Below are 247206 nucleotides of genomic sequence, written 5' to 3'. Positions count from 1 at the left end.
TTCAGAACTTGATAGAGTTGTGTCTCGTCGCTTAAGAATCAAGTTTGTCCATAGGTTAGCTGTCTCGTGGGCTAGATAAGTAATGGCCTCACCTTCAGACATGAACAGACTACTGTAATAAGGCTAGCCATTTCCTCGCTGGGGAGTGACGAAGAGGAAGTGATAACCCCAGCTACTGTTGTAGACCAATGGTCTATCCAAGAGACTGCTTGTTGCTGACTCCTAATGTGAGAAGGAGGAGTTTTCTGCACAGAGCTGCTCTAGCGACAGAGCTGGATCTGCAGTTGGGACTGACCTCTCTGAGGGTGTGTGTGAGATTTCGTCTGACGAGGGAGTGGTGGAGGAAGCAGCTTAAACAAGCGGCTGGAATGAAGTGAGTTCTCCTTTCCAGAGACGAGAGAACTGATTCTGCAAGCTTCGACCATGGTAGCTCTATCAGTGGTAAAGATTCCTTGCGGGGCTTGACCAGAGCTTTGAGGCCTGAAGGAAGTACTTCATTGGCAGCTAAGGTCTTGTTCCCGAGATTGTTGTACCAATGAATCGACTTAACAATCTTGATGTAGGAACATGTAGATCGGGGTTATCCTCATCCTTGAGAAGAGGATTTTCAGGCCCTTCCAAGTAGTGGTCCTCCCGAGTTGCTCTCTCTTTAAGTGAGAGACCATCGTCAGAACCCCCACAAGCCCTCTCTGACACCTAAGCACCTGTATAGTCCCAGGAGATTGAAGAAACAGGTGAGAGGGGCCTAACACCCTTCACTGATCTGCCGGAGGCCGCAGCCTCAGCAGGAGAGGAAGTCTGTGAGAGATTGTCCACCCACCTTGACAATCGATATACAGGTCTGGGAGAACTCCCCTCACACTAAGGTGAGGAGGGGGGGGGCGGTTGTCCCTGGGAGAGCACACACGCCCTCGCGAACTCTATCCCAAGGAGAGCAGATTCGCTCATAATAAAGGGGCGTGGGAACTGCCCCTGGGAGAACGATCGCGCCGTGTTGAGTGAGAGCATGGTCTGTCCCAACGATGTGCAGGACTTTTTCTGGCAGGAGTGCGAACCCTATGGCTGGTGTCACTGACTCTGAACCCGATCCTGCAGAAGCCACACCCTGGGTCAGGGACTCGAGGGTGGGAACAATATCTGCACGTTGCACATCCACGGTCTCCCTGTAGGCCTCGTCTCAGTCCGGGAACCGTGAATGGTTATTGTGGCAGCGCAAGTCTGTTGGAGCCCAGGGGTAAGAACCTTCGGGGGCAAGGGTCGAGCAGACCCGTGTGCGTGGATTGACCGGGCCACTGAAACGTGCCACGGACAACGTTGCTACTGTGATGTGAATGAGCCTCCAGGTCGGAACCTTGGGCTCTTATACATAAGAAGGTTCTTTACCAGGCATGTGAGATATCTGGTATCGGTGCCCTGGGTGTCAGCTGTGTCATGGCTGTTCCCAGGGAGCGCTGCATCCATGTCTCAGGTATTCAAGGACCTCCGAGACGTGGGTCCCCCGTCCTAGGACAGGGGAAAGGTGCATTCCGCATCCCGGGTGTCCAAAGAAACCTGATGCACGGATCCCCTGTCTTGGGGTAAGGGCAAGGCACCTTCCGTGCTTGGGGGTCCAGAGAGACCTGAGACGTGGATCCCCTATCCTGGGACAGGGGCAAGACACCTTCAGTCTTGGGTGTCCAAAGAGACCCGAGACGCAGGTCCCCCGTCCTGGGACTGGGGAGAGTTGTATTCTGTGCCTCGGATGTCCAAGGACACCCAAGACGCAGGTTCCTGTCCTGGGATGGGGGCCTCTGGTATCGGTACCCTGGGTGTAAGCCGTGTCACGGCTGCTCCCAAGGCAGTTGCTTTTGTGTCCTGGATGCCCGAGGGCCCCTGAGACACTGGTCCCCCATCCTGGAACTGGGGAAAAGTGCTGACTGTAATATAGGATCTTTGTTGCTGAACAGCCCATGTTACCCAGGGACGTTTTGATTGGTGATATAGCAAGGTTAGACCTGAGTAGACTAATGTTAATATATAATAATAATATATTAAACTACAACATTTCTTTGACCTAATATATGGTATAAATCTTGTTTACAAGAAACACCCCAGTTTTCAATCAATCAACTATGACTGTAAATCAAAAGTTTTTTTTATTTTGGTAGCAATGAATCCCACTGGCAGTTTTTGAGTAGGAATCTACGTGCAATACTCAATTGTTACTTGATAAACAACTTAGAATTGTATATGAACATTGATGCTGTAACTGTGGAACAGCCTCCCTTCTGAGGAAGTTGTGCAATTGGAAATTAAGAAGTTCAAGCGAAGATGCAGCGCACTACTACCCTAATACAATTCTCCTTGTATTTTAATCATTTACTTGCATTTATTATTATTAATTTGAAAATTTGTCTCCTCTTCCTGTATTTCCCTTTACATTCTGTTGCTTCTTTTGTGGGCTTGTTCCATGTGAACAGGGTTCTTCTTCATCTTCTAAATAATGATAATGATCACTTGCTTTGAATAAGCATTAGTAAACCTCACAGACATTCTGTAAGATTTCAGTAGTTTGCTGACATAAATTCTGAACAAGATTAAGAACTTCAGGTTTAAAGTTGACCTGTCTTGTGCTACTTGTTGACCATTTCTGTTGAACCAAGCTTTTCAGAATCATTCAAGAAACCATCAGATCCCCCTTTTTTAGCTCTCTGAAATGTCGTTTTATGCTGAGGCCTTTGTGAAGATTGCAAGAAGCCTGACGATTTTGTACCAGGTTGCATCGTTGCAAAGTATATTATGATGGAAGTAACTATGCCCTAATGTGAGGGGACTATAACAGTAAATATATGTCCAGTACTGGTTTTTCTTGTGTAGAATTTCTTGATCTTTTGTGGTATATCTATCATGTCTTCTTATGTTATACCAGTTCAAGGCTATTGGTGAGATAAAGATGCCTGCTTTCTTTCCCGGAGAAAATTCATTTGTGGAATAATCCAAGAACTCATACTGGGTGGTTGTGATAATGAAAGTCATCAGCACTTTTTCAGTCTAGAATAGCTTCTGATCACCCTCTTGTATTTAACAACTGTAGTTGCTTGCTTGTTATTTGATAAAGTAGTTTGATTGTAGTGTTATGTTTCGATTCTCTTGAGTGATTATAAAAATAAGCAAATTGAGACCAGTTTATCAAGATGAAACATAGGGCCCATTAGAGAGGTACCACTACTCCATCAGCTTACATGATACCTTTCCCGCTGCCTACCTCTCTCCGCAGGGGGTATTGTAATCCAGTCTGTGTCATTCTTAAATCCCTTCATTTAACCAGTAGCTGTGTCTTAAAATTAGTCCATCATTTCCTCGACTACTTGTACTTACTTCTATAAAAAACATAGGAATTGTAAGCAAAAAGGTTTAAAGAAATACAGATACAAGTAAAGATTAACAGTAGATTAAAACAACACGGGGAAGCTTCACCACCTGGTGTCCACTATTTAACTGGTGACATGATTTGGGTTGTTGAGTGTCTTCTTTCCGATTCTAACTTACAATTTGTTAAACATTTTTCAGGTTGCTCCATTATCTTTTAGCCACCCAAATAACGAGCTTGGATCAGTTTCTTGAGCACAACTATCAGTTATCACTAGGGGCAGCATTCAAACGATTACTGCACTCCTCAAAATTGTTTAAAGACCACCAACTGGTTGAGTCATAAAGGGACACCAAACTGTATATAAACTGTTCAGTTTATATACAAGGTGCGAGGACACCTATGCAATATTAAAAATGTTACTTTAAAACAAGAATTGTTAAAATTAATAATAAATATCACTTGATCTTTTACAAAAAATACTTTACGTATTGTAACTTTTTCTTCCAGTAGACGATTTTCACAACAGATTGATTTCCAGTCAAAGGAAAGCAATATTTTCAGTCGGTATTTTCAATAACAAGAAAATGTTGACAAGTGAGAAGTCTTAAGTGCAAAAAAATATGATTGCTACATTCCTTATTATGATTAACTATGCAAAATAAACATACAATTTTCTTTGTATAACTTATGGACAAATAAAATGGACTTCAAAACAGTAATGTCTTATGGGTGACTATCAAGAAAAATTATCCAAAACACTTACCCTTCTCTATGTCCTTGCCTGATTCCCAATCTTGATCGAGAACGGAACACTGTATATCCTTCCAGAAGCAAAATATACAGTAAATGTCAGGTTTACTATGAAGATATAATCTTAATGAACCCTATATTCTTTGGAAGCTTCAATTTCAAGTCAGTGGCCACTTTTATGGGCTTGTTCCATATGAATAGGGTTCATCTTTTGAATAATAATAATAATAATAATAATAATAATAATAATAATAATAATAATAATATACGAAGGGAATAGACCCTCTCTTAAACAGGTCTTATTAAAAAGGATGGCTGTATTATGCAAATTCATTTTATACAGTCTCTTTTCTACTTTCCTTATTATTCGCTTTTCAGGCTCAGCGATGTTGGTCAGCAACTGGCCAATATTCATATTGGATTGTGGTACCGTCGACATGTTTCGACCAACTCGTTGGTCATCCTCTAGACAAGGTTGAGCAAGATCTGGAGAAGCAAGGCGCTTGGGTCGGTATTTATAGGGGGAGTCTTGATCAGTGCTGAATTATGATTGGCTGCCCTCGGCAGGTCATCTTGGGCAGAGCCTTCTCTCCTATTTTGATGTCCGGGGCTCATCTTGCGTGCGAGCGACATCATAGTGCTGGGGATGAATGGAAGAATTTCGATCCTCAGATGCCGAATTTTGATTTTCTCGTTCGCTATGGGGGTCGCTCGGTGCAGGTCTGCTGGCGGCTGTGGGGAGGAGAAAGGTTTCCTGCGTAATGTTGAGGGTTGGTTTCTCCTTCCCAATGTGCAATGCTTCCAAGAGGTGCAGGCGGTGGTGGTGCGTAGTTCAGTCAATTATTATCTTCATATTTGTGATTATATCTTTTCTCGCAATTCTCTGGTTATGGGCGGTCCTGGCATGGTTATAGATGGCTCCCTCTTGGGTGTGGCAGGAAATCCTCTTGGAGAAACGCATGTTGGTCATACCGATGTGAGAACTGAGGCATCCTCGGACATGGCATGAGTACCGGTATACCACGTTGGTTTTCTTCAAGGGGTCCTGCTGAGGGGGCTGGATTATTACGCATCACCTGACTGCTTGTTTTTTTGCTCTTGTAATAAATGACCAGATGAATATTCTTGTTGGGGTCAACGGGGCAGACATTATCCTCGATGATGTTCTTGAGGACACGTTCATCTTCTTTGTATTCATGATGAAACTGTCCTTTATAGAAGAGCTCTATGCATTCAGGGGTATCGGGGCAAGGTTCTTGCTGGTACCATTTATCGATGTTTGCCTTGATATACTCTTCTATATTCCAGTTTGGGTGTCCACTGTCGATGAGAGTCTGGGCTACACATTCCATTTCTCCGTGTGAGTCATTCTAGGAGGAGCAGTGCGAGAGGGCCCTCCTGATGTAGGTGCTGATGGTGGAGCGCTTATAGCTCTCAGGGCACTCGCTCGCCCCGTTCATCCTTGTGGAGCAGAGAGAGGCCTCTTTCTCTACGAAGGTCTACACGAAGCGGACGAACCTGGGCATGTGTGTGAATGGGGCGAGCAAGTGTCCCGAGAAGTATAAGCGCTTCACCATCAGTGCCTACGCCAGGAGGGCCCTCTCGCACTGCTCCTCCGTGTGTTTTATGGTTGTTCGGACATACTGATCACTCAGCTAAATCAAAGATTTAAAAGTCTAAGACATGTTGCTGAAATGTCAAAATACAGTTTCCCAAGAATTCACTCACTGCATCCGATGATGAGCTATATAATGGAGCCATAAGTTTAAATAAAATATACAAGGAGAAGATATTTCTACAGAATTTCCAGCTCAGTTGTTGTGCTTCCGCCAACGTTTCAGATCACATCTTGAAAATATTACTAGTTTCTAAACTATATGCTTTATTGATATGTGAAAACAGCATCATGTGTTCAAGCTTTCACGAAGTCCTCAATATAATCACTTTACTTCTAACGATCCCTGTTACAGTCGCAAGTGCTGAACGATCCTTTCCAAAGCTCAGAATGATCAAAACTTATTTGAGAAGCAAGATGGCGCGAGAAGGAGTGAATGGACTGTTGGTTACATCGATTGAAAATAGCACGGCAAGAAACATAAACTTAGAAGAACTGATAAAACCTTCGCAGATTAAAGTAAGAAAGATTGACTTCTAATAATTTGGTAAGTTTTAGCATTTTCACACACATAATATATATATATATATATATATATATATATATATATATATATATATATATATATATATATATATATATATATATACTGTATATATATACAATATAGATGCATATATACAGGTATATATACATACACATCCATAAATCACATAAATATAAATGTGTTTGTTTTGCTTTATTTATGAGCACTAGTCTGGTAAATCAAGCAATGGCAATTAATTTTGTTTTTCATGACAGGGGCCCACTCAAATAATTTGCACCAGGGCCCATAATGACCTAGTTCCTCCACTGAGTGAATAGGATTATTTGTGTGCATAAGGCAAAGTGAATTAAGACCCGGGAAACAGAGTTGTTTGATGGAGTGACGCCCTTTTACTCTAGTATATTTCTTGTTTAATTGTTGATACCTCACACTTGTTTTGATAAACTTAGTTTGATTTTTCACGTGATTAATAAGCTTTTTAAGGGACCACCGTTACCTTTAGAGTACTCCGTCGTATTTTTATTGTTACGAGAGTTCAGGTATCTGGCTGAAGTGAGGTAAATTTTTGAATTCTGTGATTAGTTGTCTAATAACCAGGTACTTGGTACACTTCAGACAATATATATATATATATATATATATATATATATATATATATATATATATATATATATATATATATATATATATATATATATATATACACAGTACCATAGACCATGTGCCAATGTCAGTCACTTCATCTCTGTGAAGTTAAATATACCTTAGTTTTACCAGACCACTGAGCTGATTAACAGCTCTCCTAGGGCTGGCCCGAAGGATTACACTTATTTTACGTGGCTAAGAACCAACTGGTTATTTAGCAACGGGACCTAGAGCTTATTGTGGAATCCGAACCGCATTATAGCGAGGAATGAATTTCTATCACCAGAAACAAATTCCCCCAACTCTTCATCAGCCGGCCGGGGAATTGAACTCCGGCCCATCGAGCGACAGAGGAGACACTTTTCTACGCTAAGAACTCTTTCACAGCTCATTCCATTGATGTGGGGGAATGGGGGAGGTGGATTGACTTGAGGAAATGGGAGATAATTATTAATCAAAGGGAACCAGGTGATCATATTCAGAGGGGAACCTCCCTCTCCATTCATCTCCTAAACACCCTGAAGGGATAACCAGTAACGGAGTAAAAAGGATAGGTTAAAGAGAGCAGTTTTATATCAATGATGCATAATTACGGTAACAACCGCGCAATAATAGCAATAAAGAATGCCCATTATGCAAAAAATACTTCCAAGTTGAAAGGATTCCTAATGACTAATGGGGTAACTGTTTCCCATGCAACGGGACAACAGTTACCTATGCTAATGTTTGAGTGTTTGATCAAATTTTGCAACCAGCTATTTAGAATATGGCTGAGATTTTGTTTCCTAATTGTCTTGTAGTTTTCTTTTTAATTTTTTTTTAGTTCTTTCAACATTTTTTCATCGTTTTGATTTTATTTCCTCTCGTTTCGAGTTCATGATATTCGGGATTCTGTTCGTTAATGTTTTCATCTCTTTCTCTCTAATAGAATCTGCTCCCTTTAGGTCCTGGTGTTAAATAAAGGCGACTTGAGTCACAAACACACAAGTTAATGATGTAAATCAGTGAAGGCTTCAGTTTATGACTAGACCGATAAAGCTTGGAAGGTTTCAGCCATTTTGTGACCACCTTCAAAACCTTACCCAACCAAATGCTCTCAGTTTCTTCAAAAATCTCTTGCAGCATCGAAGCATCTGGTGCTAAATCTAACCAAAGGATCCTAACCCTTGCGAATTTTAAAGAGCAACCTAAGGTCTCAAACTGTAGGCACTGGCTTCAGCCGTCCCACATGCTAATATACATCAAATTCAAACTGAAGTAAAACTTTTAAAGGTGAACTTTATTTATTAAGACAAAGCTGTCAAATATAACTGCAATAAAAGACGACTGAAAAGGGAGTGTGATCACAGCACGAAAATGCAGTCACTCAACCTATTTGCTTGTTTAAATGTACACGGCTGCCATGGATACATCAAGGAGTGCAATTCATCTTGGCCTTGAAGAAATAACAATGGTTTGCGTGGCACCAATTGCCTGAAGCAGTCTGAGCTATGACTCCATTTGTTCCAAGTCAACTTATTTTCCCTGTCAGAAGATGCTGAGGGCACAAATCTAGTCGATTTCTTGAGTAATGACAGCATTAAATCCCAGTCTTTGCAGCAATCCTGTACAAATCCTTGTCCATATTTCAGAATAGTGGCCTAAGTGTGGAGGGGAGGGGCTTTCCCCAATGTACAACAATCGACATCTGGAAGGGCCCAGCAACAAGGTCTCCCAGTTCACCATCATTCTGATTGAGTTGACTCCATTGGCCCAGCATCCACTACTCTAGGACATCACTGCCTTTGCAATGCGTGCAGACACTTTCTTCAACCGACTGTGGTAGGTCTGAGACAAAATTGCTATTGGATGACCCAGAATCTGTTACAGTTTCACCCTGGTTAGTTGCATCACTGTAAGGACGAATTCTAGAACAATAAAAGTAAAAATTCGAACGTTACCTAATTATCTGGTGACCGGTGCTAAAACCTCCCTTTACAGTACTCTAATATACTTACACGAGCTAAACGCTAAGATGTCAAGTGTGCATTGCAATAAAAGAAAAAAAAAATCGCCGAGTGGGTAGGTAATCGAGAACAACAGTTTCATCTTCGAAGACACGTCAGTTCAGTGGTTCTACCAATTTTCAGTCAGTGTTCTGTATGTGTCAAATTTCTGGATGTAGGGAATAATCCCAGATGAACAAATTACCAGAATATCCAGCAAATCAAAGGATCCCTTGATTTAGGGTGGAGATAACATCGCTAGATTTCACGCCAAGTAAAGAAGGATCATTCAATCTTCTTTTCACTGAGAGAGAGAGAGAGAGAGAGAGAGAGAGAGAGAGAGAGAGAGAGAGAGAGAGAGAGAGAGAGAGAGAGAGTTGTTGTCAGAACAGTGGTACAGCCTTATTCCTGATGAAATTCTGTGCACAGTGATGAGTACCAAAAAAAACGCCAGTCTATGAGACATCTCAAATCCCACAAAATCTTTAATTACTTGTTCAAATCAGATACTGATCAGAAAGTTATTAACATATTGGGGCGATAAGTAACTAATGTCATATACAAGTAACACACTTGTACACTGAATGTCTTTTTCCATGTTTCATAGTATGCTTAATGTAATGAGCAATTCATTGCTATGAGAGGCAAACATCTGCAATGCAATGTAATAAGCATTCAATGTAAATGACAAATGAATTTGTAACTAGGAAAACCAATCATATTACGGACAAAGTTCTAAATGAATGGCAAAATTATTAATATCCTTGTTATGTAACCTCAGTTACTAACAGCAAAACCAGATGCAAGATTTATTCGATTCATAATAAACAATAAAAGATAATCTTGCCATTCACAGTATATTTATCCTTAGCATATTGTTACTTACATGAGGTATTCTTGTACAAGTTAAGAAGATAGCACAACAAAATCCGTCATTCTTTTCAAAGGCTTGTAAAGAGCAATGTTTTGGAAGGAAGTGTTCTCATACAAAAGAGAAAAAAACACCTCTCTCTCTCTCTCTCTCTCTCTCTCTCTCTCTCTCTCTCTCTCTCTCTCTCTCTCTCTCTCTCTCTCTTAATCATCAGGATCGAGATGCATAACCTGGGCTATAACTGAAATGCAGATTTAGATGTGTTACCAAATATTTTTGTAAATTTAGTTTGTAAACTTGAGGCGTCATCCCAGTGTCAAACTTGAGACGTTAATATGCATAACAAACTTGGGCGTATAACTGAAATGCAGATTTAGATGTGTTACTTGAAATGAAGACAGTTTTTTTGTAAATTTAGTTGTTCCCTAAACTTGAGGCGTCAATCATCTAGGATCGAGATGATCCAGTGTCAAACTTGAGACGTTAATCACCTAGGATCGAGATGATCCAGTGTAAAACTTGAGACGTTAATCACCTACGATCGAGATGATCCAGTGTAAAACTTGAGACGTTAATCACCTACGATCGAGATGATCCAGTGTAAAACTTGAGACGTTAATCATCTAGGATTGAGATGATCCAGTGTAAAACTTGAGACGTTAATCATCTAGGATCGAGATGATCCAGTGTCAAACTTGAGACGTTAATCATCTAGGATCGAGATGATCCAGTGTAATCAGAGTGCCTAGGGCAAACTCATTACAAACTAATGATAATGGAACATATATATATATATATATAAAACTTATATATATATATATATAATCATTTATTGATATATATATATATATATATGATAGTGTAAAATCCTGAGACGTTAATCACCTACAATCGAGATGATATGTCATTGATTAATCACCTTATGAATTTAAAACTTTTAATCACCTGAGATGATCCAGTGTCAAACTTGATGCTTAATCATCTAGGATCGAGATGATCAGTGTAAAACATAGCCTACTTAATCATAATGGTGTGGGACTGATAGGTGGGTCAATTTATGGAAAAAATCAGAGTGCCAGCCCTTTACAAACTAATGATAATGGAACTAACAAATTGTTTTGCCCGATGCTAGTTTACCTCATAATGGTGTTATATTACAAATACTGAAATAATTCTAACAAATTGTTTTGCACTAGTTTGAGGAAGTCTACTAAGATGTGACCAGTTGAAAGTGGTGCAAAAGTAGGTCAAATCCAAGATGGCTGACACTGGCATTGAAATAAAACAATCACAACAGATTTAAGGGATATGTGTGCTTTAGTGTCAATTATTTGGCTTTTAGGCAGAAATACTTTTAGAAATATTCAGTTCCGTCAAGTGAGAGGTCTAACTGCACTTTATCCAAGATGGCTTCCAATATGGCGGGAAAATAATTGAGATAAACTGGTAAATGTTCACGTAATTTTATATTTGTCTGTGCCACTGTTCATGTTATTCTTCAGTAATCTACTTATTAACTGATAATTTTGTTTCCTTTTAGCATGATGTGCAAACTGGTTATCAAAGTTTATTAATCTTGTTTATATCACAAGAGATGCTTCTGAAGTCTCAAAGGTGAAGGACAAACTGAATTCATGTTCACCCTTCTCTCCTGACCCTGTTTTAAGAAATATCGTCAATGGTGTAGTGGCCAAGGAGGAAAAAGTTAAGTATACCTTAGTTTAACCAGACCACTGAGCTGATTAACAGCTCTCCTAGGGCTGGCCTGAAGGATTAGACTTATTTCAAGGGGGCTAAGAACCAACTGGTTACCTAGCAACGGGACCTACAGCTTATTGTGGAGTCCAAACCACATTACGACGAGAAATGAATTTCTATCATCAGAAATAAATTCCTCTAATTCTTCATTGGCCGGTCGGGGAATCGAACGCTGGGCCAGCAGCGTGCTAGCTGAGAACTATTATACCCACCCCGCCAATGAGGAACTGGCCAAGGAGGAAGTAAATGTACAAAAATATAAGCAAGTTGGACAAAAGCTTATTGAAACTATGGCTGGACAGCCTATATTCTCCATCTCTTCCAAGAGAAAAGATAAAGCTACAACCATGGGACATTCATCAGCAGTGAAGATCGCTCCTGAAAGATCCATAGACCCAGGCCTACTATTCTAACGTTTCTTAGTAGTTTCGAATACAGGAAATCGTCCTTAGAAGACGTAATGAGATGCGAACTCAGTCCATATCCAGTTTCCCTGTGCGAGAACAAAGATGTGCTACGCAAGGCTGCTAAACTGCAGCTTGCTCATGCTTTCAGTGAACAACTGCTCTGATACCAGATGACATCCCGCAAACTGATAGATATGTAATTGATGGAGGATCCTTACTTCACAAGCTCAAGTGGAAAAATGGAGACACGTACTGTATGGTAAAATAGCCACTTTTACAAGTAAGCACGATGGCAGTACAGCAACCATCACCTTTGATGGTTATACAGTAGATCAGGTCCTTCTATTAAGGATAACACACACCAGTGACAGGAACAAACCAACATCTATCCAGTTGTGAACTTCAACAGCAATACAGAATTTGACTGTAAGGAGGAGGAATTCCTGTCAAGAGGCACCAACAAACAGAGGTTGATTAACCTTATAAGTAGAGAACTAGAAGATGAAGTTGCACAGTCATACAGTCTGAAGGTGATGCATTTGTGGACACTGTTAAGGCAGCAGCTAATGTAGCATCTTTATACTCTACTACATTGATTGGAGAAGATACCACCTTGTTGATTTTACTACTTCGTCATTCCACACGAGAGAGTAAATCAGTAAACCTCTCTATTTCAGATCAGATAACCAGACAAAAGGAACGGGTAAAGTGCATGACATCAACCAGATTAAACATTCTCTCGGATCAGACCTATGTACACAATTGTTGTTCCTACAGTCATTTAGAGGGTGTCATTCCACATCTCGTATTTATGGCATTGGGAAAAAGTCAGCCTTCCAAAAACTTATGAATGGTGAATCAGTCCTACTTGCCACAGCAAAGGAATTTACCTCACCTTACAAAATTCCCACTGAGATTGGAAACATTGGCTGCCAGGCTACGGCAGTTTTGTTTGGTGGTGAGAACACATCTTCTATGGCTACTTTGCTATATGACACGTTCACTGCGAAGGTGACCTGTGCTAACGAATCTATTGGGGGTAGACCTGAACGTCTACCCCCAATAGATTCCTCAACCAAATTTCACACCCTCCGAGTAGGCCTATACTATCAAGCTATGACATGGATGGAAAGAGAGGCTGCAATGGATCCTTTAGACTGGGGTTGGAGACTTTTTTTTCTCATGTCAAATACATCTAATAGAACTGAACACTGCCGTTGGACCTTCTGTTAAACTTTTTTTGGGTTACATGGCATACTGACCCGCCGCACCGGCTCCCTAACGTCACACCTGCAGCGTGTTACCCATATAAGGAGTAGCTAGGAAAGAAGAACAATTGCTGGGTGACATCAACTTTTAAGGTCGTGTTTGGGGATGCTTCTAGAACCTTTTCTATCGTCCTTGAATTACAAAAATTATTTTTCTTCCAGAATGGCAGTCAGAGAAGGTATTCTAAATTGACAATGCAGCCATTGTTGCATGTTACAGAATTTTACAAAGGGTACAAACAAAATATGACAAAAAAAAGTCAGTCGAAAAACTTCGCGTCATCCACATAACTTCAAATTGCGCATCAATTGCGTGTCTGATGGACACGTTTACGGCACGTATGATGTGACTCCCACATGTACTGAACTAAGGTCTAGAGAATATAGGAGGTCTTGTCACATACAGCTTTACCCACGGTAGAGGATTAAACAGCGAGATGCTTGACATCACTGTAACTACAGTCAGGCTCTTTAACCTATAGAAATCCTGCCTTACTTTCTTTTTTTTCCTTTTTTTTAAATACTCTAAGCTATTCGATAATTAAAGTAATAGTCAGATAAAGATTCTTCATGTTAAAAGGAATATTCATAGGAAGGACCATTAGAACATTTTTGCCAAATAGCATTAAAACTATAGAAAACATACCTTTGCTTTCTTATTTTTTTCCATTCTTAAATACTATTATCTGTTTGTTAAGGAAAACAATACATAAAAAACTATATTTCATTATGTTAAAACAAATGACCACATGGAAGTTCTAAAGAACATTCTAAACAATAATATAAATATATTTCTAGAATTATATACGCTTAATGTATATCCGTAAACTCACATTTCGCACATATCTTAACCACATGCTACTCGTTACGTCACTAACTTCTTCATCTTGTTCACCACTTTTCTGGAACAACTACTGTCTCTGTTCAAATTTCGAATTCTGAAGATTGTACGGCAAGGAACAAAATATTTCATGACTTCAGAAGGTAGTTGGATGTGACTGCTAAGTGCTAATTATATTGTAAGGGACCGCCACGCGGTCCTACGGGCACGTGTGCGTGTGAGTCAGCCATCGGACAAAACAAGACGATAAAGCATCCTGCTCTCTCTCTCCCTCCTCTGTGTCAGCGGCGATCACTCGAAGGAACGCAACTTCTACCATACAATACTCCTGTCTATTTCTCTCTAACCATTGTTCTCTCGATTCATGTACAGTACAATCACCACTACTTGCATTGCCATGCAAGCATTCCAATCATGTACTCATAATGTTCCACCGAATCTTCTGTATCAAACTGTATGTATGTTTCTGTCTGTGAAGTCGCCAAACGTCTCGCCATTTCACATATATTATGCTACTGCATTGTATTCATTAATCTGTCTCGAATCTCTTGCAAATGTCCATATGTGGAATTTCCTGGCCTTTCCATTGATATATGTTTTATCATTGTACGTTTATTATGTCTCTCACAATCGCTATCTGTTTGTCTGTCGACAAGCACAGATGTCCGAAACATAATCTCTGTTTTGCCGTGTGAGTGTGTACAAACTACATTGCAGCTCGCACCAGCCAATAACAACTTCAAAGATTCTGTTCATTCATTCAGTAAGGAACCAGTAATAAACTAGACAACACCTAGCCAGTATGTCACTCAATACCTTCCTTACACTGGTGACCCCAGAGTGACCCGAAGGAGCTGATGGTAGACGTCCGACCCATGATGACGACCCACGCGCCAACGAACCCTCCGCCATCTCCTCGACTCAGCCTTCCGTCGTTCCCGAGCCTTCAGTAGATGTCCGACACCCTCCGAGATGACCCACCCCACCACAGGAACCCCAGACGACTCCTCCAGGCAGCCTGCCGCCGCCCCCGAACTCGTACCGGACGACCTGACCAATGAAGGACCAGCCGACGTCATCCTTCAGCCTGCTGCCATCCCCCTCGAGCTGGCTACCGAAGGATCAGGTGACGTCATCCTTCAACCTGCTACCATCTCCTCGAGTTCCTGCTGGCCGGCGTCGTCCCTCAGCCTGCCCAAAGCCCAACCCCTCTGCACCCATTTGAATTGTCAGCAAGATGATTTCTGCTATCAGGGCCTTGCTTGTGGGGGGGAGTATTGTAAGGAACCGCCATGCAGTCCTATGGGCACACGTGCATGTGAGTCAGCCATCGGACAAAACAAGACAACAAAGCATCCTGCTCTCTCTCTCTCTCTCCTCCCGTGTGTCAGTGGCGATTGTTCGAAGGAACGCAACTTCTACTGTACAATATTCCTGTCTATTTCTCTCTAACCATTGTTGTCCAGATTCATGTACAGTCACCACTACTTGCATTGCCACGCAAGCATTCCGATCATGTACTCATAATGTTCCACTGAATCTTCTGTATCAAACTCTATGTATGTTTCTGTTTGTGAAGACACCAAACGTCTTGCCGTTTCACATATATCATGCTAATCACTGTATACATTAATCTGTCTCGAATCTCATGCAAATGTCCATATGTGGAATTTCCTGGCCTTTCCATTGATACCGGTATATGTTTCATCATTGTACGTTTATTATGTCTCTCACAATCGCCATCTGTTTGTCTGTCGACAAGCACAGATGTCCGAAACATAATCTCTGTTTTGCCTTGTCTGTGCGTAGAAACTGCATTGTGGCTCACACCAGCCAATAACAACCTCGAAGATTCTGTTCATTCACTCAGTAAGGAACCAGTAATAAATCAGACAACACCCAGCCAGTAAGTCACTCAATACCTTCCTTACAATATCAGCTGATTTAAAGGTCACTCCTTTTCCTGGCAATTAAAAATTTTTTCCCCCCATGGTGAGAATCAAACATCTTATCAATACACTTCAAATGTTCCAGAAACCCTTCACAAGGTTTCATTAATTTACCCTCTCTAAAGCTTATGGCACCAATCCATGTGTCATCACCCTTGGTTACTTTTGCTCCTAAATGTTCATATTGTGGAAACTTGAGAGCAATGAAACCGCCAACATATCACAAACCTTCTTCTTCTTCTGTGGCATCTTCCAATGTTTGTTCTTCGACTTCCTGGTCTGTGAAGTCATCACTTTGATCATCTGTATCAAATTCTGGTAAGCAAAACAAAATTGCTGCTAAACTGAGCTCTTTCTGAAGAGGATTTCCTTCGTCTTCGAACGATGTGTCCTGTTGGTCAGGGATGTGGGAAAATGAGCCCCATGTTGCATTTTCACTGTTGCAGTTTTCAACGTTGCTCTTTGAGCTCACAAGTGTGCTGTCTTTTCCTAAAAGGGGTTCTGGGTTCTGAGACAATGTTTAAATGCAACTGGTGACGGATATCGGACAAACAGGACAACAAGCATCCCGGCTCTCTCCTTCTGTCTCTCCGTGCATCGGCGATCACTCAAAGGAATGCAACTTCTACCACTTTGTATTCCTCTGTTTTTCTCTCCTAACCATTGTTGTCTCGATTCATGTACAATCACCACTACTTGCATTGCCATGTAAACATTCCGATCATGTACTCATAATGTTCCACCGAATCTTCTGTATCAAACTGTATGTATGTTCTTGTTTGTGGCATGCTTGATGTACATTTCACATATATTATGCTACTGCATTGTATTTATTAATCTATCTCGAATCTGTGCAAATGTCCATATGTGGAATTTCTGGCCTTTCATTGATATATGTTTTATCATTGTACATTTATTATGTCTCTCTGCAATCGCCATGTTTGTCTGTCGACAACACAGATGTCAGGAAACATAATCTCTGTTTTTGTAATCTGTGTGTAGAAATTACATTGTAGCTCGCACCAGCCAATAACAACCTACGAGATTCTGTACATTCATTTCAGTGGAACCAATAATAAACTAGACAACACCCAACCAGTATGTCACTCAATACCTTCCTTACAAATCTTCCCCCCTCAATTTTATGATGAACAATGTGCTAAGACTGGGATAGTTGTCTGTGGGTGGTTAAATGTCATGAAAGATAAATATCTTATAACTTATCCTTAAGGATGTAAAATTTTGCACAAAAAAATGTGCTCAGTTTGTATGGCCAGCCTAATGAAGTTGAGAAGAATGAGGAGTTGAGGGCTAGTAAGGGATTCCTAGCTGTCTTTTTCAGGTAGTACAATCTGAAGATGACTTTGACAAGTATTGGGGAAAATGCCACTTCGAAACACACTAATGTTCTTTATAGAAGAAGTATTTTTAGCTGGATATTTCAGTCAGTGTTTCTTCCCTTTCCTGACAGGCTTTGAAGTGCTTTTCTTACAACTGTTTTCCCCATTGTCCCTTTGGGCTTAAGCCCCAGTTTTTCTCCTTAATTCCTTAGGGCCTATTTTACCTATGGGCATCAGGCTGCAAAGCCATCGGCCTGTGCACGATTAGATCTAATAAAACAAACCAGGAGTAACAGTGGACACCAGTCTCTCTCCCTATGAATGATCAGCCCTTGACTTAGGACCATCTTGATGTGGTGAGGGGGCTCTTGGATCCCTGGAATTTGTTCCTGGGTTTGAGCCCAAGTGGCCTATATATTGTTACTTATTAATTTAGGTTAAGTCTTGTGGAATTTTCCACATTTGGTAAAATTTCTTTGACCTGATAAATAGGAAAAAGTTAATATCTGAAGCTAATAATAGGAACTGTGGTAGGATCATCAACTGCCCAACAATGTTTGGACAGTTGATATCAATGAGATTATTCACATTGATACCTCAAGGGTGGAGCTGTTCTGCAGGGCTAGGCCATGGATTCCAAAGGTTGTCAGGACTTGGGGATAGGACTCTTGGCATTCTGTCCAGTTTGCCCATATAGGGTGGGGATGATTGTATTCTTGTAACTCTCAGTCCCAACTAATGGAATTTAAGCACACTTAAGCCACCTAATTGTGTTAATGCCATCCTGTGGGATTAAGGCGGGGAGTGGACATTTGGGAGTCAGCATTTACTGATGCCATTGGTAGAAGAATAAATTCCATGGAAGGTTGATGGTATCTTTATAAGAATTTCAAGTTTATTTATTTATCTTCTTTCTAACTTTGATCTTTAGGAGTAATAGTAAAGAATCGAGTACCCCTGGACCCTTTGATGATACCCTTTTAGCCGAGATGATGACCCCTGCTCCTATTCTGACTTAACCTCCGTTTGGACATGGCTAGGATTCAGAGCAAGAGAAATTCACTAGAAAATGTATGTGAAAATAGGACTGAGGATATTTGAAACCTCTTCTTATGATAATTATATGATCTTTAATCTGGAAGATTCTAATTATGACAAAGACATTGTGAAGTGTTGTTGTAGCCGAGAGCCTGAGATATCATCTGGAGGTCAGGGAAAACTGATAGTAGAATTGGCCCCATGAAGAGAAAGTACAAAAATGATCAATCACTTTTTGCTTTGGACAGTCATAACTGAGACATGTCATACGTACTAAAGATGCAAACACAGGGTGTTTTACATAAACACTGTTTCCATGGTAGGACAAAATGAGTAAAACATATGATATATCATATATCATTCAATCTCACTTATCATGCAGCCCTTAAAATTTCATCCCTTAACATAATGTCGTTTATATATCTTGTGCATCATGCGAGTTGCATTTTCAATAGTCCAGACAGCATTAGGCTAACCTCTTTTCTTCATTAATACCATCTTCTTGTTAAATAAACAGAAGCAAACAATAAAATCTTAACTTGCTGAGCAAACTTCACTTTTGGTAGAAGCTGCACGAGGCTATGCATGTAGAGCAAATTTAATTTTTGGTAGATTTTACTAAGCTAGGCTTTCAAACAAGATAACTATCTCTTATAGTTAACAACCACTTAATAAAAAGAACTAACATAAACAGCACCAAGTTAGACATAAACAAACGAATTGGGAAACGGATGTTTACCTTTGTACACCTGTTTTGTATTTATGTGCAAAAATAAAAATAATAATCCCAGTAATACTTTCATTTCTTTTAGCAACTAAAAAATGATTCTCCTATCCTTTCAGCAGTAGGTTCAATAAGCTGATTCTGAGAACATAAACATTAGCCTGGCCTACATAAATGCACATGGTGGACGACTACTTTTTTTATACACACAGTAAAGCCCCCGTATTCACGGTCACACTATTAGCAGACTCACCTATTCGTGGATTTCTCTGTGGAACGTATCTACCCATTATTTGTGGAAAATTCGCCCATTCGCAGTAATTTTCACTGAGAAATATTCACTAATTACTGTATTTTTCATCATTTTCATGAATAAATGCACTTTTTGTGATAAAACTATTAAAATACTCGGGTATAAGCATTTTTAGAGGGTTTTTTGTGTGTTTAAACTACAAAATAAGCAGTTCTAAGCATTTTTTGAAGAGTTTTAAGCATTCGCGGATTTTAGCTATTCATTGGGGGGTGTGGTATGCATCCCCCGCGAATACAGGGGTTTACTGTATTACGATGATCATAAAACATGATAACAATACACGATAAATGGATTTAGTAAGTAAAATATCAGTTTCATTACCACTGCCTTTATCTTTCTCTTAAATACATCTGTAAGAGCTTATTTAACTTATGCAAATGGATACTGTAAGTATAACACCCACTCTAGGCTGATAGTTAACATATACACATTTTGTATCTTGTGTATGGTAATACAATACGATAACAATAATAAGAAAGTTGCTGCATAAATACATTAATGGCAATAAAACCATGGTAGGTTGTGGGCAAACACAGGTAGGCTAAACCCCCTACCGAAATGAGCGTCGTTTACGAGAGAGAAAAGAAGGGTTTGCATTTTTTTTTAGCATATTTATGCAGTATACTTTGTTACACAATGGGAGAAAAGGTAGATACTATTTGCCTTTTACATAAAGTCTTCAGTCTGAAGTGTGATGGTCGTTGTTTATAAGCCTACTGAGAGTTTACAGTTCAGTGGTTTTGAGGAGGTTAGGTGAGGGGGGGCAGGGAGTTGCCCTTGAACATCCCTGGATTTCTTTACTTGCCCTTATTTGGATTTTGCCCCTTATCTAATGGGCCCTTGCCCCTATTAATCTGGATAATGGAGAGGTTACAGTAAACCCCCTGTACTCGTGGGGGATGCGTACCACATCCCCCCGCGAATAGCTAAAATCCATGAATACTTAAAACCCCCCCTAAAAACACATAGAACTGCCTATTTTGATCATTTAAACTCAAAAAACAAATCTAAAAATGCTTATACCTGAGTATTTTAATAGTTTTATCACAAAAAGTGCATTTAGTCATGAAATTGATATGAAAATACAGCAATTAGTGAATATTTCTCAGTGAGAAATACCGTGAACGGGCGAATTTTCCGCAAATAATGTGTATATACTGTACGTTCCACGGAGAAATCCGCGAATGGTGAGACCGCGAGTACAGGGGTTTACTGTACTGTAACTGGGATACATAAGACAGACTGCATTCAATATGAAAATGCTACAGACTTCATCCAGAGCTTAGAACTCTGACTCAAGCCCTAAAATACTGTCATGGTTTAGGCATGTGACAAGAATATTGTGGATATTGATGTACCAGATGAAGATCAGTGGGGATGCCATAAAATTATGGAAATGGCATTGATGAAAGGCCAGACCAGAGCAAAACTTCGGCATAAAAGGCAAGAGATAGAATGGAGAAAAGTACTTTCACTTCTAACCTTGTAAAGGAAAAACTTAATATAAAAATGTTGATAATGATGACATTAAGTTCAGCTGGAGCTTTCTCAGCTATAGGTGATTATGTCATTAAAATGGCCTTAACAGATATATACATTTACAAGATGCGTGCTTACACAATTATATACATACCAGATACCCTACATTTCCTAACATTAACTGATGTACTTATTACAAGATAAAATAGTAAATCAAACAAATTTAATGTATACTGACGGTAAACTTGAAGGTGGAGAGACCAAATGAAGATGAGCAAAGTCATCCATGCTGTGTTCGAAATCATGTGGATGTCAAAGGGGACCCTCTACAACAAACCTGTAAAGAAATGTGTTAAAAGATTATTGTCTAATTTTCTTTGAAGGAGGCAACTCTGACTATGGAATAGGCTGAGAAGAATTGTATTTTTTCATGTTCCTTACATTGTTCATTCATTTCCTATATAGTACTGTACTTCACATCATGGAAAAGCATTGCTTTACTCAAGCCTCAATAGGTAAGATGCCAAAAAGGGTCAATTATGACACTGTTGTAACCAAAAGGTCCATGGTAATTCTTACCATCTAAATGATTGAATGGTAGGTTTTTAACTATCACTTCCTGTGAGACATGAGCATGCATTGTCAATCAATTATTTTGTTAAGAAGGTCATTATATTACATCAAACCAACAGGACTTAAGTGACAATGCATGGGCCATAAGAAATCAAAAGACCTGGAACAGAGAACATGGGACAATTTGAAAATTAAGAACATGGGACTTTAAATATTGAAAACGAGCATCTTTATTGAGGTTGATTAGGCTAATCAGAACCGGGAAATAATTTCTGATGAATATATTCAGCAGGCTAAAAGGAGTTGGATCTGTTCCAAAGTCTCAGAATTCTACAGTAAATCAATGCAGTTCCTAATTACACCTGTATGAAGTTTTCAGCTCTTTTATAGTCCATGGAATGAGTAGGCTCACCTTGCACCCCTGCCCATAAAATTGACAAAAGTGCATGTACTTTGTAATATTTGATCTATATTTTCATTTTTTCCATGTTACCACTGAAAATATAGGGACTCCACTCCACTCGCAAGATGCTGAAGTTGGGAATGGCACCAAATTTTGGCACTGCCCCCTTTTGGGGTAGGGAAAACACAAATTGGTCACAGGGAAGTTAATGACCTACCAAAATATTTGTCTTGAGCCATTCTATAGGGTAATATAGCTTGACATACAAACTTATCTATAATGGGGTCAACAGAGGTCAAAAGGTCACAAATTTTACAGAATGCCTAAAACCACTGTAGCACTGAACTAGGATATTATTCAGCTACCAGCCAACAATATGCTTCAGAGACATCAATTTGCACATTTAACCTACTAATTTCAAATTATTTTCCAAACCAAGGACTATGTGACAAACGGAAGAAGGTCATGTTTCAAAAATGCAAGGAAAATTGGCAGTTCTGTAGTGGTAACAGTCAGATGATTATTTAACAAAATATGCCACAACAAATCAACAACTGATATAAAGCTGATGCTGAATTCGTCAATTTTTACCAGTCATTTATATGATTCACTTCATGATATGCACTTTGGATCAATAAAAAGGCCAACAAATGTTAAAAAAGGTAAACATTTAATCATTGGTCACTTAGTAAACTTACAATCTGACATGTCTGAAGGCCAACATCAGGATGAATAGTTTAGTAATTATGGATTTGTGATTAATTTCTTCAAGTCATTCTCTTTCAGCACTGAAGCTCGATCTATCAATACTGGGAAAAACAAAGTGGGTGGTGACACCTTTTGCTACTCGAGTAAACTGCACAAAAACAACAGCAATGCATTACCATATATGACTTCGAAAGTAACGTCTTTTTCCTCACTTTCTGCTAGTAACATTTGGCAGACAACTTCATAAAAATGGCATTTTTATGATAAAATAAAGTTTTATATACACTCACCAAGTAATTACATTGCTAATGGTTTCGCTCGCTTGGCAGCTAAAATTTTGAAATTCAAGGCTCGTGCTATTTTATTTTGGTTAGGCGACTCGCCCCGCCCACTTTCAGGGCAAGAGAGGCTCAACTAGCAAATGGGCTTCAATTTGTTCGTTCCCTTATGTTCATGTGTGGGAAGGAGGGTGGGCTCCAATCACGTAATTACTTGGTAAGTATATATAAAACTTTATCATAGAAATGTCATTTTTATATATGTAACTTGCCAAGTAATTACATTTGCTGATTCCCACATCGACAGGAGGTTGGATGCATGAACATGTCTACCCCAAAACATTAAAAATGGTGATGAATTAGAGAATAGATAAGAGTGCTAGCATCAAAATGATACCTGTTGATTCCTTACCTAATGAGCGAGCCGTTGCAAGAAGATACTGCCTCTGGATGGCACTCATCTCATCACATACTGGCACAGCGGTATAGCCAAGAGTCACCTACTATTTCAGTGGGTACCTTGCAGCAAAGAACTTTTCCGGCTGCTTCACAAAGATAAAAAATAGATGCCCTGTGCCCTGGGTGCAGTACAAAATAAACAACCAGAGAAAACATAGTCACCAAAACCACAATAATAAAAATAACCACTACCCAACCATAAAAGAACTGGAGGGTATTCGAGGTACAACATACCCCCAAGGCTTCCCTAAAAACTTCAACAGCCTTGTTTCAAGGCGAAGATTAATAGGAAGGGATGCTTCCTACACTTCCTCACCCAACACCACACCAGCCATCAAAAATGGACCCAGTGTACTGCAGTTATCATAAACAGTTTCGATTTCTTTTAAATAATGCGAAGCAAACACTGACTGACACTTCCAAGAAGTGGCTTGCAGTATGGAAGCGAGAGACAAATTACGCTTGAAAGCAAAGGAGGTTGCTACTTCTCTGATTTCATGTGCTTTCACTCTAAACGAAAAAAACCTCATCTCCAATCAAGGAATGGGCTTCTGAAATGAGATTCCTGCGGGAGAAGGCACAAAGGGTTCTTAACCAAACACCATAAAGCATTAGATGAACCACAAACCCCTTTTGTTCTGTAAATGTAATACTTTAAAGCCCTTACGGGACACAGAACTCTCTCTTCCTCATCCAGGCCAACAACCTCTGACAAGCTTTGAATGGTAATAAAGAACTTGGCCACGGTTTAGACAAAGATTCATTTTTGGACAGAAATCGCAGAGAAAAAGAGCAAACAGCATTCCCTTGAGAAAAGCCCACTCTTCTGTAAATTGCATGGATCTCACTGACCCGTTTAGCTGTCATTAAGGCTACTAAAAACAGGGTCTTCCTGGTTAAATCTCTTAAAAAGATTGAGTGTAATGGTTCAAAACGGGGGCCGGACAACCATTTAAGGACCACGTCTAAATTCCAAGGAACTACTGCTGCCTCTTTCTGTTTTGTGGTATCGATCGATTTGATAAGATGACAAATTGTGAAGGCCTCTATCAGTTTTCAAATATAGCAGGACTCTGTTATTTCTGTCACAGATGTTTGAGAAGAGGAAACTCTGTGGGATTTGCACCAAGCTCAAAATATTGCCCACTTAGCCTGATATGCTCTGTCAGAGGATTCGTGCCTGCATTTGGCAATAGCTTGCGAAGCTCATTTTGAAAATCCTTTCTTTCAAAGGAGTTCCCTAAAAGTTTGTAGCCTGTCAGGGCCAGAGTAGACAAGCCCTGATGAAACTGCCAAAAGTGGGGTTATTTGAGTAGATGATGTTTTTGAGGTAGCAGTCTTGGGAAATCCGACGTAAATTCGAGAAGGTCCGGGAAACACCCCTTCATTGGCCAAAAAGGTGCTACTAGGATCATTGAGGCATTCTGATGAAGCTGGAATTTGTTCAACACCTGTCTCACCATACTGAGAGGTGGGAATGTATAGGGGAGCTTGCTGGACCAGTCTTGAAGCATGGCATCTGTTGGCCATGCTAAAAGATCTGGTACTAGTGAGCAAAACAGAGGGAGACAATGATTCTGGAAGTGGCAAAGAGGTCTAGAATAGGTGTCCCTACAGTTTCCATAAATCTTGGCACACTTGATGATCCAAAGTCCATTCTGTGGGAAGTACCAGCTTCTGGCGACTCAATTCGTCTTCCAGAACGTTTAACTTCCCCTGGATGAATGGAGTCAGAAGAGATGTTCAGTTTCGACCCTCCCAAAGGAGAATCTCCCTTGCTATCTCGTAAAGGAAGAAAGATTGGGTTCCCAACTTCCCCTTGATTCTTTACGTATGACAGGGTAGTTGTGCTGTCCAAATGGACCACCACTGTCTTCCCACAAACTTCCGTGCTGAAAAACTGAAGTCCCAGGTGTATTGTTTTCAGTTCTTTGACATTTATATGCCATTCTCTCTGTTCTGCGGACCATGTCCCAGAAACTTTCTTGTTGCCAAGAAAAGCTCCCCAGCCTAGGTCTGATGCATCAAAGTAAAAGTCTAGGTTGGGGCACAAGGGAAGAAGGGACTTCCCTTCTGCTAGTCTTCCTTCTACACTCCACCAGAGCAGGTCTTCCTTGATCTAGGGGATGATGCAAAACTTGAAGGTGTCTGGAAAAACCTTCCTGTCCCAGCTGATCCTTAAGTAAAACTGCAGAGATCTCATGTGAAGTCTGCCTAGGTGAACGAACTGCTCTATGGACAATAACGTTCCCAAAGGCTCATCCACTCATTGGCTGAGCAGTGATTGATGTTGAGGGACTCCACTCTTTTCGGGGAAGGAGAAGCCCAGAAACTCTGAGAGTTGATCAACATCCCCAAACAGAGAATCTGTTGAGCAGGAATCAGCTGGGACTTCTGAAAGTCGATCATCAGCCCCAGATACTGCGCTAAGGCGAGAGTTTGTTGAAGGTCCTTTGAACACTTTTCCCTCAATTGGGCTCGAAGGAGCCAATCATCAAGGTATAGGGAGATCTTGATACCCATCAAATGGAGCCATTTGCCAAGGGAAGCAAGAACTCTGATGAACACTTGTGGTGCCGTCGAAAGCCCAAAACATAGTGCACGGAACTGAAAGACTTTGTTCCCGTAGGCAAACCTTAGATACTTTCTAGATTCCTGGTGTACTGGAATATGAAAATATGTGTTCTTCATGTCTATTGCTGTTATCCACTCTCCCTGGCGAATGGATGACAGGACAGTACAGTTTGTCTCCACTTTGAATTTTGTCTTCTGAGTCAAGATGTTCAGGGAACTGACGTATAAAACAGGTCTCCAGCCTCCTGATGCCTTTGGCACCACAAAGAGACATTTGTAGAACCCTGGGGACTTCTCGTTCTCTACTGTCTCTATTGTCCCCTTCCTGAAAAGGGATAAGACTTCCTCTGAGAGGGCTGAAAACCTCCTGGAGCCCTCAGAGTATGCCATCAATGTTACTGGAGAGTTGACTAAAGGAGGCTTTTCTTGGAAGGGGATGGAGTATCCTTCCTGAGAACATTGACTATCCAAGGCTGGGCCATTTTCTTGCTCCATCTCTCCCAAAAGAGAAGAAGTCTGACTCCTACTGGTGTCTGGAGGGGAATGTTCTCACTTGCGAGAGGACATTCGGGAAGACGACTTCTTGAAGGCTCAGCACAAATCTGTTCCCAGAGAGAGATCTGGAATATGACTTTTGTCTGTTACTCCAAAAGGGATGTAACTGCAAAGGGGAAACAGTCCTGGGGGGAAGCAACGACATCTCCTTTGGGCATCTAGAAGACTCGCGAGAGAAGATCCTGTGTGCTCTTCTTCTGCAGGTCAAACAGAATCTCCAACACAATCTACCGGGGGAACAAATGAAGACGGTCTAGAAGGGAGAACAAAAGTGCAGACTTTTGAGAAGGAGTTACCCCCTTAGAGGTGTATGAACACCCCAGCTCCCTCTTTTTAAGAACCCACATCTCTGATCCCTTTATCGATGCATGATAATACCCCCAACCAGTCAGAGGAACTACCTTCTGGTACAGTCGTGCCGTCTTTAATTGTACAGGGTAGAGAGCCCGCAGCCCAATCCATAAAACTAAGGACCTCAAAAACCTTTAAAACATTTTTGAGAAGATGAGAAGTTCTGAAGAACTAAACATGATCTTAGCTGAAGAAAAGGCCAATCTTCGTGAAGAATCAATTAACCCAGAGAAGTCCCCCTGGGATGAGGCAGGAACTCCTAGGGAAGGCGCTTCCCCTATGGCATATGAAAGATGTCTCCTCTTGGTCAGCCTGGACAGAGGAAAACTAAAGATGGCAAGTCCTTGCTCTCTCTTCTCCAAGAGCCATCCATCGATATCACCCAATGCTGAAGAAGACAGCACCAACTTCAGCAACTTAGAGGAGTCCGACGACCACGCCTCCATCAGGAAAGTGAAAGCAGGCGAGGAAGGAGCTGCAGGAGAGAAGAAATCCCGGAAGATAGCTATTAGGTACCTTAGCAACGACATGTAAGCCGAAGGATTAGTGTCTTGTACAAAGAACATCCTCTTCATCGTCAGAAGACACAGGTGACAAAGCCAAATCTGTGGACTGGGGAGCCGAAGGAGCCTTTTTCAAAAGGCTCAAAATGCTGCCCAACTTGACCTGGATAGGGTCACTGTAGAAGACAACTGTGCACTAACCAAGAGCTGAAGCACGTTAGTCTGAGATGCAGGAGAATCAACAAGTACTGCTTGTGTTGCAAAAGGAACGGAAGCAAGAGAAGCATCAACAGTGGAGGAAAGGCGCTCGGCCAAACGCAGGCGCTTTGTAACAGTCGGGTCTCCAAGAGAAACAGGGCTCTCAGTCAACAATGGGTGCTCGGAAGCTGAAGAAAGTCATGGCGCTATTGGGAGCTTATACACCTCCAGACGTTCGGGTGATGTCTGGCGATCAATAACCACGAGAGCTTCCATAACTACAAGGCGCTCAGGAGCCAAGGAAGATTCAGGTACTGGAGGACGCTCAGGAGAAGACACTCTAGGTGAAGATGAGTGTTTGAGAGACAAAGATTGTTTAGCAATCACATTCTGACTTTCTACTGCTGGAAGAATGGAAGAAAAACGCTCCAGACTATCCCAACCATTACATGAAGGACGGGGACTATCCAATGCATCCTTAGATTTCTTGCAAGGCGTTGGAGAAGAATGCGAAGCACCACTAGCACATCTTTTCAGAGGACGTGACTCATCTACAAAGTGCCATTGCCGCTTAGGAGAAGAATCCTCCCAACTAGAGGAGAATGAACCTCCAAGGATATGCCTTTCCAGTGGTGTTTGGCTGCAACCTGGGATTTAGTAGCAGGTTCAACCGAGGGGGCAATTACCCATGGGCACACCCTACCGACCTCCCTTAGGCTACCAGTCTGACTCCCCCAAGGTTTAGGGGAGTATGTCATTGACCTTTGCCTAGGAGAACTGGTGGGCAGGCAGCCACCTCCTCCACCAACACTTCACTTTCACTGGGTGCTACTGTGCGCTCCGCCGACACAACATTAACACTGGGCACTACAGGGAGCTCTAACTCTCTTGCTATCCATAAGCACTTTAATGGATGACATTAACTGTGCCATAGATTCGACAATTAATTCAAACTTTTTATTGATCTTTAACTTGAGGCTGGTCATGGGGTTGGGTTTGGAAGCGAGAGAGCCAAGTACAGGAGAGGGTTGCACAGGTGAGCAGTTAACAATGGGATTAAGAGAAATTACAGGAATGTCAACATTGACGTCAACATTACCAGAATTCACGGAACTACGAGAATCCTGGCTAGCTCAAGATTTGCTGGTCTGCCTAGCAGCAGTTTTCTTTTTCTTATTCCTAGCCATTTTGTTCAAATGTGATTTTAGTCTTCCATTTTTTAAGTCCCAATCAACACATTCGCTGCATCTCAAATCCTCTGAACAAACTTGTCCCCTACAGCCTGTGCAAATTGTAGGAATCATAAGATTCCTTTGTTAATGAGTATTGCAGCCTTTGCTGCAATACCTAAAGCTAGAAGAACTTGAGTCTGCCATTATGTAAAACAAAGTCAGCATAAGTCAAAATCAGGATAGTCAATTCAATTGAAGTTACAATTAAAGTTCCTAACTCTGTCTAAATATGCCATAAAGGCTACCATGACAAAATACTTCACCAAATGATGAAATACAACAGGAAAAGATGAATTCCAAAAATCCATAAGCTGCTGCTAATAACTGGTGTACAGCCATCAGCCAGCAGAAACGAATTGAAGCCCATTTGCTAGTTGATCTTCTCTTTCCACGAACTTGGGCAGGGCGAGTCACCTGACCAAAACAAAATAGCACGACCCACAAATTTCAAAATTTTAGCTGCTGAGCGAGTGAAACTATTAGCAGTGTAATTACTTAGTAATTTACTTATACAGTAAACCCCAATAGCTAAAATCCGTGAATACTAAAAGCCCCTCTAAAAACACTTAGAACTGCCTATCTTGATAGTTTAAACACAAGAAAAACCCTCTAAAAATGCTTATATCTGAGTATTTTAATAGTTTTATCACAAAAAGTGCATTTAGTCATGAAAATTATATGAAAATACAGTAATTAATATTTCTCAGTGAAAAATACCACGAATGGGTGAATTTTCCACGAATAATGGGTAGATATGTTCCACAGAGAAATCCGCGAATATGTGAATCTGCGAATCATGAGAACGCGAACATGGGGGGGTTTACTGTATAAAACAATGTATCAATGTTGAGCGCAATAAACTCACTTTGATCATGAAAGTGAAAGTAGGCCTACCATATGCATGTATAAATGATTTGAAAATGGAGCAATTTTCATGTTGTGTACAACTGTAGCGTGGCTTTAGTATGCTCTAAGGTGTATTTACAAAACAATTCAATTAAATTCAATTTATTAATGCACTCCACAAACGGGAAATATTCCGAGGCCTACCTCGTTACTGTTCTTGTTCCAATGGAGAGTACACAGTACAGTAAACCCCCCATATTCGCGGTCTCACTATTCGCGGACTCACGTATTCGCGGATTTCTCAGTGGAACGTGTCTACCTATTATTCACGGAAAATTCCTCATTCGCGGTATTATTTTGCACTTGGAAATACTCACTAATTTCTGTATTTTCATATCATTTTCATAACTAAGTAAACTTTTTGTGATAAAACTATTAAAATACTCAGGTATAAGCATTTTTAGAGTTTTTTTTTGTGTTTAAACTATCAAAATAGGCAGTTCTTCTAAGTGTTTGTAGAGGAGTTTTAATTATTCACAGATTTTAGCTATTCGCTGGGGGGGGGTAATGATCCCCCAAGAATACGGGGGGTTTACTGTAGCTGATAACTCCCCTTATTGTTTCTTTCAAGCCACCTCTACAGCCATGGTGGGGGGGGGGGACTGTGGCCTCTTCCTGCTGTTCACTTTTTTTTTTAAATACTTTTTTAATATCTTTTAAATAATTTTTAAGGTTGTCTTTTTTTTTTATTGTCCTTAAACATGGTGTTAACAAGTATATAATGTGTATACCTCTTCCTGTTTATACACAATTACTGTTTCAGTTCACTGCTTTTTCAGCCTGGAAAATGTACGAAGAGACACGAAACGTCGATGTATTATTAAACGGATAAAGAAAAAAGAATGCCTTTCTGTTACTCCAATATGCTATATATATATAGCCTATATATATATATATATACATATATTGTATATTTATTTTCTGTCTGGAGTTTATATAATGCAGATATTTCTCATTATTTTATAATACTTTAAATAGATATTTAGTTTGTATCTAGTGTTTATATAACCTAAATAAAAAAGTCATAAATTTCACTAGATTACATTATACAAAGGATTGGTCACTGATATACAGTATAACAAATATAATTAATGACTGTTCAGTGGAAAACAAAAAAAATGTTCATAAAAGTTTCAAAAGATTGAGGTCGCCATCATAAAACATTATTCTCAAGATTGAATGAGATAAAAGTAAACTTGATTCACGATCCCGATAACAGGGGAACACCAACCAGCCCTTTCAAGGCATCATGTTACTCCTTAACCCTAACACAAAACTGGTTCTTAACAGATTTGGGACACGATCACTTACAGCTATAAAAAACATAACAATGGGAAATGCAACTTACTGCTCGCTTACTACCATAAAACACCACTAAGTGCAAACACAAATATCCATAAAACACACACACACACACACACACACACACACACACACACATATATATATATATATATATATATATATATATATATATATATATATATATATATATATATATATATATATATATATATATATATATATATATATATATATATATATATATATATATATATATATATATATATATATATATATATATATATATATATATATATATATATATATATATGCATCTGCCCTGGATGTGCCTTTCATAGGCCAGCACATAGTTCATCCAAAGACTTTATATATATACATAAATATATATATATATATATATATATATATATATATATATATATATATATATATATATATATATATATATATATATATATATATATATATATATATATTTAATATAACTTTCTATCTACAATTGAAGGCCCTCATTTTCGGTGGTCACCTTGAAAGTACTCCCCTTTTACAAGGTCTGTTTCTGTGTCCAGTTTTCTCCTTGCAGGCTTTTTAGACAGGACCTCGCAATTTTGTCAGGTCCTCTCCTTTAAAAAAGGGGGCACTGTCATTGGGTCTGCTATTAGGCAGGAAGTATTTTCTTAATACAAGCCTATTCAGGTGCTATTCTAAGCTCATGATCTTAGACGGTGACCACTTACATTATTTTCATTACATGAACTTAGAGGACCTTACTTATGTTCAGGGTAGAATTCTCCTAGTTTTCAACGTTTCTATTTAAGTCTTTAATAGCATAAGAATGATGTTTATTTTCTGTTACTATTTCACCGGGTGACACGGGACCCGATCCAGAAAAAGGATTTTGACAAAGGAAAATTATTTCTGGAGGGGGTTGTAAGTGACCCACCCCTGTTTTTCATTCTCTCCCTCCCTTGATAAACTTCATTCTAGTGAGGTGGGTGCTAACATGGAATGGCTAGTGTTGCCTTGTATACAGAGCGAGTAGTGCATGGGCTTGATCGGCACCTCTCTCGTTGGGACTTTTGACATTGGGAATCTCTATAGGAAAGGTTCCGTGTTTTGTAGTTCACCCTTTTCCATACACGACTCCATCTAGTGGAGCTCGCTCTGGGGTAGTAACTCCAGCATTTCATTTAGCTTTCTCTGGTATCTAGCAACGGAATTACCTAGAAATAAGTGCTGAATGGACTATTTCACCGGGTGACACGGGCCCCTCTCCAGAAATAGATTTTTCCTTTGTCAAAATCCTTTTATATATATATATATCCAGGGCAGGTGCTTTTGTGTTATTAGTTAGATACAGCGAGACGCATTCATTTGTGCTTTTTATCATGGAACATGGAGACAGCGTGACAGATGGATGAAAGAGTTGTGATCCTGAACATTGAACCGGTGGATTTGAGTTTTAAGTGAGTGCATATGTGTGTGCACTCTCTATTGTATATTCTGAGAGGAACATACGATGGCTATGGGATTTGATTTGCGGCTGGGTGTGATCTGCTTTGTGCAGTGTTTGTATTGCAGTGAAATTTCTCTGTTGCTCCATCATGCATTTTCCCGTTCTGTTCTCTGTTGCACATTTTTCCAGTTTTGAATACTGATTTCTTTAAACACCATTTCAGGTTATTATATATGTTTCTTTTAACAGGAATTATGTGTTTGTCCTGTGAGGACGAATATTTTGGAAGTGGTGCTCTTTTAACATACTCTATGACATTTATTTTGGTCTAGAATAATTAGACCTTTTTACTTTGTTTGATGACCAGGGTCTTAGTCACTAGTATTGGTTGGTTTAGAATCATTAATCTGATTGATTGTGGATCAGAATTTCCCCTAGTTATGATTTCCATTTATAGGGAGTGTGAATCACTCCATTTCATGACAGTAGCTTTTGCCGAATTACTTTCGTTAAATTTGCAAATAAAGTCTAGTTTTGTATCTGGGCGTTAATTTCCAGTAGGCCTTTGTCTGAGGTTAGGTACAGGGAGAGGAGTCCCAGAGGGAGAAGGAATGTGCTGACCCAACGGCGGGCCATCGCTACCACAGAATCTTAAGAGATGTAAGATGATATGGTGCTTTTCTTAAAACAGAGATTGACCCTAATTGACCTTGTGTGGGGTCATAACTGGGGTTGGCAGCAGTAGTAGACACGAATAGATAGTCAAGTGGTTAATATACAGGGTGTAGGTTACGCTTCCGAAGAGACATATCTTATCGATGCTGGTATTGGCATCTCAGAATAGGATTTTGATGGTTCAGCAGTTCGGTTTAGTGAGATGTGAAACGCACTCGAGTCTGTCTTTCTCGAGCACGAGTGTCTGTGTGTGTTTAATGATGCGTCATGGGGTGTAACATTTTGGTGTGCTAATAGGTATTTCTGGACTTTAGTGATTATTGGGGAATGTTTTGGAAAGAGGGGCGTTTGCGCAGGATATTTAATAGCGGTATCTTGACTGCTTGTGTGTGGTAAAACATGCGAAAACACGCAAGTGTCTTTCTTTGGTGGAAGGATTCTCGCACCGTCAAGCAGAGGCGTACGTAAGTGTTATCATATTTTTTATTGTTAATTTTAGTATCAAATTTGAAGTGTACAAACTGTTTAAGGGGGGCGGGTGGATTGCGTTTTGATTGCACTGCAACTAATATCAGGCCTTGGCAGTAGTGACGTCATTCCCTGAGTGACGTGTCAGCGACGTCATTAGTCTGGGCGGAGTTTCTTGCCTTCTTCTCCATCCTCTATGCAGAGCATTTGAATTTTGGGCGTGGCTTATGTGTTTTGTTTTTTTTATATAACAATCAGCAGTTTGCATTGGCATTTTAGGTTTAATAAAAGGAATACTTACTTATTGTATTATCTCTGGGGACTTTGATTATTGGGAAAGAATTTTTTTGACAGTTGTTGAGTACTGTGAGTAAACATTTCTTATGCAAGTGTGTGTACGTTTCTTAGGCTTTGAAACTTTTTTTTGATAGTTACATATGTATGTGTTTTATTTTGGGTACATATGTGCGTGTATGCAAAGGGAGAAGCTGTTGCTGTGACCTTACTCAGCAATTTTTGCCTTGACAATGGGAGAGGCGGACACGTCTCCGAAGTTTTGTGGTCAGCGTTTTTTTTTTTTTTGTGCTTCGGCAGATAATGGATGGGTTGGTGAGATGGAGGGGGAGATATTGCACTAAGGGGAGGGGATCGAATTCTTTTCCCGTCTCTCTCTCTCTCTCTCTCTCTCTCGTTTGCTCGAGTCCCGTTTTCTTTACGTACGTGATGGTAGATTCCCATTCTCTTTACTTGAGTGGGGGGAACTGAGTGTTTTGTTTGTTTGCCCTTGAAGACCCAAAGTTCATCTTGACCTACTTTGCAGTCAGCTCTGCGCTCGGCCCACCCGTTTTTTTTCCCCGTGGGATTTTGAATTCAATTGTGGGTTTAATTAGTTTTGGATTTAATTGTGGATTTAATTAGCACTTTCTTTAATTGCTACTTTCTTTTGATTTTTGGGGATTAATTGTTAAGAGTAAAGGGAATTAACATTGTGGGTTTCTTACTGTGGGAATTCTTTCAGGGAAAATTGTTTTTTCTTTAAGGGGTGTCCTTTTGCAGGACTTGGGAAATTTTGCATTTGTAATCAGCCAAGAGTAAGTTAACGGATTTATTTACGAAGAGGAAAGCTGCGAAAATGAGGAGAGGAAATAATGATCAGAGATTCCTTAGGTCAGCATATGGTTGTGTAGGGTGTGGAGATTCAGTCAGTGGTTTGAAGGGTTTTGTTGAAATTCGGATGAGTCAAAGGTCGATGGTTGGGTTGAGTTCTCGGGCCTCACAGGTTCGTTGTTTTAATTGTGATATGCAGGGACACATGATGAGATTCTGCTGTGTTAAATATTGTGACGGTTGTAGGAGTTACGGTCATCTTTGGTGGTCTTGTCCGTCTCTAAAACAATATACTGAAATGGTATGCCAACATTTCAGAATTTTGGTAGCTCAAGTAAGAAAGTTCCTCAAGCAGATTTTTCGAGAGGATCTTGTGATCAGCAACCATTGTCGAAGGACCAACCAGTTGCAAAGGAAAACTGGATGGGGGTTTCTTGTGATACAGGACTTCTGGGGGAACCGTCAGAGTCAAGGCCAGTGGTAAAAGGGTCTGTGCATGGGATAAATGTAAGGGTTTTTATAGATACAGGCGCCTTTATTAATTTGATGAATTATGAGTTGTTCCGATCGATGTTTTCCAATCGTTCTTTGAGACTTGCTAAAGAGACAGTATGTGATGTTCAAGCAAATAGGTTATGGGTTTTGGGTTATGTAGATATGAATTTACCTCTTGGGGGTGAAACTTTTACAGAACCGTTTTTGGTTATATGAGGGGCTGCTTTGGGAAATACAGTACTTTGTTACTGGGTCATCCAATGTGTCGGAGACAAAAATCTTGAGTTCATACAGGGGTATGTGGTATAGCTGTGGGAGTACCTGGTGTGTTTATGCCTTATGAGAATACAGATGAGTGTAGTGGTTGATGATGATGGATTGGGTGTACAGTACATGAGAATTTGTGGTGTGGATGCTGAACATGTGTCAGTGGGTAAGAAGTGTTTGAGGAGGTTTTGTCGGATGATGTGGTTCTGGGTCCTGGTATGGTGGCTATGGTGAAAGTTCAAGTGAAAGGAGTGCATAAATCCAGACAGGTGTGTGTGGATGAGTGTAGCGAAAAGCTGAAGGGGGTAGTGTGTACGGGTTCTATAAACAGGGTATTGAGTTCAGGGGATACTTGGGTGGAATTGCTAAATGGTAATGATTCAGTTTGCAATTATCAGAAGGGTACTTATGCAACCGACTTTGTTGACTGGGTCGCAGTGGCACATGAAGACCGGGAGGTCTTCAACATATCTCTTATCCACTGCAGCATCTACCTGATCTCTAGGGAAGAGAGATGCAGAACCCAGCAATGGTCCATTCCTTAGGGTCAGAGCCAACTTGGGACCTACAAACCTGGAGATCCAATTCAGGACGATGTCCCCCTCTTCAGCACCAGGTTAGCCCATAGGTTTGCAATCTGGTGGGCCAGGTAGGAGATGGCCCTACCTCCAGACTGGCAGTCTCCCAAAGACGGAGTTCTCTCCAGGGGTGATCAACCCCAAGGAGGAGGCTACCTAGGAAACTGTGAAGGACCACAGATACAACCAGGAGATGGCCTGGAGTGCTGCCATGATGGTAGCCTCCTGGTTCACTGCCTCTTGCTGCAAGAGAGAGACCCCTTCTGCAGTAAGCTGCTGCAGTGAAAGACCCGGGCCTAGATGAACCAGGACCAGGTCAACCCGCCAGTTGGCAACGAACCTCTCTGGGGACATAAAAATGCTTCTGTTGAGACAGGGGAAGGGGAAGTAGCTTCTCCGAACAATTCGAGCAAAGTGAATTCTCCTCCCCAGAGACCAGAGAATTTACTTGCTCAAGTACCCCTTTAGAAAGCCCAGACCATGGCAGCCCCAACAAAACTCTGGGTTCCTTCTTAGGACCCAAGAAAGATTTGAGGAGTGACAGACAATCCACAGTGGTGGCCATGGCCCCTTCCCCACAATTGTTGTGCTGACGAATCAGTGCAGAGATCTGCATAAAGGTCCTCTGTAGCCTGGGATGTCTGAGTCCTGGGAAGGGGACTCTTGGGTCCTTCCAGGGTGATGTATGGTCCACAAAGCTGGGGTGGTCAGGTTGAAGTGGCCGGTTGTCTTCTTTGCAAACGCCCCATCCATGGTAGTGGTGGTAGCAGTGACAGTGGTGTGGGCTACTACAGAACAAGATCCTCTTCTTCACACTCCGCCTGACCTTTGATTGGTTTGTGGGTTTGCAAGCAATAACAAAACCAGCCTGATGAACCCAAAGGAGAGATCGCTTCCCAAGAGAGACAATGCCAGGAAGTTTAGCAGGAGGCAGATAAGGGTTGGCAAAAATCCAAACATACAACGCTTTGAATGCCTTTCAGTAACTTCACCCACTGCACTAGGGAAAAACTTGTCACAAAGCCTGGCTGATAGTTATGGGCAAAGTGCAGAGAAGGGGTCAACATCAATGGGGAGAAGCAAGGACGCTGGGCACTGCCCTTCCACACTAGCTTTGATGGTTTGCACTTAATAACAACACCAAACACCCAAACAATCATGCAATTAATAAAAATCCAAACAAGAAAGACCCCACTGGGGAAAAAAGCAAAATGGCAAGCCAGGCAGAGAGAAGAGATGCACATCCTCATCACACAATGGCCAAAAGCAAATCGGAATGTTTACATCCGGGCGGGCCAGACTCCTGCCAACCAGACAGTAGTTAACTGCCTAAACACCTTGTTCAGAATTTAAACAGACGTTCCAGCTTCGCTGAAAGTAATTCCTTATGTAAAGGATTGATGATCTGTATAATGTGAAGGAACAAACATCAAACCAGTTTTACCACTCTTATGGTAAAAAAAATTGTAGGGTTGAATTATATCAGACTACTGATTATGCAGATCCAACACCTTGTTTTACCTTTGTAAAATAGGGTGTTGGGTCTGCATTATATCATAAAAGAACATTATTTTCCATACATAAGCAAAAGTGCACACACTAATATATATCATAAAAATATAATATAAACAAACGAAATCATTTAAACGGCAGGCACAGAAGGAAGAGTGACACATACAATGGCTATGGCAAAGTCCAAGGTTGGAGAACAAGGTTTGTATTCAGAGTAACCTTCTCTTAGAGGGGTCGCCTACCAAGGTTAAAGGACCCCTTCTACCGCTGGTTTGATTTTGGAGTGTCCTCCTCAAAGAGTTGCCTAACTAGTGTACACAGGGATGTCACACCCTGAGATGAATGTTGCTAAGAAAAGCCACATTAACCATACAGATGTATATGCAATGGGTTATAAGCATTTCTTAAAAAAAATGAATATGTATCAAATTCATTGGAATCACATGAAAAACTACTATATTAATAAATTTCCAAACTTAACCTGATAATGTCGACCGTAACTATTTCATAACATTTCATTCTATTGAATCAAATGCAGGTATGTATAGGCTACACTTCCTCAACGACAACTTTAACAAATCAGGGACATTCTACTGATCTTGGGGTTGGTAACACTTCCTGCTGGCACTGTATGGCAACTATAATCCCCAATATGCAGTTGTCGGCTGATCAATACTTGTACAGCATAAAATATCCCTTGTTTTCACAGCCATAAACAATGACAAAGGTAAAATCACAATTTTTTAGGGTAATTGCCTTTTTCCTAACTTTACAAACCTGAGGTCCTTTACATTAGGAATTACTTTCAGCGAAGCTGGAAACGGTCGCTGAACTTTCGAACAGTTAGGCAGTTAACTACCGTCAGGGGGGCAGGAGTACCACCTGCCTGGATGTAAACATTCCAGTTTGCCTTTCGGCCCAGGTGTCAGATTGAGGGGTGGCATGAGGTGGGCATGAAATGTAATGCAAAGGACCTCAGGTATGTATAGTTAGGGAAAAATACAATTTACTTTAAAAAACTGTGAGTTGTTCCGACACGTTATACAAACCGTCGGTCCTTTACATTAGGAGAACCAATTGGTTCTTAGCCACGTAAAATAAGTCCAATCCTTCGGGCCAGCTAGGAGAGCTGTTAATCAGCTCAATGGTCTGGTAAAACTAAGGTACACTTAACTTTAGGAAGACTCACTGGTTGGTGGGAGGAATCTGAGTGAGTCTCTATGAACCGACTGGAGTTCACCACATCTTGTGTTCCCTTTCTGGTCAATAGAGCGAGGAAGGGAAAACTGCCTCTGACAAAATGATCGGGCTGTAAGAAACGAGCGATCAACTGTCAGACTTCTGGGTCCCTTTGCCTGAATGAGGAAATATCAGTTCAGGCAAAGTATGCTAGGAAGAACTTTACAGTTGGTGACATTAAGGCAAAGACAAGCATTGGGTTTGTCTGACTGTCATGGTCTCCCTCCTCCCTTGCAAGAGGAATGAGTAGGGTGGCTTCTATGACCCTGAAGGGAAACAGAACTGAAGCTCTAGTTGAGTGCCTACCTGCATCGACCACCAGATCCATCATGTAACGGCACGTCCGCTCCCTGTCCATAGGAAGAGAGCCAAGATGAGGAGAAGGAAGAGAGGCCAGTCACTCCACAATCATTCTCCCAATCACAACCGTACATCTTAGGCAAGATGCAACCTGTCCTGTTAGAGGAGCCAAGTAAGCTACACAATTTGTTGAGCAGCCACCACAGGACCCAAGGAAAAAGTGTCCAAGGACTTGTGGGCAACACGCCTGCCTTCAAAACCTGTGGTACCGACAGGTTCTCCCGGAATGTGAGGGGCAGACCAATGCTGCGGACTTCGTGAGCTCTCGGATGAAGCATACCAGTGTCATCTTCTCCAGCAGCAGAATATGTTCTTATCATCTCACGAAGCCAGAAAGAAATGGTGTTCTTGGACACTTCTTTCTTGGTTGAGCCAGCGCTAACGAAGGGTCGTCGACACTCAGGCAGGAGGTGACAAGTCCTCTTCAGGTAGCGCTGCAGCGCTCTAACAGGACATGGTAGCATCTCGTCTGGATCATTACCAACAAAGTCATCTAGGGAGGGGATCACGAAAGACTCGAACCGAGAATCAGGGACCGAAGGATTCTGAGTCTTCGCTACAAAATCTGGGACAAAATCAAGAGTAACTGATCCCCATCTGCTTGAGTGTTTAACATCAAAGGAAAGTCTGTGAAGTTCTCCAACTATCTTCGCCGATGCCAGGGCAAGCAAGAATACAGTCTTGAGGGTCAGATCCGAGTCACAGACTCCACGTAAAGGCTTGTACGGTGGATGAGCAGGGGTCCGAGATCCATGGGTGGGCAAGACCTCTCGAAGCTTCTCATCAGTAGGGATATCTCAAAGGACAAGGAGATATCTACACCTTTCAGCTCCATGACTAGGCTGAGTGCGGCCCGATAGCCTTTTACAGCTGAAATGGAGAGAAACTTCTCTCAGTGAAGAGAGACAAGGATGCCCGCGACCTGCTGAACAGCAGCTCCGACCGGAGAGATACCTCGTCCACGACACCAACCACAGAAGATGGACCACTTTCCCCAGTATACAGTAAACCCCTGTATTGGCGGGGGATGCGTACCACACCCCCCCCGAATAGCTAAAATCCGTGAATACTTAAAACCCCTCTAAAAACACTTAGAACTGCCTATTTTGATGGTTTAAAAAAAAAACTCTAAAAATGTTTATAACTGAGTATTTTAATAGTTTTATCACAAAAAGTGCATTTCGTCATGAAAATATGAAAATACAGTAATTAGTGAATATTTCTCAGTGAAAAATACTGCGATTGTGAGAATTTTCCACAAACAATGTGTGTATACGTTCCACAGAGAAATCCACGAATAGGTGAGTCCACGAATCTTGAGACCTCGAGTACAGGTGGTTTACTGTACCGCCTAGGAGGACCGTCTGAGGTACCTTGCCATCTCTGTTCCTGCACAACACGAAAAGCCTCTAGCTCACAGGAGATGGTGGATAACCTCCAGCCGTGAAGACACAGGGACTGCACTGCCAGGTGATACCGCTCGACGTGGGGTTGACACAGAAGGTTGAGAGAGAGAGAGAGGGGAGAGATCCCTCTTGGCACCTCGGAAAGGAGAGCTAGCAGGTCGGGATACCAAACAGCCTGGGGCCATTTGGGTGCCACCAGAATCATTCTGAGGTTCAGAGTGATCATCACTTGGTTGATCACTCTGCGAATCAGACAGAATGGAGGAAAGGCGTAGACCTCGAAGTTGTCCCACGGGTGCTGGAACTCGTCCTCCACAGCAGCCCATGGGTCCAGCATGACAGAGCAGAAGACCTGACGTTTTCTGTTGTGCTGGGTGGCAAACAGATCAAAGACTGGACGCCTCCACAGGTCAAACAACCTTTCTGCGATTTCTGGGTGAAGGGACCATTCTGTTCCAATCACCTGATTCTGGCAGCTGAGCTTGTCTGCCACAACATTCCTCTTGCCTGGAATGTACCTGGCTGACATCTCTACCGAGTGAGCCAGTGCCCACTCGTGCACCTGCATCGTCAACTGGTGGAGCGGGAGGGATACTAGACCCCCCTGCTTGTTGATGTATGCCACTACCGTGGTATTGTCGCTCATCAGTACCACGGAGTGTCCCATCACTCAAACCTGGAACTCTTGGAGAGCCAGGAAGGCTGCCTTGAGTTCCAGGATATTGATGTGAAGGTGCTTGTCGTCTTGGTGCCACATTTCTGAAGTCAGCAACTTCTCCAGGTGTGCGCGTCCATCCCTCGGTCGATGTGTCCGAGAACAGAAGCATGTTCGGAGGGGGAGTATGTAGGCATACAGAGGTTCCTGCCATCCATCCACCAATCTAGATCCTCTCTCACCTCCTCGGAAAGAGGGATAAGAAAGGACTGGGGGTCTTGGGACTGGGACCAAAAGTCCTTCAGTCTCCACTGCAGGGACCAAGGGTGAAGACGCCCTTGAGGGACCAGCTTCTCCAATGACGACAGGAGACCGATGATGACTTGCCACTGCCAAGATGGCTGTCCCTGTTGTGACAGAAACAGTTGTGCTGCCTTCCTGAACTTGCTGATACGAGAGTCCGAGGAAAAGACTTTCGCTGCTACTGTATCTATCAGCATGCCCAGGTACTTTATCCTCTGCTTGGGGATGAGATCTGACTTCTCAAGGTTTACTACGATCCCAAGGTCGGGGCAAAACTTGAGGAGCCGATCCCTGTCCTGTAGCAATTGCGAGTGAGAACTCGCCAGGACCAGCCAGTCGTTGAGATACCTCAGCAGACGTATCCCGTGTGAATGGGCCCCAACTGACACAAGAGAAAACACTCTTGTGAACACCTGAGGAGCGGTCGAGAGCCCGAAACAGAGTGCCCTGAATTGGAAGACCGACTCCCCGAAGACTAGGACTTCTTAGGGTCCGAGGAAGAACTAGCCTGACCTGAAGGCCTGGCCGCAGTGGAACGCGAAGACTCGGAGGTCTTGGCCACTGCCTGGTGGACAAGGCGGTTGCTGTCATCGGCCCGATGCTTGCCCACCACAGCCTCCACCAACTCTCTCGGGAAGAGAGAGGTAGAACCCAGCAATGGTCTGTTCCGCAGGGTCACTGCCGACTCCGGCCCCACGGACCTGGTGAAGCGAGAAAGAATGGCGTCTTTCCGCTTAAGGACCAGGTTGACCCACAGGTTTGCCATCTGGTGGGCGAGGTAGGAGATGGCTACCTCCAGACTGGCACAGTCTCCTGAAAGCAGAGTCCTCCTCGGGTACAATAGCGCCCGAGGAAGCAGCCACTTTGGATACTGTGAAAGACCACAGGTCCAACCAGGAGACTGCCTGGAAAGCTGCCACAGCGGTGGCTTCCAGGGTTGCTGCCTCTTGCTGCACGAGAGAAATACTCTCTGCAGTAAGTTGCTGCAACGAGAGACCCGGACCTAGACAAACTAGATCTGGGTCAACCTGTTTAAGTGGCAATGCCCTTTCCGAGGGTAAGTAGAAACACTTCCGTCAAGGCAGAGGAGGGGGAAGCAGCATATCAGAGCAGTTCGATCGCAGAGAATTGTCTTGCCTGGACACAAGAACATTCACTTGATTGAGGATCCCCTCAGCAAGCGTGGACCATGGCAGCCCCACCGAAGCCTTGGGTTCCATTTTTGGTCCCCAGAAGGATTCGAGGCGCAAAGGACGATCCACAGATGAGGCCGTGGTCCATTCCCCGAGGTCATTGTGCTGATGAATCAGCGCAATTACCTCAGCAAAAGTCCTCTGTCATGGGGGTGTCTGGGTCTTGGGGAAGAGGAGCCAGGTTGGGCCGAGTCCTTCCAGGGTGCAGTCCTCCCAGTCTACTCCCGCAGGAGGGGAGAACCTTGGCAGACCCTGTGATCCTTCCTACACCTCGCAGGGTGTACGATCTGGTCAATCCGAGAACTGAGCTAGGAACGAAGCCCCGAGGTCAAACACTTGGGAGATGGCTTGCGGAGTTCGTCCTGTCCAACTCGCACTTCCTAAGGGGGAGACAAGGAGGATCAGGCACTCCCGCTGGTCTTGCTGGCGGAACCAGCAGGAGCAGCGGGCCGGGAGTGGTCACCAACATGCAGTGATGACAGCAACCCAGGTCGATGAGAACGCTTTTGCTTCGGCGAAGCGTTGTCCCGAAGAGAGCAGAGCGGTTCATGCGAGTCGAGCCAGGTGCTCGGCTCCGTCAAGCTAGGCTGGCCGCACAAATGTGGCCAGGGACTGGGCGGAGTTGAATGCGCGGCTGGCTGGCGAGAATTTGTGCTGTCCTCAGACCTGAACGCAGACTTCAAAGCTGAAACCTCTTGGGAAGACTGGGAAGGGGACCTCTTCTCTGTCTCGCCAGGTGTCTGGACTCGAGAGACCGGAGTACCTCCCCCCACAGGGAACCTTGCTTGACACTGAAGAAGTGCTAGCAGGAAGAGTTGGAGCACCTGCCTGCCAGGAATCTTTCTCCCATCCTGTGTCCAAGTTGGTATGGAGAGAGGTCTCTCCAGTACCAAACTGGGGTACCCGGGTCTCCTTAGAAACCCAGGCACTCGGCGCAGCTCACAAATAAGTGTCCGACACAGCACTGGCCTTAGAAGCGGACTTCTTCGGCACAGTGGCAGGAGTGCAAGCCATGGTTTGCATGCCCTCGGCTCTGACACGACTGACCCGGGGTCAGTGAATCGGTTCCCTGGCCTGCAGGCCGGGAAGAGCAGATGAGAGATACCACTGCCTTCCCTGTGGAAGGAAGCAGTCTTGGGGGGGGGGGGACAGGCTTCTTCTTCCTCAGCTGGCGAGCCTTGGAAGAAGAGGAGGTAGCAGGCGACGAGGACGACGGAGACAAAGACGAAGACACCTTCCTAGACCTCTTCTTTGTCATCTTCTTCAGGATGGTGGTCAGGTCCCCCATCCAGGAGCGAGCAGCAAAAGACACAGGCGTAGCCAGGGAGCCAGGGAAGCGGGTGCAACCCGGGTAGCGGAGATGTCGGTGACCGGGCCAGCAGCTACCGGGGCAGGTGGAGCAGCACGGGAGCCAGGGAAGCCAGGATTCGGTGCATGGGTAGAAGGCACGGGTGGAGCAAGAGCAGGAGCCACGTTGGGCCAAGAGTCAGTAAATCCAGGAGCCGGAACTGGAGTCGGGAAAAGCATGGGTCAGAAACAGCAGGGACAGCAAGAGCAGGCACAGAGATATAGGGCACCGATGAAATGACTATACTGGAGGGGCCAGGTAGAGATAGCGGAGCCAGGAAGCCAGGAGGCAGCAGCACGGCATGGAGTGCGGCGGGAGCGGCTGATACCTGGGTGCTCAGGTGCGAGGCCACCGTCACAGGCATCTTGGTGAATGACGTCATGGTGATGGTTGACGTGGTGGAAGTGGTAGCTGCGTGGGTCGTCGCAGGAGCCCCGGACAGATACGAGACCAGGCCCTCCAATGATGGAACGCCAGGAAGACCGAGGTGCAGCCAGGTAGATTTAAGGTCAGAGACCTGGCACCACCAAGAGACACCTGCACCGCCAAGCCTGAAGGTAAAGTTGGGTCAAAAGAGGAAACCTCTACTTGCTCCATAGGAAAATATTGCCCCTTGAGCGAGGAGAGGCCCCAGAGAGGATGCCCCGATCGTCTGTCCCCCCCACAGCCTTCCACACCCGATGAAGTGAGTGAAGACGGGGAAGGCGAGTCCTCACCCGAAGTCGGAGCACCTTCTTGCCAGGAATCTTTTTCCCGTCCTGTGCCTGAGTTGGTACAGAGAGAGATCTCTCTGGTACCAAACTGGGGTACCCGGGTCTCCCTAGAAACCTGGGTACTCAGTGCAGCTCGCGAAAGTGTCCGACACAGCACTAGCCTAAGAAGTGGACTTCTTCAGCATAGTGGCGGGAGTGCAAGCTATGGTTTGCATGCCCTGGCTCGTGAAATGACTGACCCAAGGGTCAGGGAATCGGTTCCCTAGCCCGCGGGCCAGGAAGAGCCAATGAGAGATCCCACTGCCTTCCCTGTGGAAGGAGGCAGTCCCTTAGAAGTCTCGGGACGAGACTTCTTAGGGGGGGAGAGACAGGCTTCTTCTTTGGCTGGCAAGCCTCAAAAGAAGAAGAGGTAGCAGACGATGAGGACGATGAAGACAAAGACGATGACACCTTCATAGACCTCTTCTTTGACTTCTTCATCTTCTTCAGGATGGTGGTCAGGTTCCCCCATCCAGGAGGGAACAACAAAAGATGCAAGCGCAGCCAGGGGAGCCAGGGAAGCTAGGATTCGGTGCATGGGTAGAGGGCACGGGTGGAGCAAGAGCAGGAGCCAGGCTGGGCCAAGAGTCAGTAAGTCCAGGAGCCGGAACCAGAGTCGGGAACAAGCGTGGGTCGGGGACAGCAGGAGCTGGCACAGAGATATAGGGCACCGATGATGTAACCATACTGGGGGGCCAGGTAGGGATAGCGGAGCCAAGATGCCGGAGTGCGGCAGGAGCAGCTGATACCCGGGTGCCCAGGCGCAAGGCCACCATCACAGGTGTCTTGGCGAACAACGTCATGGTGATGGTTGACGTGGTGGAAGTGGTAGTTGCATGGTAGCGCCGGACAGATACGAGACCAGGCTCTCTAATGATGGAACACCAGGAAGACCAAAGTGTAGCCAGGTTGATGTAAGGTCAGAGACCTGGCCACCGAGAGATGCCTGCACCACCAAGCCTGAAGGTAAAGTCGGGTCAAAAGAGGAAACCTCTACTAGCTCCGGGGGAAAAAATTCTCCCCTGGGAGCAAGGAGAGGCCCCTGAGAGGATGTCCCGATCATCCGCTCCCCCATGGCTTTCTACACCCGATGAATGAAGAAGGGAGGGGGAGTCCTCACCCAAAGGAGAGGCGGCAAGAAGGGGAAGCTTGCCGGGAGGGAGAAATGATCCCAACGGATTAGCCACCACGGGAGTCGTCGCGGGCGTATAACCCTCAGACGATGCCTTGGCGGGCTTCTTGTACTGTCTCCTCCTCAAAGAAAGTCGCCCACTGCTCGGCAGACCAGGAACAACACTCAGAGCAAGGACAGTTAGTTAGGAAACACATTATCCTTTGCAGGTGGAGCAAAACCGTCAGGGAGTCCATTCTGCTTTTGCGATGGAGTTAGCAATTAATATCGATACAACAATATTTTGAAAATACATATTTTTAAATTTCACGGGCAACTGGCGTAGGCAACAGCATACAATCAGGAAGCGTACTGTGTATGATACACTGGCCCAAGAGGCTGGAATAGGTACATTAATTCAATGAGCTGACCTCACTTGCTCTCATTGTGTAGGAAGTTAAAATAGGTCAGCGTTCGTTTGCGATTTTTTTGCGTTTGTAAGTAAACTCTAAAATTCAAATTTGTATCAGTATGTCTGCCAAACACCCAAGTGTGTCTCCTGCTGGTAGTGCAAAAAAGAAGAGGCAGTCTATCACTCTGGAGCACAAAATGAAAATTATCAACCAGCGTGCCACCGGAAAGCCAGTTTGGTTGTGTTTAGAAATTGATGAACGATAGTATCCACCATCCTTAAAGATGAGAAATAGATAATGAACGCTATAAGGGCATCTGCTTCAGTTCATTCGACAGTTATATCAAAGAAGAGGATAGGGCCCTTGGAAGAAATGGAGCAGTTACTGGCCACGTGGATGGAGGACCAGATACAGAAGCGTATGTCACTCAGCCTCTTAACCATTCAAACAAAGGCTCGCATGCTTTTTGATGAACTGAAGAAAAAATATGATAACCACAACAAAAGTTTTGTAGCAAGTGCTGGATGGTTTCATCGCTTCAAAAACCGTCATAATTTTCATAGTGTGAAAATTAGCGGTGAAGCAGTGAGCGCTGACGCCGAAGGAGCCGCTAAATTTAAGGATGTTTTACGTAAGATCGTCATTGATGAAGGGTACTTGCCCAAGCAAATCTTTAATGTTGATGAAACAGGACTTTATTGGAAGTGTATGCCTCAATGGTCCTACATCCATAAAGAAGCAACAACGATGCCTGGGTTTAAGGCATACAAAGATCGACGGACTCTTTTGCTTGGGGGAAATGTGACTGGGTATAAACTGAAGCCACTCATGATTTATCACCCCAAAAATACAAGGGCACTAAAGAGAATCGACAATCATACGCTTCCTGTGCATTACCTTCATAATAAGAAAGCATGGATGACCGCAATGCTGTTCAAGACTGGTTTGTGCATTGCTTTATTCCAAAAGTGAAAGATTATTGTAAGGAAAACAAAATCCTCTTCAAAAATTCTGCTGATTCTAGACAATGTTCCCAGCCACCATCAGAACATCGGAGATATTAACCCTTTAACGCCAAAGCCCTATTTACAAAAACGTCTCCTGTATATTATCGTTCGTGAGTTATAAATGAAAAGGGGAAAAAAGTTTTTTCAAAAATCACAGCACGCTTTAGTTTTTAAGATTAACAGTTCATTTTGGCTCATTTTTTTGTCATTGCCTGAAGTTTAGTATGCAACCATCAGAAATGAAAAAATATCATTATCATATATAAATATTGGAATATATGACAGCGAAAAAAACTCGTATATAATTGTATACAAATCATTTACCTTCATTTTGTAAGCAAAACGGTTAAAGCTAATGAGTTAATTTTTTTAGTTGTATTGTACACTAAATTGTCATTTGAAAGTAATTCCTAATGTAAAGGACACCAGGTTTGTATGTCGTGTTGGAACAATCTTGTATTTTAGATCATTACATCCTTTGGAAAGTGCCATTTTAATCACGGACGTAAAAAAATCCATATGAAATGCATGAAATAGCTGTATTTTTCAATGGCTGTCCATGTTTGACAATTTTGCTTACTTCATCCTAGCCTATAGAGCAAGTCGCGCTTGGGAACACGACTTTTAAAATGAAAGTGACTTAGCCTTGATGAGGACGAAGATGAATGCCCTCATCATGTCAAGGATTTTCATTTTTGGAAGGCTTACAAAGGTACTCAGGGAAACCATACAGTAAAATTTCATTTCAAAACATCTTATTTCGGACTTTAAAACATCATTTTCCCATTTTTTAACGAGTCCTCTGAACATCTCGGACGTTCATTTCTTTGGCGATTGACCCGACCAACCACGGGGTACGAGGTACCCTGCCCTATGCATTGATATTAGTTTCAAAACGCTCCATAACCTTAGGACGCCTACTGAAACGAACGTCAGAAGTGTTCAAAGCGCAAATTAGGACTTCAGGTTTTGAGTAAAAGAATACCAATACCCTGCCTTGTCAAAATGGCTGGGTATCAAAAGTTCGCAACGAACTGCCATCCGGTCCTGGTACTGGGCATACCCTCTTGCCTCAAAATCAGACCCACATGATATTGACGAGGTAGGGTGGGCATGGATTACCTTAACTTCTTTAGAGAGAGAGAGAGAGAGAGAGAGAGAGCAGAGATTTGTGATAATGGTTCTTCCGGTCCTGGTAATGGGCATACCCCCTTATATTGAAAGATCAGACCCAAATGATACTTTATGGGTAGGACGGGTTTAGATTACCTTAAATTCTTTACAGAGAGAGAGAGAGAGAGAGAGAGAGAGAGAGAGAGAGAGAGAGAGAGAGAGAGAGATTTTTTTTTTCCGGTCCTGATACTGGGCATACCCCCTTGCCCGAACATCAGACCCAAATGATACTGGTGGGTAGGATGGGTTTAGATTACCTTAACTTTGAGAGTTTGAGAGAGAGAGAGAGAGAGAGAGAGAGAAGACATCGCCTTCCGGTCCTGGTAATGGGCATACCCTCTTGCCCTACGATCAGACCTAAATGATATCGACGGGGTAGGAAGGGTTTAGATTACCATGACTTCTTTAGAGAGAGAGAGAGAGAGAGAGAGAGAGAGAGAGAGAGAGAGAGAGAGAGAGAGAGAGAGAGAGATCGACCTTCCGGTCCTGGTAATGGGCATACCCCCTTGCCCGAAGATCAGACCCAAATGATATTGACGGGGTAGGACGGGTTTAGATTACCTTAACTTCTTTAGAGAGAGAGAGAGAGAGAGAGAGAGAGAGAGAGAGAGAGAGAGAGAGTGGGCGATTCCCACCACCATTCTTCGTCGAGTTTCCTGATAAAATAAAACGACAGAAAGACGGAGAGAGGGGGCGCGCGGGGGGCGGGGCGGGGGGGGCACTCACATTTCAAGCCCATGATTCTTCCCTCTGGCTTCCTCACATCTCATTCCATGCGCAGGAGGCAGTTCCGGACGCGCGATCAACTGCACGGCATTGGCAAAACGAATTGTAACGAGTCCACTCGCACTGGCCACAGTATTTGTTGTGATTTCGTTAGAGACTGTTTAGGAATTCTCCGCATTCCACCTTGCGGAGTTAGGACGGACATTCTAGTGTTGTTTCTCACTTTCTGCGTGAAGCCTTTTTCTGCCATTGATTTGATCGGCTGGATTTGGGTACTTAGAAATTCCTCTTTATAATGCCATGTAGGAGAGAAGCTTGAGCTTTATATTATCGGCAGGTTTTCGTATCGTTTTATTTTTTTCGCTAAGGCAACCCAAGAACGTTGGGACTCTCGTCATTTGAAGCGTTGCTCACTTTCTGCGTGAAGCCTTTCTACCATTAATTTGATCGGCTGGATTTGTGTGCATAGAAATTTCTCTTTATAATATCATGCAGAAGAGAAGCTAGATCTTTATATTATCAGTAGGTTTTCGTAGTCATTTTATTTTTTCGCTAGGGCAACCCAAGAACGTTGGGACTTTCGTCATCTGAAGCGTTGCTCACTTTCTGCGTGAAACCTTTCTACCATTAATTTGATCGGCTGGATTTGTGTGCATAGAAATTGTTTTTGTAATGCCATGCAGGAGAGAAGCTAGAACTTTATATTATTGGTAGGTTTTCGTAGTCGTTTTTTTTTTTGCTAGGGAAATGCAAGAACGTTACAGTAGGACTTTCATCATTTGAAGCGTTGCTCACTTTCTGCGTGAAACCTTTATACCATTAATTTGATCGGCTGGATTTGTGTCTCAAATAGAAATTCCTCTTCATAATATCATGCAGAAGAGAAGCTAGATCTTTATATTATCAGTAGGTTTTCGTAGTCATAATATTTTTTCGTAGGGCAACCCAAAACGTTGGGACTCGTCATTTGAAACGTTGCTCACTTTCTGCATGAAGCCTTTCTACCATTAATTTGATCCGCTGGATTTGTGTGCACCCTATGCGATAGAAATTGCTTTTTGTAATGCCATGCAGGAGAGAAGCTAGAAGTTTATATTATCGGTAGCTCTTCGTAGTCGTTTTATTTTTGAGTAAAAGAATACCAAACCCTGGAATGTTAAAGTAGGACTTTCGTCATCTGAAGCGTTGCTCACTTTCTGCGTGAAACCTTTCTACCATTAATTTGATCGGCTGGATTTGTGTGCATAGAAATTCCTCCTTATAATACCATGTAGAGGAGAAACTAGAACTTTATATTATCAGTAGGTTTTCAAAGATCGTTTTATTTTTTCGGGGTAGGAAGGGTTTAACCCAAGAACGTTAGGACTCTCATCATCTGAGAGCGTTGCTCACTTTCTGCGTGAAACCTTTCTACCATTAATTTGATCGGCTGGATTTGTGTGCATAGAAATTCTCTTTATAATATCATGTAGGGGGAGAAAACTAGAACTTTATATTATCGGTAGGTTTTCGTAGTCATTTTATTTTTTCTGCTAAGGGCAAAACGACAAGAGACGTTAGGACTCTCATCATCTGAAGCGTTGCTCACTTTCTGCGTGAAACCTTTCTACCATTAATTTGATCGCAGCTGGAGTTTGTGTGCGATCAAATTCCTCTTTATAATATCATGTGTAAGAGAAACTAGAACTTTATATTATCGGTAGGTTTTCGTTAGTCATTTTATTTTTCCGCATTCTAACCCAAGAACGTTAGGGTTCTCATCATCTAGTGCGTTTCTCACTTTCTGCGTGAAACCTTTCTACCATTAATTTGATCGGCTGGATTTATGTGCATAGAAATTCCTCTTTTTAATACCATCTAGAAGCGAAACTAGATCTTTATATTATCGGTAGGTTTTCGTAGTCATTTTATTTTTTCGCTAGGGCAACCCAAGAACGTTAGGACTCTCATCATCTGAAGCGTTGCTCACTTTCTGCGTGAAACCTTTCTACCATTAATTTGATCGGCTGGATTTGTGTGCATAGAAATTCCTCTTTATAATATCATGTAGGAGAGAAACTAGAACTTTATATTATCGGTAGGTTTTCGTAGTCGTTTTATTTTTTCGCTAGGGCAACCCAAGAACGTTGGGACTTTCGTCATTTGAAGCGTTGCTCACTTTCTGCGTGAAACCTTTCTACCATTAATTTGATCGGCTGGATTTGGGTACATAGAAATTCCTCTTTGTAATACCATGTAGAGGAGAAACTAGAACTTTATATTATTGGTAGCTCTTCGTAGTCATTTTATTTTTTCGCTAAGGCAACCCAAGAACGTTAGGACTTTCGTCATTTGAAGCGTTGCCATCTACTGACATCTTGAAGTACTAATTTGACCTATTTAAGCATATTAGGAAGTCTAAGGGACAATATCGCTAAAACATTATGTAAATAAATGTTAGGGTGAATCTCGTTTATCGTAGATTTGTTTAGAAAATAGTTGAAATTGTTTACCTAAGATTAATATGACGCAAAAACACACCTTGATGAAAATTAATACCCACAATAACGTCTTCCATGTTAAAAATGGCAACGGAGGTGTCCTGATAGGAATTACAACACAAGATCGGTGATATAGAATACACCTAACATGAACTGCCTTTTGAGGTGTGGCTCTGCCGAGTATCTGTCTTGGAGTAAGGCTGAGAATCAGACATATAGGCTAATCCAGTGAAGAAAGGAAAAAGAGTTAGCAAGAATTTGAGTACAAACAAAAATCGAATAAACAATCGTAGAGACCCCCCGGGTTAGTAAAATCAACCTTAAGTTAACAACAGGATGAGTTAGGGCAATATATGCTCCTCTGAAAAATAAGAGGAAGATTAACTATATGCCAATGCAAATATGCACCTTAATAGAAGATGAAATCCGTAAGTTAAAGGAAGCGAAAAGAGTCAATATATCATGCCAAGCCTTAACTATAAATTTGGCAGGCATCAATAACAATAAGGAATTTGCGTCAAAAAGGTGAAAAAAACACTTAAAATGATCAAGCCAAATCAACTATGGCTATTTAAAAATCTCAGAAAGTGCAGAGGCATGGATCTGTGCAGAATGGGCATACGTGAGTTAATGATTATGTCTTGATGGAAGATAAAGAGGGGGTGCAGGAAATAGAAATAGATGAAGAGATTACACCATGTACACAGTACAGTAAACCAACGGCAGAATATAAACACCCGAACCACTGCGCAATGGTTGTGGTAATAAACTAGGGTGTATTTCGTAGGAAATACAACTCTACAATGTAGTGTAAATGTGAAAAATTAGAAAGGCACAAATATACGCTTATTAAAATCCTCAGAACAAATAGCGAACCTTATACGGCACACAAAATAGGACGAAACTAATGAAGGTAAAAAAAAAAAAACTTTCAGAGGGAAGGTGACAAGGATTCTGAAACGGCAAACAAGTGATTTATGGTGGCATAAATAAAGTTTAGTAATGACTATGTCATCAAAGAAAAGATAGAGGAAGAAGGTGCATGAACAAGGAGCCATAGACATGCACTTCAAATGGAAAGTAAACAGTGCGGCCTTCAGGGACCTAGGAGGAAGTTAGAAAACGAACAATTTTATAACGAACTGTTTGATTTGGGTGACGCAGTGGAAAGAGAGAGAGAGAGTAACAGGAGAAATTTATCTCCTGGACCGAAAACGAATGGCTATAAGCAGAAGAATGAACGAAGGAAATATCCAGTGATTCATAATATATTTTTCTATCAACATTTTCGTATGATCCACTTCTTACTATAGAGTTATTGGCATCGCCTGTTGTCTTAAGAAAATTATTGATTTGGTTTTTTTAGTGTGAATTGCCAACCGACAGACGAAAACCGTGTTGTTTGGATGAGTTATTTGTGTGAAATCTAAATGCATCTGCATGTTTATGAGTTTTGCAGAAATATGTACGTCTCTACTGCATGATAGTAAGAGTAAAGGAACCTGTCGTATTTATGGTGGTTCTATATAACGGTGATTGCCTGTTTGGGTGAAATGATGGGTTGTTAGTATCTGTGCCATTCTCGTCGTCGAATACCCTGGGTGTAAGATGACATTAATGCAATCCTCTGATACTGTTTATTGGGCGGTGTGCATCGTAGCTAGAGACACGAAGAACAGCCAAAGCGAATACTCGTATATACCAAACCACATCACTTCCAGGACGCCATGTTTGTTTACGTTTAGGGCAAGGTGCCCAGCGCTCCAAACAGCCACGGGGCATAACTATTAGATTAGAGCACCATACAGATAGCAGATTTAAGTTGATATACATATTTTCGATGTTATGGTAGTTGAAAGGACAGACATACATTACTTCACTGTACTTCAGCGTGGAACAGACAATATTTGAATGCATGACAGGGCCAGTCTGACACCCTCACCGTCCACGCATGCTGCATTTTCCTGGCCTAAAGAACATTCACAGCAAAAACACTGTTGCTCTTTCAATACACACACATTGCAACATTGATGAAAATATGCACGTGTGCAATATCAATGACGTTCATTTAAACAGCTACGTAGGCAGCTCACATGACATCACGTTGTGGCAATCAACCTCCTCAGCTGACGGCTTACACCTGTCAAAATTATGGCCACAGAAATGGGTCAAACCTCCAACCGTACTTAAAATGATTAAAAATAAAATTAGATAAAAATCAGACCAGAAAATTGCTTTTCAAAGCAAAATAAGTACAGGAAAGCAAAAAATATTTCAGCATTTATAAGCCCATGTAAAAATAAAATTTTTTCTTTCAATTAACTGTTAGGTGGGTTTATTTAATGGTCATAATTTAAGTCAACATTGAATGTATACATAAATAAAAATTTAATCAACACTCCACAGATTAAATCTGTCCATTCTATTTCACAATTCCAGGTGTATATTTCAACAGGCCTATCTAATAAAAAAAAAATGAGAATAAAAAAAAAAATAGAAATAAAGAAAAATAAACTAAATAAAAGAATACGAAAATAAAAATATACAATATAGTAAATATATAATAATAAATAAAAATAAACACACAACTAAAAATATAAGAAATAAAAGAATAAGTAGAAATAAAGTTAAATAAAAAAGAACAAAATAAATAAAAATAAATACTAAAGTAAAAATAGTAATGCATAAAATAAAAAAAAAATTACACGACTGAAAAAAATAAAACCATGAACATAAAAAATAATGAATAAAAGATGAGTGAGAGTTATAATAAATGGAAATATTTATTAACGGTAAATAGAAAATGAAAAATGAAAATAAATGTATATAACACTAAGATATATTCAGAGTAAATGAAAATAAATGAAAATTAGTAAAAAAAGACAAACACAAATAAATAAACACATATAAAAACTTAAAAGAATTTTAGATAAAAATCCTGGATAAAAACATTTTTAATTAACAATCAATAAAAATAAATTAAGATAAAGAAAACTAAAGACATATAAAAATGAAAAACTAAAAAAAAACATGAAAATAAAAATGAGAATATGAAAATAGACAAAAATGAGTAAAAACCAATATAAATGAAAATAACAAAAATAAAAATAACTAAAAATAGAAATAAAGAAAAATGAGTAAAAATAAAATTAGATAAAAATCAATAAAAGTATTTTAAAATAAAAATAGATAAGAAAAATAGAATAAAAAATCGGAAATACATATAAAAGAATACACATGAAAATTAATGAAAATATATAAAAATGTATAGAATTATATAACTGAAGATCAATTTAAATTAGATAAATTTAAGTAAATCTTCTTCTTTCTCTGCATCTTTTCACACTTCTATTTGGGATCTGTTTCTACCAGGCACCTCCATCTGCATCACTCTCCTCCCTACTACATATGTCTCATCCATTCTCATCATGGCCACTGTTGAACCACAGTCTTCTTTCCCTAAATTTTGATAGTTCTACGACTTTAGTCGTTCCCTTCTTCTTCCATTTTTGATCCTGTCGATTTTTGTTACTCACATCCACCTGAGCATTTTCATCTTTACCACATCCAATTTCAGTCACTCTTCTTTACCGGCCATGTTTCTACTCCATATATCAAAGCTGGTCTCACTACTGTCTTAGACACCCTTTCTTCAACCATTATGCTGATCCTGCTGTCACACAAGACACCTGACATCTTTCTCCAATTTTTCCATCTAGCCTGCACTCTGTGTGTTATTTCTACATCCAGATTACCATCATCAGCCACTGTTGAACCAAGATACCTAAATTTTTCTACTCGGCTCAGTCTCGTCTCTTCCATATTAATCACTGAGTCTTTATCTTCATTAAAACTTAGGTATTCAGTCTTCTTCCTAGTGAATTTTAATCCTCTGTCTTCCCGTACCTTCCTCCATCGCTTGTTTCGCTGTAGACCTGTTAATAATCATTTATAGGCTCTACATAAAAAGAAATGTCACATCCTGACAAGAGGCTTTATTCTGTTAACTTGCGGGGGTGTAAATTACAGTTCTAGAATACAAATACTATTTTCGTACAACGATTCATAGATATCATACTTGCAAGTCTCATAGATATCTTACTTTACAAGTTTCACTTAACAGATGTGACTTCTCGACTTTGCAGGAAAAGTTAAGCAATGAAATTTCCTCTCGGCTGGGTAACATTATTTGGCGGCTTGGGTAAAATAGTGTAGGCTCTTATCTCATGAGGAAATCAAGATCATTAAGAGATAGGGTGTATCTTTTTGGGTGGTATATATGTCTTTTTTTCAGGTTAGCTATGTACTTTGGCTGTCATCGTTGTGAGAAGGGGTTATGTGAGTGTTACTATGGTTTTTATTCTTGTTAGCCACTTGTAATGGCGGCTAATTAAGGGAAAGTTCTGTTGCTTTGTGATTGGGTCAGTTCATTTTCCGTTAGTGAGCGGAGACGATCTGGTGACGTCATTGAAAGGGCTTGGTGCTGTTATCCCATTCTCTCTGTGAGCCCGTTTTCTATGTATGGGTGGACTGAAGTATTTCTGCTTCATCGTTCGCTTTTGGCGTTTAGAATTTTTTTTTCTTAATTGTTTGCTTAGAATTTAATTTAATTGTTCGCATTTGCATTAATGTTGGGAGTTTGCTGAATTTTAAACTTTTTTCTTCCTTTCTCTTTCTACCTTTGGGGAGTTATATGAAGTTGAGATCAGGTCGAGTTCTTGGAACTTGGAGGATATGGCAGAGGCTAACGAAGATAAGGATAAAGTGACAATGTTGCACAAATCTACATCCGTAAACGCCGGAGTTCGGCCTTTTCCCGGGCTGGTTGATGGCGTTCTTCAGTTCCCCTCGAATATTTATAGAGGGGGTGTCGAATTTTTTAGTCGCCAAGAAAATAGCAGATGGCGTAGAAGCTTTCAATGAAGCAAAAGACGTCCTTAGTTTAGATAAAGGGGATATCGGACAGCGTTTGAAGTGTAGGACCTGGGACGATCTTAAGGGTTTTTTGAGAGCGTCATATGGAACAGATGCTGTTCGAGATCTCAGACCTCTTTTCAAGGTCCGTAAAGGCGATGATTTGTTGGTGACGTTTAGTCCCAGATGTTTTGAAACTACGAGGGATTTTTCGAAGAAGCCGAGAAATTCTGGTTGGGTAAATGGAGGTTCTATTACAAGAGAGAACCTTGAGAAACTATTGTAATATAGATCCTGAATGACATTCCCGATGCTATCGTAAATAGTTTTGACAAGGAAATAATAAGGAGGTGGGACGAGAATTTATTACTCTCTCAAATTCGTAAGCACATGTCGAAATGCCCCGCAGTAGATAGCTTAGATATACAGAGGGTAGACATATAATGTTGTAGCGGACGCCCTTAGTAGAAGTTTTTCTGATTCGGATGGTACTCATGTATGTTATGCATCTGGAGATTGAATAAACTGGAACATTAGTTCAGTAGAATCTAAACAGGATGAGAATGAGATTTTAGGCAGACGCAAAAGTGTTTCTTAGAGGGGAATTAGTTAGGGACAGTTATAAGCTGACTTCTGCAAGTCTTGAATTAGAGGGTAATTTGTTAGTTAGGATGATGAGGTACAGACTGAGAAATAGTGAGGATAAGGGTGATACGACGCAAATAGTTGTTCCTAGGAGTTTAGTACCTACGGTTCTGGATATTGTTCACTGTCCGTCTGGCAGTCCTCATTTGGGGATTGCGAAGACTTATCAGAATATACAGGGACAATTCTTTTTGGAAGAATAAGCCCATGTCAGTGGAAGACTTTGTGAGAGGTTGTTCAGTTTGTAATGCATGTAAGCCATCAAGGGTCGTTTCTTGTAAATTGGGTTCATTTACTATTCCCAGTAGACTGTTTTATAGGGTCCATATGGACCTGTTATCCAATTTCTGTTAATCTGGTTATGACCATAGGCACATATTGATGGTTGTGGACGATTTAACTAGGTTCGTAGAGATTTTTCCTTTGAAGCATAAGACAGCAGAGGGGGTGGGAGTCGCATTCTTTAATGATATATGTGTCGTTATGGCGTTCCTGAGGTGCTGATTACAGATAATGAGAGAGAATTTGTGAGCAAGACGTTAGAGTGTCTTGGGGATGTAATGGGCATTCGGAAAGTCACCATTATTCCCTACGGACCAGAAGCTAATGGGCTATGTGAACGAGCAAATAGGAAGGCAATTGAAGCTCTCAGAATGACTGTAGGGGGCAATGATGTAAATTGGGATCGATATATTCCATAGGCGCAGCATAGCATCAATTCTATGGTTAATGAAACCACTGGAATGTCTCCCAACGAAGAGCTATTTGGCTGCCCATTGCGGGCACGTTTGATTTATTACCTATTCCATCGGGTGATGATACAGTGAAATCGTTAGTCTCTACTGCTAGAGAGATATGCGTGTCTTGCTCAGAATCTCGAGTTGAAAACTCAGGATATGGCTGACAGGAGCAATTGAAAGCCATATAAAGTTAAAGGGTTTTTATGCAATTAAATGTTAGGAATCAGTTGGATTACAAACTAGGTCCTAAATGTGGGGTCCTTTTCGGGTTGTAGAAGTAAAGAAGGGGAAGAGATTTGTTGTCCAGGATGAAAATACTGGAGTGTCTTGGTTGACACATATCTAAAATTAAATAGACAGGTGAATGGGAATCTTATTGGTTAATTCCTGTGATGTACTGTTGTTTCTGATAATTTTTTTCTCTGTTTTTTAATGGGTTTTAAAGGGGTGTGACTCATAGTTTTTTTTTAACTGAGGACGTTCTTCGCTGGGTGAGCGGGTTCCGTTCTCAGCTACCACTCTGCTGGTCGCGAGTTCGAATCTCCGACCGGCCAGTGAAGAGTAAGAGGAATTTGTCTCTGGTGATGGAAATTCATTTATTCATTTCTCGCTATAATGTGGTTCGGATTCCACAATAAGCTGTAGGTCCCGTTGCTAGGTAACCAATTGGTTCTTAGCCACGTAAAAATAAATCTAATCCTTCGGGCCAGCCCTAGGAGAGCTGTTAATCAGCTCAGTGGTCTGGTTAAACTAAGATATACTTAACTTTTTTAACTGAGGACGTTGGGCCATAGAGTTATACAAATCTTTAATTGGCCGAGCTCAGTTTTTTTGTGTTGCAATACTTAGTTAAATTAGGTGTAAAATACCATAGAGTTTTATAGATGTATGGATTTCTTTTTTTTTTTCTTGTTTTGAGATCTGGTAACTTAGAGGCCTCTTCTAGAAGTAGTAACAGGGCTGCGCCATTGTTAATTGGAGCCATTATGGTCATAGGATCGATTGCTAGTATGTCAATTGCTAATTTGGTGAGAAGTGAACAGGTATCGGCAGAATTAGCTAGCCAAGGTAAAACTTTGATGACTTTATGGGATAGTAATGAGAAATTATGAGAGGGTTTTGAGACACTAAGGATGTTTTTAAATGAGTTATTGGTCCTAGTTGATAGGATGGGGGGAGACTTAGATGTTACGATAGTTTTGTCTTCTTGTCAAACTACATTGTTGAATATTGAGAAAGAAGCGGAATCCGTACTATCTTAAGTTCAAATTTCGAGGAATTATGGATTTTTAGTTTTTTTTTATAAAGTTTTGGACTGGTATATGCCTAAATAAACATGTCCTGAAATATTATTGCTAAAAAATTGTTTAAGTGGGATGTTATACATTTTTTTTTCACCGCATTTACCGGCATTTGAAGTCACTGAGCGAAAAATTGTCGCAAACTTTCTGTAAGACTTTTTACGTGGAATTGAGAAATATACTTCACTTTCCTACTAAAATACACATTATCTACGAAAAACTGGCTCTCTCTCTCTCAAAAAATATAATATCAGAGTAAATATATATCTATGTATCTCGATATCGTCCTGTGAGAGACATTGTTTGACAAATTGTCGTACAACGTCTGTATTAGAAATTTACTTCAGTGTCATACTAAAACCATCCATTTTCTACGATAAGAGCTCGTTCGTTCTCTAAAAAATATAAAACAAAATATAGAAAAAAGTGAATATATATCTATGTATCTCGATATTTTGAACTCGTTGTCACAGATGTAACAAGCACACTAGTATACATATAATATTTTACGTTTCTTGACATATTTGTACTGCGTATTTTCGGAAATATGAAATTATAGAAGTAGGTAACAGTTCCAAACAGAGCATCGGGTTTTACCTGTAAACAAACTGGAGTTGTCTGCAGTTCTGTTTCAAGTGATATCCTAGTGCTTCGTGACGCATTTCCTTTTCGGACTTTCTTGCCGTGTAGTGCACTCACGCAATTCCATTGCCATGAGCAAGAGAAGGGTAGAAGCTCCCTTATGAGGGAGAAATTTGAACGACTGCGTCTCGTAAGTTGTTAGGAGAGAGTGACGAAGGAAAGGGAATTGTCTCGCCTGCTGAGAGAGCGAGAACACCAGAACGCCTTTATCTAAGTAAGGGATTTGTTTTCCCGTATTAGTGATATTCTAGTTAGTGATTACTATTTTTCATAATATTATAATAATATACCATTAAGAAAATAAAGCTTGATTTTACTTAGGGTAAATGGTGGGATTGAGACACATGGGTGGCAGAATTTTCACTTTTCACTCGATATTTAATTGGAGAAATAACAGAAAATTAAACCTTTAAGAAAACCTTTCAAAAGATTGAGGCTTTATTAACAAAACGAGCTATAGGAAACTGTCATACGAGCTAAAATAAGCATGTGAAGTCTTCATAAAATAGGTGTTGAAGGCAATTTTGAATCCAATATGGCGTCTTCCCAAGGATTGTGACAAAGTGAATGGCGATTGGACACTTCCTTCCCAGTGTTCATTGAAAGGTGTACTGACACTAATTGCGTATATATGCAGGGGCGTTCCTAGACATTTTGGGGCCTGGGGCCACGGTCCCATTTGGGGCCCTTCTTATTGGGTGGGAGGCGAGCGTAGCAAGCCAAAGCAGCTGGGGGCTTCGGGGGCGGGGGGGGGAACTTTTAGAATATGGGCAGTTGTAGGATCATTTTAAAGGCACTTGTAAATGCAATTACAGAAATTTAGCTTGTCCTGTCATAGCAGCAATGGTTAATTGTTCCGACACGATATACAAACTGTCGGTCCTTTACATTAGGAATTACTTTCAGCTTAGGCTGGAAACTGCCGTTAAACTCTTGAGCAAGGTGGTTTAGGCAGTAACTACTGCCAGGCAGGCGGAAATACCGGCCTGCCCGGATGTAAACATTCCAGTTTGCTTTCAGCCGTCATGCGTTGCAGATGTGTCGTTAAGCTCTTATTATCCCAGTGGGATCTTTCTGTATTTTCGTGTACATATATGTGTGTTTGATATTTATTAATACAAACCCACAATTTGTGATAACCTTGCATAAGCCGTCATTCCCTGCGCTGTGTCTTGGGTTTGATGGCTAAGAGCGTAATTTGAGAAGCGTAACCGAATGGTAATGCTTCTCTTCCAGTATCCCTTTATGTAGATACTGAAGGCATTCCCCTGTACATTCGGAGACATTAGATTGGGACGTAATATCTTCGCTCCCCTACATTGATCTAGGGACTGCCTCCTTCTGAGGAGGCATTGGGTCTCTCGTTGGCTCTTCCTGATCTTTGGGTTAGGAAACCGATTCACATACCCCTGGGTTTTGTGTTTCGGAAGCCGTCGGCGCACAGACCTCGGTTTGCGATCCCGTTCCCAGTCCTAGAGGTTCCACTGCTAAGACGGGGGCTGCTTCAGGCGCTCGTTCATGAGCTGCTCCGAGTGCTCGAGATTCTATGGAATGTCGAGTATCCCGATCTAGTCTGGAGAGATTTTCCTCGGCCCAGTTCGGGAGCAGTGAGAGAGAAAGGGCCGAGGCACCCAGGTGTCTCAGCTCTTCCTGCCAGCACCACAAGCGCTCTCTGAGTGCTTGCCAATGCTCGGTTGGGTTCCCAGCCTGGTGTCTCGATCCTGTCGGTTTGAACACCAGAAGAAGCAGGGAAGAGATTCCCTTTGGGAGTCCTGCAGGATTTCTAAGGGACTGACTCTCTTCCGGGAGACAAGTTACTCTCATTGGCTCTCCCCGCCCTGGGGCAGGAACCGATTCGCATTCTCCTGTGGGGTCTGGTGTTTCGGGGCTGCGAGAGTGCAGCCTCTCGAGGCCACGCCCTCGTTGCCAGTCTTGGAAGTATGCGTCTGAGACTGGTTCTGTGCTTGGCTCTTTCAATCTCTTAGGAAACTGAAAGCAGCAACTCCTGATTTTTGAGAGTCTCGTGGGTAGCTCGATTTCTATGAATCACGATCGCTCTCCTGACAAGAGGCACAGGGCAAGAGAAAGTGCTGAGACACCCAGGTGTCTGGGTGCCGAGACGCCAGGTGTTTCGATACTGCCCGCCAGCTGCTTTGGTTGCTCGGCTGGGCTTCATTCTTGTGTCTTGAACCTTAGGGTTCGAGCATGCAGGATAGCAGACACAGAATTCCCCTTTGAACCTTCTTTTCGAGGGACCTTGGCCTCGAAGGAGTTTAGAGTTCGGGAAACTAGCAATTGTTCATGACAGAGGAGTTCCACCCTGCCCAGTTCCTATTGTGTTCGCGTGATCGGCTCGGCTCAGCTCGGCTCGCCCCGCCTGCCTCCCAGTCCACCACATACCAACCAGCTGGATCACGTTCATATGATCAGCTTGGTTCGGTGCGGCTCGGCTCGGCCCTACTCGGTTTTTTGCGATTCAGGTTCTCAGCTATGTTCGAGTGAACTTTCTGCTCTTCCCAGGAAAGCGCTTTGCCACAGCACAAGCGCTCTTCTTCCCCCGTGTGGCATTAATCTCCTTTGGTTGATTATCACTCACAGTCCGCCTCAGCTGCTTATCTTACTGGCAGTACAGGTAGGGGTACTCTTTCTCCTCACCTGTTCTCCTCTCCTCTCGGTTGTTCTGAGAGGCACGAGACGGACAGAGAGAGCTCAGATGGACTTATCTTCAGAGTTCAGCTGCCGGCATGCTGTGGGTGTCAGTCCCCGATTCTCTTGTAGTATAACCAGGTAGCCGAGGAGGGTTTCTTGGGATCTGTCAAGGTCTCCCTCCAAGGGGAGAGGTACAGGAGTTTCACGCTTCGGAAACAGCGAGGGTCTTCCTCTTCAAGTTGTGATCGCCCTCGTGTTTTTGGAGAACTTCGCGCTGATTCGTCAGCATGAGGATCCCCAGGACAGGACCGCGACTCCTCCAATGAATAATCTTCATCACTCGCAACCCTTGCAGTTCCCAAGGGGCCGAGAGTGTTGTGGACCGCTGTGGTCCTGGCTTCTGAGAGCATTCTCGACCTGATGAATTCTTTTCTTTGAAGGAGTTAATTCAGGTCGAGACACCAAGCTTCTCCCCTGCCTTGACAGAATATGAATTCTTCCTGCCTCGAAGTGTCTTGCCGACTGCAGTTTTGTGGGCAATTCTAGTGCTAAGAAGAAAGACTTTGTCCCAGTTCAGATCTCCGGTTTCGTAAGTCCCGAGTTGGCTCGACCCTTAGGAACGAACCTTTACTTGGTTCTGCCTTTCTCTTTCAGAGATTTGCCAGATACCTCAGTAATCAAGGTTCGTAGCAGGGCACTGCCTTGTCCTTTGGACAATGGCCAAAACCTTGGGGTCTTAGTCATCTCGACTCGACCTTGAGTTCAAGCCAGCCTCCCCTCAACTCCTTAGCTAAGAAGTCCCAGGCTTCAGAAGAAGATTGCAGAACACATGGTCCTCTTCATCCCTTCTAGGAAAGTGCACATAACTGTGTCTCTTTCCACCCTCTATCCCATATGGGAGGAGGGAAGAAGGAAGAGAGAAAAGAAGTATTGACTGGAAAGAAGTTCTCCTACTGCTGATGCCTGGATGAAATGATACTTATCGAGTCTCTGGAGCTGGCAGCGACATTGCCGAGACCTGGGAATGGGTTCCTTCAGGAGAAGTATCCATTTCCCTTAGGTCTCGGGAATTCTTTTCATCAAACTTCCATCCCGCCTCCTCGCCTGTGCTCCCGATTCAGGAAATGCCAGCCTGGCTAGAGCTAATCGTTTCGGTGCCCTGTCATCTTGCAGAAGCCTCCCCATGGTGGAGAATGGAAGTCTGCTTCCATTCCTCCATCCTTCTTTCCTCTTCGAAGTATAAGGAAAGAGTTAGGCTAATGCTTGATTGAAGGAACCTTTGAATATGCTTGCATATTCCCCTCACATCTTGTGTCTACTTACGGATTCACCGATTGAGGAATAGGCGCACACTGGTAAGACCTTGTCTGGAAGGTGTGTGACTGAGACAATTAGTACCTTCTCATCACCGTCCTAGGCTCAGGGCAGCAGTTTTGGTCATCCGAGAATTCAGGATGAGTTTTGCAACACTCACTGGTTTTGTTGAACAACAAAACCACAGTAGTGGGATTCGTCGACAAACAAGAGGTAATCGTTTTTTCCTCCTGTTCCATCTATCGACCGACATTTGCAGGTACACGAGTGTTCTACTGCACATTCGATAGCTCAGTTATCCAGATGCATTCCCAGTGGGGATGTATTGGTAGGCGAGCTTGGCCTCGGTTTGAGTGGTTCGGACGGAACGTGCTGCTCACTTTTTCCTTCACAAAGATTCACGAAGAGACTGCTCGACTGAGAAATCCCTATCGTCCTTCTGTTGCCTCCCTGCACAACAAGTCGGTAGTTTTTCTCGCTCCTTCATACCAGACCCAGGGGCCACTACGGTGAGGCATGCTGTCGTTTTGGGAAAAAATTGATATCTACGTTTTTTTCCCTCTGTATTTGTCTGTTTCGCTAGGGGTTCACAAGCATTGCTCACCCCAAGTTACAGACAAATGCTGGAAGACTTCGCCTTTCGCCCGACCTGATAGCTCTGCTTCTGAGGCATCGAGAAGAGTTCTGCTAGACCCAACCTCCTATAGCAGCTACACAAGAAGCAGTCCTGTAGGCAGTGCATCCCTGTGTGTTCAGGACTGGGAGACCTTCCAGCTTTCCTTGCAAGCATAGGCTTTCTTGCCGAGCGGCAACGGATATAGCTGGATATCTCTTGAAGTCCTCTGCAACACTGCCCCAGGGACTGGATCCGTCTTCGCTGGTGGGTGTGTAAGAGGTGTCAAAGAAACGAGCAGGTAAAAGTTACTGCTACTTTATTACAGATCCAGGCAGTTTATATAGCGGCTGACTGGCGCCGGTCCGCGAAAGACAATGGAATTGACTGTGACCTGAGGTCGAAACAATAAACAATAATGTACAGTGAACGAGTACAATTTACAATACAAAACATACAGAACTTCAATATGGATACAGTCTTGATGCCTGTGAATGAAGAAACATATGATACACAATGTGTGACATTTGTATAAATACATATAAAGTAAAAATGGTTAAAAATGCGTGACCTGGCACATTTTAGGCGTGACTAATTGAGTGTGTAGAAAATGGGAAGTCACCAAAGAAAACATGCTCAGCGGAGACTTAATTAATGGCGCCGCCGAAACACTACGCTGGCGCCGATGTGGTGACTTTACAGGTGTCATTGACAGAACTTCTTCTCAGGTCAGAGTCGCTCTTCAAGTCTGGACTTCTTCGTCTTCTCCGCTGAGGGTTGCTTCTCTCCCTTTCATTTGTGAAGAACATAGGCCCTTGCGACCTAGTCTTCTATCTGAAGTAACCTTCTTCTCCTCAGTCGAGATTTAACTACGGATGAGAAGCTTCATCAGTCTTGCTGTCCCAGGGAACTGTTCCCTGGGTGGCATGTGACTCTTGTTTAGGGTTCCTGTCCCGTGCTTTGCACGCGCCCTTACGAGAGTCATTGGATAGGGATGTGCCCTCTTAGGACCATCTCTCATCTCCTCTGGCCTTGGCGCAGAAGATGGAAGAACAGGTGAAGGGGATCAATACCTCGACTCCTTCTTGGATTTCGTAAGTGGACTCCGAATCCTTCGGCATGTACTGTTGGGTTCGAGTCCTTCTTGTTCCCCTCCTCCTTAGACTTTGTATCGATGATCCAGATCAGCCGTTACTCTGTCCTATTAGGGAGCTGTGGTACTTTCCGAAAAGGCTTGACATTCCTAACCTGGATGTCGTCGACGTTTTCGCTAGTACTCTCTCACCCAAGGAAGAAGTGTCTATGGACACATCTTTCTCCTGGCTTCGTGAAGCGATCGAAGGAGGTACTTGGCAGCTGGCGACGACGATACCGGTACTTTCCACCCAAGAGCTCACATATTCAATGGCTTGGTCCATCCCTTGCATTCCAGGAGTTTCTGTCAGTCTGGAAGCATGAAACATTCTGAAGATTTCTGTCACAGATTCAAAGACGCACATATACTACTTCACAACATAAAACTTTTAAGCTTAGATGTAAATTCCCTATTCACATAAGTACCAGTACAGCACGTTCTACAGTTTTTGAGAGAAAAATTAGTCCCCTCTTCAGATCTTTTCCCACTAGCCCTAGATAGAATAATAAAGTTAGTTGAATTATGTGTATCAAATAAAGTCTTTTCATTTGGGGAGTCATTCTGTAAACAAAAATTTGGGTGCAGCATGGGCAGCCCTTTAAGTCCTGTTTTAGCCAATAATTTTGAACATTTTGAAACTTATAATAATAAATGCAATTAAACCTAAAGACATGCTGTAGATGAGATATGTAGATGATATCCTGACATTTTGGGATAGTAGGTGGGGCAATTTCGATGAATTTCTTTCAAAATTAAATGCATTAGTGCTCAGCATCAAATTTAAAGTTTAATGGGAAACAGACAATAAAATTCCTTTTCTTGACGTTTTAATAATTAGAGAAACTACATAATACAAATTTACTGTATACAGAAAACCTACATTTTCACTTTCATGCATTCACTATTTTAGCTATCATGACATTTCTATCAAGACTGGCATAGCCAGCAATTTATTCCTAAGAGTCTTACGGATTTGCTTCCCAGATTTCCTGGAAAAGGAAATTGAACTAATCCATAAGCAGTTGTCATCTTTAGAGTACCCTGACCATATAGTTGAGAAAGCGAAACACAAAGCAAACATAATCTTCTACCGTCCCCTTCAAAACAAGAATAGAGAGACGCCCAACAATAAAATAAAAATCCCACACCTGGACAACATTAAGACATTGACACAGACACTTGGAAACTCTAGCCCTCTGCTTTTACCTACTCAAATACCTTAGCCAAATCTCTGATTAACGTCCAACAAAAGCCAGTCCCCAAAGACACAGGAGTTTACAAAATCCTGTGCCTCAACTGTGACCATTCTTATACGGTTTTACTGGTAAATCACTCCCCCAGAGATTAATACAGCATAAACGTTCAGTTAGGTATGGACAACAGACCTCAGCTATTTTTAACAACATAAATAACCATAATTACAGAATAAACTGGAATTTGTCACTTATAATTTATAGCAGCAATTGTCGGTTCAAAAGCCAGATGGGAGAATCAGTGCTGATTAAACAGAGATGTGATGAACCTCTCAAAGGGAGCCTGGGACTCAGATATTATATATAAAATCTTCCTTCAACCAGCAATTAAGAATATTAAAGAGAAATTGACAACTGGAGTGATGTAACAGGTGACCTATGGGCCTTTTGGAATAAATGCCGCTTTTCTATCACTCTTCTCATTCACTACTTGCCTGAAGAGAGAGACAGTTGGTCTCTGAAATATAGCATTTACTTTATACGTTTTGGCATTTTTACATGCTCCATATACAGGCAGTCCTGGTTTATGACGGGGGTTCTTTTCCTATGGTGTGTCGTAAGCCAAAAATCATCGAAAATCGTCGAAAATCTAAGAAAACCTTACTTTTAATGCTTTGGTTGTATTGAAAACAATGTAAACTGCATTTTTATTGAGTTTTTCATCAAAAAAACCTCTGATTTTTTATTTTTCTGACATTTTGGAGCCATATTTTTTCCATTGGATCGGGGTTGTAAGCATCGTAACCCAGAAACATGCATTGTAAACCGGGAAATAATTTCTGATGAGTATATTTGAAAAGCGTCATAACCTCGGAACGTCGTAAGCCAGACCCGTCATAACTTGGGGACTGCCTGTATATATATATATATATATATATATATATATATATATATATATATATATATATATATATATATATATATATTAATTTCATGGCTGGACTTCTGTGTGTCCCTCTCCCACCATTCCCCCCCCTCCTGCTCCTCCCCCTTCCCCTCCCCTCCCCTCCCATGCTCTTTCCTCCTTTCCTCCCTTTTCCATGTTTTATGATAAAATAAATGTGTGGAGATTGAGTACTGTTAACAAAATGTTTATAGATTTGTAAGGAAATAATTTTTTTATAAAAGTAATGTAACTTGCTTGACCTTTAGAATTTGTGAAGTGTTTAATTAACCTCATGTGGTAACTATGAACCACTTGCATTGTGAGGATCACAGTAAATAGTACTCCTGTTATACAACTGGAGTTTTAAGATTTAAGAAGACGTTATAATCCCATCGGCATTACTCCATGAGGTGGAAGAAATGATTCCGAAGACAGATTCTGGATTTCTTCCATGAAGGGAAATGGATCCAACAGGAATCCTTTTATGAGCTGAAGACGGCTTCACAGCATCCTGGAGTCTTTAGAAGGCGTTATAATGCAATGGACATTTCTCCAGGAATGCTCCAGGAGCTGAAGACTGCTTCAAAGGATCCTGGATTTGTGAAGACGTATTTCAAGAATAATATTTTAATAACTGTCCAGAAATCTTCACTGTTGAGTGACCCAACAGTATATAATAAAGGATTTTTAGCTGAGCTTTGTTATTTTCGTTTTGAAATGGACTCAGTGGGTAATTCTAGAACAACAGCAGGCACTACTGGTGATGGTCCGGACCGCCAGTGGCATCAGCGTTGGTTCAAAACCCATCTGCAGCTACTTCTGTACAATTAATTTAGCTGTGGGTATGGGTATGGTACGGATATGGGTATGGGAATTGTATGGTATGGGTATGGATATGGGTATGGGTATGGAATAGATATGAGTATGGTAAGGATATAGGTATGTGTATGGTACAGATATGGGTATAGATATTGGTATGGGTATAGGTATTGGTATGGTACAGATATGGATGTGGGTATGGGTACAGGTATGGGTATGGTACAGGTATGAGTATGGGTATGTGTGTGGTATAGATATGGGTAAGTGTATGGGTATGGTATGGATATGGGAACCAGCAAATGCAAGTGGTAGCGAACATCTGCTAGTATTGTTATCTTTAAACGCACACAGACCCCACCCCCCCCACACACACACACACACAATGTGTGTGTGTTGAGTTTTATATATATATAATATATATATATATATATATATATATATATATATATATATTATCGCGTGTGTCTGTGAATGTATTTTGCAAATGTGCGTAGAATATTTTCTTCGTACATCCATATTTCCTTTTAGACATTACCTATCTTATCTCCTACTTTTGGGAGTATTCACTCCCGTCTTATGTCTCGCTTTTATTTTACCTCCTACGTCACCCTCTGTTGCAACTGAATTTTTCCCAACGCTGCAATACGACACTTAATCTGATGACTTTCGTCCGGATCACAGGCATAATACACTAACATGCTTCTTCGGGTTCCATAATACAGGTATGTTTGGGAATCCTTTTGGAGATATGTCACTTTCATTTTCCCAAATTTTGTATCTAGTTATAATCCGTTTTATTGATATATTTGCTTTACATATTGACTGCGACGCTGCGTTCTCTTTCAATTGTTTTGCTTTCGCTTTTTCCTCCGATGTTACACATTTCTATAATAGTCATACTTTCTTCTACTGCCTGGTTATGAAAACTTAATTCTGATTCTGTATTGTGTGTGTGTGACTGCTATAATGCCCTTTCTTTAGCCTGATTCACCCTCAGATCCCACACCTCTTCCTTCCTCTGCCATTTCATTGCATTCTCCTCGACTGGTCTAGGGAAGGAATATTAGGTAGACTTTTCCTTCTACCTGAGACAGTGTTCCACAATACTTTGCTATCCATACCATTTGTATTCCTTTAAGGCAAGGACATGAAACCCTTCTAATTTACTAACAAATGTAGATAATCATAGGGTTACTTTTGGGGAATGACATGATTTCAGAAGACTAGTTTCCATTTTCATAACCTAGAATTTCACTTAGACAGAACTCTTAAATCTTCAACATGCACAACTTTACAAAGCACTCTCTCGTAAGTTTAACCAGACCACTGAGCTGATTAACAGCTCTCCTAGGATCTGGCCCATAAAGGCTTATACTTGTTTTAGGTGGCTAAGAACCAATTGGTTACCTAGGAACAGGACTTACAGCTTATAGTGGAATCCGAACCACTTTATACCAAGAAATGAATTTCTATCACCAGAAATAAATTCGTCTAATTCTTCATTGGCCGGTTGGAAACTCGAACTTGGGTCTAGCAGAGTGCTAGCCGGGAACTCTACCGACTAGTCCAACGAGCACTCTCTCACGAACCTTCAATATGTACAACTTTACAAATTGTATATATCATAGCGTTGAGTGCTTCTGCCATAGTTGAATGCCCTGTCCTTTGTTAATTTTGTTTAACTGAAGAGTGGAGATGCTGCAATATTATCTGTTATAAATTCCCCTTTCTCAGCGCCATATGGTGTCAGAGCGGACTTCTTTTTTATTCAGTTGATGGCTGTCTGACCAACTTTTCTTCGAAGCCAACAAACGGAAATATTTGCTTTTCTTTGACGCTGGAAAGTGACCTACCAATTTTTTTTTTTTTTTTTTTGCTCATTGTCACCTCATTAAATAAGCAGTTCAGTATTACTTGGACAAGCAATTCTCTTTTTCTTGTCTTCATGTACTAATTACATGTTTCCTTCACACAAAAATCACTTGTAACGGTCGATAAAAAATAGTTTTGTTTAATACTAAACATTTATTGAAATGCAATTTCACTTGGAAAGGCGAACTTAGCCTCGGAGAGGGACTGATGCCTTGCTGCCTCTCTGCTCACCAAGTATCCCCCAGATCGCCATTAATATCTGCAGAAAGAAAAACAATTAGTTAAGGCATGATGGTATAATTGCTGTGTCAACCATTGAAGATTAAAATAGCCACTGTCTGCTCAGTGAGCTGTTTTTTTGTTGTCAACAGCATTCTCTTGAATAAACGTATATGAGATTATTCGTAGAATCATACTTAAGAAATGAATGAGTTCTCACACTAGCAACCCTTGTTTATCATCTGGATCTCCATCTTTAGGATAATACTGCTTAAAATGCTTGGATAAGACACCAGATACTTGCCTTGTTTTGTCTGAGATTGAATTGTGGCATTTGTATTGTATGTGATTTCATACCGAGGTGATTGTGGCGAATATACTTTACACTGATAAAACGACAATGAAAACAGTTCTATCACAGCTGATTTTTTGTAGCCAGTTTTGTTGAAATTGGAATTTGTCCCGTGTAAATTAGAGTTAACGATTAAGTATTCCATTGTGCTTCATAAACTGGGTCTTTTGTGTTCAATTGTGTGTTTTGTTCCGTTGCAAATCCCATGTGAATGAACCACAACACTTCTGTCTAGCCGTGCGACCTGTAACTGAGTTCATAATTTGATTTGTCCCTGGATGATTCTCTGCCTGAGAAAAGAATCTTCCACTTATATTTATGAAAATGTTTTCGTGATTCTCTGCCTGAGACAAGAATCACTTCCACTTATATTTATGAAAATGTTTTCGTGATTTTCCCAAACTGTCTGAGAAAAAGAATCCTTCCACTCTATATTTATGAAAATGTTTGAACGTGATTCTCTGCCTAAGAAAATTTCCTTCCACATTTTATATTTATGAAAATGTTTTCATGATGATTTCTCTGCCTGAGCTAAAAAGAATCACTTCCACTTATATTTATGAAAATGGAAATTCGTGATTTTGGTTGCCTGACAAAAAGAATCAATTCTATAGTGTTTTTATGAAAATGTTTTCGTGATTCTCTGCTCGAAATGTTGAGAAAAGTTCACTTCCAATTATATTTTTCAAAAGTTGTTTGGTTTGTAAAATTTTCCCAAACTGTCTTATGAAAACGTTCTTGTTGTTTTCTCTATGTTGAACCAAGTGTTGAACATCAGGTATGAACGTGATATATAAACACCATATAATAAAAAATAATTCGTAACATTACATTTAGTATTTAGTCTTCATGTACCTGTTTCATGATGATTTAAATCCTGCTGATGCTAACACAAGATTTTTACTTAACAAATATTTAAGAGAACATTTTATAAAGTCGTTGTGGAAATGATACGGAAGATTTTAAAATGTCTTAACAAAATATTATAGTGTTTGTAAATGTAACAAATATATTGCATTAAGCTGCATTCCAAACCACACGCTCGAAATGTTGTGAGAAATGTTCTAAATGTCTTAACAAATAATTCATGTTAGACGATTTTAAAATGTTAGGTTTGTATTTGTTAGATTGAGTTTTGCAAATGTCTCCACAAATATGATAAGCAGATTTTGTAAATGTCTTAACAAATATCCCACATTTTTGCAGGAAAATCATAAAAATCGAGATCTTGTAAATGCACTCTTTAACAAATATATTAAATGAATTATTTGAAATGTCTTAACAAATAAAACCAGATTTTTCTACTCAACCATTAGTAAGATTTGTAAATATGAACAAATATATTTCAAATTTTTATTCAATACAAATATTTGATTTTGTAAATGTCTTAACAAATATATTAAGCAGAAGATTTTGTAAATGTCTTAACAAATATATTAAGCAGAAGATTTTGTAAATGTCTTAACAAATATATTAAGCAGAAGATTTTTAAATGCCTCAACAAATATATTAAGCAGAAGATTTGTAAATGTCTTAACAAATATATTAAGCAGGAGATTTTAAGTTCTTAACAAATGGGTGAGCAGAAGGTAAATGTCTTGAACAAACTCTGTTAAGCAGGAATTTTTAAATGCCAACAAAAGAACAAGAAGAATTTGTAAATTCTACAAATAGAAAATCATTTTGTAAATGTGGTTTAACAAATATATTACGCAGATTTTAGGTAAATTGCTTAACAAACCAACTGGTTCTTAGAAGAAAATAAATCTTAACAAATATATTCCACAGAAGATTTGTAAATCAGCTCAGTGGTCTATTAAACTAAGATAAATGTCTTAACAAATTAGAGATTTTTAAATGCCTCAACAAATATATTAAGCAGAAGATTTGTAAATGTCTTGAACAAATATATTAAGCAGGAGATTTTTTAAATGCCTTAACAAATATATTAAGCAGAAGATTTGTAAATGTCTTAACAAATATATTAAGCAGATTTTTAAATGCCTCAACAAATATATTAAGCAGAAGATTTTGTAAATGTCTTAACAAATATATTAAGCAGAAGATTTTGTAAATGTCTTAACAAATATATTAAGCAGAAAAAATGGCATACCTTTTCTGCCTCATCGAGGACATCTTGTAGATTTCGAGGGACATATGGATAAACCACAGATTTCATGGTCAAGAGGTTACCCAGTTCTTTGTTGAAACTGCGGGCCCTTGGGTCAGTCAGTGTCAGCATGAAGTCCACACCAGCATTTTCGAGCCTTAAAAAAAATAGTTTGAGAGTCCAAAAATGCCATCCATACTTTTCCAAGGAAAACAAACGTATAAAAGTGAACTCTGCCATAAAAATTCTCATATTACTCCTAATTCATATTGTCACTCAAAAAGGTATTGAATATAAGTATTTTAATAATTTCTTGTATGTAAATTACATGTGTTGGCTAATATTGTTGTTTATTTATTAGCCTGTAGCTGTCTGAGAACAGCCATTTCAACACTGCACTGGCTGGAAGGTGGGAAATTTCCTTTAATTCATGGTAGTTGAATTGTGGTTTTTATAAAGCCTTTGGATGTTTTTATCATTCTTTCTTGAGTAAACAAACCATTACAATAGCTCAGTACTGGGAACTTTCTGGAATATTCTGACAAATAACTTATCGAGCAAAAGTTTTAAATCTAAAATAGAGTTCTTGTCATCCTTGGTGTGTTGATTGCATATATAAGGCATGAAAGGACATTCTAGAAAAATTTGTTGTTATAAGGCACTGGAACGCAACTTTGGCAGAATGAATGAATAAAGTTCTTAATAAAAGAGAGATTTTGACTGATATGGATCGAAAGCTTGCTAAAAGAAGACTTGTAAAATGAAACATCTTGCGGATAAATGGCAAAGGAATAGTAGGCCTAGCGTTTGCTTGATCATGCTTCGCGTTCTGCAGTTAACTTCATTAAAGCTTATTTTGCCAGTTTACGGATGCGGATATAACCTTGGTATTTACTAAAATTATTCTTATATGCATGCAATAAAATTGTACATAGAATAAAGGTTTAAGTAATAAGAACATCTTGTGATATGACCAGTTAGAGAGCACAGGTCTACGTGTAGCCTGTTAATTATTGGAAGTCCATCATTATTTTGTGTTTGAACTAAGCAGATTGCTTGTAACCAGCATGTTTATGATTTATATTACATGTGAGGGCTCTCTGTATATCTGAACATTGAAATATATTACTGAGGAAATAGTTTGAATATCTATCTTTATTAGCCAGTGACATCGGAAACGTTGATTGTCAGGCATGCGCATGCGCCGGATCTTCACTTGTGAGTGGATAAATTGGGTGGAACCAACTTTAGCGAGGAAAACTTTCACATATTATACAAATACTACTCGACCCTTTAGTTTAGTTTTCTTGAAATGGAATAAAAAAAAATCCGGGTATTAATGTTACAGTTCGATTTTCTACTTTCTGTAAATAATCCTGCTAACCAGATAAATGTAAATGAAACGGAGCCGAGCATATTCTTGACATAAAACCTAAAACTTTTAAGATCTGGAACCTTTTCGAAACCTTTTGCGGTAAGGATAAAATATTTTGTCATTGAAGTTGAACTGGAGTTGAATCTTTGGAGACAAAAGTGACTGGTATCAAGCATGCAAGAGTTTCTTCTCATACAAATTAGCATTACACTTACACTGCTAAGATAACACGGCTGTGTTGAGAAATTTCACCACTGAGAGACTTTATAAAAACATCTTTAATAGAATCACTGTAAAGAACCAGAATAAAACGTTAAAAATGAAACAAATTATCCACAATCAGAGATCATCAAGTTCATGTGCATCAGATGCAATGGAGGGATAGATAAGATTCGTGTATATATAAAAAGAGAATAAAAATAACTGCAGATGTTGATTTTCAAGAAGTAATTTTAGGAGTCAAGGGAGATCTGTTCATATCCAGTGAAAATATTTACCAAATCTGGAGGAGTCCCTATTTTAGGGCAGTGTGCTTGAAATTAGTTTCTATTATATTCTTCTCATCTGCAGGTAGATGACTTAATAACAGAATCTCAAAGGACATGGAAAGACATTCTGTTCTGTTATTTGTCTTACAAATTTCTTGTTTCGACGCACACACAGGCTGTCATCTACAGAAAGCATTAATGAAACACAAAGTTGCACAAGTCGCCTATATAAGGAAGGGAGCTGGATCAAGGATAGCGGTTGTTATCATTGCCAGCGCAGGCTCTTGTTCATAGAGCAGTCCATGAGGGATTGAAAGTCTAGGGGATTTAACTGTCATTGGTCAGTTGCAATGCTGTCTGTTTTCGCTCCAAGGCTCACATCCTTGGCTGTACTGACTAGGGAGACTTGGCAGTTTCTGCTGGTGGATTTCCCACTGATATGACTTTTGTATAGGTTGGCGCCAGTGTGATTATTCGTCTTCTTCCTCTCTTATTTGGAACCTTTAGCTTATTTACATTTCTTTTAATGTCTCTCTTTCCTTGGTGTGTGGCAGAGGCTGATTTCCTATGTGTCTTCATATGTTCTTTGCTGTTGCACTGGAATATGGTCTGATTAGATCAATGGTGATATAGACATATGTTGTTTTTTTTTGCTTTCCCAACCTTGATAGTGTTTGGCACCTCCTGATTTCATATGCTTGTCTTTGTCCTGTTTCTTATATCTGGCCTCTCCAGTGTTGTCTCCAGTGTTCTGGGGTGAGCTCGTACACCTTTGTGATCGCCTGGTGCGCTTCCACCCATTTCCCTTGATCCGCCTCAGGGAGGGCGTTGAAAGCAATTAGACCCTTTCCTCCGAGGAATTTTCCCAAGAGTGGGGAAACTTCGGCAGGAGCGAGTGGGTATGTTCTAAGGACCCTTTCTACCCGATCGAGCCACACCTCGATCTACCGGCCCACTTGGGCATAAAGGTATGAGCCTGAGTGATGGTGGATGCCCCAGGGGCTGGAGAGGAGCTGTGGTAGTGCCAACTTGGGCCATCTGGAGCTCATGGCCCACTACTTTTCCTCCCTTGCAAGTCTATCCAGCCTATCTTCTTCCTTTTTCTCCTTTCTCTCATGCTCTTCCTTCTTCTCCTTTCTCTCTGCCTCTCGCTCCACCTTGGCATCGTCTATTCTCTCTTGGACCCACTCCCTCACAGCTTGTCCTGATAGTCCCATGTCCTTTACAGCGGACATGTAGAACTTGAAGTCCTCATTTTGCTGGGCTCTGGATGTCGTAGTCATCTTGAGATGACGCTTATATGGGCGTGACCCTTTAGATAATCAATATGTCTGAAAAGACTCAAATTTCAGGGTGTCTCAAAAAACTCAAGTGTTTTCGTGATGAACGAATTTTAATGTCTGAAAAAGATGTAGTTGTTTGTGATGAACAAATTTACATGTGTCTGAAAAAGACGTAGTTGTTTGTGATGAACAAATTTTAATATGTCTGAAAAGATGTACTTGTTCTTGATGAATGAATTTTAATGTGTCTCAAAAGATGTAAATTGGATTCTATTTCATGCACAGACTCGGCCGGCTATGATGTGAATATTGGGGTTTTTTGGTTCGCCTTGTAGGATGTGATTTGTTCGCAGGCAACTGACTTGATTTTTGTCTCGCAGGACGTGGTTTTGGATTCATCCACAGACTTGGCCGACTAAAGCATGAATCTTAAGGCTTGGTTCAGGGGACGTTTGCCTGTTCCCAAAAATTTTCTTTTGTTAGTTTTATTTTGCACTTGGACAAGACTGGCTATAGCGCGAATTTGGGTTTGGTTCAGGGAACGTTTGTCCATTCCCGAGAATTTTCCTGTTTTGGTTTTGCCTCGTAGGGTGTGGATTTGCTCACAGGGAACTGGTTTGGTTTTGTCCCGGAGGATGTAGGAATTTTTGTTTTATTCCACACGTGGACAAGACCGGCTAGGGTGCGAATTTAGGTGTGGTTCAGGGAGCGTTCGCCCGTTCCTGAGAATGTGGTTTTTCTCGTGATAAGAAAAAGAAAGGGGAGTCCCGATACGGGTGAGGTTCGGCAACTCAGTGAGTGTCGTAATGCACTTAGAATAATAACCCCAACAATAAATAAGAAAAAGGATAGCGTAATCCTTATAAAAAAGAAAACAAATGCTTTGAGAGACACTGGGATGCTGGTGCATAGAAGGTAAGGTTTATGTACTGATACAAATAAGTGGGTTAGACACCAGCCATTTTAGAAGTACCCTTCTACTTACTTTTATATGAGTTATAATTTCATCGCCAGGAGGTAGATAAGTTGCAAAGTTATATTATTGTAAGTTACACTGATAAATGTGTGTATTTTGCAAACAACAATAAGAGCCTTTTCTTCCAACCAAATATAAGTTCAAAACTTAATTCTACCATTACGGGCACTGTTTGCCTAAGTTCACGTGTGTACGAATTTACATTCCCCCATTTTAGCCTACCTCGCACGTGACCGGAAAAGGGTATGTTTGCTCAGCTGGATAACCACTTGGGTTTATGTCTGGCTCAGTAACTGACAGCTCCAGGTCGTCTGGTACGCCGAAGGATAATGACCAGCATGGGAATTTTTCCGAGGCTGTCTGCGCCTATACAAACATATTATCCCGCTTAGGTTTATTTAGAGGAAATCAAATATAAAAAGTTTCTCCTAGGCTTTACGAAAATTAGCTGGGAGCGACGTGAATACCATGCGGTCGCAGCAAAATTTAAGCGAACAAAGATAGACACAAATAATAAAAAAAAAAGGTTCCTTACGCTTATGAATGAAATAGCAGGCGGTTATTAAATGGAAACACTTTGAAATGAAATAGAATTTATCATGTGTGGTGCTGTACAGAGGAATGTGTACAGTTGCAAATATGAAGCACGTTTATTTGCTCACGTGGCCTGAACAATTTTTATGCCTTTTCTGAGATTTTACTCTATAATGAGGAATTATACATTTGCCTAATGGATTCCTAACCTGTACGAGAGCGAGAGAGAGAGAGAGAGGGGGGGAGAGATTAAACTCTTGAGTTCCAGTGATACAGAAATTTGCTGGCTGACCCACATGGGATCTAACATGTGCCTAGCTAGAATTCCAAGACGTCAAATTGTCTGGATAACACGGAGGAAATACACGCACTATTTCCTTTTTACAGCGCTTTGTAATTCCGCAACTTGCCTATGTGAAAACATGCAAAGCCCTCATGCAGGGGCTATCAAAACTTCTGTAACGGATGCTGACACTCGCTTCTCGGTGGAGGCATTGCATGCAGGTGCCTAACGTTTCCCTATTGCTATTTTCAGTCACAATTTCACTTCCTATCCTAGCATAAAATAAAAATACTCACTGTGTGAAACTCCTTGACTGTGCACTTGCGGATTTTATGTTACAGCTTCTTTCTTTGTCTCACGCCCAGCCCAGCTTCGCTAGTCACTGATACTGCATGTTGCAAAGGGGGGCGAGGTTCAATTCTGCCATATTGTTTGCAAGATCTAAGGCTCAGTCGCCATTTTTACGATTTAACCTGGGGAAGTGCTTATCATGAGCAAGTTAGAGACTAAATGAATGATTTCGTTACTTACCTCGATATTTATGTAAAGTCTGACTGCTGTTGATTCATGAAATCATAAAAAACAAGGGAAAGGAAGAATTTAACTGAGCTGAGGGCTCTTCTCACAAGGTAGTTGTAAGCAAACACATTAGGGTAAGTTTAAGATTATGTGTATTTATAGTAAACGAACTATCAGAAGATGAAATTAACTAATCAGGCAGGCAAAGCATGAGAGGTTAATTATAACTGGGGAAGACTTGAAGGTATATCCGTCACTGTGATGATGCTGATACAAGGCACAGTCAAGAGAGATTTCCATGGCTAACAAACCCTTTGTAAACTGAGAGATTTACGAATTGAAAGACAGTAAGGACACAGTAAAATATGCATAGGACGAGGCAAGCACAGAAGGTGCCAAAGAAGCCTTGAACACACGATTTTATGTAATTATTCAAACACAGGCATTTACATAACACTGCCCTAACAAGACAAGGTTAATATGGAAATACTGACACTTAGAAATGAAACAGGAAATTAGTACGAGAATTAAAACAGTGTGACTGAATGGATGAACCTTGGCAGGCCATGTGATGAACTGGGATGAGTCAGCGATAATTTACAAGGAATTTCTAGAGACTGTGTTTATTGAAGCTCTCCACCAGGAATGTTAATCACCCTGGATTCAGAAAATGCTGTCCAGATTAACAGAGTTGCAGAATTGAGAAGAAAAAACAGGCAAGATTTAGGTAGATTACTAAAGATGTGTGAAATATCTTTTTTGAATAGCCACTTAAACACTGAGGGAATGTTAATGTTCCTCCACCTAACAAAGAATAGTAGAAATGGCATTGGGAAAACCAAGGCAAAGAGTGGGTTGCTGGAAAAGACCTGGGATGTTGATGGAGCATCCATTACATGAGAAGCAGTTTGGGTTCATGAAAGGAAGGAGCACAGTGGATGTTATTTTGATAGTAAGACAAGAAAAGTATTTAGAAGGAAACAGGAAAGGTCAAGAGATTAACATCAAAATCTACTTATTGGTAATCCTATTTATTCTATCTTTCAGTTCCTTCTGGAACATATGTTTTAATACAGGGTCAAAAGAAAATAATCCTTGACTTACATTAAAATTATTCTGTCAAGTCAACTAGATCAAAACAGGTGTTTCAATTTTCCTTTAGTGGCTGTAACTTTGTTCATGTATGTATATATATATATATATATGTATACAGTATACAGTATATATATGTGTGTATATATATGTGTCATATTAGAACTTGCTCAGTACCTCTTTACCTTGAGAGGCATTTTGCAAAAACAATTGTAAAACCGCTTTTTGGAATTCCTGGATGTATTTATCTATCTGTATGTCTTCACCTTTAACTATTATGTTTAATATTTCTTGTAAACATTAGTTTTAAAATAAGTTTCATGAAGGTTTTTTTGTCTTACTTCTTCTCATCCATAAATGTAAGTTGACTCTCCACTTTTGGTATGACCCACATCACCTCAAGGATGAATCTGTGAAAAGATAAACAGCTTTAAGATGAATAATTTAACAGTATTGATACTAAAGTATCTTGTCATGAAATTAACACCACATTCTTTTAAGATATTGATGGCATATTAAATTTGGTACTATTAATATTCTCTTTTATTCTTGCGGTGGCTTCATGATTGTAATAACCTTTTAACCTGACTGAAGATCATTTAGAAGAACTGAGAAATTTTGTGGCCAAACAATGAGGATTAAAAATTAACCAGACCAATTATAAAGCAGAATTTTTGCAAAGTTCTACTTAACGCAAGTTCGAAAATTAGAAGAATGTCGTAAAGAAAGGTGTCAAAAAATTTGTTTGATGCGAAGTGTTTCAAAACAACATACCTAACCCACGACTGGAATTCGTGAAAATAATTTCAGGTCACCAAAATCACCAAATAGCTATGGCTTACATGTCTCGGTGAAATGTGAAACCAACATTAAAAGGACAAATGGTAATATACAACGAGAAACAAATTTGGTAATATGATTAGGGAGATTACCGCCTTGATCGTGAAGAATGTGGACTTTCCTCCAAGGGTTTCAGAATTTTGGGTGAGTGCTTGTAGAGGGAAACTGGACCCGCTTTCTACTTGAAAAATTTCAGACATTTTTGAAGCTGACGGCCTTGAAAAGCGATCAAAAGAAGTCATTTTCTTTCTTTTTATTTTTCTAATCCTAGTTTTCTGTCCAGGTTCTGGAACAAAATGAGCAAGCAAGTATTGCGAAAATTGACCAAGTAGCCTGTAACTAAAATTATTGTTACCCATTAAACTTTTGTTTCTCACATTGAATAATTTCTTTCAACAAGGGGTATGAATTTTGGCGTTTACTTTGTTGAATAAGCAGTCTCAGTTCAGATTTGCTGGAAGGCCTTTCATTCTCTCATTTGAATGGGCTACACTTTGATTGGCTGTTTTGGCATGATCTTTTGTAGTCACCTGGTCATTGTATTCGATGGATCAAGAGGTTTTTAAACATTTATAAAAAAAGTCCATTAGAAATTTAATTTCGCATGTGACATTTATTAATGAACAAAGAACATGAGTGAAACATGTAAACCCCTCAAATGTATAATGTTCACCAAAAATAAAAAGAACAACATTTGACCGGATTGAACAATAAACAACTCTGAATTTTTTGTTATCGGCTGTAAAATTATTATTTACTGTAGTTAATCATTGTATTTTTCTTGTTTAAATGCTTTTTTTATTCATCTGCTGGTTAATCTTCAAGTTAAAGGTTATGTGGTGTTTTTAAACTTAGAAATTGGCGTTGCAAAGGTTTGAGCTAAGATCCTTGGTGGTAAAGTCGTGTTTGCTTAAGTCAGTGTTTTTGTGAGAAGTGATTTCGACTCCCGGTTTTCTTTGCCTCCTGATTTAAGTAATTAATCTATTTTTAAGTGTTTATTTGTCTTGTGTTGTCTTATTGTGCAGATCCAGCCAGACCCAATCATTTAAATTATGTATATGAATATTTACCTATCTCCCAATTTGTTTTCATCCCGTTTTGTTCCTCTTTCTCAGGTATCAGATTGTATTCAACTCAGTTTCTGTCCATTTGTGTAACTCAAAGTGTATTTGTTCATTGTATTTATTGTTATGTTTTGTTATTGACCTCAGGTCACTGCCTTGTTCTTTATTGTATTCGACCTCAGGTCGTGTCAATTCCGTCAGTCCGCCCGCTCTATAAATAAACTGCCTGGGTCACCAACAAAGCAGCAGTAACTTTATCCTGCTCATTTCTTTGACACCTCTTAAAGTGGTGATCCTGGAGTGGTTCCCGGAGACATTAGTGGACTCACACGGCAACTCAGTCTTGGCTCAGGATTTCTCCAAAACGCCCTTAGCGGACTCATTACGGCGCTGTAACCAGCGTTCGGGCATGCTGACTCTCGTCGGCAAATCACCAGCGTCATTAGCGGACTCACACGGCGCGCTTCCAAGCGCGTATTGATGCGAGTATCCCACTCCAATTAAGAGTGCTAGAGCAAGCATGGACACGGACATCCCCTCCCTCGTTCAGTTAACCGCAAAACCTCACGGATTCAGATGTTTACCTCCCGCCCATCATCACCCGCCCGCCCCGCGCGAGGCCCACTGCTCCTGCAGCGCCCGGGCCTGCCCGGCAGGACAAGCAAAGGCCACCCTCGCCATAAAGCTGCTGCCTTTCACCCAGGGGAACCCGTCAGTGTGGCTGTACAGGGTTGAGGGTCAGTTCAGGCTGGCGGAACTCAATGACGAAATCCTGCAAGCTGACACAGTGCTCAACGCCCTGCCGGAGGAGTCTACAAGAAACTCGTCCCGTGGGTGTCCGAAACACACCCCTCACCTACCACCTCCTAAAAAAGTCCCTCCTCGAGACCTGCTCCCTGCCGGTCACCGAGAGGGCCGCCAGTGCTATCGACCTTGCCATCAATCCTGCGGCAGGAACAAGCGTCATGGAGTCTTGGGGCATGATCCAGGACCTCCTGTCACCCTACCAGTCTTGGGTGGACAAACAGCGAAAGCAAGGAGATAAGCCTGTCGCGGGAAATCTTCTTCTCCGCCAGCTCCTCCCGGAAGTCCACACTCAAATCCTCACCCCTACACCATGCCCCTCGAGGACCTGATCCACAAGGTGCCACAGCTAACTGACTCCGTCAAGGCAGCAGCGGGCATCAGCGCCACACAGCCCATCAGCGCCATTCAACAGGAAGAGGCGCAGCAGAGGAGATAAGCACCGTCACCAGGAGGCGGCCACCGAACCACCACAAGTGGTCCCGGGCTTCCTTGCTACTACCACAAGTGGTATGGAAAGGATGCCCAAACTGCCTGCCGCCCTGCTCGTTCAACCCCGTTCAAAAAACGGGGAGGCAGCGGCCAGCAGGACAGGCCACCATGGCAACAGAAGAATCCAGGAACCCAGAGCCATTAGGCTTCTACGTCCGTGACACCGTCTCCGGTAGGATGATGTTGGTCGACACGGGCTGTTAGATCAATCTTTCCGCTGTCCAGGGAGGACCGCAAGCGCTCACCGGACCCGGCTGCCTTCCTGAAGACCGCCAATGGGTCCCCCATCCTCTGCTACGGCACCAGGCTCCTGTCGATCTCCATCCTTGGCTGGAGGTATTCCTGGGACTTCATCGTTGTGGACGTAAGGACCCCGCTCCTGGGTGCGGATTTTCCTTGCCCACTTCGGACTGGCAGTCAATGGGGTCGCAAGCGCCTCGTCGACACCGACTCCTGCCAGTCCCTCTCCGTTAAGCAATGGGACCCAGTGCCCACCATCTGCTCCGTCGCCCCCACCAGTACTCACAGCTGCTGAAGGAGTTCCCTGACGTGTTTCAGGCCCGAGCTCCGCCAGGTACCTGGGTCCCCAGCTAAACATGGCATCTACCACCACATAAAACTAAAGGACCCCCTACACATGCAAGGTTCGGAGGCTTCCCCCCTCGGCACCTTCAGGAGGCGAAAAAACACCTTCGCCAAAATGGAACAGATGGGCATCTGCAAGAAGGCCTCCAGCCCGTGTGCCTCCCCCTCCACATGGTGCAGAAACCAGATGGCTCCTGGAGGCCTTGCAGCGACTACAGGTGGCTCAACATTGCAACGGAAGCCCGACCATTACCCTCTGCCCAACATGCAGGATCTCACGGCCTCCTTCCATGTGGCCAAAATATTTTCTAAGTTGGATCTTTTTAAATCTTACTTTCAGGTACCTGTTGCTCCAGAGGATATCCCAAAAACAGCCATCATCACGCCTTTCAGGTCCTACAGTTTCGCCTTCACCTTCGGCCTGAGGAACGCGGGGGTGACCTTCCAGCGGCTCATGGACAGCATCCTGGGGGATCTGAAGTTCTGTATCTGCTATGTGAATGATATTCTTATATTTTCCAGGTCTCACAGCGAACACCAGAGGCACATCTGGGCAGTCCTGCAGCGCCTCCAGAGAAAGCGACCTCGTCGTCCGTTTGACAAGTGCACCTTCGGCATCAGAAAGCTGACTTCCTAGGCCACGAGATATCCCGGATGGTGTCCGCCTCTTACATCAAAGGCAGCCGTAGCCAAGCCGACACCCAGGTTCCATCAAGGCCGTCCAGGGATGGATGGTAAACTTCTACAGGTGGTTTATCCCCAGGACCGCACACACCATGGCCCCCCTGATGGAACCCTAAGAGGTCAACCAAAATCCTTGTCTTGGGGACCCAGCCAGCAGCAGGCCTTCTCCTGACGAAGGCCGCCCTCACCAAGGCAACCGCCTTGGCCCACCAGGACCCCACCGCTCCCCTCCAGCTGACGACGGACGCCAGTAGTGTCGCATGTGGTGCCGTCCTGGAGCAGGTCGTCGACAGCGCCCCCCTCAGCACATCGCCTTCTTCAGCAAGATGTTCAACCCTGCAGAGGCCTGCTACAGCACCTTCGACAGGGAACTCTGCGCGATGCATACTGGGCAGTCCAGCACTTCAAGTTCCTCCTGGAGGTACACCCTTCACAATCTACACGGACCACCAGCCGCTGGACCACGCCTTCACCAAGCAGGGGGACGCACGGTCTTCCAAGCAGCAGCGACAACCTCGCAGCCAACGGCTTGAATTTAGCCTGTTCCACAGGTCCCTGAAGAAAAATCCCTCATGGCAGCGCCCTCTCTGAGGATTGGAAATACCAGCTGCCTTGGGTCCTCCTCAGGACCTTGAGAGACCAGGCCCCAGGGCCAGCGGCGACCCCGTCCGCAGCTGAGAAAAAGTGGCGGGAGTCCCTCGCCGGAGGTCCCAGCCTGAACTAGTCATCAGACAGGACCACCACAACCCATCTGTTCCAGAGGCGCGCCAGGTAGTCGACATCATTCACGCCCCTAAGCGGACATATACCGACAGGTCAGTTCGTCGCCGGGGTTCACACCGCCCGCCTTGTCCTCCACCACCCGTGCCAGACCAGTAAAGTGGATGATGCCGTCTGCCCTTCACTGACCAGGCCCTACAGGCAGGGCCCTTCCATCCATGCTGGAAAGGAATAACAAGGTGTTCCTGCTTGCCCTTCACGGGAAAGAACGACTGGGTGTCGGTAGCCCGCCCATCAAGCCTGCCCTCCTGGAGGAGGACACAGATGTCAACACACCGCACCCCAGCCTGAACAGTCATCGCCGCAGCTGGCCCCCCTCTCCGAAGTGGGTCTGCCCTGGCTCAACCCCTGGGAATCCGCACCACACCACCAGCCAGCCGCCCAACGCACAGCGGCCAACGGCCTGGTTCACGTTCCGCGGCACCCTTAAAGTCATCCCTCATGGCAGATACGCCGAATAATCAGCCGCGTTACCCACGTCTTGGGACTGCCCCAGAGTATTTGCAAAGCTGAACAAACCTGAGAGGGGTTTCTGTGGTGACGGAGGCTGTTTTCTTTGCCTCGCCGACTCCCCATCTCTGCAGATTGTCGGGTCACGTCAATCCAGTCAGGCGCAATCATTTAAATTATGTATAACCACCTTTGCCGCCACAGCTGTCTCCAATTTGTATATCATTTGTTCCTCTTTCTCAGGTATCACCATTGTATTCAGCTCAGGGGTTTCTGTCCATTGGTGTAACTCAAAGTGTATTTGTTCATTGTATTTATTGTTAATTGTTATTGACTTCAGGTCACCCTTGTTCTCATTGTATTCCACTGCATGACGTCAGTCTGCCGCTATATAAACCGCCTGGGTCACCAATAAAGCAGCAGTAACTTTATCCTGCTCGTTTCTTTGACGCCTCTTAAACTATAAATTACTGTAAGGGAAATTCAAACATTGTTTAAATGCTTTTTTTTTACGTTACGACACTTCGTAAGGTAATGTATGTTCATTAGTTAACAGGTGGTGATGTGGTGTTTTCAGTTGTTGATACTCATGCCTATAGATGGCGTTGTATAGGCTTGCTGTCTAAGATCCTTGGTGGTAAGTCGTGTTTGCTTAAGGCAGTGTTGTTGTGAGAAGTGTATTTCACTCACGGTTTCTCACTCTGGAATCTCTTTCAAAACCAGGACCTGATTGTAAGTATTTAATCTATTTTTAAGTGTTTATTTTCAGGTAGTCAATTGTGTTGTGGCGCATCAGTCGTGCGCTCAAGTCCTCTGCCTGGATCTCTGTAGCAGTAACCTTTACCTGAAACTCGTTTGTTGTTTAGTGGGAGGGGTTTAGTATTTTGTTAGGTGTTATAATCAGGGTTTGCAATAGAGTAGTAATAAGTGTTTTTTTTTTATTTGTTCCACAATGTCTGACTCAAGTGTTTTGGTCCAGCATTTGTCGGCACATTTCGGGAGGTCAGCCTTGGGGGATATTTATAAGTGTCAGTGAGCAAGGAGTACAGTTCCTCTTATATGCAGGGAGGGTGATTGTGTATTCCCATGAACTGTTTGGCGTTGTGTAAGCACCTGTAAAGTGTTCTGTGTTATGATGTGATAGTATAAGACTAAAACACAGGTTATGAAAGTTACTTTTGTCATGAATATCGGGTCTTATGCCTGCAAAGAAGCTGGAAACAATCTTAAAAAGAAATAACTACATAAATTTGAGGAGTCAGAGTAAACTTTAGGGGCTCAGAGTCTGAGTCCATCTCCCCAGAGAGAACACCTGGGTAATTTACTGGGCTGTACCTCTTCCAAATTCTTGGATTCTCTCTCTGCCTGCGGACCTTGTTTTGTTCCAGAAGCCATACAAGGTGAGATATAGCCTCAGGACATCCTGTCGGTGAGAAAGAAACTAATGTCTGAGGGAAAACAAGTCAGTACTGAGCTAGCCACCGTCAAAGGAAAACCTCTTCCAAAGCTTACAGGGCTTCCCAAGGGTGGCTCTAATCTCTCTCCATTGCCAACCTAAAGTTAAGCAACCATTGATCTAGCCTTCCCAGATCTGCTGAAGGAAGGAAGAGTTCACTCATGCTTTGATAAAGCATGGACAAATTGCATAAGGTATGTCTGGAATTGAGAGGAGTCTGCCCTCAAGCTTTATTCTTTATCTCATACTTTTCAAGCTTTATTCTTTGGCTCGAACTTTTCATCTTTCATCATCCCTTCCTCGTTAGCTACAAGTGCAGTGTAAAATTATGCTCAGTGCCCCTGTGAACTCAGTGAATTAATGAAGTAATTATCCCATTGACAGTGATATATACAAGTGAATTAATGACCCCCTCGAATCTTGCTCTTGTTATTTACGCCCATGTGGAAGGTCTGTTGAGGTAATTTACACTTGTCAGACATCACTTTGCCTTCCATGAGTCAATGTCCAGTGTATGTGATTTATGTGAGCCTTTTCCTGACACAAGTTATACAAATTCCACACCGATGAACCAACTGCCATCAAAAATAACCTAATTATCTGGGAACAAATTTCCCCAATGCAATGTGTTTTCCTCAGTGCATTGATACTATTAAATTGAGAGACGTATTCCTTGCTGTTGAATTTATTCTGTACATTGTAAATGAACATTTATTTAATCAGGTTATCTCTCTGGCGACTTTAAAACCTCTTTTTCACTTTCCTGGGGAACAATTTCCTCGCCCACTTCAGTCCAGCAGTTGACGTCGGCCACAAATGCCTGCTAGACACCCAGTCCTGCCAGTCTCTCCCCTTGTTGCTGGGCCCCCGGGAGCCCGCCATCTGTTCCGTCGCGCCCCACCAGTATGGTTCCCTCCTGAAGGAGTTCTCGGAGGTCTTCATACCCTGGCTCCGCCAGATGCCCGGGACTCATGCCAAACACGGGATATACCAGAACATCAAGACAAAGGGCCTCTGATGCACGCGAAGTTCCGAACGGCTTCCCACGCAGTGCCCTCAGGAGACCAAAAAGGCCTTTGCAGAAATGGAAAGGATGGGCATATGCAGAAAGTCCCCAGCCTATGGTCTTCCCCCCCTTCACATGGTGCAGAAAGCAGACAGCACCTGGAGGCCCTGTGGCGACTACAGGCGGCTGAACCAGGCAGCAGAACCAGACCACTACCCCCTGCCGAACATGCAGGACCTGACGGCCTCCTTCCACGGGGCTAGGATATTCTCAAAAATGGATCTCTTACAATCTTATTTTCTGGTCCCAGTAGCTCCAGAGGACATCCCCAAGACTGCCATCGTCACGCCTTTTGGGGTCCTACATCTTTGCCTTCTCCACCTTCAGGCCTGAGGAACGCAGGTGTGACCTTCCAGAGGTTGGTGGACAACATCCTGGGGGACCTGGACTTCTGCATCTGCTACGTCGACGATATCCTAATCTTTTCCAGGTCCCGGGAGGAACACCTGCGACACATTCGAAAGGTCCTGCAGCGCCTGCAGGAGAACAGCCTCGTCGTCAGGTTCAACAAATGCACCTTCGGCGTCGAGAAGGTGGAGTTCTTGGGCCACGAGATATCCCCGGAAGGCGTCCGGCTGATGTCGTCGAAGGTTGAAGCCGTCGAGAAGTTCCCCACCCCTACCTCCATCAGGGCCGCACAAGAATTCCTCAGGATGGTCAGCTACTACAGAAGGTTCATCCCGGGGATCGCTCACACCATGGCCCCCCTGACGGAGGTCCTGAAGGGACGTCCAAAGACCTTAGCGTGGGCACCCGACCAGCAGAAGGCTTTCCCCCTGAGGAAGGCCTTCCTCTCCAGAGCAACGTCTTTGGCCCACCAGGTCCCAGCGCTCCCCTCCAACTGACGATGGACACCAGTGACGTTGCCTGTGGGGCAGTGCTGGAACAGGTCATCAGCGGAACCCCTCAGTCCATTGCCTTCTTCAGCAGGAGCTAAACCCCGCCAAGTCCCGCTACAGCACCTTCAACTGAGAACTCCGCGCAGCATACAGCACTTCAAGTTCCTCCTGGAGGGGATGCCCTTCACAATATGGACCAACCACCAGCCACTGGTCCACGCCTTCACGAAGCTGGGCGACGCATGGTCCTCTAGGTAGCAGTGGCACCTCACAGCCATCGCAGAGTTCACCTGCACCATCAGGTACCTACCCAGCAGGAAGAACCTGGTAGCTCACGCCCTCTCGAGGATCAAGATCGACTCGGTACAGCTCGGGATCGATTACGAGGACCCTGCCCACAAAAACAAGCTGTCGACCCTGAGACCCCGGCCTATCATACAGCCGTCACATCACTGAAGTGGAAGGACATGCCCTTCAACTCAGGAGGATCAACGTTGCTGAACGATGTCAGTACCAGTCGCCCCTGCACCCTGGTGCCCACCTCCAGATGTCGGCTGGTCTTCAACGTCATCCACGGCCTATCCCACCCCTCCGGAAGGACAACGACCAGGCTGCTAACGGAGAAGTTCGTCTGGCACGGCGTATGGAAGGACACGACGACCTGGGCAAGGCAATGTATGCAATGTCGGGCCAGCAAAGTAGGACGGCACACCGAATCTGGGGTGGGTGAGTTTCCCCAGCCAAAGAGACGTTTTGGGTATATCCACATCGATGTAGTGGGTCCTCTTCACCCATCAGGGAGGAGCCAGATACCTTCTAACAGTTGTTGACCGCTCCACCAAGTGACCTGAAGCTACGCCCATGGAAGAAGCCACCTCCAGGGCATGCACGGAGGCCCTCCTTTCCAGCTGGATCAGCCGGTTTGGTGTCCCGGACCACATAACAACAGACAGGGGACCCACTTTCCTGTCCGAGCTGTAGACCACCTTGGCACGCCTAATGGGAACCACTCATCACAGCACCACTGCCTACAACCCTGCAACCAACGGAATGGTGGAAAGGTTTCACAGGTCTCTGAAGGCGTCCCTCATGGCTCGTTACTCTTCTGAGAATTGGAAATACCAGCTGCCCTGGGTCCTCCTCTGGTTAAGAACCACCCCCAGAGCCAATGGCAACCCCTCCTCAGCAGAAAAAGTCTACGGGGAGACCCTGGTAGTCCCGGGGGAACTTGTCGCAGAGGACAGGGACGACATAGGGATGCAGAGGCTCTGTGACAGAGTTGGAAAGTTCGCCCCCTGCCAAAGGACATTCACCGACAGGATGTCCCCCTTCATGCCCCCAGGCTATCCTCTGCCACCCATGTCTTTGTCAGGGACAATGCTGTGCACCCACCCTTAACTAGACCCTACTGAGGACCTTTCTTTGTACTGGAAAGTAACAAAAAGGTAGCCATCCACAGGCGGGAAGACTGGATGTCTGTAGACCATCTCAAACCCGCATTCCTGGTGGAGGATGTCGGAGGTGGTCCCCAAAGCTTCCTGCAGAGTGTGGCAACCCCTCGGACAGCCCCGTGTGCAGGAAAACGGCGTGGGCGTCCCCGGAAAACCCAGAAACCAGACAGGAAGGCACCCTAACAAACCACTCCAGAGGGCGCTGGGGAAGGCGGCCACCCTCTCCAGTTGACATCGAAGAAGCAGGGCTCCCTTCGTCGCCCCAGCAGATACCTGCTTTGATCAGACGTTACCTACATCTTTGGGGGTGGGTATTGTAAAGTCCCCACTCAACGCATTCTCTGTAGTGAACATCCCGTTTTCTGCGGTGCCTTCACATCGACCTGTGGTCAGCCGAATATATATTATCACCATAATTGTAAATTGTATATTTTATTGTCTTTCCAAATGATCATACTTTATGTACATGTAACGAAGCATTTACATTATGTATCGGACATTATTGATCACTATGCTTTCTGTATGGACCTGTCCTGTTTTGTAGAGAATTAGTTTGACCTCAGGTCACCTGTAAATCTTTGTACCCGCGGTCTCTGCGAAGTACGCAGACGTCCGCATCCCGCTGTATAAGCAGCTCGCTTCATCAATAAATTAGCAGTACTTGTCTTCCTGCTCATTATTCCGCACCTCTCACAGCAGCACCGTATTCTTTCCCTGGCCACACCTTAGCCGCCTTAGAATGTTTGAAAGACCACAGTGATAAATACATATAATATCGTTTGCTTTGAAACATGATTTTAGGTTATTTAAAAATTTACTTGTGCCAATTATAGAATTTACTTCCGAACAAATTCTGCAGATTGTCAGCGACATTTTTCCATGACGTTTGAGATCACATGAATATGTTATAAAAACAACATCATGGCAGCGATCCCCATACGTTAAAATTTTCGCAAAATCTTAAATTTCACGAATCTTCTTTGCCCTGATGACAGACGAGTGCATACATGTACAGGTTTTAGATGCAAGAACATATTGAATATTTCCCTCTGTTTGGGAATGTGGGCTGCATGCTGCCTGAATTCAGTCCTAGATTCATGCGATTTTTCAGTCTTTAATTTCAGGTGATGTTGGAGATCGGAAATTGAAAATGTTTGTATGAACCTCTATCACATGGGAGAATAACCTGAGGTGAGGGTGAAGTGTTAGTCATGGTAACAAAAGTATATTGTGGAATCAGGAATGAGGATTAAAATTCCAATATCTCGAGCGAGGTATCAAGAAAGAACATAGACCGAACCAATCGTTTTGGGGAAGGGGCAGAAATTCGTTGGTCCCAATGTCATTCGATTATTTCTACCATGATGGAAAGAATGGACTAGTATTTAAGGATCATTGTTCAGGCAAAAAATGGATGAATTTAGGATCATTTTCAGGCAAAAAATGGATCACTGTATTTTCAGGCAGAAAATGGATGAACTAGTATTTAAGGAGCATTGTTCAGGCAGAAAATTGATGAACTAGTATTTAAAGATCATTGTTCAAGCAAAAAAGTGGATGAACTAGTATTTAAGGATCATTGTTCAGGCAAAAAATGGATGAACTAGTATTTAAGGATCATTGTTCAGGCAAAAAATGGATGAACTAGCATTTAAGGATCATTGTTCAGGCAAAAAATGGATGAACTAGTATTTAAGGAGCATTGTTCAGGTAAAAAATGGATGAACTAGTATTTAAGGAGCATTGTTCAGGCAAAAAATGGAAGCATATAATAATTCGATATTTTTCAAACCATTTTATCAGTGAGAGAGAGAGAGAGAGAGAGAGATAAAATAAAGGTCTCAGAATATCTAATGTAAAAGAAGTAAAGCAAATGTATAATTTCTGCAGTTCATGGTGCAACCCGATGCATGTCTGAGACTCAACACCTTAAAAAGCTAAAAACGCGTTTTTAATCTGAAATGGAACCAAGAGAAAGGTCACACCATAAACAGATGTAGAAACGAGTAGACATTTTCGAGAAAATATGAGCGAGACCAAGATCGAAAGACGAAGGCTCATTGGGAAAGGGTAAAAGATTATTAATTGAATTGGAATTTACATTTTAAAGAACTTGAATTGAATTCTAGGATGGAGGGACCTTGGATAGATTTTATATACAAAGGGGAAAACAAGGTGCAGATATAAGTATCACGACTTGCAATAAAATAGCAGAATGATTTTGAAATCTTAAAATCTCTTCAATGCAGGTATTGAGTCATTGAGCATTTATTCAGTTGCTGGCTGCAGTTTCTCTGTAACTATCAATATAGGTTGTCTCGAGTAGATTATTTAAGTTGCTTTATGCTGAGTGGGTGACTATATAAATACTGCTGTCAAATCTTGGGACTGTTCTATAACCTTTGTATCATGAGTTTCTTGGGCTTCAGTTCCCTGAATGATGTTACCTTCCCGGTAGGAGGAACAGTTATCTATGGATGAGAGAAAGAGAGTACCTAAAACATGTCACATTTGTTTGTCTGCAAAATAAAGGATAGGCCCTGTGGTCAGACAAAGACATGAACTCACAGCCACTGGGCTTCACAACGGTGACTTCTCTTCACAGCACCTTTTTGTCATCACGATTTCAAATACTCTAGATCCTCTCGTTCCGAAAGTTTTGCCACACAGTCATCCCGAGGCTTTCTGTCACGTTTTCCTTCCTCTTAGCTGTTCTGTTACTGATTTCTAGATCAAGTTACCACCTGCCAACGGACCCTTGTTCCTAGAGCAAGCCGTCAATAAACCAGGCCTTCGCTTAGCATGTAAGGGACCGCATGGCAGTCCTTTGGGCACACGTGTGTGTGAGTCATCCATCGGACAAAACAAGACACTCTCACTCCTGCGCGTCAGCTGGAGGGAAGCGCTCGAAGGAACGCAACTTCTGCCGTACAATATTCCTGTCTGTTTCTCTCTAACCATTGTTCTCTCGATTCATGTACAATGACCACTACTTGCATTGCCATGCAAGCATTCTAATCGTGTACTCATAATGTTCCACCGAATCTTCTGTATCAAACTGTATGAATGTCTCTGTTTGTGAAGACGCCAAACGTCTCGCCATTTCACATATATTATGCTACTGCATTGTATTCATTAATCTGTCTCGAATCTCGTGCAATTGGCCATATGTGGAATTTCCTGGCCTTTCCATTGATATATGTTTTATCACTGTACGTTTATTATGTCTCTCACAATCGCCATCTGTTTGTCTGTCGACAAGCACAGGTGTCCGAAACGTAATCTCTGTTTTGCCGTCTGTGTGTAGAAACTACTTTGCGGCTCACAATAGCCAATAACAACTTCGAAGATTCTGTACATTTATTCAGTAAGGAACCACCAATAAACTAGACAACACCCAGTCCATCATGTCACTCAATACCTGCCTTACGAGCACATTTCGTAACTTCCTTCATTCAAGGAAAGTCAGTGACAGAGTGCCCATCATAGTATTATTCGATAGGAAATGACTTGAAGGGCATGTTTCCTTTCTTTGCAGACCTTCGATTGTTCCAACGTTCACTTTAGACTCGGGAATATTATATTGTCTGAAGGCGTTCCCTAAACATGGTAGCTAGTCTTTCACTTCAAGTATTCTGTTACTGATCACACAGCTATTTAAAACTGCTTACAACTCTTGTTTTCTCAGAATTCTGTGTTATAAACTCATTACTTTATATTTAAAAAAAAATCTTTTCAATACTTACTCGACAATCTCTGCATCGGTTACGCCGAGCAAGTGCAGGATCTGCAAAAGGACCTCCAGGATGTTCCCTAACCGTCTGTCGCTGCAGAAAGGAGAAATTGATTCATTACTAGTCATCTCCGCAGGGGTCAGCGGCGTCAGTGCACCTCAGGCGATGCTATGTTGACATAACTTAAGGAAGGTTTTTTTGGGCCCCTAGCTTCAACCCCTTTCATTCCCTTTACTCTACCTCCATTCGTATTCCCTTTCTTCCATTTTGCTGCTGATTCATGGGGTCATGAATACCTGGCTGCATAATTATGGCCTCTGAAGATGGTGCGTACGTTATTGACTAGCATTTGACTACAACACGTCAGGATATCGTGTTAATGATTAAGATCAGGCTTACACTCAATGAACAGCTAATAATTGTTGGAAAAACAATGATTTTCAACACGATTTTTCCATTCGATAAAAAAAATAACAGGGTTTTTCCAGAACACAAATCTATATCACAGTATTAGCGAAGTGAAACTGAAATAAGAAAAAGCTGACCTGTGTGTATCCATCCTGAGCCAAAAATGAAATTTTTGCTTTCAACAAGAAAACGGGATAGATTTTAATACAACAATTTTATGGCGATATATTGGAGCTACCCTTTAAAATAAGGTATAGATCACTCCATAGTTTTTCAGAAATCGTAATTATGTCTCGCAAGTCCATTCGAGAAAATTCAGCATTTCGCAAAAGTTTTTACCTTGGTGTCCTTTCCATGAGCAGCCGAGACCGGATGTCAGCGACACTGAGGCTACTGCTGTCACCTGGCGACATATTATGTATATATATTATTTCTTGCAGGAACATCCTGACTCAACTTTTGTGAATTTATATGCTTTAATGATACACACACATATATATATATATATATATATATACATGAAGATAAAAAGGCCCATAAAACGCTATTTGAACGTTGCACCGTTCAAATGGTGTTTTATGGGCGTTTTTGATCTTTACACTATACTGTTGTATTACAGTAAAAGACGTTCATATACATATATATATAATCATAGGAGTACATATATTCATATCTGCTGTAATTTTGAATACTTCGGGAATTGAAGTACGTATAGTTTTAATATGAAAGGTCCTCCAAAGTTATTATTAATTCTAGAAGCAAGTCTGAAATCAAAAAAATATTTTCTCTCACCACTGAGTTACCTTATTCCCAATAATTCCTACCCTCTTCTTTTCTCTCACCTTGCTTCAGTTTCAGGGCCAGATGAGTCTGTTCACTTTTGGGCGTAGGAGATGCAGCCATTAGCCCTACCAGGCCAAGAAACGCGAAAGCTAACGAGGCCTTCATTCTGCAAGAGAAGTTGAGGAGAATTACATCTATAATAAATGCTACATTGTGGGTGCGCCAACTGAAAAAATAATATATATACATACATTCATATATACATATATACATATATTTAGAACATTTGGCCCCCCAGTCTGTTAGCTAGGAAGTCAAATTTCATGGCAGGCGGGGGAGACCCCCACTAGGAGGGACAGAACGTAGTCGTCCTACCCCGCTATCGTATGATATTGGGAGACAGAAAGCTGTTAGGGCATAAGGACCAGTCAGGATAGTAATTGGGCTACCCTTAGTTTGTCATAACTATAAGACCTGTTTCCCTTTGACCTTTGCTTCTTCTAGATATACTGCTGTCCTGTGCCTGCCACTGGAATCAAATGAGGCCTCTGCTACCGAGGTCGATCTCACTCTGCTCCAAACCTCAGAAGTGCAATGTCGCTTCTCTGTCCTCCCCCAACTGGCCATGTGTCGGGACTTCTGCGGCCTGAATCCATCTTTTGCAAGTGAGCTCCATGCACAGATGCAATAGGTACGTCTTGAAGTTGCAAGCTAGGCCAGTGTTCTTTTCCTTGTTCTGAATTTCTGTGTTTTCAGTATTCCCAACTTTTCATTCTCCCAAACAAAGTCGCTTTGTTTCCCGCAGCCAAGCACGCACATTTGCCCTCATGACTCGTTCCAAGCCTAAATTAAGAACAATAGACGGAAATAACATTTCACCCTTATGCAGGAAGTACAACATGAAAGACAACACTATAAACCACATAGCAAGCAAATGTCCTGCGCTTGCACAGATCCAGTACAAAACGAGGCATGATTCAGTGGCAAAAGTCCTTCCCTGGAGCCTGTGCAAGAAACACCAGCTAGCTTGCAGTAATAAGTGGTACGAACACCAACCTGAGGGAGTGATAGAAAACAATCAGGCAAAGATCCTCTGGGACTATGGTATTGAACAGATAGGTAATACGTGCCAACAGACCAGACTTGACACTGATTGACAAGATCAAGAAAGTATCACTCATTGATTTCGCAGTACCATGGGACACCAGAGTAGATGAGAAAGAAAGAGAAAAAATTCTTAAGTATCAAGACCTGAAAATAGAAATAAGAAGGATATGGGATATGCCAGTGGAAACTGTACCCATAATCATAGGAACACTAGGCACAAACCCAAGATCCCTGAAATGGAACCTGGAAAAACTAGATGCAGAAGTAACTCCAGGATTCATGCAGAAGAGTGTGCTACTAGAAACAGCGCACATAATGAGAAAAGTGATGGACTCCTAAGAGGGCAGGATGCAGCCCACTATAAATACCACCAAGTCGAATAGGATGACTGAGATTAATATTAATAATAATAATAATAATTCATTGATTCTCTCGAATTGTCCATGGCATTACTGTAAAACTTAGCAGGCCAGAAAATCTTTCCGCTGTCCCCTTCGTAATTCTGTGAGTTGTTGAAACTATTTGTATTCTGAATACTTTATATTAATATAGAAATATATAAAAAATTATAATTTGATATTAGGTGTGATGTATTTTTATTATCAAGCAATAAAAATTTTATTGGACCAATAAGTGAGTTAACAATTTTGATAATTCATTGAAAACCCCACTGACCATAGTCATTCAAGACACACGCCACGTTCTATAAGGTTGAGTACATCTTAGTTTAACCAGACCACTGAGCTGATTAGCAGCTCTCCTAGGGCTGGCCCGAAGGATTAGACTCATTTTACGTGGCTAAGAACCAATTGGTTACCTAGCAACGGGACCTATAGCTTATTGTGGAATCCGAACCACATTATAACGAGGAATGAATTTCTATCACCAGAAATAAATTTCTCTAATTCTTCATTGGCCGGTCGGAGAATCGAACGCGGGCCCAGCAGAGTGCTAGCCGAGAACGATACCAACCCGTCCAATGAGAAACTTAGCCCCAAATTTCGCAAATTTTGCCAAGAAGTGTTTCGGATGTGGATATGATATTCTTATTAGCCAATTGCATTGGTACAAACAGTATCGCTTTTGATAATTATTACCGTTTTTCTCAAAAATCGCTGAAAATCGGAATTTACACCTGATCCACAATCCGTCATTTTGGAGACTCCCAAGGCCTCCAGATAGCGCATAACAACAAGAAAAATGATGTTTAGATTTTTTTCAAAATCATTGCATTTTTAAAGAAATATGTTTCAAATGTTTTGATGAATTTTGCCGTATTTGCATTACAGAAGAAAGTACTGAGCTTAGTTACATTCAAGTTTATTTTTTATAATATAATAATGAAAATAATTCTGAAGAAACAGTGAATTTCACAAAACTGAAACCTATTAATATTGACAAGAAAGAAGTATATCTTAGTTTAACCAGACCACTGAGCTGATTAACAGCTCTCCCAGAGAGGGCTGGCCCGAAGGATTAGATTTATTTTTACGTGGCTATGAACCAATTGGTTACCTAGCAACGGGACCTGCAGCTTATTGTGGAATCCGAACCACATTATTGCGAGAAATGAATAAATGAATTTCCATCACCAGAAACAAATTCCTCTTGTTCTTCACTGGCCGGTCGGAGATTCGAACTCGCGACCAACAGAGTGGTAGTTGAGAACGGAACCCGCTCACCCAGCGAGGAACTTGAATATTGACAAACTCCACAAACTTCATCATAGTGAATTTTAATAAAAATTACAATAACGTTATAGCAGTATTTGATGAACAGGAAAATAAAAGAAATAATTACAAAAATTGCAGTTGTAGCATAAGCACCCATAACGATAACAAAAAATAAAAAATAAAAAACAGGGAAACAAATGCATTTATCCATAACAATTACGAAATAAACAGCTTATCCCATTTTGCAACTGTGTTTTTAAGTTCCTCGTTCATTTTTTTTATGTAAGTAACATCAAAGTAAACTAAGCCTACCATTCGTTTGCACCATAAACGCTGGATTTTCCCCATTCTGAAAAATGAAAGGGAATATCCAGGACCCAGGTGTTTCCCTGCAGATTGTCATTGGAAATTAATTAAAACTTGTTCCATTTTTTATATTCAGACGAATTATTTTGTTGAACTGTGCATTTAAAAGGGTTTGGTCTTGGTAATTTTAACAGAGAGAGAGACAGAGAATTTTTTCTCTCTTTACACTATAAATGTACACTCACGCACATACTTGAAAATATACATACATACACACACACATATATATATGTGTGTGTGTGTATGCATGCGTATGTGTCCTATGTATGCTTTTATACACTTAATCATATTGTGAACGCGAGCCTCACTGTAGGCTTACCGTGTGGGTAGTGAACTCTTTGCCGGCACCAAACAGCACTAGATATATCAGTAAGATTTCCAGATAAATATATTCTAAATTCCTCCCACAAAAAAAAAAAAAAATAGTAAAAGCGTCTTGTTACATGCCGTTGATGCCAAAATAAAGGGGCAGCCATTACAATAACAGCCGTTAAGGATTGAGATAAATAATCTTATCTGTACAGCATGACATCTGTCTCGATCCCACAAAGCCTCTTGCACTCGTGTTCTGAAAATGACGCTGCTAAAAATTGATTGTTGGCAACATATATCTTCCGAAATAACACACGATCTAGTGTACCATTGCAGTCTGCAAAAAAGTGCAATATAAGAAAAGGCTGAGACATAAATTGACTTCAGTGCCGAAACTCGGACAAAAGCATCCTCATTTCACGTACTGACGTAGGAGCCGGTGATGAGACAATGGATGGATAGTTTCAAAAGGGAGTCCATTACCTTACGACCATCTTTGTTCTGCGTTTCACTGAGAAACTGCATCTCTAACAACAGTGAAGTTTATTGCAAAGAATGGCGTCTCTACGCTCTAGCGACAATCTCATTATCACAAAGATTTTATGTCAGGTGGATATCAGCCAGCAGCCACTGCGTCCTTTTTCTCACGCGGGAATAGTCAAGGTTCTCATTCAACTGAGAGAGCGATGAAGATAATTTAGGGGAATCGGATGTGGTATTGACAGCTAGAGTTGTTATTGCTTGTTATTCATTGAGACATTTTATTATTCAATATATTTTATGTTCGCTACAAAAGTTACTTCTTCATCAGAATTCAAAGTTATCTCAGAGCATTTATTATCTCGTTAAGAAATCGGTATGCTTTTAAATGAGTGTGAAGGAGTTATCTACAAGAATGACCAATTCACATCTATTTAGATGACTAATTTACAGATGAAATGCATGAGAGTTTATGACTGATTCCTATTCAAGCGTAGATAGTAGAGTAAAATGAAATATTTCCTTAAACTGTACATGAAAGAATCTATTTTACTTTGTGAATCAACGCAAATACTCTTAGATTACAAATGTTTGGTATTTTCTAACATTTACGTTTAATATTTTTACCATGGTTACAAGACCTCTCTCTCTCTCTCTCTCTCTCTCTCTCTCGAGCAACTAACGCTGAGAGTGATGAGCGAATAGACTAGGACTGTGAGCCATTTTGCGAGTGGAAAAAAAGTCAAGTATACTTTAGTTTTACCAGACCACTGAGCTGATTAACAGCTCTCCTAAGGCTGGCCTGAAGGATTAGACTGAAATGTAAGGGGAGGATAATCCACTTTCCTTGAGAACAACACTCAATTACTCTTGTAACTTAGGAAGTTATAAGGACTGTTACTTTGGTGTCAGTAAGTGGTACTACATGGACATTGCTGCCATAATAAAGTGTAAATTGCTGTGGATCATAACAAACTGAAGACAGTAGCATCCCTAGAATACAGCAGGGCATGTGCATCTAGTGCATTCATTCGCAAACCAGGAGGGGATGGAGAAATCTTACACCAAGGACTATATGTAGAACACTACAGTAGCCTTTAAGAGGCATTTCTTGACCCATATCAACGACGGAGTCACGAATCGAGTCATTTAGCTTATAATGTTAGTCTAAGGCACTGTATTTTTGTTCCTCGTTGGACGGGTTGGTATTGTTCTCGGCTGGCACTCTGCTGGGCCTGCGTTCGATTCTCCGACCGGCCAATGAAGAATTAGAGAAATTTATTTCTGGTGATAGAAATTCATTTCTCGCTATAATGTGGTTCGGATTCCACAATAAGCTGTAGGTCCTGTTGCTAGGTAACCAGTTGGATCTTAGCCACGTAAAATAAGTCTAATCCTTCGGGCCAGCCCTCTCTAGGAGAGCTGTTAATCAGCTCCTCAGTGGTCTGGTTAAACTAATGCATACTTCTCTTGAGAAACAGCTCCCAGCAAGACTACAAATTCTATCCAAAAGCTATGGCTTTTAGGATTGCTACCTGGCCCTGAAACTGACTCTAAATATACGACAGGAATAGGACCATAGCTTCCCACACTGTAAGGAAAAGTTTTCTCAAGAAAATGATGGTCAAACAGCACACCCCAAAGGCTCTACATACACACCACTCACATCATCAGAGATTAAGCCCAAAAAACACCTCTTCTGAAGGTTCTGTCTATCATGACCTATGTGACGTACATGCCTGTATGTGTATGTATATATATATATATATATATATATATATATATATATATATATATATATATATATATATATATATATATATATATATATATATATATATATATGCTAATGGTCTCAACGCAGTAAACTTGGTAATTATTCTTCTTACACTGTTTATCTTATTTCAGGAGGGGTAAGGGACTGCTTGGGCACTTTCTTAGGTTTTATTCTTATAACTCTATAATAATTCACACGGCCAGCCACGCTGGACTTAGAAATTTTCTTGGTTTCAGAGAGGAGAGCGACACAGATCTTGCAGAAAGGGATCAAGTTAACTCTAACTAAAAAAAAAAAATATATATATATATATATATATATATATATATATATATATATATATATATATATATATATATACTCGCCAGTACATTATAAAAGATGGTGGGGGTTAATTAGGTTTGGGGCTCAGCTAGAAGGGAACAAGAAAACTCCTTAAGAATCTCCTGTCACTCCATATACTGTGGGTCTCCCTATCCCCCCAGTCAAATGGAAAATTTCCTGAATTATTAAGTACTAAGTTGATACAGCAGTGTAAATTCATACATATGTAAGGGACTGCATGTGATCCTACAGGCACGTGTGGGCAAATCATCCACTGGAAAGAAACAAGACACTTTCTCTCTCTCCCTCCCGCGCATCAGCTGGAGGGGAGCGCTCGAAGGAATGCAACTTCTACCATATAATTTCCTGTCTATTTCTCTCTAACCATTGTTCTCTCGTTTCATGTACAGTCACCACTACTTGCACTGCCATGCAAGCATTCCAATCATGTACTCATAATGTTCCACCGAATCTTCTGTATCAAACTGTATGTACGTTTCTGTTTGTGATGATGCCAAACATCTCGCCATTCCACATATATTATGCTACTGCATTGTATTCATTAATTTGTCTCAAATCTCACGCAAATGTCCATATGTGGAATTTCCTGGCCTTTCCATTGATATATGTTTTATCATTGTACGTTTATTATGTCCCTCACAATCGCCATCTGTTTGTCTCTCTACAAGCACAGATGTCCGAAACATAGTCCCTGTTTTGCCTTGTGTGTGTGTAAAAACTACTTTACAGCTTCTTACACACACACACACACACATATGTATATTATACACACACACACACACACACACACATATATATATATATATATATATATATATATATATATATATATATATATATATATATATGATGTATGAATTTACACTGCTGTATCACTTAGTTCTTAATAATTCAGATAATTTTCCATTTGACTGGGGGGATAGGGAGACCCACAGTATATGGAGTGACAGGAGATTTTTAAGGAGGGTTCTGCTGTTCCCTTCCAAGGGTTTGGACTTAATGAGTCGCCAGGGAAAACACCTGGAAAAGATCACTGTTCCTTTATAGCTAAGCCTCAAACCAAATTAAACCCCCACCATCTTTTACAATGTACTGGCGAAGAATCTTTCCCTCTAATCTTCCGGTACACGCTTGGGTCGTCGAAGGAAGCCATGCCTGCACCGCTCCACTGCCATGAAAGGGCAAAGCGACAGAGTTCGTCAGTCAGTCTACCTGTGTCCAGCGGGGGCCCTGCCTGACTGAGGATTGAGCTGCGTGCCAGGAGGCCCTCTCTCTCCCATACACTTGGAGGACGTTGACCTTTGTACCAGACATAGTCACAGGATAGTTCAGATCTACCTGAGCTGGAGAATCTTCTATCCAAGCACCACTAAGAAGCAAAGTACGGTACATCATGGGATTTGAGGGTTAGTTCTAAGCCAGTGTAATGTTTTTCCCTGACTCGATACGTCTCTCTCAATTCGTAATTCAATTCAATCCCTTTTCATTTAACTTTGAAACAGTGTATTTATCAGTGCCAGTGTGTGTCCCTTGCCAGAAGTGCATAGAGTAATGGCATTCCCTTGTTAGAAGTGATTAGAGTAATGTAACCCATTTCACTCGTGTATTAACTCATCGTAAGAGAGATGTTTTATTATAGTCTCATCTGGAATCATTTCACTTCCAGGAGTGGTGTCAGCATCATTTACAAAGTAGGCTTTTCTCTTGTGTTCCTGAGTTGCTAAGAGATTCTGTTTCGGACACCTGTGCTTTGGCCGGGTAGGAGGCTGAAGGGCGGCGCCGGCCGGCAGGGACTCGAGGAGGACGGTACCGGGTTGAAGGGTACATCGCTCCTTCGTTGGTCAGGTCGTCCGGTACGATTTCGGGGGGCGGCGGCAGGCTGCCTGGAAGGAGGCATCCAGGGTTCCTGTGGTGGGGTGGGTCATCTCGGAGGGTCGGACATCTACTGAGCACTAGGGAACGGCTGGAAGCGGGGAGGCGGCTAAGGGTTTGTTGGCACGTGGGTCGTCATCTTGGGTTGGACGTCTGCCATCGGCTCCTTCGCTGGTCACTCCGGGGTCACCAGTGTAAGGATAGTATAGAGTGACATATTGGCTGGGTGTCGTCTGGTTTATTGGTGGTGCCTTGCTGAATGGATGTACAGAATCTTCGTAGTTGTTATCAGCTGGTGCGAGCCTCAAAGTAGTTTCTACATACAGACAGGGCAAAACAGAGGTAATGTTTCGGACATCTGTGTTTGTCGGCAAACAGATGGCGATTGTGAGAGAGATAATAAACGTACAGTGATAAAACATATATCAATGGAAAGGCCAGGAAATTCCACATATGGCCAATTGCATGAGATTCGAGACAGATTAATGAATACAATGCAGTAGCATAATGTATGTGAAATGGCGAGACGTTTGGCGACTTCACAAACAGAAACATACATACAGTTTGATACAGAAGATTCAGTGGAACATTGAGTACGCGATTAGAATGCTTGCATGGCAATGCAAGTAGTGGTGATTGTACATGAATCGAGACAACAATGGTTAGGGAGAAACAGATGGAAATATTGTGTGGTAGAAGTTGCATTCCTTGAGAGAGAGAAATCAGGATGCTCTTGTTTTCGTCTTGTTCCCTCCGATGGATGACGCAGACACACACGTGCGCTCGAAAGAGATCGCGATGTGGTCTCTTACACCTATCTTAGGCTACTGTCCGATGCTCCCTTGCTAGGCGTACGACTCTTGCTCCCATAGCAACGATTAGCAAAGTGTCCTGTTTTTCTGCAATGAAAACATTCCGCAGGGCTAGCAGGGCAATTGGCACGGCCCCTCAGGTGCGCAATCCCAGAAAACTCACATTTCACTCTTGCCTTGGAGCTGGATTCCGCCACATCTTCCTTCTTTTTCTGGTAATTTGTCTTCACTGATGCTACTTCTTCCAGTGACAATGCCGATTCCTCCTCCCTCTCGATGCCCGCCTCGTTGGACTCTCTTCGCTCCCCTCTTTGTGTAGGTCTTGGTTTCGCTGTATAGGATATAAAATTCCTCTGCATATTGGCGGCAGATTCGCGTCGCTGGAGACCTTGCATTGATGGGGAACTCGGAACCATATCATCGGCATAATAGAGGTTGTTTGTTGTTGTTTCTTTGATAGTGCATCTGATTGGGAACGAGTTCGGTTTGACATTCAGGGCATCTGTGTACGTGTTAAACAGGTATGGAGAGAGAATGCCCCCTTGCCGGAGCCTGGTTAGGGAGCCGAAGGTGTACAACAATACTTTACCCCATTTGATACTGAATTACTGTGTGGAGAACCAACAACATAAAATGCCAATTAGGCCTTGAAAAGGGAAGGGATGACACCGACTAATCAGAGCACTCCTTGATATGTAAAGGGATGACGGCAACCAATGAGAACATTCCTTGATAAGGGAAGGGATGACCCTGACTGATTAGAACACTCCTTGACAAAGGAAGGGATGATGCCGACTAATCATAACATACCTTAATAAGTGAAAGGATGACACCGACCAATCAGAATGCTCCTTTACAACAAAAGGGATGACACCGACTAATCAGAACGTTCCTTGACAAGGGAAGGGATGACGCCGACTAATCAGAACACTCCTTGGTAAGGGAAGCGATGACATCGACCTATCAGAACACTCCTTCATAATGGAATTGATGATGCCGACTAATCAGAATGCCCCTCGATAAGGGAAGGGATGACATCAACAGATCAGAATGCTCTTGATAAGGGAAGGGTTTTTTTTTTTTTTTTTTTTTTTAGCTGATAGGTAAGATGGGTGAAAGAAGGGTGAGGCAGTTAGCTAGCTAACCATGGTAGGGAATAGTTTAGACAGTGAAATATTAGTAAGAGTAATGTCAAGTGTGGTTTATCCACAATTTTATTTAGGTAAGGGTACAATTTTTCTAATATTAACACAATACAATAATAATTTTACATTATAACAACATAGTAAATTGTTCATATTGCATATTTTGAATTTTATTTCTTATTAGTATAATCATATTTAAAACATAAAATAAAATAAAAAAATTAGTTCCAATTTCCTCATTTTAACCTTGATGTTAATTATCATAATGATTTTGCATGATACCTACTTAGTAAATTTTAAATATTACTTTTTCACAAGGCTTTTCTTAATAATATAATGGTTGAGGTTCATCACGATGAAGATATGAAGATACTCTTCTCCACCATCTGTGGTCTATGTTGTTTGGGTGGTTTCTCTTTTCTGCTACGGATTCTTCTGTTAATTCACTGTTGTACTGATCTAGTTTGCTCCATATGTTGGTTGCCAGTCTGTATAATCTTTTGACACCAACTAATCAGAACACTCCTTGACAAGTGAAGGGATGATGCTGACCAATCAGAATTCTCCTCCTAACCAAAACATTACTTCCCAAACACACCTCACGTCATGGTGGAAAAGAGATAAAGTATGTTCTTTTAAAAATTGTTCCTGCGCACTTCAGCACGGTCCTTTAAGATACTACCAATGTTTTCACACACAGTGAAGTCAAGGGAGCTACCTGGAAATTCACTTGACGAGAAGAAATCGATACCACTGTTTCGAAGCAGCTCCTGTGTCTGAAGAGCCTTGAACAGCATGGTGCCTTATCATGCAAAAATGTGACTTCTTCAACAGATAACACATTTTCAGGATCTTTGAGGAAAGGAAATACTCCACCAGTAAGCACAGTTTCTCTGAAGTATTCGCCATTCCATGACTGTCCTTTTTCTTTGATGATCCACATTAACCGTATGGCTGTGAAACAGAGAAAAATTCCCAAACATTCAGGAAATTTCACAACTTGGCGATAGCGTATGTCATCACTAATATTATCCAACTTTGCAGCCCAAATGATGTCATTTTTATGATTTGGCTTCCTGACTGTGTAAATGAAGAATTCATTTGATGCGGCAACATGGAGAAAGTCAGCTTCATCCCAATCTTTAAGAAATGAACCACAAAACCATGCACGGTCTTCTTGTAAGGACGGGAGTGAGTGACATGCTGGCTGGGTGTTGACTGGTTTATTGGTAGTTCCTTACTGAATGAATGCACAGAACCCTCGAAGATGTTATTGGCCTGTGCGGGCCAAAAAGTAGCATCTGCACACAGACAGAGCAAAACAGGTAATGTTTCAGACATCTGTGTTTGTCGGCAGACAAGCGGATGGCGATTGTGAGAGACATAATAAACATACAGTGATAAAACATATATCAATGGAAAGGCCAGGAAATTCTACATATGGACATTTGCTTGAGATTCGAGACAGATTAATGAATACAATGCAGTAGCATAATATATGTGAAATGGCGACACGTTTGGCGTCTTCACAAACAGAAACATACATACAGTTTGATACAGAAGATTCGGTGGAACATTATGAATACATGATTAGAATGCTTGCATGGCAATCAAGTAGTGGTGATTGTACATGAATCGAGACAGCAATGGTTTGGGAGAAACAGACGGAAATATTGTATGGTAGAAGTAGCATTCCTTGAGAGAGAGAAAACAGGATGCTCTTGTTTCTGTCTTGTCCCCTCCGATGGATGACGAACATACGAACACACACGTGTGCTCGAAAGAGACCACGGTCGGTGCGACGGGTCTCTTACATTCTCTCTGTCGCTGAGTGATGTTGGGCTTGCTGATAACATGAAATGGCTTGATACCAGATTTTTTCAACTCACGATATACAGCACACTAGCTTCTCTTCTTTCCCCTTTTTGTTTCTAGTTCAAGCGCCAATTTACGTAAAGACTTTCTTGGTCTACCCACTGCCTCAGCTATGATGTCGTTTGACTCCTGAGAAAGGACTTCAGGCCTTCCAAGATTCTCACTCTTTTCGCGATGACAGTCATATGGATTTTTGTTCCACTTTCTTTTAACAGAGGATTCATCTCTTTTAATGTATTTAGCTATCCAGGAACGTGAAATGAAGGATGCGCCAGCATCCTGGCCTCTCTGAAGGTTATAGCCGGATTCGGTCAATCCATTTGATTTCCTCCGGGTCGTTAGCCATGGCTGTATCTAACTCCATCACTCAGTCTGAAAATACAGGAAATGTAAAATGAAAAACAGCTTAATAGGAGCTCAAAATAATGTACTTGGAGATAGGCTATAGCAGAAAACTTCGTAACTTTCCATTTGTTCTCTAATTTCGAAACACCCGGTATATAAATTATTAGTGTATTGTAGAATGTATTTAAAGTGTATTTAATTTCTTATTTTTGCTGATGACATAGCCAAGTCCAGTGACATTATGTGTTAATATATTTCCTTTGGAATATGTTTCTTTATCTGTCTACCTGGATCTATTTATCTACCTACCCATCTATCTATCTACCTAGAGAGGGAGAGAGAATATGCCTCTCTACAACTTCAAATAATTCGATTATTTATTCTCTACTTAACGGTAAATTGCTGTTTTATAGTCGATACAATTACCCAGAATCCAGAAATAAACCGAATTGAAACGAGTATTAAACCATAAAAACACCTCAAAGATGGAAGAAATGCTTTAATAAACCGAAATAAACCTTAGAAGTATATCAGAACAACTCGAAATTACGAAATGTTAAAGGCACTTGCCTACCGATTGAGAAACCACAGTTCTATCATCGATACGATAAACCGGAGATTAAAAGACCGAACTAAAACGAATATAAACCCCAATCCTGTTAAATAAACCTCAAAAACATAGTTTATAACAAAACACCACCTTATCAGTCTATCGATGACGTCACACGCAACACAGACCAGTTAGTGATTGTTCCACACAGTGTTGCCTACCACTTACTGTGTATAAGTTTTTATTACTTGTAGGGTAGAAGGGCATTTAATCCCTTTACCTTTCAAATTTTTCTCCCTAAGGAGAACACCTGAATTAGAACGACACACACTTGCACGTCTTGCCTTGCACTTAAAAGGTGCCCACTTACAAAAGTGTCAGATTTATATGTAAACGTCTCATGAAAATTGATGTGTATTTATTGATCTCACGCTACATTACTTATAGAATAAATTAATGACAAATTTCACATATTTGCAACGACGAAAAATTCAGTTCCTTAATTAAAAATACCACTTTACATTGTAAGTGTTCCTTGCAAATTGCCAGGGACAGTGACAGCAGCTTGCTCTCTCTCTCTCTCTCTCTCTCTCTCTCTCTCTCTCTCTCTCTCTCTCTCTCTCTCTCTCTCTCTCTCTCTCTTCTGAATAATAATAATACATACGATAATAGTTAATCTGGGATTTCCCGTCCATGTGTGTAATATCCTTTGTCTATAATGAATGCTCAGAAATTGTATCACCTGGTTATTATTATTATTATTATTATTATTATTATTATTATTATTATTATTATTATTCTAAAGGGTCCAGGGACCCTTCAGAACATTTATGAGCTCTCGTGGTAGAGAGCTTTTCTCCCAACATTATTATTATTATTATTATTATTATTATTATTATTATTATTATTATTATTATTATTATTATTATTATTATTATTATTATTATTCAGAAGATGAACCCTATTCATATGGGACTTAAGAGAATAGTCAACCTGACACATGCTGTAAATTTTGCTTCTGAAAGTAAATACTGTACAATGTTCCATTCAAGATCAAGAATGGGAATAGAGAAAGAATATAGAGAAGCGTTTTAGATCATTTATCTTGATAGTCACCCCTAACACACTACTGTTTTGAAGTCCATTTTCTTTGTCAAGAGATTATAAAAAAAATTGTATATGAGAATTTTGCATATAATCAGTCATAATAATATTTTTTTGCAATTAAGATTTCTCACTTGTCAAAATTTTCTTTTTATTGAAAATACCAACTGCAAATCTTGCACTCCTTTGACTGGAAGGCAATCTATTACTAAAACCCCCTTTCATTCCTTTTACTGTGCCTGTGGGACCGCATGTCATCCGACGGGCACATGTGTGGGTGAATCATCCATCAGAGGCAACGAGACAAAGCATCCTGCTATCTCTCTCTCCCTCCCTCGCGTCAGCTGGAGGGGAGCGCTCGAAGGAACGCAACTTCTACCATACAATTTCCTGTCTATTTCTCTCTAACCATTGTTGTCTCAATTCATGTACAATCGCCACTGCTTGCATTGCCATGGAAACATTTCAGTCATGTACTCATAATGTTCCACCGAACCTTCTGTATCAAACTGTATGTACGTTTCTGTTTGTGAAGACGCCAAACGTCTCGCCATTTCACATATATTATGCTACTGCATTTTGTATTCATTAATCTGTCTCGAATCTCATGCAAATGTCCATATGTGGAATTTCCTGGCCTTTCCATTGATATGTGTTTTATCATTGTACGTTTATTATGTCTCTCACAATCGCCATCTGTTTGTCTGTCGACAAGCACAGATGTCCGAAACATAATCTCTGTTTCGCATTGTGTGTGTGCAGAAACTACTTTGCGGCTCACACCAGCCAATAACAACTTCAAAGATTCTGTACATTGATTTCAGTAAGGAACCAGTAATAAACTAGACAACACACAGCCAGTATGTCACTCAAATCCTTTCCTTACACTGGTGACCCCGGAGTGACACGAAGGAGCCAAGATGTCCGACCCACAATGAGGACCCAGGCAGCATGCCACCGCCCCAGAGCTCGTACCGGACAACCTGACCAAGGAAGGATCAGCCGACATCATCCTTCAACCACTGCCATCCTCCTCTGGACAGAAACAAGACAAAGCATCCTGCTTTCTCTCTCTCCCTCCTGTGCATCAGCTGGAGGGGAGTGCTCGAAGGAATGCAACTTCTACCATATAATTTCTTATCTATTTCTCTCTAACCATTGTTGTCTCGATTCATGTACAATCACCACTACTTGCATTGCCACGCAAGCATTCCGATCATGTACACATATTGTCCACCAAATCTTCTGTATCAAATTGTATGTATGTTTCTGTTTGTGAAGCCACCAAACGTCTCGCCATTTCACATATATTATGCTACTGCAATGTATTCATTAATCTGTCTCGAATCTCATGCATATGTCCCTATGTGGAATTTCCTGGCCTTTCCATTGATATATGTTTTATCATTGTACATTTATTGTCTCTCACAATCGCCATCTGTTTGTCTGTCGACAAGCACAGATGTCCGAAACATAATCTCTGTTTCGCATTGTGTGTGTGTGTAGAAACTACTTTGAGGCTCACACCACCCAATAACAACTTCAAAGATTCTGTACATTGATTTCAGTAAGGAACCAGTAATAAACTAGACAACACACAGCCAGTATGTCACTCAAATCCTTTCCTTACACTGGTGACCCCGGAGTGACACGGAGCCAAGATGTCCGACCCACAATGAGGACCCATGCGCCAACGAACCCTTTACCGCCTCCCCGACTCAGCTTTCCGCCGTTCCTGAGCCTTCAGTAGATGTCCGACCCTCTGAGATGACCCACCCCACCACAGGAACCCCGGACGCCTCCTCCTCCAGGCAGCATGCCGCCGCCCCAGAACCCGTACCGGACAACCTGACCAACGAAGGATCAGCCGACATCATCCTTCAACCACTGCCATCCTCCTCGAGTTCCTGCTGGCCGGCGCCACCGCTCAGCCTCCTGCCAGCCCAAAGCCCAAGCCCTTCACGCCCATTCCAATTGTCAGCGAGACGGTTTCCGCATCGGGGCCTTGCTTTTGGGGGGGAGTATTGTAAGGGACCACATGCGATCCTACGGGCACACGTGTGGGTGAATCATCCACTGGACAGAAACAAGACAAAGCATCCTGCTTTCTCTCTCTCCCTCCCGCGCGTCAGCTGGAGGGGAGTGCTCGAAGGAATGCAATTTCTACCATATAATTTCTTATCTATTTCTCTCTAACCATTGTTGTCTCGATTCATGTACAATTACCACTACTTGCATTGCCATGGAAACATTCCAGTCATGTACTCATAATGTTCCACCAAATCATCTGTATCTGTATGTATGTTTCTGTTTGTGAAGACGCCAAACGTCTCGCCATTTCACATATATTATGCTACTGCATTGTATTCATTAATCTGTCTCGAATCTCATGCAAATGTCCCTATGTGGAATTTCCTGGCCTTTCCGTTGATATATGTTTTATCATTGTACGTTTATTATGTCTCTCACAATCGCCATCTGTTTGTCTGTCGACAAGCACAGATGTCCGAAACATAATCTCTGTTTCGCCTTGTGTGTGTGTAGAAACTACTTTGAGGCTCGCACTCGAATCCTTTCCTTACACCACCGGGCCAAGACTTAGTCGCTGTTTGGGTCCGTTAATGGCTTCTGGGAACACGACCCACACCACCAGTGTAATGAAAGGATTCAAGTGACATACTGCCTGTGTGTTGCCTGGTTCATTGGTGGTTCCTTACCGAAATCAATGTACAGAATCTTCGACGTTGTTATTGGCTGGTGTGAGCCGCAAAGTAGTTTCTACACACACACAAGGCGAAACAGAGATTATGTTTCAGACATCTGTGCTTGTCGACAGACAAACAGATGGCGATTGTGAGAGACATAATAAACGTACAATGACAAAACATATATCAATGGAAAGGCCAGGAAATTCCACATATGGACATTTGCATGAGATTCGAGACAGATTAATGAATACAATGCAGTAGCATAATATATGTGAAATGGCGAGACCTTTGGTGTCTTCACAAACAGAAACATACGTACATTTTGATACAGAAGATTCAGTGGAACATTATGAGTACATGCTTGGAATGCTTGCTTGGCAATGCAAGTAGTGGTGATTGTACATGAACTGAGACAACAATGGTTAGAGAGAAATAGACAGGAATATTGTATGGCAGAAGTTGCGTTCCTTCGAGCGCTCCCCTCCAGCAGACACGCGGGAGGGAGAGAGAGAAAGCGGGGATGCTGTGTCTTGTTTCTGTCCGATGGATGATTCACCCACACGTGAGGTTTTCCTCCTGTTACACCTTTGTAACCTTTTACTGTCAATTACCCTTTCAGCACTGAATGACTTCATAGGTCTCAGTGCTTAGCCTTTTTGGCCTCAATTCCATATTGCAACTTCAGCAAGTGTTGCCTACCCCGCAGGGAGCGATGTCCTTACACTTATGAGATCTTTGAGTTATAGTGATATGATCATCAATGTCGGTTTTCAGTGGTAGAAGTTGCATTCTTTTGAGTGCTACCCTCCAGCTAATGCAAGGAAGGGAGAGAGAGAGAGAGAGAGAGAGAGAGAGAGAGAGAAAGTGGGATGCTTTGTCTTGTTTTGTCCGATGGATGACTCACACAAACGTGTGCCCGTAGGACAGCATGCGGACCCTTATACACACACATGGGCCATTGTTAGACAAAATAAAGATGAGAATAACGAATTGTGTCTCTTTGACCACGAAGCATAATGCATAAGGCAACATCATGGCACACTAGAAGGCAGGTGGATGAAAACAAGGTCAGAGGTCTCCATCACGCTGCCACAGATGAACTTTTCCTCTTTTAATGTACTACAGATTATAACCATTTTTCTGTACATTACTTTTACTACTACTTACAACAGCTGTAAAAACTTGTTTTAAATGCCTCTTTTTCTGACATTGATTACATACCTTATCTTCAAAACAGCATTTCACACTATATCATGAGGGCATCCACAATGTTTACAAGAGACACATTTCTTTAAAAATGACTTCACCTGTTGTACAGGGAGTGACTTTTCAGAAACAAAAGCTTTCTCTAAATTCAAAACACTTTAAAAAATGTGAGTAGAGGTCAAGGACCTTAAATCTAAGTTGTCAGCAACCAAATTGGCAAAATAAACTTCATGCTCTGAAGCCATAAAACTGGTCTCTCACTCGAGCATCAGACTGTGTACCAAACTCACAATCTTTTGCCATAGATTTCAGGTCAGCATATAAATCTTTCAAAGACCCACCTCCTTTTTTCCTTCTTTACTGGAAAGCAAGTAAACTTTTGTGGTAGCTAGGTTTAATATCATAATGTGCCTTAAGCAAAACTAACAACTGTTCATACCTTTTGTAAAAACGTCAGACGTCTCTTCCTTTCCCATTGATCGCGATCATGTATCGCATCTATCAACGCAGCGAGAATCTCGCGTATATATTTGTATGTAGAATTTCCCCGCCTTTCGCCAATATATATTTTATCACTGTATGTACATTATGTCTCTTATCATGGCTATTTGATTGACTGTTAACAAACACAAATTGCTGTCACTCAGCGTATGGGTCACGGCAATCGAAGGTCGGGCACTCCGTTTCCGTCCGCAAGCTGCTATGTATACCTTTGCCCAGGTAAATAAGTTAGACAGTACCCAGTTCTGTCTCTTTGACCTCATAGTTTTAGTATGTGGCAAATCTGGTGCACTTATATTACCAACAGACCCCAAAAGGACATTTTTCTTTTTAACATTAAGTTATAGACATAAGCAAAATTTGCTCCCGATAAACTCGACCACAACTCAAAAGAAATTTCGGAGGGGTTCAATGCATCAGTTTTAAGCTGTGGAGTAGCCACGTTCACTAAACTTCAGTACCAGACTTATTATTACATATAAATCAAAGGTAATTGATTTGACTTAATCAAAACCCTTACTGAATTATTTGACAAACATATTGCATGCTACGTGCCAGTGACATATAATACAAAAATCTGTAAGCAACAAGGCTTAATTAACTTAAAGTAACAAAACCATCATAGTCTGTGTTTATCACCAGCTCCCTTTCTCCCAGCAGCGAGGAGAGTTGAGCGGTTAGGTCGACAGTTCGAGACGTGTGAGGTGTCTGTTATGTTTTTAGAAGATGTTGGAGTGGCTTTGTTTGTGTGTGTGTATTAGTCTGTAACACCCATTTGCTTTTAGCAAACCTATCTATTGATTACATACATAATCCCGGGCTGTCTGCACAGATAGCAAAGTGTCCGCCTCTCTGACTGGTCGGCTGCGGATTTGAACCCACACCACAGACCTCTGTGAAGTCCAAAGCTGCTGCTCTACCGACTTGGCCATCGAGGCTCTCCATGTGATCTACTGTATTTTTTTTTTATTATAGATTTATTAATATCGTCTGTCTGTCTATCTGTCTCGTAAGAATTTATCGATTTGATTTTTCTTTGTGAATTGCCATTTGTCAGGTAACCGACAGACAAGAACTAAGTTGTAAGGACAGGATTGAGTGACATACTGGTGGGGTGTTGACAGGTTTATTGGTGGTTCCTTACTGAAATTAATGTACAGAATCTTCTAAGTTGTTATTGGCTGGTGCGAGCCGCAAAGTAGTTTCTACACACAGATAGGGCAAAACAGAGATAATGTTTCGGACATCTAAGCTTGTCGACAGACAAACAGATGGCGATTGTGAGAGACATAATAAACATACAATGATAAAACACATGTCAATGGGAAGGCCAGGAAATTCCACATATGGACATTTGCATGAGATTCGAGACAGATTAATGAATACAATGCAGTAGCATAATATATGTGAAATGGCGAGACGTCAGAAACATACATACAGTTTGATACAGAAGATTCAGTGGAACATTATGAGTACATGATCGGAATGCTTGCATGGCAATGCAAGTATTGGTGACTGTACATGAATCGAGACAGCAATGGTTAGGGAGAAACAGACGGAAATATTGTATGGTAGAAGTTGCGTTCCTTGAGATAGAGAAAATGGGATGCTCTTGTAATCCACACAAATATGTAGGTCTATATTACAGTGAACTTGAGAATTAGCTTAGTTTTAGGGTTAATGTATTCACATTAACTGTAAAACTTGGCCCCTTTTCCCCAATAAAACCCGAATGCAGGACGGAACGAACCACGAACAGCCTCCTGGCTCAACTTTTGACTGGACTTCTTATCTGGCGTCATGTAGTGAGGTGTGTATGGACTCAGAAATCGTGATTTGACCCTATTATCCATATTATCATTTGAGCGCCATTGAGTTGCAATTCCCTTTGATTAATATGGTTGAATTGCAATTATTGCATTTTTATTGATGTAACAGGTTAAAATGCGTCATTATTAACCCATAAATAAGGAAAATAAAATGCTTTATATGCGATACACCTTTACCGTCACCTCAACGGATTAGGTACCGTAGAAAATAAGTGTCGCAAAAAATGCTTTAGTAATTACATTTATAAGTGAAAACACTGAATTTTATATAAAAATAATAGAACATAATTATATTTATTAAATCTATAGTAATTTAAAATGTTAAAAAACGTGATTTTTAACCCAAAAACGACTCAAATAAAGGACCTAATCACCTTGGGTGGAAAGTGGCCGAGAGTGTCATGTTATGACAGTTATGTAAACAAACAGTCTTCTCATGGCCTCTATTCGACCGAGATCCATTCCCATAAATCAGTCAATTTCGACCCGAAATTGTGACTGAATGATCGAATTGAAGGTCAGCCGATGTAAATCAACGATTGAGGTTGAATTCGTGAGTTAAAAAGTGGGTTAAATTTGAGTTTTAAGAGTTAATTATGGTTAAAATGATCGTGCATTCTCGGTCCTGTCACTGAAGAGGCTAATGTTACATAGGTATTTAATGGTTATTTAAACCGTTATTTCCGTTATTTATGTAACGAAGGTTAAATCTGTTATTGAAGTTGAATGTGGGTGTTAAATAATGAGTTAGGTTAATTAGGCTGTGGTTAAATTAGTCGTGCATCTTGGGTCTCCTTAGGCCGTATTTAAGCCTTATTTAATTGGTTGCAACCGTTATTTAAATCGTATTGAAATAACGGTGAAGGTCGACCGAGTTAAATCGATGATTGAGGTTGATTTTATTGGTTAAAAATTGTGTTAAATTTGAGTTTAAGTAAAGTATTTTGGGAATAAGGTTAGGCTACCGTTGCGAACGTTACGTAAGCGTATTGAAGCCCTATTTTATCGATTTGAACTGTTATTTACGTTATTTAAATTGTCTTTTGGCTTTAAACTCACTACCTAACGGTTGCATTTGCTTTGCGATTGGTTATTTTAATGGTATAAAGCATGAACAGACCTGTGTTAGGCTATGTGAAGCTAGACTTGGTTAAGCTAGGGTAGGAGTCAGTATTACCTTCATTTTATGAAACTGGTTTCATTTAAGTTTCTGGCTTTCATTTTGACCAATTTGCTTTTCCATTTTCTGTGGTTGAGCAAATTGAAGCCTACCCAGGTCTCTTTGGCTAGGTTAGGCTCAAAGCCAGGTTAGGTTAGGCTAGGAGTCATTACCTCTATTACTTTTTCTAGGTTAGGTTAGGCTAGGTGTCGAAACTTCGACAAGAGAGATTGTACTGTTCCGCAAGCTGTGGTACGACTTTATGTATTTTTCTTAAATTTATGTAAAGTGGAAATGCATATTATGTAGAAGAAGGATATTGTGTTTTCTTGTTCGTATTTAGTAATGAAAAGCGTTGGCTTGGCTGTTTTGTGTGTTTAATTGTAAGCATACATGTAATAGTGCTTAACTACCGGCATCGGTTGTTTGCCTGGTGGTTAGTCGAATGTTTGGTGTTGGCCAGAGACGAACGTGAAGTCAGTCTCGTCACAGCCTTGGTACAGTGTAGTTCTAATGAGTAGGGACTCGAGAAAAGGGAATGCAGCCATAGTTGTCGATGCCTCCAACCCCACTTGGTATTCTTTTTCATCTTGAAGTTCATTAAGGGGAATTCATTTAGGAGTTATGCATATCTAAATGTAAGGAGATTTTCTTGAGGTGTGTCTTGGATGAGGGTTATGAAGTAGAGATTGTGCTCATGCCAATCTGATTATAATTCAGGCTAGGACTGTTAAATGCACCATCTGAAATAACAGAAAGTTTTCATCATTTTATGTCGTAGATGATATACACAACACAATGCAGTTATTTAATTGAAATTTGGAATAGCATTTGAGTGAAGTAATCTTGGTGTCGTAAGTATAAGATCTAGGCTACGATTAAGTTAGTATATTTCAAATTGCTTAGGCTATACGATAACACTTACAATTTGAAATGCTCTACTTATTCTGAACGGGTTGGGATACCAGGAGTCATTACCTCTATTACTTTTCATCTCATTGAACTGGTTTTATTCAAGTATCTGATTTTGATTTTTGACCAATTTTCTTTCCAGTGTTTATGTCAAGGTGAACTGGAGCCTAAGGATAGGTTAAGCTTGAGTGTATAGGAAACATTTTGGCATTTGATTATTAGTTGTAAAAATGGCTCCTATTCAAAACTGAGATAAAATTGAGGACTACTATTGCGCCCCTCTGGTTCGGTATCTACCAGTTTATGAACAAAATGGGTGCTGCCTTTGGTACCAGCCCTTTTGGGGATGACTGTAAAAATTATAAACAAATGACAGTAAATATCATAAACTTGAACAAAAGACATGAACTTGGACAAAAAGCTGTAAATATTCTTTTGTTACGACAATATACAAACCCTTGGTCCTTTACATTAGGGATTACTTTCAGGCGTAGGCTGGAAACGGCCGTTGAACTTCAGACAAGGTGGTTAGGCAGTTAACTACTGTCCGGGAGGCGGGGGTACCGCCTGCCCGGATGTAAACATTCCAATTTGCTTTCGGCCGTCGTAGCGCTCGGACGTTGTTCTTCGTCGCTCTCTGCCTGACAGCTATACTTCTTTTTGGTGGGAAATTCTTTCTTTGCCTTTATTATCATGGAGAAATCAGCTAAACCCTTGTATCCCCAGCGTGTGTGTCCTGGGGTAGGGGGTAAGAAATGCAATTCATTTAGATCTTGAGTCAACGTGGACCCACACACCCTCTGTACATCTTGCAGGGGACGTGTGTGTTCACGCGACAATCCCTGTAGTGAGTGTTGTTCGTGGTCCTCTGAGCAATGGGGCAAGTTCAAAGGGAGGAGACGTTACCGTCGTAAGCCTACCAAGGAGTTGTCCGAGGGAAATACGCCCCCGACGACTCCATTGGTGGCGAATGTGTCAGGCTCGTTTCTCCCTCCCGGCGAACTTCATCTGCTTGCTCCCTCTCCCTCGGGTGAGGACTCCCCGTCCCCTTCCTCTTACGTTTCATTGTTTGTGGAAGGGCGCGGGGGAGAGTTGGACTGCAACATCCTCTCTGAAGTCTCTTCCTGTTCCGGAGGGGAGTTTTTTCCTCCAGAGCGAGTAGAGGCTTCGTGTACTGACCCGACTTTTGCTTCAGGTCCCGGACTGGATAGCCAGACAACGATTCCAAGCTCATCCTGGCTACACCTGGGCCTACCTGGCTCGTCACTGGAGGGATTGGCTCCCCTGCCCCCCGCTCCAGTCACGACCCACTCGGCAACAACAGTCACCACTACATCCGTCACCATTTCGAGGTTTGCCCAGATGCCGGTGTCAGTTGCATCGCATCTGGACACCCAAGTGTCGGCGTCGCCTGCGGTGCAGCACGCTGTTCCGCTGCCTCCCGGCTTCCTGGCTCCATTCACGCATGCTGGCCCCGCCTACATGGTGACGTCATCATACCCTTATGTGACTGTTGCTGCCCCTGTTGCTGACCTTCCTGTCTTCGAATGCTGTTCCTCGTCTGACTTTCCAGCCCGGCCCTTCGTCTGCTTCCGTCCCCATTCCATCGACCCTGGCGCGGCCCGACTTGAATCTTCACGCGGGAGGGGCGGCGCCTGCATTCCCGGCCCCGCCCACTTTTGTTCCTGGCCGACGCGCGGCTCTCTCTACCCAGGCAAATGCTGGCTCGAGCTCCGCAGTCGTTGCTTGGGATGTGCCTTCTGCTGCAGCCCCTCCTGCTGTTCCTGAGTCTGCGGCCTCATTTTCCTGGCTTGGGGACTTGATGGCGTTCCTGAAGCAGATGGTGAAGAAGAAGAAGAAGAAGAGGTCTAGGAAGGTGTCGTTGTCTTCATCTTCATCTTTGTCATCATCGTCGTCTTCGTCTGCTGCTTCTTCCACTTCTCCTTCCAAGGCTTCGCAGCCAAAGAAGAAGAAGTCTGCCTCTCCCCCCCCTAAGAAATCTCGCACCGAGACTTCTAAGGGTCTGCCTCCTTCCACAGGGAAGGCAGTGGGATCTCTCGTCGGCTCTTCCCGATCCTCGGATCAGGGAACCGCTGCCCCGGCCTCCGGGCCAGGGGCACTGGGAGCCAAGGGCGTGCAGACCAAGGTCGGCACTCCCCCTGCTGTGCCTGAGAAACTTCCTGCATCTAAGGCCAGCGAGTCCGCGTCGGACACTCGTTCGCGAGTTGCTCCGTGTACCCGAGTCCCCAAGGAGACCCGGGTACCCCAGTCTGATACGGGAGAAACTTCTCCCCGTACAGACCAGGGCGTGGGGCGAGAGAAAGAGCCGGGGCATGCAGGTGCTCCGTCTCTTCCTGCTGGCACTCTTTCAGGTGCCAAGTCAGGTTCTCGGGATAGTGCTTCAGCCCCACGGGGCCGAACGCAAGGAGAGGTAGGGAAGAAGTCCCCTACTCAGTCTTCCCAAGAGGCTCCTGCCTCGAAGAAGACTGGGGCGCGTCCAGAGGACAGCGCAAGCTCGCACCAGTCAGCCGTGCATTCGACTCCTCCCAGTCCTCGGCTATGTCTGCGTGGCCAGCCTGGCTCGGGGGAGGCAAGTGCGCGGCTCAGCTCTCGCGAGCCGCTCCGCTCTCCTCGGGAGATAGCTTCACCTGGGCTGGAGCAGTCTCCTCGACCCGGGGGCTCGTCATCACTGCGGGTTGGTGACCGCTCTCGGCCCACTGCCTCTGCTGGTTCTGCCAGTAAAGCCAGTGGGAGTGCCTGATCTTCCTCGCCTGTCCCCTCCGCCCCTTCAGTTTCTTCCAGGGGGCGCGAGTCGGTGAGGAGGAGCTCTGGGGAGTGTTCTCCTCAGAGTTCTACTGCTTGGGGGTACGCACCTGGCTCAATTCTTGGCTTGACCAGGTCCTACGCCCGCGTAGTTCAGGAAGATCCACGGGGGTCTGCCGAGGTTCTCCCTCCTGCGGGGAGAGTAGTTCGGGAGGACCGCACTCTGGAAGGACTCAAGGGTCCTCTGCCCCAGGATGTGGACACCCCCGAAATACAGAGGACTTTTGCGGAGGTTATTGCGCTGATTCGTCAGCACAATGACCTCGGGGAAGGGACCACGGCCTCGTCTGTGGATCGTCCGTCGCACCTCGAATCCTTCTGGGGACCCAAAAAGGAACCCAAGGCTTCGGTGGGGCTGCCGTGGTCCACGCTTGCCGAGGGAGTACTCGACCAGGTGAACAGTCTTGTGTCTGGGCAAGACAGTTCGCTTCGTTCGAGCCGCTCTGACAAGCTTCTTCCTCCTCCTTTGCCTCGTCAGAAGCGTTTCTACGCTCCAGTGGAAGGGGCGTTGCTGACCAAACAGGTTGATCCGGACCTGACTCATTTGGATCTGGGTCTATCGTTGCAGCAATTGACTGCAGAGAGTGTACCTCTCTCTCAGCAAGAAGCTGCAACCCTGGAAGCCACTGCCATGGCAGCCTTCCAAGCAGTCTCCTGGCTCGATCTGTGGTCATTCACAGTATTGAAGGTAGCTGCTTCCTCAGGCGCTATTGTACCTGGGGAGGACTCCGCCTTTGGGAGACTGTGCCAGTCTTGGGGTAGGGCTACAGTGAACCCTCGTTTATCGCGGTAGATAGGTTCCAGAACTGGCCGCGATAGCTGAAAATCCGCGAAGTAGGGACACCATATTTACAGTATTTATTTAACATGTATTCAGACTTTTAAAACCCTCCTTTACATAGTACTGTTAACAAACCACCCTTTACAGTAATGTACAGATATCTACAATATGTACATACAGTACACAGGCACAAATGATAAGCAATAAAACAGTAAGTGAACATAAAAAAATAGAAAGATTGTTATGGTGCATACTGTACAATTGTACAGTATTTTACTCACCACGATAGAGTTGGAAGTTACAATAAAGCCCTCCTCGTATGTACTGTTAACAAACCACCCTTTAATGTACAGAACACTTAATGCATGTACAGTACCCTAATCTAAAACAGGCACTAATATTAAAATGTTAGAATATTAAAGTATATAAAGAAATAAAGATTGTTACTGTACCCACCATGAAAGAAGTTGAAGAAAAACTCGAATGATGATGGCGATGAATTTGCTGCACAGTAGAAATGATGATGATGAAGCTGATGATGTCTTCTACTGTGCAGCCAATGATTGTATTTACGTCTCTTCAGACTGAGGTGTCTTTTCCTGGGACACCTCTTCAACTTCTTCCTGGGACACTTCTTCAATTTCTTCGAAGGCATAGTAGCAGGAGGAACTGGCTCTTTTTGCGAGGCTGGAAGAACATTGTGATCGGAAGTTGCTGCCGCTTTTTTTTTTCGATCGAAGAGCATCCTGTAGGGAGTCATGTCTTCATTGATTTTGTTGCAGAACTGCAGAGAACGAACCATATCCTCGTCCCATTCTTGTGACAATTCTTTCAGCTCCTTCCGCTAGGTTGCAGAGCTTGGCAAGCCGTTCTAATGTTAAGCTTGTTTCTTCGACAACTTCTTGGGTCTCTTCCTGTGGTTCATTTTCTTCCTCACTGGCTGATTTTGTCAGGTCTTCGAGGTCTCGTCAGTTAGCGGCTGGGAATGGCAGTCCAACAACTCGTCAACGTCTTCCGTCGTCATGTCGCCAAACCCGTCACCTCCAATTATCGCAGCCAACTGCACAGATTTCCGTACTGCAGAGTGTTGAATCTCGGCAGGCGTAAATCCCTCGTCGTCGTAAACAATCTCGGACCACAACTTCCTCCAGCTCGCGTTAACGGTAGCAGGTTTCATTTCTTGCAGTGCCTTCTGGATGTTCTGAAGGCACGTGGCAATTGTGTACTGCCGCCAGTACGCCTTCAAATTGAATGTTTCATCCTCATCTTCTTGGGCGGCATCCACACACGCAACGAGGTTCACCAAGGTATTCTTCGTGTAGAGGGCCTTGAACGCCTTGATAACCCCCTGGTCCATCGGTTGAATTAAGGACGTTGTGTTGGGTGACAGGAACTCAACCTGAATCCCCTCATGCGAAAGATCAGTTGCGTGTCCACCGGCGTTATCCAACGGGAGAAGGATCTTAAATGGCAAGCCCTTCTCTAAGAGATATTTACTGACTTGTGGGATAAAACACTGGTGGAACCAGTTGGAGGTCAGCATCTTCGTAATCCATGCTTTTGGATTATGCATCCAATACACGGGAAGGAGATTCTTATTTTTATTTTTCAAAGCACAAGGGTTTTTCGACTTATAAATAAGCCCTGGCTTTAGCAAAAATCCTGCAGCATTGCCACACATCACGAGGGTAACACGATCTTTGAATGCTTTAAAGCCAGAGGCTTTGGCTTCCTCTTTGAACAGGAAAGTTCGCGATGGCATTCTCTTCCAAAACAAACCCGTCTGTCGTCCATATTAAAGACTTGTTCGGGCTTGTATCCACCTTCAGCGATAATATTCTTGAACGTCTCAGAAGGCGTAAGTTTCAGCAGCGACCATATCAGCGGAAGCAGCCTCGCCATGCAGGGAAACGCTTTTCAGGCGAGCGTTTCTGAAACTTGGCGAACCATCCTTTGCTGGCGGTAAAACGTCGTGTCTGAGGCTGGGAATCAGTGGATGTCCTTGCTTGAGGTTCATCTACATCATCTTCGTTGTCTTCCTCTTCTTCTTCAGCGTGGTCGCCATCATCTTGAGGTTCCTTTGCCGCGAAATTCTCATACAACCTCAAAGCCTTGGTTCGGATGGTGTTCGTATCCAAGGCTATTTTCTTCTTCCGGCAGTCGGCAATCCAGATTGACAAAGCACCTTCCATACGGACGATCGTTTTATTACGAGCCGTAACAACTCGCTTTGCTGACTTGCTAAATGTGATGGCAGCCGTCTTCCTAATCTTCGCCTCATCCTTCTTAATGTAGCGAACGGTGGATTCGTTCACTCCAAAATGGCGGGCCACGGCCGCGTAACTTCTCCCTTCCTTCAACATATCGAGAAGTGTCACCTTCTCAGCAATCGTCATCATTTTCCGTTGGCGTTTAGGCTCAGTACCAGCCTTAGCAGAAGCAGAACGCTTGGGAGCCATTGTAGGGGTTAAACAAAGTTAAAAAAAAAGTTCAACTTCAAACACACACTGTCACGCACAGCACTGGTAATGTAAACAGCATCTATCTACCGAGAGAGGGGGAAACGAAGTGGCCGCGAGAAGATGCTGCGGGTCGGAGAAACGGTCAAAACACCAATCACAGGCGAGATTACAAAACTTGGGAGCTGATTCGTCATCTATCACCAATGGAACCAATCACAGCCCATCTTACATGCTAGTTTCAAATTCAAATATACTTTACTCTATTTTATGCTTTTTTTGTTGTAGTAGTATAGGTTTATTCGAGATGTGATTTTTGCAACAAACAATATTATTGGATGCAGTACAAAAGATTCATGGAAAAGATGCACATTCATTACATTTGTATTTTATAATTAGTATATATGTAGCCATCAGCAGCCTTACACCATTCAAATATGACAATGTCAGACTGCACCTGATTAGCGTTTCATGTTCAGTTTAATTTTACTAGTACTATAATGAATTATCGTATGATCACATTCTCTTTTTGTTTAATTTCATTTTGTACTGAATTATATGTCATAATGCAATGAACCAACAGTACTAGCAGATATTAATAATTATTAATGGAATTAATGAAATATTTGGATCTTCATATATCACGACTATTTTTGAAATTTCCGGAAAATCCGCTATATATTTTCTCTTATAATATACATTCGTAATGGAAAAAATCCGCGAAGTCGTGAGTCCGCGATAGTCGAACCGCGAAGTAGCAAGGGTTCACTGTATTTCCTACCTCGCCCACCAGACTGCAAACCTGTGGGCGAACCTTGTGCTAAAGCGGAGGGATGCCGTTCTCTCTCGCTTTGCCAGGTCTGTAGGTTCCGAGTCAGCTATCGCCCTTCAGAATGGACCGTTGCTGGGTTCCTCCTCTCTCTTCCCTAGAGAGTTGGTGGACGCCGCGGTGGACAAGCGCCGTGCCGATGACAGCGACCGGCTTGTTCACCAGGCAGTGGCCAAGACCTCCGGGTCTTCGCTTTCCACTGCAGCCAGGTCTTCGGGCCAGGCTGGCACTTCCTCGGCCCCTAAAAAGTCCTAGTCTTCGAAGGGGTCCCGAGGAAACACCCAGCCTTCTTCTGCCCCGAGAAGGGGGTGTCCCTCCCACCCTTTTCAGCCCACTTTCCAAGCTGGTAAAGGGGGCAAGGGTAAGAAGAAAAAGGGGAAACGCTAGGGGCGGCGTTCCCCCCCAAAAGCTGCCGAAGGTGGGGGGGTGCCTGTCAAGCCATTGGGCAACTTGGCAGCGACACGGAGCCGAGACCTGGATAGTGGATGTCCTTCAGGAGGGATATCTACTACCCTTCAAGTCTGGGCCTCCCCTCACCTACTCTCCGGTCCATCTCCAAACATATCTTCCAGGTTCGTTGAAGGACACCGCACTACAGCAAGAAGTGCAAGCCATGCTGAGAAAGGGTGCTGTAGAAGTCGTGTCGGACCAGTCTCCAGGCTTTTACAGCCGCATCTTTCTCGTAGAGAAAGCCTCGGGGGGATGGAGACCGGTCGTAGACCTCTCTCCCTTGAACCGTTTCGTTCGCCAGACTCGGTTCACGATGGAAACAGCGCAAACTGTGCTGGCCTCCATCAGGGAGAACGACTTCATGCTTACGGTGGACTTGAAGGATGTGTATTTCCAGATACCCATCCATCCGTCCTCTCGCAAGTACCTCCGCTTTGTCCTCGGGGAGTCGGTCTTTCAATTCAGGGCACTCTGTTTCGGGCTCTCGACCGCTCCCCAGGTGTTTACGAGAGTATTCTCTCTCGTGTCAGCTTGGGCCCACTCGCACGGGATACGTCTTCTGAGGTATCTCGACGACTGGCTAGTCCTGGCAAGCTCTCGCTCGCAGTTGCTACAGGACAGGGATCGTCTTCTCAAGTTTTGCCGGGATCTAAGGATCATGGTAAATCTGGAGAAGTCAGATCTCACCCCCAAGCAGAGGACAAAGTACCTGGGCATGCTGATAGATACGGTGGCAGCGAAAGTCTTTCCCTCGGACTCTCGTATCAGCAAGTTCAGGCAGGCAGCACAGCTGTTCCTGTCACGGCAGGAGCAACCAGCTCAGCAATGGCAAGTCGTCATCAGTCACCTGTGGTCTTTGGAGAAACTAGTACCTCACGGGCATCTTCACCTGCGGTCTCTCCAGTGGAGACTAAAGGAGTATTGGTCCCAGTCCCAAGACCCCCAGTCCTTCCTCATTCCTCTTTCCGAGGAGGTGAGAAAGGACCTTCAAAGGTGGTTAGACGACAGGAACCTCTTGATAGTATTGCATACTCCCCCTCCGGACATGCTTCTGTTCTCGGACGCATCGACGGAGGGATGGGGCGCACACCTGGAGGAGTTGCTGACTTCGGGAGTGTGGCACCGAGACGACAAGCACCTTCACATCAACATCCTAGAACTCAAGGCGGCCTTCCTGGCCCTCCAAGAGTTCCGGGATCGAGTGATGGGACACTCCGTGGTACTGATGAGCGACAATACCACGGTAGTGGCATATGTCAACAAGCAGGGGGGAATGGTGTCCCACCAGCTTCACCAGTTGACGATGCAGGTGCACGAGTGGGCCATGGCTCACTCGGTAGAGCTGTCAGCCAGGTACATTCCAGGCAAGAGGAATGTCGTGGCAGACAAGCTCAGCCACCAGAATCAAGTGATAGGCACCAAATGGTCCCTCCACTCGGAAGTGACGGAAAGGCTGTTTGACCTGTGGGGGCGTCCAACCATCGATCTGTTCACCACCCGGCACAACAGAAAACTCCAGGTCTTCTGTTCTGTCGTGCCGGACCCATGGGCCACTGCGGAGGACGCGTTCCAGCACCCGTGGGACAACCTCGCTATGTACGCCTTTCCTCCGTTCTATCTGATTCGCCGAGTGATCAGCTGAATGATGATCGCTCCGAATCTCAGGATGATTCTGGTGCCACCCAAATGGCCCCAGGCCATTTGGTACCCGGACCTGCTAGCTCTCCTGTCCGAGGCACCGAGAGAGATCCCCCCCTGGCCCAACCTTCTGCGTCAACCTCATGCAAAGCGGTTCCACCTGGCACTGCATTCCCTGTGTCTTCACGGCTGGAGGTTATCCACCATCTCTTGCAAGCGAGAGGCTTTTCGCGCCGTGCAGCAACAGAGATGGCAGGATACCTCAGAAGATCCTCCGCAGCGGTATACCAGGGAAAGTGGTCCATCTTCTGTGGTTGGTGTCGTCGAAGGGGTATCTCTCCAGTCGGAGCTACTGTTCAGCAGGTCGCAGACTTCCTCGTCTTCCTTCGCCGAGAGAAGCTTCTCTCCGTTTCAGCTGTAAAAGGCTACCGCGCCGCACTCGGCCTAGTCTTACGGCTAAAAGGAGTAGACATCTCCTCCTCCTTCGAGATTTCTCTACTCATGAGAAGCTTCGAACGGTCTTGCCCACCCAGGGATCTCAGGCCCCTGCGTGGGATGTGGCTCGTCCTAAGGAGCCTGACTCGTGCACCATTTGAGCCTTTCACGAGTCGTCAGACAGGGATCTGACCCTCAAGACCATCGTCTTGCTTGGCCTGGCAATCGGCGAAGAGAGTTGGCAAGCTTCATGGACTTTCCTTTGATGTTAAACACTCGAGGGGATGGGGATCAGTTACGCTCAATTTCATCCCGGATTTCGTAGCGAAGACTCAGAACCCTTCTGTCCCTGACGCACGGTTCAAGTCCTTCACGATCCCCTCCCTAGAGGACTTTGTAGGTAATGAGCCAGATGAGATGCTACTGTGTCTTGCGGCGCTATCTGAAGAGGACTCAGCACCTCCGGCCTGAGTGTCGACGATTCTTCGTTAGCCCTGGCTCGACCAAGAAAGAAGTGTCCAAGAACACCATCTCTCTCTGGCTTCGTGAGACGATAAGGAGAGCGTACTCTGCTGCAGGAGAAGACGACACCGGTACGCTTCGTCCAAGAGCTCACGAGGTCCGCAGCATTGGTCCGTCCCTCGCATTCCGGAAGAATATGTCGGTATCACAGGTGCTGAAGGCAGGTGTGTGGTCCCAACAGACTACCTTCACCTCCTTCTACCTCCGGGATGTTGCACACAAGTCCTTGGACACTTTTTCCTTGGGTCCTGTGGTGTCTGCTCAACAAGTTGTGTAGCTTATCCAGCTCCCCTAATGGGACAGGTTGCATCTCGCCTATGTTGTACGGTTGTGATTGGGAGATTGAATGTTGAGTGACTGGCCTCTCTTCTTTCTCCCCATCCTGGCTCTCTTCCCACGGGCAGGGAGCGGACGTGCCGTTACAAGCTGGACCGGGCGATTGAGGCAGATAAGCACATAACGGGAGCTCCCGTTCTATTTCTGTTCAGGTTAATAGAAGCAACCCCACTCCTTCCTCTTGCAAGGGGAGGAAGGAGACCATGACTATGAGACAAATCCAATGCTTGTATTTGCCTTATTGTCATCCGACGTCAAATTCTTCCTAGCTTACTTTGCATGAACTGACGTTTCGTCTTTCATGCAAAGGGACCCAGAAGTCTGACTACTGATCCTGCGTTTCTTACAACCCAATCTTTTGTCAGAGGCAGTTTTTTCCCTTCCTCGCTCTCACGACCAGGAAGGGAAGACAAGGTGGTGAACTCCAGTCAGTTCAGAGAGACTTTATCAGATTCCTCCCTCCAATCAGTGAGTCTCCTAATGTAAAGGACCGAGGGTTTGTATATTGTGTCGGAACAAATAACAGTTTTTAAAAGTAAATTGTATTTTTCCTAACTATACAAAACCAAGGTCCTTTACACTTTATGCCCACCTCATGCCACCCCTCAATCTGTACCTGGGCCGAAAGGCAAATTGGAATGTTTACATCCGGGCAGGCAGTACTCCTGCCTCCTGGACAGTAGTTAACTGCCTAACCACCTTGTTTGAAGTTCAACGGCCGTTTCCAGCCTACACCTGAAAGTAATCCCTAATGTAAAGGACCTCGGGTTTGTATAGTTGGGAAAAATACAATTTACTTTTAAAAATTGTTATGTCTCGCCAACCGTGCCCTGTGGTGGCTGTTCAACAAGCTCACCCAGCTCCCCTATGAGACGGATTGCACCTTGCTTAAGGTGTTCGGTGACAAAGAGAGAATGTGAGTGGGTGACTGGCCTCGTCCCTTTTCTCTTTCATCTTAATTGCAGTGAGAGGCAAGTGGCCAACTGTCACATGCTGGTCGGGCGGGTCGTGCAGGTGAACCCGCATAACTGAGTACCCATTCTATAACCTGCCGTCTCTAGTAAGGGGAGAGAGGGCCTGACAATAAAACAAACCCGTTGGTTATCTTTAGCTTTATTGTCCCTGACACTATAGGTTCATCCAAGCCCTTTTCAAATCGATGCCACACAACCTATTAATTTGAAAAGCCCAAAAGTCTGGCAGTTGAACACACTCATGTTCAACATGCCAGAGGCATGGGACTCCTCCCTTTGCTCTACACGCTGAGGAAGTGAGGCCCAGGTGAGGCGAACTACCGGTCAGTGCAGAGGCTTACTCAGAATCCTCCCACCAATAAGTAAGTCTTCCTCACATAAAGACCAAAAGTTTGTATTTGTGTAGGAACAAATATCAAATTTTAAAATTAATTTGTATTTTCCCCTAACATACAAACCTGAGGTCTTTATGTATATAGCCCACCTCAAACCACCCCTCATTCTGCTGCCTGAGCCAAAAGGTAAACTGAGTGCGCTACCAACTGGGTGGGCGGGACCCCCACCCTACTGTTGGTAGCTGTCTACCATTACCACCTTGTTTAGAGTTGAACGGCCTGTTCCAGCTACACTGAAAGGTATTTCCTCACATAGAGATCTCAGGTTTGTATGGTTAAGAAAAATACAAATTACCTTTAAAATTTGTTGTTCTACATAAATAACGTACCAGTTACATAGCTATACAGGCAGTCCTCGGTTTTCACGGTTCCGTTACGACGTTCGAGCTTTTCAAATATATTCATCAGAAATTATTTCCTGGCTTACGACGCATGTTCGGGTTCGACGCGTCAGACGCCGATCCGATCGGAAGAAATATGGCCCCAAAATGGCAGAATAATCATAATTTGAAGGTTTTTTTGATGTAAAACTCAATAATAATGCAGTTTATATCGTTTTCAATGCACCCAGAGCATTAAAAGTAAGGTTTTCTTATGATTTTTTACGATTTTCGACGATGTTCCGGCTTACGACGATTTTCGGGTTCTGACGCGCGCAAGAACGGAACCCGTCGTAAACCGGGGACCGCCTGTAGTTTCTAACTCGCATGGCAGCCTTTTATTTGAAAAAATTGCGGTAGCATTTCGATTGTTTAGTGTAGGTGGTAAGCCCCACCCACTAATGGGAGTACTGGAAACAACATAGCAGAAAACCTCATGCTGTTTCTGTCAGCTCTCGAGTAAACATCGGGTGTTTGCAGCAGCTTTTGTTCATTGGTTTTCGGTTGAATAATTTGATTTCGGTGAAGTATTATCACTTATTTGTTCCTACGCGATATACAGACCATCGGTCCTTTACATTAAGGATTACTTACAGAGGAGCTGGAAATGGCCGTTGAACTTTCAGACAAGGTGGCTAGGCAGTTAACTACTGTCCGTTGAGTGAGAGTCCCGCCCGCCCAGATGTAAACATTCCAGTTTGCTTTTAGCCATCATGCTATGCAGACATGTGTTCCTTCACTTTCTGCCCTGACTTCCGTTAAGCTGATTTTTCTCAGTGGGATCTTTCCTTCTTTGTTGTGTTTGTTTATGTGTGTGTTTGTATTTTATAACTATGCAAACCCACAAATGAGACAAGCTTGTGCACAAGGCCACCTCCCCCAGCATATGTGTCCTGGGGTTGGCGGCAAGAGATGCAGGAGCTTCTGCTCTTATGTTCATGTTGATCCACACGCTCTCTGTTCCTCATGCAGGGCGCGTGTGTGTTCTAGAGACTCTACTTGTACTGAGTGTTGTTCCTGGTTGGCTGAGCAATGGGTGAAGTTTTAAGGGAGGCGTCGACTGAGGGTTACACGCCCCCGACTACACCTTTGGTGGCTAACCCTTCCTGCTCATTTCTCTCTCCTGGCAAGCTTCTCCTTGTGGCTGTCTCTCCTTCGGGAGAGAACTCTCCCTTGTCTTCCTTGCTCGCTTTGTCGAGCAAGGAATGACGGGGGGAGCAGACGATCAGGATGACCTTCTCTTGGGTCCTCTCCTTGCTCCGGGGAGTGGAATTTTTCCCTCGGAGCCAGAAGTCTCTCCCTCCACTAACCTGACTGTTCCTTCTTCTAGCTTGGCGGTTGAAGCTCTCCACAGTCATCCTGTAAGTGATCTGCAGGCAGCTTGGCGCTCCCTTAGTCTCTCAGGCTCTCCATCCCTGTAGGGCCTCCTGTTCCATCTGGCAGACATCCCAGTGGTGACTTACGCTGCCACTACCGCCATGACATCGATGGTGACCATGACAGTGTTCGCCAAGATGCCGGTTACCATCTCCACCCACATTGGAGCGCAAGTGACAGCTGTCCTGGTGTCCCAGCATGCGATGGCCCCGCCTCCAGGATTTGCCGTGGCTCGGCCATCCCAGGCCATACCATCTATGATGGTGACCTCCACTGTGCCCCATAATGGTGACCTCCACTTGTGCCCCATATGATGGTTCCTGCTCCTGTGATCTCTGACGTCTGGGCTGCTGTTGCTGTTCCACCTACCCTGGCTGTCCCGACCATTGCTGTCACTGCTCCCGTCATGGACGTTCCTGCTGCCCAGGCCGCTCCTGTTGCCCTGGCTGCCCTGGCTGGCCCCTTGATGTCTGCTGCTCCCTCTTGGACGGGGGATTTGACCGCCGTCGAGAAGAAGATGAAGAAGGCGAGGGAGAGGTCTCGTAAGGTGTTGTCGTCGTCTTCCTCATCTTCATCTTTGTCATCGTCGTCTGCTACCTCCTCCCCTTCATCTTCCGAGGCTCGTTGCCTGAAGCAGAAGAAGGCCGTCCCTCCCCACCCTAAGAACTCCTGCCCTGGGACTTCTAAGGGGCTCCCTCCTTCCACAGGGGAAGCTGTGGGGTCTCTTGTTGGCTCTTCCCAGCCCTCAGGTGCGAGGGAACGGATCGCTGCCTCCCTCCACAGGGAAGCAGTCGGATCTCGTCAGCTCTTCCTAGCAGCCCTTGGGTGCGGGGTGGATCGCTCACCTCACCAGGGTCGAGCATTTCAGAGCATCTCAGGCGCACAGACCTTGGTTTGCCCTCCCGTTGCCAGTCCTAAAGTTCGCTGGAAGGCTGGTGCTGTGTTGAGATACTCGAGTCTCCTTGGAGACTTGAATACTCGGAATGACTCGCGAACGAGCGCCTGACACAGCACCAACCTTCGAAGCGAACTTCTTAGGACTGGCAACGGGAGGGCAAACCAAGGTCTGTGCGCCCGCGGCTCCTGAAATGCTCGACCCTGGTGAGGTGAGCGATCCAGTTCCCGCACCCGAGGGCTAGGAAGAGCTGACGAGAGATCCGACTGCTTCCCCTGTGGAGGGAGGCAGCGATCCGGTTCCCGCACCCAAGGGCTGGGAAGAGCTGACAAGAGATCCCACTGCTTCCCTGTGGAGGGAGGGAGCCCCTTAGAAGTCCCAGGGCGGGTCTTCTTAGGGTGGGGAGGGACAGCCTTCTTCTGCTTCAGCCAACGAGCCTCGGAAGATGAAGGGGAGGAGGTATCAGACGACGATGACAAAGATGAAGATGAGGAAGACGACGACAGGTGTTTCGTCTCTTCCTGCTGGCACTGCCACCAGTGCTTGGCCAGGTTCCCAGTTTGGTGTCTTGGTCCCTAGGGTCCAAACACCTGGAGAGACAGAGAGGGGGTCCCCTGTTCAGTATCCTTCTTGCGAGGTTTGTACTAAAAAAAGAATGGGGCACTGTTGAGGACAGCGCAAGGTCTCACCAGCCAGCCACGCGTTCAACTCTGGCCAGTCCCTGGTTGCGTTCATGCTATCAGCCTGGCTCGGTCGAGTCGATCACTCAGCTTGGCCCGCGCGAACCCCTATGCTCTCCTTGGGACAGCGCTTTGCCAAGGCATAAATGCTCTCCTGGACCCAAGTTACTGTCACCACCGTGGGTTGGTGACCACTCGCACCCCACCCTCCCGCTGGTTCCACTGGCAGGACTGGTGGGAGTGCCTGATCCTCCTTTCCTGTCCCCTCAACTCCTGGGTTTCACTGGGAGGCTTGAGTCAGATAGGAGGAACTCTGGAGAGCTCTCTCCCCACAGTTCCACTACGAAGGCTTACGTTCCTGGTTTGGTCCTCGGATCGAATCGGTCGTATGCTTGAGTAATGCAGGAAGGATCTAAGGGGTCTGCCGAGGTTCTCCCTCCTGTGGGGAGAGTAGATCAGGAGGACTGCACCCTGGAAGGACTTGACGGGCTGCTGTGGTCCTCACTTGCCAGTGATGTACTCGACCAAGTTAATAATCTTGTCTCCAGGCAGGAGAATTCACTTCGGTCTAACCACTTAGACAAGCTGCTTCCCCCTCCTCTGCCTTGACAGAAGTGCTTCTATACACTCTCAGAGGGGTCCTTGCTGACCAAGCAGGTTGACCCGAAAGAAGAAGGGGAAACACTAGGGGTGGTGTTCCCCTCCAGCTAGTGCCCTTGTTTGGGGGATGCCTGTTGAGCCATTGGGCGACATGACAGTGATACGGAGCTGAGACCTGGATAGTGGATGCCCTTCAGGAGGGATATCTACTCCCCTTTGAGTCTCGGCCACCCCTCACCATCTCTCTGGTCCGTCTCCTTACCTATCTTCCCGGTTCGCCGAAGGATCTCGTACTCAGGCAAGAAGTTCAAACCATGCTGAGCAAGGGTGCTTTGGAAGTCGTGTCGGATTGGTCCCCAGGCTTTTACCTCTCTCCCTTGAACCAGTTCATTTGCCAGCCTCAGTTCACAATGGAGATGGTGCCCTCTGTGCTCGCCTCCCTCAGGGAGAATGACTTCATGTTTACCATGGACTTGAAGGACGCATATTTTCAAATACCCATCCATCTGGCCTCCCGCAAGTACCTTTGCTTTATCCTTAGGGAGACAGTGTTCCAGTTCAGGGCATGCTGTTTCGGGCTCTCGACTGCTCCTCAGGTGTTCATGTGAATGTTCACCCTGGTGTCAGCTTGGGCCCATTCACGCAGGATACGTCTATTGAGGTATCTTGACGATTGGCTTGTCCTGGCAAGCCCCCACTTGCAGCTGCTTCAGGACAGGGATCAACTCCTTGAGTTTTGCTGTGATCTATGGATTGTGGTAAATCTCTTAGAATTCCAATCTCACCCCAAAGCAGAGAATAAAGTACCTGGGCATGCTGATAGATACAGTAGCATTAAGTCTTTCCCTCGGACTCTCATATCAGCAGGTTCAGGAAGGCAGCACAGCTTTTCTTATCTCGATGGGAACAGCCAGCTCGAATGGCAAGTCGTCGTCGGAGAAGCTGGTCCCTCATGGGTGTCTTCACATTGGCTCCTTTCAGTGGAGACTGAAAGGAGACCCTCATTCCTTTCTCGGGGGAAGTGAGAAACGATCTAGACTAGGAGTATGCCTGCATACTCCCCTTCTGGACATGCTTCTGTTCTCAGACGCATCGACCAAGGGATGGGCCGCACACCTGGAGGAGTTACTGACTTCGTGGTTTTGATGAGCGACAGCACCATGATAGTAGCACATGTCAACAAGCAGGGGGGTCTTGTATCCCTCCCGGTTCACCAGTTGACGATGCAGGTGCATGAGTGGGCTGTGGCTCACTTGGCAGAGCTGTCAGCCAGATACATTCCAGGCAGGAGGAATGTAGTGGCAGACAAGCTTAGCCACCAGAATCAAGAAGTAGGGACTGAGTGGTCCCTTCACTCGGACATCACAGAGAGGTTGTTCGATCTGTAGGGGCAACCAGTCATAGCTCGTTCGCCACCCGGCACAACAGAAAACTTCAGGTCTTCTCTTCAGTCATGCCAGACCCATGAGCCGCTGCGGAGGACGCTTTTCAGCACCCGTGGGACAACCTCGACGTTTACTCCTTCCTTCTGTTTTGTCTGATTTGCAGGGTGATCAGCCAGGTGTCGATCACCCCAAATCTCAGGATGATTCTGATGGCTCCCAAATGGCTGCAGGCTGTTTGGTATCCCGACCTGCTAGCTCTGCTCCCCGAGGCACTGAGAGAGATTCCAACATCTCTTGAGAGTGAGAGGCTTTTCATGCCTGCGCAGCAACAGAGACAGCTGGATGCCTCAGACAGTCCTCTGCAACGGTATACAGTAATACCCTGAACTTGAGCGATTTGAGTCGAACTTTTTCATTGGAACCTAACTAACTGTTATACACAAGTTTTTCACAGACTCATGAACATTTGCAAGTCCTTGAAAAACCCTGAAAAAGTGTTTGTTTAATCTTTTATTTAATTTATGTTTTCAAGCTTTTGTGTAAATTAAATAACATTAAATAATAAAAATTGTAATTTTATCTCTCTCTCTCTCTTTTACCGAGATGAGAGAATTTATATGGAGCTTAAATATTACATCAAGAGGGCAGAGAAGATTAGAGGCCCAGCAAGGACTCTTTGGTGTTCAGTTAAGAACCTGTCCAGACCTGTGTCAAAGAATGCCTTATCTTTTTTCATTAGAGACCTGATCCTCGAAGCGCACACTCAAATCAGAGAGAACGTCCTGCCGGGGCTTAAGGTTAGAATGCACAACATGAGAGCAGTGGCTACATCAGTTGTTTTTAAGCATATAATCTCTCTCTCACTTCGATCTTACAGACTACATTATGGAATTGTAGATCTGTTTTTGCTGTGCATTATTTGCGAGACGTGGAGATGACGTACGAAGATTGCAGTACACATAACGGTCCTCTAAGGTGTGAAAATCAACCTTTGAGTATTTGTAAGATTTTGAGAGAGAGAGAGAGAGAAGCAAGAAGCGTACCTCTCATCGTGGAACGTAAATAAGTTTTTGTAGCTACGTAAATTAAACCTCGTGGTCTTTACCTGTTAATTTATGAAGCCGCCCTCGGGGGATCAATGTAGGGGCATATTTAACCCCATTTAGGTGTTTTAGGGAACTAGACAGATATCATGGGTCCAAGGGGCTGGATACCCTTTTGAATATTATTAAAACTGTCCTAATTCCATCATAGGCTGGCTAGGCTAGGCCATAGGGGAGACATCCCAACGTATCCTAACTGAGGGTGACCCCTAAAGACATTAGTTATTCTTCTCATTCCTCCTATGGAAATTGTTGGCCTATGTTGAATAATATCACCATTTTCTGCAGTACTCGGGTTGTCTGAAGGAGTGCCAGATTGGATATGATTGCCTGTCGCTGTAGCCTAGGCTAGGCTACCCTATATAGCTTAGGCTAGGCTACCCTATATAGCATAGGCTAGGCTACCCTATATATCCTGGGTTAGGCTGTGTTAGTGGAAGAGTTGCACATGTCATTATATCTGTGGGTAGTTTTGAGAACAAGTGAAGCAAGCTCAAACACTGCCCTTGAGGAGGAGAGGCTTTAGTCCATGTTTCTGATGTTCACTGTTACTTTGGGCCCCAGATTTTATGTAGCCCTTGGTCAGTCACTTAATGCTGATGTTCAGGTTGGGGGAATATCAAGACACCTCTTCACTGCTGACATCATCTGAATTTCAGGTGTATTGGTTTCTAATCCCCCCTATTTATGTATTTGTCACATTTTCCTGTAGTCTCTCTCTCTCTCTCTCTCTCTCTCTCTCTCTCTCTCTCTCTCTCTCTCTCTCTCGTAAGGGTTTTCAGCCAATCCCTTCAACAGCCCTGGTATTAAAATACCTTCTTTCATTTTATTGACTAAATGACTTTGAGAAATGTGTCTCTTTGGGCCAGCACCACACTTCACTGCCCATACGACAGACGTCTTGTTGACCACAATACTCTGCTCAACATTTCATCATAGGAAGGTGGAGATACAGCGAGTTCAGTTGGACTGTTCATTTGTCCTTAAAGACAATCTGAAATAGAGAGTTAAACAGGTTTAAAAGAGACCTGTAGTGTATAAAACATCAATTATTTTACTTCAACAGCCTGAGCGCTTGAATTGGGGACTTATGGATATACAATATGCTTGCTTTAGTCTTTTAGACATTGTATGTTGATTGCTACTGAGGAATGCATTAATGCCTGTATATAATGTAAGCCCAATACACTTCCTGTATACTTATAATGATCAGTTTCTTTATCTTGCAGATAATTCATGACGAGCCAAATGCAGACTTGGTCAGAGGTCCTCGGAAATTAAAGTTTAAGTAATGGTCAAAAAGGGAGTGTATTTCTTGGATTTGTTGGGAACGTGTTAGGACCGCTGTCCATTTCATTTTTCTGTAAGTATTTAAAAGCTTTTTTGTACGTTTATGAGTACTGTACTGTCGTTCATGTATGGTTTCAAGTTTAACTCTTGAGGTTAGGAACATTCTAACTGTTTTGGCTTAGCTCTCTTGGCATTAGAATTGAAAAAACAAAATCATTTGTTCCCACAAGGATATGAACCTTCGTCTGTGATGTGGGAGTATCTATAACAAGAAATGAAAGTCTTCAAATCATAATACCATGGTCTGCAGACCTTTCCTTTGGGCTTGTGTCAAGTCAAGAAATCTTGACTGAGTTGTATTTTTTCATTTGTGTACAATGCAGGCTTCTTGTGGATGTAAGAGTGTGTGTGTAAGTATGTAGCTGCTTTATATCGCCCATGACTGTTGGTCTTGTACCGTTCGTCCTTTTGCATGGGCAGTTTGTGCTGAGGATGTTCCTTGTCTGAACCAAGACTTTGTTCCTACACAGTATACAAACCATTGGTCCTTTACAAGAGGAATTACTTTCAGTGAAGCTGGAATGGCTGTTAAACTTTTGAACAAGGTGGTTAGGCAGTTAACTACCGTCTGGTAGGCGGGAGTCCCGCCTGCCTGGATGAAAGCATTCCAATTTGCTTTTGGTTGTCGTATGATACAGACGTGTTTCCTGACTCTCTGCTCCATTCACCATTTTGCTGTTTTCCTGGTGGGATCTTTTGTTTTGTTTTTGATGATAACATCTGCTTGTGTGTTTGATATTTTGACAATATGCAAACCAGCAAATCATTTGAACCTACGCAAAAGGCCGTTGCCCGATGTGTGTCCTGGTGTCGACGGCAGGAATTGTACCCACTTCCGCTCGCCTGTTGATGTTTGACCCTCATGTCCTCTGCACTAATTGCAGAGGGCATGACTGTAATCCTGAATTGACTCGTAATGAGTGTTGTTCCTGGTCACCTGTGTAGTGGGTGAAGTTTAAGGGCAGGAGGCAGTACAAGAAGAAGGCTTCCAAAGCGTTGTCCAGTGGTTATACACCTGCCGACCACTCCTTTGGTTGCCAACCCTTCTTCGTTTCTCCCTCCTGCTAAACTTCCCTGCTTGGCTGTCTCTCCTTTGGGAGTGATCTCTCCTTTGTCTTCGCTTGCTTTTGTCAGGTGAAGATCATCGGGTGAGGATGGGCGATCAGGACGACTTTGGTTCAGGGGTCTCCTGCTCGGTCCAAGGGGGAAGCTTCTTCCTCGGAATGAGAGGAGTCTCCCTCCCCTACCCAACTTTGTCTTCTCCAGGTCTGGCTGATGAGCTCCGGGAGACTTGGGTCTCCCTGGGGCTCTTGGGTGTCCCTTCAGTGCAAGGGCTCTTGACACTTACCTGAAGACTTTGCTCACTCTGGACTTCCCTGTTGTGACCCACGCCTCCATCATTGCTATCACTGCCACAGTGACTATGACAGCATTCGCCAGAGTCCCCACGTCGGTGTCAACCCACACACAATGCTGACAAGTTGGCTTTGGTGGACCAGACGGCTCTTCATGGTCCTGCTCTGGGTTATGCTGTGACCCTCCAGCCAACTTTCTTTGCTGCTCCTGCTGTTCTTGCTGCTCCTGCTGGGCCTGCTGTACTTGCTGCTCCCTCCTGTACCTGCTGCTCCTTCCTGTATGGGAGATCAGTTGCTGACCACCATCCTGGAGATGTCAAAGAAGAAATTGAAGAAGAGGAGTTGTAAAGTGTAATTGTCATTGTCTTTGTCTTCGTCTTCCACTTCATCTGCTGCCTCTTCCCCTTTTTCTCCTGAAGCTCGCTGCCCGAAGAAGAAGAAGAAGAAGGCTGCTTCTCCCCCCTAAGAAGGCCCACTATGGAACTTCTAAGGGGCTGCCTCCCTCCACAGGGGAGGCAGGGGGACCTCTTGTTGGCTCTCCCTGGTCCACAGACTCTGGAACCATCTCACGTACCTCTCCGAGGTCTCATGGCTTGAGAGCCTCGAGTGTGCAAGCCCTCTAGGCTCATGCACTCGATACCAGCTCTAGGAAGACCTCTCCAAGACTGGCACTGTACCTGCCTCTTCCCGTGTTTCTTCGGACACTTGGGTAGAGGTGGCTCCTGTTGATCATTGTGTACGTGATTTGGGAGCTTCGAGCGCTCGACTAGGTCGATGTCACTTCGAGTACTCAGGTTTCTCAGGAACCTTAAGCAAAGCCTATACATACGAGCCACGTCACTTCCAGGCTTCCCATTGGATTATAACAGGATGCCATGTCTGTTTACATTTAAGGCAAGATGCACAGTGCTCCAAGTGGCCTTGGGGCATAACTATTAGCTTAGAGCAAAGCCAGTATATACAAGCTCTGCTTAGAGCACTGTAGACAGCAGATTTAAGTTGATATACATATTTTCGATGTTATGATGGGTTGAAAGGACAGACATACATTACTCTACTGTACTTTTGTGTGGAACAGACAGTATTTGAATGCATGACAGGGCCAATCTGACACCCTCGCCATCACTCATACTGCATTTTCCTGACCTAAAGAGCATTCACAGCCAAAAATACTGTTGCTCTTTCAACACACACGCACACTGCAATATTAATGAAAATATGCACATGTGCAATATCAATGGCATTTATTTAAACAGCTACGTAGGCAGTTCATATGACATCATGTTATGGCAGTCAACCTCCTCAGCTGACAGCTTACACCTGTCAAAATTATGGCTACAGAAATGGGTCAAACCTTTAACCCTTACTTAAATGCAATTTATTTTATATCATTACTTTCTGAGATAAATTCATTCTTGGCTTTTTTTTTTATTATTAAAAAACTGCAATATTTCATTAAAATAATTTATTATATATACAGTATACAACAGTAATGTAGAACGTCATTAGTATTATTTACACTACATTCAGCATTGCTTAATATAATTATGTATAATAGTTATTCTTTTGCATTTTTTTTACAATCACAGTAGACATAAATATTTCAACAATAAAGCTCTACTGCAAGGCGGATGCACTATGGCATTATCTACTATAAGTTAAGTATACCTTAGTTTAACCAGACCACTGAGGAGCTGATTAACAGCTCTCCTAGAGAGGGCTGGCCCGAAGGATTAGACTTATTTTACGTGGCTACGAACCAATTGGTTACCTAGCAGTGGAACCTACAGCTTATTGTGGAATCCGAACCACATTGTAACCAGAAATGAATTTCTGTCACCAGAAATAAATTCCTCTAATTCTTCATTGGCCGGTCGGAGAATCGAACGTGGGCCCAGCAGAGTGCTAGCCGAGAACGGTACCCACCCATCCAATGTGGAAGCCTATTATCTACTATAACACAGACGCTGATGACATGTACATAATGTAATATGTAGGACATGCTATGAATCATATTTGATAGGCCTATTGAAATATGCACCTGAAGGCTACCTGGAGGTTGTGAAATAGATCGGAGAGATCTCAATCTGTAGAGTATTGTATATATTGGTTTTGCCTCAGGTACCCAAAACCAGTACTGGAGAATCCGCTCCCTGGACTGGTTCAGGCACAGGATGAGAGAAAGTGACGAAGCATCCAGGTGCTTCATCACTTCCTGACGGTACTTCTTGTAGTACTCGGACAGGATCCCAACCTAGTGTTTTGGACTCGAAGGTCCGAGCACCCAGAGATGCAGTGAGGAGGTCCCCTTTGCAGTCATCTTCTCATCAGGAGGCTTTGGCCTCGAAGAAGACTGGAGCACATCATGAGGACGGCGCAAGTTCTCGCCTAGGAGTGCTTGATCACTCGTCTCTGGCCAGCACTTGTTTACGCCAGAGGAGAGCGTTCGAGTACATTTGTGTGAACCTCTGTGCTCTCCTCAGGACAGCGCCTCACCACTGCGTAGGCGCTCTCCCAGACTCTTGCAGCCATTGCCACCGTGGGTTGGTGACATCCCACAGTTTTCCTCCCCTGCTGATTCTTCAAGTAGGGCAGGAAGGAGTGCTTGAACCCCCTCACCTGTCCCCCCAACTTCCTGAGATTACACTGGGAGGCATGAGCCAGACAGGAGGGACTCTAATGGGGATACTTCTTCCCATTGGGGCTCCACCACGGAGGCCTTAGCTCCAGGTTGGGTTCTCAGACCAACTCATAAATACGCCCAAGGGGTCTGCCAAGGTTCTCCCTCCTGCAGGGAGAATTGATCAGGAGGACCACACCCAGGAAGGACTCGAGGGTCCTCTTCCCCAGAACTCAGACACCCCTAAGATATAGACAACCTTTTCGGAGATCATTGTGGTGATTTGTCAGCACAGCGATCTCAGGGAAGGGACCATGGCCTATTCCAGGAATTGTCCCTTGCGCCTCGAATCTTTTTGGTGTCCTAAGAAGGAACCCAAAGTTTCAATGGGGCTGGTCATGGTCCTCACTTTCCGAAGGGGTGCTTGAACAAGTAAATAATCTGGTCTCTGGGCAGGATATTCGCTTCATTCGAACAGTTCGGAGAAGCTACTTCCCCTTCCTCTGCCTCAACAGAAGCGTTTCTACACACCCTGAGAGGGGTCATTGCTGACTAAACAGGTTGACCCAGACCTGGTTCCCCTAGGCTGGGGTCTTTCGCTGCAGCAGCTTACTGCAGAGGGAGTCTCCCTCTCACAACAAGAGGCAGCAAACCAGGAGGCCACCACTGTGTCAGCTTTCCAGGAAGTCTCCTGGTTGGATCTGTGATCCTTCACAGTTTCCAAGGTTGCCGACTCCTTGGGTTCGATCACCCCTGGAGAGGACACTGTTTTTGGGAGACTGTGCCAATCTGGAGGTAGGGCTATCTCCTACCTGGCCCACACCACGTTGAAAACACCACTTCTCGTCTGTCCTACCTGGCCCACCAGATCTGGTAGACCTGCGATGGACTAGAGGTGTGTTGAAGATAATGACCACCTTGTCCACCAGGCAGTGGGAAAGACCTCCAGGTCTTTGCATGCCACTGCAGCTCGGCCCTTGGGTCAAGCTTGCACTTCCTCAGCCCCTAAGAAGACCCAGTCTTCGAAGGGCACTCGTGGAAACACCCAGTCTTCTCCCACCTCTGCCAAGAAGGGGGTGCAGCCGCACTCTCAACCCTCTTTCCAGTTGGGAGAAGGGTGCAAAGTTAAGAAGAAGGGAGGACCTTAGTGGCTGCCATTGGTTGGGGTGTTACCTGTAGAGCCATTGAGCAACATGGCAGTGACATGGAGCCAAGTCCTGGGTTGTAGATGTCCTTTGGGAGGGCCATCTACTTCTCTTCGAGTCTTGACCATCCCTCACCCAGTTCATCAAATTTACGTTCCCGGCTCATTGAAGGATCTCGCTCTCCTGAAGGAGGTCCCCGGGTTTCTACAGCCGTATCTTTGTTGTAGAGAAAGCTTCGGGGGGTTGGAGGCCGGTCATAGATCTCTCTCCCTGGAGGAGTTGCTGGTTTCACATGTGTGGAACTGAGATGACAAGCGCCTTCACATCAATATCCTGGAACTCAAGGCGGCCTTCCTGGCCCTCCAAGAGTTTCAGGATCGAGTGATGGGACACTCAGTGGTGCTGATGAGCAACAACACCACAGTAGTGGTACATGTCAACAAGCAAGGGGGGCCCTTGTGTCCCTTCAGCTGCATCAGTTGGCAGGTGCACAAGTGGACAGTAGCTCACTTGGTAGAGCTGTCAGCCAGATGCATTCCAGGCGAGAGGAACGTGATGGCAGACAAGCTCAGCGAACAGGATCAAGTGATAGTGACAGAATGGTCCCTTCACACAGACATTACGGAGAGGTTGTTCGAGATGTGGGGGCTTCCATCCATCGACCTGTTTGCCACTCGGCACAACAAGAAGCTTCAGGTCTTCTGCTCCATTGTGCTAGACCCATGGGACAACCTTAACGCCTATGCCTTCCCTCCGTTTTGTCTGATTCGCAGGGTGATCAATCACCCCGAATCTCAGGATGACCCTGGTGGCTCCCAAGTGGCCACATGCCACTTGGTATCTGGACCTGTGGTTGGTGTCGTAAACGGGGTCTCTCTCTGGTCAGAGCCACTATTCAGTAGGAAGTGGACTTCCTCATCTTTCTTCACCAAGAGAAGCTTCTCTCCGTCTCAGCTGTGAAAGGCTATAGGGCTGCCTTGGGCCTAGTCTTGCACTTTAAGGGAGTAGATATTTCCTCCTCGCTAGAGATTTTGCTGCTGATAAGAAGCTTCGAAAGGTCTTGCCCTCCCAGGGAACTCAGGCCCCCTGAGTGGGATGTGACTCCCTTTCTAAGGAGCCTGACTCGTGCACTATACGAGCCTGTGCAATCAGACAGGGATCTGATCAGTTACGCTCCACTTTGTCCCAGAATTCTTAGAGAAGACTCAGAATCCATCAGTCCCTGACACCAGGTTAGAGTCCTTTACAATCCCCTCCCTAGAGGACTTTGTTGGTAATGATCCAGGTGAGATGCTACTGTGTCCTGTTAGAGTGCTGCGGTACTATCTCAAGAGGACTCGACATCTCCAGCCTGATTGCCAATGACTCTTTGTTAGTACTGACCCGTTCAAGAAAGAGGTGTCCAAGAAGATGTGCTCTTTCAGGCTTCATGAGACGATTAGGAGAGTGTAGTACTCTACAGCTAGTGAAGGTGACACCGGTTCATTCTGAACGAGAGCTCATGAAGTCAGGGGCATTGGCCCATCCCTCACGTTCCGGAAGAATCTCGGTTCCTTAAGTACTGAAGGCGGGGTTGTGGTCACGGCAGACCACGCTCACATCCTGTTACCCTCGGAACATTGCCCACAAGTCCTTGGACACCTTTTCCTTGGGACTTGTGGTAGCATCACGCCTAAGGTGTTCAGTTATAGAAGCAAGAGAGTGTGTGTGTGTGAGTGACTGGCCTCTCCTCCTCTTTCTTCCCTCTCTTTCTTCGGACAGAGAATAGGATTCAAGCCATCACGTGCTGGAACTGGTGACTGATGCAGGTACATGTCACATTAAGCTCCCATTCTATTTCTCTCTTTTTAGACTTACAGAAGCAATCCCACCCCTTCATGTAGCAAGGGAAGGAAGGGGACCCTGGCAATAAGGCAAACCCAGTACTTGTGTTTTCTTTATTTTCACTGACTCATAGATTCATCCTAGCCTTTTTTTTAAATTATGTTACGTTCTGTTCACTCACTTGAGAAGGCCCGGAAGTCTGACAGTTGATCGTGTAGTTCTTACACTCTGTTCAACATGTCAGAGGCACTGTTCTCTTCCTCACTCTGTCGACCAGGAAGAGAACCAAGGTGTGGCGAACTCCAGTCAGTTCAGAGACTCACTCAGATTCCTCCCTCCAATAAGTAAGTCTTCCTTATGTAAAGGACCGATGGTTTGTATATTGTGTAGGAACAAATGACAAAATTTTATTTGTATTTTTCTTAACTATACAAACCTGAGGTCCATTACAGTTTTATGCCCACCTCATGCCATCCCTCAATCTGATACCTGGTCCGAAAGGCAAGTTGGAATGTTTACATCTGGGCAGTTAATTGCCTAACCACTTTGTTCGAAAGTTTAACAGCCATTCCAGCTTCACTGAAAGTAATTCCTTATGCAAAGGACCTCAGGTTTGTATAGTTAGGAAAAATACAAATTACTTTTAAAATTTGTAATTTCAGGAGGTAATACTCCTCCCCTCACTCTTGTCTCCTTGTGGCACCAACTCTGCCATGACACTTGTGGACAACTAAGCTGGGCCCTCTGCTGATAATGGGACTGGTATATGTCTGATGGTCATTCCCTACACAGTCATCGACCATTCACTTTGCACCTGTCACTCCTCCTGTGGTGCTGGGATTTCCCTGGTTTTCCCGGGAGTTGCTGAAGGTAATTTGGAGGTTCTTTCGGAGTTGCTGAAGGTAATTTGGAGGTTCTTTGGTATATACAGTACATGAAGTGTCCGTACATACAGTACATGAAGTCTCCTTTGTTAGTCTTGGAATGGTTGGGGGCTGCTTTGGAAATTTTCTCTCATACTAGTTGTTCCTACACAAGTACAAACCTTCAGTCTTTACATAGGATTTTGCTTGCGGTGTGAGCTGGAACAGCCGTTAACTTTCAAACAAGGTCATTAGCTACTGACGGTAGGGGGGAAGGCCCGCCCACTCGTCAGTCTGCACTCCACTTTGCTTTCAGCTGCGGTTGTGTAAAGATGTCAGTGCGCTTCTCTGCCTGACTGCCATTCACTTTCCTTTTCTTGCTGTGTGTATATGAGTGTCTGCAGTATTTGTTTGCTTTATAGTATTTATAATGCAAACCCCTAACCTGCAACAGCCTGAGGAGAGGAAACCTTTTGCTATAAGGTGTTGCCCAGGAAAAAACAAACCTTGTAATCGGTTCCTCTCCACGTTAGAGATAGATCCTCATACTTTGTGTACAGCATGCATGACTGCAATCAAAATAGTCCGTGTAGTGAGTGTCGAGTCTGGCTTTCTGAACACGGGGTGAAGTTTGGTCGGAAAAAGAAGAGAGAGAAGAAAGTATCTCCGGTGTCATCGGGAGTGCAGTATTCCACTGGTGACACCGAAGATTCTCTCGATTCCTTCTTGCCCCAGGCCAAGGTCCCACCTACTGTTGCTACTTTTAAGGGAGCGATTTCTCCATTGTTGTCTCCGGCTTCATCAGTAGAGAGCCAGCGTAGGGGAGCGGTCGACCAGTTTGACTACTCTGGCAGTCTCTGTTCGCTCAGAGTGGGGAAATTTCTTCCTTAGGGCAAAGGGAGATGGCCTCACCTAACCTGACTTGTCTTGCAGGTGTTGTTGAGGGTTTGATCTCCCACTTGAAGGCCTCCAAAGACCTTGCAGTAACTGCTGCCACCATAACTGTCACTACTTCTACGGTTACAGTGTCTACCGGCTCGAGGGCCACCACTACGTCGGTGATTACTTCAAACATGCCTCCAGTAATGTGCCCACAAGTGTTACCCTTTATATCGTCTTCCCTTCAAGTGTTACCCTTTATATCGTCTTCCCTTGGTGACGTCCTTCTCCACACCGTGCTGTCCAAGGTCTGCTGCAGCCAGAAGAAGAAGTCGAAGAAGAGGAATCGGAAGTCATCATCATCATCTTCATCTTCATCTTCATTGTGTGGTGTCACTTTCTCCCCTTCTTCCAAAGCTAGTAAGTGGAGGAAGAAGTAGGGCTTCTGATGGCCAGCCTCCTTCGCTGTTAACCGAACCTGCCGTTGACTGGGGACTGCCTGTACCCTTTGAGTTTACGTCACCCCTCACCAATGTTCCGGTCTGCTTCCAGACTTACGTCCCCGCCTCGCTAAAAAACCTTGCCCCGTGGGAAGAGGTGAAGGTGCTGTAGAAGTTGACCGATCTGTCTCCGGGGTTTTACAGCTGTCTTTTTCTCGTAGAGAAGACTATGGGTGGTTGGAGACTGGTCATAGATATCTCTCCCCTGAACCGGGTCGTTCACCAGACTCGGTTCAAGATGGAAACGGTACAGTCAGTACTTGATGCCATCAGGAAGTCTGACTTCAGGCTTTCAGTGGACCTGAAGGATGCCTATTTTCAAATACCCATCCACCAGTCCTCTCACAAGTACCTCCACTTTACTCTCGGGGAGACGAGATGGTGTTCCAGTTCAAGGCACTTTGTTTTGGGCTCTCAACCGTTCCCCAGGTGGTCACCCGAGTGTTCACCCTTGCTTCAGCTTGGGCCCATTCACATGGGATACATCTGAGGTATCTTGACGATTGGCTAGAAATGGCGAGCTCTTGGTCACAGTTGCTCCAAGACAAAGACTGAATTTTGTCACGACCTGGGAGCATTGATCAATTTCAAGAAGTCAGATCTCACATCCAAGCAGAAGGTGAAATATCTGGGCATGCTGACAGATATGGCAGCAGCAAGAGACCACCCTTCAGACTCACGTATCAGCAAGTTTGGAGAGGTAGTGCTGTACAGAATTCCGGTTATTTCTGGTGTACTTTCCTATGGCGGCAAGAAGGATCCGTTACTATTCAAGCTTGTTTATTATTACATAAACAGTTAGTACGGCCTACTGTCCTTCCTGCAACCATAATGATAATTGGCAGTTATTTGACTCCTCTTCTCCTCTGTATTCTTGTTGTTCCGAGGAAGTGTCGAGACCTGCCGATTAAAAAGAAGGGAGATTTCTGTCAGTACCAGAGGGAAGTTGAGCCAGTCTTGAGTATGAGCCAGTCTTCAGTGTAAGCCAGTAGAAGCCAGTCTTCAGTTGAGCGAGTCATCGACAAATATGATGCACATTTATGGCTCTGCTAATATTACTTTGAGCCAAGAGTCCATCAAAAGGCATTTGTATATTTCCCCGTGACTCCATATTTTGGACAGCATATTTGGGGGCCACCTGGATGTTCTCTGGCCCCCTACAATTTATGGTTCATCACAGTCCCAGACTTCATCTCACCTTACTGGATGATTCCATCAGGACACACAACATTCTACGGAGCATTAGCATCAATCACTTCTCACTCGTATGGACTACAATGAGTACCAAGTATTGTTAGGGCAAATACTTAATGGTAAATGCAGTCATCTCTTTGAGCTTTTGTTGCTGCCTTTTAATGACCTTCCTGCTTGTAATTGGTTAAGTATGATTGTTTTTGTTTATTACATTTATCATGGTGAAGGATTTTTCTTGTCCTTGCAGTGGTTCTGAAGCTCTGCTGAAGGTTATTCTTTATAGTATTGTACATAAGTGGTAAGCCAAGATTTCGTTTTCATTGTCGTAAGTTGAAATGCTCAACTGAAGAATATTATCTTATAATTGTAACTTATATGGGTGTTACATCATTTCAGGATAGGGTTATCCAGCATTGATAATATGGTTATCTGGCTTAGTTTTTCATGTCCTTGACCTACTCACAGTTAAGGTAACACATTTACTTATTCCTATATATAAGTGCTTCTTGTAGTATTCTTCTTATATATCAGCTAATATTAAAATTCCAAGGCTTTACCATTTATGTAGGTGTTCCTTATTTCCAATACTGTGCAGGTGTGGAGGAGAAGCTGATTCTGGAAGAGGAAGAGCCCTGTGTTATGCACTTGATAATTTCATATTATTAAACAGTAATATAAAAGTAATAATTTTCCAAGAGTGTAAATTAACTTCCTTTGAACCATTTATACAAGGTGATTACACAGTCTTCAGTGTAAGCGCAGTTGTTCCCATTTTGATAAGAACAACCAGTTCAGCAGTAGCAAGTCATTCTTGGTCACCTGTTGTCCTTGGAGAAACTGGTCCGTCATGGACGACTTCACCTTCATTCCCTTCAGTGGAGACTGAAGGAGTTCTGGTCTCCAGCAAGTGACTCCACGTTCTTCCTGATTCCTCTCTCAGAGGAAGTAAGGAAGGACTTAACCTGGTGGCTAGATGATGGGAGCCTCGTAAAAGGAGTGGCATTAGGCACTCCTCTCTCGAGATGTTTCTGTTTTCGGATGCATCGACCAAGGGATGGGGCGCACACCTGGAAGAGTTGCTGGTTTCAGGTGCGTGGAACCGGAAGGACAGACACCTCTACATCAATATTTTGGAAATCAAGGTGGCATTTTTAGCTCTACAAAAGTTTCAGGATTGAGTGATGGGGCACTCCGTGGTGTTGATGAACAACAATACCACAGTAGTGGCGTATGTCAACAAGCAGGGAGGATTGGTTTCCCTTCAAGCAGGCAAGAGGAATGTAGTGGCAGACAAGCACGGTCGCCAGGGCCAAGTGATAGGGACAGAGTGGTCCCTACCTCCAGACATTATGGAGAGATTGTTCATCCTTTGGGGCTGACCAATGATAGACCTGTTTGCGACCCAACACAATAGGAAGCTGCCAGTGTTTTGCTTGGTCGTCCCAGACCCATGGACAGCAGCAGAAGATGCCTTTCACCCATTGGGACAACATCGAGGCTTACCCCTTTCCTCCGTTCTGTCTGATTCATTGGGTGATCAACAAGGTAATGATCACCCCTAATCTCAGAAGGACCCTGGTGGCTCCCAAATGGCCACATGCCATATGGTAACCAGACCTGCTAGCTTTATTTTCCGAGTCACCAAGAGAGATTCGCCCCTGGAACAACCTCCTATGATAGCTGCTCTTGGAGAGGTACCACCAGTCTGTGGGGTCTGTGTCAGTTCATGCATGGAGACTATCCAGCATCTCTTCCGAGCGATAGGGTTTTCTCGTCGCACAGTGACAGAGATGCCTGGACACCTTTGAAGATCCTCTACAGTTGTGTACCAGGGGAAATGTGCCGTTTTCTGTGGTTGGTGTCGTAAACGGGGTACTCTCCAGTCAGAGCTACTTTTCAGAAGATAGTTGACTTTCTCGTCTTCTTTTGCCATGAGAATCTTCTCTCTTTCTCAGCTGTTAAGGGTTACAGGTCTGCCCTTGGCCTGGTCATTTGGCTGAAAGGCATTGATCTCTCTTCCTCGTAGGAGATCTCTGTGCTGATGAGAAGCTTCGAACAGTCTTGCCCTCCCAGAGAACTCGCCTAAGGTGTATGGTAGGGAAGAGAGAATGTGAGTGAGTGACTGGCCTCCTCCCTTGTCTCTTTTACTTTTCCTCTCATGTAGAAGAGAGGCAGGTGGTGAACCATCACAAGCTGGGCTGGCATGTCATGCAAATGAGCCTACATAATGAGTACCCTGTCTATAATCAAGAGTAGATTATTAGAGGCAAGTCCTGCCCCTCTCTCTAGTAAGGAGAGAGAAGGGCTGACAATAAAACAAACCTGTTGGTTATTTTAGCCTTTTATTGTCTCCAACACTGGGTTCATCTAAGCCCTTTTTGAAATAATGACACAAACTCATTTATTCAAAAGGCCCAGAAGAGTGGCAGTTGAATATTCTGGATATTCATCAGATCAGGGGCATGGGACTCCTTCCTCAGCTCTTTGAGACCAGTAAGAGAGGCTCAGGTGAGCAGAACTACCAGTCAGTTCAGAGATTTACCCAGAATCCACCCACCAAAGGGTAGGTCTTCTATGTAAAGACCAAAAATTTGTATTTGTGTAGGAACAAACTACAGTACAAATTTTTAAAGTTAAAATTGTATTTTTCCTAACTTACAAACTTGAGGGCCTTTCCATTTATGGCCCACCTCCGCCACCACTCATTCTGATACCTGGGCCAAAAGGCAAAGTGGAGTGCGGATCGATGAGCGAGCGGGGCTTCCACCCCTACCGTTGGTAGTAACTATCTTGTTTGAAAGTTCACAAGTTAAATCCTGTGTAAAGACTTTCAGGTTTGTATGTTAGGAAAAATACAAATTACTTTAAAATTTGTAGATTTGAGAAGATTTTACTGCATTTTTGTTATTTATATCGTACTGCCAATGTAATACTGTACAGGATTTTTTATACTGAAGAAAAAGATCAGCTATTGAAAATATTTGACAATGAATTACTGTAATATAAGATATGACAGTTTGCATTAATGACTGAGTGTTTTGTTTGCCACTACATAACGTTTTTATGTAGTGGCTAACAGAATATTCAGTCATTAATGCAAACTGTCATATCTTATAGTAGAGTAATTTAGAAATAATTTAATTTAGAAGTAATTTATGATGCTTAGGAGTGTAGTTGGTCTTATGAAATATTTTGGTTTTTAACAGATATAATTGTTTTTTATGTGTGTGCCAGATTGATTCTTTTGTGGTGTGAGGAGTCTTGTTTTGTAGAAGAATATTCGATATGTAGTATCATTGAAAGCAGGCTGAAAATGACCTAGTATTATTTTGAACTTGCAAAAGACTTGGGTGCAACGTACCATTCTGTGAGATATAGATTATGTGATAACATGGATGAAAATTGTTTACTTCAGTGCTTTCTCTCATTCCAGTAATTTCACTGTCCGAAGGTTTGGCAATACCTAGTTGGTTCATTTTGAGAGCTTTTCTTTGATGAGGCTGAATGTTCATTGACATAAAACGGACTTTGTTTCAAAGCTGCATATTTGAGATTGGAAGCTGGAAATCCAGTTTTGCCTTCAATCAAACAACAAAAGGACAATTTGGGGATGAACGTAGTACCAAAATCACAGTTGATGGATCTTTATTTGTAGATTCTTCCATAGAAGTCGAGGGGGAGCCAGAATATATTGATTGTGGTGAAGTTGATGTAAAATATGCATGTCAGCCTATAAAGAGAGAAGAAGACCATCTAAGTTTTGACGTGGACTGTGGAAAGAAGAGTATTAGAGAAGAAAATATATACCACTGCCCACTGCAATTGCTGATGATTTTCACACATTACTTACGTCTTGAAGAAAAGTATTTCCTGAGAAATCATCTTGTAATATTGATGAAAGTAATGACAAAAATGTGGATTTTTTTTTTTTTTTACAGAAAACCGACATGGTAGAGGAACCAAAACTCGTGCAGAATGTCAAAGTACTTATACTCGCTATAGTCATCATCTCAGAATCCACATGAGAATCCATAATGGAGAGAGACCATATCCTTGCACTGAATGCAAGAGTACTTTTACTCGCTTAAATCTTCTCAACACTGGCATGAGAATTCATACTGGAGAGAAACCATTCATTTGCTGTATATGTCAAAGTAGTTTTTCTCACTCCAATAATCTGAAAATGCACGTGAGAACTCTTACAGGAGAGAAACCATTTACTTGCCTCATATGTCAAAGAAGCTTTAGCCATTCAAGACATCTCCAAATCCACATGAGAACTTGTACAGGAGAGAAACCATTTAATTGCTCTGTATGCCCAAGTAGTTTTTCTCCTCATTCTGAAATTCTCAAAATACACGTCAGAAATCATCTGGAGAGAAGCCATTCACTTGTTCTGAATGTCCAAAAGTTATACACGTTTGAATAGCCTGCAATTACACACAAAAATTCTTACTGGAGAGACTTTGGCCTTTCACTTGCACTGAATGCCAAAAATGTTTTTATCATTCCTCTCCTCTCAAAATACATATGAGAACCCATACTGGAGAGAAGCAGCCATTCACCTGTGCCGAAGGAGTTATTCTCTATCCCAGGCTCTCAAAAGGCACATGAAAACTCTTCCTAGATTAAAATTATTTGTATGTACTAGGTGTCTAAGTAGCCTTTTCATTAGAACCACCTCAAAATGCACATGCAATTTGTACAAGCAAAAAAAGCCTTTCTTTTATAAATATATTTATAATACTCCGAACTCATGAAGGAAAGATGCTGCTCATTTGATCGTCAAAATTAGAGTAAGTCAGGAATTTGTGGTAAAGGCAGAAGCTGGTTGAATTGTCAACCAACTTTCACATGACTAAATTTGTTGATTCCAAGCAAGGCTGTTTTATTTTGTTTGAGACAAATTATGTCCAGATGATCATTGCATTGTGGTATTTGTTTTCCCAGAGGATGCTTATTTTAGAGTTGAAATAAGCACATACTATTAACATGAAATTACTGTGAATTTCTCGTTCCGTCTTTGTTATGAACGGTGCTATTCAGAACATGATTTTCTCAGATTTTTTATTTTATTTCAGAATATTCCAAGGAGAGGAAGATTCCAACAGATCGTAACTAGGATTGAGTATTGAAAATGGAACATCCTGTGGTGATGCTGTTAATCAAAGAAGAGAAGGAGAATTTGGAGGAGGAGCTTTTTGAAAACACAGATGACAAGACTTTATTTGTAGATCCCTTAGAAGTCAAGGCAGAACCGGAATTCTTTGACCATAGTGAATTTATTGTGAACTGTTCATCCCAGTCAATTAAGTACGAGGACAGCTCTCCAAGCTGTGATGATGAAAGTGGAAAGATCTGTATTGCAGAAGACAATAGACATTTGGGTCGAACCGAAGTATTTGCAAAGAGAAGCAACACAGCAGGGAAGCGACTATCTTGTGCTGAATGCCAAAGGACATTTTCACAGATGTGCAGCCTAAAATCCCACATGAGAACTCATACAGGAGAGAAACCTTATAGTTGCTCTATATGTCAGAAAAGTTTTTCTCAATCAAGTCATTTAAAAAAACACATGAGAACTCATACAGGAGAGAAACCGTATAGTTGCTCTGTATGTCTAAGAAGTTTTGCTGAATCCAGTATTCTCACAAGACACATGAGAACTCATACAGGAGAGAAACCATATACTTGCTCTGTATGTCAAAGAAGTTTCGCTGAATCAAGTGATCTCACAAGACACATGAAAACTCATACAGGAGAGAAACCATATACTTGCTCTGTATGTCAAAGAAGTTTTGCTGAATCAAGTGATCTCACAAAACACATGAGAATTCATACAGGAGAGAAACCTTATAGTTGCTCTCTATGTCAAAGAAGTTTTTCTCGATTAAGTCATTTCAAAAATCACATGGGAACTCATATGGGAGAGAAACCTTTTAGTTGCTCTGTATGTCAAAGAAGTTTTTCTCAATCAAGTAATTTAAAAATTCACATGAGAACTCATACAGGTGAGAAACAGTTAACTTGCTCTGTATGTCTAAGAAGTTTTTCTCAATCAAGTATTCTCACAAGACACATGAGAACTCATACAGGAGAGAAACCATATGCTTGCTCAGTATGTCAAAGAAGTTTTGCTGAATCAAGTGATCTCACAAGACACATGAGAACTCATACAGGAGAGAAACCATATACTTGCTCTGTATGTCAAAGAGGTTTTGCTGAATCAGGTAGTCTCACAAAACACATGAGAACTCATACAGGAGAGAAACCATATACTTGCTCTGTGTGTCAAAAAAGTTTTTCTCATCAAAGTGATCTCAAAATACACATGGGAATTCATTCTTTAGAGAAACCATATACTTGCTCTGTGTGTCAAAAAAGTTTTTCTCATCAAAGTGGTCTCAAAACGCACATAAGAATTCATACAGGAGAGATACCACATACGTGCTCTATATGTCAAAGAAGTTTTTATCGTCAGAGTAACCTCAAAACACACATGAGAACTCATACAGGAGAGAAACCATATACTTGCTCTACATGTCAAAGAAGTTTTTCTTGTCAAAGTAATCTGAAAAGACACATGAAAACTCATACAGGATAGAAACCATTCACTTGCTCTGTATGTCAAAGAAGTTTTGCTGCTTCAAGTCATCTTAAAACACACGAGAAATCACGCTAGACAGAAATTGCATGCTTGATCTTTGTCCAAATAGTTTTGCTAACTCTTAATTCTCAAAGAATACATTGGAAATCATCGTAGAGGGAGGACATTCTCCAGTCCTAATGCCAAAAATGTTGGACAATTTCAAATACTTTGAGATAACTCATGAAGATTTATAATGTTTGATGGGCAATTAAATGTATTGAATGCCAAAAAGATGTTTAGTATTCCTCTGCTCTCAAAAACCATACGAGAACCCATATTGAAGAGAAGCCATTCACGTTTCATGAATGCCAAAGGAGACTGTTTGAATCAAGGTGTCTCAAAATGAATTTGTTAACTCGGAAGGAAGATGTCATACTTTGATACAGTGTTAAAACATTTCTTTCTCTTTTAGATTCATAGATATTGTTCTTTTTACACTGCATGTTATACTTTTGTCTTGCAATCTACAAATCACAGTCATTGGTTCTAAATGCCAAAATAGTGTTTTTTCAAGCGTCAAAATGCACAAGCAAAGTCATTCATCAAAGATGACGTTCAGTTGCACTGACAGATTTGTTAATTTTTTGCGCCCCAAAGTAAGTTGCACTGGATGTGGAGATAATTATTGTGAACTTATCCGCAAAATATATATAAAAAAAACAGCAATAGCAACCTAAGGGACTATAAGTAGTAAAAACCATATTTATATTTTTAGGATCCAGTTAATTTATACAGGGAAGTTATTCTGATTCTGTGTTATAAATGGTGCTATTGAGAGCATTTGTTTACTTTTTTATATTTTATTGCTGAGCATTCCAAACAGAGAAAAATTTCCTCAAGTCCTAACTAGGATTGAGTATTGTACATAGAACATCCTGTGAAAATGGAAGCTGAAAAATCATTGTTATAATTGCTGTTAGTCAGAGAGGAGAAGGAGAATTTGGAGGAGGAGCTTACTGAAAACACAGGCGATGATGGCTCTATTTGCAGATCCTTTCCTGGAAGTCAAGGCAGATCTAGAATGTTTTGACCGTAGTGATTTTGATGTGATATTGTTATATAACCTTTATGCAAAGGTAAAATAAATGACTTTTAGTTTTTCATTTTTACAGTTGTACTCATTGAACACTGTTCAGTACTAGGTTTAAGAGATTTTCTGGTGTCTACTTCACTTTCCTTGTTCCCATGTACTTTCTGTATGATTTCTACATTAAGAATGTTTTGTCATTGGTTGACATGAATTTTTCTTCCTTTTGTTATTCAGCATTATGCATATGCACTTGTATATGTGGTTGTAAGCTTGAATATTTCCATGAAATGTCATTCTTAGTAGAAATAGACTGATTTTTTTCATTAAACATCAGTGAAAATGAGGTGCAGTTTTATTTGATTATTTTTGATATGTTCTTGGTCTTAACATTCTACAAGAATGTGGTACAGTATTAGTAAATTGTCATGCTTTGTATTAGCTCACTGTACACAGTGGACTGACTAAACTATTGTATTATTGTATTCTGCTTTAAGCTAACCAGTCAGAAGTGTTGAGGAAAGACTTGCTTTGTAAATGACCAAAGTACTTTATCACTTTATTTTAAGCTAACCAGTCAGAGATCTCAGGCCAGTTGCATTAACTAACGTCATATCAAATTTTCATGGGGATCCTGAAAACCAAAATAAAGAAACCTATTAGAAATATAAGGAAAACCCATGAACTGCAATCAGCCTGTACTCCACAAAGAAGAGGAATTGATCATTTGTATATCTTAGAATAGTGCATGCAGGAAATGTACAGAAGAAAAGGCCCGTTATTTGTGGTGTCAATAGACTTCCAAAAAGCATTTGACTCTGTTAACGGAAAAAAGCTGGTAGAGGATATGTTAAAATATAGCCTACATGCATGCAGTAGGTAATAAGTGCTGTAGCAAAGATGCTACAAATGACGTAAGTCTATGCTTCAACAGTGTAGAACAGAAAGAGCTAAATGTAACAAATGGTAGACGGCAGCGTGGTTGCAATGGCTCGACCATGTTCTCTCTGCTAGTAACTCGCCTGATAATAGAAAAATTGGTAAGTACAACGGAGGGTTTGAGGTATAAAGTAGTTATAAGGATAGTGGCACTATTATACGCAGACTATGAATTAATCTCGGGACACACCCTTGAAGGAATACAAACCTTTATGGAAACAGCAAGCGAACGTGGCCTAAATATAAGCAAAGACAAAAGCAATACATTTTAATATTCAGTGATTGGTATAGTATTGACGATGTAGAAAATATGCAACACAAAGAAGGAAAAAAGATAGTTATGAAGTAGATAAGACACCTGGGTGTAACGATCAGCAACGCGAGAGACAAAAGCTTCAGAGGACGGGTTAATAGGGCCCAAATTAGAGCAAAGCAGAAAAAGGCTTAATATACCCAATGCAGTCATCAGTAATAGCTGTAGCAGGGAGAAAATAGGAAAAGCATATTGGGAAGGAACTCAATAAAAAAGACAGAATTGTACAACAAAAAGTAGGCAACCAAATTTACAGAATTCTGAATGCACCAAGGTACACAGCAAGTTGCTTTAAAATCCGAGGTAGCGGTCTCTTCCTGCCACTCAAAGAATATGAAGAATATTCTCTCTGAAACATACACTTGAGGGTGGTGGAAATAGGTTCCTATACGAATATACGAGATAACAATAGACCAATATGAAAATTAGACACCCCTTGGATTCTGCAAGTAAAAGAATATATGAATGAATTAAACATAAACTGAAGTAAACTGAATCATTTTAAGGTTAAGCAGTTAAAAGAAATGGTACAGAGCTGGGACAAGAAAAGCATGGCAGAAAGAAATGAATAAGTCAACAGTACGAATCTACAGAAAATATAAAGAAAACATGTATGAAGAAATCTGGTATGATAACACTGAAAAAACAGCACTAATCAGTACGGCTAGTATTACGATCTCGCCTCGAGATCGGAAGGAGCAGAACAAATACAAAAAAGATGACAAACTTAATTTATTTACAAGTTGTATACTGTACATATTTACAGATGAGTCAATTGGTTCAATTTAGAATAAACAATTAAATGAACATTACTAAGAATACAGCAACAATCAAAACCAAAAATATTAAAATAAGTCACTGCATAAATGAACAAAAAAAAAAAAATCACCAAAAACATAGGCATGGGCAGTTAACAAACATTACAAATAAACAACAGGTAGCATAAATAATATGGCAGCGCAGCTTAAAACATAATTAACAATCAAGTAACATGAACAAAATTCAAGCAGTATAAATAATATAATACCAAAGCGGTATAACAAAAAGAGCAGCATAAATAACAAATAATAAATACAAAATGAAGCAGCATAAAGAAATCTGGTATTGACGTCCTCCTCCTCCTCCATGACGGACGACAACCATCTGTCCTCAAAAAAACAGTGCTGACGTCCTCCTCAATACCGGGCGCCCATGACAGAGTCGACACGACAACCATCTGGTCCTCAAAAACAACGTCCTCCTCCAATACCGGGCGCCCAGACAACCATCTGGCTCAAAAACAGTGCTGACGTCCTCCTCCAATACCGGGCGCCCATGACAGAGTCGACCACGACAACCATCTGGTCCTCAAAAAACAGTGCTGGCGTCCTCCTCCAATACCGGGCGCCCATGGCGACCCATCTGGTCCTCAAAAAACAGTGCTGACGTCCTCCTCCAATACCGGGCGCCCATGACAGAGTCGACACGACAACCATCTGGTCCTCAAAAAACAGTGCTGACGTCCTCCTCCAATACCGGGCGCCCATGACAGAGTCGACACGACAACCATCTGGTCCTCAAAAAACAGTGCTGACGTCCTCCTCCAATACCAGGCGCCATGACAGAGTCGACACGACAACCATCTGATCTCAAAAAACAGTGCTGACGCCCTCCTCCAATACCGGGCGCCCATGACAGAGTCGACACGACAACCATCTGATCCTCAAAAAACAGTGCTGACGTCCTCCTCCTACGGGCGCCCATGACAGAGTCGACACGACAACCATCTGATCCTCAAAAAACAGTGCTGACGTCCTCCTCAATACTGGCGCCCATGGCACAGAGTCGACCACGACAACCATCTGATCCTCAAAAACAGTGCTGACAACCATCTGGTCCTCAAAAACAGTGCTCCCCTCCTCCAATACCGGGCGCCCATGACAGAGTCGACACGACAACCATCTGATCCTCAAAAACAGTGCTGACGTCCTCCTCCAATACCGGGCGCCCATGACAGAGTCGACACGACAACCATCTGATCCTCAAAAAACAGTGCTGACGTCCTCCTCCAATACCGGGCGCCCATGACAGAGTCGACACGACAACCATCTGATCCTCAAAAAACAGTGCTGACGTCCTCCTCCAATACCGGGCGCCCATGACAGAGTCGACACGACAACCATCTGATCCTCAAAAAACAGTGCTGGCGTCCTCCTCCAATACAGAGTCGACCCGACAACCATCTGGGCGCCCATGACAGAGTCGACACGACAACCATCTGGTCCTCAAAAAAAAAAACAGTGCTGACGTCCTCCTCCAATACAGTGCTGGCGCCCAATATGACAGAGTCGACACGACAACCATCTGGTCCTCAAAAACATCTGGTCCTCAAAAACCGTGCACGACAACCATCGATCCTCAAAAACAGTGCTAACGCCCTCCTCCAATACCGGGCGCCCATGACAGAGTCGACACGACAACCATCTGATCCTCAAAAACAATGCTGACGTCCTCCTCCAATACGGGCGCCCATGACAGAGTCGACACGACAACCATCTGGTCCTCAAAAACAGTGCTGACGTCCAACCAATACCGGCGCCCGCGACAGAGCGAACGACAACCATCTGGTCCTCAAAAACAGTGCTGACGTCCTCCTCCTGCTGACAGAGTCGACACGACAACCACCTGGTCTCAAAAAACAATACCGGCGTGACAGAGTACGACGACAACCATCTGATCCTCAAAAAACAGTGCTGACGCTCCTCCAACACCAGCGCCATGACTCGACACGACAACGCTGCTGCTGCTCAGCCTGACTCGTTGCGAATACCTGCTGCTGAACCTGACTGGCTCGCTGCTGCCCTCAGCCTGACTGCCATGACCTGAGACGTCAGCACTTGACAGACGCCAGTTCACCAGCACGAAAAAAAAATAAACAATGGAGGCAACAACCCACTAAAGGACCAATCGGCAAACGATTGTTCCTAACAGCTAGACTACGCACACAAGAATTAAATAATAGAAATAGGCTAAAAGGGGAAGACACAAAATGTTTGTGCTGTGAAGAAAATAAAATTAAAACTTACGTCTCTTGCTCTACTGCCCACCACATAGCAAGATTAGAAATATAGATTCGGGCAGCGGCCATGTCAGGAAAATAAAGAGGAACTGACAGCTAATATACTTTAATTTACAGATCTCCTGAAGGGGGAAATTAGAAATAAGAAAGAGTTCATAAAAGAATTACGGCATTAGAGACAAAAAAACCTTAAACACACACGAGCGAGGAGCCGTTTCAAAGGCAAAGCCCGCCTACGACCGCTACTACTACTACTACTACTACCGTATCAAAATACGAACACAGATTATACCTGTCATTTTAATATAAAACACTTGAGAAAACCATTCACAGTTATTTTTAAAGTAGTAAATATGATTAAAATACAAATTACAACTTCAATTTGACCTTATTTAAGGTCGAAATCCAATAAATAAATAAGAGACACTACAAAAAAGTACTCCCCCGTTTGTTTACATTTTGACCGAGGCGTTGCTTCCCCACGATCCGGAGACGCCTCATTTTCGCCTCATTTAAGCGCAAATGAGCTGAAAATGTCCCGCATTTACACATTTTAAGCTCATTTAATTGTTTTTTGACCTCGTGAGAATAAAGCCAGTGGTTTTGACGCCGTGGAACTGAAATAAAATCGTTTTTCCACGTAAGTCATTGTCTCCAAACCTGTTGACGTACGATGCCCCCTCGGGGGATCGATGTTGTGGGTTTATGTAACTCCGATTCAGGTGTTTTAGGGAACTAGATATATATCATGAGGCCAATTGGCTGGGATACCCATTTTGAGCGTCATTCAAATTGCCCTGATTCCACCAGGCTGGCTAGGCTAGGCTAGGCCGCAGGAGAGACGTCCTAACCGCGGGTGACCCCCAAGGACGTCTGCCATTCTGGTACCTGACCCTGCTCGCGACCCGCCTCCCCCGAGACCTGACCCGGTCTCTCGCTGGTTTGCCGAGGCGTCGTCCGTCCAGTCCGCGGGCGTCCCTCCCGCGCGCGGTTTGCCGCCGCAAACCCGGTGACTGTCCTGGACTTGGCAGTGCCGCGCAGCAGTGACGAACGCTCTTCAAGGTTAGGTCGGTTCGTTCTGGTCAGGTCGTGACCTTCCATTTTTTGGACGAATTGTGTCAGCTGGCTTTACGGGGGGTTCGCCCCCCCGGCCAGGTTAGGGCGCGCCGTCCCGTGTTGGGTTAGGTTAGGTTACTTCTGGTTAGGTCAGGGCCTGGCGCTGCGGGAAAGGTTAGGTCTGTGTGCTATGAAAGTGCTGGTACACATTGGCTTCCGAAGCACTGCCATCTTGTTTGCATTTGTTTGCCGGTTTCCTGGCCAGAACCTGCCGCCACCTGGTGGCGCTCCGTGTCCTGACTTGGGCAGGGGGCTTTGCCCCCCTGGACCCCCCCCAAAAAAGAAGCCGTTAACCTGTCCGGTCAGCGACTGGCGGGAACCAGGCTGTGCAACTGTTGTAAAGTTTTACCCAGAGGAGCACCAAATTGTGTATGATCGCCACTGTAGCCTAGGCTACCCTACTCTTTATAGCCTAGGCTATGCTATGTTTGAGGGAGAGTTGCACACGTTATTGTATCTGCAGGTAGTTTTGAGAACGAGTGGAGCAGGAGGCTCTAACACCGCCCTTGAGGAGGAGATGCTTCAGTTCATGTTTCTGATTCTATGTAGCCCTTGGTAAGTCACGTAACCATCACAGTCCGGGCTAAATATGTACAGGCAGTCCCCGGTTTACGACGGGGGTTCCGTTTTTACGCTGCGTCGTAAACTGAAAATCATTGTAAACCGGAAAATTGTCAAAAATCCTTAGAAAATCTTAGTTTTAATGCTTTGGGTGTATTGAAAACGATGTAAACTACATTTTTATTTAGTTTTTCATCAAAATCCTCCAAATTTTGATTATTCTGCCGTTTTGGATCCATATTTCTTCCGACGGATCGGCGTATGACACGTAACCCTGGAACATGCGTCGTAAACCGGGAAATAATTTCTGATGAATATATTTGAAAAGCGTCGTAACCTCAGAACGTCTTAAGCCAGACCCGTCATAAACCGGGGACTACCTGTATTAAGCACACTCCTAGACTGGCTAAACTCAAGGATGGCCAATTTAAAAAAAAAAACCGTCAGTGGAAAGAGGAAGATATGCATATGCACGTGGTATAACAAAAGAAATTCTAAAAAAATTTCTGTGTCTTCCAGGGGAAGTTGAAAGTGAATATTTGCAACCTGGTGCAGGCCTCTTTTTCCAAAAGAGTCTTGAAAATATGCTAATTTTACTAAATTATAAGTGTTTTTTATAATAGGTTTCTTTTTGTTTTGTAAAATTACAATTACAGCTCACACAATGTCATAACAGATAAGAACTAAAAGCAGGAACAAATTCTGAGTATAATTATTGTAAAATATTTACGAGATGTCATTGGATGGGAAATTTGGACAACATTCCCTAACAGCATCTCAAGGCAAACTGATCCCTCTCTGCTGTACCAACTAGCCATTAGAGTTGGGGTAAGAGTAGCCGTGATTCATTTACGGACCATGGAAGTGATCTGAGCGCTTTTCCCCGCAGAGTTCGTTTAAATTGTATGGCGCGAAATCTTTGAACATTTGCGTATGTTTCCCGGACTCCACCACAAAGCTATATGTAAACATATATGGATGTTACCCATCCACAAAGGGTTAATGCTGATGTTCAGGCTTGGGGAACAACAAGACGCCTCTTAACTGCTGACGTCTCCTGAATTTCAGGTGTATTGGTTTAGTTTCTATTCCTTTGTATTTATGTATTTGTCACATTTTATTGACCAGAAGACTTTGAGAAATGTTTCTCTTTGGGTCAATACCACATTTCACTGCCCATACAACAGGCGTTTTGTTGACCACGGTACTCTATTCAGCATTCCATTATAGGAAGATGGAGATACAGTGAGTTTAGTAGGACAGTTCATTTGCCCTTAAAGATGGTCTAAAATAGAAAGGAGTTAAACAGGTTTAAAGGAGACCTGTAGTCATATAAAACATCAGTAGAACTATGGGTGCTCCACATTGGGTATTACCTTGGAAATTGACTGTTCTTTTAGTATTTTGGTTGCTTATTAACAATTTACCATTATTTTTTTTGTCAGTCGACTGTAATTAACATCAGAACTCATATGTTTTTGTATGCTGGCCATACTGGAATGCTATCGCACGTGCGCAGTGTTGTAAGGGGAGCTTTTTGGGTTAGTATAGTTCCTTATATAATAGGTTTCCTTAGCCAATCCCTTCTTGAACAAATGGCTCCCTAATGATTTGCGCATGTATGGAACCATTCCATAACAACAACATGGCAGTCTGGTTTTTCTCCCAACGATTTCCCCCCACTCAAAACCCTGCATTCCCAAAGGGTCCCCCCCAACCATGTTGGGTAGATATGAGGTTAATAATAATTGACCGACAATAAACAACACCACCTCCTTCATCAGCAACACCAAAAGTATAGAAAAAATCAATTTCCAAGGTAATAGTCCGTGCTGAGTTACCCTGTAGTTTTACCAAAACATCAGTTATTTTACATCGACAGCCTAAGTGAGGCTTGAATTGGAGACTTATGGATATACAGTATGCTTCCTTTAGTCTTTATGACATTGTGTATTAATTGTTATGGAGGAAAAAAGTAAGGCCTTTATACTAATGTAAGCCAAATACACTTCCTCCTGTGTATTTCTAATGATCAGTTTCTTTATCTTGCAGATAATTCATGAGGCACCAAGTGCAGACTTGGTCAGAGGTCCTTGGAAAGTGAAGTTTAAGTAGTGGTCAAAAAGGAAGTGAATTTCTTGGTCTTGTTGGGAACGTGTTAGGTTCGCTGTCCACTTTACTTTTCTGTAAGTATTTAAGAGATTATTTGTATGTCTATGAGTGCTGTTGTTCATGTATGGTTTAAAGTTTAACTCCTGAGGTTAGGAACATTGTAACTGTTTAGGCTTAGCTCTCTTGGCATCAGAATTGAAGAAATGAAATCATCTGTTCCCGCGAGGATAGGAACCTTCGTCTGTTATATGGGAGTACAGGCAGTCCGCGAGATATGACTGAGATCAGTTGCTACGGTTGTTGTAGGTTGAAATCTGTCGCAAGTTGGAATAATAAGTACAGTACAGTGGATACCCCATATTCGCGGCGGTTAGGGACTACAACCACCCACGAATACTGAAAATCCGTGATATATTGGAACCCCTCTCTATAAAAGCTTATATGTAACTGTGTAACTGCCTTTTCATGATAATGCCTTACCAAAACACTGTAAAAGCTGTAATCTCTTAAATTTCGACACGTCCGAGATATATTTTTTCAAACTTTGTTTGGAACGCTGATATAATTGGCGGGAGACCCAGCGCCACCGGATGCCGGTGGGGAGAAATGGAAGGAGACCCGCCCAGTAAACAGCTTCAGTTTCAATCTCGGGCGTGTTATGAACACATCTCGCCCGTCCGTTCGTTTCAAACTGTTTGGATAACTTCATCTCGATGCGCTCCTTTCTGGCGTCTCAGAGTTTTTGGTGAAGTACTCAGTGTCTTGTTTGTTAATCTAGCTAGCTTATCTCTGTGAAATAGGTAGCTATGTTGGATCCCAGCTTCTCTGGATCTAAAGTTTGCCAGGGAATTGGTGCTCTTCCAAACTTGTTAAACTTAAGTACGACCGTAACTCTTTGTGTACGGCATGTAGGGGGCAGGAGCATTCCCAGGAGAACACATGCAGTGAGTGTGTTAAATGGAGTCAGGAGTTTTGGCACACGCACAGTTCCCATCAGGTAAAGCGTGTCAAGGATGGGGTGGGAAGGCTTTTAAGCGTAATAAAGCTAGGCTAACTTTTTCGCGGGTGGCGTCGGCGTCATCCCCTTTACTGGCTGTTCCTTCCTCCTTCCCTCCTCCCTCCTCTACCGCTGCTCTTACCCCTCCTCATGTTCCCCCCTCTTCTTCACCAGCTTCCCAGTATGTTTTCCCTAAAGCCAAGCCCAGCCTCAAGGCTGATAAATCAGAATTTGTTCTTTTCAGAACTCAAATGGTAGTGCAAATGAACGTTTTCATAGATTCTGTCTTAAGTTTAGTGCGTTCGCGCCATAGTCCGGGCGTTAGTGTTGGTGATGACATAAATGTTGGTGATAAGAATGTTGTTGTTCGTGATCGTGTTTCAGGCGAGTCTGCTCGTTTTTCTGACTCTTTTGAGCAAAGGTAGCTGTCCCGCTCGCCTTCTGAGGCTAGAAGATAGTCCGGCGCTGGTGAAAAGGTCAGAGATTCTTGCCCACGAGCAGGCTCGTCCTCTTAAGGCACTGAAAAGCCTTAGTCCTTATGTTGAAAAGCGTAAGCTTGACTCCGCGTCGAAAAGCTTCGACGTGTTGTAAACGCACAAGTTTGCATAGTGTTTCCCCATCGAATCGTCGCTCTTCTCGCCATCGTCAGCATCGCAGGATCGTGTCCCCAGAGTCTTCAAGTCGTTCGGCTTCGAAACATCACTCCCTAAGGGTAAGTTCTTCAGCTGAGAGTAGCAACAGTTCATCTTCAGTCTCTTCATCTTCCAGCTCTTCAGTTCCTTCCCCTCCTTGTCATCGCAAGTGGGATCATGCCTCTCATCACTTAAAGAGGCAATCTTCTGATAATTCCTGCCCTAGGGACCCTAAACTCTGTAAGTAAAGGACAGCTAGCCCTACACCGCGTTACTCAGAATGGGATTCCGATCAAGAAAATGCATTTCAGACGCTCCCTCCCAAGTCATTTAAGTCAGTCAAGATGCCTAGCCCTCTCCAGAAGGGTCTGCCTCAAGTTCCCGTGCCTCTTCCTCCTCCTCCTATACAGGAAGTGTCTGCTCTTTTGGCTTCATTCTCACCTTCCCAGGAATCTAGTCTGCTGGAAGAGAAGCTAGAAAAGATAGTCCGCAAAGTCCTTTGTTTTCCTGGGGACCAAGAAGTTGTTCTTCCTCAATTCCTAGATGTTCTTGGCACGGAACCGATACTTTCTGGTGAAGAGGAAGGTCCCGTTAACTCAGTGCCTTCTTCTCATTACGCTTCTCTGCTCAACTTTCGGCTGCAGTCGCACCCTCAACATTTTCAGCCGACAGCCCCCTCTTCCCCGACTTCCATGTTGCTACTGGGAAAGCAGTGTCCTGACAGTTCCCTTCCCAAATTAGTACTCTCCACCCCCCCCAAGAAAGCCTTGAAGGAGGTAGAAGCTTGGTTGGAAGCTAAGAGATCCTCTGGTAGAGCTCCTTTTGCGTACCCTCCTTCAAAGCTGTCGAAAAGGAGGCAAAATTATTACAGCACAGGAACTTCTCCTTCACTAGGCTCTGCAATCTCAGCACTAGGGGACTTTGGCTCCCTTGTAGACCCTTCAAGACGCATCTCCTTTGAAGCTGCCAAGACTTTCTTCCTTGCCCTGGATGTAGAACACCTTTCCAAGAACCTCTACAAGCTCCTAGAGATTGTCAGTTGCTCGTTTGGTCGTTGGGAGCTATTTTTAAACGTGTTGAGCAGGCTAATATCGCAGAAGCCGTCGTGGAGAGAATCACAGGATTCCTTACCTGCACTGGCATTGCTATCCATGATGCGGCAGGCGAACTGTCCTCCCTCTTCGCCATGGCCATTCTGAAGAAATGGGCGTCTTGGTGCTCTTTCTTATCTAAGGCTGTGACTTCTTCGCAAAAGACAGCCTTGATGTTCGCACCTTTTGACAAGGAAGGCCTTTTCCCAGAAGCGATAGTGAAAGACGTCCTTTCAGCCACGGATAAGAAGGCGGCGTCGCACATCCTGTCTATGTCTTCCGCCAAACCCAGGCCTGCTCCCGCTCCATTGACCAAGTTGGTATCTCCTCTTAACAGATTGGGAGGAATGGAGCGAAGAGGTGCAGATCAGCAGGTGATTCAATTGCTCCAGCTAGGCTACCGCCTTCCGTTCGTCCAACCTCCTCCTTCCTCCTCTCTCCACTTCTCCCATTTCCTTGACAGCATACTCATAAGGCTCAGTCAAGTTTTCGGCCCTAGAGACAGAAGTCCAGTCTCTCTTAAGGAGAACAGTCATTGAAGAAGTACAGGACGTGTTAACCCCAGGATTCTACAACTGCCTGTTTGTAGTCCCCAAGTCATCAGGGGGTTGGAGGCCATTTCTCGCCGCAAGCGCTCTCAATCTGTACTTAGTGAAAACCAAGTTTTCCATGGAAACGAACCGCTCTGTTCTTCAGGCTCTAATTCGAGGGGTTTGGATGGTGACCCTTGACATGGAAGGTGCCAACTTCCACATTCCAGTACATCAAGACCCCAGGAGGTATCTTCGGTTCGTTTTCAAGGACAAAGTTTACCAGTTCCGGGCTCTGCTTCGGCCTATCGACAGCCCCGCAGGTATTCACCAGGGTTCTCACCCCGCTAGGTCATTGGCTCCACCTGGAGGGAGTTCGGATCTCTTTGTACCTCAACGACTGGCTACTCCGTTCATCATCAAGGGACCGCTGCATGGAGGACCTTCACAGAACCCTAAGGTTAGCTCGAGCCTTAGGGATTCTGGTAAACATGGAAAAGTCGAGCTTAATCCCTTCGCAGATGATTCTTTATTTGGGAATGTCTCTGGACAGTCTAGTTTTTCGGGTTTTTCTGTCCCCCAAAAGGGTTTCCTCCTTCCTTCTTACGGTGGAGAAGTTTCTCCTCCTGGACAGTTGCTCCGCCAGTCAGTGGATGGCTCTCCTGGGAACACTGTCGTCAGTGGAACAATTCGTCAAGTTAGGTCGTCTACACATGAGACCCTTGCAGTTTTTCCTGAAGAGTGCTTGGGGCAGAAGAACTCAACTGGACTCCACGGTCTTCAACATTCCCCCCGACGTCAAGAGACATCTTCTTTGGTGGAAATCACCGGAAAGGCTTTCGGAGGGTCTAGTTCTCCTCCCAAGACAACCATCTCTGCAGATGTTCTCAGACGCGTCCAGTGTTGGCTGGGGAGCACATCTAGGCAACTTCAGGACGTTAGGGGTTTGGTCGATCGAACAGAAGAAGCTCCGCATCAACGCCAAGGTACTGTTGGCCATTCACCTCGCTCTCCAGGATTTTTCGGCCCACGGCTCAGGCCAAGCAGTTGATGTTCACGCCGTCAACTCTATGGCTCTAGCTTATATTCGGAAACAGGGAGGTACCCGTTCCTTCTCCCTGTTTGAAACTGCGAGGGACCTTCTTCTGTGGGCGGACAGCAACAGGGTGGCCCTGTTCCCTCGGTTTGTGCACGGAAAACTGAACGTTCTTGCGAACCAACTCAGCCGTCGGAACCAGATTCTTCCAGCGGAGTGGACCCTGCACCCACAAGTGTGCCTGGATCTGTGGAATTTGTGGGGCACTCCCATGATAGCCTCTTTGCTACCTCCAAGAACCATCGTCTCCCAGTGTTCTGCTCGCCAATTCCAGAACCTCTGACTCACTTGGTAGCCGCCATGCTCCTAGACCGGACAGACCGGTTTGTTTATGCCTTTCCTCCTTTCGGGCTCATCAGGCAAGTGATAAACAAAAGGAAATTCCATCAGAACGTCGAATTGATCCTTATTGCCCCGTTCTGGCCAAGGAAGGAGTGGTTCCTGGACCTGCTAGATCTCCTGATAGACTTCCCAAGGCTTCTTCCTCAAAGGAAGTCTCTTCCCAGACAACCCCACTTAATGAAGTTCCACGAGAGATTGTCCACTCTCGCTCTGACAGCCTTCAGACTGTCAGGAAGCTCATCAGAGCGTGAGGTTTTCCAAGCAAGGCTGCAGAGGCTATTGCGTGGTGCAGAAGGGACTCCTCTAACAAATTATGCCAATCCATGTGGACAGTCTTCAGGAATCGGTGTAGAAAAAATAGTATCTCCTCTTCTTCGACGTCTATAACTCAACTTGCCGGTTTTTTCATTTACTTAAGTGATTCAAGAAGGTTGATGCCATCAACCATCAAGGGTTACAGAGCCATGCTATCCTCCGTCTTCTCCCTTAGAGGGTTAGACCTGCCGAATATCCGAGACTTGTCAGATCTCCTCAGGTCTTTAGACACAGCTAAGACCTCAAAACCTTCCCTTGCCTGGAATCTGGATGTAGTTTTGAGAGGGTTGATGTCCCCAAGGTACGGACCTTTAGAAGAACTTTCTCTTAGAGACCTCACTAAGAAAGCCCTTTTTCTGGTTACCTTAGCAACGGCAAAGAGAGTTAGTGAAATACATGCCATGGACAAGAGAGTGGGTTTTTCACAAGGTAATGCTGTTTGTTCTTTCACCTTGAATTTTTTGGCCAAGAATGAGTCCCCCTCCAATCCTTGGCCTCAGTTCTTTACAGTTCAAAACCTCTCCGAGGTGGTTGGCCCTCAAGAATTAGAGGCGTTTTTGTGCCCTGCTAGAGCTATCAAGGCTTACTTAGCCAGAACTGCCAACATCAGAGGAGATTTCTCTAACCTCTGGTGTTCAGTGAAAGAGCCAACCAGACCTTTATCCAAAAAATGCGCTTGCTTTCTTCGTCAAGGAACTCATTTTGGAGGCGCACAGGCACATCAATGAAGAGGACGCACGCCTAGTCAAGTCTCACATTCATGAAGTGCGCTCAATAGCAACGTCAGTGGCTTTCCATCATGTTAAGTCACCTTCGCAGATCACACAGAGCACCTTCTGGAGATCGAAATCAGTGTTTGCGTCTCACTACCTTAGGGTGGTCGAAGTTGAGTATCAGGGCCTGTTTGCTTTAGGTCCCGTATCTGTAGCTGGCTTGGTTTTAGGAGGAACACACTAAGGGGGTAGGTTCTTTACCTTACCTTCTCCTTGCTGAGTTAAAGGGAAGCTGGGGGTGTTCAGTTCACCTGGAGTACCCTCCGATCTAGTTTTAGCTGTAGAGGGTATAGAGAAGGGGGATGTTTTGTTTTTAATTAGTTCTAGGTTAGGTGGTGAGGCCCGTTTTCAGTCTGGTTGCTTTCCAGTTGCTCAGGGCAAGAGCAAAGGAAAGTCACCCCTTGTCTTAGTCAGCGGTGTACTTCCCTGACTACTGCGTTATCTCAGGCTATCACTTATTATGTATGCCGAGATTGAAACTGAAGCTGTATACTGGGTGGGTCTCCTTCCATTTCTCCCCACTGGCATCCGGTGGCGCTGGGTCTCCCGCCAATTATATCAGCGTTCCAAACAAAGTTTGAAAAAATATATCTCGGACGTGTCGAAATGTAAGAGATTAAAGCTTTTACAGTGTTTTGGTAAGTATAATGAAACTTCATTTTTACGAATAGAACTTACCTGGCAGTTATATATATATAGCTTAATCCCTGTCGAACCGGCAGATTTTTTCAAAACTCGCGGCAACCGCCGAATGGTAGGTGTCCGATAGGTGGTTAACAACCCTTATCGGGTGGTAGCTGGAATCATTCCCGTTTTCAGTTCCTCAGATCATCTCTGCCGGTTGGACCGACAACATTGTTGTTGGTTCTCCCGCCGGGTTTTTCGCCGCTTCCCTAGGTCGCTGTGTTGGACCTTTTATTGGTGACGATATTTTGACCTTTGGATTGGCAATCGCTTTTGTGGCTTGTTTGGATTTATTCTTTTGACTGTTCTTGGATAAGATGTCTGATCCTAAGTTTTTCGAGTATGTGTGAATGAAGAATGTAAGGTTAGGTTACCGAAAGCTTCGTGGACCCTCACACTGTTTGTTTAGGTGCAGGGTTTTGAGTGTGCTTTGGATAAAAGATGTAAAGAATGCGAGGATTTGGATGAAAAGAAATGGATGGAAATGAAACGCTATAATGCGTAAATTAGAGATGGATAAGTTACGGAGGGCTTCTAAATCTAAATCTAGGTCTGTGAGTGATGTTAGCCTAGACATTTCTTTTAACCCTTCTATTCCTAAATCACCCTTAGAAGTAGATCCTTCTCCCGAGGTGGTAACCCCGCTCCTTCTACAGGAACTGTATCTGCTGTTATGGACCCTCAGTTCGCCAGGATGGCGGCTGAGATGAAAGAATTAAAGGATCAACTTGAAGCCTTGAAGAAAGGTAAGAGTGCAAGTGAAGTTTGTGATAATGTTTGTGCTAGTGCAGTGGAGGTGGCGACTGATCGACCCTGTCATGCCCCTAGATCTAGACCTCTACCAAGCTCCCAGGACCTAGGGAGAAGGTATGTCGACGATCGTAATGGGGGTGAGAGGGACGTATTCTCGGTCAGCCGTCGCCTCAAGCAGTCCTGTTGCTTTTTCCCAGGCTGCTTATGACCGCCACAGGAAAGGCGTGTCGGAAGAGCTTGCGTCTTCTCCTAGCCCCTCTCCTAGACGTAGATGGCAGTTTGAGGATTGAGACCGACCAAAAGAAGATGGTTGCAGCAAGAGGATCAACCCCGGACTCGCTCTCCCCTTTCGGGTGCGTGGAGCTCCCTGAATCTTTTGCTTCCGACGACGACCGAAACGCCTCTCCAGCAAAAAGGTCAAGACCTTTTTCGAATGCTCTCCTCTCGCTGTTCGGAGGAGGGAGAGTTCTCTTCTTTCTGCTTCGGAGAATTCTCGAGAATCCTTCTCCTGCTCCCAGCTTGTCTCGACAACCTTCTCCCTCGGATCCTCAAGATGCAGCTGCTGCGGCTAAATCATTTATGACCGTCATGCAAGGCCAATTGGCTTCGCTCGTTCAGGCCTTTAGTCGTCCTCCCCCGCAGTCGGTCAGACGTAAGGACTCCAAGTTACCAGTGAAGAGATCTAGAAGGGAGTCCCCTGCTGAAGTTTCTCCTAGGGATAAGAGAGAACTGGATCCCTCTCCCGTTCGAGTCAACAAGGGGCGCTCTTCTGGCCTGGAACATAAGAATCTTTTCGTTTCTCCCAAGCAAAAACCTCAGGGTTCTTCTCCTGAGGCTCGACTCTTCTCCTCTCCACGCCTTAAACGACAGGAATTTTCTTCCTCTCGCCGGGAACACTCTTCCTTTGTTCAGCAAGATTACGACCTCGGTTCTCCAGGGAGGAAAGAACGCAGCGGACTTCCTCGACGCCAGGACGCATTCGCCCTCGGCGCCAGGACGCATCCAACTCTCGGTGCCAGGGCGTATCCAATGCTCGACGCCAGGACGCTTCCAGCTCGCGATACCAGGACGCATCCAGCTCTCGACATCGGGATTCTTCTAGGGCTGTTTGTCAGGACGCAACCAGCTCTCGCCGCCAGGACGTAACCAACTCTCGCCGCCAGGACGCTTTCGGCGATCATGACGTCCTCCCGGGTACACTACAGCGGGAAGAGAAGGAGACAGAGTTGGAAGGAATGCATGATTTGGAAGACGTTTCAGAGGACGAAGATAAACCTTCTAATGCGGCTGATGACTATAAGGTTCTTTTTCGCTCTCTTTTGGAGCTGTATGGTGAGGAGTTTAAGCCTGCTGCTCCCTCGTTCTCCTCAGTCCCAGTTTAACAGGAAGAAATCGAGGAAGCAGTCAGCCTTTATTAAAATGAAGCTTTCCATTTCTGCTAAGAAGGCTCTGACCAGGATTGATAACTGGCTTAAGGAGCGAGGCAAGCAGTTAAGTCCTCCTTCTCTTTTCCTCCAACTAGGCTTGCTTCAAGGCGGGCATGTGGTATGACACTGGAGAAGCTCTTGGCCTGGGAGTACCTGCCTCCTCCCAGGGGACTTCTCTGGTTTAGTAGACTCTTCCAGAAGACATGCCCTTAACTCAGCTAAGGTGATGTGGTCTATGACAGAACTAGACCATCTCATTAAAGGAATTTTTAGGTCTTTTGAAGTGTTCAGTTTTTAGACTGGTCTGTTGGAATCCTATCCAAGAAGATGGAAACCATGCAGGCTACAGGAATTGAAGACCTTTCCAGTATTATGGCCTGTATGGATAAGGCTCTGAGGATGGAGCAAATGAGATGACTTCTCTTTTCACTGCAGGGATTTTGAAGAAAAGGGCTTTGTTATGTTCCTTCACGTCAAAATCTACTACAGTCGCACAGAAAGCGGAGCTCCTTCGCCCCCTCTCGGAGCATTTGTTTCGAGTCCTTGGTCAGGATATTTCTCTGACTCTGGCACATAAAGCTACGCAAGATTTACTTTCTCGCTCGGCTAGGAGGTTTCCTTGGTAATTCCTCCAGCTGCCAAAAAGGAGGAAAAGAGAGTTCAACAGCCCTTTCGGGGCAGAGTTCCTTCTAGATCTGATTTCAGAGGAAGAAGACAAGAAACAGGGGTAGAACTAGCAGAAGGACGTTTAGAACACGCTCTAGAAATTGAAACACAAGTCCTCCAGACAACAGTAGGAGCAAGACTGTCTCTATTTTGGCAGGCTTGGGAAGCAAGAGGGGCGGACAACTGGTCTCTCTCAGTCATCAAGGAAGGATACAAGATCCCTTCTCGAGGAAACCGCCACTTTCAACAAAGCCACTAGCCCTAGTGGCTCAATACTCAACGCATTGAAACGAAGGGCACTCCTGAATCTAGTAGACCAGATGTTGGAGAAAGGAGCGATAGAACCAGTTTTGGAACTAGGATCCCCAGGGTTCTACAATCGTCTGTTTTTAGTGCCCAAGAGTTCGGGGGATGGAGACCGGTCCTGGATGTCAGCGCATTGAACGGTTTTGTGGAAGACCAAGTTTACCATGGAGACGACTCAGTCTGTGCTGGCAGCAGTCCGTCCAGGGGACTGGATGGTATCCCTGGACCTGCAGGACGCTTACTTTCATATTCCCATCCACCCGACTTCAAGGAAGTTTTTGAGGTTTGTGATCCAGGACAAATGCTTCCAGTTCAAAGCTCTTTGTTTCGGCCTCAGCACAGCTCCTCAAGTGTTCACCAGAGTAATGTCAAATGTGGCAGGATGGCTTCATCAAGAAGGGATAAGAGTATCCCTGTACCTAGGCGACTGGCTGATAAGGTCCCAGTCGAAGAACAGGTGTCTGGAGGACTTACACAAGACGTTTATGATTGCTCAGGATCTGGGTCTCATTATCAACAAAGAGAAGTCTCAGATCGAACCGAGTCAGACGATTCTTTATTTGGGGATAGTTCTGGACTCAGCTCGTTTCGGGCTTCTCCCTCACAAGAAAGACAAATCAAGTGCCTCGAGAAGGTTCAGTATTTCCTGGGAGGCAGAAGTGCTCGGCGAGGGAGTGGATGAGTTTGTTGGGCACCCTCTCCTCCTCGAGAAATTTGTCTCTCTGGGAAGGTTGCACCTCAGGCCTCTTCAACACTTCCTTTCAGAATCTGGGACAGGAAGAATCAGGAGGACTCATTTTCCTTCGACATTCCAGCAGAGATCAAGAAACATCTGAGTTGGTGGCTGAACCCGTCGATCTTAGGGGAAGGAATCTCCCCCACGCAGAAAGAACCCAGACTTAGTGTTGTTCTCAGATGCTTTGAGTCGGGATGGGGAGCAACACTGGGAACAAGGAAGTTTCAGGCTCTTGGGAAGAGGGACAAATCGGATGGCACATCAACAGGAAAGAGTTGATGGCCATCTGGTTAGGTTTAAAAGCCTTCAAAGAATCTGTCGCGGGGAAAGTAGTAGAAGTGAATTCCGACAACACCACGGCTCTTGCGTATATCAGCAAACAAGGAGGGACTCGTTCTTTACCTCTTTCTGAAACAGCAAGAGAGCTCCTTCTGTGGACAAAAGACCACAGGGTGGAGCTTTGACGAGATTCGTGCAGGGCAGAAGAATGTAAGAGCAGACATGCTCAGCAGAAGAGGGCAAGTTCTGCCCACGGAATGGACTCTCAATCTTCAAGTTTGCCAGAAACTGTGGAGTTTATGGGGGAGGCCTTCAATAGACCTCTTCGCCTCCAGCCAGAACAAGAGGATCCCGAACTACTGCTCTCTAGTCCCGGACAGAGAAGCAATAGCAGTAGACGCCTTCTTGATGGACTGGACGGGGATGGACACTTATGCGTTCCCTCCGTTCAAAATAATCAATCTAGTAGTCAAGAAATTCGCCCTCCTAGATTCAGGAAGAATGACCCTGGTAGCCCCCTTTTGGCCAGCAAGAGAGTGGTTCACAGAGGTAGTGGAGATGTTAGTGGACTTTCCGAGAAGTCTTCCCCCAAGTCCAAGGCTTCTCAGACAGCCCCACTTCGAGAGGTATCATCAAAACCCCCTCGCTCTTCAACTGACTGCATTCAGACTATCGAGAAGCTTGTCAGAGCGAGAGGATTTTCAGCTCAAGCTGCAAGAGCTATCGCCAGAGCGAGGAGGGTCTCTTCACAGAGAGTTTACCAATCAAAGTGGGAAACCTTTAGATCTTGGTGTAAGCAGCATAAGGTTTCCTCAACCACTACCTCTGTGAGCCAAATAGCTGATTTTCTCTTGTCCCTCAGGCAAGATTCTAAGCTGGCCGTATCCACCATAAAAGGATACAGAAGCTTGTTGTCTACCGTCTTTAGGCACAGAGGCATTGATTTGTCTCAAGATAGAGACTTGAGAGACCTTTTAAAGTCTTTGAAACAACGAAGCAGACTTTGAGACCCCGTCCTGGAATTTGGATGTGGTTTTGAAGTTCTTGTGCAGCAGGAAGTTGAACCCATCTCTCAAGCAACCCTGAGAGACGTAACAAAGAAAACTCTTTCCTTCTCGCTCTTGCTACAGCGAAAAGGGTTAGCGAGATTCATGCTATTCAGAAACAAGTAGGCTTCAATTGTAATGGAGCAATATGCATTAAGGCTTGACTTCCTTGCTAAGAATGAGAACCCTTCCAAACCCTGGCCGGGGACGTTTGAGGTTCCTAACCTCACTGATTTAGTGGGCCAAGAGGAGGAGAGACTACTCTGTCCAGTTAGAGCCCTCAAGGCTTATATTTCCAGGACAAAGGACGTAAGAGGTTCTTCCAGTTCCTTGTGGTGTTCAGTGAAGGATCCTCAAAAGCCCCTCTCGAAGAATGCGTTATCATTCTTTTTGAGGGAGACAATAAGAGAAGCTCACCTTTTATGTGAAGAGGAGAACTTTGGTTTGTTGAAGGTGAAGGCTCACGAAATAAGAGCCATTGCAACTTCTCTGGCTTATAGAAAGAATATGTCAGTTAAACAAATTATGGAGGCCACTTTTTGGAGAAGTGACTCTGTTTTTAAGCTTCTCATTACCTCAGAGAGGTAGAGTGGATTATGAGAAATGTTATGCCTTGGGCCCATATGTAGCTACAGCTTCGGTATTGGGTAAAGGAGTGACTGCCTCCCCTCAACCTTAACTTTTGTTTGGGATACCTGTAATTGGGTTGGTGTTTTTTATGGTTGTCTGAGGAAGCTTCCTTGTGGGAAAAGCAACCCCAGTCTAACTAGATAGGTGTATATCTAGTCTGCAAGGTTAGGTGGTTAGATTGAGTAAGGTTACAGGTAATAGAAGGGAATAGGGAAGTACAGAAGTCTAGTCACGTTGTTGGTCTCACCCCGTTTGACAGACTCGATTGAGTTGTTTCAGTATAACAGGTCTTCACCTGACTGGCGCTCCTAAGGGAAAGCGGCTCAAGAGGCAGGAACCTTTGAAGTCAGCTACCTTAGCAGGTAAGGAATCAAGGTGTTTACCTACAACTTTTAGTTGTTTCCCAACAATGTTGGCTGTCTTTCACCCTCCTCCAAATGTGTGAATCAGCTATATATATATAACTGCCAGGTAAGTTCTATTCGTAAAAATGAAGTTTTATGATAAAACAAAGTTTTATGAATACTTACCTGGCAGTTATATATATTTTAAATCCCACCCTCCTCCCCTCAGGAGACAGGTCGGGCAAGAGATGATCTGAGGAACTGAAAACGGGAATGATTCCAGCTACCACCCGATAAGGGTTGTTAACCACCTATCGGACACCTACCATTCGGCGGTTGCCGCGAGTTTTGAAAAATCTGCCGGTTCGACAGGGATTAAGCTATACTGTATATATATAACTGCCAGGTAAGTATTCATAAAACTTTGTTTTATCATAAAAACTTCATTTTATCATAAAAATGTCATATTTCAAGCCAGTCAGCATTGAGAAAGCAGGTGTTCTGTTGTGTGACTGGCTCCTTCCAACCCTCCAGATAATAGCTGTCATCATCAGAGAGAGAGAGAGAGAGAGAGAGAGAGAGAGAGAGAGAGAGAGAGAGAGATGAACTGAGTACAGTACACCTTAAACTAAAATACTCGTAACTGCTTATTTAAGAGTTCAAACAAAATTATACCTTGAACTATTATCGTAAAACACTTTAATATCATTTCAAAGTCATCGTACATCATTATCCTTAAAAATATATGGCTCACAGCTACGTGTGAAACTAATAAAGTTACCCCTAAGAGAGAGAGAGAGAGAGGGAGAGTTGAGAAAGGAAGAGAGAGAGAGAGAATAAAAAATACACGTGCACAACAAAAATATTCACAAAGGTAAGTAAAGATTAATTCTCAAAACTAAATTATAAGAATATGCAGTATCAGTAAACATTCAACTAAAGTCAGTCACAAGAAACTCATTCACAAAGCATTGGAGCTACAAGCCAATCAGCAACTAGCAGAGCTGATATCCTGTGCTGTGATTGGCACTTCTAATCCCTCCAGCCAAAAGTGCCTCTGCTAGAGGCCAATCAGCATTGAGGTAACATACCCCGCTGTGTGATTGCTACTTCTAACCCTTCCAGCCAATAGCTCCCTTTCTATCTATCTATCTGTCTAGCGCATTCTACGAGTGTCCTTTGGCATAAAAGAGTGAGAGAGAGAGAGAGAGAAGGGCTGAACTGATAGTTTTTTTATAATTATTACGATGATAATAGATCAGTATAATAATAGATGGGTATACATATATATATATATATATATATATATATATATATATATATATATATATATATATATATATATATATATATATATATATATATATATATATATATATAGCTTAATGATGAATAATATTGCCAAGACCAGGAAAGAACATTCTTTATTATACGAGCTTTAGAGTGTAAACCTCATCGTCAGGCTGAAAAACTGACAAGGATAAGAAACAATGAAATTACAATAAAATGAATTGTCATAATAAATCTTCAGCAAAAATACTAACCAAATATGTAAAACGAACAGTAATTACAACCTAAAAGGATGAGACGCAAAAAAAAATCCAAAAAATTAAAAATGAACACAAACATAAAAATATATAAAAATAAGGTGAAATGTAAACAAACTACCAATCACAAAGTAAAATATTTAACGACCCAATTGTTTACTTACTATGAAATCACATGATAGCTAGTTGAATACCAGACGAGTTGTTGTTCAATTCCGGTTTTATCTTTTTAATAAACAGCGACTCTGAAATCAAAAGGTCCAGTCTGTTTGAACAAAAGACAGTACCCCAAAATCCAGGTCAGTGATAGGATGGTCCTGTGTTCCCTAATGGCAGAGAAAAGGGTGGTTTGGAAAGAGGAAACCTAGTTCTAATAGAAAAGACCTCTGTGTTCCAAAATTCTGTGTCTGAGCCAGCGGGAAGTGGATCCCACGTATCGCAGACCACACTGCGAACAAGTGACCAAGTAAACGACACAGGAATTAAGGTCCACAGGCAGAGTAGGCTTCTCCTCAAAAGTGATCTTACAGTAAAAGGATTATTGAAAACAAACCGGAAACTAATTTGAGGGCAACAATGCTTAAGTATTTCTTGTAACTTTTTTCGGACCATATAGCTACTATGACCAAGGTAAGGCAATTTAATGTACTTTACATCCTTACTAGCAGTAGGTACACCGGTCTGGGACAAAACTTTTCATTTAAAAAATTTTTCATAACTGTAAAATATAAAAATGGGATATGAGTTTTCAGAAAAATAATTCAGGAGGAAGACCATATCTTGATGAAAAAAATTAAAATCACAACAAACATTGTAGGCTCTTTTTATCAAAGTGCGTATTGAATTCATCTTATACAACTTTTTGGTGAAAAACTGAGGTAATTCAATCCTCTGTTTATAGGAAAAGTACATTTACTGGCTTGGGATTGAATTACCTCAGTTTTTCACCAAAGTTGTATAAGATGAATTCAACACGCACTTTGATAAATAGAGCCTACAATGTTTGTTGTGGTTTTAATTTTTTTCATCAAGATATGGTCCTCCTCCTGAATTATTTTTCTGAAAACTCATATCCCATTTTGATATTTTACAAAGTTCTGAAAAATTTTTTAAATGAAAAGTTTTGTCCCAGACCGGTGTACCTACTGTGTAAGATGTAAAGTACATTGAATTGCCTTACCTTGGTCATAGTAGCTATATGGTCCGAAAAAATTTACAAGAAATACTTACGGGAACAGTGCCAGGGTCCTGGAATGGTGATGCCAGTCTAATGGTCTGCTCACCTGGGAAGGCAAATAGGAGGTCCCCCCTCCAGTCTTTTACTATAGAGGCCCCAGCCTCTAAGAAGACTGTAGGATGTCTCTGGGTCAGCCCCTGCCTAAGCTCACATGAACAGGACTGCTCTTCCCGGAACAGCCCCACCCACGTTCGCATTAACAGGACCGCTCTCCCGACTCATAAGGCTGTCGTCACTGCGGGTTGATGACCGCCACAGCCTTCCTCACCTGCCTGGGCTTCAGCCTCCAGCCGGTTCATGAATGGTGCTAGGCATCTCTCACCTGCCCCCTCCACCTCCTTGGGGTTTTCCAGGAACTGGGAGCCGGACAGGCCTAGGGGTGGGGACCGGGATTGTTCACGCTTCCATCCCAGCCCAACCATGGAAGCATGTGCTTTGGGTATGGTCCTTAGGAAGGACCAGTCATATGCTCGAGTGGTAGAGAGATCGCCAGGGGACTGGCGAGTGTCTCTCTCCTGCAGAGGGAGTAACCCAGGAAAATCGTGATGTGGAAGGGATCGAGAGCTCTATGCCCCAGGACTCGGACACCCCTGAATTGCAGAGGATTTTTTTTTAGAGATCATCTGTTTGATACTGCGGTTTAAGGATCTTGAGGAAGAGACCATGGCTTTCCCAGTGGACTGTCCGTCAACCATCGAAGCTTTTGGGGACCTCAAAATGAACCCAAAGTCTCGATGGGCTTGCCATAGTCGCAACTTGCCGAAGGAGTCTTGGACCAGGTGAATTCTCTTGTGTATTAGCAGGAAAATTCACTTAGGTTTAGGCGATTGTTCAAGACACTTTCTCAGCCTCTCACTTGCTAGGGGAATACTTCAGTACCTCGGAGAGTCCTTTCCCGACCAAACAGGTTGACCCGGACCTGGTTCGTCTGTGTCCGAGTCTGTTGCTCTGTGCAGGAGGCAACAGCTATGGAATCAATTGCCATGACAGCATTCCAGATGGTCTCCTGAATAGATTTTTGGTGTCTTGCAGTGGCCAAATCGCTTCTTCCTCTTCGGGTTCTCATAATTCTGAGGAGGAAGCCACTTCATGAGGGTGATGTTGTCTGGAGGTAGAGCCATCTCCTTCCTAGCCCACCAGGCAGCTAACCTGTGGGCGAATCTGGTGCTCAAGAGGAGAGATGCTGTCTTAACTCAGGTCACCAGGATTGTCAGTTCTGAGTTGGCATTGGCACTCAGGAACAGACTGGTACTGGGTTCCACTTCCCTCCTCCTTGGGGAGAAGTGAATCCACGATGGACAAGCAAAGGATCAGAAGTAACGATCTGCTTGTTCACCAGGCAGTGACCAAGAGCTTGACACTGCAGCCCAACCTTAGGGTTAGGCTGGCCCTTCCTCTTCTGGCCCTAGGAAGTCCCAGGCTTCCAAGGCCCCCGCTCCCAAGAACACCTAATTCTTCTGCCCCTACTAGGAAGGGTGTGCAGCAGCACTCTGTTCAGCTTCCTGCCCAGCCTGGGACAGGGGGCAAGGGTAAGAAGGAGGAGGAACGATGCTAGGTGCAGCATTCCTCCCCACCAGCTGCCATTGAGCATAGGAGCAGAAACCTTTGAGTTCCTGTCACCCCTCACCAACTTTCTGGTCTGCTTCCAGACATACGTGACTGGCTTGCTGACAAACCTCGCCCTATGGGAAGGGGTGAAGGTAATGCTGAAGAAGACTGTAGAAGTTTTGACAGATCAGGGGTTTTACAGTTGACTTTTTCTCAAGATGGAAATGGTACGGTCAGTACTCAGTGCCATTAGTGAGTCTGACTTCATGCTTTTGGGGGCTTATGGATGCACATTTTTGAATACCCATCGACCATTCTTCTCGCAAGTGCCTCCAATTTACCCTTGGGGAGATGGTGATCCAGTTCAGAGCAATGGCTCCAGGACAGAGACCAACTTCTCGATGTTTGTCGCAACCTGGCGGTACAGATCAGTGTCGAAAAGTTCAATCTCACACCCAAAGCAGAAGGTACATATCTGGGCCTGCTGATAGATTCGGCAGCAGCTAGAGTCTACCGCTCAGTTATCCCTGTCTAGGCAGGAACAAGGTCACAGGTCACACTTGGAGAAGTTGGTCCCTCATGGACAGCTTCACCTTCGGTGGAGAATTGAGGGATTTTGGTTTCTGGCAAGATTCCTAGTTCTTCCCAATCCCTCTGTCGGAGGAAGTAAGGAAGCACAGCCTGCTGGCTAGACGACAGGACATACACCTGGAAGAGTTGCTGGTTTTAGGTGTGTGGAACCGGAATAACAGACACCTCTACATTGATATTCTGAAACTCAAGGCATCATTTAGCCCTACTAGAGTTTCAGGATCGAGTGATGGGGCACTCCATGGTGTTGATGAACGACAGCACCATGGTAGTGGCTTACATCACTGGGCGGGGGGGCTGGACCTGGTTTCCCGTCAGCTCCATATGTTGGCAGTGCAAGTGCACACTCAGTAGAGCTGTCAGCCAGGTACATGACGAGGAACCGGAACGTAGTGGCAGACAATCTCAGTCGTCAGGGTCAGGTGATAGAGACGTGATCCCTACACATATACAGTGAGGAAAGATTATCCAACCACTGGGACCTCGCAATGATAGATCTCTTTGCAACCCAGTACAACATAAGCTGCCAGTGTTCTGTTCTATCATTCCAGAGCCATGGGCAGTTATAGAAGACACCTCCCAACACCCATGGGACAATCTTGAGGCCTTACGTCTTTCCTCCATTTTCTCTGATTCGTCGAGTGATCAGCAGGGTCATGATCACCCCGAATCTCAGGTTGACCCTGGTAACTTCTGAGTGGTATCCAGACCTGCTAGCTCTACTTTCTGAAGTACCGAGAGAGATTCCCCCTCGGCACAACCTGCTGTGCCTGCCACATGTAGGAAGGTATCACCAGGCTGTGGAAGGTCTGTCACTTCATGCCAGGAGACTATCCAGCATCTCTTGCAAGTGAAAGGTTTTTCTCACCACACAACGACAGAAATATTTGGATACCTTCGTATCCTCTGTGGCTGGGTACCAGGGGAAATGGACTGTCTCCTGTGGGTGGTGTCGTTGACAGGGTCTCTCTCTCTCTCTTGTAGGAGCTACTCTTCAGCAGGTAAGGGACTTTCTCGCCTGACATCAGCAGAGAATCGGCAAGCTTAATGACCCTTCCTTTGAAGCTAGCACTGGAAACGATGGAGATCTGTTACGCTCGAGTTTGTCCTGCACCTTTTAGCAAAGACTCAGAATCCATCAGGGTCTGACACTAGGTTTTAATCCCCTTCATTCACATCCCTAAAGGACTTTGTTGGTAGTGATCGAGACAAGATACTACTGAGTCCAGTTAGAGTGCTGTGGTACTATGTTATGAGTACAGTAATACCCCAAACTTGTGCGAATTCACAGACATGTGAACTTTTCATTGGAACCTAGCTAACTGTCACAAACAAGTTTTTCACAGACACGCGAACATTGGCAAATACTGAGAAACCCTGCAAAAGTGTTTATGTTTAATTTCTCTATGTAATTGATAAGTTTTACGAATAGAACTTACCTGGCAGTTATATATATATAGCTTAATCCCTGTCGAACCGGCAGATTTTTCAAAACTCGCGGCAACCGCCGAATGGTAGGTGTCCGATAGGTGGTTAACAACCCTTATAGGGTGGTAGCTGGAATCATTCCGTTTTCAGTTCTTCAGATCATCTCTGCGGTTGGACCGACAACATTGTTGTTGGTTCTCCGTCGAGTTTTTCGGTTTTGCTTCCCTAGGTCGCTGTGTTGGACCTTTTATTGGTGACGTATTTTGACCTTTGGATTGGCAATCGCTTTTGTGGCTTGTTTGGATTTATTCTTTTGACTGTTCTTGGATAAGATGTCTGATCCTAAGTTTTTTCGAGTATGTGTGAATGAAGAATGTAAGGTTAGGTTGCCGAAAGCTTCGGTGGACCCTCACACTGTTTGTTTAGGGTGCAGGGGTTTTGAGTGTGCCTTGGATAAAAGATGTAAAGAATGCGAGGATTTGGATGAAAAGAAATGGATGGAAATGAAACGCTATGTGCGTAAATTAGAGATGGATAAGTTAAGGAGGGCCTCTAAATCTAAATCTAGGTCTGTGAGTGATGTTAGCCTAGACATTTCTTTTAACCCTTCTATTCCTAAATAACCCTTAGAAGTAGATCCTTCTCCGAGGTGGTAACCCCGCTCCTTCTACAGGAACTGTATCTGCTGTTATGGACCCTCAGTTCGCCAGGATGGCGGTTGAGATGAAACAATTAAAGGATCAACTTGAAGCCTTGAAAAAAGGTAAGAGTACAAGTGAAGTTTGTGATAATGTTTGTGCTAGTGCAGTGGAGGTGGCGACTGATCGACCCTGTCATGCCCCTAGATCTAGACCTCTACCAAGCTCCCAGGACCAAGGGAGAAGGTATGTCGACGATCGTAAGGGGGTGAGAGGGACGTATCCTCGGTCAGCCGTCGCCTCAAGCAGTCCTGTTGCTTTTTCCCAGGCTGCTTATGACCGCCACAGGAAAGGCGTGTCGGAAGAGCTTGCGTCTTCTCCTAGCCCCTCTCCTAGACGTAGATGGCAGTTTGAGGATTCGAGACCGACCAAAAGAAGATGGTTGCAGCAAGAGGATCAACCCCGGACTCGCTCTCCCCTTTCGGGTGCGTGGAGCTCCCCTGAATCTTTTGCTTCCGACGACGACCGAAACGCCTCTCCAGCAAAAAGGTCAAGACCTTTTTCGGAATGCTCTCCTCTCGCTGTTCGGAGGAGGGAGAGTTCTCTTCTTTCTGCTTCCGGAGAATTCTTGAGAATCCTTCTCCTGCTCCCAGCTTGTCTCGACAACCTTCTCCCTCGGATCATCAAGATGCAGCTGCTGCGGCTAAATCATTTATGACCGTCATGCAAGGCCAATTGGCTTTCTCGTTCAGGCCTTTAGTCGTCCTCCCCGCAGTCGGTCAGGCGTAAGGACTCCAAGTTACCAGTGAAGAGATCTAGAAGGGAGTCCCCTGCTGAAGTTTCTCCTAGGGATAAGAGAGAACTGGATCCTCTCCCGTTCGAGTCAACAAGGGGCGCTCTTCTGGCCTGGAACATAAGAATCTTTTCGTTTCTCCCAAGCAAAAACCTCAGGGTTCTTCTCCTGAGGCTCGACTCTTCTCCTCTCCACGCCTTAAACGACAGGAATTTTCTTCTCTCGCCGGGAACATTCTTCCTTTGTTCAGCAAGATTACGACTTCGGTTCTCCAGGGAGGAAAGAGCGCGAGTAGATTTCTCGACGCCAGGGCGCATTCGCCTCTCGACGCCAGGACGCATCCAATTCTCGGCGCCAGGGCGTATCAATGCTCGGCGCCAGGACGCTTCCAGCTCGCGATACCAGGACGCATCCAGCTCTCGACATCGGGATTCTTCTAGGGCTGTTTGTCAGGACGCAACCAACTCTCGCCGCCAGGACGTAACCAACTCTCGCCGCCAGGACGCTTTCGGCGATCGTACGTCCTCCCCGGGTACAATACAGCGGGAAGAGAAAGAGACAGAGTTGGAAGGAATGCATGATTTGGAAGACGTTTCAGAGGACGAAGATAAACCTTCTAATGCGGCTGATGACTATAAGGTTCTTTCTCGCTCTCTTTTGGAGCTGTATGGTGAGGAGTTTAAGCCTGCTGCTCCTTGTTCTCCTCAGTCCCAGTTTAACAGGAAGAAATCGAGGAAGCAGTCAGCCTTTATTAAAATGAAGCTTTCCATTTCTGCTAAGAAGGCTCTGACCAGGATTGATAACTGGCTTAAGGAGCGTAGGCAAGCAGTTAAGTCCTCCTTCTCTTTTCCTCCAACTAGGCTTGCTTGAAGGCGGGTATGTGGTATGACACTGGAGAAGCTCTTGGCCTGGGAGTACCTGCCTCCTCCCAGGGGACTTCTCTGGTTTAGTAGACTCTTCAGAAGACATGCCCTTAACTCAGCTAAGGTGATGTGGTCTATGACGGAACTAGACCATCTCATTAAAGGAATTTTAGGTCTTTTGAAGTGTTCAGTTTTTTAGACTGGTCTGTTGGAATTCTATCCAAGAAGATGGAAACCATGCAGGCTACAGGAATTGAAGACCTTTCCAGTATTATGGCCTGTATGGATAAGGCTCTGAGGGATGGAGCAAATGAGATGACTTCTCTTTTCACTGCAGGGATTTTGAAGAAGAGGGCTTTGTTATGTTCCTTCACGTCAAAATCTACTACAGTCGCACAGAAGGCGGAGCTCCTTTACGCCCCCCTCTCGGAGCATTTGTTTCGGAGTCCTTGGTCAGGATATTTCTCTGACTCTGGCACATAAAGCTACACAAGATTTACTTTCTCGCTCGGCTAGGAGGTTTCCTTGGTAATTCCTCCAGCTGCCAAAAAGGAGGAAAAGAGAGTTCAACAGCCCTTTCGGGGCAGAGTTCCTTCTAGAGCTGATTTCAGAGGAAAAGACAAGAAACAGGGGGTAGAACTAACAGAAGGACGTTTAGAACACGCTCTAGAAATTGAAACACAAGTCCTCCAGACAACAGTAGGAGCAAGGCTGTCTCTATTTTGGCAGGCTTGGGAAGCAAGAGGGGCGGACAATTGGTCTCTTTCAGTCATCAAGGAAGGGTACAAGATCCCCTTCTCGAGGAAACCACCACTTTCAACAAAGCCACTAGCCCTAGTGGCTCAGTATTCGAACGCATTGAAACGAAGCGCACTCCTGAATCTAGTAGACCAGATGTTGGAGAAAGGAGCGATAGAACCAGTTTTGGAACTAGGATCCCCAGGGTTCTACAATCGTCTGTTTTAGTGCCCAAGAGTTCGGGGGATGGAGACCGGTCCTGGATGTCAGCGCATTGAGCGGTTTTGTGGAGAAGACCAAGTTTACCATGGAGACGACTCAGTCTGTGCTGGCAGCAGTCCGTCCAGGGGACTGGATGGTATCCCTGGACCTGCAGGACGCTTACTTTCATATTCCCATCCACCCGACTTCAAGGAAGTTTTTGAGGTTTGTGATCCAGGACAAATGCTTCCAGTTCAAAGCTCTTTGTTTCGGCCTCAGCACAGCTCCTCAAGTGTTCACCAGAGTAATGTCAAATGTGGCAGGATGGCTTCATCAAGAAGGGATAAGAGTATCCCTGTACCTAGACGACTGGCTGATAAGGTCCCAGTCGAAGAACAGGTGTCTGGAGGACTTACACAAGACGTTTATGATTGCTCAGGATCTGGGTCTCATTATCAACAAAGAGAAGTCTCAGATCGAACCGAGTCAGACGATTCTTTATTTGGGGATAGTTCTGGACTCAGCTCGTTTCAGGCTTCTCCCTCACAAGAAAGACAAATCAAGTGCCTCGAGAAGGTTCAGTATTTCCTGGGGAGGCAGAAGTGCTCGGCGAGGGAGTGGATGAGTTTGTTGGGCACCCTCTCCTCCTCGAGAAATTTGTCTCTCTGGGAAGGTTGCACCTCAGACCTCTTCAACACTTCCTTTCAAGAATCTGGGACAGGAAGAATCAGGAGGACTCATTTTCCTTCCACATTCCAGCAGAGATCAAGAAACATCTGAGTTGGTGGCTGGACCCGTCGATCTTGGGAAGGAATCTCCCTACGCAGAAAGAACCCAGACCTAGTGTTGTTCTCAGATGCTTGAGTCGGGATGGGGAGCAACACTGGGGAACAAGGAAGTTTCAGGCTCTTGGGAAGAGGGACAAATCGGATGGCACATCAACAGGAAAGAGTTGATGGCCATCTGGTTAGGTTTAAAAGCCTTCAAAGAATCTGTCGCGGGGAAAGTAGTAGAAGTGAATTCCGACAACAACACCATGGCTCTTGCGTATATCAGCAAACAAGGAGGGACTCGTTCTTTACCTCTTTCTGAAACAGCAAGAGAGCTCCTTCTGTGGACAAAAGACCACAGGGTGGAGCTTTTGACAAGATTCGTGCAGGGGCAGAAGAATGTAAGAGCAGACATGCTCAGCAGAAGAGGGCAAGTTCTGCCCACGGAATGGACTCTCAATCTTCAAGTTTGCCAGAAACTGTGGAGTTTATGGGGAGGCCTTCAATAGACCTCTTGGCCTCCAGCCAGAACAACAGGATCCCGAACTACTGCTCTCTAGTCCCGGACAGAGAAGCAATAGCAGTAGACGCCTTCTTGATGGACTGGACGGGGATGGACACTTATGCGTTCCCTCCGTTCAAAATAATCAATCTAGTAGTCAAGAAATTCGCCTCCTAGATTCAGGAAGAATGACCCTGGTAGCCCCCTTTTGGCCAGCAAGAGAGTGGTTCACAGAGGTGGTGGAGATGTTAGTGGACTTTCGAGAAGTCTTCCCCAAGTCCAAGGCTTCTCAGACAGCCCCACTTGAGAGGTATCATCAAAACCCCTCGCTCTTCAACTGACTGCATTCAGACTATCGAGAAGCTTGTCAGAGCGAGAGGATTTTCAGCTCAAGCTGCAAGAGCTATCGCCAGAGCGAGGAGGGTCTCTTCACAGAGAGTTTACCAATCAAAGTGGGAAACCTTTAGATCTTGGTGTAAGCAGCATAAGGTTTCCTCAACCACTACCTCTGTGAGCCAAATAGCTGATTTTCTCTTGTCCCTCAGGCAAGATTCTAAGCTGGCCGTATCCACCATAAAAGGATACAGAAGCTTGTTGTCTACCGTCTTTAGGCACAGAGGCATTGATTTGTCTCAAGATAGAGACTTGAGAGACCTTTTAAAGTCTTTGAAACAACGAAGCAGACTTTGAGACCCCGTCCTGGAATTTGGATGTGGTTTTGAAGTTCTTGTGCAGCAGGAAGTTCGAACCCATCTCTCAAGCAACCCTGAGAGACATAACAAAGAAAACTCTTTTCCTTCTCGCTCTTGCTACAGCGAAAAGGGTTAGCGAGATTCATGCTATTCAGAAACAAGTAGGCTTCAATCGTAATGGAGCAATATGCGCATTAAGGCTTGACTTCCTTGCTAAGAATGAGAACCCTTCCAAACCCTGGCCGGGGACGTTTGAGGTTCCTAACCTCACTGATTTAGTGGGCCAAGAGGAGGAGAGACTACTCTGTCCAGTTAGAGCCCTCAAGGCTTATATTTCCAGGACAAAGGACGTAAGAGGTTCTTCCAGTTCCTTGTGGTGTTCAGTGAAGGATCCTCAAAAGCCCCTCTCGAAGAATGCGTTATCATTCTTTTTGAGGGAGACAATAAGAGAAGCTCACCTTTTATGTGAAGAGGAGGACTTTGGTTTGTTGAAGGTGAAGGCTCACGAAATAAGAGCCATTGCAACTTCTCTGGCTTATAGAAAGAATATGTCAGTTAAACAAATTATGGAGGCCACTTTTTGGAGAAGTGACTCTGTTTCGCTTCTCATTACCTCAGAGAGGTAAGAGTAGATTATGAGAAATGTTACGCCTTGGGCCCATATGTAGCTACAGCTTCGGTATTGGGTAAAGGAGTGACTGCCTCCCCTCAACCTTAACTTTTGTTTGGGATACCTGTAATTGGGCTGGTGTTTTTATGGTTGTCTGAGGAAGCTTCCTTGTGGGAACAGCAACCCCAGTCTAACTAGATAGGTGTATATCTAGTCTGCAAGGTTAGGTGGTTAGATTGAGTAAGGTTACAGGTAATAGAAGGGGAATAGGAAGTACAGAAGTCTAGTCACGTTGTTGGTCTCACCCGTTTGACAGACTCGATTGAGTTGTTTCAGTATAACAGGTCTTCACCTGACTGGCGCTCCTAAGGGAAAGCGGCTCAAGAGGCAGGAACCTTTGAAGTCAGCTACCTTAGCAGGTAAGGAATCAAGGTGTTTACCTACGACTTTTAGTTGTTTCCCAACAATGTTGGCTGTCTTTCACCCTCCTCCAAATGTGTGAATCAGCTATATATATATAACTGCCAGGTAAGTTCTATTCGTAAAAATGAAGTTTTTATGATAAAACAAAGTTTTATGAATACTTACCTGGCAGTTATATATATATTTTAAATCCCACCCTCCTCCCCTCAGGAGACAGGTCGGGCAAGAGATGATCTGAGGAACTGAAAACGGGAATGATTCCAGCTACCACCCTATAAGGGTTGTTAACCACCTATCGGACACCTACCATTCGGCGGTTGCCGCGAGTTTTGAAAAATCTGCCGGTTCGACAGGGATTAAGCTATATATATATAACTGCCAGGTAAGTATTCATAAAACTTTGTTTTATCATAAAAACTTCATTTTTCAAGCTTTTATGTGTAAATTAAATAACATTAACTAATAAAAGTAATAATCTCTCTCTCTCTCTCTTTTATTGAGATGAGAGAATTTTTGTACATGCAACTTACCCGTCAGATATATACTTAGCTATAGTCTCCGACGTTCCCGACAGAATTTCAAATCTCGCGGCACACGCAACCGATAGGTCAGGTGATCTACCTTTCCCGCCACTGGGTGGCGGGAATAGGAACCATTCCCGTTTTCTAATCAGATTTCCTCTGTTGCTGGTTCCGGCAACATCTGTTGTTGGTTCCTCCTGCTTTGATTTTCGTTTTCTCGCTTGCTGAGGATCTTTTGGACTGATTTTGGTGACGTATTGGATTTTTGGCTTGGCATACGCTATTGTGGACTGTTTTTTGGATTTGCTCTTGGTTTGTTCTGTTAAGATGTCTGATATCACTGTTTCACCTGTGTTTCGTGTGTGTGTTAGGCAAGAGTGTAAGGTGAGGTTGCCGAAAGCTTCGGTAGACCCTCACACTGTATGCGTGAGGTGTAGGGGGAATGATTGTTCTTCGGACAATAGGTGCAAGGAGTGTGAGAAGTTGTCTGATCAGGGATGGAAGGTTTTGACTTCTTATTTGAAGAAGCTTGAAAAGGATAGAGTTAGAAAGGCTTCCTCTAGAAGCTCAGTAGGTCTCGCTCTGCTGAGAGAGGTAGTAGAGATTAACACCGTAGGCTCTCCTAATCCTTTGGTTTCAGCCCCTTCTCCCTTCACCGAACCTGTGGATTCGTCTTCTGAAATGGCTGCGATGAAGGCGGAAATCCTAAGGATGAAATCGCAACTGGGTGCGATGAAGGAAGGTAGGAGTGATAGTGATATGTGCAGTGTCCCCAGTGCAGTGGAGGGGGCGTCTGATTGGCTCCGCATTGCTCCTAGACCTAGACCTCTTCCAAACTCCCAGGACCAGGGGAGGAGGAATGTCGAAAGCCGCAAGGAGGATGTAGAGCATCCCCAACGATCAGGCGTCCCTTCGGCAGATCCTGTCGTTGCGTCCCAGGCTGCCTTGGATCGCCATAGAAAAGGCATCCTGAAGAAGTGTTTTTCTTCGTCTGCTTCGTCTTCTCCTAAGGCGCGGTTGGAGTTCGGCTGAGGAGTCGCGCCCTCTGAAGAGATCCTGGAAGGCTCCTAGAGTAGAGGTTTTGGACTTGAGCCCTGAGCGCTTCCCGGAGGATTTGCCTATTGTCAGGAAGAGAGCTCGAAGACCCCCCTCCTCCTCTCCAGCAGGAGTTAAGGAGTCGACGAAGCAAATTTTGATCAGCCTCCAGGAACAGTTATCAGCGCTTGTAGGTTCTCTCTCCAAGGACACCTCGTCTCGTAGGAAGGATGACTTTCTTCCAATCAAGAGTTCCAGGAAGCGCCCTTCTTTGAGTCGTCGCTCTTCTCCTGTCAAGCTTCCTTCTAGCAGCAAGTTTTCTTCTTCACGAAGACGCTCTTCGCCGAGCAGGCGCTCTTCTCCCAGCAGGCGCGCTTCTACCAGGCGCTCATCATCGGAGGGAAGCGCCTCTCCTTCCAGGCGCACTTCGCCTCGCAGAACCTCTCCTTTGGACAGACGCTCTTCTTCCAAGCTTCTCTCGCGGGATAAACTCCCTTCTTCCAGCAAACACCGCTCTCCTGCCAGGCGTTCTAGCATTAGGGCCCCCTCTCCTGGCAGGCTCTCATCAGTGGACAAGAGCCTCTCTCCTGTCAGGCGCCAGTCTGGCGGCAGGCACCATTCTCCTGGCAGGCGCTCTTCGTTGGACAGGAGTGCTTCTCCGTCCAGGCTCGCTTCACCTGATAGGCGCTCCTCTTCTTTTAAGCCTTCCTCCCGCCTGCTCCTTTGGAAGAAGTCTCAGAGGAGGAATCTCCTAAGGACGCTGGAGTTTCAGATTATAAAAGGTTGGCTTCTGTGCTGATTCAGGAGTTTGGAGATTCTCTTTGCCATGCTGCCCCTCCTTCTCCGGGATCTTTATGGGACAGTACCAAGTCAGCAAGACCCTCCTCTTTTGTCAAGATGCGCCCCTACGATCTCTATGAAGAAAGCCTTTAAAGGAGTCGGAGAGTGGATGCAGTCTAAGAAGGAAGCAGGCAAGACGGTTTTCTCTTTTCCTCCTTCTAGGCTTTTGGGAAAGTCTGGAATTTGGTACGAGACCAAGGAGCCTATGGGGTTGGGTCTCCCCTCATCAGCAGACGCAGATTTTTCAAATCTGGTAGACTCCTCCAGGAGGCTTTCTCTTTCTTCAGCGAAGGCGACTTGGGGAATGTGAGAACTGGACCATCTCCTCAGGGGCCTTTTTAGAGTTGTGGAGGTGTTCAATTTTATGGATTGGTCTCTTGGGGCTTTGGCCAGGAGGACTCGAGACCCTGAATTCCTTTGTATGGATGATTTTGCAGCGTGTTGTCTTGTTTGGACAAAGCGGTGAGGGACGGTTCGATGGAATCGCTGCCTTATTCGGAGCTGGTATCCTCAAGAAGAGATCGGTCTTCAGCTCTTTCCTCACCAAATCCGTGTCTCCTCTCCAGAGGTCCTCTCTTCTGTTTGCTCCTCTTTCGCCCCACCTGTTTCCTCAAGATACGGTCAAGGAGATTTCTCGCTCATTGTCGGAGAAGGCGACCCAGGATCTTTTGGCCCAGTTATCAAAGAGAATGAGACCTGCTGTTCCTTTCGCCAAGAAGGAGAAGGCCCCTTTCAGGAGCCCTTTCGAGGGGCCCTTCGTCAGAGCCTCCTTCAGAAGTAGAAGACCTGAGAGAAGAGGAAGGTCTTCCTCAGGACTCCCGATTAAAAGGACTAAGTGAAAAACGAGTACTCCAGACGACAGTGGGTGCCAGACTGTTAAAGTTCGCCGAAGTCTGGGCACAGAGAGGGGCGGACGACTGGTCCCTCTCTATTCTAAGAAGAGGTTACCTCATCCCCTTCAGGGAAAGTCCTCCCTTAACATCAACTCCCAGGGAGTTATCTGCCAGTTACAGGGATCCCATCAAGAACCAGGCTCTTCTACTACCAGTGGATCAAATGCTGGAAAAGGAAGCCATAGAACCGGTTCAAGAGCTCCATTCCCCAGGGTTTTACAATCGGCTTTTTCTGGTGCCGAAATCCTCGGGGGGGTGGAGGCCGGTTCTGGATGTAAGCGCCCTAAACTTCTTCGTTATCAAGACAAAGTTCAACATGGAAACTACCTCTTCGGTTCTTTCTGCTCTTCGTCCAGGGGATTGGATGGTCTCCCTGGACCTTCAGGACGCTTACTTCCACATTCCCATTCATCCCTCGTCAAGAAAATTCCTAAGGTTCGTGATTCAGGGAAAAGTTTATCAGTTCAGGGCCCTGTGCTTCGGACTTTCGACGGCCCCCCAAGTGTTCACGGGCATTTTAAGGAATGTGGCACGCTGGTTACATTTAGAGGGAGTGAGGATCTCGATGTATCTCGACGATTGGCTCATTCGGTCCAATCGAAGGAAAGTTGTCTGGAGTACTTGTCGATCACCTAAAACTGACCCAGTCCCTTGGACTCTTAGTAAATCTAGAGAAATCCCTGGTTGTTCCTCAGCAGAGCATTGTTTACCTGGGGATTCTGATGGATTCTCGGGATTTTCTAGCTTTTCCATCCCCGGGAGAGAAGAGATCGCTGCATAGAGAAGCTGACAGTCTTTCTAAGGAAAGAACATTGTTCCGCGAGGAATGGATGAGTCTGCTGGGGACCATTTCCTCGCTGGAACAGTTCGTCTCCTTGGGAAGACTTCACCTAAGACCCCTTCAGTTCTACCTAAAGGAGAGTTGGGACCAGAAGTCTCAGGACTTAGCAGCTTCGTTCCTGATTTCGGACAGTGTAAAGGAGGATCTCCGTTGGTGGTTAGACCCTCAAAAATTAAACAAAGGACTGTCTCTTCGGTTACCGAGCCCTCACCTAGTGTTGTTCTCAGACGCCTCGGAGTCGGGATGGGGAGCAACACTCGGATCGAGAGAAGTGTCAGGCACCTGGAAAGGAGACCAGGTAAACTGGCACATCAACAAGAAAGAACTGTCCGCGGTGCATCTAGCGCTCATCCAGTTCGAGTTCCTAGTCACAGGACAGGTGGTTCAAGTGAACTCGGACAACACTACTGCCCTGGCTTATATAAGGAAACAGGGAGGAACACATTCCTTCTCCCTGTACGAAACAGCAAGGATGTTGCTCTTATGGGCGGAGGAGAGGAAGATCAGACTCCTCACCAGGTTCGTACAGGGGGAAAGGAATGTGAGGGCCGATCTACTCAGCAGAAAAGATCAAGTCCTACCCACGGAGTGGACTCTCCATTCAGAAGTCTGCGGAAAGCTGTGGAGCCTGTGGGGAAGGCCGAATATCGACCTCTTTGCAACCCACTGGAATGCAAACTACTGCTCTCCGATCTCGGACCCGAGAGCAGTTGCAATAGACGGTCTTCTTCTAGAATGGACCGGGTTAGACGGGTATGCTTTTCCCCCATTCAAGATCTTGGGAGAAGTGGTAAGGAAGTTTGCGTCGTCGGAAGCCGCAAAACTGACCCTGATAGCTCTGTTTTGGCCAGCTCAAGATTGGTTCACAGAGGTACTGGAATGGATAGTAGATTTTCCCAGATCGCTTCCACACAGGAACGATCTTCTCAAACAGCCCCACTTCAACAGATTCCACAAGAATCTCCCTGCTCTCAATCTAACTGCCTTCAGACTATCGAAGGTCTGGTCAGAGCGAAAGGTTTTTCGCACAAAGCTGCGAAGGCTATTGCCAGAGCCAGGAGATCCTCAACCTTACGCGTCTACCAGTCGAAGTGGGAGGTCTTTAGAAGATGGCGCAGGACCTATAAGATATCCTCTTCCAGTACCTCTGTGACAAACATTGCTGATTTCCTTCTCTACCTGAGGGAACAATGCACCCTCGCTGTACCTACAATTAAAGGTTACAGGAGTATGTTATCCTCAGTATTCAGACACAGAGATCTGAATATCTCTGAAAATAAAGACCTTCACGACCTCATAAGGTCTTTTGAAATGTCGAAATCTATGACTTCGAAGCCTCCCAGTTGGAATTTAGACGTAGTCTTAAAATTCCTAATGTCAAAGAAATTCGAACCTCCTCAACAAGCTTCCTTCAGGGATCTCACCAGGAAGTCACTGTTTCTCTTTGCCCTCGCCTCAGCTAAGAGAATAAGTGAACTACAAGCCTTAGACGGTAGAGTTGGTTTTAAGGAAGATTCGGCGATATGCTCCTTCAAACCATTCTTCTTGGCGAAGAATGAAAATCCTTCTAAACCATGGCCAAGGACCTTTGAGTTAAAAGGTCTCTCATCAGTGACAGGGCAGGAGTTGGAGAGGACTCTATGCCCTGTCAGGAGCCTTAAATTCTACCTGGAAAGGAAGAATCTACTGGGAGGATCAGTCGAAAGTCTTTGGTGCTCTGTCAGGGATCCTTTTAGAACGATCTCAAAAAATGCGCTAGCCTTTTTTATTAAGGACGTCATCAAGGAAGCGCATATGTCTTGTGAGGATGAGCACCTCAAGCTCCTTAGAGTAAAAGCACACGAAGTGAGAGCCATTGCGACATCCTTGGCTTTTCACAAGACCTTGTCCCTCCAGTCTCTTATAGAGGCGACTTACTGGAGATGTAATTCAGTGTTTGCATCTCACTATTTGAGGGATGTTAGAGTTACGTATGATAAGTGCTTCTCTCTAGGAGCGTACGTATCTTCGGATTCGGTGCTGGGACAGGGAGCTGAACCTAATCCTATATAGTTTAGCTATTTTGATTGTTTTTTAATGCGTGGTGATGTGTGTTTTTATGGTTGGTTGGAAGTGGGTGTTGGAGTAACCCCCCCCTTTCAATTCGTATCACTAACAAGGTTAGGATTGGTCAGGTGGTCGGGATTAGTTGTTATGCTCCTTGTTAATTTTTATTGACACCTAGCTCTGTCATGTAAGAGGGATAGCCCCCATTGATATGATTCAGGTGTAGGCTCTGTCATGTAAGTGGATCAGCCCCCTTTGACACGATCCATAATAGGCTCTGCCATGTAAGTGGGTCATTCCCCATTGGCACGATCCAGAAGGGCTGTCAGTCATAGGTCACATCCTCGCTGAAGCTCTTGAGGCAAGCAGACTCATAGACAGTATCCATGAAGTCTTCTGCCCAATCAGGTAAGAACCATGGTTTTTTGTTTATCCTACAACATATGTTGTTTCCCATTTTTTTAATTTTTAGCTATCTCTTGCCCTCCTTCAAGGGTGCCAATCAGCTAAGTATATATCTGACGGGTAAGTTGCTTGTACAAAAAAGGGATTTTGACAAAGGAAAAATCAATTTCTGAGGAAGGTCCCGTGTCACCCGGTGAAATTCCATTACAGCACGAATTTCTAGGTATAATAATGCTAGATATACCAGAGAAAAAGAGCTTTCAGGAAAGCTGGGGTTACTACCCCCAGTCGAGCGTCTTCTAGGAAGACGTCGGTATAAGGAAGGGTGAGTGAAATACCACTACCACGGAAACATACTCGAAAGATCTCTCCTTATCAAAACCCCCGGAACAGAGCGGTGAGCCGTTACAGCCCCTACACTCAACACCCGCCAGGACGGCGACACCAGCGCCACCTACCTCATTCCATGCTAGCACTAACCCCAGACTTGGCATGTGCAAGTAGGGGAGTACTAGGTGAGTCAGGGAGGGTCACGGGTGACACGGGACCTTCCTCAGAAATAGATTTTTCCTTTGTCAAAATCCCTTTTCTGAGTTCAGTCCCGTGTCAGCGGTGAAATAGTGATAGAGAATCATGCCGAGGCTGCAACTACGAGGAAAAAGGGTAATCTGAAGAAAAAAGCATAAATTACGAAAATAATTTTAATCAGGGAATCTCTTACATGTAGCAAGAATACTAAACCTAAGGCACATCAAAAACTTAATACTATGAAAAGTGGGGAAGTCCCCGGCACGACGGGGAAGAGGCCCCAAAAAATCTTAATATTACTAAAGCATATTGAAACATGAAATGTGCATAAGATAAATGCAAATACAACCTTAAAACTACACACGTAAACTTAGGCTAAACACGTAAGAGACAAAATCAATGAAAAATAACATATACAGAACATATACATATATCTGGGGTACATGGAGCAAAATAAAAACCGCCCAGTACCCCACAAGAAAAAACAATCATAACATGTCAGATTACAGTTTCCACTCAACAGAGACAAGATACATCAATATGAGGAGCCAGGCAGTGAGGCATAATCAACCAGGAGGATAAGCAGAGAAGTAAATGAGGCAGGCGGGCGGGGGGGGAAAGGATAGGATAAGGATATGATTAGTTAAGGTGGGAGATGACACTTCCCACAGCTATGGTAGAAAATTTCAGGGCTTTGAGTGATTTTAAATAGTGGCGTTTAAATACTAGAGGTGATTTCCAACCCGTAAATTTGGATAGTTCTGAGAAGTCCATATTATGAAAGTAATTAATGGAAGTAGCAACTGCTCGAATATCATGAACCTTAGGAACTGAATCTGGGTTGGCCTGTTTAATAAAATACAGAATTTGTTGTCTTATAGCATTCAGTGAAAGTGTACCACCTTTCTCCCTGATAAAAAGAGGACCCGACTTACTCTGTGGAGTTCTTAAAAGGTAAGATTTAAGTGTATAAACTGGACATAAAGACTGGTCTTGAGGAAGGGGCACCACCTTCCAAGGAGACCATCTGTCTTGTGGGTCTTCGTTCTTGGCTAAAAATCTAGGGTCAGGGGAAAGGAGGACCTCTCCGGACGGGAGGAAGTTCACAAAATTATCACCTCTAGTGAGAGCCGATAGCTCTGAGATTCTAGCACCTGAAGCCAAGCTAATCAGAAATAAAGTCTTCCTTAACAGATCCTGATAAGAGCAATGAAAGTTGTCTAACTCTGATGCTAACTTAAGGACGTCATTGAGAAACCACGTAACAGAATGTGGGCGTGATACGGGTCTCAGACGAGCGCATGCTCTGGGGATAGATGAAAAATAGGAATCTGTAAGGTCGATTTTAAAACCCGTATAGAAATACTTTCTTCAGGGCTGACTTGACTGTGGTAATAGTGGCGGAGCAAGGCCTTTTTCAAACAGTGATCTAAAGAAAGAAACTCCTAAATTAGTCGTCATGATTTTGGCTTCAGATGTTTTCAGGAAGGAGGCTAATTTTTTGACTGCTGAGTCATACTGTCTAAGAGTAGAATCTCTTTTATCTGATTCTAAAAACAGAGTGTTGACAGGGTCAATGTTCGCTCCTTTTTGGGCTGCGAATTTTATAAAGTCCATAAAACTAGGGCATTCTGAATTCTTGAGGAAGCTGACACAGTCTTGGTTTGTACTGTCTGGGTCAGTATGGGCTTGGGAATCAAGACTCCGCAATCCCAGTTCCTGAAGAAGAGGAAACCAATTGCTCTTGGCCAATAGGGGCTACTAGGGCTGGTTGACCTTTGAATGTCCTGAGTTTGTGTAATACTTTCAGCAGTAAATTTATTGGAGGGAACAGATAAATTTTCTCCCAATTGTTCCAATCTACTGTCATTGCGTCTGTGGCGTACGCCTGAGGGTCCAGGTTCGGGGCCACGTAACAGGGGAGCTTGAAGTTGCTCTCCGTCGCGAACAGATCCACTTGGAGGCCCGGAACCTGGCGGCAAATCCATTTGAAAGATTCCCCGTCCAGGGACCACTCCGTCTCCAATGGAGTAGCCCTGGACAGGGAATCCGCCACCACGTTCCGTACCCCCGCTAGGTGGGTGGCTGACAGGTGCCAGCCGTGCTTGTTCGCCAGGGAGAAGATAGCAACCATTACTTTGTTTACTCGACCTGATTTGGAGCCGCCCCTGTTGATGCAATGAACTACCACTGCGCTGTCCAATACCAGCCTGATATGAATCCGGTTGGGGCGGATTTTCTTCAGAGTTAGAAAAAGACCGCCATAGCTTCCAGGGTGTTTATATGGAACTGCTGAAACATTGTGGACCACGTTCCTTGTACTTTCTGTTTTGGTGAATATCCCCCAGCCGCTTAGGGAAGCGTCTGTGTGAATAACTAGTGCGGAGGGGGAAATTGAAGCGGAACTGTTTTGGACAGGCCTCTGACTGTGGTCCAAGGCCGCAGTCTTGTCTTTAAGATTCGAGGAATAGAGGAGACCTTGTCTCTGAGCTTGACATTGGCTCGACTCCGCCACACTCTGTTTATGTCTTTTAGTTTCGCTTTTAAGAGCAGGTCCGTCACTGAGGCAAATTGAAGAGACCCAAGGACTCTTTCTTGGGATCGGCGGGATGCCGATTGATTTTTGAGAAATTTCCTGGTGAGAGATGCTATCTCTTTCCTCTTGGGAGGCGGGAGAGATAACGTGTGAGAGGACAGATCCCACTGGAGACCCAGCCACTGAAACCGGGACTCGAGTCAGGCGGGACTTCTCTCTGTTCAGTTGAAAACCTAATGACTCCAGGAAGTTGATGACTATGGGCGTAGCCTTCTGACACTCCGGAACTGTTGGTGCCCAAATTATCCAATCGTCTAGATGCGCTGCTAGGGATATCCTCGAGACCGGAGTTGTTGCACTACCGTGTCCGCCAGCTTGGTGAATACCCTGGGCGCAATGTTTAGACCGAAGGGCATGACCCTGAAGGAGTAGGCTTGATTCCCGAGTCTGAAACCGAGGAACTGAGAGAAGTTCAGCGCAATCGGGACGTGATAATAAGCGTTTGAAAGATCGATAGAGGTGGTGACGGCTCCACGCGGAAGTAGAGTCCGTACCTGAGCTACCGTAAGCATGCGAAATTTGTCGCATTTTATGTAGAGATTTAGACGCGACAGATCCAGGATCACTCTTTGCTGATCGGAGTCTTTTTGGGAACAGTGAATAACCTGCCTTGAAACTTTAGGTGCCTTACTTTCTTTATTGCTTGTTTGTTGAGCAATTCTGTCACGTAATCCTGTAGGATTGATGTGGGTGGCTGGTAAAATCTGGTTAGAGGAGGAGGGTTCTTGATCCAGCTCCATCCTAGTCCTTTGGACACAATGCTGTGTGCCCAAGGGCTGAAGGTCCATTGGTCCCTGAACCAATACAGGCGACCACCTACCTGAGTTCTCTCAGTGGGAGGGAGCGGGTTTATTCCCTCTACCACGTCCAGGCCTTCCCCTTGGGGTGGTGTTGAGCTTTCCTCTATGAGGGGCTCTGCCTCTTCCCCCCCTTGCGACCCTATTAAGGCCGTGAAAGTATCCACGGCCCTCATAGGTGGGGTTGTACGCTGGCGAAGCAACATACGAGGGCGCAGCTGGTTGGACCAGCACATACTGTTGGGGGTGAGCCTTGGAGGTGGAAGGCTGTGCTACTGCCGAGACCGGGACGGCTTGAACTACCGCCTGATGGTGGGGCCTCTTATGCCTCCTGAAACGTTTGCCTCCTCTCGTCTGGGGGCCGCCAGATTCTGGGGTCTTGCGCTTGTAGGCAGAAATGCCCCAGCGAGAGTGCAGACTCTGGTTGGCCCTTGTAGCTTCGGCCATAACATTTGTGACCTCCTCTTCTGGGAAGAGGTTAGGCCCCCAGATCGAGCTTTTAACGAGCTTGTTAGGCTCGTGGCGGATAGTGGCATCGGCAAATATGAACTTCCTGCATTCCAGTCTGGCCATGATGAACTCGAACAGGTCAGACTGAAAGCCAGCTAGCAGGGACTTAGCCAAGACCTGAAAGAATGGCTCGTCGGCGCAGGGGAGACGGCAGTAGCTTCCATAAGGCAGACGGAGTTCAAGGACCGGGCTAACTTAGTCCGGGCATCAAACTCCGCCTTCAACAAAGATTCCGGCAGCTTGGGAGCTGCTCACTGAACTGTGAGGAAGCACAGAAGGGGTCCAGCTTCCCGACAGTGAAAGTGGGACGGGCGTCCACCCAGAACTCATCACTTCCTGGGAATACCAGGGAAGTGGGGTCTGTTTCCCTCAGCTGCGGTAACGGATTACCTTCAAAGCACGCTCGGGCCGTAGCCAGAGCGACTTTGTTCAAGCAGGGGTGGGCAGGTTGTCTCCCAGGGCGAACATTGTGAAGTTGCCCTTGAAAGGAGTCAACCGTATTTTCTGCCTGCCACTCCGTCAGAGTGCGCAGGAGAGCCGACTGAGCTTGGTCCCTAGGGACGATGACAGTCTCCCTAGGAACCTTATCCGACCGAATCCATGCTTCCTCCGTTAGTCTCACGAAGCCTGGGTAAGGGGGCAAGAGATAGGCAGGGAAGAACTCCAATTCCTCCAGCCGTCTCGTGCCAAGACCTTCAACCGTGAGTTTGCCATCATGTTGGATGGCACGGAGTGCGAAACGCCAAGGGTTACCGACATCGAACGGCGGGAGGTCCGCTGTGTCGGGGATAACATACTGGGGTTCGGCTGGGGGTGGGCGAGCCATTCCCGCCAGTATATTATCATGACTGGCCAACTTTTCGGAGATTTTACTGAATCTCGTATCTAAATCCTCCGTGAACTTCCTGAAAAGTTGGTTCGCAAAGGCCTCTGCGTCGAAAGCAGGCTGGCGAGGAGGGCTTGGTTTTGCAGCCCTCTTACTCGCGCCTTTGCCGGAGGAACCAGACTTGCTCCCGGAGGCTACAGGTGCTGAGACCTTAGCCTTCAACGGGGGGAAGGGCGATGCCTTCTTGGAGGACGAGGACTTATAGCCCTTCGCCTTCCATGAAGTCTTCAACTTCAACTTGGGGATAGCAGACGGAGCTCTATCACCCAAGGAGGAAGACTTCACAAAACCTGTGAAGGAAGAAACAGATGAAACTGGGGAGTCAAAAATAGGGGGGCCCGCCCCAACAACCTCACCTACCTCGCTACCTACCACCTGGTCCTGCTCGGTGTTCATCGGTTCCAGGTCTAAGTCTAAGGCGGCTACGTCCTCCGAGACCTCAGCGTAGAGGATATCCACTTGGGGTGGCTGGGTCGCATCCCGGATTTGCTGGATGATGGGGGTGGCAAGATCTTCTGGCACTGCGGCCGCCACCCGTGCGCCGGGGTAGAGCAGGTCCCTCAACTTAGCGTCGAGGACGTAGGGCTTCCCCGACGGAACATTCCTGCCAAACCCAGCCACCCAGGCCCGGAGGGATTCCAAGGCAGACTTCTTGGAAGACTCGTCCGCCTGCAAGAAAACCAACAATTAGCCAAGAACAAAAAAACAGTTCGGGAACCCCGTAAACAATATACAATATGAGGAGCGTAAAACGGAGGAAGACTGTCACTTACCGACTCATCCTGGACGGTTGCGCAGAGAGTGAAGCAAACCTCACAACCATCAGGGTGCCAAACTACCAGGTCGTCGAGTCGGACCGCACAACCAGCGTGGGTCCGGCACACACACGTGACCGTAGGGTTGTTGGAGGAAGCGGTACACCCGGCTCCTCACAGCGAACAGTCTGTAAGTAGAAAAAGTACATGAACCCACCACCCAAAGCAATCTAAAGCCCGGCAAGGCCGAAACTCGACTACAACCGAATACTCCGGCGGAGAAGAACTCCCTTATCATAAACTGGGCCAATAAGCTCTAAATTACACAGAGTGGAAGGTAAAGCTTCCAGACCCGGAATACTCCGGGAATGAAAGAATGAGACACCAGGAACTCACCACAAGGGCTGCCAGTAAAAATAACGGCGGAGCCCCGGTGTAGAACCGACTCACGTATATATATAATATAAAGGAAGGAGAGTACTCCGTTAGATAAACAGACTTATCTAAATATATCAATTCATAAATAATAACATTAAACAAGTGACGGTACAAGGGTAAATACTCCGGAGACCGGAGGGATCCGCTCCCCTTATATAATATAAATCCCTTCCTCACTTACTTCCCCGCCGGAGAAACAAGACGGGCAAGATGCTCGTATGTTTATAACATAAGCCGGAGCAATTATATTTTACCCTATCTACGTAACCCGACGGGGAGACGAGAGGTGTGGGATAGAGTGTCGAACACGTTCGAGCTAACGAACCACCAACACCAACACAGCGATGCTAGGGACTGTATGGGAGGGAGCGAATCCCTCTACCAAATGGAGGAGTCCCTGAACTCGGAGAAAACGCCATCTAGCGTCACCCGCGCGAGTAGAGCAAGGCTGGAGGGGAGGTGAGGGGGAGGGGGTGGAGTAGGGGAGAGAGGTAGGCTACCAAGAAGGGAACAGGAGACAGGGGAAAAACATATCACCCGCTCAACTGCACCCATACCTCCAAGAATAATGAAACTTGGGAGGGTAGCCTACTACTAAGGGAAGCTACCCAGCCCGATGCCCGACTCCTTCCTAGGCGAAGCCTAATAGGGACCTAACCTAGTATAGGCTAGGAAAAAGGGAGGAGGCGGAGGAGGAGGAGGAAGCAACAGGGAGAGAAATTTTGTGCCGAGAACCAACCGGGATCGAGAAGAGGGGGCAAGGAGGCGACTAGCCTAGAGGAAACACATCCAAAGAACTCTCTGTTCCCCCAAATGAAGGAAGAGAACTAAGGGGCTCACTCTGCCCACCAAAAAACGACCCCGGAGGAAACAGCAACCAAAACTCCCTCAACCTGATGATCTCCACACCCAGGGCAAGGGGATGGAAGCAAAACAAGCCTACTCCACTAAATAACCATCACACATAAAAAACGGGAACAAAAATGTGCTCAATAGGGTGCGTAGCCTACCTCGGGGAAGCGGTTAGATCTGAGGCTGCCGCCACCACGAGGAGGTAAACAACAAAATAAAATAAAATAAAAAGAGAGCACCATCTCCAAGAATAAAATAATTAGCCTAATAGAGACCAAAAATAAAAAGGAACCCAACCTTGGGGGGGGGTACCTGGACGGGGCATCACCCTCACAAAGGCCGACAGGCCAATGAAACGTAATTTCGTGAAACAAAAAAGGGGGGAACCACCGCAGGGAAACCACCAGGATGGGAACCAAGGGGCAAAAATCTATCTATAACGACAAGGAGACAACTCCAACAGAAAAGAACTGATGGAGTCGCCTCGCGGTCGACATGGCTGGCGGAGGACGCCGTGGCGTCATAAAAAGATCTCAATATTTATGAAAAGACGAGACCATAACAGCCAAAAAATAGAACAAAACCCCACAAGAAGATGGTACTTAACTTGGAGATGGTAAAGCTGCTCGATGACATGGCGTTGATGAAAATAATCCAAAAAAGGAAGACGAGCACACAAAAGAAATGAACGCAATCACGTGCTAGAAAATGGAATGAGGTAGGTGGCGCTGGTGTCGCCGTCCTGGCGGGTGTTGAGTGTAGGGGCTGTAACGGCTCACCGCTCTGTTCCGGGGGTTTTGATAAGGAGAGATCTTTCGAGTATGTTTCCGTGGTAGTGGTATTTCACTCACCCTTCCTTATACCGACGTCTTCCTAGAAGACGCTCGACTGGGGGTAGTAACCCCAGCTTTCCTGAAAGCTCTTTTTCTCTGGTATATCTAGCATTATTATACCTAGAAATTCGTGCTGTAATGGAATTTCACCGGCTGACACGGGACTGAACTCAGAAATGATATTTTTATGATAAAATAAAGTTTTGTACATACTTACCCGGCAGATATATACGATTAATGTCCCGCCCAGCCTCCCCTCAGGAGACAGGTGGAAGAGAAAATCTGATTAGAAAACGGGAATGGTTCCTATTCCCGCCACCCAGCGGCGGGAAAGGTAGATCACCTGACCTATCGGTTGCGTGTGCCACGAGATTTGAAATTCTGTCGGGAACGTCGGAGACTATAGCTAAGTATATATCTGCCGGGTAAGTATGTACAAAACTTTATTTTATCATAAAAATATCATTTTTATGGTACATGTATATGTTTATTGGTTTTGTATTATAAATAAATTTTTTACCTAATAATAAGTACTCATTTTCTGATAATAATAGTAATCATAATAATAATAATAATAACAGTAATAATAATAATACAGGTTGACCATCACTAATCCGGCATCACTGGGACCTGGAGGGTGCCGGATTAGCCATTTATTAGGCTAGAATACACGAAACCCAGTAGCTAAGCACCTCATTTTAGAATTAAAATATCCCATAAATCAGTACAAATTGGATAATAAAGAAAAGACAATTATCAAATACAGGTAGTGCTCGAGTTACGATAATTCGACTTACGATATTTTGAGTTTACGATTACGATGGGGTTAGCAATTAATACCGGTACGAAAATATTTAGGAAATATTTTTAGAATTCGCGCAGGCGCAGGCAGCAGGTACAATCAGGCAGCGAGAGAGACCAACTTACAATGGAAAAACGTCTTTTCCTCCATCTCTTTATTCCATCTGCTAGTTAAAAAAGTAATAGAGAATGATAAAAGTATTGTTAGTAACATTATACTCTTGCAAAAACGCGTACAGCCATAAACAACCGAACGGGAAAATGTTGTTTTGCTAATAATCGTACCGGATAACAACTGTTTTGCTTGTATTTCAGCCATCGTACGGTAATACAAAATTACCGTAGTTATGTTACAAATGACGTTAAGTACTGTACAATAGGACTGATATATTTTTTACACTATACCCTTATTCGCTTTGGAGAAAAGATCGGCAGGGAAATATACTGCTACAGTAACTTAAAGCCGTAAGTTGTAGCTGAAGCTGAGAAAACATTGTTCAAGGTGCTAATGACTATAAATTATCGTGCATCGGCAACATGGATGAAACTCGACCGTAAATAAAACTGGAGAGAATGTATTTTAATCAAAACTACTGGGCATGAAAGAATACAAATTACTACTGTTTTCACACCGATAAAAGATAAATACGTAAAGCTCGTATTATGATGAAATCAAGAGAAAGTAGCGAACGGAATCTTGATTTTTTTTTACGCAAAACAAAAATGGCCAGCCGTGATTCCCGCGAACGTCATATATTAACGAAAAAATAGCTAAATTAATTTCACAACGAAACGTATGTAAGTTATATTTCGACTTAAAACACTTCGTATAACGAAAAATATCCGTGTCCCAAATAAATAAAGTATCCATATTCATTTACGCTAACTAGAAGCAAGAAAAGTGCTTTGAACTTAGTTAAATGCGGCGAAATAAACACCGCGATACCGATTCCCAAAACAAAACATTGATCGCAATTTATAATACAATTGGAAACAATGTAGTAAAGCATAACTTTTTAAAAGATCCATGAAAAAGATACACATTTGTTATGTTGATGTTTGTATAATACTGTTAATATGTGAATAGAGTTCAGTATAATGTAGGCTAGGCTACCAGTTTGTTGATGCAGCACACTGCGCCACCAAATCGAAGCTGGCTGGCGGCGAGTTAGCGCAGCGACCGGGAAATTTGAAAATTAGTGCGGAAACATTGGAAATTACTCTAGCCGAAATTTGTGCCGGATTACTGATTGATCCGGACTACTGATTGCTGGATTAGTGATGGTCAACCTGTAATAATAATAATAATAATAATAATAATAAAACTGCAATTACAAAATTCATATGTGATATGTATTTTAAACAAACAAATATCTTTCCCTTCATCTTTTGTAAGTAGCTCGAAGGCAAAGCTGTCAGACATGTTGATTTAATATGGCAAGAAGGGGGAGTGTTGCTGATTAGGGGTCAAAGATTTCTCTCTCTCTCTCTCTCTCTCTTTCTCTTTCCATAATAATTCATAAATAATTTAACTTGATATTTCAAGTAAGGACAATCTCTCTCTCTCTCTCTCCCCACAATAATTGATAAATAGTTTCACTCTCTTAAGTAAGGACAACCCTCTCTCTCTCTCTCTCTCTCTCTCTCTCTCTCTCTCTCTCTCTCTCTCTCTCTCTCTCTCTCTCTCTCTCTCTCTCTCTCTCTCTCTCATAGTTAGCGCTCACACATTTTTACAACTTATTATTTCTCTGTGTGTCTTTACTTGTACTGTAGTTAGTTTAAAGTGACCTAATTTTACCTGTATTGCCTACAAAGTGTAAATGCGCTAGTGTGGCAAATAGGTTGTAAAACGTAGACGTAATAGCTGAGAGCTGTATTAGTCCAAATAAAAAAAACACTGTTTGTTCATGAAAAAGCATTTCAGAACAAAAAGAAAGAGATGTAGATTAAAGAAGTTATTAAAAAGAGGTTGAGAAGACTTCTAAAAATAGATCGCTTGGAAGGGGAGAGACAGAAATTGTCTTCCAACTCTCTATTTTTATGTCAACCATTTATTTCTTTTTTTAAAGGTAATGTATTAAGCTAACTTTTAAATGAAATTACAGTAACCTTAATTTCATTTAAAAGTTAGCTTAATAATTTGGGAGCGTGATTAGGGTCATATTTAGTGTTTAAACTTTAGAAATAAGCATTTATTAGGATTTTTAGAAACCATGCCAAACTTACGCAAAAATTCGCCGTGCGCAAGGGTTTCTGAAACCTAACCTTGCATAAGTTCGGGGTATGACTGTACTTGATATCCTAGGCCTGAGTGTCGACGACTTAATTAGTGCTGGCTTGACCAAGAAGAAGTGTCCAGGAACACGATTTCTTTCCGGCTTCATGAGGTAATCAAGCGAGCATACTGTGCATCTAATGAGCTAGCCAGGAGTACGTTCCGAGTAAGACCTCACGAGGTTAGGAACACTGGTCTGTCCCAAGCACTCCAAAAGAACCTGTCAGTTCTACAGTACAGGTATTAAGGGTGAGAGTTTGGTCTCAGTAATCCACATTCACTTCCATCTACCTTTGGGATGTTGCCCACAAGTCCTTGGACACCTTTTTCTTAGCTCTTGTGGTGGCTGCTCATCAAGCTGTGTAGCCCACCTTGCTCACGTAGAGGGGCAGGCAGCGTCTCGCCTAAGGTGTACGATAGTGAAGAGAGAATGTGAGTGAGTGACTGGCTTCCTCTTTTCTGTTTTACCTTTCCTCTCTTTTAGAAGGGAGGCAGGTGACGAACCGTCACGTGCTGGACTGGTGTGTCGTGCAGGTGAGCCTACAAGGGAGGCAGGTGACAAACCGTCACGTGCTGGACTGGTGTGTCAGGTGACGAACCGTCACGTGCTGGACTGGTGTGTCGTGCAGGTGAGCCTACAAGGGAGGCAGGTGACGAACCGTCACGTGCTGGACTGGTGTGTCGTGCAGGTGAGCCTACAAGGGAGGCAGGTGACGAACCGTCACATGCTGGACTGGTGTCGTCGAGGCAGGTGACGTCAACCTGGTCCACGTGCTGGACTGATGTGTCGTCGTGCAGGTGAGCCTTCAAGGGAGGCAGGTGACGAACCGTCACATGCTGGACTGGTGTGTGCAGGTGCAGGTGACGAACCGCGCAGGTGAGCCTCACGTGCTGGACTGATTTGTCGTGCAGGTGAGCCTACAAGGGAGGCAGGTGGACGAACCGTCCGCGTGCTGCCGTGCAGGTGTGCTGGACAGGTGGTGTGTCGTGCAGGTGAGCCTTCAAGGGAGGCAGGTGACGAACCGTCACGTGCTGGACTGGTGTGTCGTGCAGGTGAGCCTTCAAGGGAGGCAGGTGACGAACTGTCACATGCTGGACTGGTGTGTCAGGTGCAAGGGAGGCAGGTGACGAACCGTCACGTGCTGGACTGATGTGTCGTGCAGGTGAGCCTACAAGGGAGGCAGGTGACGAACCGTCACATGCTGGACTGGTGTGTCGTGCAGGTGACGAACCGTCACGTGCTGGACTGATTTGTCGTGCAGGTGAGCCTACAAGGGAGGCAGGTGACGAACCGTCACGTGCTGGACTGGTGTGTCGTGCAGGTGAGCCTACATAACTGAGTACCCTGTCTATAATCTAGAGTAGATTATTAGATACGAGTCCTCCCCCCCCCTCTCTAGCAAGGGGAGAGAGGGGCTGACAACAAAACAAACTTGTTGGTTATTTTAGCCTTTTACTGTCTCCGACCCCATAGATTTGGGACTACCTTGACTTGGTGGGGGGGGGGCGGCTCTTGAACCCCAGGAATCTGTTCCTGGATTTGAGTCCAAGAGTCCATTATATATTTCTTTGAATTAATTTTTGTGGAATTTTCCACTTTTGCTAAAATTTATTGGACCTGATAATTAGGAAAAGATACCATAACTGGGATTGGGTTTATATCCGATGCTGAATAGTGGCAACTGTGGTAGGACCATCAGCTGCCCGATAATGTTCGGACCTGAGTGACATCAGGCGGAGCTATTCTTTAGGGCTAGACCATGGATTCCAGGGGAGTCTGGTTCTAGGGATAGGACTCTCGGCAAAATATTGAAATATGTTGGATCCCTGCCCATGTAGGGATTAAGGGAAATGAAGAGGCCGATAAAGCAGCTAAAGAAGCAGTTCACATGACAAGAGCAAATGTAGACATCCCTATTAGTGACTGTATGAGATATATAAAAACAACCAATGTAAGTAAATGGCAAAATGTATGGAATGAAGAACCGGTAGATAATAAATTAAATAAAATCCAGTGTTGGAAAATGGAGTTCATCGTATCAGAGAGAGAGAGACACACAAGTAATTCTGACGCGTCTTCGAATAGGCCATACTCGTTTGACACACGGACACTTAATGAACAGTCAGTCCATGTGGCCCTCCTCCCAAATGCCCAGACTGCAAAGTGTTGACAACAGTCAAACTTGTATTATGTGAATGTCCAAAATATAACCTGCAAATAGATCGACGAAAGAAATTTTGTCAGAATCTCCTACATTTTCAGTAATACCAGTTTTAATGTTCATGAGGAGCTGTGATTTAATTGATAAAATATAAAAAGTAAATAATAGAAATACAAAAACCCTTGGGGGTTCTAATAAATTTTAAAACAACTAAATTTGAAAATTTTAATCAATTTGTTTTAAATTTTAATATACCTTTTTAGCGAGTGTATATGGAAACGTGAGTATAAATGTATTTATTGTATGAGTGTGTTCTAGTATGAGAGCTTGTGCCTTGTGCCTTTGTGCAGTTTTTAATTTTATTTTCATTCATTCATCCAAATCCTTCAGGCCAGCACTATGAGAGCTGATAGTCATCTCGGTGTTCTGGTTAAACTGTTTTAATGATAATGATGATAATACTGTCTCCGACACTTTGGGTTCATCCAAGCCATTTTTGAAATAGTGACATAACTCGTTCATTCAAAAGGCCCAGAAATATGGCAGTTGAACATTCCATATGTTCAACAGATTAGAGGCACAGGACTCCTTCCTCAGCTCTTCGAGACCAGGAAGAGAGGCCCAGGTAAGCAGAACTACCAGTCGGTTCAGAGATTTACCCAGACTCCACCCACCAAAGAGTAAGTCTCCTATGTAAAGAACGAAGGGTTCTATTTGTGTAGGAACAGATTACAAATTTTTACAAGTAATTTGTATTTTTCCCAACATGCAAACTTAATATTCTTTCCATTTATGGCCCACCTCAGGCACCCCTCATTCTGATACCTGGACCGAAAGGCAAAGTGGAGTGCGGACCAACGAGTGGGCAGGTTTTTAACTTTGTTTGAAAGTTTGGTAAAGACATTCAGGTTTGTATGTACAAATTACTTTAAAAATTTGTAGTTCTGAGAAGATTTTTACTGCATTTTTTTTTTTATTTACATCGTATTTCCAGTGTTAATACAGGATTTTTGATACTGAAGAAAAAAGATCAGATATTGAAAATATTTGACAATAAATAATGTAATGTAAGATATGACAGCTTGCGTTAATGACTGAATATTTTGTTGGCCACTACATAACATTTTTAAGTTAGAAATAGTTTGTGATGCTAAAAAGTGTAGTTGGTCTTATGAAATATTTTGGTTTTTAACTGATATAATTGTGTTTTATGTCTGTGTCAGATTGATTCCTTTGTGGTGTGAGCAGTCTTGTTCTCTATAAGAATATTTGATATGGAATATCATTGAAAACAGGCTGAAAATGAGCTAGGATTATCTTGAACTTGCAAGAGACGTGGGTGCAACCTACCATTCAGTGAGGTATAGTAGATAGAGTGATAACATGAATGCAAATTGTTTACTTCAGTGCTTCCTCTCATTCCAGCAATTTCACAATCTGAAGGTTTGGTGATACAGTAGTTGGTTCATTTTGAGAGCTTTTCTTAGGTGAAACTGAATTCATACTGGAGAGAGACCATAACCTTGCACTGAATGCCAGAGTACTTGTACTCACTTAATTCATCTCAACACTGGCATGAGAATTCATACTGGAGAGAAACCATCCACTTGTTCTGAGTGTTGAAATGTTATACACGTTTGAATAGCTTGAAATTACACATGAAGATTCATGCTGGAGAAAGGCCTTTCACTTGCAGTGAATGCCAAAAAGGTTTTTATCATTCCTCTCCTCTCAAAGTACATATGAGAACCCATACTGGAGAGAAGCAGCCATTCACGTAAGCTGAAGGAGTTATTCTCTATCCCATCTTCTCAAAAGGCACATGAAAACTCATGCTAGATAGAAATTATTTGTATGCACTGGGTGTCCAAGTAGCCTTTGTATTAGAACCACCTCAAAATGCACATGCAGTTCGTATAAGAAAAAAGCCATTCTTCTGTAAATAGATTTATAATACAGTAATACCTTGATCTTACGTGCTTTGAGTTGCACAAATTCACAGACTCACGAGCTTTTCATTGGAACCTAACTAATTGGCATACACGATTTTTTTCACAGACACACGACATTTGCGAAATCCTCAAGAAACCTTGCAGAAGTGTTTATGTTTAATTTTGAAGTAATTTATAAGTTTTCATGCTTTTATGTGTAAAATTGGTATGAAAAATTGTGTATTATTTTTTTGGTACATAAATATGATAAAAAAAGGTAATTATAGTACATACAGTTAGTGTAGAGTACTTTTACAAGGAGTGATACCCATTTGCAAAGTTACTGCAGTTTTCAAACATTACCCCTGCAGAAAGTGTTTGTTCAATTTTTGAAGTACAGTAATTTGCTGTACAAGTTTTCATGTATTTCAGCATAAAGTTAATGTGAAAAATTTGTTTTTATATTTTTGTACATAAATGATACAAAGGTAATGTACAGTAAAGTTTACTTCTGTACAAGATATGATACCCATTCACAAAGTTACGTACTTTTAGATGTGATACTCCTGTAGAAGTATGTATGTTTAATACCCATTAAGATACTGTGCACTAATTTTACGTCAACTGTTTATTTCTTTTTTGAGGGTAATGTATTAAGGTAACTTTTAAGTGAAATTAACTTTAATTTCATTTAAAGGTACCTTAATGCTGTACTTTGGGAGCATGATTTGGGTCATATTTTATGTTTAAATTCTAGAAATAAGTATTTATTAGCATTTTTCGTGACTGTACCAAACTTACGCGAATCATCCTCTAACACTAGGGGTTCTGGACCCTAACCTTGTATAAGTTCGAGGTATTACTGTACTCCCAACTCATGAAAGAAAGATGCTGCTGTTCATTCGATTTTCAAAATTGAAGGCGGGAATTTTTGGTAAAGGCAAAAGCCGCTGGATGAATTGTCAACCAACTTAGGCCTGAATAAATTTGTCGATTCCAAACAGAATGCTTGGCTGTTCTATTTCTTTTGAGACAAATTGTGTCCAAATGATCATTGCGTTGTGATATGTGTTTTCCCAGAGGATGCTTATTTTAGAGTTGAAATAGGCACATACTGCAAAACATGAAATTATTTTGAATTTCTCATTGTGTGTTCGTTTTGAATGGTACTATTCAGAACATGTTTATCTCAGATTTTTTTTATTTTATTTCAGAGTATTCCAAAGGGAGGAAAATTCCAACAGTTCCTAGCTAGGATTGAGTACGGTAAATGGAACATCCTGTGGAAATGCTGTTAATCAAAGAAGAGGAGAATTTGGAGGAGGATCTTTTTGAAAACACCGATGAAGACTCTTTATTTGTAGATCCCTTAGAAGTCAAGGCAGAACCAGAAGTTTTTAACTATAGTGAATTTGTTATGAACTGTTCATCCCAATCTAGTAAGTACGAGGACAGCTCTCCAAGCTGCGATGATGAAAGCGGAAAGATGTGTATTGCAGAAGAAAAGATACGTTTGGGTAGAACAGAAGTGTTTTCAAAGAGAAGCAACAGAGCAGGGAAGCAACTAACTTGTGCTGAATGCCAAAAGACATTTTCAAAGATGAGCCACCTGAAATCCCACATGAGAACTCATACGGGAGAGAAGCCATTCACTTGCTCGATATGTCAAAGGTGTTTTTCTTATCAAAGTGATCTGAAAAATCACATGAGAACTCATACGGGAGAGAAACCAGTTGCTTGCTCCATATGTCAAAGAAGTTTTTCTGAATCAAGTTATCTCATAAAACACATGAGAACTCATACAGGAGATAAACCTTATAGATGCTCTGTATGTCAAAAAAGTTTTTCATTCTCAAGTGATCTCACAAAACATATGAGAACTCATACGGGAGAGAAACCATATACTTGCTCTACATGCCAAAGAAGTTTTTCTGATTCAAGTGCTCTCACAAAACACATGAGAACTCATACAGGAGAGAAACCGTATACTTGCTCTACATGTCAAAGAAGTTTTTCTGATTCAAGTACTCTTACAAAACACATGGGAACTCATACAGGGGAGAAACCACATACTTGCTCGATATGTCAACGAAGTTTTTATCGTCAAAGTAATCTCAGAACACACATGAGAACTCATACAGGAGAGAAACCATTTACTTGCTCCATATGTCAAAGAAGTCTTTCCTGCCAAAGTAATCTCAAAAGACACATGAGAACTCACACAGGATAGAAACCATTCACTTGCTCTGTACAGTATGTCAAAGAAGTTTTTCCTGCTTCAAGTCATCTCAAAATATGAGAATTCATGTGTAACTGAAACTGTATATACTTAATCTTTGTCCAAGTAGTATTGCTAATTCTGAAATTCTCAAAGTACACATTGGAAATCATTGTAGAGAGAGGACATTCTCCAGTCCTAATGTCAAAAATGTTGGACAGTTTCAATTACCTTGAGATGACTCATGAAAATTCATAATATTTAGAGGGCAATGAAATGTACTGAATGCCAAAAAGGTTTTTAGTATTCTTTTGCTCTCAAAAACCTTATGAGAATCCATATTGGAGAGGAGCCATTCACGTCTCATGAATTAGTCCATGAACCAGACTGAATTTGAGTACCAACTTAGTGAACAGATCCAATCAACTTTTCTTACTCAGCCACATATTTAAAGTACCCAAAAACAGGGCTTGGACATTTCAAGTTGGTAGCTTAGTGCCCCAGTGGCGGGCATATTTTAAAATGGCTGCCATTTTCAAGCTTTATGGAATGTGTTCAGAAATTTAGCCAGAACTCTGCACCATATCAAGCAGTTTTTTGGATTTACCCTCAATTTACTCAGAATTGAATTCCATTTTACTCAGAATTGAATTCCACAGATACTCATGTATAATTTATGTAACTTTATTGCTTTCCTCTTCATAAATGAAAGTTTTTTGTCAAATAATGCAATTTTTTACCATTTTTTTTCACACTCATCGAAGGAATTTGCAGTAACTTAGTGGAATGGCACCATATGATGAATTATGTTCATGAAATATCTACAAAGATTCACACAGCACCTTTATACAACAAAAATTTATATTGTTACCATTCACATGTCTCAGGGATGCACATTCGAGGCAATACCTATCACACCTGTATGGTTAAGTTTATCCTGAAAACCGAAAGTCGGTGCAGAAAACAAATTGCACTGACTACTCAGCATGTCACTTAAATACAATGAGCCACAATGTACTACATTGAAAAGCATTCAAAATGGCATTAAACATATGTAGCCTTGTAACTGCCAATGGCCCCTATAGAATATCTACTCATCATCAGAGTCACTTTTGTCCATTCCCTGAACCATTTTCTAAGCGGTCATCCTCTCTCTTATTGTCGCAGTCCTGCAATCTACAGGCCGGTGTACAGGATAATTCACTGTCAATGCATAGACAACTGCCAGCTTTGCATGGTCTCACACATTTGCAGGACGTCAATGAAAGCACAATGTTGGGTGGTGGTGCTCTGGTTAGCCATTCAGTGCCAATTTGCCCTTCTCCATCCACTTTCCATCCATGTCCATGTTTTGCATCTGGAATCATTGGCAAGTTTTCAAGGCTTCATCTCCAAATAGCTGCTTGGTAATTTGCCCAATTAGTGTGCTGTTGGTGAGCGTCCTTACAAGGGGGCAGTTGTCCTGAAGACACGTCACTTCTCATCCAGAATATTTCATACCTCAAGTCATTTACCGTTGTGCTCTTTGCGCTGCACAAATACATACTTTAGGCAAATTTTTCCAGATTGGAAAATAGTTCATCTGCAACACTCCACTCTCTCCCTAGAAGAGCGAATGTATCATTTGAACGAATCAAGTCAACTGCTGTGATCTTCCCCTGGCCAGAAAAAGCACTTACTTAGTCACAGCCAGTCCAAGCATGCACACCCAACAAAGCAGTGCAAACATCCCTGCCAACGATGGTTGCCAATATAGAGATATCAATTATTATGATTTGGTTCTTCTTTCCTCGTCTCAAGGGTGAGTGCCCACCTATCTCGGCTTCAAGAGCTAGAAGCATCATAAACATGTCAGTACCTTCCGAAATGACTATCACATGACTGTGTGCGCCTGCTACATGCTTTGCATGGAGTACCAGTCTTGTGTCCACTTCCTCATGTGAGGATGTCAGCTCTGGAACTTCTCTCACATCATCCTTTGTAATTTTGAAACTGTTCTGCAAGAGTTACAATTAATGTAATTCCACCAAGACTTTGTCTCACCTCTTCCTCCTTCCAGCTTTCTGCTAGAAACCATGTCAGTCTATTCTTGCTTTCCATGTTTGCAATAAGGTGTTTCCAATTCTTAATTCGGTGTCCTGACTTCATATTACGGAAAGCAGGGTATCTTTGGCCCCTCAGTTAACCCTTTCAGCATTCTTAATTGAATGGTGAGTGTAGACATTGAAGATTACATCAACTCGCTGGCTTCTGCAGCCGTGGTTCAGAATGCTTTTGAAGGTCCTCTCAGAAACTTCTCCAAATGTACAATTTTCTCCGTGAATCTTCTGCACTATTTCCATAGCATCAATGATTGCTGCCCTCGGACCACTTGGTAAGTCAACAAATGCAATTTGCTTTTCTAGATGTGAACTGAGTTTTGCTTTTGCAGTCTTCTTAAGTGTTCCATCAGCATTAACCAGAGCCCAAGGTTTGGGACCAAGAGGATAACATAAGACCTCTTTCATGTCTAGTTCCCTACTTTGTGCTGTCAGCAGCATGTGGCCAAAGACACGATTAGCTGCCTTTAATATAATTTCTTTGTCGGTTCCTTTGATTAAGGTTCCTTTCTTCAGGCTGCTGAATGTTTTGAAATTGAGCTTTTTGGTGGGATCATAAAACCCAGTACTTTCCACCAGTTTCACTTGCTGTGCAGCATAAGCTGCTTCCCCCTTTTCATGAGCCTTCAGGAAGTCTGTCACCACCTCGGGGTGGCACCAGGCCAGTTGAAATGCTCAAAAGGTCAGTAGGTTCACTGCAAAATGGATTGGTCCAAGTGTTCTCAAGCAATTCAAGAATAGATGATACATCACTCTCATCTCGTTTTATACGGAATGTTTGGAGATCTGAGTGGCCAAACTGTTGCTTCTGTATTGCGATAAGATCTCAAAGTCTTCCCAAAGCCTCTGCTCTGTGCTCTGCCATTAAATAGTACCTAGAGACTCCACTTGGCTTGAAGCTGAAGCCCTTTGTTCTGCCACTGGTCTGCGTATCCTTGTGTACAGTCTCTTCAAGTGTCTGGTCCATAGGGAGTCATCCAAATGGATTTGATTCGCCCGGCTGCACAGAGAATCCCCCATTCAGAAAATGCTTGTGAAGTTCCTGTGCAGTACTCGCTAAAGATACCATCTGCAAGAAATATACTGGAATATACCGAGCACAGTTTGTTTTATGTGCAGCAAAACAATAAGGTATCATTTTCCACATGCTGACCAGGTGGAGGTACCAGTCACCCTCCTGATCTGCTCGTATTACTCCAAGGAGAATTTCAACCAAATCCCAATACATCACCCAGAATGAAGCTAGTTGTCCACTTTTGCTTTGCAACTTATCCCTGTACATAATAAAATGGTCCAAAATTCTCCTGCATCTTTCATCATTTAGAAAAGATGCCTGCATTGCTTCACATGCATTTTCATGCACATCGTTTACCAGTCTCAAGGTTTTAAAAATGGCCCATGCAAGCCTCATCAAAGCTTTGTATATCAGCTTGTGAAGTCTCACTCCCCTGTTGCACTGTTTGCCATCTAATACTTTGTCAATTGACCCCTCAGCTTTGACCCCTGATTCTACCGCCAAGTCTCAGAGCCCAGTGTCACAGAATAACTAGCCAATAACTGATGGCAAGTTACAAATGATATGAAAACTTCCCCTCATTGGGATGGTTGTTTCAAACTTGAGCTGATGATTCCAGGCAACCTCTGTCTGCTTTGCATAAAGTGCCTGATCAGCAACAATAGCAGTCTCTTCTAGTGACAAAGTTTCTTGAATGGAAAGTACATTGCAAAGAATTTCCTGTGCCATTGAAATTTTGCTGCTGGGGTATTTATGGTGGTTAAATAGCCAACTTTGTCTGCTTTGACTCTAACCAGATCCATATTGAATCCTGTCCAGGAACTTATATTTTGGTGTGAAGACTCATGCCAGCGAACTAAGTTCCAGAGGAGATTGCGTTGAGATGAACTTCTCGCAGCATCCTCAAACTGTAGTGAAAGATTTGGTACTCTCAGAGGAGGCGGTGAGTCTTTCTTTGCTGAAATGTAGAGTGGCAGAGGTTCCAAGTTTGCCTCGACTTTGTGCCTTTTAGCTTTCTTGTTCAAAACTGGTACTGGTACTCTCTCTGGTGCATAAGATGAAACTGCAGGTTGCATAATAATGCCATTCACAAGATGTGAAGTTCCTGCACCACTCAATGTTTCTTCCAGAGCATCAGTGTTTATCATATGCAAGCACTATAAGGATTAAAGGATGTGTCCCTAGAGGGAGTAGTGGAGTCCCTTCGTCAACATTGCTCAGCTTCTTGATGCAAAGTGCTGTATCAATCTATCCTAGGTGACTATAAGAGCACCCATGACCAAGTCAATTTAAAATGTGAATTAGTTCAACATTCCCAGGTAGAGTCTTGATTACCCAAGGCAGGAGGACATGTTTTGGCATGATGACCTAGGCACTGGTTACAGCATACAGAATATCCTGACCAATAGATCATGCCAATCTGTTGATTCAATCAGATGGCAATGCCTCTTTGTCACCAATGAGTATCTGCAAAAAGTGAGTGAGGCACGTTGGTAGGATGACATGTTTCTCTATCAGTTCATCAGGTTTTGGAGGCCAAGTCTTTTCTTCGTCTCATTTTTCACCTGATTGTGCAATACAGCAGCTGTTTGAATGATCAGCTGTTCATATTTTTGCCCTTGACTCAGTTCTGCCAAGTCACTTTTCAAGTCTAGATAATCACAAGCAATAGTGTTTATAGTGTCTGTGGACGAATGTAAACCCTTCGTTTATGTGCAAAAAAATGCAAGCTGTCGCCAGATTCTGTCTGAGATGATTCTTTGTTGAATCACTAACTTCCACACTCTTTTCAATTAGATTCTAGTTTTGATGTAAGATCTGTAAGGGGAATTATACGTTGTTTTGAGAACAGATCACCGTGAATGTGTACAAGTCGATCAGAGCACCATCAACTTCACTTTTGTAGGGATTTTCAGATTGTTCATTCCTTTCGTAAATGGCAGGTTGTTGTTTCAAGTATGGTTTATAGCAAGAGGCATTGTATTGGGCCTCAGCTTCCACAATATCCCTTGAAACAAGTGACAAAATCCTTCCATCTGATTTAAGGGTTGCAACATCTCAAATTCGTAAATCAGTGTGCAGAGCCACAGCTTGAGCTAATTTTTCCTGACTTTTAGAACCTTTTCTGTATTTTGGTTTCTTCTCACAAAACATACAAATCTTTTCATATACACGAGGTGATGTATCTGATGTCCTCTGGCATTTTGACTGTCTCAGTTCTTCACCCTTTTGTTCATTTGTGTCATTCTTTACACTTTTGTTCATTTTTGTCAGAATAAGCCCCTAGTTTTACAGGCGCTTTTTTATGTGTGAAGTCTGATCTACAACTACTATGGTACAGAATGTCTGGAAGTTCGGTCATATGATCACAGGCAAGTTTCAATATTGGTTCAAACTGTCAAACTTTTGCTGCTTCATAGAGTGTTTTCCAAGAGGAAGCAACAGTCAATCGAACAAGTTCATCGGGCAAAGCCAGCCCACCACATATAATGCACGGAACTTCCTCTGTGAACTACACCAGAGTATCTAGATAGTTTAATTCTGAGTAAAACAATAGTAACCTCATGAAAACTGGAAGATTTTGAGTAAAGTTATGGCCAAATAACTGAGCCCATACCATACAGCTTGAAAACAGTGCCCATTTTTTAAGATGGCAGCCATTCGGGCACTAAGCTACCGTCCTGAAACGTCCAAGCCCCACTTATGGATACTTTAGGCATTGGACTAAAAATCATAATTGGATTTGTTCGCTAATGTGGTCGTCTAATGCCAAATTTTGAGGTCTGGCTCATGGACTAAATACTAAAGGAGATATTTTGAATCGAGGTGTCTTAAAAGTTGAGTGAAAACTCATACTAGAAAGAAGTCATAATACTGTATATGCACTTGGTTCCCAAGAAGGTTTTTTCAATAGGTCCATCACAGAATGAATGCGTTGTTGTTATTAATATTATTATTATTTCGCTAAATGAAACCTGCTCACATGGAACAAGCACACAGGGGCCATTGACTTGTAATTCAAGCTTCCAAAGAATGTTGGTGTCAACCTCCCACCTCAGATCCCACACTGCAGCAGTAACTGATCATGGTACAGAGAAAGTTATTTTTTCATCGCCTTGGGGGAATGTCATTCTTTCACACAATGTTAAAACAGTTTTTCTCTTGTAGATTCACAACATATGTGAGAACCCATAAAGGATAGAGATATTGTTCTTTTACACTGTGTATTATATTTTTGTCTAGTAACCTCCAAATTACAGTCATTGGTTCTGAATGCCAAAATAGTGTTTCCAGGTGTCAAAATGCATAAGCAAAGTCACCCATCAAAGATGATGTTCAGTTGTACCGACAGTTGTTAATTTTTTACCACCCCAATGTAAGCATTGGATGTGGAGATAATTATGTGAACTTATCTGCAAAATCTTTAAAACAAAAACAACAGCAACCTTAAGCACTATAAAAAGTAAAAACCATATTTATATTTTTAGAATCCAGTTAATTTTTACAGGGAAGTTATTCTGGTTCTGTTATAGACGGTGCAGTTGAGAGCATTTGTTTACTCTATTTTATTTTATTTCTGAGTATTCCTAACAGGAAAATTTCATAGAGCCTAACTAGGATTGAGTATTGTGAAAATGGAAGCTGAAAAATTGTCATCATTGCTGTTAGTCAGAGAGAAGAAGAAGAATTTGGAGGAGGATCTTAGTGAAAACAGATGATGGCTCTTTACTTGCAGATCCTTTCTTATAAGTCAAGGGAGAACCAGAATGTTTTAACCACAGCGAATTTGACGTGACATTGTTATATAACATTTATTAAAAGGTAAAATTAATTATTTATAGTTTTTTTTTTTTACAGTGTACTTGATGAATACTGTCCAGTGCTAGGTTAAGAAATTTTCTGGTGTCCACTTCACTTTTCTTGCTCCTGTGTATTGTTTGTATGACTTCCAAAATAAGAATTAGTTTTGTCTTTGGCTGACATGAATTTTTCTTTCTTTCATTATTCAGCATTATGCAAATGCACTTGTGTATGTAGTTGTAAGCTTGAATGTTTCCATGAAATATGTCATTCTTGGTGAAAATAAAAAGATTGATTTTTCCACTAAACATCAATGAAAATTAGGTGCAGTTTTATTTGATTACTTTTTGATATGTTCTTGATTTTAATATTCTACAGAGAATGTTATATAACATTAGTAAATCCTAATGCTTCATATTAGCTCACTAGACACAGTGGACTGATCGTATTACTGTATTCTGTTTTAAGCTAACCAGCCAGAAGTGTTGAGACAGGACTTGCTTTGTAAACGACTAAAGTACTGTAATACTGTATTCTGTTTTAAGCTAAGCAAAGTCAAGTCCTCCCCTTCTCTCTAGCGAGGGGAGAGAGGGGCTGACAATAAAACAAACTTGCGCTGTGACACTTTGGGTTCATCCAGGCCCCTTTTGAAATGTTGAAACAAACTCATTAACTTAAAAGCCCAGAAATCTGGCAGTTGAACATTCCTTATGTTCAACAGATAAGAGCCACAGGACTCCTTCCTCAGCTCTTCAAGACCAGGAAGAGAGGCCCTGGTGAGCAGAACTACCAGTCGGCTCAGAGATTTACCCAGGATCCACCCACCAAAGGATAAGTCCCCTATGTAAAGATCGAACGTTTGTGTTTTTGTGAGAATCAGTACAAATTTTTGAAGTAATTTTATTTTTCCTAACACACAAACCAGAAGATCTTTCCATCTATGGCCCACCTCAGCCACCCCTCATTCTGATACCTGGACCAAAAAGGCAGAGTGGGGTGTGGACCGACGAGTGGGTGGTGCTTCCACCCCTAATGTCGGTAAACTACCGTGTTTGAAAGTTCTCAAGCTAAATCCTGTGTAAAGATCTAAAGATTTTTATGTTAGGAAAAATACAAAGTACTTTAAAAATTTGTAGTTTTGAGAAGATTTTTACTGCCTTTTATTTTATTTACATCTTATTGCCAGTGTAATTCAGAATTTGTTTATACCGAAGAAAAAAGATCAGATATTGAAAATACTTGACAGTACTGTAAATTACTGTAATGTACGATATGACAGTGTACGTTAATGACTGAATATTTTGTTTGCCTCTACATAACATTGTTAATTTAGAAATAATTTTTGATACGAAGAAGTGTAGTTGGTCTCATGAAATATTTTGGTTTTTAACTGATATAATTGTGTTTTATGTGTGTGCCAGATTGATTCCTTTGTGGTGTGAGGAGTCTTGTTTTATATGAGAATATTTGATATGGAATATCATTGAAAGCAGGCTGAAAATGAGCTACGACTATCTTGAACTTGCAAGAGACCTGGCTGCAGCCTACCATTCTGTGAAAGGTAGATTTTGTGATAACATGAATGCAAATTGTTTACTTCAGTACTTTCTCTCATTCTGGCAGTTTCACTATCTGAAGGTTTGGCAATACGGTAGTTGGTTCATTTGAATGTCTTGGGATAATCCTGAGGGCACGACAGCAGGTGTTATCCTAAATAGAAGAGTGGGATCCGCTGTTTGAATGTGCTCTGAAGACGACAAATGTCATAGATTCAGCCATGGAGACATACAGAACCCTCTGCCACACTATGAAAAAACAGCAGTAGCAGAGCAGAATAACTTGGTCCTTCAATCCAAAACCCAAACCTTTGCAAGAACCCCCACCCAAAGAGGCCCTGGCAGAAGTACCTGTAGTCCTGGCAGAAGAGTTTCCTCTCTCTGAAGAGGGGGGACTCTGAGGAGCTGTAACTCCTGAAGTACGCAGTGCAGTAATATCATCGTCATTCATCAGACTTCACAGCAGTTATTCATCATCGTCGTCAATTCAACATTCATCACTGGTGAGTACCCATACTTACTGTTTCTTTTTTTTATTACAGTCCAATATTTTTAATGTGTACGTATATCTCTCTCTCTCTCTCTCTCTCTCTCTCTCTCTCTCTCTCTCTCTCTCTCTCTCTCTCTCTCTCTCTCTCTCGTACTTAGTGCTCACACATACTTTTACAACTTATTATTGCAATACACTCCCTGAACACCTGAATTAGCCCTGGTTACCTACCAGCCCGAACTATATCCCCAACTCATTACCCACTAAGTGGGTAATTAACTGTCAGCGTTACCAACGCTTACAGGAAAATCCTAACAAATGAGTTACCTAGCGCACCGCTGGCAACGCTGCTGCAAGTCCCGGCTGTGTATGGCCGAGAACCTCAATTGCTTTTTGTTCGCCGTGCTGCTAGGACTTGTCCTACATCAGGCAAAATTTTGGTTATTAGCCCGACTTTTATTTTCGTTTTTGGATTGGATAACGACTTGGACTGGTTTTGATCGCCCCCTTCTCTTCTGGATTGTTCTTTCTCCCGTTTTGACTTGGCCTGGCTTGGATTTTGAAATGGATAAAATGGATAAGACACCACCCTTGGACAACTCCTCGGCTTCCACTTCTGCTTCTGCCGTGACGACGGAGTTCGCTACCGCTGGAGACACCGCAGCCCATCGCTCGTGCACCGCCTGCAAAGAAAAGGATGAGTACCCTTAAAAACGACAGACATTCGTTGTGCATAAATTGCAGGAAGGTACAATCCAGCGTCACATTGCGATGTGACGAGTGTAGGTCATGGTCGACAACACAGATGGAGGATTATCTCAAGCATAGGAAATCATTAGCTTCTAAGAGTAAACGTAAGGATTCAGCGGTAGAAACTCAGGGTTTGACAAAGAGGCTTTAGAGTCAGAATTATTTAGGAAATTAGAAGACAAATTGTCAGCCAGCATGTCTAGTTTGTTTTCAAGTTTCATGTCAAAACTAACAGAGATAAAGGATCGGAAAAAGTTAATAGGGACACAGAACCTAATCGCTCTTTTTCAGCTCCCCTGCCTGTTCCAGAATCAGCCCTAACGGGTGCCGGGGTCATGGAGAACCGCAAACCTCAAAGGTAGGATCTACCGGCTCCCCGGCGCGGAGCAGGCAGTGTCAGCAGCAAATTTCCCCTTTCACCCTGGTAACGTAAGTCCTAAGGTAAAATCTAATTTAGGATTGACGCAGACAGTTAGAGATAGGACGGTAGTAAAGAATCAGGAAGATAAGTTGAAGGTGCAGTGGAGTCAGGTGTCATTAAGGTTGCGGCTCCTTTGTTGGATCCAACAGCGGTTCTTTTCCCGCAGTAGGCTCTCTGCAACAAAAGGTTGCGAATTCGGTAGAGGATGATTCAATTTTGGTTCCTAGCTCTTCTAGTGTGGATAGGTTGGAAAGTATCCCTTTCTCTTCTTCCAAGTTTCTTCTTCCCCTCGGGACAAACCTTCGTCCCTTTCAGAGTCCAATTCAATTGATCAATTGCTGAACATTGCAGAGTATAATGCTGATCTGTTGGGACTCTCTAAAGGCTACAGATCTTTGGTTAGAAATTGTTTTAATATTGGGTTTTCCAACATTTTTGAGCATGTCTTGAAAAATCTTCCTGAATTTACAAATGATGCTTTACAGGATTATCAGGGGAAACAGAATCGGTCTATTTTCTTTCCTTAAAATCTATGGCTTCTTCTGTATCCACGGACATCTCTTCTCCTATGGTTTCAAAATCTTCTTCTTTGGGTTTTTCTCAACCTTCCGTTTGGGTCATTCTTCGGGAGACTTTCGGTTTCTTCTCTCGCTCATCCGAGCTCTCTACCGTTAACGGACTTGCCTTCGGACAATCTTCCACAAATCATATGTTTTTCGTCTTCCGAGCCTGTTGCTGCGACATCTAGTAGTGCGACTGTACCCGTGTTCAATGTTTCGCCCCGGTAGTCTCAACAATCACCCAGTAGCTAGGTTTTGGGTAACCTATCATCCACAATCGCTTCGGTTGGCACCTCGCAGTTTCCCATGCGAAACTCCTGTGAGCTCCGGTCCGTCTAGTGCGTTCCCTACATGTATGACGTCATCGGCAGGGTCTCCGGTGGTTTCCCGAGTGTGGCTTCTTCTTCTCTCTTCCCTCCTACTGTACCTTCCTTCTCTACCTTTCCAACAGGTGTCTCTGTTCCTCCGGTTAGGACGGTTTTGTAGGTTCGGGTTGGTTCGGGTCATCATGAGTTTTTCCCACCTTGTTCTTCTTCCGCAAATAGCGGAGTGTCTGCTGCGGCGATTCCTCATCAGCATGCTTCTGTTATTCAGCCTAGTTCGGGGTTGGCGAGTATTGCGGCTTCTCCGTTTTCTGAGGGGGCGTGGTTCGCCCAGGTGTGTCTGGCTCAGCGTAGCTCCACCGTTGTTGGAGAGTGCGGGTTTTGCGCAACCCTTTCGGCTGCCGCAACATTGCGGTTGATTCCCCAGGTGTGCGTCTTGCGCACTCAGGTATTTCGTGTTCGGGTTAACTGATCCAGCGTTTTCTAGGGTCAGCCTGTCTCTGTTCCTGTCTCGACTCGGTCGGATCTTTCTGATAAGGATTTCTCTTGCGAGGAAGAGGATCCGGTACCGAAGCCTGTTCTCCTTCAGCGAACGAGAGCGAATACAAGCGGATGGTGGACTTCATTCATGCTCTTTACCCACAGTCCAAGGCTCGGAAGAACCTTTTCAACCTAATCAGGCAATGTTTGAGTCACTGTTCGCGACGAAACCAGTGGTGGCTCATGCACCAAAGAATCTAGTTTGGTTTGGCGTGTCGAGAAGGCATTGAGGGGCGGACGGTAGGTTAGCGGCATTAATTGGGTCGGGTAGGCAGGATTCCGCCTTACTTCCCTTCGTGGGTTTTACAAGGTTGCGGGTAACCCTTCTGCGGTGTTAGGGTACCTCTTAATGAATCAGTGGAAGCTCTTCTATCTAGGGTCCCTTCTTGAATCGTTTGGTTTCCGCCACGGCGAGAGAAGCGGGTATTTTGGAAGACACTTTTCGTTCTCAGTCGGAGGCTCTATCCCATTCGATGTGGATGTTATCTGGTTTAATGGGGTTCCTTAAACAGGACGGTTATTCTCCCTCGGACCCGGTTTTGTTCGACAATCTCATCACCGGTGTCAATGGGACTGGCTTATCAGGCAAATATATCGGCCGGTTGTACGACCTTCTTGTAAGAAAAGGAGGATTTCTTTCTGAACCATCTACCTCCGCATTATCCAGATATTCACAAAAAGGGCTCTGTTGAGAGCTCCTTTGGCGCTCAGCAACAGTCTTTTCAGGGAGGAAGATGTAGCTTCGATGGTAAATTTCGTTTCCTCTTCTTCAGCTGTCGAGTCACAGCAAGCCATGATTCGAGTGGCAGCACAGTCCTCTAGATCTCGAGAGGTTCCAGGATGACATCTCCAGCCAAGCGGACCTGTTCCAAATCACCAACCAGGTCCCCTAAGAAAGTCCGTTTCTCATCCAAGACTTCTGCTTCTGCTTCAGATCCGAAACCTTCTGTCCTTAAGAAGGGTTTTCGGGAAGTAGGAGACACTTCCCTCGTCTGCGCCGGTAGGAGGTTGCCTAGCTCCATTCTGGGAATCCTGGAAGGAGTATGGCGCGGAGAGTTGGGTAGTGGAGGTGTTAAGGAAGGGGTACAGAGTCCCTTTTCGTTCCCTGCCTCCTCTATCCAGCTCACCGGTTCATCTTCCCAGTTATTCCCCTTCCTCCATCAGGGGAATAGCGTTAGCAGCAGAAGTCGAGCTCTCTGGGAAAAAGGGGCATTAGAACCCGCTCCTTCTTCCCCAGGTTTTTACAGTCGGATTTTTTGTGGCTCCGAAGTCGGGAGGATCTTGGAGACCCATCATAGATCTCTCGAGTCTCAACCGGTTCATCATCTCCCGAAGTTTCATATGGAAACTTCTCAGTCGGTGCTGCGGTCGGTCCGAGAGACGACTGGATGATTTCAGTGGACCTCAAGGACGCTTATCTCCAAGTTCGGTCCATCCGAATCTCGGAAGTTCCTTCGATTCTCGGGTCCAACTGGAACATTTCAGTTCAGAGTCCTCTGCTTCGGTCTGACCACAGCACCTCAAGTCTTTCGAGGGTGATGTCTCCTATTTCAGAGATTATGCATCGTCGGGGTTTCAGGATGAGGCGATACCTCGACGATTGGTTAGTTCAGGCTTCGTCAGTAGAGGAAGTTTTGCAGGCGAGGGACTTCTTGCTGAATTTGTGTCAAAAGTTGGGAATACGCATCAACTTAGAAAAGAGCTCTTTGATTCCAGCTCAGACAAAACGTACTTAGGGATAACGATTCCAGACGCAGCGTCGTTTGAGGGCTTTCCGACGGAGGAACGAGTTTTGGCAATGCTGAGCCAACTAGAAACATTCAGATCGAACAGAGCGCAACCTGTAAGCCTATGGAAGAGCTTGCTGGGCAGGATGGCCTCCCTCTCTCTCCTAATTCCAGGTTCTCGTCTCCGGATGCGTTCTCTTCAGGCATGTCTCAGGAATCGCTGGGACTTTCGGGAAGAGAACGCGTTCATAGTCTGGGACGATTCTTGCCTGAAGGATCTTCGGTGGTGGTCAGAAGAATATCATCTGACCATCGGCGTAAGATTGGACTCCCCCATTCCAGATTTCCATCTGTACACAGATGCCTCGGATCAGGGTTGGGGAGCAACCCTGGAGGAATGTCAGGCCAGAGGCCTTTGGACGAATCTGGATCGGAGGGAGTCCATCAACCACAGAGAACTACTGAGCAGTAGAAGAGGCTCTGGTTGCTTCGCAGATCAGTTAAGCAACAGGACGGTAGCGCTCTTTGCGACAACGTAATCGCTGTGTCATACCTCAAGAAGGAGGGGACAAAATCACAAACTTTGAATCAAGTCGCCCAGAGAATTCTCCGCTGGTGCGAAGTGCCACAGGACTACTCTCGTTCCTCAATTCGTATCGGGGAAACTCAACGTTTTGGCGGACGCCCTAAGCCGGTCGCAAGAGGTTCTAGGGGGGGAATGGACGTTAGTGCAGGAGGAGGTTCAACTTCTATTGAAGAAATGGCCAGCAACCATAGACCTGTTCGCTACGAGACTAAACTTTCGCCTCCCAGTATACTTCTCCCCAGTAGAAGATCCCATGTCGTTCGGGACGGACGCCATGTTGCATTCTTGGAACGACATGCAGACGTATGCATTCCCTCCGTTCGAATGATTCAACAAGTGTTAATGAAACTCAGGATATCCTGCAACACCGAGATGACGTTGATTTGCCCTTTTTGGCCTCAAAGACCTTGGTTCCCGGACCTTCTCGATTTACTAATAGATGTTCCGGTTTTCCTGCCAGAGAGGAAAGATCTTCTCAGACAGCCGCATGACTTCCATCACTTCCACGAACCTCCGCGTGCTGAAGCTAGCTGCGTGGAGACTATCCAGCGAGCAGCACGTCATGCCGACTCTCTAAGGCAGTGGCTCGTAACTGTCTTTCTGTCTGAGAAGATCATCCAGAAAACTATATCAGGCCAAGTGGGCAGTTTATCGTAGTTGGTGCCGGAACCAAGGTCATCGTATTTCTCTACCAACGGTAGCTTAAGATAGCGGACTTTCTTCTTTTTCTGAGGAAAGAAAAGAAATTTTCGTACTCTCACGATCGCCGGTTACAGATCAATGCTTAGTAGTACGTTCGTTTCCATCTCCCAGAATTGGCGACCAGTAGAATACTTCACGATCTCTTAAGGTCTTTTAAGATAGAACGTCCAGTTCTTCTCTTGGGCACCATCGTGGATTTAGCGGTTTTGACTCTCCTTAGGTCGTCAGAATACGAGCCATTAGAAACACTGTCATTAAGACAGTTAACGAAGAAGGTATTATTTCTAGTTGCTCTGGCCACAGCTAGAAGAGTAGGAGAGATTCGAGCGGTCTCAAGAACTGTATCTTTCTCAGGGAAAGATATTTTTCTGTCATATTTGCCGGAATTCGTAGCTAAATCGAATCGAATCGAATCCTTTACCCAGAGCGTTTAGAGTAACGTCCTTAGAAGATTTCGTGGGAGGTGACGCTTCAGAAATGCTATTATGTCCGGTCAGGGCGCTGAAGGCTTATTTATCACGCACAGAAAAGATGTTGCCTCACCCGAGAACGTTATTCGTTTCTCCCAGACGCCCTTCACACTCGATCTCGAAGAATGCTATTAGTTTTTCCTAAAGAGGTAATACAACAAGCGTCGGCTAATTCTTCGTCTCTTCCGGAACCATCGAACTCCTCTGAACGCCCAAGAGCTCATAGTATTAGAGGGGTAGCGACATCGTCGGCATTTCTCAAGAATTTTCGGTGTCGGCAATCTTAGAAGCAGCTACTTGGAAATCAGTATCAGTTTTCACTTCCTTCTACCTTAAGGACATTCAATTCTCGTCGGATAAGGGTTACTCGCTGGGTCCTTTTGTGGCGGCCAATTCAATTCTTTAGTAAGGGTAGATGAAAGGTGGGGGTGGGAGAGTAGGGCAAGGTTAGACAGCATAAGATAGGGAGTAGTTTTGTCAGTGAATCGGAATTCTTTTACAATTAAACTGAGGATAGGTATAGCCAGGTGGTTTTCAGCTAGATTTATTCAACCTCCCGGCACAGCATCGACAGCAACGGACGGCAATGATTCGAAGCTCCGACTGCACATTCAACTTATCCTCCGTACATGAGAGGCTACAATAGCCACATGGAGACCAAATGCGTTCCCCTCCATACATGAGAGGCTACCAATAGCCACATGGGAGGTTCGCCAGGCTCCGCTACATGCGAGGCTTTGATTAGCCACATGGGGAGTTAGTTCCCTTCTTCCGTTGGAGGTTTTCCTTGAATACCACATGGGAAGTAGCTCGACCCAGACAGTACCATGACTCGAGACTGACGTTGGGTACTCTCTCCTTCCAGGCATCCCCACCTGTTAAGTAGACTACCAGGTGAGGTTTGTTGTTGTTTTTATGCAGAATAGACGATAATGAGTTACCTGCTTTTACTTGTTGGTAGGTCGGTCTGACTTAATTGAACCCACCTCCACTGAGTTTTGTTAATCGGGCTAATTCAGGTGTTCAGGGAGTGTATTGCAATATGAAGTTTTCATAATAAAACTAATATTGTAATACTTACCTGAACACCTGAATGATTCCCACCCTCCTCCCCACTTCAATATGATTAATGAATAACGCAATTGGGGTTCTCGGCCATACACAGCCGGGACTTGCAGCAGCGTTGCCAACGGTACGCTAGGTAACTCATTTGTTAGGATTTTCCTGTAAGCGTTGGTAACGCTGACAGTTAATTACCCACTTAGTGGGTAATGAGTTGGGGATATAGTTCGGGCTGGTAGGTAACCAGGGCTAATTCAGGTGTTCAGGTAAGTATTACAATATTAGTTTTATTATGAAAACTTCATATTTCTCTATACGCCTTTACCTGTACAGTACATAATTTTAAATAGATTGAATTTTACCTGTACCACCTTCTACGAACATTACGTACATGTTTGTGTTATTTTATTGAATTGTACCTTTGTTATGACTGTGGCGTATGAAGTTTACCTAGTGACGCAAAGAAAACGTCTTTTACTCAAGTGAAAAATAAAATGGCATCCCATGAATTAGGGGTAACATTAGTATACGTAAACACCTACTGTAAATGCGCTATTATGAAACTGCTCAGTACTAAATTTTTACATCAACCTTTTATTTCCTTTTTAAGGGTAATGTATTAAGCTAACTTTTAAATGAAATTACACTAACTTTAGTTTCATTTAAAAGTTAGCTTAATACTTTGGGAGCATGATTAGGGTCATATGTAGTGCCTAAACTCTAGAAATAAACATTTATTAGCATTTTTAGAGACCGTGCCAAACTTTTGCAAAAATTTGTCTTGCGCGAGGGGTTCTGGAACCTAACCTTGCCTAAGTTTGGGGTATGACTGTATATGTATACAACACGTAGGAAAACTTGTTCCAAATATAGGCAAGTATCTACTAGCCACAACATCAAAGGAAAATGAAAATAATTTAGGAACAGCAATATATGTCCATAATAAAATGATATACGCCAAAGTAGATATAGACTATGCTGAATTACAAATTTCAGCAATAACAGTGAAAATAGAAAGTAATTTATTTGATATTATTAACTCATACAACCAGCCTAATAAAAATTATGATTTAAACATATTACAGAAAATAATAAAAGATTTTAAGAATCCCATATGAATTGTAGGAGATTTCAATGCACATAATCCAATGTGGGACTATAACAATATTACACTGGATAAAGATGGAGAAAAATAGAAAACTTGATGAACACTAATAATCTCAAAGCAAATACGTATTGCTCCAAAACCCATGGAACATTTTTCTCAATAGACATCACCCTTTGTTCAACAAATATAGTTGACAAACTAGATTGGAATACTTGCGATGACTCCTACTCGAGTGATCATTTTCCCATAATAATATCCTTATTAAATAATAAACCAAAACCATACTCTCCACATTATAACATGCAAAAACCAGATTGGGACATTTTTAACTTGCATACCAGAAATATACGCCATATGATTATTTGAGAAATCACAATGAGACAAACGAATTCTTTGTGTCTTTCATTAAAAAGGCAGCAGACAAAGCTATTCCTCACTCAAAACCCCATAATAAAAAGCATAAAAGTCCCCTGGTGGTCAGATGATCTATCTGAATTAGTACGAGAAAAACACTCACTAGCAAGGAGGTTAGATACTCTAAACAGAAGATTCAATCAAATAAATAAATCAAAACCATTCCTAGAAGGAAATACATTAAAAATGACAATTGTACTATTAGAAATAGTTCCATTAAAACCTTTATATAATAAAATATCAGCTAAATTTAGAAAGGAAGTCATAAAAGGTAAAATAATATCTTGGAGGTCTTATGTATCGGAAATAACGCGAAACATCCATTCAAAAAGTATGGGAAAAATTCCGAAAAAAAAATGGAACAAACATTAGACCACCCAGACAAGCTATATTATATAATGGCAAAAAAATTTTAGATCTTTTTGCCAAAATAAGCAGTGACCAAAATTTGCACAAACATTTAAAAAAAGTAAAGAATAAAGCAGAATCTATAATACTTAATTTTGAGACAAAGGAAGATATATATTATAATAAAAAATTCAATATGGAAGAGTTGGAATATGCTCTCTTGAATTGCAATAAATCTGCTCCTGGAGGTGATGATATGTGCTTTGAAATGATTTGCCACCTAGCACCTTTGGCAAAATCATACATATTAAAACTTTACAATCAATATGGCTCAGAAACTTGTTTCCAGATGAATGGTGAAATGCCATAATAATTCCTGTACCGAAACTTGGAAGAGATCCTAGTAACGTGAACAATTATAGATCAATCTCTTTAACAAGTTGCCTATGCAAGTTGTTGGAGAAAATGGTAAATGCACGACTTACATGGCACATACGTGAAAATAAAATTTTAACTCCTTCCCAGTTTGACTCACAACGTAATCGACCTGCATTAGATTCTCTGTCTGATTTGGAGGACCACATACGTAGAGGATTTGAGAGAAAGCAAATTACAGTAGCTGTCTTTTTTTTTTTGACTTTGAAAAGGCATACGACACTACATGGAGGTATGCAATATTAAAATCACTACATAATAATAACATACACGGCCATCTTCCTAAGTTTATTAAAAACCTTATGACTGATTGCACTTTCCAGATGAGAATAGATAATGTTCATTCCAAGACATTTCCACTTACGAATGGCGTTCCACAAGGGAATGTCCTTAGTGGTACTCTGTTTAGGAATTAATGATATCAGTAACATGCTACCGGTCAGAATTAAAGGTGACCTGTATATGGATGATTTTGCAGAATGAATGATTAATAAAATATAATAAAAATGGATGAATGGACCTCATCTCCTCATCTGTAGGCTTTGTGTTTCCCATAGAAAAAACTCAAGCTGTCATGTTTTATAAGAATAAAAATTGGAAAAAAGGTGAAGAAATAGAATTGAAAATCAGAAACCATAATATACCAATTAGCCAGACTGCAAAATTTTTAGGATTAATATTTGATGGACACCTGAATTGGAAAGCCCATATAACTTACATAAAATCAAAATGCAAAAGGACGCTAAGTCTAATTAAAAAACTATCTCACACAAATTGGGGAGCTGATAGACATACTCTTACCATGCTGTATAAAGCAACGGTGTTATCAATCATTGACTACAGAAGTGAAATATATGGTTCAGCATCTGAAGCAGCACTGAGAATATTAGATCCAATTCACGATGAAGGACTAAGAATATACACAGGAGCATTTAGATCCTCACCAGTCTCCTCAGTACAAGTCGAATGTAGCGAACTGCCGCTGTTCCTCCATAGAGAGTTCATAACAATGAAAAGTGCATTAAGAATCAAGACAAGTGATTCATCAACGAAAGATCTGTTTGATGTAAGGGATATATTTATGAACAATTATCCACCTCCTTTCCCAATTAGAGCTAATAGATTGTTCAAGTCACTGAACACAGATGTACAAGTACCTTCAACAGTGAAGTTACTACCCCACTGGACTGTGAATAAAGTAAGGACCTGCACGCAGTTGAAATATTTATCAAAAAGTTCCTCTTATACTCCAGAATACCATAGACAAAAAACCATAGATCATATAAGATGAAAAAGTTCACATTATGTGATATATACAGATGGGTCTAAATCACAACATGGAGTAGGAATATGCAGCTATATCCCAGAACAAATCATATTAGTTATCTTATCTTTGCCTAATAGTGCCTCAGTCTTCACAGCAGAGTTGTATGCAATTGCAGTAGCCATCAGAATTATAAAGCAAATACCATTCAGTAATTTTGTGATTTTTAGCGGCTCAAGAAGTGCTATAGAAGCCGTTCAAGGTTACTACTCAAAAAATAATATTGTACAGGAAATTACATATGAACGCCACAAATTGTATAATAATGGAAAAAATATTGAGATATGTTGGATCCCTGCCCATGTAGGGATTAAAGGAAATGAAGAAGCTGATAAAGCAGCTAAAGAAGTAGTCCACATGGCAAGAGCAAATGTAAAAATCCCAATTAGTGACTTATAAGATATATAAAAACAATCATTGTAAGTAAATGGCAAAATATATGGAACGAGGAATCTATAAATAACAAATTGAAACAGATAAAATCCAGTGTTGGAAAATGGAGCTTATCATGTTAGAGGGAGAGACGCACAAGTAATCTGACGCGTCTGCGAATAGACCATACTCGTTTGACACATGGACACTTGATGAACAGTCCGCATGGCCCTCCTCCTGAGTGCCCAGAATGTAAAGTGTTGATAACAGTCAAACATGTGTTGTGTGACTGTTCAAAATATAATCAACGAGTATCAACCTTTGGAAATAAATCGATGGGGGAAATTTCGTCGGAATCTTATACATTTTCAGTCATCCCAATTTTAAAATTCATGAAGAAGTGCAACTTAATAGACAAAATATAAAACCAAGTAAATAATGAAAATACAGAAGCCTGTAGGGCATTTAATGAATAAAAGATAAATTTTATGTAATTTATTGTGAATTTTAATTTTTTATTTTTTTTTTTATTTTATTTTATTTTAATCTTTAATTTTTTTTTCTATGGAAACAAGCAAATGTATTCATTATATACATGTGTTTCAGTGTAAAAGCATGTTCATTATACAGTTTTTTCTTTTAAACTTCATTTTCATGCATTCATCATGCGAATGACCTATTTGGTCCCAGTTCTAGGCCTATGGCCTAGACCAGGTATGTCATCCTGATCCTTCAGGCCAGCCCTATGAGAGCTGATAGTCAGCTCAGTGGTGTGGTTAAACTATCTTAAAAATAATAATAATAATAATAATAATAATGATAACATGTTATACTGCAAGATTTGTCCCACTTGGACCACTACACCTTTCCGACCTTCAACATGGTCAGGAAGTGGTGAACAAGTCTTGGGGCTCGTCGCAGCGTTATGATGACTCTCATAGCCCAGTACTGGCCCATGAAAGAATGATTCCAGGACCTGCTACAGTTGTTGGTGGATTTTCTGAGACTCCTTCCCTTAAAAACCATGTCTACTCGCTTAAGAGATACCAAAGGGTTGTCCACTCTTGCCCCTGACAGGCTTCAGACTTCCGGAAGCTTGTCAGAGTGTAAGGGTTTTCAAGATTAGCTGCAGAAGCTATTGCAAGATGCAGGCGTCGATTTCCTAGCCATGTCTTCCAGGCTATGTGGGCAGTTTTCCGAAGCTGATGTCTCAGACTTATCATCTCTTCTTCAGAGAGGTCTGTGATCCAAATTGCAGATTTCCTTCTTTATCCAAGGAGATCTAAGAAACCCTTGTCATCCACCATTAACGGGTTTCAGGCTGTGTTTAGCTCAGTGTTTAAACACAGGGGTCCTGAATCTTGCGTCAATCCCAGATCTTGACGTCCTCGTCAAGTCCTTTGGTACGTCTAAGCAAGGAAGGAAGATCCAGCCTCATGGAACCTGGACGTAGTGTTGAAGTGGCTGATAGGTCCCTCTTTTGAACCCCTTCATTCCTCTTCTCTGAGAAACCTTCCTCGGAAGACTCTTCCTTGTGGCCTTGGCTAAAGCTAACATATTAGTGAGTTCCAAGCCATCAATAAAGGCTAAGTTTTTTCATATGGAGGTGCGGTTTGCTACTTTACCCTTGGATTTTAGCCAAGAACAAGGACCTACCCAAGACCTGGATCTGTTCTTTCTCCCTAAGAACTTACCGGACATCCTTGGCTCTGAGGAAGAATAGAGAGCTCTCTGTCCAGTTGGCACACTCTCAGATCCAAGAGGACATCCTGCCTTCTCTTAGGGTGAAAGCTCATGAGGTCCAAGCTGTCGCTACCTCTCTTGCTTTTAGGCATAACGTGTCCCTCTCGTCCATCTTACAATCTACCTGTTGGAAGTGCAAGTCGGTCTTCACAACTCATCACCTGAAGGAAGTGGAAACTGTTTGAAAATTGTAGTACCTTAGGACCTTTATCTGTGGCTGGCATGGTGTTGGGAGAGGAAGCATAGGGAGCTCTCTTTCCCTCCTCTATCTCCTCACCTTGATTCAGGGTGTTGAGTCCATGGGGGGAGCCTGGGGGTACATTGTACCTGGAGTACCCACCAGTTTTTTAGTGGTTTGGGTGTGGTTTTTTATTGCAGTGTAGGTGTCAGCATTGTCTGATTTTTATTCTGGTTCTATGCCCAGGGCACGGGCACCTTTTTAAGATTTGCTAGCCATTGGAAACCTTCCTTCGCTGCAAAGCTCCCACTTAAGTAGAGGTGCTCCACGTCTATACCCCATGACACTACAGGTTAAGATGAGCAGCAACCAGAGGCAGCATTCTCCTGCAGTAGTTCTCTTAACTGATAAGGAAGTGACAAGCATTGTTTTCAATGTTAGCAACTTTTCTGTTTCAAATTCCATTACATGACTTAATGTTTTGGGGTAGAATATGCCCATGTATCCCACCTCCTGTCAGTGTGGAATCAGCAGTGTAATCACTTGGTAAGTTATTACTTGGTAAGTTACTTGTATAAAAATGCTATTTTTATAATAAAATTAAGTTTTATATATACTTGACCAAGTAATTACAGTAACAGAGCCCACCCTCGTCCCCTCTGATGGACATAAGGCACAAACAGAATGAAGTTGTCTGCTAAGTCATTCCTGGTATTCCCTTTAGTGAGCGGGACTAGTCACCTACGCTAAACCATTGAAGCACTACAACGAATTTTGAGTTTAAGCTGCAGTGGGAGTTAGAAACTACAGCAGTGTAATTACTTGGTAAGTATATATAAAACTTCATTTTATTATAAAAATAGCATTTTTGAGATATTTTGGCTTGAAGGAACCCTCAGCAGATACTGGATTTTACAGTGAAGACAGGAGTGGACGCAGCAATCAAATGGACTTCTGTGATGCCTGTGAAGAGGGGAAAGACCCCGGGACCAACACCCTCATTCCCCAAAATCCTGAGAAATCTTGGAGTCTGAAGAGTGGGGGTTTACAGCTGGCAGTGATTAGTTGTTTTAAATTATGAAAAATGGGTAGAAGACACTTCCATCACAGGTGCTGCCAGTTATTGACATTTCTCAGAACTGATCAGTGAAGTGTAGTGTTCTGTTGCTTCTCTTAGTTCTTGTGAAGGAGTTTCAGAAGACCCATCTCATCTGTGAGGCTGGTAAAGTGGACCCACAAGGGTTTGTTCATGAATGCATTTTCATCTCTGGGGTAACAGTGTTTTTAGAAATGTCTAGGAACAGCTGTAAATTTGGTTCTTGTGAGTTAAATGGTTTATCTTATTTTTATAATGCAATGGCTGCACATGAATATGTTGACGCAAGTCACTCAGTCAGGGTGTGTATGAATGCACATATAACTTGTGTTCAACAACAGATCTTATTGCCACTGTGTAATGTTGTTGCAAAACTTGTTTTTATATCCTTGGTCTTTTAATGCTTGTGGATGATGCTTTATATCTTTTGAGTTCAGTTATCTACTTCTGAACAAGGCCTTCAGCCAGGTGTCCATTTACAGAGATTTCTGAGATGACTGATCTTTGGTGTTATTTGTGTAGGGTTGCTTGCTAATCTTCCCTCTGTGAGAAGGGATCTTTGTGGAGAGGGAGCCATAAGGTCAGTTCAGGGTCTTTCTGTGATGATCCTGGAAGAGTTGTGGGTCTTTGCTGATTTGTCTTCCTTCTCCTTTTTGGGAACACCAACAGAACTGGTTACCTGCTTCGGGGTGTTCTTGGTTTCATATGTTCAGAGTTCTGTTATTTGCTTTTGATGCTGGAAATGTTTTCGTGTTCCAGGAAAAGCAGAATATATACTCTTGAAGGAGATACTGTATTGTTTGGACCTTAGGTTGCTAGTTTTGTTGTAGTGCAAAAGCCTACTATGAGTATTACTCTTTATTTCCAAGACACCAGAGCATTAGGGATAATGCCTAGCTGTGGTATGTATGTGAATGGTGCTTTTGTAGATGACATCCTTCTACTTAGTGGTATCTTTGGTGGCTGTGTCAGTCAGTTGCTCAAAAGATGTTTAGGATGGTTGTCTTTTATCCCCAATGGGAGGCTGGGCTTTGAATGTAGGCCTACCAGTGGTTTGGAAATATCAGGTACTTCACAGGTGGGGCATAAAGTATTTATGAGGATTGGGTATCTTGTGAGAGGACTGGCTTATCTGGTCAACCCACACAGTAAATTTGTACAGTAGTTCATTAAATGCTCTGTCATTCTTTGCTAGAGGTAATAATATTATGGGTTCTTTACATAGGCCTGATATTTTGATATGAGAGCTTACAGGAATCAAGGACTTAGACACTTTGTTTATCTCCACACTGTAATCACTGATGGATTGTCGGTGGTATTTGTACTATGTGACTTTTCTGTTGCTTACTTAACTTCCTCTTTGTAACTTGCAAAACTTTCCTTATCGCACAGATGTCTCGTTAATGCTGTTCCTTTCTCTTTAAAAAGTCTTCCTCTGCAGAGGTTGACCAGATACTAGCTGTGATATTAAAACTGATCTTTGAAATTGGTGAAGCTTTCACAAATTGTGTGAATCTTACATTGTTAATGTTCATTAATTTTTCTTATTCACACCTTCGCTTTTGCAATGATCACCAAATAATTTTTGTTTATTAAAAAAACATGATGTGAAGACCACAGTCTGCATTTGAATGGAGGCTTGATGCTCTTAAATATGGCCAACATTTGTGGTGTGTTGTGGAGAGTAGTCACTGAATGCTGCCTCCATGTGGATTTCCCTAAACAGGAAGCAATTGTTTGTACGAAGTTGAACATTTGCTCGGTTAATTGGCAACAGTTTTCTTTTTCCTTCTGTCTCAAGTGTTTAGTGTTTTTGTGATTCATTTCCACATTCAGAAGATTCTATTCATTGCTTTACATTTTGTGGCTTTCTTAATGCTATGATTGTTAGAAGTGCATTGTCTAATTACTATGTTCTTTTTCTATGCAGCATCAGATGTGTTGAGGCCTTCCAGGGAGGGGTGTGTCACACCTTCATGCTGTTTCTCTGCAGGGACCCACCTCTCGTGCGCAGCTGCAGATGTCATGGCCAGGTGTGTCCAAGAGGCCTCTCCTTGAGAGATGCCATTTTTGGTCAGTTTATCACAGGACACTGTGTAAATGATCAGACAGTCAAGGAGAGCTGTTCTGTCTGTGTTAGAGCCTTCTGTGGGAAGGTCAGCACGGAGGTGTTGTCTTCCTTATTGGTAGCAGATAAGGAACCTGTCCAGTGCCAGTTGCCGACTTAGTTACGTGTATAATCATCACCATTTTCTGACCAAACTACAGTGTACCCTCCTCCCAGTAATACTGGATATTTATTTTAAATTCTAATGGTTGTCTCTTCTTGTGAGAGGTTCAATACCACAAAGATTTCATGAAGATGATTTGTTCGTCTTGCAACCAAATTGTCGAGTGGTCTTCCTAATGGTGTTCCTTAATGGCTGGTCCTTGGTGCAAGTGATTCCTTCGTCTTCTTCTTGAGCAGACTTTGTTATTTCTCTTTCATATTTTATTCTTTGTTCAGGTAAATGAAGCAACTGACATTATGGAAGTCGTAGGCACTGGGTGACCTTCCAGTATTTGGGAGTTGTGGTATGAATGTTGCAGTGACCTTTGTCTTTCCTTTTCTGAAGTCACCCCTTTGAGGAACGAATTGGCTTTTGGAGCTGTTCTTTGGAAATAGAAAGTGAGAGAGGTTAAGTTCCTGATGCTAACACTGATAGTTGACTAAAGTGCATCATAATTGGGTAAAGGGGGGCTTGTATACTGCAATCTCTGTAGTCTTGTGGTGCATCGTTTTTCACTTGAAATTTCCTTAAAAAAATAGCATATCATAAAGTAACACCGAAAAGTACAGTAGAACAAAGATGTAAGTAGTTATGGGCTCTGTAAAATGGAAGAAGTTTTGAAATAGTTAATTGTAGTAGGGGTTACTGTAGGCCTTGTGTTAAAAGGCAGCCCTGACCCAACTTATTGCCTTGAATGTGGTGATTAGGGCAGGCAGGGTTGCAATGTGCACGCAGTACTCCTCTTTGGGGTCTCGGTCAACTGCAAACTGTAGCAAACTAAAGGTATAGTATGGGGGCTGAAGCAAATTAAAATGACCTCTGTATGTTAACTGTAGTGTCAGAATTATATCGCAGTACAAAGGCAAATGATGGTCCAGCTTTGTCATATTTTGTTCAGAGAAGTTTATGAATACCACAGTAAAGGAAATTGTATATGTTTGTGAGTTAAATGCTAATTGTAAATCTAAATTTGTTATGAGTCATAAGTGAAATGCCTCCCTATACCTACAGTTTGCTTTATTTTTGTACAGCTCAAGAACTGTAACTTCAGTAATGTATTCCAGAGTTGTGTCACATATAATAGAGGAGACGCACTAAGGGTAAAGGTAGAATCCATCAGTAATAAATGCTATGTGGGGTTTAGTCATCCCATTATTGGAAAATGCCCATTTTAAGAGTGAGTTCTTGGATCTGTACTAAGGCATGAATTTGCTTGTACTGGACTCCAAAGATAACCTTTGAAAAAACTAGAATAAAAGTGAAGATGAAATAATTGCAACCGATTTCAAAGAGCCTTTGTAGGACCACATTGCTTAAACAGGAGCCATTGTTGAATAAGTGGAATGTACCTAATCATATGGAAGGTTTTAAGAGTGTCTGAGAATATCTTTGCCAGGTAAAGACTTCACCAGTACTGAAATAGTTTTGGGTTACCGTCAGTATGGAAATAGTATTGAGTTACTTTGTTATAACTTTTTCCAACCATTTAAGTGTCCTTGGCTTCAGTTATTGCAGTGAGGTCACTATTTGTTACAAAGGCCTAAGTGCCCAGTTTAGAGATTCGGAACTTAAAATAGGCTGAAATAATCATTATTAACTTTGGGTTTGTAAGTAGAATTATATTTAAAGATTTAAAATAATCAGAGCAATGAAGCTGAAAAAAATAGAAGCCAAGTATATACTTAGAGAGAGAGAGAGAAAATTGATTTTTACAGTATAAATGAATCTGTCCTCTTTAAATACCAAATGCAATTTTAGATATTTTATCAGGTTTACAATTCTCAATTATCTTGAAATTTTTGACATAGTTTATTAATCTCAACTGCTGACAAAAAATGTTGAATTTTGGCAGAATATTCCTAAATATCTTTTGTATAAAGTTTGATGTTTTTCCTTTTTATTTGATGTATATTTTGTATGTGTTGAAAGTGGTCCTTCTACATTTTAGAGGCTTTGGTGTCAGTTAAGTAACTTGGACCTTGTAGTACAGTGTACACTCAGACACGTTTAGTATACCCCACATCAGAGAGCAATGCTGTACCATTTTTAGTCTAAATGAAACTAAAAATAAACTAAACGAGACTAAACTTGACATTTGTTATTCAGTCTTTGCTTTACAAAAACCCAAAGTTTCTTGTAAATTTTTTTTTCCATTGTTAAAACCTCTTTGGCAATGTCTGTCTTCCCATAATGCAGGTCAACACTTTAAAGCCATTATACACATCCTGTGTCGATGTCAGACTTGGAAATTAATTATTTAAGGAAATTCTTTCAGAAACTTCATCATTTGTAGTTTCTCTGAAGATGAATTCTTCACATAGGCATAATTCTTGACCAATACTGCACCTTTTAACCCAGTTTGGTGTAAGATTTTATTGTAAATACAAATAACAAAAATAATTATTTCAATTGCAGTAACATCTAAACTTACACACTTCTTTCTTTACTTACCAGACTCACTGTTATGTTAATTTTAGCTGAATAAGTGTAAACTTAAGGTTAGGTGAAGCCAAGAATGTGGAGTGACACTTGAATGTGGAATGTATTGATAATGCCCAAGTGTAGAATAATATACTATGGAATCTTCATCACTCACCACATTTTGTTGATTATTTTGCATCAGGAGAAAAGGAAGGTTTTAGCTACATGATACACATATCAACTCCTGTGTTTTGTGTTTTCAAAGTTAATTTGTAAAACTGTTCTTCAGGTAAATTAACTTTCACAGATAGGCTCAAGTGCCAAAGTTACAGAGATTCAGAATGTAAAATTAGGTTCATGTAATGATTGTTTAACTGGTGGTGTTTATGCAGAATTAAACTTGACAGCTGTTAAAGCCAAATGTCAGAGGAACGTAGATTAAATTGCGAGCAGTTTGGAGACATCACATCGCCTTAGTCTGGAGACGTGATGTCTTGAAAGAGCTTCTGAGCTGGACTCTGTTCCTTTGACTTGTGTTTATATTGAACCTTTAACATTAAGACTCTGAAAAATGAGAATAATTTCCTTTTATGTAAAGATTTCAGATTACTGTTTCTTATTGTGTAGACAAATGCCACAGTTATATTACAGTTTCTTATGTATTATACTTTTGTAATAGCAGTGTTTACAATATATTAATGCCTTCTACATTTGAAAGAACAACTGATAAAAACAAAACTAAAAGACAAACACTTTTATTTACTAACAAATAAAATGTTAATATCAGATGATTATAAATAACAAAATTAAATTATTTTTCAATATACAAAGTTTAGTTTCCCACTCAAAAAGGGGCAGGCTTTATTTAAGTGATTTTGGGGCAACTGCAGAGCCTTCTCTGAGGCGCCATGCACCAGAGACCCTTTGTAGGAGTCAGGAACAACCCAAGAATAACTCCCATGACATGTGTGTTTTCTTCTCTGAATTGGAAGTCAGTGTGGTATTCGACAACTGTTGGCTACTGGACGCTTTCTGTTGTCAAGACATCATCCATTTGGTTAATGCTCGCTGAAACTGGTCGTCTCTAAAAAGCCCTACAAATGTCTAGAGGATTATTATGACTTGAAACTGCTTCTGGCTTTCTTTGCTTACTAATGGAGTCAGTTTGTGCTTGGCTGAAATTCAGGAGGGTTTCCTAAATGTCCCACAAATAAATCTTGGACACAGGACTTGAGAAAAAGTTCTCACGTCTTACTCATAACTTCTGACTGTTTCTCCTTCTCTCCAAGGTCTCTAATAAGAGAGCAAATATGCCTGATGAACCCAAGACAGAAGGAAATGAAGACTTTCAACTCACTGAGTGGTCAGAGACCATCTTTGGCAAAGCATTTTCATTGACTCCAATCTCACATTATGACTGTAAGATGCACAGAAAGTTTCTTGCAAGAAAGAAAGGAGTTCTTGGGTAACATTACCACAGAGCTGAAAAGAGGCCTCTTGACAAGGAACTGTGGAAAGGTCATTCAGTTTTGCTCATATCCTGACTTCGAGGGCCTAGGTTCTTCCAAGTCCAGTTCATGAAGATGGAATATTCAAAAGGTGACTTAATAGGCCTTAACTCTTTCACACTGCTTTGAAAGCAGTCCCACTTGGACGAACAGAACATTTAAGGCTGTTTAACACCAAATTCACCAACACAGAAGTATGAACACTTTGAAGTCTGCTCAGTCACACAAGAATTAGGAAATGCAACACTGATGCTTGTAATTAATGCAGTAAATAACCTTATTTTTTTATATCACTGCATCAACATGAAGACAAAATAAAAACTTCTTTATCTACTCAAAGATATTTTCATTGATGAATACTCTGTTACCTTAACTGCACATATCTTGCATTCAAAAGATCACAAGTAAGATTAATATTCCCTTCAGAAAACTCTATGAGTACGAATGAATGACATATTACTGTTCAGACAATTTTACAGGAGTCCTTCTTTCAAGTACAGTTTATTACACGAGGTTCATAAAGGCTCTCCAGAAAGCAGTAAGACCAAACACACCTCAAGTGATGCTTCTCAAGTGAGCAAAAGACTGGGAAATGGGAATGACATCAATGAAGGGTACTACCCGGACACCCCTGGCCTCCCCCCAGCCAATAAGGCGTCCAATTGGACTGCTGTCGCATTCCCCTGCATTAACGAGTTAGCACAGGCAATGTACCCACCAAGGCCAGGCTCTGAAAGACAGGTTTTTGGTGCTGAGATAAAAAGCAGCATTCAAATGTCTCCCTTGGTGGGCAGGGAATTTACCTGACCTTTGCATAAAATCACTCTGCCTGTACATAATATAGCTGTTTCCTGCATATTCTGTGAACCAAAAGGCAAATATATATCTGAAATGTACATAATATAGCTGTTTCCTGCATATTCTGTGAACCAAAAGGCAAATATATATTTGAAATGTGTCTTTTTTTAATTGAAGTCTGCACAAATGGCCGTTTTTAATCTCTAGCTGACCTCATCAAGCTACAGTGCTACCCTGCTTTTTTGCGCTTCACTTTTTCACGCTACATTTTGGCACGGATTTTTGTGGAACACATGAATCACTTTTCTGCAGGGGAACTGTCACTAACTCATGGATTTTGTAGATAACATTACTAAAGCGGAAGTACACTGTAAATTATTTTTATCATGAAAATTTGAAAAAATTCAGTAATTAGTGAATAAACAGTGTTGCTCTACGGAAAAAAGCGAATTAAGTGTTAAATTGTTTTTACCGATATATAAATAAAACGGGACGACTTCAATACTATGAGAGAAAACAGCTATACTTATGTATACAGTAAACCCCCGTATTAGCAGGAGGATGCATACCACAACCCCCCGCCAAATAGTTAAAATCCGCAAATAGTTAACACGCCCGTCAAAAAACACTTTAACTGCCTATTTTCTTTAATGAATTGATATTTTGCTGTGTTTATTACATTATTAATATTAATATTTGAAAATTAGTATATCATTTATCATACAAAGCAAATAAACATACATATTACATATGCATAAAAATTCTCTCATTTCCGTGCGAGAGAGAGTTATTATTTTTACTATTTAATATTATTTAATTTGATTAAACTTAACAGTAATATCTGAAAATGAGTACTGTAAATCATTATTTTATCATAAAATGTAAATGTAGGTAGTGTACAGTGTTTAGTCAGGAAAATAATATGAAAATATAGAATACTGCTCTATGAAAAAATCTGCGAATGGGTGAATAATTTATATAAAGGTTCCAAAGAAAATTCCGCGAATCACTGAGTCCGCGAATTGTGAGAACTCGAACCCGGGGGGTTTGCTGTCACTATTAATTGTCAAATGTTTTGTAAGACAGATTTATTTAATTTGTATTTAATAATAATAATAATAATTAATAATAATAATAATACTGTAATAATAATACTGTAATAATAATAATAATAATAATATTCTTTACTGCAGCTCGGGGCCCATATACATGGAATTTACAAATGCAATAGAGGCAATCTCGATACATAAGGGGTGTATTTTTGTTTGAATTGACATTAAATCGTTTCGGTATGATAAATTAAGGTATATTTTTGTTTGAACTACTAAATTAGGCAGCGAATTTTTAAAATGGACAGTTATAAGCATTTCAGTTTAATGGGTACAGGGTATTTGGTAGTTATAGGCATTTTTAAAGGGGATTTTGCATTTCTGCAGATTTTGCATTACTGTGGCGGGTTCTGGGACCTATCCCCACGAAAAACCTTACAAAATTATTTTCTTTCTTTTTAAGGTACTGTACTTCAGACACACTGAATCTGACCCAACATACTTTAATACACCAAGATATACTGTACGACTATAATTAGTTGGGAACAAAACCATTTATTCATCCAAACTCATCAGGCACCAAAAAGCCTGTAGACCAGTTGTCAACGGCACAGAAAACCTGCAACTCAATCAGCTGAGTGTGAAATTCACAGGACAGGGAAATTCCTGCAGACTAATCCACAAGCACTGAGTATGGCAAATGTTTTATCATAACTGATTCCCTTTCATCCTGAGCTCCACAAGAAGACAAGAAACCATTCTCTTCAAGATACTCGTGGAAAATCTAGCCACTCTCAACATTACAACAGGAAGCAGAAACATTCGTACAGTGCAGACCAACTGTCCGGCTGTTGTATGAAAGAATATTCTGAAACTGGAACTTGATACCCAGCAGTCCCTGGCTCAAGCTGCAGATAAATGGACCAAGATATTCCAGTTTAACCTGATGCAATGACCATATGTCCAGCTTACTAAATCAATCACAAAAATTATGAATAAGACATTGTCTACCTTCCTGAAGGACGAGCTTAACCTGCAACCAATAGAAAAACAGATCAAATGCTCTTAACCAAATCTCATCATCCAACAATGAAGACAACTATAATGTGTCCTGTGGACCTTTTACATACAAGAAGTGAGAACCCAGGCTTCAAACTCACAAACAACCTTTGCTAATGCAACAAGAGGACAACTGTAAGCAAATTAAGGAAAAATAACAACTTGAAGCCAGTTGGAAAAACACAGCAGTTAGGGAAAGACTGGAGTGCAAAAAACCACAGCAGCCGCCCAACTGAAATCTTACGATAAACTCTCCGTGATCATGGAAACTACTTCCCGTAACCATTCATGAACTGGAAGCTTTCAGAGAGTTCCTCTGACCCACAACTAGACCTAACGGCAATCACCAGAAATAGGGAGGAACCAAATTGCTAGGAGATGCATCATTCTTTGTCTGAGTCAAATATAGCAGAAACAAAACCAAATCTAGATTCTTGGGCATAAAGGAATCCCCTCAAGTGAAGTAACATTTAGCATCAACAACAACCTTTATAATTTATTATTATTATTATTTTTATTGTTGTCATTATTATTGTTCTTAATTATTATTATTTATGATTAATTATTATTAATTATTATTATTAATACTATTATTATTATTATTATTATTATTATTATTATTATTGCAGACTGAAAGAGGAACACTATACTCCCACTCACAAGATTCAAGACTTGTTGAGTGGTGTATGGAGGTTCCACCTTCAACTACATCTCATCACTAGGGTTAGTCCAAGTGAGTTTAGTGGGAACATCTTAGAGGCTGTGAAAAAGCTGTTCACTCCAGTGACGTCACATTCTCTGTCTAAAACAGCTGTGACCAACACAAACCCCATTGCACCAAAGGCATCCTTCAATATTGTTCTAAAACTGAACTCCAACAAATCCCTTCTTCCAATATTTCCATCAACCAAAGACTGAAATGGAATCATGCTCACAGGAAATCTTCCAGGGTCGAATTTCTCCTCAACAGTCAGCCAGGGGTAAGCATACCATCTCCTCCAGCCACTGGCACCAATCTCTGACAAAGATCTACCTGTCATAGGCCTTTTTGCCTAAAACCTCAAACTCTTTTTTTGTCTCCTTTCTGGTTCATCAAACCATCAGTAAATGCACCACTTAAAGGGAACGACAAAATCAGCACAAGAGACAAGATCTATCTCATAACAGCAACAAACAATCTTCAGGCTTTCACAGACCAAATGTACACTGTACAGAAAATCAAGAAAGATTCACCACAGAAGCAATACCAATGGATGTCTATTTAGAAGGTACAGCATCAAGTGCTGCTTTCATTCACAACTCCAAGGCACAAACAAATGAAGGGAAAGTCGTCAGAGGTCATGTGATTTGAAATAATGAAAGAGAGAGATTAGCAGCAAAAGGTACTGCTGAACAGGAGGAGACTCAAGTGCTACCTTACGTGAACATAAAAAATGAACTAAAGACTGAATCTCCGGGAATTACAAGACAATAAAGGGACATGATAAAGCCACTGTTGCACATATCACAGTTTCAGGAAAGGAAAACAGAAATAAGACCTTTCTGCTCTGCTGGAGACATTGGAAACTTGTCAAATGAGTCCTTCCTTTTTTGTGAAGAGGGAACAGACTACAAGATCAAAACTGGTAAAGAGAGAGAGAGAGAGAGAGAGATATTCAATACCTCAAAGTAGCTGATAAAGACTTTATAAGGAAATCACAGACCAAACAAAATGGAAGACCATCAAAAGAATCAGTAATAAAAAAACAAAAAGCAGAACCAACAAAGGCCAGACAGTGAAACACTACATGAGCATATGAGAGAGAGAGAGAGAGAGAGATTCTTCGTAACAGAAATGAAGACAAAGACCTGATCAAATCAGCTGCTTCATAAATCACAATTTCCATTCAGCAACTGGAGCCATAAACAAGAAGATCCAAGTAACAGCAAAGGTTACTGGTAAGGCAAGGATAGAAGAAGCAGCATTTAACTGGACACTTCCATAAACAAAAAATGGTCATCAAAGGGAGCTTCCAGAGTTCCACAGGAGAGGAAATAAACTGGCACAAGCAGATTCCCAAGAAGAGCTAAGTGTCAAATAAAGGTTTCTTTCAGACAGACTTCAGTGATACCTGATACAGTCAAAGGTGAACCCTTTAGATCTTCCCAAAATAAATCTGAGCAGGAGTCAAGATTCCACAGAGTAAATGTTCACAGAAGACAGGAGGAAACCCACAATGCATTGCTGCACATTTCTACCAAAGTTCCATTTGTAATAAGGTGTTCCCACCGTACTCCAGCCATGTAAATTCAACACTATTGTCACACCTTTTCAAAACTACCTTCATTTTCCTTCTCAGTTCCTGAATTTCTGCTGCAAGATTAGTAGAAGCCTCAAGTACCCATCGTAAGTCTTTGCTCCTCTAGTAATCTGCTGTGAAAGTTTGAAATCGGTCTTCCTGGAGAATAGGACAAGAAGAAGTATCAGTTCTGAAGCTTTGACTCCCAAGAGCCATGGGCACTTCTGGTGGGAGACATGAACAGCAAAACTGCCTAACGAGAACTTTCAGCAAAGACAACAAGAAAGGAAGCATCCCTCTGCAATCTCCTCAGAGGTCATGATTTGAAGACCCTGTACAACTTCCACAAGATAATACAACACAAAAGAACATCTCAAAAGAGGAAGAAGTTTAGCATTGCCTTACAAGTCTCCCAAGTGATAATGTCCTCTGAAAATTACACATCAGCTGCTTCTACGTCTTGGTTAACTTGGGCTTTCTTAGTAAATGTCCAGTTTCAAGAATCATTTCCATCTATGAATGAAGTGTAGAGTTGAGATAGACACTTGCAATACCAGGAAATATT

At 43.1% G+C, this 247206-nt stretch overlaps 3 protein-coding genes across 5 annotated transcripts; 2 read left to right on the top strand and 1 right to left on the bottom strand.

The window, feature by feature from the left end:
• Nucleotides 1–70567: 70567 nt before the first annotated feature.
• On the bottom strand, nucleotides 70568–98714 carry LOC136835716 (uncharacterized). Of its 2 annotated transcripts, XM_067099577.1 has the most exons (8): nucleotides 98673–98714; nucleotides 98567–98613; nucleotides 95161–95267; nucleotides 94658–94721; nucleotides 93923–94003; nucleotides 80007–80075; nucleotides 73119–73272; nucleotides 70568–70693 (listed from the first exon to the last, which is right to left on the bottom strand). In XM_067099577.1, the coding sequence occupies exons 3-8, from the start codon at nucleotides 95264–95266 to the stop codon at nucleotides 70622–70624; spliced, it is 546 nt and encodes a 181-aa protein (XP_066955678.1). In that variant the 5' UTR covers nucleotide 95267; nucleotides 98567–98613; nucleotides 98673–98714; the 3' UTR covers nucleotides 70568–70621. The 2 variants fall into 2 exon arrangements, with proteins under 2 accessions (XP_066955678.1, XP_066955679.1); XM_067099578.1 differs by lacking the exon at nucleotides 98673–98714 and having other exon boundaries at nucleotides 98567–98627.
• Nucleotides 98715–115531: 16817 nt separating this feature from the next.
• LOC136835684 (zinc finger protein 271-like) lies at nucleotides 115532–154993 on the top strand. 2 transcript variants are annotated; one of them, XM_067099538.1, is made up of 3 exons: nucleotides 115532–115661; nucleotides 136471–136604; nucleotides 152053–154993. In XM_067099538.1, the coding sequence occupies exon 3, from the start codon at nucleotides 152109–152111 to the stop codon at nucleotides 153573–153575; it is 1467 nt and encodes a 488-aa protein (XP_066955639.1). In that variant the 5' UTR covers nucleotides 115532–115661; nucleotides 136471–136604; nucleotides 152053–152108; the 3' UTR covers nucleotides 153576–154993. The 2 variants fall into 2 exon arrangements, with proteins under 2 accessions (XP_066955639.1, XP_066955638.1); XM_067099537.1 differs by having other exon boundaries at nucleotides 115536–115673.
• A 4413-nt stretch (nucleotides 154994–159406) lies between these two features.
• On the top strand, nucleotides 159407–218275 carry LOC136835892 (zinc finger protein 501-like). Its single transcript, XM_067099742.1, has 3 exons — nucleotides 159407–159597; nucleotides 162687–162820; nucleotides 211134–218275. The coding sequence occupies exon 3, from the start codon at nucleotides 211190–211192 to the stop codon at nucleotides 212147–212149; it is 960 nt and encodes a 319-aa protein (XP_066955843.1). The 5' UTR covers nucleotides 159407–159597; nucleotides 162687–162820; nucleotides 211134–211189; the 3' UTR covers nucleotides 212150–218275.
• Nucleotides 218276–247206: the final 28931 nt, after the last annotated feature.

Source organism: Macrobrachium rosenbergii, chromosome 55, assembly GCF_040412425.1.
Source record: "Macrobrachium rosenbergii isolate ZJJX-2024 chromosome 55, ASM4041242v1, whole genome shotgun sequence".
NCBI classification, from domain to species: domain Eukaryota; kingdom Metazoa; phylum Arthropoda; class Malacostraca; order Decapoda; family Palaemonidae; genus Macrobrachium; species Macrobrachium rosenbergii.
This window is presented reverse-complemented; position numbering and strand designations above follow the sequence as displayed.

Bases quoted from the DNA above. Each gene is read 5' to 3' on its own strand.
- LOC136835716 (XM_067099577.1), bottom strand. From the start codon at position 95,266: ATGAAGGCCTCGTTAGCTTTCGCGTTTCTTGGCCTGGTAGGGCTAATG. The intron at 73,273-80,006 runs GTAAGACAAAAA...ATTTTTTTTAAG, and splicing joins ACATTTATGGATGAGAAGAA to GCTCGAAAATGCTGGTGTGG. The intron at 70,694-73,118 runs GTATGCCATTTT...TTCTTTCTGCAG, and splicing joins TCCTCGATGAGGCAGAAAAG to ATATTAATGGCGATCTGGGG.
- LOC136835892 (XM_067099742.1), top strand. From the start codon at position 211,190: ATGGAACATCCTGTGGAAATGCTGTTAATCAAAGAAGAGGAGAATTTG.
- LOC136835684 (XM_067099538.1), top strand. From the start codon at position 152,109: ATGGAACATCCTGTGGTGATGCTGTTAATCAAAGAAGAGAAGGAGAAT.